The sequence below is a fragment of the Eubalaena glacialis genome, chromosome 4, assembly GCF_028564815.1.
Source record: "Eubalaena glacialis isolate mEubGla1 chromosome 4, mEubGla1.1.hap2.+ XY, whole genome shotgun sequence".
NCBI classification, from domain to species: Eukaryota; Metazoa; Chordata; class Mammalia; order Artiodactyla; family Balaenidae; genus Eubalaena; species Eubalaena glacialis.
Window position 1 is genome coordinate 33,086,234 of NC_083719.1, and position 288,358 is coordinate 33,374,591.

Here is a 288,358-nt window from a genome sequence, read left to right on the forward strand (position 1 = left end):
CCAAAAGGCACACATATAATATGACTGACCAGATGTCCCTGGGGCCCTGCATCTGTCCCCCGGCCCACCTCTGAGTTCAGCCACAGAAGTCGTAGGGATTCAGAATAATCTGGCACTCTTAGTATCCTGTGTCAAAGCTTTCCACCCAAAGGCCTCCTCTGAAGCCTCATCCAGAGCAAGAATAACCGAGGAGTCTCCATCAATGTGGGACAGGAGCTGCGGGATAATCTAAGTGATCAGTCTTCTTTATATGCAATTTGTTTCACTGGATAAAGGAGGCAATCTCATCCTTCAGTGGCATTTCAGCCACTCCCCATCGCTCGCATTACTGCCTGAGCTCGGCCTCCTGTCAGCATTATGGTGAGTTGTATAATTATTTTATTATATGTCACAGTGTAATAATAATAGAAGTAAAGTGCACAATAAATGTGATGCGCTTGAAGCATCCCGAAGCCACCACCCTCCCCCACTGGTCCGTGGAAAAATTGTCTTCCACGAAACCAGTCCCTGGTGCCAAAAAGGTTGGGGGTCGCTGCTCTAAAATAAGCTAACGATGTTTGATTCACTTTGTAATTAAGCTGGTACATCCTCTCCCTTTGGGAAATGGTACATACTTCAGATTTATAAAGCTATGAAAAGGCAAAGCATGTCACACCTGAAACAACACTGCCTTTCGGTTTAAATGAAGATGTTTGCTGAGATAAGAATGCCTAGACTAGTTCAAAAAGACTGTCCTATCCTACTGCTTGCGGCCAAACCTACACAACCAGAAGCAAGCAAGCTAATGCCTGTTGTTCCTGTGGAGCTATTCAGTCTATAAATAGTAGTTTTGTGAACCATTACTAGAGAAACTTCTAATAATGCAGCACTCCAAGTAGGTAGAGGGAGTTTTGTTTTTTTCTGAGAAGTCTAAGATCTATTCCAAATATTGGTTCAGGGCTTCCTGGGTATGTTACCCCTTGTATCAGCTGGAGTTCAACCAGAGAAACAGAACCAGTAGGAGATGTATATTAAGAAATTTATTGTGGGGCTGACTAGACAAGTCCAAAGTTTGAAGGAAGGCAGGCTGGAACATTTGAGCATTAAGCAAAGCTGTTTCCCACAAGTAGAAATTTCATCTTCAGGGAAGCCTCAGCTCCTCTCTTAAGGATTCTGAATGGATTAGATCAGGTCCACCAAGATTATCTAGGATAATCTCTTTTACTAAAGTCAACTGATCACAGTTAAGTCACGTACAAAATACTTTCATAGCAACACCTATATTAGTGTTTGTTTGAATCACCGGGGATTGTAGCTTAGCCCACTTGATACATCACACGGACCATCACACCCCTAAAGAAGAATTATAAACTTTTGTAGGCTTTAGCAACACAGAAGCAGTCTGCAAAGCTTGTTTGGATAAAAGTAAGCAAGAAAAAAGGAATCGTGAAAACCTCTCTTCTTGGCAGTATCTTTCTGATGAAGTACTTTGTAATTAATATGATCAGTTCTTCAAGTACAGCACTGATCCAGCTTAAGTATTAGAATGCCTGTAACTGAAGTGTCTCAAGGTCTCCAGGGATTCATGACGGAACCAGACATATTGCCCAGAGAATCCCAGTCACAAAGTTCTGATTTTCCAGGACATCTTTTGCAAATTGACTAATGATCTTTGAGTAGTTAACATCAGAAAGATCCAAAAAATCTCTATCAGCGTAATCCCAGTGATATTACCATGGTCCCAGAAGATGTCTGCATTAACCAGACTTCTAGAGCATGGACTAGAGACACCTCTCATGCTACACAATACCTGCACTAATAACATCAGGACAGCTATGACAAAGACTGGTAGCTTAGGGTGTGACACTGGCCCTTGTAAAGACAGTCTGACATCCAGGGAGGTCACTAGCATAGATTTCTGCAGTAACATCCTTACCTTGTTGAATCCTCATGCCTGAAATTCTTTATGTAAATTTCAAAGCCTAACCTGAATTTGTATAATTTACTTTTCTGGAAATGTTATCTGGTTTAGCATTGATAGATCCATCATGCAGAATAAAAGAATATGTCCTGCCAATCTGCTTGGCTTATAATCCGTCTCTATTCAGAGCTGAGTTCTGAGTGGGATTTAAAATTTTACTGAATTTTCAACTATCCTCTTGCATTAACTCTAAATAAGTATGGTTGTAAAGTTAGAGAAATAACAAAAATTCTAAATACAAAGTTGGAACTAACATTGTACTTTCAAATGTATTATCCCTTCAGGTAGGCATTAGAGGCAAATAATTACACATTCCATGATCAAGTTGTTAACACATTTCGGAAATTTACTTGTTTAAATTTTCCTCAGAGACTGCATTAAATACTTACACATATTTTTGAATAGATAAATAAAATATACACCCATATAAATAAAATTTGGAGTCAAGGCAAGTTATCAAGTGAATAATTTTACCTTTGATCAATGAGTTATGAAGTTAAAGCTATATACGGGTATGTATCACTTAACTGAATCTGAAAACAATTTTCAAGAAGGATTTCTCCAAAAGTCTCTCCAGGTGTAATATACATATATACACTTACAGGAGTACAACATCAATTTGGATACATATTATTGGATATGGTTGTTTTAGAAAGTGATTTCATATGGGTAACACTTTTCTTAGGTGCATTAAAATTGTTTATATCTAATTTAAAATTACCAATTCATTATCACTCTACTAGGGAGTGTGATGGGGCGAATTATTGGTAGAATGTTTTGTTGTTCACCCATATGCACCCACATGTCCTTCTAGACACATGGCTGGATTTTACTTTTCCATTTTCTTGTAATTGGGCAGGGTCCTGAGACTAGTTCTGGACAATAGGTTGTGAGGGAGAGTGATATATGTAACTTACTGACAGTGATAGTACAAAGTCCACGTACAACTTCAGTCCCTGTTCTGCTGCTGTGACCAAGCAGACCATGTGTGTTCCATAAGATGCCGATAAAAGGTTGTACAACATACGGCCCCCTGAGCTCTGTGTGACTATGTGGAGCCGAGCCCCCTCCAGCCCATTCTGGACATGTTGGGTGAACAAGAAATAACTTTTCTTTTGTTCAAGTATGGAGTGGTCTTTGTAGTTGCCTGTTAGCACATATAAGGATGAAACCAAGCCAGACTCATGTTGTAAATATTTATATATTTTCTTACCTTATAATTTAAAGAATGTTGGGCATCATTTGATACTGTGGTGAGACCTAATTAATGTATCAGTTCCATTCTCTCTTTCACTACCAGGCATCAATTATCAGGTGATCACTGACAGGTAATAGAATTGTTGGGGTGAGTATTCAAAGGGACCTAGTTATTATTATGGTTAGGTGGTAGAAGACTGATTTCAAAGACCCAGAACAGAACAAAAAGACCCATAAAATATAAAACTCTTTAGTTTACTAGGTTGATGCAGAATTAGATTATGCTTTAAAAGTCTTTCTGATTAGGAACTGGCTTTCCAAGATGCTCATCATCACTAATTATTAGAGAAAGGCAAATCAAAATTACAATGAGGGGGCCTCCCTGATGGCGCAGTGGTTGAGAATCTGCCTGCCAATGCAGGGGACATGGGTTCGAGCCCTGGTCTGGGAAGATCCCACATGCCGTGGAGTGACTAGGCCCGTGAGCCACAATTGCTGAGCCTGCGCGTCTGGAGCCTGTGCTCCGCAACGAGAGAGGCCGCGATAGTGAGAGGCCCGCACACCGCGATGAAGAGTGGCCCCCGCTTGCCGCAACTAGAGAAAGCCCTCGCACAGAAACGAAGACCCAACACAGCCATAAATAAATAAATAAATAAAATTAAAAAAAAAAAAAGTACAGTGAGGTACCACCTCAACCAATCAGAATGGCCACCATTAAAAAGTCTACAAATAATAAATGCTGGAGAGGGTGTGGAGAAAAGGGAACCCTCTTACACTGTTGCTGGGAATGTAAATTGGTGTAGCCACTATGGAGAATAATACAGAGGTTCCTCAAAAAACTAAAAGTAGAATTGCCATATGATCCAGCAATCCCACTCCTGGGCATATACCTAGGCAAAACTATAATTTGAAAGGATACATGCACCCTATGTTCATAGCAGCACTATTCACAATAGCCAAGACATGGAAACAACTTAAATGTCCATCGACATATGAATGGGTAAAGAAGATGTGATATATATATATAATGGAATATTACTCAGCCATGAAAAAGAATGAAATAATGCCATTTGCAGCAACATGGATGGACCTAGAGGTTATCACACTAAGTGAAGAAAGTCAGAAAGAGAAGACAAATACCATATGATATCATTTATATGTAGAATCTAAAATAGGACACAAATGAACATATCTATGAAACAACAAACTCATAGATACAGAGAACAGACTTGTGGTTGCCAAGGGAGAGGAGGAAGAGGAAGGGAAGGATTGGGAGTTTGGGATTAGCAGATGCAAACTCATATATAAGATGGATAAACAACAAGGTCCTATTGTATAGCACAGGGAACTATATTCAATAGTCTGTGATAAACCATAATGGAAAAATATGAAAAAGAACATATATATGTATAACTGAATCACTTTGCTATACAGCAGAAATTAACACAACATTGTAAATCAACTATACTTCAATAAAATTTTAAAAATTATGTCTAGGAATTGGTTTTCCAAATTTCAATTTAAATTGAATTCATAGGCAATGTCCTATCTCGTAGAAGATAATGCCGAATTTACTTAAGTCAATTTTCACTAATGTATTTTAAAAAATAATGTATTTAAAAAAATCACCACACTGAGAGAAGAGCCCTGGCAATAAATGGAGATAATCTGTGATGGGAGGCATCGTTTAGGATACCCGAGGTCCAGAATATATTCCAGTCTTGTTCCAGGTGGACACTCCTGTGTGGAAACTGACACTTTGCAAACAAGATGTGTCATGAGGACGGAAGGAAAGGGATCAAAAAGAACTGAAGAAGCAAGAGAGAAAATGGAATGACATCCACATGTGCCTATTTTATAATTTTTGAGATATAGCTCACTGCCCATACTGACTTTGATTCTATTATTCTGGTTTTCTTTACCTCCAGCCTCTAGGTCCCTATGAAGCATTGTTAAGAAACACTTAATCCACTTTACTTCACTAAGGATGCTAATGAAGATTCAACAACACACACTAGTAATTATAGCCCCACTTTCAAATCCCTTTTCGCAGATTTTGCTCTTCAAACTGCCTCTTGTTAGCCACAGTTTTTAAATGGCCAGATTAGGAACACCTTGACCCTAATACATTTGTGAATATTTTCCATTATTTCATCAGCGGTTATGCTAACCCTCTCCCTCTAGTTGGAGAGAGATATTAGATTTCATGAGCCTGTCTTTATGTATTTAAAGAGCTTTTAAAATCAAATTGCAATTATTCGCTATATAATGACCTAACCAAAAGAAGCTATAGATATTAAAATTGCATCAGAAAATACATTCATAAGAGAGTCAAGAAAAGCATTGCTTCTATTTTTGGAAAGACTCTTTGAGCTAAAGTGAAAATGTTATTGTCTTAGTGGTTCTGTTTTTATTTTAACAGAAATGATCTTTATGCATTTACAACTGTTGGCTATATAAATGGAGCAATTAAAGCACATACAAAAGCATCAAAATTAAAATAATTAAATAGTCATGATCGGGCTTCGCTGGTGGCGCAGTGGTTGAGAATCTGCCTGCCAATGCAGGGGACACGGGTTCGAGCCCTGGTCTGGGAAGATCCCACATGCTGCGGAGCAACTAGTCCCGTGAGCCGCAATTACTGAGCCTGCGCGTCTGGAGCCTGTGCTCCGCAACAAGAGAGGCCGCGATAGTGAGAGGCCCACGCATCGCGATGAAGAGTGGCCCCCACTTGCCGCAACTGGAGAAAGCCCTCGCACAGAAACGAAGACCCAACACAGCCAAAAATAAATAAATAAATAAATAAATAAATAAACCCAAAAGTTAAAAAAAAAAAAAAAAGTCATGATCATAGTCAGTCAGAATGAGCCAAAAACATCAGCAAAAGTCACATACCTAATGACACATAGGTTTGTTCAAATAAATAAATGTGAGTTCCCAGATATTGTAGAGACGAGTATTATTTTTGAGAAACGCAGACTGACCTATAATACCTCTGGTTGCCTAAACATAACGAGAGGACAGCATTCCGAAGTTAACTGTGCCAGAAACAGAGAGAGACAGAAAATAAAGCAATTTCCAGTATTTTTATTTTTAGTCTTTGTTTCAAGACCATCTTTTGGAAATCTGTAGTGCCATGTAAGAGAAGGTTATATAGTATTCATGAGTAATCAATTCAAAATATCCTTGAAAGGTTCTAATTTGTTTCAAAGTCCCTGAAAGTCACTGTCAAACTCAAGGTTATTACATAGTTATGAAATGATGAGATAACCTCCTTTTGCATTAGTCTTCTGGGGCTGCCATAACAAAATATCACAGACTGGGTGGCTTAAACAACAGAAGTTCATTTTCTCACAGTTCTGGAGGCTGGAATTCCAAGATGAAGGTGTTGGAAGGTTTTGGTTTCTCCTGAGGCCTTTCTCCTTGGTCTGCAGTTGGCCACCTTCTCATGTGTCTTCACGTGTTCCTTCTTTTTCTGTGCACTCACCTGCCTGGTGTCTCTTCCTCTTTTGGTAAGGACATCAGTCACACTGTATTGGATTAGGACCCACCCATATGACCTCATTTAACTTTAATTATTCTTTAAAGGCCCTGTCTCCAAATCCATTCACATTGGGGTTTGTGGCTTCAACATATGGATTTGGTGGGGGACACAATTTAGTCCATAACACTTTTCAAATAAAATTAAGAAATCTGCTCTGAACTTCCAAATCAGAAAAGATGTAAAAATAAATTCCACTTCTCCACACATTTTAACATACTTCACAAACTCATCAGTTTCCTTTCAATTAAAGGAAGAAGCAAACATACAATCCTAAGAATGGTGCATAAAAATATTGGGTATTTAAAAAATAGTGGTTATAGTTGTAATGATAAGGGGGCAAAGCTGTTTTGAAGGATGAAATTCCAGATTCCCAGAAAAATTTTTCCTGTGGGGCGGGAGGGGAAGTGCAGAGAGGTGGCCCTACCATGTGCAGCAGGTGCTGTCCAAGCTCTGGCCGTAACCCCTGGATCTTCCCTTGTGCTCCAGCGTCTGTATAAGTATTCCCGAGCGCTTTTTACAGGAAAGTGACTATCCAAGCAGATAAGAAATTCTGGGAAATTAGCTGCCTTATTCCACGTCCCCAGCATTTCTCACATGGGCTCTCTGGAGCTGCAACAATTCTTAGATAGGTGCTTAGCAGCTTCCAGAGTTCCACATGGGATTAAGCCTCAGATGTCTCCTGTGGTCGATGGCTTAATACTGTACCCTTTATTGGCTAGTTTCCCTTTCCTATATCTCTCTCCATCATCCCCTGTATTCCACAGGTAAAGTACTTATACTTGAATCCTTGTAGCAGAAATCTGCTTCTGGGGAAACCCAGTATAAGATCCTATGGTCAATGTTTATTGAAGTATTGTTCACAATATTCAAGACATGGAAACAACCTAAATGTCTGCCACGGGATGAATGGATAAAGAAGATGTGGTATATATATTGTATACAATGGAGTGTTGTTCAGCAATGAGAAAGAAGGAAATCCTGCCATTTGCAACCACATGGATGGACCCTAAGGGTATTACAGTTAGTGAGATAAGCCAGACAAAGACAAATACTGTATGATATCATTTATGTGGAATATAAAAAAACCCGAACTCAAAGAAACAGAGAGTAGAATGCTGGTTTTCAGAGGCTGGGTGGGGTGGCAGAGGAATTGAAGAGATGTTGTTAAAGGGTACAAACTTGCAACTAGAAGATGAATAAGGTCTGGACATCTAATGCACAGAACAGTAATTATGGTCAACAATATTGTGTTATATACTTCAAATTTCCTAAGAGATTGGATCTTAAATGTTCTCACCACAAAAAAAGAAATGATAATTACATGATGTGATAGAGTTGTTAGGTAGTAGTCGGTATAATATATAAATATATCAAATCAGCTCAAAACAACAAAGGATTAATCTCCAAAATATACAAACAGCTCACAGAGCTCAATATCAAAAAAACAAACAATCCAATTAAAAAATGGGTGGAAGCCCTAAATAGACATTTCACCAAGGAAGACATACAGATGGCCAAGAGGCACATGAAAAGATGCTCAACATCAGTAATCATTAGAGAAATGCAAATCAAAACTACAATGAGGTATCACCTCACGCCGATCAGAATGGCCATTATCAAAAAATCTAGAAACAATAAATGCTGGAAAGGGTGTGGTGAAAAAGGAACCCTCTTGCACTGTTGGTGGGAATGTAAATTGATACAACCACTATGGAAAACAGTATGGAGGTTCCTTAAAAAACTAAAAATAGAACTACCATATGACCCAGCAATCCCACTACTGGGCATATGCACTGAGAAAACCATAATTCAAAAAGAGTCATGTACCACAATGTTCATTGCAGCTCTATTTACAACAGTCAGGACATGGAAGCAACCTAAGTATCCACTGACAGATGAATGGATAAAGAAGATGTGGCACATATATACAATGGAATATTAGCCATAAAAAGAAATGAAATTGAGTTATTTATAGTGAGGTGGATGGACCTAGAGTCTGTCATACAGAGTGAAGTAAGTCAGAAAGAAAAAAACAAATACTGTATGCTAACGCATATATACGGAATCTAAAAAAAAAAAAAAAGGTACTGATGAACCTAGTTGCAGGGCAGGAGTAAAGATGTAGACATAGAGAATGAACTTGAGGACACGGGGTAGGAGGGGGAAGCTGGGGCGAAGTGAGAGTAACATCGACATATATACACTACCGAATGGAAAATAGTTAGCTAGTGGGAAGCAGCAGCAGAGCACAGGCAGATCAGCTCGGTGCTTTGCGACGACCTAGAGGGGTGGGATAGGGAGCGTGGGAGGGAGGCTCAAGAGGGAGGGGATATGGGGACATATGTATGCATATGGCTGATTCACTTTGGTGTACAACAGAAACTAACACAGCATTGTGAAGCAATTATACTCCAATAAAGATCTATTTAAAAAAAAAGCACATCAGAACGTATCCACAATGTGTTTCACAGGATGATTCTAATCATAAACAACAGAGCTGAGTAGTGAACACCATGAACATGGGATGGAAATCTTGTTCTGCCATGCACCTAACTTTATACATATTATTTAATCTCTCTTGATCTCAATTTTCTCTTCTGTAATGTAGAATAACATATGTTTCTTGAAGACATTGAGAAGAATAAATAATTTGATTCATGTAAAGTGCGTAGCAAAGTAGCTGGCACACAGAAAATGCTCATCATGATTACCTGCACCGGGAAGGACGTGACATCAGTAAAAATCCATCTTTGTAGGATGCATGACTTAGAAACTCTTTGAAAGTCACTAAAAAGCCGGAGCTCTTTGAGATGTAGAAGGCATGGGTGACAAGAGGAAGCTCAACTGTTAGCATAGACATAGAACTTTGTAAAATACTGCCCATTAATCTACCGATCTGGAAAGAAGCATTATTTCCCTTTGAGAAAGTGTTATTCCCCTCTAGCTTACACCCTACCTATATCCCTACAGGTGTAAAAAGTCTACAGGCATACTTCGTTTTATTGTGCTTCACAGATACTGCATTTTTTACAAATTGAAGAGTTGTGGCGACACTGCATCACAAGCAAGTCTATCGGTGCCGTTTTTCCAACAGCATTTGGGTCTCTGTGTCACACTCTGGTAATTTTCTCAATATTTCCAACTTTTTGCCTGCGTATTCCTCACCAGCCAAAGTTCTCCATAAACTTCTCCAGATAATTGCCTATGTGCCTCACCTCCACTTGCTGACATCCCATCACTCCTCACATCACTCCAACCTGAGTTGCATCCCACCCCCATCCACCAACCACTTCAATGAATCTGCTTCAGCCAAGATTACTAAATTGTTCTGGGACCCATTCAAAACTGGTGAACTTGAACTTGGAAATGGAGTTTTGACAATGCAACTTATCTTTGTATGTCTCTGTATGTCCATTTATGGGTTGTATCCACGGACCGGACCAGACCAACCTGTTCCAGACCTTAGGCTTAGGTAAAGCCTAAGCTTTAACCAGGCTTAGGCTTCCAGTTAACGAATATTTCATGGTCCTATCAGTATCCTAAGTGCTTGTTTGTTTTTTTTTAGTTCATCTAAGAAGCAGATACTGAGATGGGATTACATGTGCAAAGATGATATTACACAGGAAACGCCTGAGTAAGAGAAGATGATCCCTCATGGTCTCTCCTCCTCCAGCCACCCCATGCTGCACACAAATGCACATACACTCCAGGGTCACCCGGAGCTGGTCTTCTGTGCTTTTACTCCACCCTTCAATTCTTTAAGTGCTGACATCTCCTCTGTACAGTCTCCCCACCACCCTGAAATTAACTGGATTGTGGGAAGGGTGGGAGAGTTGACCTTAAACATTCTCTCCGAGGAGCAGAATTCCCACTCAACTGTGAGCAATTCCTCAGTGTTCTTATCCTGCCCTGCAGCCCTAGCACATGGTGCAGGGGTTGGCATAAGGTGGGGGTCAGTGATTGCTGGAACAATCTGGCACTCAAGTTCCCCAAACGTGGGTCACCTCAAAACTGCCGTCACATAAGAATTACCAGAAATTACTGAGGAAGAGGCAGAAATGGCCTAGACAATGAATTATGTGCCCAACACAAAATCCTTCTCAGCTTTGTGCCAGGAGCTCAAGCTTCAGTCTTGGGGGCTCCTTCAGCTGGGCCAGTTCCAGGTGTATTTCAGAAGCAGGGCCGCTCACAACCATTGCGTGCGAATGTGTGTTTTTCCTTTCACTGGCTTTCAGAGCTTCCACATAGCCTGGAGTTCCTTTCACTTAGTAGAAGGCACTTGGATTTTTTCACTTTTTGGTAATTATCAAAAAGGTGCCATAAACATTCACATACAGGTTTTTGTGTGAACATGTTTTTGTTTATTTTGGAGAAACACCTATAGGAGTGGGACTAAAGGACCAGATGGAGTAAGTGTATGTTTAACTTTTTTTTTTTTTAACAAGGATTTTCAAGTAAACAATGTGGGTTGGAAGCTGCCGCAAATACTGCCTGAAATAATCTCAGTTCTCGCTTCTTGAAAGATTGCAGATTAGTCTCCTTAATATTTTAAATGCAAAGAAACCTCAATTCTTTTTTTTTTTTTTGCACTTCCTTTTTTTACTTTTACCTGTTGAAACCTCTCGCTTATTTCTCCCACCATCTAACAACCTGTTTTCTGTATCTATGAACTTGGTATTTTTTTGTTTGTGTGGGTTTTTTATTTGTTTCTTTTGCTTTTGATTCCTCATATAAGAGAAATCATATGGTAGTAGTCTTTTTCTGTCTGACTTACTTCACTTAGCATAATGCCGTCAAGGTCCCTCTATGTTGTTGCAAATAACAAACTTTTATTCTTTTTTATAGCTTAATAATATTTCACTGTATATATGTACCACTGGACACTTAGGTTGTTTCTGTATCTTGGCTACTGTAAATAGTGCTGCAATGAACATGGAGTGCATGTATCTTTTCGAGTTAGTATTTTTGCTTTCTTTGGATAGATTCCCAGAAGTGGAATTGCTGGATCATATGGTAGTTCTATTTTTAATTTTTTGAGGGCCCTCTATACTGTTTTCCATATTGGCTGCACCAATTTACATTCCCACCAATAGAGCACAGGGGTTTCCTTTTCTCCACATCCTCGCCAAAATTTGTCGTAATGTAATAGAATAGCCATACTAACAGGTGTGAGGTGATAACTCATTGTGGCTTTCATTTGCATTTCCCTAGTGATTAATGATGCTGAGCATTTTTTCATGTACCTGATGGCCATCTGTATGTCTTCTTTCAAAAAGTGTCTATTCAGATATTCTGCCCATTTTTTAATCAGATAGTTTGTTTTTTGCTATTGAGTTGTATGTGTTCTTTATATTATATATTTTCGATATTAGCCCCTTATCAGATACAGGATTTGCAAATATTTTCTCCCACTCAGTAGGATGCCTTTTCATTTTGTTGATGATTTCCTTTGCTGTGCAGGAGTTTTTAGTTTGATGTCGTCCCGCTTATTTATTTTTGCTTTTGTTGCTTTTGCTTTTGGTGTCAAATTGAAAAATTTATTGCCAAGATCAATGTCAAGGAGCTTACTGCCCATCTTTTCTTCTAGGAGTTTTATGGTTTCAGGTCTTATGTTCAAGTCTTTAATTCATTTTGAGTTAAATTTTGTGTTTTGTGTAAGATAGTGGTTGAGCTTCATTCTTTTACTTGTGGCTGCCCAGTTTTCCCACACCATTTATTGAAGAGACTGTCCTTTTCCCACTGTATATTCTTGGCTCCCTTAATGTAAATTAATTGACCATATATACATGGGTTTATTTATGGGCTTTCCATTCTCTTCCATTGATCTATGTGTCTGTTCTTAATGCCAAGAGCATATTGTTTCAATTGCTATAGCTTTGTAATATACAGTTGAACCTTGAACAGTGTGGGGGTTAGGGGCACCAACTCCCCATCCCCAACAGTGGAAAATTCAAGTATGACTTTGTAGTCAGCTCTCTGTATCCAAGGTTCCATATCTGTGGATTCAACCAACTGCAGATCCTGTGGTACCATAATACTTATTTACTGAAAAAAATCTGTGTGTAAGTTGATCTGCACAGTTCACATCCATGTTGTTCAAGAGTCAAGTATAGTTTGAAATGATGCTTCCAGCTTTGTTCTTCTTTCTCAAGATAACTTTAGCTATTCGAATTTTTTTGTGGTTCCATACAAATTTTGGAATTATTTGTTCTATTTCTTTAAAAATTGCCATTGAAATTTTGATAGGGATGGTAATCCCTATCAATCTGTAGATTGCTTTGGGTAGAATGGACCTTTTAACAACACTGATTCTTCCAATCCATGAGCAAAGGATATCTTTTCATTTATTTGTGTCTTCTTCAATTTCTTTTGTTAATGTCTTATAGCTTTTAACATACAGGTCTTTCACCTCCTTGGTTAAGTTTATTTCTAGGTATTTTATTCTTTTTGATATGTTTGACTTGTTAAGAAGAGATGGCCCCTTTATATTCAGCATCCTTCCTAAGGATGTGCCAATCCAAGAAAGTATAGTGGAACTCCAGGCCTTTCTGGGCTAACATTTACATAAAAAGGAATTCTAATCTAGAATATCTGAATGATAATAAAGCCACTGGAGTGAAAAAAAATGTTGCATATATATAATGGATGAACAATGGATAATTCTTTTGCAGGTGGGATTGAGAACAGAAATGTATGGGGTTCAGTGTAAAAGGAAAGAAGTTTAACTTTTCTTATCTCTTGGGTTATGGAAGTAATGGTGGCTAACTATAGCTATTTTGGGAGGTGGAAGAGGGAAGAAGGAGGCTTTTTGATACTGCCTCTCACTCTCTCTGCATCCACTAAAGATGAATGAGGCAACTGAGATTGACAAAGTACTTTGCATAGAATACTAGAGATGTAGAATATTTCTTGCTGTGGGGAATAAGGACAAGGATTGATTACAGATAAATCAAAGACTAGAAAGGTGTTCTAAGATCTTAAAATATTTAGACATCAAACATTTTTAATGGTGAAAATCAGCAGAGGTTTAGAGAAAAGCAGAGCACAATGGACAGTGAGAGTCCAGGTAAGTAATCAGTGGTCAAGAGATCTTCAGGAGTTGAAGGGTTGCACAAAACACAAAGGACAATGGACACATCACATGGGAGCCTACTAATTTAGATATCAATTAGGATTCATGCCACCTTTCTCAGACCCAGAATATATTTTCTGACTGCTGTTAAGGTTTAACCTAACTCAAACATTGGCACCAAAGAGATGCAGCAACTAGTGACAGTGAATATGGACATTTTCATGTGTGTCGATGAAAGAATAGGAGCTGTTTTACATACAGAGATGTGCAAGCTTCAAATCTTAGTCCTGCCACTTGTTAGGTCTATACCTTAGATCCTGTTACTTAAATCATCTCATTCTATGTTTCCTTATCTGTAGAATTGGAATGCTAATATCTACCTCAAAGTGTCGATGTAACAGTTAGGTGAAACAACACAAACAGAATAGTTATTTTTAAATAAATATCACTTCCTTTAATAACCTTAAAATATTAAAATGATTGAAGTACTAACTAATAATGGTTCCAGAATTTCCATTTTGAGTGCCTGTAGACATTAACCTGGATGGGAGGCTGGAGGCTAAGAAACTTCTCCTGGAAAGTCATTTGTAGCAGGCATGCTGTTTTTTCATAGATGTTTTATTTATTTGCGTTGTCTTTGGATGGCTGAATGGCTAGAGATAACAGGAAGTGCTAAAGCATCCCTAAGTTTGCAAGCCTCCCCTTGGCACTCCTGCTGGTGCTAAAGTTTGTTGCTTTGTGAAATGGACTGTATTTCACCATTTTTATAGACCCTAGCTGGTAGTAAGTGAATGTACCAGTCAAAGGTCAAGGCTATAGTTACACTGCATGCTTGTTGAAAGCCCAAGCTGGTGACAACTATTAAATCATCCTGTAGACAAAGATTCCAAGAGGGAAATGAAAGGTTAGAAGTGCTGCTTATTAAATTCCTGAAATCATGGCTTCCTGTGACTTGTGGTCATAAGCCTCAATGACTCCAGCATAGTTCTGAATTTTCTCAACAGACCTTTCTAGGAGGCATTCAGGAGAGTGACTGAGTAACTTCTGACTGTGGATTCTGACTATTTTTATGAGCAGTCCTTGGGCTGCTGTAAATAAACTCATAAAGTAAGAAATTCTCCTCTGAAAGCAAATCAAAGGCTCTAAAGTATATGGTCAAAGTTTAACTCTGAAATGAGATTAAAAACTGTCTCCTAAAACCTATTTGAAGAGTTTGAGTGAATCAGACATTTGGAAAAATCTGAGTATCAGAGAACAACCCACAAATCCTTCCCAGGAAGAAAATAATTGTAATAATACAGAATCTGAATTTTACCAGTTATCTACAAGGTTAGCTTTTAAATAAGGATTGCACAGTATTAAAGAAAAGGAAGTACTTACATATACATACATTTATGCAATTTAAGGCCTTATAATAAGGGCATAACAGTGTAATTGAGAAGGACCTCTAGAGGGTTTATGCCTAACATCTAGTTGCCAATAGCAACTAAAAGAGAACACTTAATGTTTCAGGGATTTTGCTCTACTTTTTTTGCTGGCTGAGGGCAAATTGATCAACTCTGATGTTTGCATAAATAGATTGTAAAAGGTTTTGACATTTCCTCTTTGTCACTTTTGCTCTTACTCATCTTTCTGGTATGAAAAATTCTTTACGATACTACCTGATATCTTCAGTTTTCCCAAGCAGGATTTAAGAAATCCTCAAAGTGAATTTGAGTATTAACTAAATATGATTCTGAAATTTGTCATTGTTATGTTTTCCAGGCTGTTTGCGCTTCTTTAACAAGCTGAGCAGATATTTACTTTCTCCCTCACTGTTTCATAAATCTCCCCTGAAACTGAGCTTAGTTATGATGATGAATGATCCCAGGTGGAGTATGGTCAGATGTATATAATGAGCTCCAAAGGAACACTCAAAATTAATTTCATTCCTTTGTACTCCTATTTGTATTAGTAATAACTATTATCTCTGCGTAATTTTTCCTAGCTTGAGTACATATAGTCTTTCTCTGTTTGTTGATAGTTTTGTACTTGTTCTAATTGAATTTCCCTTTTTCATTTATTGTATCATATTTTTACAGACTATTTCACAATACACCTTTTTTTTCTATTCCACAACTAGATTTTGAATTTCTTCCATGTAGCCACAAGATCTCACTTATCTTGAATTCTAAGAACTTAGTTCCTAGCCCAAAAAAGATACTCAACTGATTTCTGATTAGTAATTAAATGAATTAACAAAATAAGTTGATATTATATTCAAAGTAAATGCAGATTTCAAAGTAATAATAATTAACTTTGCAATGTTTCATTCAAAGTAATGTCCAATTATATTTTGGTCAATTACTTCTTAATTAAGTTGAGACACTGAACCTTGTTAATCAATGACAGCTCACTGAGAGGAAAGTGTTTGGTGTTGAGAGGAAAGGTTTGAATTGGTGGGAAATTAGAATATTATCTTTTGCGTGCTATGGTGATAAGCAGTTAATGAAGAAGAGGGCTATTTTCAGGAGTACAAATAGAAATCTGACTCAGGTACTTGCTGATTTTCTTTCTTTTTAGTTATGTCTGGCACCAAGATGTTGTTCATGGTGTACTATCAACGTCACAGTTGCTGCATGTTGGTGCTATTGTTATTTTTTAGTAATAGTAACAATGGATTCAAACCAATTCATCCGTATGCTCTCCCTCAGTACTGCTGGTGACCAGGAGAGATGGAGATGGTGTCTGAGATTAACTATATAGACTTTGCCCATAGATAGAGCAAATCTAAGTGTAATCTAATGCAGAAGAGCATTTAAGTAGGGAATTCACTATTATCTTGTTTTAAAACCTAAACAATGGTTTTAACAATGTATCAATGCTCTTCAAAAATAATGCTCAAAACATTATGGCTTTAGAAGAAAATAAGCAAGTGAATGATAAATTTGAGTACATACGAGTGGTACAGTTCTTAAAAATGCCACAAGAAACACCAAAGACATTATCTATCAGGAAAATATTTGAAATACACATATGAGCAATGGGTAAATTGTTTGAATTCACAGAGTTTATATAAACCAATAAGAAAACAAACATAGCATAAATATAATATGAATATTATATAGAGAGAAATACAACAGAAAAAATAAAAAATTACAGACAAGAGATATGGATAAATGAATCTCAGAAAATATACAAATGGACAGGCAAATGAATAAATGGTAAATTTTACTTAAAACTAAAGGAATACAAGACAAATCATAAAAGTGATGTTTTAACTCTATAAATATATTGCCAAAAATAATATGTTTGGTATTATTTCTTACAGAAAAGACTGAGGGATAATAGGGCTCTCATACTTTGGTAGGAGAGTAAATTGGTGTCATATGTTATATTTAGAGACTAAGTTGATATTTAACAAAACCAAAACTCCACACAGATTTTGACATATTTTTAGTGACTCATTCTGCAGTCATTCTTACAAAATAACACCAAGATAGAATATACCTTATGTCAGCATTTTTAGTTATCAGAAAAACCTGAAAATATCTTCATTTTCTCACCGATTAACTTAGTTAGATCCTGATCTTAGAATGCCCCCTCCCTAGTTTTCTGTCAGTTTAGCATTTGTCACTCTTAAAAATATCTTGCTTTAGGTGATAAATTATATGGTCACCCCTCCAATATGGAAATGGTTAAATAAATTATGAAAGACAATTGGCATACATGAGTCTAATTTTACATTTTATACTTTTCTATACAATTTGAATTTCTGCCATGTGTATGTACTACTTTTATTCTTAAATATTTTTTGTAAAATATATGAAACTTATTATCTGAAATTCCATGAATGGGAATGATCTTTTATATATTCCTACACAAACTATCAGAAATCACTGTTTTTATGGTTACTTTCAGTGGAGGTAATACTTCCTGCTGAACCCTAAGTTTATAATCCTCTGATTTTGATGCCAACAGAATTCTAGTGAGTTAGGTTTTAATTATTTTATTGAGGACATGTGATTTATTCTATATAAGGCAATATCAAATCTCTTAGTTTGGTATTAGTGTAATGCTTGTTAATTTCATGAGCAGGATGTTAATGATATCTAAATGAAGAAGTTTTATGCCTGAAATAACGTTCTCAATTTAAGCTTAGGTCATTTGGTGCTAAGTATTACACTGAAAATCAGAAGATGTAGTTAGAAAGAAAAGCTCAGCAACCTCTTAACATGGCCTTGAAAGAGACTAGAATTGAAAGGATAAAATGGCCGAGAGGCTCCTTCACAACACTCAAGCCATACTCATTGTTAATAGTGAAGGTGTCAGAGTCAGGCTGCGAGGGTTCAAATCCTGATTCTTATCACTTAGAAATTATGTGACTCTGGGCAAGATAGTTAACTTCTCTGTATCTGAGATTCTTTATCTATAAAATCAGAATAGTAACTGTTATAGACTTCACGTTTGTGCCTTCTTGAAAATTCATATGTTGAAACCTTAATCCCCAGTGTGATGGTATTTGGAGATGAGGCATTAGCAGGTCATTAGGTCGTGAGGGTGGGGCCCCCATGATAGAATTAATGCCCTTAAAGGAAGAGACAGGAGAGAGCTGGCTAGCTTGTGCTCTCTCTCTAGCCTCAGCCACCTGCAAACCAGGAAGAGGGCTCTCGCCATGAACTTAATCGTCTGGCACCTTGATTTTGGACATTTCAGGCTCTAGAACTGTAAGAAATAAATGTTTGTTGTTTAAGTCATTCAGTCTATGTTTTCTGTATAGCAGCACAAGCTAAGACAGTAACTATATCTAATTCATAGATGTATTCATTTCCTATGGCTGCTGTTTTAACAAATTACCACAAATTCAGTGATTTAGAACATCACAAGTTTATTCTCTTTTAGTCTAGGGGTCAGAAGTCAGAAATGGGTTTCACTGAGACCAAAATCAAGGTATTGGCAGGGCTATGTTTCCTCTTTAGGCTCTAGGGGAGAATCTGCTTCCTTGCTTTTTCCCACTTCTAGAGCTACATTCCTTGGCTTATGGCCCCTTCACCCATCTTAAAGTTAGTAGTGTAGCATCTCTCTTTCTGACTCTGCTTCCATCTGTTTCCATCACACAGCCTTCTCTTCTGTGTAGTCATATCTCCCTTTATCTCCCTCTCATAAAGACACTTATAGTGCATTTAGGGCCTTCCCCCAGATAATCCAGGGTAATCTCCTCATCACAAGATCCCTAATTTAATCACACCTGCGAAGTCTCTTTTGCCATATAAGGTAACATTCACAGGTTCCAGAGATTAGGAGCTGGGTACCTTTGGGGACCATTATTGAGCCTACCACAATAGTGTTACTATGGGAATTAAAGGAGATAATAAATGTAAATTTCTTGACACACAAACTGTTGTTCAACAAATACTAAATAGTATTATTATTTTTGTTACAGAGTTCTAAGTGGAAAAACAAAAGTATAACCCCCACATTTTATATCCAGTCAAATTGCCCTTCATGTATAAGGGTAACTGGTAACATGTAAGCAAACAAGAATTCAGGGAATAGCACCCAGGAAGACTTCCTTTAATCAAACAAACAAGCAAATAAATAAAATTACTGTGAAACTTAAGTAATCAAGATATACATTTTTTTTAAAGAAGAGAAAAAAGTAATAATGGTAACAGACCACTGGTGAGTATTGAATTTTTTTAAATACAAATTTTAGCTAAAAACTGTGCTCATTATGGTTAAAGAACAGCATATAATGTAATAAATCTCAAGAATATAAAAATATATATCATTAAAAAATTGGAAGGAGGTGAAGTAGGAGGAAATGAGCATGCTATTTTTTTCATTTCTCTTCTTAAAGATTCAATAAATGTGACCTAATGTTGCCATATGCATCTAACAAGAAATAGTGACTTTTCCTTTAAAATTTCCTATAATCTTATTAACTGTATAGATACATTTGAAGGAAATAATACGTTTTTCTGTGGTTTAATGTTTATCTGAAAATATTGGAGATCTTAATTTTGTAATTTACTGATAAATTCAATGTTAATATTTAAATTATAAAATAGTGTTCAAGTTATGATCTTATACTGATAAAATTAGTTCATATACTTAGCTATGATTCTATCACCTATCTAAACATAAAAAATGACCATTCTGAATGAAATGGAAAAAATCTTGATGCTAGTTATTTTATAGCAAAATTTGAGTTTTTATATACTTTTCTACTTCACATTCCCCTTTATTATTAAGATTAATTCATAATCATTCTCATAAGTAATGAAGCTATTATTTTTTTCCAATAATAAAAGTAACAACTGTCCTGGAACCCCAAATAAAATGTCTTAAGATCACTATCAGCCTCCCAGTCACTAAATCTAATGTCATTTACTCTGGCTTCATGTTCTTTTTAAATCTCTAGAGTGTTTAATAATAATAGTTACCTTTTATTTGCTCTTCTGATTTGACTTTTACCCTCTTACGATTTAACTTACTATAAAAACCTATCCTGTTGTCCTCTCATCTTTCTAGTGGCTCTTTTTCCTCATGGTCTTACTTTTCCCTTTTATACACCCATCTAAATGACTGTTTTTTCTCTTTCAAATTACCACTTTGACATCAGTTCTCAAACCTTGTAGCACATTAGAATTGCCTTGGGAGATAAATCATCATTCCCAGGCCGCACTTTAAACCAAAAATATAATTAGACTTTCTGGGGGTGAGAACAAGGCATTGTTTTTGTTTGTTTTTAATTTCTAAGATATTCCAATGAGTAATCACATTTGAGAACAAATGATATACTTTACTATCCAAAGCACGGTCATTAGACCAATAACTTGAGTATGACCTAGAAGCTTATCAGACATACAGAATCTCATGCCCCATCTCAGACCTTAAGGCCAAAAAATGTATTTTTGAAATCCCAGATGATTCATATCCACATTAAAATTGAAAAGTGCTGATGTAGATTACTAAATTTAGCACTTGTCCTAATTTATCTCCTACACTCTGTCCTTATGTTTCCAATGTCATTTGCTTGTGGAATATCTTCACCTATATAGTCCAGTAAGGACTTCAAACTCAATTTAAGCCTACAGTTGAACGAATATTTTGTTCTCTCAATCATGAATCAGCATTTTTCTTTGAGTCTTTATCCACTAACACTATCTCTGTTCACTGTATACCTTATAAAATTTTGTCCTTTTTTAAAAAAGAATTGGTCCACACACAGTCTCAATATCCTTTTATATTATCCTCTCCCGTATCTCTCAAGCTTTATTCCTTTCCATTTGCAGTAGTAACTCAGACATAATTACCTCACTTGAACTTCTGAGATGGTTTCCTAACTGACCTTACTGCCTTCAGACATCCCTTATTTCAATGTACTATGCACAGTTACATTGGATTAATTTTCCTAACACAAATCAGGATTAGCTAGCAGAGGTTAGCCTACTGTTAATGATCTCTAGAAGAGACTTTACATGAACAATTCCCTCATAAACTTCACTCTAATAAAAATATAATGTACCATTTTAATGACCAGATTAAAGCAATTTTCACATTTTCTGACTTCTTTGGAGATGAATAATTGGTGATTATAAAACATGGAGAGGTACAGACTGGCAAAATCTAAAACAGTCAAATCAAGAAAGCCACAATGTCCTTTGAGAGCAAATATAACAGTAATAAATTATTTTCACTTTTTAATTTAGAAAGAGCCCTGTATGTTTGCCATTGATTTAGTTCTTTCCATCATTTATAATTCAAATAAAAAAAGAAATTAACATTTCTAATTACAGCTGAAAGTACTTCATGTATTTCCTCAGCAACATAAGGTAATACAATTAGTTGTTCAGGTTATATCATTTTAATAAGTTTGAAATTTTTCTTCAACCAGTAACCATGCCATACAAGAATAATTAAATTATATCTGAACTCAGATATTAGTGATAATATAGTTTTCTACTTATCTTAGCCTTTACTTTTTAAAAATAAAATAAAATAAGCTCAACCTCAAAAAGATGATACTTTTACTTTTTATAATGTTTAAGCTCAATTTAAAAAATAAAGCAAAGAAGTCTTAAGAAAAAAGGATCTTTACATTTTTTTAATGGGAAATATTTAAAGTTTTTAAAGGACAGTGTTGGTAGAATTCCAGAAACTCAATTTGTAGGTGTGTTTACCTAGAGGAGGGATTGTTTGGAGGGTATGTGGAAGGATAGAGGTTGGCTAACACTAAAATAATTTCATGTAAACTGATTTTCATCTACACAGCTCTCTTGCATGTTTAGTAGCTATATAATTTATTAATCAGAGAATTGCAATATAAAAGTCATGGGTCCTAGGAACTGCTTTTGGGTCCATGAAGAAACTTGAAAAAGTTTATTATCCACTTAATTCTGTTTCCTGATGGGTAAGCATGCTTCCTGAATGCTCAGGAGTACTATGAGAAGATACAATTAGATAGCCTTAGGAAGGAAAACAATGAAAATCAAGGCATAAACATTTTCTACATCATTTTTTTAACTTAGGAAAAAATAATTGGCTCCAAAAAATGTTCATTAGTTATGTATTTTTACTCATTAATTAAATTATAGGATGAATTCATTTCCACTACCACTGGTTATTAAATATAGACAGATCCTGCTGATTTAACTGACTAGCAAATAATAAAATATCATAAGCCTTTGATTGCTACAGGCACAGTAGGCAGCACATGTTAAAAAAAAAAGGTAAAAGCACAAATTCTAACCAACAAAAATTTAAAGGTTGAATCCTCCTCTGGGCAGAAATTGAGACAGCATTTTGGAATCTCCCTTGCCCCAAACCCTGCAAAAATTTTTTAAATGTGAATCTCATAGACACCAAAACAAATAAACGGTCTCTTCTCAATTCCATGGGAATTTGAGCCAAATTTTTGAAGTGAGCAATGTAATAAGCTTATGCCCAAGTTGCAGGATCAGATGAACAGTGGTGGGGTCCAAACAATACTAATTTTTCTAACTATTGTGCACAGACCACATTGGGTGAATATGAAGTTTAAGGAAAAGGGTGAGGAGGACTGGAGCCATTGGTATGGAAGTGGGGGATGGCTGCCCCGGATGCCATGTTGACAACAAAGAAGAAAGTGTTACATTCTGTCTTATTAGGTTGTTGAGTTTTATTTGTAACCTGCCATGCTAATGCTCTAGGAGAGGAGAAGCCTGTGTTTAGATGCTTCTGGATAATAGGATAAAGCTTTCCTTCCCAAACAAATATATAAATTGATATGACTGGTGGTTGACTGCTTATTACAGAGCTAGGTTCATTGGGTTCAAAGGCCCTAGGTAAGAGACAGATAATGAAGGAAAGGTGACAGCATCCATATTCTGTTTATCCCCACAGATTCAGAAGTTTTAAAGATCTGAAGCTGAAGGAAGTGTTTTCTTGCCTTCTTTGTGCTGCTTTTGGCCCCCTATGGTGGGAGACCACCCAGCACACAGAGAAGGACAGAGCTGAACTCTTCACTCCTCAGATGTAGAAAAAGGTATCAATTCCTCCTGGAAATGTGGAGGAGCAAAGAGAACAATGGCAATACTGATTTGGCCTAGAAAATGTCAAGGAGGCAGTGACTGCCCAGCTGGTATGAGCAGCCGTGACCTGAAAGTGGTTTAAGAGCACTGTTGAGTTGTACTAAGAGGCCAGACAGAGGAGCATTCTGCAGACCTATTCTGGACACATATGTGGCCTTACTCTGAAGATTCACTGAAATATTTGGGGATCTGGGCTCCTTAGTGGATAAGATAACCCATGCTCAAGTATATAGATACTTACACCCAAGAGTTTTGAATAAAAGTAAAAAGAAAAGTTTCTCTATTCCCTGATGAAACCCAAAACACTCAGATTTACATGTTCTTTAGAGTTAACAGCTCCCTATCCCCACCTTCTTCCTGTACTGTAAGTATCTAGGCAAATTAGTTGCTGCTCCCTCCATAGTCACCATCTACCACACCTTGTGTAGAATTCTGACCACGTGCTTGCAAATTTATCTGAGGAGAGCAGGTAAGTGACATTTTCCAAATTTAATTCAAATCGTTTTTCTTCAACACATACTGCCTTGACAAAAATAGAAGGACCGAAAAGAAAACATTTCTTCCAATGTTCAGTTTGATTGGAATTGTTACTTTTCCAAATGGGAAATTCAGAGCATTGTATCCCTCTCTTTCCTTGATGTAAACATCTATTCATTCAGCATATCCTTTACTCTACTTCCTAAGTATTATTTGATTCTGCCCCTTCTCTACACCCACTGTAACTGCCTCAACTCAGGCCCTTAAATTTTCTTGTCTTGATTACTCCATTCGCTTTCTAACTGGGCACCATGTTTTCAGTTTTTCTTTCCTATGAATCAGATACCTTGTCTTATAAAAATCCAAAATGGATTTTTCTCTGATTAAACCAAAACCAAACCATACTAAAACAAACACAAACCTTCAAAAGCTTCATAATGTCTGCAGAATAAAATCTAAACCTGTCATTTAAGCTAAAGCCATCTCACAATCAGCATTTTGTTCTTCAAGCTCCCAGGTTTAGAGTAGAGTTTGAAACATGATAAAATTTTGTAATTATTTATTGACAGTATTTATAAATGAACTCAAAAGATCTGGTGTCCTACAAAGTCTACCATAATATTTCTTACTGCTTCTACTTAGTATTTTTGCTACCTATTTCTCTTTACCACACTGCAACTGTCTTCAACCCATATGAAGCCACATAATTTAGGTATCTTTTCTTATAAAATAGCTAATACAGAGCTAAAAAATAATGATGTCACAGAACCTCCACAGTCTGCTTCATATATCTGCATGGTGCCTATTTCTCATGTGGAATTGTCTGGAAACAAAAAGTACAGGGTAAAGGCAACCACTCAACATGCCATCAGGAAATAAAGTCCTACATGTTTTCTGACATCACAATTATAACTTTCAGGATAGAGTCAGGAACACAAGGTCACTAGATAGATTATAAGAAGATGTTCACTACACAAATCAGACCCAACACAAATAGGGTAAGAACTGGACAAAAGAGAGAATGTCAGAGAAGGTCATCAATCCAAGAAAGTATAAAATCAATGGTGTGGGTGGACATGTCGGAGCTTGCAGGAAGATCCAAATTATAGACTGCCCTTAAGTGATCCATTATTTGTTGTTTTCTTTTAATCGTTTTGCGACTTTGGTTAAATGAATAAGTATTGTTTCACAGTGACCTATGATCCTGTTGTGTTTTAAAAACCTTTTTGATATTTTTAACAAATTTCTCAAAATCTAACTAAAGCTCTTTTAGCCTCCAGCTGACTCTGGGATGCTTCAAAGGAACATCCTAAGACATCTCAGAGATGAATTTTAAACTAAGTTTATTTGGTATGTTTAATTACTTCAGAAACATTGTCAAGTGATTGGAGAGGAACCTTAGGTTATAGTGTATGGATACATATTATCAATACAGATATTCCAAAATTTATATGAAACCCCTAACATCTCATATGTCTTGATATAATGTCATAATTCTATTATTCTCAAATATTATATGTCACAGAAATATCCAAGTTTCCTACTAATTGCATTATATTCAGATCTTTAACCATGCTATTTTCAGTTCTGTCATGACACTGTTACAAAACGAAGATTTGCAAGAAGACTCATAAAAAGAACTTTTTAAACAAACATAAGTTTCTGATGGCCTTTAGATAATACCACTGAACTATGTAACAAATGATGGGAAACCTGATTACTTCATCCAAATCAACAGGAATCAATTACATGGGATTGAATAAACTGATGAATAAGATTTATAACTCTATGACTTTGGGAAATATACTAGCTTTAATCTTTGTTTTTCAGAAAAACCTTTTATCTTATGCTATGACCTACAAGTTGATAAAGTATACACTTGTAAACAAAGATAAAGCATTTATCTTTTTCACTCTACCTGTTGCTGCCAGAATTTGGCTTCTCCAGCTGGCTCTCATATGGACTTGATGGTTTGTTGCAACTGGATTACAGCTAGTTATACTAATTGTTTTAATTTGTTCTTTGTTCCCAAATTGTTTATGATTGTGTCTCCCTGCTGCATTATGACTTTGTCAATATTACTAGCTACATTACTTATCCTATTTCATAAGATCTTTGTCTCTTACAGTACTCAATGATAGTAACCAGGCTTAGCCTACTAAATTCTTAGGTCTCTATGATGAGAAAAGCAGTGCTGCAAAACCGCGTGGCCCTTGACATCCTTACAGCATCTCAGGGAGGTACCTGTGCCACAATTCAAACTGAATGCTGTGTTTTCATACCTGATGTATCCTCTAATATAACACGTTTAATTAACCATATGAAAAATCAGATTTCTGCCTTAAGTGATGCACTCCCAAGTCTTGACGACCTCTTAGAAAACTGGTTTGGCCTGGGAAGCTCTTGGCTTAAATATTTACTTATAACTCTATCAATGTTATTAGTGATATTATTTGTATTTTGCCTGTCTTACAAGATTATTGTTCTTTGTATTACTAAATGTGTGACTGAGCCTCCAACAAAAATAATGATGACTAGGCGACTTGAAGCAGTTGATCAAATATACAGTTCTGTATGCGATCAATGATTGTAATAGTGCAACTCTAAATATGGGAAGATGCAACAGGGAAAACATTTCCTGGATCATAATAGACTAGTAAGACAGAGGATCCAGAGAATTTTTAATCTGATTATTAAACAGGACGTAATCTGAAAATTAACACCTGAAATGGCATATCAACAAGAAATTTCGCCTGATCTCGGTTGAGCCTCCCAGTGCTGTGGGACAAAATTTGGTCATGAAATGTCTCCCTAACATTAGTCGAATTTCCGACCAAGACGAGGGACTGATAAATGGAATATTTAGAAATGGAATGGAATATTTAGAAATGGAATATTTCCTGCCATATCAATAAACAAAGGATGTCACAGTCACCAATGATTGCAGCCCTCCAATGTGAGTTGGTGAGCCCTGAGGAAACTCGGGATGTGAAAATACAGGCCCCAGATAGCTAAGGTGCATATCAAAAGAATGATTTCAGTGAGCCCAGACTCTTGCATCTTCCCATACATAGAAAAGCGCTAAATTCCTTAACTTGAGATATCTGGTTTTCTTTATTTAACAATAATCTTTGATGTTCCCAATTACATGCTCTCTGTTGCAAAACTCCTATATGTCCTGGCTCCTCCCCTCGTCTCCTCGGAGCAGTTTCTCAGAGTTATCTGAAATGCCGTCTTCCAGGCTGCCGTCCTCATTTTGCCCCAAATAAAACTTAATGCTCAAATAAATAAATAAATAAATAAAATAATGATGTCCCAACATGGAAAGAACTAAATAGAGATTATTAAATCGTTAATGGTACAGTTGTCCCTTGGTATCCATGGGGTGATTGGTTCCAGGACCCTCCATGGATACTAAAATCTGTAGATGCTCAAGTCGCATGGTGGGCCCTCCATATCCGTGGTTCCACATTCACAGATTCAACCAACTGTGGATTGTGTACTGTTGTTTGCATTTATTGAAAAAAAAAAATCCACCTATAAGTGGACCCGCACAGTTCAAACTTGTGTAGTTCAAGAGTCAACTGTATATTCTGTTGTATACATAAGTATCAATAGGTAGGTAGGTAGGAAGGTAGGTAAGTAAATAGATTGATAGATAAATATTGATAGAAGAAATGAAGGGAGAAAGAAAGAAAGAGCAAGAAAGACAAGTTGGGTTTACCATTTAATTCTTCCTACCACCAAGCTGAGTGGATTGAATTGTTGGGCCCTGTGCCGGAATCCTATGTTTATCTGCCATTGTGTCCAACATATTAGGAAAACGTGGAAATAGATTTGTGATGCTTTGCTAGAAATAATCAGTCTTTTAAAAATTAGTTGATGTAAGGGATAAATTTAGATAGCAAGTTCAGTGGAAGTAGCACTAGCTTGAAAACCAGAAAACATAAGTTTTAGTCATGTCTTTGACGCTTATTTACTCTAAGAACTTGGCAGATTACTATATGTTTTTTATTATTTAGTTTTGTTAATAATAAGCTGTATTTCTGAGACTATTACTTGAGCCTCAGTTGCTTGATAGATGAAATAAGGATATTAATACCTGCTCTATCTTTTGATACTCCATAGTTTGATACCATGAAGATCAAATCAGTTAAAGAAAACAAAATACCCCGACAACTGTAAAATACTATGGAAACTTATTTTCTCCACTCATTTAGCTGTTTAATAGATAAATTTAAAAGTACTTATTTAATACATTAACAAATAGCATTCCACAGAGCTTAGAAGTTTCAGATACATCTATGGCAATCTGGAAATTTGCTTTTTATAATGCTCTTCTGGGAATTTTATTATAAGGAAACTAATTGTCAAACATTTATTCCTTCTCAGCCTTCTCTCTAGGGGAGAGATGTGATAAAGGTGATGTTGATGTATATTGAAATTTACCATTTAAAAAGTGGAATACTTTGAATTCACATGAAATAAAAATCTTTCAAAAACTTTTTTTTGTTAAACGTTTTATTCCTAGGTTCCTATCAAACAATACCTCTCTTCAGATTTAATGTTTTACTTTGAGAACAGATTATACTTATGTATTCGATTACATTTGTTTTATTCTGAATATCTTTGAAGAGTGTATATAAAAATAAAACTTGTAAATTCTCCTTCACTTGAAGAATTTAATACATGGTGAAGAGTGGTGAACTACATATCTTCTTAAACGTGTTCTAGCCCCTACTTGTTCTACTTTAATATGTATTTCTCTCTCATAGTCACTTAGAGTATTGCATTCTGACCTCTGTATATTTTATGGGAAATAATGGGTTAAATCACAGCTGTTAACTGAGTCCCCTTTTGAAATCCACAGACCTGAGATGTGTATCTCCTTGATTTATTACACACAAATTGAAAATAACAAGTGGTTTTTCAGTTTCTCACAGTTTTATGAACAATCCAAAGTGCGCTGGTATTTCCTGTAAGGTCCTAAGTAACAGAACAGGAGTTATTATTCCCATTTCACAGATGGCTGTTCCTGGAGAGTTTTAAGACGCTTGTCTGACTGATTCTCACAACAGCACAAGGAACCTTCAAAGGGAAATGAATCAGATTTCCCAAAGTCTTTTTGGTAAACAACGTTGGTATTTACTGGCTGTGTGACCTTGAGTTACCCACCAGTCCCTGTGGACATTAGCATTCACGTCTTTAAAACTAGAGGATTAGAAGATGATTGCTAAGGTCTCTTCTGACTTTAAAATTTTACCAACTTAATTTAAGGGTAAATCCGAATTTATGTAGTGAATTGAATATGCTCACATGGTTAAAAGTGTTTTACTGAAAATTTTGGGTAAAGAATCAAACTCAATTTCACGGCAGTCAATATTTTTATAGCACTTTAAAATGCTTTCTTCATTCACGGCTCTCTTTTCTGCTTGCCATTTGAAAAATTACCTTCTCATACTACAGAGAATATATTGAGTCAAGAGAATTTCAAATTAGAAGATCATTTACTACAACCACCGTTAAATTTTTTTTTTACAAGGTCAATATTTATTTTAGAATGCAAAAGGAAATCACAACAAATTACAAATTTTGAAAAATTTGCAAGTATCAAGGGTATGACAAAATCCAGAAAACATACTTATTTTTCCTAAATACCTTCATCACACATCTCTCATACCTTTATCCTTCATGTTTTGGCTTCATGCTCTTTGATCACCTATTCAAGTGACAATAATTTTGTAATAGCATTTTTGATGGTGATGTTAGAGTGATAATTTAGTCATTCCTCTAACATGGTTGATTAAAATCTGTTTTTATTATTAATAATTGAGGAAACCTTTTTTTACAACTCCAGGACTCATCAGTGGTAATGTCAGCAAAATTTGCAGAACTGCTGTCACATTTGGGAAAACCTGGACTGAGTTCCTTTAATGTCCAAGTGGTAAGATTCCAGTCTGACACCAGGTGCCATGCATTTTAAACATTGTTTCTTCTCTGCAACCCACAAATATGTAGACCCTTGTATATATATTGCTCAAGTCCCTCTCAGGGCAGGGCCTTGGAAGGAACCCTTGTAAATGAGCTTAATTAGCTTCTGTGTAAATTCAGCTGTCTATGAGGTAGCTGCTACAGTTGATAACCCCACCCATATTTCAGATGAGAAAAGTCAGGTTTAGCAAAGTTGAATATTTCATAAAGCCAGGATATTAATGCTCACCTAGAAAAACCCAGAGACTATTCCTAACCTCCGTGATGTAGTCCCTCAAAGAAAACCACTTATAGTTTTCCAAAAACTGAATCTCTCAGATGACTTTGCAGCCATCCTTGCATTCTATTTCCCTCCCCCACCCCCCTTTTCCAACACACACACACACACACACACCCCCCAGCATTAAATTTTAAAGTCGACTTTCGTATTTATTTGTTGCTTTTATTTTACATTTTATTATGAAAATTTTCAAAGGTATAAGAAAGTTGACTTAAACACAACCTAGATTCTAAAGTAAACATTTTGCCCTATTTTTTTTATCACGTATCTATCCAACCATCCTTTTCTCTGTCCATCCATCAATCTATCTCATTTTTGATACATTTTAAAGTAAGTCACAGATATCTGTACTCTTCAACCCTGAACACTTAAGGATGCATATCTTTAATTAGAGTCAATATTAGTTTGTAGATCTCTTTTTTTGTTTTTAAGGTTTAAATTGACATACAGTGAATTGCCCAAATCTTAAGTACACAATGTGATGAGTTTTGGTAAATATAAATATCTATGTAACCCAAAGCTTTGTCAAGATAAATAATAGTGCCATCTCCCCAGAAAGTTTTCTTGTGTTCCTTCCCACTCAATCCCTGTATTTCCCCCCAGAGGCAACTACTGTTTTGATTTTTTTCCTACCAGGGATTAATTTTACCTATTATGGAATTTCATATAAATAGAATCATACAGTATGTATATTTCTAGATAACATTTCTTTTACTTATGGACAAAAATTTTCAGATTCATTCATGTTGTGTTTATCAGTGGTTCATTCCTTTTTGTTGTTGAATAGTATTCCACTGTCTGAATACACCATATATATATATATATTTTTTTTTTTTTTTCATGGGCTCTGAGCTGCTTCCAGTTTTCATCTAATATAAATAAACTGCAATGAACATTTGTTTTAGGTCTTTATGTGGACATATATTTTAATTTCTATTTGGTGACTACCTAGGAGCTGGATTGCAGGGTTATAGGGTAAGGTATATGTCTAGTTTTATGAGAATCTACCAGAACTTTTTCTAAGATGTTTGTAACATTTTACACTCCAACCAACAGGGCTTGACATTCCAGTTGCTTAATATACTCATAGGCATTTTGTGTTGTGTCTTTTAAAATTTTAAATATTCTGGTGTGTGTGGCAGCATCTTACCATGGTCTTAATTTTAATTTCACTGATGACTAATGATGTAGTTCACCTCTCCAGAAATGTATAGACCTTTGTCAGATACATATTTTGTGAATATTTTCTCTTGGGTTTGGGTTGTCTATTCATTTTTTAATTGTGTCTTTTGAGAACAAAGTTTTAAAAATTCTAATGAAGAGTAATTTATTTATCATCATAAAAATAAAATAATTTTCTTTTATGGATATTGGTTGCTGTGGCCTTCTATGAAACATTTGCTTACCTCCAAGCCCAAAGACCTTCTCTTAAGTTTTCTTCTAGAAGTGTTGCTATAATTTTAACTTTTATGCTCATGTTTTCTAATAGAGTTGTCCAGTTATTCTAGAAGAAGACTTTCTTTTCTCCACTGAATTGCTTTAGTGTCTTTGTAGAAAATCAAATAATCTGATAAGAGTGGGCCTATTTAAGGGCTCTTTATTCTGTTCCATTGATTTATTTGTCTATCCTTATGCCAGGATTATTCTGTTTTAATTATTGCATGTTTATGGTAGGTGTTGAAGAAGTAAGGTACTCTACCTTTCTTCTTCTTTTTAAAGATTGTTTTGTCCATTCTGTGTCCTTTGAATTTCCCTGTAAATTTTAGAATCAGATAATCAATTTCTACCAAAACATCCTGATGAGATTATGATTGGGATTTTATCAAATCTATAGATTAGTTTGAGGAAAATTGATATCTTAACAATATTGTTTTCTGGTCTATGGACATAGTATATTTATTTCAGGATTTTTGAGGAAAGTGATTGGAAGCTACATCTATTTTTAGAAACTAATGAGCAATGCAAATGAAAGCACAGTAGAAAATTGGGAAAAGAGGCAGCAAAAGGGAAGGTTGGAAAATATGGGTGTGGCTTATATTACATATTCAGACCATATACTTATAATATGAGTACTTTGGATACACTATAAAGCCAAACCTGCAAAGCAATAAACATCTCATTGTGCAAATTGCATAGCAACTTTATGCGTAGTTATTTTGTAAGAAAAAGTAATGAGGAGTAAAATACAATTTCTAGAAACTAATTTTAATCTTATCCTAAAAAAATTTAAAAGACACATGCACCCCAATGTTCATTGCAGCACTATTTACAATAGCCAGGACATGGAAGTAACCTAAATGCCCATCGACAGACGAATGGATAAAGAAGATGTGGTACATATATACAATGGAATATTAGCCATAAAAAGGAACGAAACTGGGTCATTTGTAGAGACGTGGATGGACCTAGAGACTGTCATACAAAGTGAAGTAAGTCAGAAAGAGGAAAACAAATATCGCGTATTAAAGCATATATGTGGAATCTAGAAAAATGGTATAGATGAACCGGTTTGCAAAGCAGAAATAGCGACACAGATGTAGAGAACAAACGTATGGACACCAAGGTGGGGAAGTGCGGGGTGGATGGGATGAACTGGGAGATTGCGATTGACATATATACACTAATATGTATAAAATAGAGAACTAATAAGAACCTGCTGTATAAAAAAATAAATAAATAAAATAAAATTAAAAAAACAACCCCAAATGATAAGATTATGCACATAATTAGGTTTCCGTTTTGAAGTTAATATGATTATCTCATACTCACAGCGATTATGGCAAAACCAGATCTATTGCTGGCTTGACTAATGAGAAACAATGGATAATCAGTTAAGGTTCTGAGCTGGATTCCCCTCCTGATGTTTCTGTTCCGTAAACATACTAAGTCATAAGGATACATAGAGTTATTAATGTTATATATCAGCTGAAATTTTTATCAGCTCCATAAGCTTGATAATAATAGTTTATTAAGGAAATTCTTTACAGAAAATTAAAATTTTTGAAGTGGAAAAATGACTTCATAGTGGTTTCAAATTTTCTACAAGATAGTCTATGACTAATAAACTTAAATGAGGTAAAGAAGTAACAACTGACATATCAGTAATGGCTACTGTTCTCTGAATTCCACCATGATGCACACACATACACACACACACACACACACACACACACAATCTCTATTTTTTAACAAACCAATTTAACAGAATACTTGTTCAGCAAGTTAAGTAGCTTTCCAGACTTACAAAGCAAATGTAATTGGTATGAGGACTTTCTGGCTTTGATAAGGCATATTTCCATATGCCCCTCAGCTTCCTGAGTAACCTTAGAAGGTGGCTGAAAGGAGCTGTGTGAATGACGTATCAACCATCCTCTTCAGTATTGGTATATCAACTGGATTTACAAAATTTTACTACTACAGAGATCATCTCTCAGCCAGACCCAGAAAAACTCTATTAGATTTTATTGGCTTAAGTTTTTTTTAAACTGAGCATTCTAAAATTATAGCTGAGCAGTAGAATGCTAAAATATTAAAACTTTTTGTAAATTGCTTTGAAGCAGATTCCATAAATCAAATGGAACTTCCATCCTTCGCATGAATGTTTCATTCCAATTCTAAAGCATAAGTTCTTTCTGTTTCTATCAATGTTCTGTTTTAATCCATTTCATCTGTATAATAGAAGCACAACACACTTTAAATTGTAGAGATATCCCAAATGGTATCAGTCTTAATATGCTCTTTTGCTTCGATTTGGTGAATTTGTCTTTTATTGATCATTCCTCACATCCCATAATAGGTGAGCAGTGAGTTGTTCCCTTTACCATACTCAAACAGTGAAAAACATACGCTTTTATGTTTTCTTCTCTAGACTACAGTTGGCGTTCCATATCTGCAGGTTCTCATCTGTGGATTCAACCAACAGCAGATGGTAAACATAGTACATGATCCATGGTTGGTTGAATCCATGGATGCAAAACCGGGGAATACAGAGGGCCAACCAAGAAACTTGAACTTCCACGGATTTTGGTATTGGGGCATCCTGGCACCAATTCCCCGCCGATACCAAGGGACAACTGTATGAATGAAATGCTACATTTTTTAAAAGTGTGAAATCTGTGGCTTCTTTTAAGTGTCATGTTTATAATACCTGTACTTTTTTTTTTCTTTTATAATAGTAATGCTGAAAAAGAACTTAGATATCAACTGTTTGGCCTCCTCATTTCATACATAGGAAACTGAGAACCAGAGATATGTAGTAATTCATAGAGATAATAAATGCTGAGCTCAAATTCGAATTCATCTGGGTCTTCTGGCTTCTAAAGCAATGCTGTTTCCATGATAGGAGAGGGAACAACAATGCACTTGTCCATTTACTGTCAAAATGGGTTGAGCAACAATCAAGAAGATCCCAAGCATACCATCTGGTCCCAAACATATTCCTCCCTGGCCCCCTTGTATGACCACAGCCTTACCAGTATCAATTACCCAAGGCAAAATGGTAAATTTCTTCTGCCTGCTGGTCCAGCACATCAATCAAATTTAGCAAGAGTCACCTAATTCCATAGTCCTCATAGATACTATTTCCTGCATATTTCTCAAGAGCCTGATATATTACATCATCTAACGAATTCTCTTCCACCGCTATTTCATCCCAGTTCGCCAGTGGAAGTTTTAACTATTACACCACCACCTTCTACCAGGGACCATCTGTGTTTCACATACCACCAGCGATTGGGATCTCACTGCCAGCCAAGTAGCAAATTCCATCCTACTGTCTGCTTTCTCAGACCACTTGTGGTGTGAAATTCTACAGAGTTGGTTCCTCAGAAGCAGATACTAACACAGTAATTAACATATAGATATAAGGGAGTGTTCTTGAGGTTAACAACTGTGGAAGGAAAAATAAAAAAGCGGGCCAGAGCAGCAGCTGAAATTGACCTGCAGTAGTCTCAGTGAGGCCTCAGATTAACTTTATGGGGAATTCTGAAGTCGGGATAAGTGAAGTGGCATTTATGCCCTGACATCAATTATTCAGTATGTGTGGCCACCCTGGCAAGGCAGCATGTCCTTGAGTGATGTGGCTCTCTTCAGCTGAGTCAATCCTGTAGGGGCTGGCACCCAAAGTTTTTCTTTCAGCAGTGGGGGAATAAATCTTTCATTCCTAAAGGGGATACACATGGTACATCACAGTGTCCACCATACTTCCTTGGAAGACTCACAATTTATCATTTGTTTTTCTTCTCATATCATGGTAATCTATTTATTTATATCATCTTGCTTACTAGATGGAAGGCATCTTGAAGATACGATGGTGACTTTTTCAACTTTGATCTGCCTGGTAATGTCAGCTACTCACCTTATATTTGCATTATTATGCTTCGTGAATGCATGCCCTTTTTTCTTTCATAAAATCACTATACTAAATTATTTTTGCTTAGCTAAAGTCAAACCTGCCCAATAATTGCTCCATGTGACCCTTTCTTTCTTCTTCTTTTGCTGGTACCTTTTACTCTGTCTTAAAGATACAATTATGTTGTAAATTTCTTCTTCTATCTTTACTTAGCTCTGGCTTTATCCAGGATCCCTCCCTTGTCTTCTACTCTGCTTCCAATTTTTCTGTACCGAGTATCTTGCAAGAAACTAGTCTTGCTGTTCATCACATTATTCAAAATATTATATATAGCATAGAGTCTTCCAGATAGAACATAGTTAATAAATATATGTTGAATTTGAATGAATCTTATCAGAGGCAGTTTATAAATTCTTAAATATTTGACTTTTAAGAGATGTCTAAAGTTTCTGTTTATTTTATTATGACATTGTGTGTGTGTGTGTGTGTGTGTGTGTGTGTGTTGAGATCATGGAAAAGATAAAATCCAAATGAACGTGAGATCATTGGGAATTTATCTTTAATTACTTCTTCATTTCGGCATAAAGCTTGTTGCTATTGGATATTCAGAATTTCTCTTTATTCACTCCACATATCAGAATGCCCAATGCTTTGGAGACTGTATTCAACACTGATGGATTAAGTACTCAGCTCACTAAGTGACTAGCTTCCTAGCAACGAGAAGTACAAACTAACCTCATATGTACCTATAGTTCCCTCAGGACAATCTGCTCAAAGTATGAGAACAACGGAAGAGGAAAGGGAAGCATTTGCAATGTCAAGCTTATATTTATAAACAATTCTAGTTGAACCAGAACTAACTGAACATTTGTCTAAGACTTCAAGGAGAAGAAAGTTAGAAAGAAAACTCCACATATAGACATGCCATAAGGAGTTCTAGCACCTTTTCAGCTTTGGCAAAGTAGTAGACAGGTTCCCATAAGAATTCCCTTTCTGTTGAGGCAGAGATATTATCTGCTCTACACTGCTTCTTTAAAACTGTGTTCTTTTGCATTTGTGTATTCTGCTAGGGGTTATCAGTCACAACTTGGTAAGACCACAGGTCCTTAGCAACTTGTTTGCTCTCCCTCTAGAAGCCAGTTAATAGTTGATGGGATTACATTCTTAGTGAGCTGGAGGCTGACAATATTTCATTATGACATAATAGCAACATTTACAAAAATAAGGCTTAAATAAGTTCAGGAAGCAATTTTTCCCCTAGGGAAACTGAGAATATGTATTATTTTTTCTGTGTGGAATCAATAACCAAGAATATTTAATACTGTACTATGACAGAATGTCTATATGCATGAGCTCCTAAGTTAATAAACAACCAAATAATATTCTTCAAAATTCAAAGTTTATAAAGCTATGGAACTAAAGAGGGGGATGTGAATCTAATCTGACTGTTGAAATGAATAAGGACATAGAAATGGTTGATGGCATCTGTTCTCTATTTAGCTGTCTGCTTTCCTATGCAAACGGCCATTTCTATTATTTGGAAAACAGACTTGTTACTGCTTTAATGTTACATATTTAAAGAAGAAACTGCAGCAATACAGAAGAATAAAGATTAGAAAATTCTCCACATTTTTCCACCTAGAACTAATCATGGTAGATATTAGGTGCACAATATTCCAAGCATCTATATATTTATGGAGAGAGAGATAGAGACATGAAGAAAGCACTTCTATAAAAATAAAATTACATCTTGCATGCTGTTTTTAATAAAATCATTAAACTTTATTTTTGTATTATACTTAATAGAGAGAAAAGGGAACTGAACTGAAAATGAAGGAACGGTGAAGCTCAGATTCATTTTTTTAATCTAAGAAGACAGTACTTACTAAAATTTCCCTAAAATAAGGGGAAAAATTGAAATTTTAGAAACACTATTTTTTTCTTATTTCTTTTTTCTGTTTGTATGCTAAGGTTTATAACATTTACATTATTATGTGACTATAGGACCCATGGTTATTTATTCTTAATTCTGTATTCAAATGCTCAACACTGATATTTTAGCAAAGATTATCTTATTAGTTAATTTATTTTTTATTTATCTTTTTTGTCTAGATGTGGTCATCAAGCAGTTTTTAAAAGAAAGGATCCTGGGTGCTATATTTCCTCAATTCTTTCATGCTTGAGGAAATCTGTGATTTGAATAAGTCTGGGAATTAATAAAGAAAAATGTGGCTAGGTATAAATTTCTTGTTATACTTTCTATTTCTCAGGGCTTTATAAATGTAGATGTTGCTCTACTGTTCTCTGGCATGGCACAATGGTAAAAAGATATCTAAGGCCACCCTGATATTCCTCCTTATAAGCAACTCAATTTTTTCATCTATACATCTAAGTAAACTATTATTTTCTAAGCTATAACTTAGCATCAACATATATTTATCTCTTTTCCTATAACTATGCGTGCCCTATGACCTACAGATCCATTTCAGTAAAAGTTTCAGCTATTATATCTTTGAATGGTTTTAAAAGACACCAATTATGCTTATGTTGGATGGTCTTTGTCTTTTATTTTTGTATTTTTCTGTTGATTACTTTCATCTCTTTCGATCTATTTCCTACTTCTTTACATTTACTGCAGTAATCTTTTTCCCCAAATAAGTAATTAAAATTAAGCTCTCCTAGTCCTTTACATGCTATTTCTATTCAATTTATTGGTTTGAATAGATTTTAATTCTTTATTTTTTCTTCTATAATATTTCTTTTAATATTACTATGCTATTTTTAATAATCTTATCTTTGAGTACTTTTTCCTCAAAATTCATGTCTTCAGAGAGACCTTCAAGATGGCAGAGGAGTAAGACGTGGAGATCACCTTCCTCCCCACAAATACATCAGAAATACATCTATATGTGGAACAACTCCTACAGAACACCTACTGAACACTGGCAGAAGACCTCAGACTTCCCAAAAGGCAAGAAATTCCCCCCGCACGTATGTATGGCAAAAGAAAAAAGAAAAATCAGAGACAAAAGAATAGGGACAGGACCTGCACTTCGGGTAGGGAGCTGTGAAGGAGAAAAAGTTTCCACACACTAGGAAGCCCCTTCACTGGAGGAGACGGGGGTGGGGGGGTTGGTTGGCCCCGGGGAAGCATCAGAGACACAGATGAGAGTGCAGCATTGTGCTGCAGATGGCAATGCGGAAAGATTCCCTCACAGAGAATTGGTGCCGACCAGCACTCACCAGCCTGAGAGGCTTGTGTGCTCACCCGCCGGGGCAGGTGGGGGCTGGGAGCTGAGGCTCGGGCTTTGGAGATCAGATCTCAGAGACAGGACTGGGGTTGGCTGCATGAACACAGCCTGAAGGGGGCTAGTGCACCACAGCTAGCCAGGAGGGAGTCTGGGGAAAAGTCTAGAACTGCCTAAGAGGCAAGAGACCATTGTTTCAGGGTGTGCGAGGAGAGGGGATTCAGAGCACCGGCTAAACGAGCTTCAGAGACGGGCACGAGCCGCAGCTATCAGCGTGGACACCAGAGATGGGCATGAAACACTAAGGTTGCTGCTGTCACCACCAAGAAGCCTGTGTGCAAGCCCAGGTCACTGTCCACACCGCCCCTCCCGGGAGCCTGTGCAGCCCGCCACTGCCAGGGTCCCGTGATCCAGGGACAACTTCCCTGGGAGAACACATGGCGCACCTCAGGCAGTTGCAACATCACACCCTGGCCTCTGCTGCCGCAGACTCGCCCCGCATTCTGTACCCTTCCCTCCCCCTGGCCTGAGTGAGTCAGAGCCCCCTAATCAGCTGCTACTTTTACCCTGCCCTGTCTGAGCAAAGAACAGACACCCTCAGGAGACCTATATGCAGAGGCAGGGCCAAATCCAAAGCTGAACCCCAGGAGCTGTTCGAAAAAAGAAGAGAAAGGGAAATTTCTCCAAGCAGCCTCAGGAGCAGCGGATTAAAAGTTACAAGAATTCAGCACCACCAAACTAGCTTTACAACAAATGCTGAAGGAACTTCTCTGGGCACGGATCACAAGAGAAGGAAAAGACCTACAATAACAAACACAAAAGAATTAAGAAAATGGTAATAGGAACATACATATTGATAATAACCTTAAATGTAAATGGATTAAATGCTCCAACCAAAAGACATAGACTGGCTGAATGGATACAAAAACAAGACCCGCATATATGCTGTCTACAAGAGACCCATTTCAGACCTAGGGACACAAACATATGGAAAGTGAGGGGATGGAAAAAGATATTCCATGCAAATGGAAATCAAAAGAAAGCTGGAGTAGCAATTCTCATATCAGACAAAATAGACTTTAAAATAAAGACTATTACAAGAGACAAAGACAGACAATACATAATGATCAAGAGATCAATCCAAGCAGAAGATACAACAATGGTAAGTATTTATGCACCCAGCATAGGAGCACCTCAATACATAAGGCAAATGCTAACAGCGATAAAAAGAGAAATCAACAGTAACACAATAAGAGTATTGTGGATTTACACTGTGTTAAAATCGGGATTTTAACACGCCACTTTCACCAATAGACAGATCATCCAAAATGAAAATAAATAAGGAAACACAAGCTTTAAATGATACATTAAACAAGATGGACTTAATTGATATTTATAGAACATTCCATCCAAAAACAAAAGATTACACTTTCTTCTCAAGTGCTCATGGAACTTTCTCCAGGATAGATCATATTTTGGGTCACAGATCAAGCCTTGGTAAATTTAAGAAAATTGAAATTGTATCAAGTATTTTTTCTACCACAATGCTATGAGACTAGATATCAATTACAGGAAAAAAATCTGTAAAAAATACAAACACATTGAGGCTAAACAGTAGCTACTAAATAACCAAGAGATCACTGAAGAAATCAAAGAAGAAATCAAAAAATACCTAGAAACAAATGACAATGAAAACACAATGACCCAAAACCTATGGGAGCAGCGAAAACAGTTCTAAGAGGGAAGTTTATAGCAATACAATCCTACCTCAAGAAACAAGAAACATCTCAAATAAACAACCTAACATTACACCTAAAGCAATTAGAGAAAGAAGAACAAAAAATCCCCAAAGTTAGCATACGGAAAGAAATCATAAAGATCAGATCAGAAATAAATTAAAAAGAAATGAAGGAAACAACAGCAAAGATCAATAAAACTAAAAGCTGGTTCTTTGAGAAGATAAACAAAATTGATAAACCATTAGCCAGACACATCAAGAAAAAAAAGGGAGAAGACTCAAATCAATAGAATTAGAAATGAATAAGGAGAAGTAACAACAGACACTGTAGAAATACAAAGGATCAAGAGAGATAACTACAAGCAACTATATGCCAATAAAATGGACGACCTGGAAGAAATGGACAAATTCTTAGAAAAGCACAACCTTCTGAGACTGAACCAGGAAGAAATAGTAAATATAAACAGACCAATAACAAGCACTGAAATTGAAACTGTCATTAAAAATCTTCCAACAAACAAAAGCCCAGGACCAAATGGCTTCATAGGCGAATTCTATCAAACATTTAGAGAAGAGGTAACACCTATCCTTCTGAAAGTCTTCCAAAATATAGCAGACGGAGGAACACTCCCAAACTCAGTCTATGAGTCCACCATCACCCTGATACCAAAACCAGACAAAGATGTCACAAAAATAGAAAACTACAGGCCAATATCACTGACGAACATAGATGTGAAAATCCTCAACAAAATACTAGCAAACAGAATCCAGCAGCACATGAAAAGGCTCATACACCATGATCAAGTGGGGTTTATCCCAGGAATGCAAGGATTCTTCAATATATGCAAATCAATCAACGTGATATACCATATTAACAAACTAAAGGAGGAAACCCATATGATCATCTTAATAGATGCAGAAAAAGCTTTTGACAAAATTCCACACCCATTTATGATAAAAACCCTCCAGAAAGTAGGTATAGAGGGAACTTAGCTCAACACAATAAAGGCCATACATGAAAAGCCCACACCCAACATCTTTCTCAATGGTGAAAAACTGAAACCATTTTCACTAAGACCAGGAACAAGACAAGGTTGTCCATTCTCACCACTATTATTCAACATAGTTTTGGAAGTTTCAGCCACAGCAATCAAAGAAGAAAAAGAAATAAAAGGAATTCGGAAAAGAAGAAGTAAAGCTGTCACTTTTTGCTGATAATGTGATACTATACATAGAGAATCCTAACGATGCTATCAGAAAACTACTTGAGCTAATCAATGAATTTGGTAAAGTTGCAGGATACAAAATTAATGCACAGAAATCTCTTGCATTCCTATACACTGATGATGAAAAATCTAAAAGAGAAATTAAGGAAACACTCCCATTTACCATTGCAACAAAAAGAACAAAATACCTAGGAATAAACCTACCTAAGGAGACAAAAGACCTGTATGCAGAAAACTGTAAGACACTGATGAAAGAAATTAAAGATGATACCAACAGATGGAGAGATATACCATGTTCTTGGATTGGAAGAATCAATATTGTGAAAATGACTATACTACCCAAAGCAATCTACAGATTCAATGCAATCCCTATCAAACTACCACTGGCATTTTCCACAGAACTAGAACCAAATATTTCACAATTAATATGGAAACACAAAAGACCCCAAATAGCCAAAGCAATCTTGAGAAAGAAAAACTGAGCTGGAGGAACCAGTCTCCCGGATTTCAGACTATATTACAAATCTACAGTAATCAACACAATATGGTACTGGCACAAAAAAAGAAATATAGATCTATGGAACAGGATAGAAAGCCCAGAGATAAACCCACGCACCTATGGTCACCTTATTTTTGATAAAGGAGGCAAGAATACACAATGGAGAAAAGACAGCCTCTTCAGTAAGTGGTGCTGGGAAAACTGGACAGCTACATGTAAAAGAATGACATTAGGACACTCCCTAACACCATACACAAAAATAAACTCCAAATGGATTAAAGACCTAAATGTAAGGCCAGACCCTATAAAACTCTTAGAGGAAAACATAGGCAGAACACTCTATGACATAAATCACAGCAAGATCCTTTTTGACCCACCTCCTAGAGAAATGGAAATAAAAACAAAAGTAAACAAATGGGACCTAATGAAACTTAAAAGCTTTTGCACAGCAAAGGAAAAGATAAACAAGACAAAAAGGCAACCCTCAGAATGGGAGAAAATATTTGCAAATGAAGCAACTGACAAAGGATTAATCTCCATATTTACAAGCAGCTCATGCGGCTCAATATCAAAAAACAAACAGTCCAATCTAAAAATGGGCAGAAGACCTAAATACACATTTCTCCAAAGAAGATATACAGATTGCCAACAAAAACATGAAAGGATGCTCAGCATCACTAATCATTAGAGAAATGCAAATCAAAACTACAATGAGGTATCACCTCACACCAGTCAGAATGGCCATCATCAAAATATCTACAATCAATAAATGCTGGAGGGCTTCCCTGGTGGCGCAGTGGTTGAGAATCTGCCTGCCAGTGCAGGGGACACGGGTTTGAGCCCTGGTCTGGGAGGATCCCACATGCCGCGGAGCGGCTGGGCCCGTGAGCCACAATTACTGAGCCTGCGCCTCTGGAGGCCGTGCTCCACAACAAGAGAGGCCGCAACAGTGAAAGGCCCGCGCACCGCGATGAAGAGTGGCCCCCGCTCGCCACAACTAGAGAAGGCCCTCGCACAGAAACGAAGACCCAACATAGCCAAAAATAAAATAAATAAATAAATTTAAAAAATAATAATAATAAAATAAAATAAATGTGTAAAAAAAAATTTTTTTTTAAATAAATAAATAAATGATGGAGAGGGTGTGGAGAAAAGGGAACCCTCTTGTACTGTTGGTGGGAATGTAAGTTGATACATCCATTATGGAGAACAGTATCGAGGTTCTTTAAAAAACTAAAAATAGAACTATCATACCACCCAGCAATCCCACTACTGGGCATATACCCTGAGAAAACCATAATTCAAAAAGAGTCATGTACCACAATGTTCATTGCAGCTCTATTTACAATAGCCAGGACATGGAAGCAACCTAAGTGTCCACTGACAGATGAATGGATAAAGAAGATATGGCACATATATACAATGGAATATTACTCAGCCATTAAAGGAAACGAAATTGAGTTACTTGTAGTGAGGTGGATGGACCTAGTAGAGTCTGTCATACAGAGTGAAGTAAGTCAGAAAGAAAAAAACAAATACCGTATAGTAACACATATATATGGAATTTAACAAAAAAAAGCGGTTCTGAAGAACCTAGGGGCAGGACAGGAATAAAGACGCAGATGTAGAGAATGGACTTGAGGACACGGGGAGTGGGAAGTGTAAGCTGGGACGAAGTGAGAGAGTGGCATGGACATATATACAATACCAAATGTAAAATAGATAGCTAGTGGGAAGCAGCCACATAGCACAGGGAGATCAGCTGGGTGCTTTGCGACCATCTTGAGGGGTAGGATAGGGAGGGTGGGAGGGAGACGCAAAAGGGAGTGGATATGGGGATATATGTATATGTATAGCTGATTCACTTTGTTATAAAGCAGAAACTAACACACAGTTGTAAAGCAATTATACTCCAATAAAGATGTCAAATAAATAAATAAATAATTCATGTCTTCACTGAATTCCCCTTTAACGTGGAGCAGTCATGAAGGTTTTCTTTTGATGTTTAATTTGTTCATTTATCTTTTGCTTAATATATTACCTATTTTTGCTGTAGAACGTTTTCATGTTTTCAGTGACAATTTTTCACTCACCCAGACTTTTTATTTACTTTTATTTAACTTTGATGATCTCCTCTTGACTCTTTTAAGCCCTTTTTAAGTTCTTGAACATGGAATCTGTGGAATAAATCGTTGCCTTCTACACACACCCCACTCAAGTCTGAAGGCACAGGATTGGGAGTAGATTATCTAGAACTTTGTGCAGTTGGAGGATTGAGCTTTACTGGTTCTTTTCAGATTTTGTTGAAATCCTTCAGTTACGTTCAGTCTATATAATGTTATGAGTTGAATTGTGTCTTCCAAAAGATGTTGAAATCCTAACCCCAGTACCTGTGAATGTGACCTTATTTAGAAAAAGAATATTTCCACATGATCAAGTTAAGATAAGGTTATAAGGATGGACCCTAACCCAATGTGATTGTATCTTTACAAAAAGGGAAATTTGGACATAGTGACAGACACGTATAAAGGGAGAATGCCATGCAATGATGAAAGCCAAGATTGGGGTGATATATCTACAAGTAAAGGAATACCAAAGATTGTCACAAAACTACAGGAAACTATGGGAGAATCATGGAACAGATTCTCCCTCACAGCTCTCGGAAGGAACCAAGTCTGCTGACACTTTGATCTCAGACTTCTACTCTCCAGAACTGTAAGATAATACATTTTTGTTGTTTAAGCCATCCAGTTTGTGGTACTTTGTTATGGCAGCCCTAGGAAACTAATACATCTACTTAGAAGTGTTTCTTTTTCTCCTGGGGAAAAAGAAAATTCAGCTTTGGCTCAGTCTCCCAATTTAACCTAGAGTTCTGAAAGTTTAGGAAAAAGTTATTTTTAATTTATTCTCAAAAGCTCATGAGACTTAGAAATTTTTCTAAATGTAGATTTTTACCTAAATCCTTTATCTGGATTCATGGTTTGATTTAGAATGCTCTTGGAAGAAAAGTTGTCTATGTGGTGCTGAATGTATTGTAGTAAGTCTTATGCCAAGGATCCTCTGAGCCCTGGAGTGGATCCCTAGTATGGGCCCTATGCAGATGTACCTTCTTAATTTCTTTGGTCTCTAGGTTAGTATAATTAAAGGGCAGGGTGAGTAGACAAAGCATCCAATAAATTGGAAAGGAGAGAAATTGGGAAGACATTGGAATACAATAAGAACTGGAGTCCCCAAGCTTCTGAATTAGTGTCCTGACTTAAATTTATAATGTAACATCTTTTATGCTAACTGCCAGTAAAATTAAGGATAATTATTTTTCTTAGCATTCCCCCAAAATCAAAGAATAACTACACTCAAGCTTAGGAGAATTGCATTGTAACAAAAACAAACAAACAAACAGAAGGTTTAATCATTAACGAATAAAATCTCTGTGCTGCTTCATTGTAATTAATACACAACTAATTAATGCCATTCGAATAAAGTAACATTCACTCAGTACAGAACACTTCGTTAGAAGGGTATTTCTAGTCCACTGTTAGGCAGAGTTGTAGTTGTCTATAGCTTCCTTTTGCACGTTGTTCTGTGGAGGACATTGATCCTCAGTGGCTTACACTGGTCCTGGCAGCATGTATTTTGAATACGAAGGTGTAGCAGTTTGGATATGCACACAGTAAATGAAACCCAATCGATAATGGGTTAGACAAATAGAACTTAATTTTTTCCTTAATTACAGAACCTTTAATGAAGGAAGATTTCATTATATTGTTAATGGGCTGAAGGACAGAGCGGTGGTGCCAATCAGGATGGTCCCTTTTATTAAGAAAGCAAAGGAGATGGAGAAACAAGTATTTGGCTAATTCTATAAAGAAAAGCAGGAAGACAGGATTTGGGAATGCTTATTGAATCAACCATGCATCAGGAAATAATATGAAAATAACATGTTCTACATGCTCTTGGTTTTCCTTTTAGCATATTTCCCACATTTGTCAGCAAGCTTCAACTGAGTAATGAATATTCATTTGTTTGATTAAATTCTTTGGATTTAAGGTATTCAAAGATCTCAAATTTTCTAATTAGAAAATAATCAAAACTGACTCGCCGGTCAACTCATTTTAGATTCTTCTAACATCTCCATTTGGAAAGGACTTTTGTAAAATATTTGCTGACTGAAAGCTGGACTTTTACTTGCTTTAGTTAAAATAGATTTAGCAATCAAATGAAAAATATGATGGTCATAAATACTCAAATTTCTATACTGATCCATTTCACATACATATTTGTGAGATCAAAACAAAACAAAACAACAACAGCAAAACCAGGATCAGTGAGCCAAACAAATGGAGAGTTGAAGAAATAATTCCAGAACTCTGAACTGATTTTAAAACTGAACAGTGCTCCTGAGGATTTGCCTCAGGGGAGCCAAGTTATTGGACTCTGTGGGTTAAACTAACAATGGGAAGCCCTAGATGTAAGGGATTAAAGTTAATATTTATGTGAGCTTTGAACTGTTGGGGCCCCTTAGGTTAACTAGCTACGTAATATTAATGGGAAAATTTGGTTCTATCACTGTTTCCCATAGAATAGGAATATATTTAATTTGCTTATAAATATTTAACAAAAATATTTTAAAATATCAGATTTACCTAGGAAAAAGTGCATTGTGGGAGGCACTCAAGGTGCTCAGAACACCAAGCTGTTTTCAAAAATAATAATAATAAAAAGAAAGAAAAAATGTTTGAACAATATCAAAAAAGCGATTAGATTGATTACCTTGAGTGGCAGGAACGAGCCTCTTAAAATCTCAAGACTCACTGAGCCCAGTAGAGGGTTCTCTTAACATTAGATCATAATGGAATCTATGGCTTGTGGGTGGTTGCGATAAGAAAATAAACTAAGTGCTGACTTTTTAAGATGTTTTTGGAAGCCTTAGAGCTTGGGAGTAAAGCGTTTGCTAAAGAGAACAGAACACAAACACTTTGGGTGATTATGTACATATGCGTGTAAAAATATAAAAACCTTTCATTGTCAGTAAGTAGGAGCAGGAAGTAGAGGAAAGAACAGACGTGTGAAGGAAACAAAAAGCAAAGCCTTTTATAAAAGAAGGAAAACAACAAATTCTCCCAGATAGGATATATTATTGTGACCTAGATCTGCCCTTGCTACCCACCCCAAGCTTACTCATTTTTCCCTTTGAGAAGGTACACAAATCAGAGAAAACGTACAGTCTGATTTGTAAGTCAGAAGACCTTGCTTCCTGCCCTGAATGTGGTCACCATCCTACCAGAGCCCCGTTTCTTTATGTACGAAGTTCCTTGGTGCAATCTTGATCTATGATTCTGTGCAGGCTGAGAAGGGCATGGCAGAGAGTTAAAGTACTCTGGTCAATCAGCCTAGGTTTACCCTTTTCTATAAGTAAAATGGGCAGTGTTTTACTAAAATGACCTCAATAATTCATGTCCTGTTGCCCTTAAGGAATGATTTTAACCACTTGTGAAATTATTGAGGTATGCTTAAATTGTAAAAAGGCCACATGCCTTTGACCAGTAGCAAGCTGGACAAAGCGAAGGGGCAGCAGAGTGCCAGCCCTCACAGTTCCACATCTTGTGCAATCTCCAGGCAGCACTGACTCATGTATAAAGATTGTGTTCAGCATCAGATCATCTCTCTCCTCAGTGTTTCTCTTAGCACTCCACCCTGTAGGCCTCAGGACGTCCCCTGATTAAAGAACTCCATCTTGCCTGTTCTTTCTTCGGGTTACTCAGCTCTTGTCTGACCAACCTAGCCCCAGTTTCTCATCCCAATAACCACCACAAAAGGTATTTATTTCTGTAACAAAGACTAGTATCTACAATGGTGATATGTTGAACTGTGAATTTCTTGAATCAGTGCTATTTTGGGTTACAGGCCTTTTTGAGCACTCTTGGCATTTCGCCATTTGAGTAATTCTTGCTTTGTTTTAATGGATGTTTTAGCTTTGGGTGTCCCCCCTCCGAAAGAGCCTGGGACAAAGGCTTGTTTGTGGGTAATTCATCAGGGAAGGAAAGAGATAAGACAGAAAGTAGAAGAAAGAAGGAAAAAAGCCAATAGAAGAATGTGTTACCTAATTACCCACGGTAGGTGGCTGGAGCTTGATCCAATGTGACTTTAAGAAGAGTCATACGAAATATGCCTCAGAACTGTCCACCATGGGACAAAGGAGAAAACATTCATCCATCGGCTCCCAGTCTCATTGGCCAGGAGTGGGCTCCTGGGTGTCAACTCCCCCATCTCCCTGTGTGCCTGGGTGAGTGCCCAGAACACCCTGCAGCACAGGAGAAGCCCCGTGGCAGAAGCAGAGCTCCGAGATGAGTCTGAGCAAGTTGTTGTCAGGATGCACTTGAAGGAAACTTAAGCAAAGGTTCACTGAACTGGTGTTTGTAGCAGTGGCTGGAGGAAGAGGTGGGACAAACAGAATGCAAAGTAGTACATAAGAGGTGTCAGATCCACTGGAGGAGGCCAGTTCTGATAACCCTAGCTTCCAGGGTAGTCTCTTCTCAAGACGCACAGTGTGGGGCTGGATAAAATACTTTCCCTAAGGGCGCTTAACCAAATAACCAAGTCAGACATCTTTTTGCTCCCATTTGGCTTCATTAACAAGAGAGCCCTGGGTGACAAATGGGCCTCCCTGGCCATGAGTTATTCTCAGATGTAGGCAAGTTCTGAAATGTCACCAACTGTTCAATAAAATGAATAAGGGTAAAAGCATTACATGGTCTATAATAAAATCTAAATCTCGAGAGGGATTACAGAGTAAAACATTCTGATTTCTTCATTTCTCATGCTTTCTTTTTCTTTTTTTTTCCAAAGGAAGGCAAGCTCTAAGAAACACTAAGAAAAGCAAAGAACTGCTTTGAAATAAACCAAGGTATTTAAGTGGGTGAACAGAGGATTCAGAAATCTAATTCCATGGAGGATTGTGTCTAAAAACCAGGAAGTTAGGATTTCTTAGTGCCCCCATGAAGCTATATAATTCCAGGTTTCCTGCCTCTGTAGCCTTGCATGGTTTACTCATCATTTCTTCTTAACCCTTCCATGCTAACCCAGTTCCACATTTCTTTCAACTTACCTCAAGACCTTTCTTCTACATTAACCTGTCCCTGAATCTGTCAGCCTGTGCAAGCCTCTACTTTTCTTCAACTTTGTTAATAGCCAGTGTTTCCAAACTGCTGCTTCACACACTGAGCAGACAGAATATTTAACAACATACCTCCATTTGCCTCATGTCTCCTTCACTGATGATAGAATTCATGGCCCAATTCTTCTCATCTCTACTTCATTACCTGATGTATATTTATATGAAGCATTACATAGTTTGGAAAACATCAGGCTACCTTTTAAAAAGTGATCATGCATTTATTCAGGTATTCATTCAACAAAAATATATTTAGCACTTACTCCAAAGCAGGTGCTTGGGCTGTGAGACATATGGAGAAGACAAACAGCATTCCTGCTTCAAAGAACTTAAGTGGGGCAAGGAATGGGGTACACACAAAGCATGCAACCTGGTTTTAAAAATTCAAAACTTGAAAGCTGAATAATGTTCTAAGAATGAAACAGTGCTGAGGTGGAGAATGACAGAGTGGACTTTAAGCCCAGTGTTCAAGGAAGTGCTCTCTGGGAAGGTGACACTTAAGCTGACCTAGCTCCAAGGAGGGCTTGGGAGGAGAGTATATTAGGAGAGGGTATAGCATGGGAAAATCCCCAGCGTTGAGTGGGCATATGAAGGAGGACAGTGCCCAAGAGAAGCCTGGAGGGATGGGCAGGGCTGTCTCATGCTGGGCCTTGTGGCATGGTAAGGATTGTGGCTTTTTTCATATGTGTAATGGCAATCCCTCGAAGGATTTTATGAAGAAGAATGGCATAATTGGATTTGCTTCAAAATGATTAGTTTACGGTGTGGAAATTTGTTTGGAGAGGGCAAAGACAGAAATGCAGGAATCAGTTGAAGAAGGTGGTTCAGGCAAAAGATGATTGGTGACCTGCACTAAGAAAGAAAATGAAAGAGTCAACATGTATTTTTGAAAATAAATTGTCAGGTATTGAAGAAGAGTAAGAAAAAATCCTTTCCTTATTGTGTACTGTCTTGGGTGTAATTAAATTTTTTGGTATGCTTATCTTCTCTCATCCACCAAATTAATGGCTCTTCAGAGTAGGGTCAATTTTTTATATGTATTGTATATTTTTCTTAAATTTCTGAGAACAAGACAGATGTTCAATAAATACTTTTTTTCCTTGTCCATCTTATATTAACTAGGCTACAAGATACTTTGTTGAAATTATATTAGATGCCAGAATAAAATATCTTGAGTGCTTTCAAGTCCTTCCAATGTTGTTATTACTCTGTTACTTGGTGAATGGATGCTAAAAACCAGAATGTTGACTTTTTTGTGGGTGTTTCATAAAAATGGGAAATCTCTCTGTTGGTTTAGCATTGATACTGTCAAACTATTAAGTGTGGTTTCCAAAAGAACACTAACTTGGCACCTAAAATAGGGCACGGTGTGTCCTTGAAGTTGGAAAATATCAAAGAATACTTAATCTGTGTAGACTCTGGAAAACTTTTATAAAACAAAGTCAAAATCTACTCAAGATAGTTGGAAGCAGAGCCTTCGTAGAGTAGGAACACTTTCTCCAGGCACGTTCGAAAGGGAAAACTCATCTACACACTTCCCTGTCGTAGACCTTCCCTCTTAGTGGCATCCGTTTTCTTCCCAGGTACCAACATTCACTCTCAAGTAAAAGCCCAATAAATTTATTCACAATTCTTGAAGGGTTATATTTCCCAGGAATATTTGGTGCCAAAAGTACTTCTATAGGTTAATTTTAGGACGAGCTAAAGGGATAGTGCTCTTCCTAAGGAAATCCTAAGGGCAAAGATGACTCTGTCTGCTGCTCTGACTTAAATGAAGTTTGGGAGTGTCTGAATCCAAAACTCCTAAGTGGACCTGGCTGAGGACAAGTTGGGAGGATCTTGGCAGCCCACATATCCAGGAACTTTCCTTCAAATTCAGAGGCCCCCTGTTTTCTCTACAGCATCCCTCCATCTATAGGTTTTAAAGAATTCCAGAAAAACTATACTGCCTTCAACCATAGAGGCTCTCAGCCTCTTCTGCTTAGAACTGGAAGATCTAGATGCAGAGGGAGGTTCTTCTCTCTTGTGTTGATAAGGTTTATCATTTATGCTGTCTAACATTTGAAGAGACTAGTCAAATATTTGGAAGTATCAGATAACAGCCAACATACTCAGACTTAAAAGCTCAGCTTTGGAATCAGAGTCGTCACATTTATTAATGGTCCCACAAGAGTAAGAGTGTCTACTGGACCCAAGTTGACCTGCATGATTCTCTCCTTACTGATTAGCATGTTGCTACTATGTCCAGTGGTTCCCTGATTCTGATACTAACACTGACTCTGACTTAGAAATTTTCATGTTATGCTCTTGACATCACCTCTATGGAACATTAGTACATGACTCTAGCTTCACACCTTTTGTCACCTCTTGCATACTGACAGGCCTTCATATGTGAACAGTGATCACCTATCATGAGCCTTTCCTATACCCTCTAATGTTTCAACCCTTAGTAGTTCTCTATGCTATGCTTGTGTAACTTTAATGACATGGTAATGACCTCTAAAAGCTCTTTGCAAAGCTCTAGGTCATATGAAATGTCTCTCTATGATGAGAAATGTTCCATCTCCATGCAGACCCATTCATACTAGTTTTAACCTCTGAGCCGCATGAGGCAAATATCCCTTTCTTTTATGAGAGGCTTTCAAATATTTTGAGTCAGCCATATTTCAGCCAAATATTTTGGAGTCAGTCAGTGTTCAACTATTTGTCTTCTTTACACTAATTGGCCCCAATTATTTCAACCATTCCTGTTAAGAAAGGTTTTAAGATGTTTTACTGTCCTGTGTGCTCCCCAATCACTATAGCTTTTCAAACATTTCTTTCACTGAGTGAAGCATAGCACAGAATACCATAACTCAAATAAGGAACAGGGAAATGACAAAACTTCCTCCTCCTTCATACTAGGTCCTATTCAGATCAAGGTGACACTTTCTTATCACCGGATCACTTCTCAGATGTTGATATTTATTTGCCATAACTCCAACTAAAAACTCTAAACAGTCTTCAAGGTATTCCTGCCATGTTCTTCTCGTGCTCTTAAGCTATTATTATTTGTTTCATGAATGTATAACTTAATTTTATTTATCCTTGTTTGATAAATATTCCTTTTTTATATTGACTTGTTTCTTACAAAAATTTTTTTCGGAGTACCTGCTACATGATATTCACTATGCTACTCAGTGGGAAGATAACTTTGAACTAGATATCATAGTCCCTACTTTTCGGAGTTTATAATCTAAGGGAAACAAAAGAAGTAACTATTTTATTACAAATGACTATAATGAGCTCTTGAACTAAAGGAGTAACTAAGGATGTTATTGGAGTATATAGGAGGCAGGCTTTTTATTTTTAATTTTTTTTTCTTTTTTTTTATAATTGACAAGTTTATCAAGAAACTTCAGTAGGTTTTTTAAAAGACTGTGTTGGTTTTACAAGACTGAAAGATGACAATCCATGACAGGACAAATATAAACAAGGATAATTAAAATATTAAATACCATCTAAATTAAAAGACCATAATTCAAATTGTTAATTATAATCTTTGTGTCTTGTTAGAATCAGCCTGACCTGATTCTTATTTCTGGAATAAGTGGCACCTGACTTAAGAAGTTAGCAATATGAAGCAGGAAAGGAGGAACAGTTCAAGCAAAGGAACTTCATAGCAAATGTCCAGATATGAGACTGAGTGTGGTGTTTGTTGAGACATAGATCAGTAGGTAGAGCTTATACTGATATATAGGCTAAGCGGAGGATACTACTGGGAGATGACTCTAGGAATATAAGTAGGTTCCAAATTCTGAAGAACTTTGGACTATAACCTGAAAGAAATTGGTAGCCATTAAAGGCTTTGATAGAAGGAAGTGATATGATCACTCTCATATTTTAGAAAAATTACTTTGGCTATTGTGTTAAAAATAAAGTCAAGTCAGGGAAATAAGATAGGAAATTATGGCAGCTATCTAGGCAAAAGATTATGGGGACCTAAACTAGGGAGTTGGTAGAGGGTAGGCTTAAAGGACATGAGAAATATAAGGACATATGTTATCAGGGTGTATTTGTTATATTAGATGACATTTGGCTGATAGAATTCATAGGTTTAGGTGCTTGTGTATTGGTAGATTGCTGAGGATGAGCCAAGTAAGGACTAATAGCTAGCTCTCTGGCTTGGAGAACAGTATTGGTTGTATTATCCATTGAAAAAAGAATCAGGGTTGGAAATCAATAAGAATAAGAGAAATTTGGATATACTGGGATAAAATAAATGTATCATTAAAATTAAAAAAAATAAGAGTAAGAGATTAGTTTTGGACATGTTGTATTTGGGTCATTCAAATGCAGATGTTCAAAAAGCACATATATATATGGGTTTGGAGCTTAGTTACCTAACCTGGGATATAAAAAAATAATAATAAATCTGTGAGTCAGTATACGTGCACTAATTGGAATAAGAGACTGAGTGAGTCAAGAGGGAGAATTGTAGAATGAGAAAAAAATAAACTCTGGACAGAATGCAGATAAATTTCACCACTGTGAAAAGATGAGGGTAAGAATGGGAAATCCAAAAGGAGGATGAATGGTATGGTCATAGAGATAATGTTAAAAAACAAACAGCAGAATGTGTTATCATGGAAGCCGAAGGAAGAGAGAGTTTCAGTGGAAGCAGTAAAGAGTGTCATATGGTGCAGAGACTCATGACCATTAGATTTAAAAATAGGAATTTGTTACAGACCATAATGAGAGTAGCTTCAGTGGAATGGTGAGGAAAAAAGCATTGGGTTAAAGAGTAGAGGGGATGATGAAATAGAATAATAATATAATATAATAATATGATAGTGATATTACAGACAACAGGCTACAAAAGGAAGATGAGATACAGGATAGTAGCGAAAATAGGATTTTTTAAAGGTAGAAAAGATGACAGCAAATTTAAATGATAATGGAGAAAAGCCTCTAGTAGAGAAAGGAGAATGAGAGGATGCAAAATCAACAAGGTGCCTGTGAAAGCCAGGATTTTCTTTTCTGATGCTTCTGAAAATAGCAATGTAGATTTTGCTTAAATCATTCCAGTGACTACATTGTCATCATTTCCATTTTTTTAGATAGGTTTTGTTTCTTTTGGGTTTTTTGTTTGTTTTTAACTTAAAATCATTTTATTCTGATATAAAGTTGTACATATGTAGGACCAATAAGTCTAACGATCTAATGTACAGCATGATGACCACAGTCAAGACTGTACTGGAACCTGGAAATGTGCCAAAAGGGTAGGTCAGGTGCTCTCACCACACACACCCAAAGGTAACCATGTGAGAAGGTGAATATGTCAATCAGCTTGACTGTAGTAATCATTTCACTGAGTATATGTGCATCAAATCATCATGTTGCACACCTTAAATATATACAATTTTTAAAAATAAAAGATGAAAATGAAAAAATACTCCTTATGGGATCAAAATATTCCTAGTGAACAGTTTTGTTAAAAATAATGCCTTATATTTAGGAAATTCTGTGTTTCTCTATTCATTTATTCATTACACATTCACAAATGCTAACTAAATATTAGACACTGGGCCAAGTGCTGGAAATTGAAGAATAAGGCATATCCAAGCCTTCAAAGGGACAAGAGCATATATAGAAAAGAGACATTAACAATCACTCTCTTTAGTGCTCATTTTGCCTTCTGATGCCTCATTGAATGAAGTTAATTCACTTTAAAAAGCTCTTCAACAGCAGCTCTTCAGCATTTGAAGACATATATTATGCCTCCATTTGATTACTCTGGCAACCATGCAAAATTCTAAGATATTCAATGTGGAAAACAAATCTTTCATTATCTAGATAGTCTTTGTGTAATTAGCTGTTAAAATGTGACAAGGATGGAAAACAATACTAATCATAATTAAATATGAACAGATTGTCAATCTAGACACAATTGATCCTGAATCATATTTAAATGGCATTAGCTTAGGACTTCCCTGGTGGCGCAGTGGTTAAGAATCCGCCTGCCAATACCGGGAACACATGTTCAAGCCCTGGTCTGGGAAGATCCCACATGACGCGGAGCAACTAAGCCTGTGCGCCACAACTACTAAGCCCGCGCTCTAGAGCCCGCGAGCCACAACTACTGAAGCCCGCGTGCCTAGAGCCCGTGCTCCACAACAAAGGAAGCCACTGCAATGAGAAGCCTGCGCACCACAACGAAGAGGAACCCCCTCTTGCTGCAACTAGAGAAAGCCCGCGCCCAGCAACGCAGCCAAAAATAAAATAAATAAACTTATTTTTAAAAATGGCATTAGCTTATTTTGGCAACTGAATCTTGATCTTGGCAAATAATGAGATTTTAGTCACGTATTCTTGAATTTTATGCACAACATTTAAGCCAATACTCTCCTATCTTGCTCATATTCAGTTGATATTGACTGTGAAAATATATGACTTCTCAACTATTTTTTAATACATTTCATTTCAGTTTATATCATTGTTACAAATTTTGTTAACCTTTAAAATTTTCATTCTATCATTAAATGCACTGCTTTCTTTAGAAAATTTAACTTATTTTGATATCAATTAAAATGATCTATTAAGACATCAAATAGTACAGGACTGAATATAAATTTGAGAACTATTTAGCCTGATGTCAATAGATAATATTCTTTAGGGATTTTGGTTTAATTATTCAGAAAGTGGTCCAACAGAACTCATCTAAATTGCATTTTTCACCACTTATACTAAAGACTATTATGAGAGACTTTTAAAGTTTCTGATAGAAATTCCAGAAATCTGAGTCTTAGAGGAAATATGTTAACCACAGGGGAAAAATCCACCATTTTTTAGTCAAAGGTTAATTTAATGGTAGAAGAAGGTCAGTGGGTCATAGAACTTCCATTACTTTAACCAAAGAAACCAATACCAAAACTAAAGCAAAAGAAACAAAAACACAAAAACCATCAACATAGCAAAACAAAATATAAACAATTTTCTCCAGGCATAGCAAGGCTTGTCCTACTCAAACAGTGATTTTCCTGTCTTCGCTTTGAGGTTTTAAATGTCAGCTAACAACCTTCTTGGCTTCTTTTTCTGGTACCAGCTATTTCTAAAACATCATGGAGACTGCTTCCCCATATACATATAATCAGGAGTTTTATAGCTAAAAATATTGTTTCCGTTTAATATTCTGATTACATTTGTGAAGTTCTAAGCCATATCTACCTTTACATTTTAGTCTTATTTTTGCTATAATAGAGAAATATTGCTCATCTTGAGGTCTAATTTTAAATAACTATGGTAAAATTCTTTCAAAATCACAAGTTCGTTTTTATTAATATTATATATTAATGTTAATATATTAATATATTAATATTATATTAATATAGAAAATGTGAAAATAGAGAAAATATAAAGATGAAAATAATGTAATTGTTTTATTTAATAATGTAATTGTTAACTTTTTTTTGTTAATAATTGTTAACATTCTGGTAAAATATCTAGTGACATTTTAAATACTACTTAATGTGTTTACAAAATATGGATCATATATTACAAATTTACTTTTTTCACTTAGAAATATATCTTGAATTTTCAGGGTTGCTTAAATTTTTTCCTACAGAATGATATGGAGGATAATAGAATTTAATCACATGGATGTACTATAATATATTTAATCCATGTGCTTATTTATACATTTTATGTTTATTTTTCACTATCTTTAAACATTATGTAATAAATTGCTGTATGTAACTCTGATTATTTTACAAGACATATTTCTAGAAGTAGAACACTGTACCTAGGTCAAAAAATCTGCATTTTTTAATGCTTTTAATACATTTTTCCAAACACCTCTACAAAGTTACCATTATCATAAACTGTATGGCTTTTAGCAATATTATTGATATTTGCTTGGCTTATTTTATCATGTATCTATTCACTCATTCATCCCTCTATCTTTCCATGAATCCATCTTATTTTTTGAAGTATTTCAAAGTAAATTGCAGATATCAATACACTCTCCCCTAAATACTTCAGCATACAGAATTAGTGTTCAATGTCTGTTTACAGGTTTTTCTTTTAATATAAAAATGCTCAAATCATAGGCGATTTTTGGTGAGTTTTGCCTAATGCATATGCCTGTGTAGCCCAAACTACAATCAAGATGTACAACACTACAGTGTAAGTTCTGCCCTCCTGTGTTTTGACTGATCCTGTTTTTTTTTTTTTTTGGCTGCGTGGTATGTGGGATCTTAGTTCCCCGACCAGGGATCCAACCCATGCCCCCTTCAGTGGGGGTTGCGGAGCCTTAACCACTGGACCGCCAGGGAAGTCCGCATGACTGATCCTTTTTAAAACTTCTCTTTTTCTCACCTCTCACATGTACTGATAACATGATAACAAGTCTAACCAAGTCTATCTCAAATTGGCTTTCATTTTCTTCTGCTGCTCCTCTCATTATCCCCTTTGCTTTGCCAGACTTCTACAAAAGCGCTCCAAACAATTCCTTTACTTCTGATCAGGTTCCCCTTCAGTCCATTTTTCATATGACAGATTGAAAGATCTTTCACAAATATAAATTGAGTTTTGTCGCTCTCCTGCTTTCAGTTCGTTCAGACTTCTTACTATGGTCTCCATCTCCTGCATGACCTATTCACAGCTTCCTTTTCACCTGCGTTCCTCATCCAGCTCCCACTTGGTCTTTACACTTTAGCCTTACTGGTCTGCTTCCAGTACTTTCTTTTCTCAGGACTTTTCACACCTGTTTATTCCCCCCTCGCCCCCCGCCTGGAACGCTGTAGCTCCCTCTCATTAAACTGTTGTCTTTATCCATCTCTTTTCAATGGAGTCCTCCCTGACAACCTACTATATCCTCCCAACTCCTCCCCCTCCATTGCTGATCTCTCGGATCACCCCTTGTGTTCTGTTCTTCAAGCACTTATTGTTGTGTACAATTAGAGAATGCACTTTCTTATTTCCTGTGTTTCTCAGCCACTAGACTGTACACTCTACAAAGGTAATGCAGGTTCGTGTACACTTTCTCATGCTTTTCTCCTCACATCACAGTGGGTGCTTAATATATTATCAGCGAATTGTGCAACAAATGAATGAACTGACAAATCCTTAAGTTTTGCCTTCTCAGCCACAAGCTGCTAAGGAAATCTCTAGTGAAATTTCTTTCACATGTTTATTATATATATATGTGTGTATATATACATATTATTTATATATATATATGTAATCCATGTATTCTAAACATGACTGAAAATGTACAAATGCTTCATAAGATATAAGATGAAGAAAAATAATAATCTAATTTGGGGCTGACAGACAGAAGGAAGGAATGGTTAGTCCTGATCTACACTCAGTAACATGAATTTTTCCCATTACACTGTGAAGAATCTTTCTGAATCAGCCCCTGTTTTTTTTTCTTTCATCTGAAATCTATAGCTTTAACATACCCTAGCACCAATATTAACACACAGTATTATTTAATTAACACTTTACAAGTGTACAAAGTGTACAAAGGCAACAGGATACACAATTATAAAGAATCTATCATGAAACAGAAACTGTTGATGGGGAAGGTGTTAATTTTTCTTCCTGCTTCATACCAATAGCTCAAAAATCATACCACGGCTTTAGCAACTTGTTAATTTTTTATGACATGTGGATAAAAATATGACATGTGGACAAAAATTACCTATGAAGTAGCAACAGCATTTTTAAGTAGAGAAGTTCTTTCTGACAACTTTTCTTGTAAACTGTGACCATATAATTGTCAAAGTGAATGTGTTGAGATTTCAAGTGCGTCATTGTGAATTACCTCCCCATGCCTAATATTCTGGCCACTGGAAAAGAAGGTGCAAGAAACGCTAAATTGCAATGTGGCAGAGGTGAGTAAAGAAATATCCATTTGCCTGCTCTATTCTGCTACAAAGAAAGGAGTAGAGAATTGAGTTCTGATTCACTTCCTTACTTTTTAGTCTCTCATGTGAGCTCCAAACTATTCTTATTTTCTAGCAACACAGCATGGTGGAAGGGAAATGGATGCAAAGCCAACATCTAACAGCTTTGTCATGTCTCTGTTTCTTGAGTTTCATTCAATTTGTGAAGAAATCCCATTCATTCTTTGAAGGAACTAAAAATCTGCTTTAATGCCCTCACAGGATGATATAATTAAGAAGATTTGGGGACTAGAAAGACTCAAAATACTGTTCCAACTCTACTTCTAAGAAGTTTATGACTAGGAAAATTATGACTTTGTTAAATCTCAACTTTATTAGCTTTAAAACAGGGTAAAATTAGTACTCAACTCTCAGAAGTGGGTTTTGAATATTAAAAGATATGATGTATGTACATTGCTTTCCAATTTACCCAAATGTTAATTACTATTGTTTTTGGTGATATTATTTTTATTCCCATTGCTTTGGACTCAATGAGTTATAGGAATGAACTTTACATTCTTGCCTAGGATCATACCAAAGTTATAAAATTCCTCTGAATCAAAGAAGAAAACAATCAAAAGAGAAGACAGTAGTTTGTATATTTAAATTCAAATTAATGTTGCTCCTTGGTTAGACAGAATACTAAACAGCCATATAATATAGTAAGTCATGTCATAAGCTGGTCTATGGTGAACAGCACAAGATTAAATAAAATAGAAGTATTGATAGGCTAAAGATATTGTGTTTTCTAAGCCTTGTTCAGCATTATGATGTTCAGTACTAATTTGACAGCCAAAGTGGAATTCATAAAAACAGAGTTTTCAAGGCTTCAGAAATCACCCAAGCCATTTGTCTTATTTTACACATGAGAAAACTGGGGGATTAAGAGGTACAAACAACTATATATAAAATACATAAACTACAAGGATATATTGTACAGCACAGGGAATTTAGCCAATATTTTATAATAACTGTAAATGGAGTATAACCTTTTAAAATTGTGAATCACTATGTTATACAACTGAAACTTATATAATACTGTAAATCAACTATACCTCAATAAAAAAAAAGAAAACTGATTGTTTAGCTAATCAAATAAAGTTACTTGAGGAGGTCATACACTTCGTTAGTCAAAAAGACAGGACTTCAACTTGATAACCTTCTCTCACATTTAGGCACTGGTAACATTCACACCAACCACTGCTCTAGTCTCCCAGTTTGGAAGCCATCTTTAAACTTTCTTTTTACGCTATTTCTTATATATAACCTAGCACCAGTCCTGGTTGTTTATTTCTTTGAAATGTCTATCAGGCTGATCTTCTCCTCTCTGTTCATACCTGAATTGCAACAAAAGCTTCCTTGCTGGTTTCTTTTCCATTGTTTTTCTTCCTCCTCAAATTTATCCTAACTATAATTACCAGTCTCTCTATAATGTAACTTTCATCATGGCTCTCCAGTGTTCAAGAATTTCCAAAGGCTTTATACCAATCATTTTAACAAGTGTAAAGTTCTCGACCCTAATTTGCATGTCTTTAGAACATGGCACTTCCCAGTCAGTCTTATTTCTGACATTGCTCATGCAGGCACAAATCTTGCACTCAGTTGTGCTGGTTTCCTCACTATCCCCTAAATATGCCATTTTCATTTCCATTCCTGAGTCTTTATTTGCACTATTACCATAAACCATGCCTCTGCCCACATCCCATTCAATTTATCTAAATCTTTCTCATTCTTCGAGGCTCAGATACTTTTTTTCCTCGATGATATTTCTAACACACAGGTTTTGTAACTCTCTAAGCATTTATTGCCTGTGTATTGGCTGCATACCTCTAAGTTCTTTGTCTTTCTATTATTTTATTATTGGTAGTGTGCCCCTTAATAGTGACAGGGAAGGTTTCTACAGCCCGTTTTCAAACAGCTTTATGGTTAGATAGTAATATCTAATTCAGAAAAATGTTCAAGATCTTTGCCTCCCTCATATGTCCCAATCCATAGAGAGAAATGGAGGCCTCTTCTAGTCAATACAGCTCCAGGTGTGAATTCTTCAAACTGGGATTTGGTGTCATCGTCACGACAATTACTCTGTGGTCATTAACAACTGTCTGCCTTTGAGAGTCTCTCTCTTTTCTCTTTTCCCTCCATGGTTTTTGAGTAACTAGAATCTCTCTGTTTGACCCAGAAGGTGCCACTTCACCTCCTTCAGCTGTGAATTAGTTACCTCCATCTTGCTTCACCTGAGATTGGAGGTAGGAAAGCACCTGGATTTTGTATGTAGAGAGTATAAGAAAAACAAAACTTCATACTACTTCTCTTTATATGGCCCCTGGCTCTTATTCTAAGAGAGTATTTTTCCCTTCCTCTGTCCTAAATATCATCATCATCTCATGTTTGTTCCCAAGTGTAGCCTTGATTCAGAGAAAGGGGATGAGCATGTGCCAGACTGAAGGAAGGGGAGAGAGGAGAAAAATAATCTGACTCACCACATGCTGTAGTGTTTTCTCTTTTTAACTTGACTGTAAGCTACTTGAATGCAAAAACTTGCCTCTGAATTCTTCTGCCTAACATACTGCTCTACATAGTAAAATTTCAATGAACACTTTCTTATCAAAAACTGATATTCGAGGATTGGTTCAAGATGGTGGAGTAGAAGGAAGTGCACTCATTCCCTCTTGTGAGAGCCCCAGAATCACAACTAACTGCTGAACAATCATCGACAGGAAGACACTGGAACTCACCAAAGAAGACACCCCACATCCAAAGACAAAGGAGAAGCCACAATGAGATGGTAGGAGGAGCACAATCACAATGAAATCAAAATCCATAACCATTGGGTGGGTGACTCACAAACTGGAGAACAATTATACCACAAAAGTCCACCCGCTGGAGTGAAGGTTCTAGGCCCCATGTAAGGCTTCCAAACCTGGGGCTCTGGCAATGGGAGAAGGAATTTCCAAAGAATCAGACTTTGAAGGCTAGCGAGATTTGATTGCAGGACTTTGACAGGACTGGGGGAAACAGAGATTCCACTCTTGGAGGGCACACACAAAATAGTGTGTGCATCAGGACCCAGGGGGAAGGAGCAGTGACCCTGTAGGAGACTGTACCAGACCTATCTGCTAGTGTTGGAGGGTCTCCTGCAGAGGTGGGGGATGGCTGTGGCTTACTGTGGGGACAAGGACACTGGCAGCAGAAGTTCTGGGAAATACTCCTCCCAGAGCCCTCCCAGCCCCACCAAAGAGCCTGTAGCTTCCGGTGCTGGCTCATCTCAGGGCACCGATCCCATCAGCAGACAAGCAGATTAAAGTTTTACTGAGCTCTGCCCACCAGAGCAACACCCAGCTCTACCCACCACCAGTCCCTCCCATCAGGAAACTTGCACAAGCCTCTTAGATAGCCTCATCCACCAGAGGGCAGACAGCAGAAGCAAGAAGAACTACAATCTTGCAGCCTGTGGAAAGAAAACCACATTCACAGGAAGACAGACAAAATGAAAAGCAGAGGACTATGTACCAGGTGAAGGAACAAGATAAAACCCCAGAAAAACAATTAAATGAAGTGGAGATAGGTAAAATTCCAGAAAAAGAATTCAGAATAATGATAGTGAAGGTGATCAAGGACTCAGAAAAAAATGGGGGCAAAGATCGAGAAGACACAAGAAATGTTTAACAAAGACCTAGAATTAAAGAATAAACACCTAGAAGAATTAAAGAACAAACAAACAGAGATGAGCAATACAATAACTGAAATGAAAACTACACTAGAAGGAATCAATAGCAGAATAACTGAGGCAGAAGAATGGATAAGTGACCTGGAAGACAGAATGGTGGAATTCACTGCCGCGGAACAGAAAAAAGAAAAAAATAATGAAAAGAAATGAAGACAGCCTAAGGGGCCTGTGGGACAACATTAAACACACCAACATTTGCATTATAGGGGTCCCAGGAGGAGAAGAGAGAGAGAAAGGACCCAAGAAAATATTTGAAGAGATTATAGTTGAATACTTCCCTAATATGGGAAAGGAAATAGTTAATAAAGTCCAGGAAGCACAGAGAGTCCCATACAGGATAAATCCAAGGAGAAACATGCCAAAACACATATTAATCAAACTATCAATAATTAAATACAAAGAAAAATTATTAAAAGCAACAAGGGAAAAATGACAAATAACATACAAGGGAACTCCCATAAGGTTAACAGCTGATTTCTCAGCAGAAATTCTACAAGCCAGAAGGGGGTGGCACAGTATATTTAAAGTGATGAAAGGGAAGAACCTACAACCGAGATTACTCTACCCAGCAATGATCTCATTCAGATTCGGTAGAGAAATCAATAGCTTTACAGACAAGCAGAGGCTGAGAGAATTCAGCACTATCAAACCAGCTCTACAACAAATGCTAAAGGAACTTCTCTAAGTGGGAAACACAAGAGAAGAAAAGGACCTACAAATAAAAACCCAAAACAATTAAGAAAATGGTATTAAGAATACACATATTGATAATTACCTTAAATGTGAATGGATTAAATGCTCCAACCAAAAGAAACAGGCTTGCTGAATGGATAAAAAACCAAGAACCATATTATGCTGTCTACAAGAAGCAGACTTCAGACCTAGGAACACATACAGACTGAAAATGAGGGGATGGAAAAATATTCTCCATGGAAATGGAAATCAAAAGAAAGCTGGAATAGCAATACTCATAGCAGATAAAATAACTTTAAAATAAAGAATGTTACAAGAGACAAGGAAGGACACTACATAATGATCAAGGGGTCAATCCAAGAAGAAGATATAACAATTATAAATATATATGCATCCAACATAGGAGCACCTCAATACATAAGGCAAATGCTAACAGCTATAAAGAGGAAATCGATAGTAACCAAATAATAGTGGGGGACTTTAACACCTCACTTACACCAAAGGACAGATCATCCAGACAGAATATTAATAAGGAAACACAAGCTTTAAATGACACGATAGACCAGATAGATTTAATTGATATTTATGGGATATTCCATCTGCAAACAGCAAATTACACATTCTTCTCAAGTGCACATGGAACATTGTCCAGGATAGATCACATCTTGAGTCACAAATCAAGCCTCGGTAAATTTAAGAAAACTGAAATCATATCAAGCATCTTTTCTGACCACAATGCTATGAGATTAGAAATCAATTACAGGGAAAAAAACATAAAAAACACGAACACATGGAGGCTAAACAATACGTTACTAAATAACCAAGAGATCACTGAAGAAATCAAAGAGGAAATCAAAAAATACCTAGAGACAAATGACAATGAAAACACGATGATCCAAAACCTACGGGATGCAGCAAAAGCAGTTCTAAGAGGGAAGTTTATAGCAATACAATCCTACCTCAAGAAACAAGAAAAATCTCAAATAAACAACCTAACCTTACACCTAAAGGAACTAGAGAAAGAAGAACAAACAAAACCCAAAGTTAGTAGAAGGAAAGAAATCATAAAGATCAGAGCATAAATAAATGAACTAGAAAGAAAGAAAACAATAGCAAAGAACAATAAAACTAAAAGCTGATTCTGAGAAGATAAACAAAATTGATAAACCTTCAACCAGACTCATCAAGAAAAAGAGGGAGAGGACTGAAATCAATAAAATTAGAAATGAAAGAGGAGAAGTTACAATGGACACCACAGAAATACAAAGCATCCTAAGAGACTACTACAAGCAACTCTATGCCAATAAAATGGACAACCTGGAAGAAATGAACAAATTCTTAGAAAGGTATAAGGTATAACCTTTCAAGACTAAATCAGGAAGAAATAGAAAATATGAACAGACCAATCACAAGTAATGAAGTTGAAACTGTAATTAAAAATCTTCCAACAAACAAAAGTCCAGGACCAGATGGCTTCACAGGTGAATTCTAATCAAACATTTACAGAAGAGGTAACACCCATCCTTCTCAAACTCTTCCAAAAAATTGCAGAGGAAGGAACACTTCCAAACTCATTCTAAGAGGCCATCATTACCCTGATACCAAAACCAGACAAAGATACTACAAAAAAAGAAAATTATGCACCAACATCACTGATGAATATAGATGCAAAAATCCTCAACAAAATACTAGCCAACAGAATCCAACAACACATTAAAAGGATGATATGCCATGGTCAAGTGGGATTTATCCCAGGGATGCAAGGATTCTTCAATATATGCAAATCAATCAATGTAATACACCATAAAACAAATTGATACACTTTGTGATCAACTCAATAGATGCAGAAAAAGCTTTTGACAAAATTCAACACCGATTTATGATAAAAACTCTCCAGAAAGTGGGCATAGAGGGAACCTACTTCAACATAATAAAGGCCATATACAACAAACCCACAGCGAACATCATTCTCAATGGTGAAAGACTGAAAGCATTTCCTCTAAGATCAGGAACAAGACAAAGATGTCCACTCTCACCAATATTATTCAACATAGTTTTGGCTGTCCTAGCCACGGCAATCAGAGAAGAAAAAGAAATAAAAGGAATACAAATTGGAAAAGAAGAAGTAAAACTGTCATTGTTTGCAGATGACATGATACTATACATAGAGAATCCTAAAGATGCCACCAGAAAACTACTAGAGCTAATCAATGAATCTGGTAAAGGTGTAGGATACAAAATTAATGCACAGAAATCTCTTGCATTCTTATAAACTAACAACGAAAGATCAGAAAGAGAAATTAAGGAAACAATCCCATTCACCATTGCAACATAAAGAATAAAATACCTAGGAATAAACCTACCGAAGGAGGTAAAAACCTGTACTCAGAAAACTATAAGACACTGATGAAAGAAATCAAAGATGACACAAACAGATGGACAGATATGTCATGTTCTTGGACTGGAAGAATCAATATTGTGAAAATGACTATACTACCCAAAGCAATCTACAGATTCAATGCAATCCCTATCAAATTACCAATGGCATTTTTTACAGAACTAGAACAAAAAGTCTTAAAATTTGTATGGAGACACAAAAGACCCCAAATAGCCAAAGCAATCTTGAGGGAAAAAAGCAGAGCTGGGGAATCAGATTCCCTGACTTCAGATTATACTACAAAACTACAGTAATCAAGACAACATGGTACTCACAAAAACAGAAATACAGATCAATGGAACAGGATAGAAAGCCCAGAGATAAACCCATGCACATATGGTCAACTAATCTATGATAAAGGAGGCAAGGGTATACAATGGAGAAAAGACAGTCTCTTGAATAAGTGGTGCTGGGAAAACTGGACAGCTACATGTAAAAGAATGAAATTAGAACACTCCCTAACACCATACACAAAAATAAACTCAAAATGGATTAAAGGCCTAAATGTAAGACCGGACACTATAAAACTCTTAGAGGAAAGCTTAGGAAGAACAGTCTTTGACATAAATCACAACAAGATCTTTTTGACCCACCTTATAGAGTAATGGAAATAAAAACAAAAATAAATAAATGGGACCTAATGAAACTTAAAAGCTTTTTCACAGCAAAGGAAACTATAAACAAGACGAAAAGACAACCCTCTGAATGGGGGAAGATATTTGCAAACAGATCAATGGACAAAGGATTAATCTCCAAAATATATAAACAGCTCATGCAGCTCAATATTAAAAAAACAAACAACCCAATCAAAAAAATGGTCAGAATACCTAAATAGACATTTCTCCGAAGAAGACATACAGATGTCCAAGAGGCACATGAAAAGCTGCTCACATCACTACCTATTATAGATATGCAAATCAAAACTACAATGAGGTATCACCTCACACCGGTTAGAATAGGCATCATCAGAAAATCTACAAACAACAAATGCTGGAGAGGGTGTGGAGAAAAGGGAACCCTCTTGGTGGGAATGTAAATTGATAAAGCCACTATGGAGAACAGTATGGAGTTTCCTTTAAAAACTAAAAATAGAACTACCATATGACCCAGCAATCCCACTACTGGGCGTATGCCCCGAGAAAACCGTAATTCAAAAAGATTCATGTACCACAATGTTCATTGCAGCTCTATTTACAATAGCCAGGACATGGAAGCAACCTAAATGCCCATGGACAGACAAATGGATAAAGAAGAAGTGGTACATATATACAATGGAATATCACTCAGCCATAAAAAGGAACGAAATTGGGTCATTTGTAGAAATGTGGATGGACGGAGAGACTATCATACAGAGTGAAGTCAGTCAGAAAAAGAAAAACTAATATCGTATATTAACACATATATGTGGAATCTAGAAAAATGGTAAAGATGAACCGGTTTGCAAGGCAGAAATAGAGACACAGATTTAGAGAACAAACGTATAGACACCAAGGGGGGAAAGTGCAGGGGAGGGGGTGGAGGTGGTGGGATGAATTGGGAGATTGGGATTGACATATATATACTAATATGTATAAAATAGATAATAATAAGAAACCGCTGTATAAAAAGAATAAATTAAATTAAATTTTAAAAAACTTATATTCATGACTCTTTCTTAAAAAGGGAACATTGATATATCATTATCCATGAGAATTTTTTGATTTTTTCATAGAAAATTGTTGATTAAACACACACACACACACAGTTAGCAAAAATAATAGATCATGCAAGCCTTGGCCCACATAATAGGAAGAAATGTTTTAAGATCTCTTTCAGGGTTTAAAATGTCTTACCAATATTTCTTTGCTGTTTGTACTATCACTTCCCACATTTGTGGCTCTAATTTTATTGTGGTATAAAGATAATGGAAAAAATCTTGAGAATTTCATTAAATATCAAATCTTGGGGAGAAAAACATTTTCACATGCACCCAGAAACTATACAGTTCAAAAATAGCATCTAATTGTCACTACAATGGCCATGTTTGCAGCCTGGCAAATATGGAACTAGTCAAAGCTGAGGTGGTGCCTGGAGTATGCTAAATTCATTTAGTCCCTCTCTTAATTGAAATGTTGTCTCTGTTTATGGGCTGTGTACCTAACCTCTTGCTTGCATTTATGATACAGATCACCCAGTTGCTAAGATATTTTCTAAATGCTTCATTTATTTCTGAGATAGGGCATTTCGCTGTGGATGCAAAGCACCCAGAGTATCCAGAACACTCCTCTTTGCCATTTTATTTAATTATATCTCTGGAACTAAGCAGCAATAAATTGAGACATCTCCCACCTTAGAGCCAGTGCCAAGCTCAGTGGATCAGGACAAAAATGCAGCTTTAGAAGCTAGTCTAAACCCAGTACTGCCAACTGCTCACGGTCTGCTTGGTTCCTGAAAGTCTAAGCTGGGCTGGAATGCTGACTTGACAGTCAGCAGGAGTGATACTCTACTCTGAGTAGAAAATTCTTCTGATTATTACTAATATTTATTAAAAACATACAAAGTCCCAGTAAGAGTTTAACATTCACTTCAGTTAACCCTCATAATAATCTTTGAGGCAGGTGCTTTTATTATGCCCACCTTATAAGTGAAGAAATGAGGCTTCACCCAAAGTCACAGAGTCATTAAGCACTGGTAATAGAACTTGATTCCTGATGTGTCTGGCTGTAGAGTTCCTGCTCCTCCTCCTTGTACTCCACTCCCTCCATCTGTATGGAAAGGAGGAGGCTCTGGCTCATTTCTCCTAGTGGCTCTGCTTTTCCCAAAGAGGGGGAGGAGAGACACCTTGGCATTGCCTGAGCTTTGCTGGGTTACCCTTCATTTAATGATGTTAAAGAAAAATTTTACACCAGTCACTTGTTAAAAATGTCAAGGAAAACATTGTTCAAGCCATTGGCAATAGGGTTCAAGACTACTGTAATAGAGAATAAAGATTGAATTAAATTCTGTGGATGCTCAAGTCCCTTATATAAAATTGTGTAGCATTTGCATGTAACCTACACATATCCTCCCATATACCTTAAATCATCTCTTGATTACTTCTAATACCTAATACTATGTAAATGCTATGTAAATAGTTGGTGTGCAGTAAATTCAAATTCTGCTTTTTGGAACTTTCTGGAATTTTTTTTTTCTTATATTTTTGATCCATGGTTGGTTGAATCCATGGATGTAGTATGGAGTGTCGACTGTACTGACTTAAAAAGAGAAGAGACATCGTGATGAAATTTCATATAATACCAATCTGGACTTGAATACAAGATCTGAACCATATTTACTATGATTAAACTCTCTGAGCTTTACTTTCCTTCAAAGGAAACACCCATGTAGAAGATAACACCATCCCCTCTTCAATTCCTTTCTTAAATGTAGAAATTCCCAGGGGGAAAGAATCCCAAAGGTTGTCTATTCCAACCTTCTTGTTTCATAGATAATGAAACAAGGACCTGGAGAAGTGAATAATTTAAATTTAAAAAGCTAATAAAGAGGTGTTTTGATTCCCTCCCTGTCTTTCCTAGATATTCCTTTGTCCCAGAGCCATTCACAGTGCATTATTTCTTCTCTAAAAGGAAATATTTGAAGACAGAAGATATTTCCCTTTGCCATGTTGTATTCTGAACATTATTTTTAAAACATCAATTACCTTTATAAGTACTTTCTTGGATAATAATCAGAATCATTATTATTTTTAATGTTACTTTTTAATACTATCACATTTCTGTTTCCCCAAACTTGAGTTTAATCCTGATTCTCACTATTAGTACTGCTAAGGGCTCCTTTTGCTGCCCCTTACACAATACAAATCTAAAATAATTTGTGTCTCCAAGTCTGCAGTGTAACTCTATTTTGAAGCATCTGAATTTGAGAAAAACAAAAGGAAATAAACATCTTAAGAGTAATTTGAGTTTACTTTAGCCTAATTTTCCAAGGAACTTACATGTATATTATATCTAAAGTTTAATTAGATTTCATTAGTTTTTAGATTTTTCATTTTGTTACTAAATGCGAAAGGAAAGCTGAAGATGTAATTAAATTTTATTATCTCAGTGCTATAATCCATAACTTGAGGGTTAATGCCCAATCTACAATAAAAAAAGGAAAACAAATCTCATTAGATACACAAATGAATACAAGTAACATTTTCATCAATGCAAAAAGATGTATTAATTCAGAGGAAAAACTCTCATCTAAATTTCACTTTAATTTTTTCCAAATGTCCAAATCTGAGAAAACATTTGAATATTTGACTTTGGCCCTATTACTGCATACCCACAACCTCAACCTGTATGTCTTTGTCACTTTTTATTTTTGTATATTCTTTGTGACTCTCCTTTCCAAACCCTGGTAAACTTCTTAGGATTAGCCAGAGAACAAGGAACAGCCTTGAAGTGGTAGGTAAGTCTTTTATAAACAAATACTTGGCAAATAGATGTGTATATTCATATGGTTACCAGTTTCCATTAGGCTGAAATGGCAGCCCCCGCAGGATTGTGATGGATGGAGTGACTAGGTGTGCTGGTTCTTTCTGGAAAATTTTAACTCACTTCTGTGCAGAGAATACACGTTTATCATTTCTGCACTTTTCCCCCATCCTATTTTATCCTGCTTCTCCCTTTCAACTTTCTGCCCTACCTCATACCTGGCTTCTCTGATAAAACACCTGGGGAGAGGTTGAAACTTTCAGCTGCGAGCTTCCATAATTACAAATTGCACTAAAGAGGTCTCCAAGGACAGTTGAGACTTCAATAAAGCACTATTATGGAAAGTTAGTCTACCAGCTGCTTTGTTCATTGCCAACACTCAGGGCTGGGCTGGTTCCTTTGCTTAAAAGCGAGAAGAAAGCTCAGGTTCTGGCTCAGGGCTTGGGCATGGCTCTGAAATTCATGGTTAAAAATTGAGTCAAGTGTTAGAAAGAATTCAATTCCTTTCAAAGTTCTACTTCAGTCTGTATCTAAAACTGCCACCGTTCTAGTAAGATCTATGGTCTCAAATCTCTAGGCCAAAGTTTCTAAAGGTAGAAAAGTATGTTGTCTTATTGCACTTTTTTATTTTTATTTTTCTGGAGCATCTTTCTTCACTGGTATGGCAACCGTAAATACTTCATGTAACTTTAAGACCTAACCCAACTACATAACTATAGGGAATAAGACATGCAGCTTCTGCAAATATCAAAACGTAAGACAAATTTGATTTCAAAATAGCGTTTTAGGATTTTTTTTTATTCTTTGTCATATTGCCCAAACTATTCATGAGGGAGGGATTAAGAAGTTCAAATTTTTTATGGAATTTGATATTTTTCGCTATACTCTTTTCTACAGTATATCACATATTTTCTAATTTATCACTTTTAATTTTACACATATACCAACAGACTAAATAGGAGATGGGTGACTGTTATTTAAGGCTATTATTTTCCTAGTTGCATTTCTTTAGTATGAGATTTATCAGGTGGTGATATATTGGTATGTCTTACCTGCACTTGCCACCCCAAAGCATAGTGTAGTAGATAAAAAAAATTATATAAATTATAAAAATTATAATAAAAATTATTATAAAAATTATATAAATTCTTTCCTCTAAGGCAGCAGTCCCCAACCTTTCTGGCGCCAGTGACCCATTTTGTGGAAGACAATTTTTCCACGGACAGTGCGGGGGGATGGTTCAGGCTGTAATGCGAGCGATGATTCAGGCGGTAATGCGAGCGATGGGGAGCAATGGGGAGCGGCAGATAAAGCTTCACTCCCTCGCCCACCGCTCACCTCCTGTTGTGCGGCCCGGTTCCTAACAGGCTGCGGACCACTAATGGTCTGCGGCCTGGGGGTTGGGGACCCTTGCTCTAAGGTAAGTATGCTTGTGGCCAGTTCTACAATAGAACAATTTAGTTGAAGAACAAGATATCATCCAGAGGAGTTAAGTTAAAGAAATATCCTCTCTCAGGCTTAATAGTCTACGTATTTATGGAAATGAAAGAAGTTCTTTCTTTCGTTTAAGTATTATGTACTTAAAATTAAGTATTATGTTTATGAGTGTGTGTGTGTATGAAATCTTGCATATAATTTATATTTTCCAACTTAGATGGCTAATTAAATACTTTAAAATATTTCCATTAAATATATAAATATAGAAATTTAATATTGAAATCCACTTATAAATGCTAATATCAAATCTTTATAAATAATCAATTATCCAATCTATATGAGCGTCCACTTTGAGCCAGCACAATATCCTTAGCACTTGAAATTTATCTGTGAAGAAAATTATAGGACTGCTGCCCTATGGAACTTATATTTTGGTGGACAGAAAGTATCAATAAGAAATAAGCATAATAAGTAGATTAAATAGTGTGTTAGAATTCAATGAGTGTCATAAAGTGAGAGCAAGTTAAGTATGTTATGAATGCTAAGGGAAAAGGGTATGTTGTAATTTGAACAAGGTGGTCAAGGAAGGCCTTACTGAGAAAACGACTTTTGTAAAAGACTTGAAGAAGGTGAGAGAGTGAGCCATGTGGATACAGGCAGACCTTGGAAACATTGTGGGTTGGGTTTCAGACCACCGCAATAAAGTGAATATCATGATAAAGTAAGTCACACACATTTTTTTGTTTCCCAGTGCACATAAAAGTCATATTTACACTATACTGTAGTCTATTAAGTATGCAATAGCATTATGTCTTAAAAAAAATGTACATGCTCTAATTTTATAAAACGTTATTGCTAAAAAATGCTATCACTTGTGCTTTCAGCGACTCATAATCTTTTTGCAACAGTAACATCATAAATCACTGATATAGATCACCATAACAAATATAATAATAATGGAAAAGTTTGAAATATTATGAGGAGAGCCAAAATGTGACACAGACACAAAGTGAGCAAATGCTGTTGGAAAAATAGTGCTGATAGACTTGTGGTAGGGTTTCCACAAACCTTCAATTTGTAAAAAACACACTGACTGCAAAGTACAATAAAGCAAAGCATAATAAAACAAGGTATGCCCATATATGAAGGAAGATTGGTCTGGGCAGACAAAGGGAAAAGCAAATGCAAAATCCTAACATTATAGTGTTCCTAGTGTGTTCCAGGGACAAAAAGGAAGAAAGAGGGCTGGAAAGGAGTGAACGAAGTAGAAAGATAATAGGGTGACAGATAACAGGAGTTCAGCACATATAATGGCTTGCAGGCTGTTATAATGTTGTTGGCTTTACTCTAAGTAAGATGGGGAGCTACTGATAAGATTTGAGCAGGGGAGTTCCGTGATCTGACTTATGTACTGAAAGAATCACTTTGTAATGAGACTAGATAAGGGTGATACACAAGGGTAAAAGCAGGAAGATCAGCTAGGTTAGGCTGGAATCCTGATGATGATGATGACTCAGACAATGGTGGCAGCATTAAAGATGGAGAGAAGTAGCTTTAGATAAGCTTATGGGTAGTTTATCAATGGGGAGGCTGAGCCTGTGGGTATGGATGGCAATTAGAGGGTAAATGTAGTTTATCTGATCACTTCAAAATTCTCAAGTAAGAAGTAAGATCAGCTGAGAGTGAGAATTGGGGATGAGGTCTTGGGAGTGTCTAGAGAAATGAGAAGATATGAAATAGTCATCAAAGAGAATAAGAGACTGAAAGGATTGGGGAATATAAAAATGATTTCCTGAGAATATTAAGGGCCCTCTGTGAGTTTCATGTTCATAAATATGAAGTAAAACAAACTCATCATGGCTGTGTATTTCTCCACAAGAAGAAACCACACAGGGGCTGGCAAAAGGGGGCAGAGAGTTGGATTTAACCAGGGTTTAGGTTTTGCCAAGTGTGTAAGACAAAGGGAGTTATGAACAAGAGACTGATTATGATTGACTATGGAACTTAAGCTTGCTAAGGAGAGCCAGAGAATATCAAGTGGATGAAGAACATTGAAATAGTGATCATATCAGTGGAGCAAGTGGAGGGGTTGAAAAGTTTGAGGGAGTGAGTTGAAAATTTAGGAGATGGTCATCAAAGTGTGAGGTGCATGAAACTGGAATTATGATGTGTTGCCCTTATTGGCTATGACTAGGTGTAGAATATGACCATGGAAGGGAATGGCTAAAATAGGTTGAAAGTCAAGATTACAGAATTGAGAGGAGTTCAATCTGATGACATGAGATTCAAGTTGCACTTTTGGTTGGTGAGTTTCATGGTTTTTTGTTTTCCATGGATATGGTGAGAAAGAAGGGAGACATGAGAAAATGGTTCTGATGAGCAAGGGGGATCCTGAGCGTTCCTCTGTGTGCAGTGCGATGCCCTGGGGAAGGCACGCTCTAAGTCCCTAGTGTGGTTCACTTTCAACCCCTGTTGGTTGAGAGATGCACTTAATTCAGTGAGTGGACACTCTTTTGACTTCTGTTGATAGAGCCAAGATTTATGGGGAACCAAGACCTGGATCCCTTCTGCCAAGCCCAGTGCTCTTTCTCCTACAAACTCCTATCAAACTGGTTTTAGTTTTCTATGGAAAATGATAATACATTGTTTCAAATAGTCCTTCGGATCTTTTAAAAAATTAAAACCCCCTAAAAACTGTTAAACATTATTTTAAGAGCCTTAATTTATTACTAAATTAATGTTTTTCATCTGTTGCACTGGCATTATTACAGCCAAAAATATGCTTCTGGTTTAACTAATATTATTGGATGTCAATGTTGATAAAATATGTTTTTCCCAAGATTCTGGTTTAAACTCTTCTCATGGCAAGTGTGATAGCAATTTAGTGAGACTCAAATCACCTTCTATTTGGACAAGGAACAGATGGTAATCTAGAAATCATCACTTACAAAATAGAAGCCACTAAGTAAGACCCACAGAAACATTAAAGAAGGAGTACAACATTGATTTCTTTTCCTAATTGCAGAAGGAAATAGCTTACTTAAATGGCTGATACAAAAAGTGAATTTTTTTTTTTTCCAGGAGGATTGTGATAATTTGAACTGAATTAGGAAGTGGAGTCTCAAAATAGCCATGTAGCATTCAGGAGACAGATGTTTCCTTTTTTTTTTGTTTTTTTGTTTTTACATAAACTAAAATACTTGGGCATCAGGAGAGTTTTTTCTTCCTAGAGGAATTAGAATATTCTAGTTTTCATCAGTGAACTGCTTCTATTTTAGCTCAGTAAGTTTTACAACTCATCACTTTAGGACTAATCACAGCTAATTCATAGCATTCTGCGTAAAGGAAAAGTTTTCTTTCACTTCCGGATTATAAGTGTTATTAAAACACCCCTTGAGCCAATACATACATAGACACACACACACACACACACACACACACACACTCCTTCTACTTTCAAGAAAAAAAAACCTTTCTATGGTATAGTGCAGTAGTCAGGGCTAAAGGGTAAATGAAGAATTAATAGCGAGAGAGAGAGAGAGATAAGAAAAGAAAAAAAATAAGAAAAATCCGACACAGCAGCAAGTATAGTTTGCTCACAGATTTATAGGCACAGTGTTTCATCTTTTTATTATTAGAAATCAGGTGAGAATAAAAGTCACTAAAGAGAAAGACAAGATTGGAACTAGGGGAAAATAAATATAGCACAGTCTATTTTTCTTTTTTAATTCTAATTCTTTCACCATATTCTACTTTCCCACCAACACACGGGGCCATCAAATTCTCTCCTAATTAATCCGTTTCTTGAGAAGGTATATGTAAATTATTGAAGTAGAATTTCTCTTAGACTTTTTTAGTTCATTATTTCTAATAGTAAAGATATAGTCCCTCCAACATCGTACAATTCAATGCTATATTTTTTTGGTTTATTACCTAATTCACATATTGACTCTTTAAATAATTGAAACCAGTGTAAGAATATAACACTTTTAAAAATAGGCAAGTCCATTATTAGGCAGCTAATAATTTTAATAGATACTTCAATGGCTCCACTAGACTTGAGCAGTTGGAAATTTGGATGAAGAGGGATCAAAGTGATGACCTATTATATTTGAGCCTTTGAACTCAAGAAGAAAAATGTCTGATAAGTTAATTTACTATAAGTTTATTTAAGTAATAATTATGCAGCATTTACCATGTAGCAGGCATTGTTTTAGAAACAATTAAACTAATAAATTTAACCTTCATAAGGATCCTATAAGATAAGGTCTAGTATGTTTATCTTTATTTAAAAGAAGACAATCCTGAGGCACCTAAGGGTTAAGAAACTTACTCAAGATCACAAAGACTGTGTGTTGGACATCTTTACTCCAGAAGCCAGGATCTTGATCAGTGTGCTATGCTTTCTTGAGATAAGTTTAAAATAGGGTATCATGGGTTTTGAAAAATCTTGAAATCCCTGACTTTGTACAAAGAATTTGTACAACTACACCTATAAATATTTGATGGGGATGAGGTTAAAATTTTGTAGTGGTGAGCCATAACTTTGATCAGTTTTATAGAAAAATCTAGAACAATAAAATGTACAAACCCTAGCAAGAAAGATTTCACTTCAAGCAAGGAGAAAATATAATAATGAACCCAACTTTGTGTTCCACCTTAGAAAATGGAAGCCTAAACTATTATGTAAGTGTTGTTTTCTCAATTTATTTATTTTAACTCAGAGAATGGGTCAGCTTTGAGATTGACCACCCACATGAAATTTTAGCAATTACATGCAACAAGTCATTGACCAAAAGAATTATCATGCAGGAAATAGTTGAGAAATCAGGCTTGACCACATAGAAGCCCAGGGAAATATTCCAAAATCTCTTGCCAGAGGCAATCATTGAAAATTTATGTATTTATTCAAATAGGCTGCTCTGCATGGGAAAGAAAGGTAAGGTCTAAAGGAAATGCTTTTACTATAATACAACTTATCAGAGTGGATGAATTGATATTAGATACACAATATAAGGTAATATAAAAAAATAAGAGGCATGAGAGTTTGAACCCCATGTTAAGGTGAGAAAATGACAGGGAAAAATAAAAGAGGGAAGGAAGGGCAGCTCTGCTGGAGCTACAAGATAAGCATGAAAGTCTTTTTGCAACTGAGGAGTCCAGGCTTCTGCATTCAAAGAAAACAAAAATCTAATATTTTATGAGACAGTACTGGGGAGAAAGATGAGAATTAAAGCTACAGTCATATTCAAAGGATTAACCTCCAAAATTTACAAGCAGTTCATGCAGCTCAATATCAAAAAAACAAACGACCCAATCCAAAAATGAGCAGAAGACCTAAATAGACATTTCTCCAAAGAAGATATACAGATTGCCAACAAACACATGAAAGAATGCTCAACATCATTAATCATTAGAGAAATGGAAATCAAAACTACAATGAGGTATCACCTCACACCGGTCAGAATGGTCATCATCAAAAAATCTACAAATAAATGCTGGAGAGGGTGTGGAGAAAAGGGAACCCTCTTGCACTGTTGGTGGGAATGTAAATTGATACAGCCACTATGGAGAACAGTATGGAGGTTCCTTAAAAAACTAAAAATAGAACTACCATATGACCCAGCAATCCCACTGCTGGGCATATACCCTGAGAAAACCATAATTCAAAAAGAGCCATGTACCACAATGTTCATTGCAGCTCTATTTACAATAGCCAGGACATGGAAGCAACCTAAGTGTCCATCAACAGATGAATGGATAAAGATGTGGCACATATATACAATGGAATAGTACTCAGCCATAAAAAGAAATGAAATTGAGTTATCTGTAGTGAGGTGGATGGACCTAGAGTCTGTCATACAGAGTGAAATAAGTCAGAAAGAGAAAAACAAATACCATATGCTAACACATATATACGGAATCTAAAAAAAAAAAAATAGTCATGAAGAACCTGGGGCAGGATGGGAATAAAGATGCAGGCCTACTAGAGAATGGATTTGAGGACACGGGGAGGGGGAAGGGTAAGCTGGGACAAAGTGAGAGAGTGGCATGGACATATATACACTACCAAATGTAAAATAGATAGCTAGTGGGAAGCAGCCGCATAGCACAGGGAGATCAGCTTGGTGCTTTGTGACCACCTAGAGGGGTGGGATAGGGAGGGTGGGAGGGAGGGAGATGCAGGAGGGAAGAGATATGGTGATAGATGTATATGTATAGCTGATTCACTTTGTTATAAAGCAGAAACTAACACACCATTGTAAAGCAATTATACTCCAATAAAGATGTTAAAAATAAAATAAAATAAAATGCAAATTTAAATAAATAAATTAATTAATTAAAACAAAGCTACAGTCATATCATAGTATGCATTAATGAATGTGTCATAGAGGAGGGATACATATAATCCACATGTCCAAAACCACCCCATGTACATGAGCCTTTCTCCATTCATATGAGAAGAGTGCAGAATTTCCAGTGAAGCAACATGGAGGACTGAGAAAGATCCTGATGGTGGTGGAGGGTACGGAGGGGAAGGTATGGGGAAGAGCCAGCCAAGAAGTGTGCTGTGGTTGAGATGGTTAGAGATCCACCCATGTTCATGCTCTCCCTTCCACAGTATAGAGTTGTCACTGGCAAGCAGCTGTCCATCCATGAACTGTGTTTCCAAGTCCTCTATCTGTGGCCATAAAACTAGTTCATACCAATAAACTCTGAGTGGAATTTATGCATGTCACTCCTAGGCAGTTCGTAAAAACTCCCAGGCATTATATCCCCAGTTTCCCATTCAAGGCCTTACAGACTGACAGAGCTCCAAGGTAGAAGGAATCTGAGTCCCTGAATTACCACATAGAGAAGTTACTTGCCAATCAGATATACAATCACATTGGACTATTTGCTAGTGAGATATAAAATTCTCACATAATATGTTGAGACACTAAAACTTTGAGGGTTATTTATTACGGAAGCTAGTATTATCCTGACACAAACACACAGACACAAATCCACCAGGAATGAAAAAATAGAATGCGAGTGTAAGCAGATTGTCAGTTAACTAAAACTTCTGTCTGCTACCCTTTACTTCTTGTTCATAGATTCATGATTGACACCTACAAAAATAAGTGATTAAGACTATAAAGGTTATTAAGAGCTTCTGAATCTTGAAAAAGAAACAGAACAGTGGCAAGGAGTGATGAAAATATTTTTATTCTTCACTAAACATGAGTACTTTAAAAAGAAAGAATGAATGGCATGAGAAATACACGGATGGCTAATAAAAGACTGAAGCCCAAGGTCTTTCTTAAAACTTCAATCTCTGGAAGCAAGTCATTTGCTCAAAGGAAGCTTTAAAGTAAACGCAAAGCAGAGAGAAGATGCCCAAACAAAATTGGGAAGCAAGTGACTATAGGGAAAGTGTCGTGACAGGAACAAAGGGCTACCAATAAACGAGATGCCCAGAGTTTCCAACAAAAACGTCGTTAGGTAAAAACAAGTAAACAAACAAAGAAACAAATAAATTAATACCAGTATGGTAAGCAGAATAATTGCTTCCGAAAGATATCCATGTTCTAATTCCCAGAATCTGTGAATATGTTACTTACATGGAAAGAAAAAATTAAGGTTGCCAATGGAATTAAAATTGCTAATCAGCCGGCCTTAAGACAAAGAAATTATCCTGGAGTAGCCAGTGGGTGCAATGTAATCAGAGTCCTTTAAACGTGGATAAAGGAGGCAGAAAAGCAGAGTCAAAGAGAGATGTGAAGATGCCACCATGCTGGCTGCAAAGATGGAGGAAGAGACCATAAACCAATGAATACAGGTGGCTGTAGAAGCCGGAAGAGACAAGGAGATGGATTCTCCTCTAAAGACTGAAGAAAGGAATGCAGTCTTGACAAAACCTTGATTTTAGCCCAGTGAGACCCATTTCAGACTTTTAACCGCCAGACTAAATGATTATAAGTTTGTGTTGTTTTAAGCCACTGAGTTTGTCGTGATTTATTACAACAGCAATAGGAAAATAATACAACTGATTTTTTGCATATCTCCATGCTAATTAACACAGTATAAATAATAAACAATGTGAATTTGAGATTAGAACACATTTTGGTAAATATAACTCCATGGATATGATGCAAACCTGGAGAGATGAGATTAAAAAATGGGAATAAGGTGATGGAAGAGAGTTCTGGACCAAAGAAACAGACATGTTTGCAATATTTTGTGCAATATGTTGTGCAATATTTCGTGAAGATATACACTTGTGTGGACCAAGACATTGAACATGAAGTGTTTCGAAGAGCACTGAGAAAAGTTTCAAAAAAAAAAAAGGGTATGTGTTATCATTACTGTTACTATACCTTCACAATGTCTTACTTTTGCTTAGATTTTAAGGAAGTGTGCCACCATACCTTTTTCCCCCATGATATTGTGAAGTAGTCAGGAACACAAATTAGGAAATGAGGACTTTGAAAATCATAGCCCAAGAGACAGAGATGGGACTAGAATGAGTGCCTTTTGCCCAGTTCACTTTCCACAATATTGATTGCAGAGGAAAAAAACCCAATATGTTCACAAAACTATAAAAACAACAAATAACAGTAATGAAGGATTTAAACCACCATAATATCTTCTAAAACTCCTATACAAAAAATTAAGTGCAATCATCTCCTCTTCAAAGATTTTCATGACTCTTCTCCCATTCCATCAAGTAAATTTTACCCTTCCTTCCTCTTGCCCTCCCTATGCCATATATAAGCAACCAAAATAGTATTATAAAATGTACACATAGCTATTCACACATCTGTCTCTTGTTAAGACAATTTAGGACAGGAATTATGACATTTATCTATTTAACCATCAACCTTAAAATTTTTTCTAGACCTTATTAGGTACTCACAAACGCCTGTTGAATTACTAATGAAATAAAATGCTCCTAGGCAGAGTTCAAAACTAACGTAAAATTTAGATACAATACAAAGAACATTTATTAAGAGGAATTACTTTTAAATGTTATATTTAGAGGAAGAGGAACAAATATCTTTGGATATTAGGCTTGGGGATTTTATTTTCTATTTTTCTGCAACTTCTCGAGTGAAAGGAATGGTATTTAACTGAATGGGTTGACATAAACACAAAACACAGCATAGTTTAAAGGCTTGTGAAAACCACAGTGAGATACCACTTTGGAAAAGGTCTGGAAGTTTATTGTAAAAGTAAACTTACATGTTCCTATGATCCAGTAATTCTACTCCTAGATATTTACCCAAAAGAAATTAAAACATATGTCCACAAAAAGACTTGAACAAGAATATTTATAGCAGCTTTGTTAATAATAGTCAAAAATTAAAACAGTGCATGCCTATCAATAAAAGAATGGTTAAATAAATGGTATATTCATACAATGGAAGACATCAATAAAAAGGAACAGACTACTAATACAAAACAACATGGACGAATCTCAAACCATCCGAAGTGAAAAAAATACTTGGGATGACAGAATCAAAATTAAACAATTCTTAAGCAGCAATAATGAGCTAAATTCAACATTTTTTAAGCCCCTAATCAGTACCTGGCAATGGGGGTAAAAAGTCACTTTTCACCTAAATTCCTTTACATTTATCATATTAAAGACTTATATTTGGTTCCAAAAATTCAAATAAATGTCCGAGAACAGACTGTATAAATGTGATTTATAGGTACTAAGTATGTTAGTGCCTTAGTTAAGTGAAAGCTCAGGATGGGTCACGTGGTGCTAGAGCTACCAAAATTCTACAGTGAACTACAGATGCATTAACAGAATATGAAATTTAGCAGAGGAAATGATAGACCTGTTGTCACTGCTTTGGCCAGACTACCTCTGGAATATTGTAATCAATTTTTAAAGTATTTCTTGCCTTATTAAACAAAAAAACCTACACAAAAAGTTTTAATCAGATAACTCAAATCATGATGAGAAAAACTAATATTTCCTAAAAGTAATTTTCTGTTAAAAGATACCATTATTTTTTCTCTCTTTAAAAAATTTAAAAGTCCTGCTGTGGGTCTAAAAATTATTTACAGATTAAGTTTGGAATAACTACCTGATGAAAGGTTTCGATATTGTCAAGTAATTCACAGCTAAATGTGTGTGTGTGTGTGTGTGTGTGTGTGTGTGTATGTGGGTGGGTGTGTGTGTCTGGGTAGGGAGAAAACCCAAAGGAATAAGCCTGCCTACTAATTCCAGACTAATTTTAGTTCAATTAGAGTAACAGAAAATTAGTTCTTTATTTCTCTACTCAAAACAGTTACAACAATTAAACTTACATAGAATTTGAGTGATATTAATCATATCAACACATATGCTTTATATCTAAATCCTATTCCATTCTCTTTGTAAGCTAATTTAGGGTTAAAACCGGAGGGAAGGCTTTACAAAGTACAATCACAATAGAAAAGAAAAGGATATTTATCTTCATGCCGGTTTAAAAAGAAAAGGATATTTATCTTCATGCCGGTTTTATATATAAGTCAAAACGCACACATTTACACAGATGTCAGCAGCCTCTCTATTGTGTGTCCTATTATGTGTCCATGGGAACTGACTTTGTAGGGCTTTCTAGCAGAAATAATAAACGTATGGCTTAGGAAATTTCTTTTACACAACTGCCCCACTGGTCACTGTCGTATATGAAAATCTTGAAGAATTTCTGTCCCAGATCTCTGCTGTTGCTGACCTTGTGAAGGTCATAGAATTAAAAGTACAGATTTTGCTCAGACATCTCAACCATGGAATGTGTCTTTGGCTCTGGTTCCCTTATTCATATGTGTGGTGCATTTGGAAAAGTCCTGATGACTTAGAAATAAAGAAACAAACCAATTAAAACTTCTTCAGGAAAATACCTACTATTGCACAACTAGAAGCCATCTTTTCAACTTAGAGCCCAGATCCCTAGTTAGTGGTAATTTCACCTTCTCTTGGGAGACATGAAAATATTCAACAACTGTATTATTAGTCAATTATACTTTAGCATGAATTAAGACTTTAAAAGCGATTTTAGGAAGGGAGGTATATACAAGGCATCCATGCTTCTTAGATTGTCCGTCCTCCTCCCCTGCTAACTCAGGCACCCATCATCTCTCACCTGTACTCCTTGAATAGCCTCCCAAGTTAGTCTAGTTTCCTCTCTACTTTCTTTTTATAATGTTATCTTGTTGTTATCTATTTTGCAGTGTCAATGACCCCAAATATAAATATGTTCATATCGTTCCTTTTGCAAAGAGCTCCCATGTCCACCCTCACCTACAGGAGGAAAGTCAATCTTCTTCATATGGCTTTCAAGGCTCTCCATGTTCTGACCCCATCAAATTCTCCAGGCACTCCTTTTATCCCACTGTTTTCCCCATTTTTCTGTCTATTCATAATACCCATCTGCTTATAATTTTTACAGATGTTTCCTCTGTTCATATTATTCTTTCCATTTAAAATTTAGTTCTGTCCCCCACATTACCCATCACTCACTCTAATTCTTTGCAGAAACTGTACCTTCTCCAGGAAGCTTTCTATGACTTTCTGGGTTGGAAGAGGTACCCCTCCACTCACTCCCATAAACACTATTGCCTGCTATTGCACACTATGTTTGTGAGATTCATTCATGCTGTTGTATTTGTCCTTTTTTCATTCTCATTTCTGAATTCAGTTATAAGAATATACCACAGTTTATTCTATTGTTGTTGAATAATTTCTCCAGGTTTTTGCTAATATGAGTACTCCTACTATTAGCATTCTTGTGCATGTATTTTGGTGAACATGTGCATGCATTTCTGTTGGGTATATGTCTAGGACTGGAACTGCTCAGTCATAGGAGGAGGTAGGCAGAATACTAAAAATGTCCTCCACGATTCCATGCCCCAGTGAAAGGGAGATTATCCACATGGGCTTTAGGGTTAGGGAGATGCCCAGGGGGCCTAATCTAATCACAACAGTTGCTTTAAAAGCAGAGAATTTTCTCCAGGAGCAGAAGAGGAAGTCCAGGAGATTTGAAGCCTATGGGATACTTGCTGCCTCACTGCTGGCTTGATGATACAGGGGTCCTCCTATAAGGACTAGAGCCACACTGTGTTGGACTTCTGACCTACAGAACTGTGAGCTAATAGCAGGTGTATTTTCAGCCACTGTTTGTGGTAATTTGGTGCACAGCAAGAGAAAACTAATACCTAGAGTTTGCATGTGTTTCATAGATGCTGCCAACAGTTTTTCAAAGTACCACTTTATATCCTCACCAGAAGTGTATGAGAGTTTCAGTTGCTCTATAAAATTTACATATGTTGCCTTTAGTGCAGTCGCAGAATATGAAGCATCTAGTAGAAACTTGCCTGTTTAATGTCTAAGTTTTAATCATTAATGAAATAAAACTAAAAATAAAATGTAGCATTCAATTTCCCATGTAAAACAAAGAAAATTTTAATAAATTATAATATTCACTTCTCAAATTTAGTCAAACACACACACATCATATTTTAGCAGTTGATCATTTAAGGGAAGTAGTAATGAGTATTTACTATTATTTAATGTGACTGGCGGATATTAAAATGATATCATTGTCTTTTTCATAAATCAAATAGCTGTAATAATAGGAAAGTTTAAAAAATCCTATAGCTATTTCATTCAACTTGTTTCACTGCTCTTTGGTGAACTTATCCCTAAAGAGATATTGGATAATGCCTTTTAAATATCAAGGATATATTATGTAAAACTTCCACAGGGACTCTGAAGAAAGACTATATTTTTTCTAAATTTAACATCATTTGGCCATTGGTGTTTTCATCTTTTCTATTGATACTTTTCTTACTAACTGTTCTAAATGTTACTCTTGTCATTTTGAATATGTATACTTGTATAATTTTTTAGAGCTTACTCTAGGAATTAAAGAATTCATACTTATTACTTACAGTCTATTTAGAATCAATATTTGACCACCTAACTGGAATGTAGAAACTATAAATTCCCTTTAACGTCTCTCCTTTTTGCTACAGCCGTCTAACATAGTACCACTACATACATGGAAACTTCCATCTGAGAATGTTGTATTTTATACTTTCAACCATCAAACATATTCTGCAAAATTCAAGAGGAGAAAAATAATGTATTGTGTATATATATATATATATATACATATATATATATATATATATATATACCTAAACATTTTCTCTCTGCGTTTCTCTTTCTTCGTTCCTGATGTTCCATGTTTCCTTCTGGTATCATTTCCCTTCTGTCTGAAGAACTTCCTTTAGCAAGTCTTTTAAAGCAGGTTTGCTGCCAACAACTACTGTAGTTTCCTTTCATCTGAGAATGTTTTTATTTCACCTTAAGTCCTGAGGGACATTTTCACTGATATAAAATTCTGAGTTGTCAGTACTCTTCTTTCAGCACTTTAAAGATGTCATGCCACGTCCTTCTGGTACAACACACAGTGGGGGTGAGCCCAGGAGTTCATAAACAACTTTGCAGAGCGACCATCCTGCGCTCTTCTTTCTTATTATCCCCCAGGCACGTCCCCATTCCACAGACTGCCCTTTCCAGACTTCCAACCAGAAACTGCCCCCTTCCACCCTGTTTAGGATTACGTATAGCAGGACAGAGAGAGAAGGAAAAAATCATCACAGTGGGTCTGGTGACAACTTCTTGGAGCCACACTTCAACTGAAGGAGAGGAAGCTTCCCCTCCCTCTAAGTTTTGGCTCTTGCTGGCTTCTCACTTGCCAGTTGTACTTAGTGGAGCTTATTTTATGATTTAAATATTGTACTGTACATAGGAAGCATGTTACCTTCTCCTTATTTGCCTGTTTACCATATACTTTAATATTTGAAATGTTATGTCCTGGAAAAGCCATTGATATTTCTAGAACATACCGAATTTTATGCCATATTTTCTCCTTCCAGGAAAGAATTTTTTTCTTCAAGGAATAATTAATAGCAATAATATAAATAATAATAATATAAATAATAATAAATATTATTATGTAATAATATTTAAATAATAATTATTATTATTTTATGCTATTATTTTATTATTAATAGCAATAATATAAATAATAATTTTATTATTATTTTATTATTTATTTATTTAAATACATACATAAATAAAATTTTTAAAAGCATCTTGCTATTACCATTCTCTCTAAATAATGGAGGTAAAAAAGGGGGAAAAATTCCAAGAAATCCACCCCCCCACACACACACAACTGTATCTGAGTTTTAAGAGTTTCCTTTCTGGTTCCATGAGCTAGAACCAGAAAGTTTCTCCTAGATCTCTCTTTCTCTTCACCACAGGGCTCATTTCTGGGTTTTGAAATGTGCTGAGTTCTGGCCAGGGCATACCAGAGGAGGAAAACAATGGCAAACTCACAGTTGGCTCAGTAGTACTTTGAATTCTGTTTGAATTTTCTTTGAATTCAACTGCCTTCTTATATTTACTTCCCAGGGCTCTCAAATAGCTGGCCACCCATTCTGTCCAGGTTCTATAATTGAGTTCAGTGGAAGATAAAGGGGTGTTTATCTTATCCACAAGCAAAAGTCTATAACTTACATTTTTTATTTTTAACATCTTTATTGGGGTATAATTGCTTTATAATGGTGTGTTAGTTTCTGCTTTATAACAAAGTGAATCAGCTATACATATACATATATCCCCATAACTCCTCCCTCTTGCGTCTCCCTCCCTCCCTCCCTATCCCACCCCTCTAGGTGGTCACAAAGCACCAAGCTGATCTCCCTGTGCTATGTGGCTGCTTCCCACTAGCTATCTATTTTACATCTGGTAGTGTATATAAGTCCATGTCACTCTCTCACTTCATCCCAGCTTACCCTTCCCCCTCCCCGTGTCCTCAAGTCCATTCTCTACGTCTGTGTCTTTATTCCTGTCCTGCCCCTAGGTTCTTCAGAACCTTTTTTTTTTTTTAGATTCCATATATATGTATTAGCATACGGTACTTGTTTTTCTCTTTCTGACTTACTTCACTCTGTATGACAGCTTAAGGTATCTTTCTCTATACGAACTGACTTGTTTTTAACTTTCAAGCAAGTAAATCTATCTTCATGTCTTCTGAATATGGTGCCAGTGTACGTTTCCCATCACAATTTTTAAATATTTTCTCCTAATTCATTCACAGATTAATATACATATACATATATATATCTTTATCTACCTAGACTCTTTTATATTGTTTTTATATAATGTTTTATATTAATGTTTTTTCTTCTTTGATATCATAAGGTAGTAAGTTGCAGTAATAGATTTTCTAACGTTGAAACATGCTTGTATTTTTTCAGATAGACTCTCTCTGTCCATGGTAAATTATTCATTCAATATATCACTGCTTAATGATTTTTTATGTTTAATTGGTTATTTATATTTTTTGTTTATTTATGAGTAAGTTGAGTTTATAGTTTCCTTTTTGTATATGCCATTCTTATCCTGTTTTTGTATCAGGATTCTGCTAGACTGACAGAGTGGCTTGGAAAATAGACCATTTTTTGTTATTATTTTAAGCATTCTGAACAGTTTAAACATTGTGTCCTTTTTAATCTTTTTTTTCTCTAACATAAAATATGAAGTCTGGCATATAGAAAGTATTCAAGAAATATGTGTTCATTGATAAAAGAACGGATGAATAAATGAATAATGAATTCATTTACTTTTAAATTATCTTGGCAATGATGTTCATTGGAAATGCAGCCATTTACCAGGTTCATATAATCTATCAAGTATTATACTTGGTATTATATTCTAGAAAAATAAAAGGCATTCTCAGCCTTCAGTTTTCTTATCCTGTTAAAAATCCTAAAAATATACCCCCTCCCAAATACTTGTGCCCCTTTAGAACAATAAACTAATTAATGTAATAGACACAATAACTAAGTAATAATGTATTCCCACATCATAAGCATATTTCTCATATGTATTTTTCCATAAGTATATATTTTTTTAATTAAATTTCATCTGCCCACTGACTTTTATTGTGTAAGTAGTACTGTGTTATTTTAAGAAAATAAACTTGGTCCCCAAATATGCTAATATAAAAGTTAGAAATATAGACTATTCTCTCTTGAGAAAATATAACAGAAAAATAATTTTCTATTAAAATATAAATTATACCATTTTAATTATCACCAAATATGAATATGTATTAGCTAATTGTTTTTCTTTAGGCCTTTAAACTGTATTACCAAACAGAAAATAAATAAATAGGAATTTCAAGAAAATAGTTTGAGAACTAATAATTGATGAGTTTCTCATGTGAGAACAATTTTATAGCTATGATCAAGAGAAAAATACAAAGTAAAATCATTATAAGCATTCCCCCAAATTCATATTAAAAACCTAAATGAAAAATTTCTGGGAGCTTAATAAAATCTTTAGTGTTTTTACAAAAGCTGACTTAATATTTTTCTCCTGTGTGTTCTTTTCATGAACCTTTTAGATTTCTTCCTAGAAGTTAATGAATTTCTCAAACAGACAGAGAAAAATAGAGCACTTTATTTATATCCAAACAAGTAGAAACAAATTAACTAAACTGAGTCAGTGACACAGATGTTAACTTTAAACTATAAGGTCCAGTAATAGCTATCAAAAGTACCAAAAAGTGCATAAATCCACTGTTCCTTCTCTAATCTCCGAATTTTCTTTTAAAACAGAGATGATCAGGTGTGGTAGAAGCATATTGCCTTAATGTCGTTCTCAATATAACTTCTTTTAGAGGTATGTCGTAAAAAGAATGGTGTACTACTAAGTGTAAAATAAATAAGCTACAGGGATATATTGTACGGCACAGGGAATATAGACAATATTTTATAATAAGTTTAAATGGAGTATAATCTATAAAAATATTGAATCATTATGTTGTACACCTGAAACTAACATAATATGTAAGTCAACTATACTTCAATTAAGAAGAATAATGGTGTACCATCGATGCTGCTGAAATTAAGTTGAACAAATCCTCTGATAACTGTTAATTGAGATAATTGAGACAGAATCATATAGCTACCCAGCTGCCAAGGCCCCAAGGTCCTCAGGGAGAAATAAATACCAGAAACTTCAGAGCGGGGATGATGGAAATGATTATTCACGAGCCTACCTTGGAAACAGCAGGTAGTAAGTGGTCTGGTCAAAGCACCATTGTTGCTTACAAGTCTCTGGCTTTCTCTGCTTTAGGAGAATGAATTATCTTTGACATTGGGCAAAGGTACAGATTGTAGATATTCCTCTGCTCTCCCCTGAAATAATTATTCCCCAGGAAGAAATGGGTAAGGTTAGAGATGCAACTCTGGCAGCAACTGAAGTTAAAAGATCATCGTTTTAAGCTTGTTCTGGCCTTCATAGTTCTAGCAGTTGGTGCCCCTCTTCCCCACCAAGGAGAATTATGGGAATATCTGAAGTTGTTCAAGCTCATATCACACAGCTGCTCCTGAGAGGTTCATCTTAGACCTTCCTCTCTTTATTTATTTATTTTTAATGGTATTTCTAGAAAAGTTTAGCTGAAAGTGCTATTGAGCAAGTTGGCAAAATTGTGCTTAATTCTAAATGTACACCCCAGATACAGCATCTGCTAGAGATGGTTCTGGTTCTAAAAAGAATACTATGACTGCCGCATACTTGATTCTTAATTTGCACAGTGTCTTGTGATGATTCTTATATTTTTGTCTTAAATTAAATTTATGAAAGAGTCATTTTGGAGAATGCAGTCTTTGAGATTAATAAAGATTTAACTAAATAAATCTCAATAATGAAAATAAACTATTTTGAATTGAAAACCTTTCAAATAAATTCACACATAGGGGATGCATTAAACCTCTTACTGATAACTGGGGATCATTGTTATACATTTCTGGACTATGCTCTAAAACACTGATTCGGCATGGCCTATGGGAGGCTGTGGGAGTGTTTTGGATGTGATTCCTGTGAGCATTTCAATCTTGCATTATTCTGCTTATTGTCTGACTGTTAAGTAGTCTACTTTCATTCCTTAATATTCTTAAAGTTCTTGCACATAGATGGTCCTCCACTTTCTAACTTGTTACTTTTAATCAGCTGAGGGTTGGAATAAGATATGATCAAATTCATTAAGAGTGTATGTAAGCTAAGAACAACTAGGTTCTGAGTGAAAATCTGGGGAGGTATGCAGGAACAAAATATGTGTGTTTAAATACTTACTAGTTGGCATCTAATTCAGCTGTTTTTTTCTTTTCTTGTTTATTCTTAGCAAACCAGCAATTTTATATCTACCCAGATAAGAAAAGTTCCAGGAACTGTGATGTATCACTGAATTGGATTATTCTATTTGTATTTGACTTTTCATTCATATTTTTCTAATCCACCTATTATATTTCACTTCCTTAGAGCTAGAAATTTTCCTGGCATCTTGGACAGTTTATTCCCAATAGTTCAACTCCTAATAAGCTCTGTAAGTTCAGTGACTATGTGAAAAGAAAAAAGTAAACTCTATGAGTTCCATCACTAGAAAATAAAGCTTTCTTTCAAACATTTACGATGCAGAATGACTATTTAAATGTCATCATAGTGATTAATTGGCAATGTGTTCAGATGCAAACTCATCCGCATTTCATCCTTGTCTCAGGCAAAATTGAAAACGTCTTGCACCAATGGTGAGTCAGCCTGATGTGTCCCTCTTCCCTCTATTAGCGGACATGAGCTCACACATTCACATAGGAGCAGGTGCTGATTAACTCATCCTCTAAAGCTTCTAACTTCATAAAGTTGAGTTTATAAATTGTAACTCAGTTTTATAGTCCTTTGCTAGTTGCCTGCTTAAAATTCAACTTCAAACCACTTTTAAGAGTTTTGTCACTCCACTAAAAGACCAATTTCAAATGTGCTATTCTTGAAACAGCGAAGCTCTACAGCTCTAGAATTCAGTGTAAAATCTCCAGGTCTCTTCCTCTATAAACTCAATTCATTTTTTCTTTTCCTTCTAAGACAAACCAGTTGTCTTAGGCCACCTCTTTTTCTTTAGGTTGTGCTTCCTTATACCCTAAATAGTCAGGAGAAGAGTGAGAAATTCAGTTCATCTTGTGAGTTAGTTGAGTGAAAGACAAAAATTTATACATGAGGAGTCCAATCATAACTTACATTTTTTCAAAGCAGACATTATCTTTTGAACTGTTTCTGTGAGTTTTCAGAAAAACAAGATGGTGCTTAGAACTTGTTACTTTTTCTCTGACTTCTTGACCCATCGCCCTTGATGACACAGGCCCAAATAACTGGCCCCAAATATTCCCTCATTTTCATCATCCAGGGAATTCTAGAGCTGGAAGTAAAACTCAAGATTGAAATCTTAGTGTGGAGAAACCCATAGAAGTTCAAGTGACTGATAATTGAATTACACATAGGACCCTATAATTGAAGTTATATAGGTATATACAAGGACAGTAAGTATTAAGGTAATATGCTTCCTCAACCCTGCTCTAAGAATTCTGCAAGCTCTTTCTTGGGCTCTCTTCATGCTGACCTGTGTTTAGTACATGTAGAGATGTTGTATTGGACAAGCTAGAGGAATTAAGCCAACTCAAAAGAGAAAGACATATAGCCTCCAGGGAAGAATGAAATATATTTGGGAGGCGGCAAAAGGACAGGTGGGGAAGATATAAAAAAGCCATTCAGCTGGCATCTAGGGAAAGAAAGAGAGAAAAAGAGAATAAGAATGAGCAGATTGATAAGCCGCTTTTATTCTGTGTGACTTTTTTTTAGAGGAAGATGGTAAGGGAGAGAATAAGACGTTTCGTTTTGTGTTATAAATATAAACCTTATTTGCCTTTTCAAGAGACTCTACTTCAATACACTCCACTCAAGGACTTTGCTCAAATTGGTCGGGAAGGGCAGAATAGTGTGACGTTTACAAGCACAGGATCTGAAGCCCGACTGCCTGGTATAAATCCTGGCTCTTCTATTCTGTTTAATCTTGAATAAGTTACTTAACCTCTCTTCCTAGTTATTTCATCTGTAAAACAGAAATAACATTTGTGTTGACCTTATAGTATTTGAGAAGTAAATGAATTAATACATGAAACATATTTAGAATAGTCCTTGGCATATACTAGGGGATCCAAAAAATTAGTAATTTGCATTTATATATTTTTTTGGAATCTGGTACTATGTGACATGAATAGTTAGGAAGAATCAAGTCTTACTTATGTTACAAATAATGACAAAATATATTCTTTGAAGTATTTAGAAGCTCCTGAAATAGCCATCTATTAAAACATATTTTTTTCTTTTTAAAAACAGTACCCTAGAAGTACTTTCTAAAACAACCTTATCAGAAAAAAAAAACAACAAAAAGATTATTTAAACTCCAGTTATTCACTTACCGATATTCATTTATCTGAAAGTCGCTATAACCACGGCCCAAACTGGTGAATGTGTACATCAGTGTTAGCAACTAAGTTCTATGGACACATCAAAAGGAAAGGCTCCGAGTACCACTGAGCTTCTTATTTTTTAGTGAGAAAATTGAGAACAAAAAGATTAAGAGAGACTTTTTCAAGTTCAGACAGCTAACTGTTGTCACATCGGAACAGCGTCGATTTTGGAGATGGGCCAGGAATCTATTTTCGCAGAACAAAGCTTAGGAAATTAGAGGGTACTTAGATAAGGTAAGCAGTCAAAATTCAGAACTACTCAAGTATAAGAAAATGGGGGAAAACAATGGGTTGGAAAGAGGCAAGAAGTCCAAATAGGAAACACAGGACATGAGCAACAAGGAGAACTTGAAATTGGAGCAATGCTGTTTCAGCTCCAAGCTCTTCAGGTGGTTGGAGTGAGAGAGGTGGTGTCCACAGAAAGAGAAAATCCTGACAGAGGAAGGCACTAGGGGAAATGGGGATGGGTTCAAGGTAGGATGGGTGGCTGAATAACTGAGTGATAGCCTAAAACTAGGTATTTGTATGGAAAATTCTTGGTGATAAATCAATATTTGGAAATTTGGGGGAAATTGTTTTGCCTGAAGATTACTCCTCACAACTGAACCAGTTGCTTCTCTTATCTACCTATCACATGACAAATGTAACCCATATGAATGCACCCAAGTTTATCAGGGGCATGGCAATAATTTCCATCTAATATAGGTCAGTGTGAGAAGACAGGTGTCAACTCGAATATAACATATTAGAATATAGTTTGTTGAAATTTCTCTCTTTACATCGTCTTTCCAGAAAGGATCAGAAATCATAAGACTTAAAAGACATAACCAGAATCTCTAACAGCTCTACTACATGCCCAAATAAGAGAATTAGACAGATTATTCTTCGTTGGGTTTTTAGAGACGATGAACTCTCGAACTCTCAGTAATTATTTTTGACGGGAATTTTTAACTGATGCTCAGATCACCCTAGAGTGCAATGGGAAAGAGAAAAACCACAAGAACTTTTCTTTTCTCATAAGGCACATGTTGTACACTTCTGGCTACTGCAGGGCAGTGGGCTATCACTGACACTTAACATTTGGATAAGAATTGCACTAACCCTAACCTCTCCAATATTAGTGAACTTGAATGGCTTATTTGTACAATAATTTACTGCTGCAGATAATTCACAGCCCATACAATTCTACTTAAAGCCCATCCTTCAGTGCCTGAGAATTATGACTTTGTCCTTTCACTGTAATCTGCTGGCAGGGAAGGAGGGTAAGTGACATTGGTGCACATTCTTTGCAAGTGTAAGTATTTTGTCCTGACAGATGTACAGAAAGAGAGTTCATCAGATCTCAGTTAAAAAACTATTGGCCAAAAGCACTGAGGGCATGTTCCCTGAGTGTTAGATAGGTTGAATATTAGATTAGAATAGTTAATGCAATTACCCTTAATCTTTTGTTGTAGTTTTCTGAGAGTCTGTGATGAATTTGTCTAATTCCTTAAAACTATAACCATAATAGTAATAATCCCAGTTTTCCTATCCATGAGTAGAATGTTTATGCATACATCTGAACCTCTGTGACTACCTTTGCAGGATGGAGAGTTTGAATATTCTCTACTCTTGCATGACTGGTACAGCATGATGCAAGGTCCCTACTCTTATATTCTTCACCTAGCACTTCCTAGACCAAGACCTAGGGGCATTTAGATTTTCCTCAGAGGACTAGTCCTATAAATTGCCTATCCCTATAAAAAAGAGTCAGAATCTGCAGAAGGTTGAAACGTGTCAGAATCTACAGCCATGGAAAGGAGTGCAGAAACTGGCAAGGAAAACTTTCTTTCTTTCTGCACTTGGAGACAGTGTGTCCTCTGTACATAAAGAAGAGAGAAGTATGGGATGGTACCACGAAATATATATTTTTTTAGCATTCTGGAATTATGGAAGCCAATCCATTAAATTGTTGCCAAATTGGAGGCTTACTGAGCCTTTTTTTGCAACTGTTTATAGTAGTAAGTATTCAGTTTTGATAAGACTAGCATTATGAAAATTATGTCAATATTGTCATACTATACATTACATGCAAAAGAGATCACATCTGTCTTTTTGACTTCTGTATCCCTAATCTTTAGCAGAGTATCTGGAACATAATCGTACTCAATTTATATACCTACTTCCTTATTGAAGAATGAAAGTTATAGCTGTCTTATTTATTTACAACATTCAAAATAGATGATTGGCACAGTACTTTACATTTTACAAAGTGCTTTTCACTTATTACATGCTCATTTTTTTTTTACTTCATTGGAAAATGGTTATAGGGCATGCCTGTTCCCTGCAACTCAAGTGAGTCAATGACACAGTAAGAAATAGAACCTGGAAGCATGTAATTGTGGTTCAGTAAGAATTTTCTTATTGGAAATAGAGTGGAGACTTGAATACTGAAGTTCCACACCTCCATCATCCTCATCCATGTCCACCATCTTCAGTTTCAAAGATTGTACATAAGCTACGGTTGGGAATCCTCTGAACTGATAGAGTTTCAGTCTCCCTGGTGAGCCCACCAGCCTCTGGACATGTTTCTGGGAAGAAGAAAGGGGGGTGACAGAGAGCCATGTCCACTCATTTGTAGCCTTGATCTGTTGTATATTTTTGATTGTATGTTTCTGGTTTGGTTGTAAAGCAAAGAGGAAATGACCTTGTATCTGAGTGATCATTCTATCTAGTCCTCAAACCTAAATTAACTTTTGTGGTCTGGCTTGGTTCAAATGCCCAGAGTATTCCAGTGTGGATGGTTTCTGTTTTGACTGAACATAGAATGCTATTTCTTTATGGGATCTTCAGGACAAGAAAGTTTTATTTCATATATGTGATGCAAAGAGTTCTTGAATTATCATTATTGAATATGTATGGAGCATCTCATGAACAAGTTAATTTCTGCTAGGAATTGTGAAGAAGAGAAATGAGGAAAATAGTTGTTATGGGCTGAATTGTGTCCCCCACCTCCAGAATTATATATTGAAGTCCTAACTGAGCCCTAGTACTTCAGAATACGACTCTGGTTTGGAGATAGGGTCTTTGCAGAGGTAATTAGTTTAAAATGAGATCACTGGAGTGGGCTCAAATGCAACATGGTGTCCTTATAAGATTTGGACACAGACACACAGAGAGGGAAGGCAATGTGAAGACACAGGGGGAAATTATCCATCTACAAGTCAAGAAGAGAAGCCTAGAACAGATCCTTCCCTCATGACCCTCAGAAGAAACCAATCCTGCCAACACCTTGATCTTGAACTTCAAGCTTCCAGAACTGTGAGAAAATAAATTTCTGTTGTTTAAGTCACCCAGTCTGTGTGGGATACTTTGTTATGGCAGCCACAGCAAACTAACACCACTTCATTTATGATTCTCCTTCACTAAGATCTTACACTTATTTCTATATCCATGGAAATGGGATAAAAATGAATAAAATTTAGACTACTTAGCATTTAAATACACATATAATGAAATAACATATTTCCAACAGCAGTCTTATGGTAGCATAAGAGGATTGTTTTTTTCTGTTACCAATCAGAAGAGGATTTACAGAATGATTGCATTCTTATGTGCAAAAAGCACTTAACACAATTTCTAGAACATATAATTCAACAAGTGTTAGTCCCTTTCTGCTCTGTTTCTCTACTACAGGATACTGGTAGAACCTGAAAAAAAATCAAGTATAGCTAATATAATTTATCTTGAAGCATTTGTTAACTTTTCCTTTCAGTTACTCTGTCCTTAATTTTGATAAGCTCTTTCCAAATAACCAATACTCTTAGATTTAGTGACCAAGCCATAGATCTAACCACAGAGATGCTATCAGTTCCAAGTCACATTATTCTTGACCTTTCACTTCTCTACCAAAAGTTACATGTCCTAGTGTCCATTTATTCAGGGCTGTGCTCTGCTATCTTATATGATAAATGTTCCATCCTATATAAGGTATGTTTGCTCCTGCATGTTTGTTACTTCATTCCCTAGGTAATTATAACTTAATGCATATTGTATATTTCACATCATGCCAAAAACAATGACTTACTCTACAGTTAGAACTCTTACAGTTCTAACTATAATGGTGAAAAAAGATACCTTGGAGTGAACTGATCTTTTGTTATTTATAAAATCACATTCATATTCAGTTAACATTTTTCTAAATACCCATTATGTACTAGATATAGAATTTTAATAACCATTTCACATATGTATTACAATCTCTATGTTACAAGGAAAATAAGCTTTAAAGAGATGTAGTAATCTGTTCTATACCACACAGTTGGTAAATAGTGGAATTGAAGTTCAAACTTAAATTCTGACCTAGGTTTATTTTTTTAATTATTATTATTATGCTCTACTGTTTCCCATTTTTGATGTCCCAATATGTTCATAAATATTAGTAGAAATCAGGGGAAAGAGAAGAGAAAATATTGAAACCAAGTATTTATTTTTCTATCTCCCATTCCCTGTTCTGTATTTGCATCCCCAGGGAGAAACACAAATTGTTTGGAAGCCTAAGAATGTGGTAAGAAATAGCAGGCATCACAGTGGCTCTTGTTATAAACAAGAGGTCCTGGGTGCTCCCCTAGGATGAATGCTGTTTAAAATACACATCAATGAAATATCTGGAAAGCATTCTAAAAACAGAGACACCTATTTAAATTCCTTCAGTCAAACAAATTGCATAGATATTTCATCTCAACACTTTGCTTACTTGGAAGAATGAACAAACTTAAAAAGGCTATGTGTTCTAAAAAAATAAAACAAAACTTGTCCACAGAATTTTCCTTGAAGCAAAACATTACTGATTTTTCTAGAAGTTATCCTGAAGGAAGTAAAAATTATTCGAGCTCGAGAGCAAAAGCATACTTGATAAATGTAAGCTTCTGGTTTTAGGGTGGGGAAACTATCTAACTATGTCTGAGCTGCATAAAAAACAAGTAAGCAAACGCTTAACCCTGCAGTTTTCTTTTTTTTTAATTTCTAGAAAACCTCCTCTAGGGAAAAAAAAAAAGACAATTCAGAAATTCTCTGAAAGGATTTTGATTTTATAACTTAAACTTTGAAGCACAATTCTAAAGAGAAGGATGTGTTCAAAAGGGGAAAAAAGAGCACTTTGCAGGCAAAAATCAATTATAAGTGTTTAGAAAAATAATAAACTTTAATAATAATAAACCTCTCAACCTTGATCTCTCCTTGATATTTACTAGGTATGGAAATTACCTTTGCCTTCCTCAAATGTGCAGCCCAGCCAGCCTATTAACAAATAAACAAACTTCAGTTAAGAAAGACTGCAGCATACATCAGGCAAGACAAATATACTTAATTTTGAGTGCTAATTGTGTTACTAGTTACTAATTGATATCAGTGGATTGAGAATAATGAGAACACTGTGATTGATTTGCTGAATTCACCTAAGCATCTACAAGTTTGAGTTTCTGCATCTGTGCACACATTTGTGATCCCCAATGTAGTCACTTGCACATATTATATCCAAATACTCTCACAGATAGAAAATGTGATGACAATAACATTGCAAAATTATATCTGGATATTTTTCTGTTCTGTTCCATTAGTATAAGTGTAACTATGAAAACTCATGACCTTGGATGGTTAAGTTCAAATTGTTCTAGTTTTTCCTGGAAGTAGAAAATAGCTCTGCCTAAAGAAAACTGATTAATGTAAGAGAAAGGAGTCCAATTTAAGAAACCAAAGGGTGCAGCCAAAAGAGAGAGAGGAAAAAAAGGAGGGGTCTAGAGCATCAACTGAGTAATTCAGTCTCAGTCCCTGGATAATTCACTGATGACTGCACCTCTCACAGTAGGAGAATATTTTCAATGATATCCCTTGAAAAAGAGCAAATTATAGAAAGGGGACAAACTTTGGGATTAAATTCTCCTGGTGAAATATCAACTCAGGTATTTACCAGAAATGTACTCGATCAGTACCCAATTTCTTCAAAATAAAATAGTGAGCATATCAATTATCTAGTTAGGTTGTTGAGAGTATTAACAATAATGCAAGAACAAAGCCTGCCATATGGTAGATGAATGGTAGTTTATATCATTGGCCTTTCTTTACACAGTCTTGGAAAATGTTAAGCAGAAATTTATTTCAATCGAGAAATGGTAATTTAAAAATGAGCATGAAAGTATGCATCTTCACATGAAAAAAAGGGTTATTATCTGCAAGGATGTAAACATATTCTATGTAATATTCATAGCCAACTTATCCCATTTCTTATGTTAGCATCTAATCCTGTATCCCTTATTCCATTTCTTATGTTAGCATCTAATCCTGTATCTCTCTCTCGATACCTGTCACTGATCTAAACCTCCCCATCCCAGGACATGAAAAGATTCTGGAAAAAAGAGGGATTAGTAAACAAAACAGAGATTTTTGTTTTTTGTTTTTAATTAAGCCAAGCCCTGCGAATTGAACTGCTGAGAAACACAGACCTTATGCTCCATCCCATTTCTTACCCCATGCTTTAAAAAGTGCTACATTGTTTATTGGAAAATTTGTTTCTTGGCTTGAAGAGAATGATCTCTGCCCTCAATGTGCATAAATTTAGAATTGGGAACTAGATGTGAAATCTTTAATCTCCTGGTGAAATAATTCTTCATGACACTTTGATAATTAAAAGGCTACCTCAGGTCACTGGGAGAGAAGAAAGACAATGCAATTCCTGTCCTCGGTTTTCAGTGCTACTATGGTTCTTTATTAGCCCCACCTTTAGACAGGTGATTTGAGTCCAACTTCTCAGATGTGTAATTTAGAGTCATTCCTGGAATCTCATATGGAGTGAAGGGAGGGTGATAAATGGACGTTTATGAACAAAAATAAAATTGAATCTGGGCTTTGATTGACTGTCCTGAACAGACCTGAGAAATGTAACACACACTGAGGCTTGCAGAATAATGTTTTTCCCCAAGGAAGTGCTCCTGCTCTTCTAGGAGGTTTCCCCATAGAATTCCCAGGGCTCACTTCACACATCACAAGACCCAAACAGAAGGAAGGCCTTCCTTCACTGAGGCCACAGAGAACAGGCATCCAGTTCTCTCTCCTGTTTCTGCTTAGAAACATTCCTCTAATTCCTTTCCCTTTTGATCACATTCTATCTCCCATAAATTCCACCTTTCTGCTCAAAATCTTCAGTGGAAAACTGGGAAGAGTCCCTTGGAATATATCAATCAGTAGTCTAGAACTATCCTTTCACATGGGGTTTTCATGCCTGTGCCATTGTCCTTGGAGTATATGAAGAAGCACTACTAATGGCTGCCAGTGTGGACAGAATGTCCCAGAGTGTGTGGGTCCAGCCACTACCGGAAGATCCCATAGCTGCTTACTACTCCGCCCTCATTTCACACAGAGCATGCACTTATTTCCAGTTGCTTGGAAGAGACTGTTACCATCACTCATTACCACCCACTTGCTTGCTACTATACGTCACCTAAACTGTAATTTCATAGAAATCCTCCTAAAAAATGAACATTAAAAAATGCATGCTGCAAAAATGTTCTCAGGTAAAAGTTTTCCATTATCTTTCTAGGAACTGAATGGTTTCATCAGTTCTGATAAGGGTCTCACTGCCTCTCTGATTTTGAAAAACTCTTTCCTAAAAAGAGGGGTGTTGGGAAATAATGCAAATTTACCTACTGATTTTAAGTTTGGGGTTTACCTATTGCTCTTAGCAGCTCCTTTGCAAAGTTTGATTGTGACAGCTCCAGTTCTTCACAGGGTATGGCAGGGATACGGTAGGCAGAATAATGAACACCGCCCACCCCCCAAGTGGCCACATCCTAATCCTTGAAACCTGTGAATATGTTCTCTTACAAGGCAGGAGACTTTACAGATGTGACTAAGTTAAGGATTTGGGATGAGGAGATATCCTGGATGATCCGAGTGGGTCCCATGTAATCATAAGGATCCTTATAAGTAAAAGAGTAGAGGGGAGAGTCAGAGTCAGAGAAGCAGAGGTCTTGGGGTGATGTGATTACTGGATTTGAAGATGGAAGGGGGTTACAAGCTAAGGTATGCAGGCAGCTTCTAGAAGCTGGAATAGACAAGGAATGGATTCGCCCCTAAAACTTCCAGAAGGAATGCAGCCCTGCCTGCATCTTGTATGTTTCTATCTTGCCTCATGCCTCATCCTAGTGCTTGACAAAGATCCTGGCACTTGGTAAGAGCTTATAATTGTCTATAAATTAATAAATAAAGAAATGATATCTCCAAGCTTTGTCAAATTAGAGACCCCAACTCTCCTCATCATATCTTCATTCTACAAGACCCATATTGTGGGCTGTGAATGCAGAGCCCCGATATACAATATATGTCAAACTTTGTGCCTTCCATTCTTACTATTTCCACTACCTGGACTTAGTTTTATCCCTCATTCCATCTGCACCACTGAGCGCTGTGCCCTGCAGACAGCAATACACATGTTTCATTATCAGTGATGGTTACAATAACAAAAGAGGTTGTGTGATAAGTAAGAGTACTGTGTGATTTTACCAACTGTCAGGTGAAGACAGAGGAAATGGAGTGAATAAGTCATGATCGAAACAGGAAAAGATAATCATTTCAAGTAGTTAAGACAGTAGTGGCATCGATTTAATAGATAGAGTTGAGACTCCAATGGGACGAAGGGAATAGACGGGGTTTTGGGAACACAGAAGCTTGGCTTCCCTGGGGAAAGCTAGGTGGGCATGTTGGGTAGAAGCTGGAGTCAGGGAGAGCCACAGGTATGGATGAACATGCCGTTTGAGGCAAAGGGAGAGGGGAAAATGCCTTGGATTCTCCTTTCTACCACCTGCCAATCTCCTGATAGTGCCTACCACTAGCCAAACCCATCCAGAGGCCATCTGACACATGGATAAGAGAGATCATCTTGGGCCCTCTAAAATACAGAGCAGAGCAGGCGATGCAAGGGGGAGTAAGTCTGAGTACAAACACACCAAGAAACAGCATGCAGAAGGAAAAGATTTCAACGTCTTCTTAAGTGAAAGCATATAGTAAATACATAAAACCTAATTACCTCTTAATCGGTTTGCAATTCACTTTTAGTAAAATGATTAAAATAATCTTAATTACGGTCATCTATAACAGAGTCTGGAAAAACTGTAATAAATGAATGTGAAAACCTGAGTTTAAGAGGCATACCTCTTAAACTGTTCAAAGCAATAAAAATAATATGTTATTTTAAAATGTCAAATGGAAACTAGTTTAGAACTCTTCGTACTCCTAATTTGCATTTTGTGTTAGGACATATATCTCCTAAGATAAACATGAGAGAAATGTAAACCATGCCAAGTCAAAGAAAAAAAGAAATGCAGCCAACATCAACTGATAGATATGTATTTCCCAAGAGATCTACCTAAAGTGTGGGCTGATTCTTCTGTTGAAGAAAATATAAACTGACATTCAGGCCGTGAAGAGTTGGAAACAACACCTAGAGCTAAAAAGATTTTTTTAAAAATTAAGTAATGTCATGGAATGTGTATATGATAAAGTGACATAGAGTACTTGCCAATTGTCAGGTTTTAAGCTAACAGGAATTTTCCTATAAGCTTAGAATAGTAGATTCCTGGCATCAAGATATCCTAAGTATTGCTCTATAGTTACCATTTTTCTTCCCTGCTTATTATCTGGGAGAGGAAAAAAAACCCTATCAACACCTGATGATTCATGACCTAAGTCTCAGAACTTTAACTCCAATGCCAGCTAGACAAAAGGATAAGTCATTTTGTTATGACTAATTAGCTACTTATCCATTGAAAACATTGGGCTTATGCTGGGTAGACTTAATTTATGTTATCATTGAAATGTTTATGACAGTTCATTTTTCAGAGTTGAAAGAACATTTTTTAAAATGCAATATGTTAGTCAATAGAATAATTACAAGTTTTGTGCTGTGAAAGCTATGTGGGTTTTTCTTTTTCAACTGTCTCCTGATAATTTCACCATCACTGATTTCCACACACTGGGACCAACAATTTTAACTGTGCCGCTTTATCCCCTTTATTCTTAAAGGCCCAATTCTAACTCAGCATCCTTGGTAAAGTCATGACTTTTTGTCACCCAAACCAGGCACTTTTTTAAACCACAGTGGAATTTGGTCTCTGTTAATCCTTATGGCACTTGCTACCACCTTCCCATCGATACATATTTTGTCCATTTTTTTTCCTAAGGATTCCTAAACATTTGAATATATTTGTTCCTAAGTTAGTTATGAGCTCTTTGAAGGTACAATGGCTTATTTTATCTGACATAGAAACCAATGTATGTTAAATTACAGCCTCTCCTAATATATATTTATTCTTACATGTTCTCTCATGATTTCTTTCCTTATGTTATTTTTAAATAGAAAAGTATATTCCTCACTATCCCTGAATATATAACAAGATCAGGAGTTTCTTTATGAGAGTAATTTAGTTGAAGGTAAGTCCCTTGGACACCCATCATTCCCAACCAAATGCATCAGGACTAGATAAAACTTCTTTAAAAGTGACAAAACATCATAGTTATATTCTTAAGCTTGTTGAAATCCATAAATATGTCTTTAGAATCAAAGTGATGGCTATAAAGAACACAAAGGTAAGTATGACGTGATTCCTGCCTTCAAGTAGTTCATTTTAGTTCAAGTAGAGAGTGATCAAATGAGCAAATGCAATATATTTAGTGTTATGGGCTAAATTTGCCCCTCCCTCCAATTCATATGTTGAAGACCTCACCCACAATACCTCAGAGTGTGACTTAATTTGGAGATAGAGTCTTTAAAAGATGAATAAGTTAAAATGAGGTTGGTAGGGTGGGCCTTAATCCAACCTGATTAGTGCCATTATAAGAAGAGAAAATTTGGACATATAAGGAGACACCAGGGAGGCAAGAGCACAGAGAAAGATCCATGTGAAGACACAAAGAGAAAATGGCCATCTGCACACCAAGGAGAGAAGCCTCAGTAGAAACCCAAACTGCCCACACCTTAATCTTGGTCTTCCAGAACTGTGAGCAGTAAATTCCTGTGGTTTAAGCACCCGGTCTGGGGTGTTTTGTTATGGCAGCCTTAGCAAACTAATTCTTACCGCTGTAAGTTCCGCAGTGGAACGTACAGCATACAATCCTGTAAGAGCAAATATAAGGAGATCATAATGTAGTTTGCAGTGTACTATTACCAAAGCTGTGAAAAAAAACTTCCTCTACGTTGTACTACATGTTATCTGGGTACTCCCTAAGGAATATTACTGGTTTTCAGTAGACATTTATCTCTATGGGTATGTGTACATATATAGAAATATACTATAATTCAAACTGGTGATTTCCAAGATAATGTGCTAAAGATAGCCAGGAGGCAGAAAGCCCAAATAACTATTAGGTTTGGCTAATGGCATTCAAAATCTGAATGTATGACCTGACTGCACAAATGGAAATTTAGACAACAGATTAGTAATTGTAAGGTCTTATGTAAAGTTATACCAAAAAATGATGAAAGACTCGTTTTAGAATTCTTTTTGTTGATTAGCTTTTCAACAAACAGGGCTACCTGTTTAAACAGCTACCATAGAATGATATTGTTCAGGCTGCTGCCTGATTTGCATCCTAATGCCTTTAATACTTAACACTCAATTTGTGCCCACTGAAACAAGGGGCAGCTCTACTGGTGCAGAAGGCAACCGAGGAATTCCTTCAAGCTCAAGGTAATTTGCCTTAGCCCTAGAACTGAATTTTAGAGAGACTCCAAGGCCCACAAGTATGTATACCCTCATGCGAAAAGGGCAGGGAGATGACATAGGCCTGATGCTGTCCAGTAGTGGAGCAAGGCTTTAAGGTAAATGTCCAGCACAATTAGAAAGAAAGTGAAATCCGCCATCAGCACCCTCTGTGCTCCCATTGTCTGCCTCCCAAACTCTCTTTGGTATCTGTTCTCCAGGTGCCCATGGCTCTTTGCTGCTGTCTAACTTTGCAGAACTCCTGTGTCTGCCCCCTACTCACTCCCCAGAGGGCTCAAAAGTAGGTTTGCTAAAAAGTACTTTGCTTTGCCAGAAAATACTTAATCTGATAAAACTAATGTGTAATAAAGTGTTTATGGTAGATATTCATAAGGCACCATTGTAATAGAGATATTGCTTTTTAATCCAAAGATGTGACAATTCAGTGATGGTGTTACAGCACCATGAGAGTTTAGATCAGGGGTCACTAACTCGGGGAATAGGCAAAGAGTATGAATGAGTAAGCAGCGAGGTGGGGACTAGTGAACCGGCAACAATGCTCCACCTAAAGGGACACAGTAGCTACTCATCTGTGCATTATTATTGCCAGGCTTGATTGTGGACTATTTTTTCCAAGTGTTGCAGTCTGTTTTGTTTTGTTTTTCTTTATTTTAAATCTCTCATTTTTAGTAGTAGAAACCATGTAAAAATATTAACTCTAAGTGGGCCAAATAAATATATGTACTGTCCAGATCAACCTTATGGGCCACAACTAATCTACAATTGAAGATATTTTGAGACAACTTTTTCTGTCAATGAGAATAACAACAGTCTTTGTTTTCAGCAGAATTTAGTGAACATTTTGTACAAGGATCAAGCAAGTGTAGTAGAGAAGAGAGAAGTAAAAAAAAATTGGATTGTAGTTTTCTATCTTCCACTCACCAAATGTGTGACACTGTATACGTTACTTGTCCTTTCTGAATTTAAACTTTATTTTTTATAAAAGGAAAGGGTTTCCTGTGACTTCGTGTGATTTTATGATTCTAATTAATATGTCACTGTAAAATTTCTGTTCAAGATGGTTTGTGAGCTTTTTTTTTCATTTATAAAAAATAATCTTATTGAATAGGTTAAATCTTTAAAAAATATTAAATATGTCTTTATCTTATTTAGATATTTAAAATATATAGTCAGACTCAAAACCAAAATCACTGTCTCAGTGGACCAGTGTCAGAATAAAAGCTGGAGAGAGGATCTAGTGGGGAGGTTACAAAGATTCCCAGGCAAACCACCAACCTAAGACTTGCATCAAAAGTTGGCTGTGTAGAAACAACTGAAAAAGCAGTAGATACGGAAAACTAGGTGTTGGAACAGGATTTAAAAAGAAAGACTTGGAACAATCTTGTAAACTAAAATTTCATACTTCTTGATGAAAATTAAGGTCATGAAAGATAACTTACACATTTTACAAATAGTAAACTTATTTCCTGAGAAATTAGAAATATCATGGCAGTCTGAAATTTAAACATACTGTATATATTAACAGAGATAGAAATAAACCATATTCATTAAAAAAGAACAATTTTCAGGGGAAAAAAGCATGTGGCTATGAATCAAAAACAAACAAAAGAGAATCAATTTAAAATCCTGGGAATAAAAAATATTTTGATATTGAAATAAAAATGTCAATAGACAAAAGAATAAATTAGAGGGATAAAGAGATAATTAATAAACCGAATGATATTATAGAAGGCAATGCACAGAGATAGAAAACGTGTTTAATTCTTGAGAGTAGAGTTAAGAGACATGGAAACCAGAATGAGAAGTATCCACATATGCATAAAAGGGGTTCTAGATTTTGGAAAAGATGAGTTGATAAGAAGGCAATATTAAAAGGAACATTTATTTGGTGTTTTTCAGAATTTTAAAAAGATCTTTCCTCAGATAGGAAGTGAATATCAAATGCCAAGAAGAATAAATAAAATAAATCTACATCTAAACACACTGCAATAACATTTCAGAACATCAAAGAGGAAAACAAAAAAACTACTAAAAGTTATCTCTCAAATAGTATTTCCCAACAAAGAAATTTCACCTATATGAAAAGGGCAATTAGATTGACAGCAGACTTCTCAATAGTAACAACAAATGTTGAGGGGAAATAGCAGTCAACCTAGAATTTCATAGGCAGTTCAAATTTCTCATGACAAAATGAAGACATTTCAGACATAGAGGGAATAATGGATTTTAATACCCACAGAACACCACTAAAAAGAACCATTAGAGCAGTACCTCATTGAGAACCATGATCCCAAACAGAGAAACGCAAGGAGCAAAGGTAAATGAAATTATTTATTTGAAAAAATATAAATAGGGCTTCCCTGGTGGCGCAGTGGTTGAGAATCTGCCTGCCAATGAAGGGGACACGGGTTCGAGCCCGGGTCTGGGAAGATCCCACATGCCGCGGAGCAGCTAGGTCCGTGAGCCACAATTACTGAGCCTGCGTGTCTGGAGCCTGTGCTCCGCAACAAAGAGAGGCCGCGATAATGAGAGGCCCGCGCACCGCGATGAAGAGTGGCCCCCACTTGCCGCAACTAGAGAAAGCCCTCGCACAGAAACGAAGACCCAACACAGGCATAAATAAATAAATAAATAAATAAATAAAGAATCCTGGTCAAAAAAGGTGATGATTTACTTTCTTCTAGAAATAGAAAAGGAGAAATGCCAAAAGACAGTACCAGAGTAAATCATCTTTAAAAAAAAAAAAAAAAAAAAAAAAAAAATATATATATATATATATATATATATATATATATATATATATAAATAGTTACTATGGACAATTACTTTTTTTTTTGCTTTTATAAAATTAGAATTAAAATTCTAGATGTGGAAGATGGCATGGGGGAGAGTTCAGATGGTAGTTGCTAAGTTCCATGTCTTTCTCTGGTAGAGGATAGGAATACTGAATATTTTAGACTTAGAAATGTAAAATATTGAAAGAATAAGAAAACTTCTTTTTTTTCATTATGTTAAACAATTTTTTAAAGATTCTTCTAAATTCAATTTCTTAAGTATCTGTAAATAAAGACAAAGTTTAACATACTTTAGTTGAATTATAAATTTTTCACAAAAAGAGGTCAGTGATGTAACTGAAAGTAATATTTTATTACATCAATAGTAAAAGTGGCACAAGCACATGAACATTATTACAGCAAGATACTTCGATCACCTATTCAGAAAATATTCAAGAACAGATAGGCCTTATATTCAGACAAAACTATGCTCCCCCAAACCCAAACACCTGGGTGACCATAGGCAGACTTCTCGATCTATCTGATGCTCAGTTAACTTATCTGTTATAAGGAGTAATAACATCCACCTTGCATGGTTGTGGGGTGAAGATTTGAGCTAAGGTTTGTAAAGAGCTTGGCACATGGTAAACATTCAATAAGGGGAAGCAAGTTCTATTTTTTACTTAACAACAAATAGGAATCAAATAACACTGGTGAATACATGGGACATGAGTGTAATCTCAACATTCATGTACTGACTAGACTGCAGAGAGAAAAAGGATGAGAAATAAATGCAAAGTGAACCATCAATATACAAACAATTCCTAATTTGTGTCTCAAGTATAGAATGAGCACATAATTTACATAAAAAGTAATGTAGAAAGAATAAATATGTTCCAGAGTAAAATACTTTTTACTTTTGTCCTTTTTCTTAAGTCTTCAGGCCAAATGGATTGGCAAATGTGACCTCAGATCACCATTTTTTAAAAAGTTAAATTGGGACCCATGGGAACTGAGTCAGCAGAGCTGTAAACCTTAGAAATGGGTTTTTAAATGAAATTTTTGACAGACTTTTGCTTATGGTCATAGAACCAGATGTGCTTGCAGCTGGCTTTCAGACATTCTTCTACCTCATAAACAATCTCTAATTCCTGTCACGGTGACTGTTTTCTCAATTATTTTTTGCTGATATTTTTGTTTCCCGAAGTATGACTGAGAGAATTTTAGCAAAGCCTCTGAAGGAGTAATTGGAAGGCAGACATTTTTCACTAGCTTCATTATGGACAAGAGATATAAAATAACTTGATAAAAATACTCTATTGGGCAAAGATGAGGACCAATGGAAGGGTTAAAACAAATTGAATCTATAATGAAAAGCAGGATTTCACAGTGTAGAGTTGTTAATTTTTTTTCTTTTTTTGATGCTCTTCAGAAATATTTATTGAGTATTAGGAACTCATTCTGGGTTCTGGGATTAAAATTCAGTCCAACTGATTCCAGAGGCATGCTTTTAACCATATAACGTAATAGTGCACATACATTTTTAAACTCATGGCCAATTGATTTCTTCAGCTAAATGTGGAATGTATTTTGTGGAAGATAACGCTTCTGATACAGTTGAAAGTTCAGTGAGTAGAGGCTTAAGTTTGCATTTATATAAATCTAGACAAATTCCAAAAATGTATAAATTTAGTACAACCAGAGAGCAGGTAGAACTGTTAGAGTTCATTAATTGTCACACTCTGTGTAAATTTGTCTGAATTCCAATTTTTTTCAAAACATATTTATTGGAGTATAATTGCTTTACAATGGTGTGTTAGTTTCTGCTTTATAACAAAGTGAATCAGCTATACATATACATATATCCACATATCTTTTCCCTCTTGCATCTCCCTCCCTCTCACCCTCCCTATCCCACCACTCTAGGTGGTCACAAAGCACCGAGCTGATCTCCCTGTGCAATGTGGCTGCTTCCACTAGCTATCTATTTTACATTTGGTAGTGTATGTACGTGCATGCCACTCTCTCACTTCGTCCCAGCTTCCCCTTCCCCTTCCCGGTGTCCTCAAGTCCATTCTCTAGTAGGTGTGCGTCTTTATTCCCATCTTGCCCCTAGGTTCTTCGAAACCATTTTTTTTTTTTTTGGTTCCATATATATATGTTAGCATACGGTATTTATTTTTCTCTTTCTGACTTACTTCACTCTGTATGACAGACTCTAAGTCCATCCACCTCACTACAAATAACTCAGTTTACTCAAATAACTCATTTCTTTTTCTGGCTGAGTAATATTCCATTGTATGTATGTGCCATATCTTCTCGATCCATTCATCTGTCAATGGACACGTAGGTTGCTTCCATGTCCTGGCTATTGTAAATAGAGCTGCAATGAACATTGTGGTACATAACTCTTTTTGAATTATGGTTTTCTCAGGGTATATGCCCAGTAGTGGGATTGCTGGGTCATATGGTAGTTCTATTTTTAGTTTTTTAAGGAACCTCCATACTGTTCTCCATAGTGGCTGTATCAATTCACATTCCCACCAACAGTGCAGGAGGGTTCCCTTTTCTCCACACCCTCTCCAGCATTTATTGTTTGTAGATTTTTTGATGATGGCAATTCTGACTTGTGTCAGGTGATACCTCATTGTAGTTTTTGTTTTTTTGTTTTTTTAATAAATTTATTTATTTATTTATTTATTTATTTATTTATTTATTTTTAGCTGTGTTGGGTCTTCGTTTCCGCACGAGAGCTTTCTCCAGCTGTGGCGAGCGGGGGCCACTCTTCATCGCGGTGCGCGGGCCTCACACTATCGTGGCCTCTCTTGTTGTGGAGCACAGGCTGCAGACGCGCAGGCTCAGTAGCTGTGGCTCACGGGCCCAGTTGCTCCGCGGCATGTGGGATCCCCCCAGAGCAGGGCTCGAACCCGTGTCCCCTGCATTGGCAGGCAGACTCTCAACCACTGTGCCACCAGGGAAGCCCCCTCATTGTAGTTTTGATTTGCATTTCTCTAATGATTAATGATGTTGAGCATTCTTTCATGTGTTTGTTGGCAATCTGTATATCTTCTTTGGAGAAATGTCTATTTAAGACTTCTGCCCATTTGCGGATTGGGTTGTTTTTTTGATATTGAGCTGCATGAGCTGCTTGTAAATTTTGGAGATTAATCCTTTGTCAGTTGCTTCATTTGCAAATATTTTCTCCCATTCTGAGGGTTGTCTTTTCATCTTGTTTATGGTTCCCTTTGCTGTGAAAAAGCTTTTAAGTTTCATTAGGTCCCATTTGTTTATTTTTGTTTTTATTGCCATTACTCTAGGAGGTGGGTCAAAAAGGAGCTTGCTGTGATTTATGTCATAGTGTGTTCTGCCTATGTTTTCCTCTAAGAGTTTTATAGTGTCTGTCTGGCCTTACATTTACATCTTTAATCCATTTTGAGTTTATTTTTGTGTATGGTGTTAGGGAGTATTCTAATTTCATTCTTTTACATGTAGCTGTCCAGTTTTCCCAGCACCATTTATTGAAGAAGCTGTCTTTTCTCCATTGTATATTCTTGCCTCCTTTATCAAAAATATGACCATATGTGCGTGGGTTTATCTCTGGGTTTTCTATCCTGTTCCATTGATCTATATTTATGTTTTTGTGCCAGTACCAGACTGTCTTGATTACCATAGCTTTGTAGTATAGTCTGACGTCAGGGAGCCTGATTCCTCAAGCTATGGTTTTCTTTCTCAAGATTGCTTTGGCTATTCAGGGTCTTTTGTGTTTCCATACAAATTGTGAAATTTTTTGTTCTAGTTCTGTGAAAAATGCCAGTGGTAGTTTGATAGGGATTGCATTGAATCTGTAGATTGCTTTAGGTAGTATAGTCATTTTCACAATGTTGACTCTTCCATTCAAAGAACATGGTATATCTCTCCATCTGTTGGTATCATCTTTAATTTCTTTCATCAGTGTCTTATAGTTTTCTGTATACAGGTCTTTTGTCTCCTTAGGTAGGTTTATTCTGAGGTATTTTGTTGTTTTTGTTGCAATGGTAGATGGGAGTGTTTCCTTAATTTCTCTTTCAGATTTTTCATCATCAGTGTATGGGAATGAAAGAGATTTCTGTGCATTAATTTTGTATCTTGCTACTTTACCAAATTCATTGATTAGCTCTAGTCGTTTTCTGGTAGCATCTTTAGGATTTTCTTTGAATAGTATCATGTCATCTGCAAACGGTGACAGCTTTACTTCTTCTTTTCCAATTTGGGTTCTTTTGTTTCTTTTTCTTCTCTGATTGCTGTGGCTAAAACTTCCAAAACTGTGTTGAATAATAATGGTGAGAGTGGGCAACCGTGTCTTGTTGCTAATCTTAGTGGAAATGGTTTCAGCTTTTCACCATTGAGGATATTGGCTGTGGGTTTGTCATATATGGCCTTTATTATGTTGAGGTAAGTTCTCTCTATGCCTACTTTCCAGAAAGTTTTTATCATAAGTGGGTGTTGAATTTTGTCAAAAGCTTTTGCTGCATCTATTGAGATGATGATATGGTTTTTCTCCTTCAATTTGTTAATATGGTGTATCACATTGATTGATTTGCATATATTGAAGAATCCTTGCATTCCTCGGATAAACCCCACTTGATCATGGTGTATGATCCTTTTAATGTGCTGTTGGATACTGTTTGCTAGTATTTTGTTGAGGATTTTTTCATCTATGTTCCTCAGTGATATTGGCCTGTAGTTTTCTTTCTTTGTGACATCTTTGTCTGGTTTTGGTATCAAGGTGATAGTGGCCTCGTAGAATGAGTTTGGGAGTGTTCCTTCCTCTGCTATATTTTGGAAGAGTTCGAGAAGGATAGGTATTAGCTCTTCTCTAAATGTTTGACAGAATTCGCCTATGAAGCCATCTGGTCGTGGGCTTTTGTTTGTTGGAAAATTTTTAATCACAGTCTCAGTTTCAGTGCTTGTGATTGGTCTGTTTATGTTTTCTATTTCTTCCTGGTTCAGTCTCGGAAGGTTGTGCTTTTTTAAGAATTTGTCCATTTCTTCCAGGTTGTCCATTGTATTGGTGTATAGTTGCTTGCAGTAATCTTTCATGATCCTTTCTATTTCTGCAGTGTCAGTTGTTACTTCTCTTTTTCATTTCTAATTCTATTTTCTTGAGTCTTCTCCCTTTTTTTCTTGATGAGTCTGGCTAATGGTTTATCAATTTTGTTTATCTTCTCAAAGAACCAGCTTTTAGTTTTATTGATCTTTGCATTGTTTCCTTCATTTCTTTTTCATTTATTTCTGATCTCATCTTTATGATTTCTATCCTTCTGCTAACGTTGGGGTTTTTGTTCTTCTTTCTCTAATTGCTTTAGGTGTAAGGTTAGGTTGTTTATTTGATATGTTTCTTGTTTCTTAAGATAGGATTGTATTGCTATAAACTTCCCTCTTAGAACTGCTTTTGTTGCATCCCATCGGTTTTGGGTAATCGTGTTTTCATTGTCATTTGTTTCTAGGTATTTTTTGATTTCCTCTTTGATTTCTTCAGTGATCTCTTGGTTATTAAGTAGTGTACTGTTTAGCCTCCATGTGTTTGTATTTTTTACAGATTTTTTCCTGTAATTGATATGTAGTCTCATAGCCTTGTGGTAGGAAGAGATACTTGATACGATTTCAATTTTTTAAAATTTACCAAGGTTTGATTTGTGACCGAAGATATGATCTATCCTGGGGAATGTTCCATGAGCACTTGAGAAGAAATTGTATTCTTTTGTTTTTGGATGGAATGTCCTATAAATATCAATTAAGTCCATCATGTTTAATGTATCATTTAAAGCTTGTGTTTCCTTATTTATTTTCCTTTTTGGATGATTTGTCCATTGGTGAAAGTGGGGTATTAAAGTCCCCTACTATGATTGTGTTACTGTCAATTTCCCCTTTTATGGTTGTTAGCATTTGCGTTATATTGAGGTGCTCCTATGTTGGGTGCATAAATATTTGCAACTGTTATACCTTCTTCTTGGATTGATCCTTTGATCATTATGCAGTGTCCTTCTTTGTCTCTTGTAATAGTCCTTATTTTAAAGTCTATTTTGTCTGATATGAGAATTGCTACTCCAGCTTTCTTTTGATTTCCATTTGCATGGAATATCTTTTTCCATCCCCTCACTTTCAGTCTATATGTGTCCCTAGGTCTGAAGTGGGTCTCTTGCAGACAGCATATATATGGGTCTTGTTTTTGTATCCATTCAGCCAGTCTATGTCTTTTGGTGGGAGCATTTAATCCATTTACATTTAAGGTAATTATCAATATGTATGTATGTTCCTATTACCATTTTGTAAATTGTTTTGGGTTTGTTATTGTAGGTCTTTTCCTTCTCTTTTGTTTCCTGCCTATGTAAGTCCCTTTAGCATTTGTTGTAAAGTTGGTTTGGTGGTGCTGAATTCTCTTAGCTTTTGTTTGTCTCTAAAGGTGTTAATTTCTCCGTCGAATCTGAATGAGATCCTTGCTGGGTAGAGTAATCTTGGTTGTAGGTTTTTCCCTTTCATCACTTTAAATATGTCCTGCCACTGCCTTCTGGCTTGCAGAGTTTCTGCTGAACAATCAGCTGTTAACCTTATGGGGATTCCCTTGTATGTTATTTGTTGTTTTTCCTTTGCTGCTTTTAATATTTTTTCTTTGTATTTAATTTGTGATAGTTTTATTAATATGTGTCTTGGCGTGTTTCTCCTTGGATTTATCCTGCATGGGACTCTCTGAGCTACCTGGACTTGATTAACTATTTTCTTTCCCATATTAGGGACGTTTTCAACTATAATCTCTTCAAATATTTTCTCAGTCCGTTTCTTTATCTCTTCTTCTGGGACCCCCTATAATTTGAATGTTAGTGCGTTTAATGTTGTCTCAGAGGTCTCTGAGACTGTCCTCAATTCTTTTTATTCTTTTTTTTTTTTTTATTCTGCTCTGCGGTAGTTATTTCCACTATTTTATCTTCCAGGTAACTTATCTGTTCTTCTGCCTCAGTTATTCTGCTATTGTCCTTCTAGAGAATTTTTAATTTCATTTATTGTGTTGCTATTATTGTTTGTTTGCTCTTTAGTTCTTTTAGATCCTTGTTAAACGTTTCTTGTATTTTCTCCATTTTATTTCCAAGATTTTGGATCATCTTTACTATCATTTTTCTGAATTCTTTTTCAGGTAGACTGCCTATTTCCTCTTCATTTGTTTGGTCTGGTCGGTTTTTGCCTTGCTCCTTCATCTGCTGTGTGTTTCTTTTGTCTTCTCATTTTGCTTAACTTACTGTGTTCGTGGTCTCCTTTTCGCAGGCTACAGGTTTGTAGTTCCTGTTGTTTTTGGTGTCTGCCCCCAGTGGCTAAGGTTGGTTCAGTGGGTTGTGTAGGCTTCCTGCTGGAGGGGACTAGTGCCTGTGTTCTGGTGGATGAGGCTGGATCTTGGCTTTCTGGTGGGCAGGTGTCCGTCTGGCGGTGTGTTTTGTGGTGTCTGTAACCTTATTATGATTTTAGGCAGCCTTTCTGCTAATGGGTGGGGTTGTGTTCCTGTGTTGCTAGTTGTTTGGCATAGGGTGTCCAGCACTGTAGCTTGTTGGTCGTTGAGTGGTGTTGGGTCTTGGTGGTGAGATGGAGATCTCTGGGAGATTTTCACCGTTTGATATTATATGGAGCTGGGAGGTCTCTGGTAGACCAATGTCCTGAACTTGGCTCTCCCACCTCAGAGGCACAGGCCTGACACCTGGCCAGAGCACCAGGACCCTGTCAGCCACACTTCTCAGAATAAAAGGGAGAAAAAAAGAAAAAAGAAAGAAAAATAAAATAGAATAAAATACAGTCATTAAAATAAAAAATAATTATTAAAAAATTTTTAAAAATTAAAATAAAAAAGAAAGAGGAGAGCAACCAAACCAAAAAATAAATCCACCAATGATAACAAGATGACAAGTGCTAAAAACTATACAAAAAAAAAAAAAAAAAAAAAACGGACAGAGAGAACCCTAGGACAAATGGCAAAAGCAAAGCTATACAGACAAAATCACATACAGAAGCCTATACATACACACTCACAAAAAGAGAAAAAAGAAAAAAAAATATATATCATTGCTCCCAAAGACCACCGCCTCAATTTTGGGATGATTAGTTGTCTATTCAGGTATTCCACAGATGCAGCGTACATCAAGTTGACTGTGGAGATTTAATCGGCTGCTTCTGAGGCTGCTGGGAGAAATTTCCCTTTCTCTTCTTTGTTCGCACAGCTCCCAGGGTTCAGCTTTGGATTTGGACCCGCCTCTGCGTGTAGGTTGCCTGAGGGCGTCTGTTCCAGCTCAGACAGGATGGGGTTAAAGGAGCAGCTGCTTCGGGGGCTCTGGCTCACTCAGGCCAGGGGGAGGGAGGGGTACGGATGCGGGACGAGCCTGCGGCGGCAGAGGCCAGCGTGACGTTGCACCAGCCTGAGGCGTGCCGTGCGTTCTCCCGGGGAAGTTGTCCCTGGATCCCGGGACCCTGGCAGTGGCGGGCTGCACAGGCTCCTGGGAGGGGAGGTGTGGAGAGTGACCTGTGCTTGCCCACAGGCTTCTTGGTGGTGGCACCAGCAGCCTTAGCGTCTCATGCCCATCTCTGGTGTCTGTGCTTACAGCCGCGGCTCGCGCCCGTCTCTGGAACTCGTTTAGGTGGTGCTCTGAATCCCCTCTCCTGGCGCACTTTTGGAAGGTTTGAGGTCTTCTGCCAGCATTCAGTAGGTGTTCTGTAGGAGTTGTTCCACATGTAGACGTATTTCTGATGTATTTGTGGGGAGGAAGGTGATCTCCACGTCTTACTCTTCTGCCATCTTGAAGGTCTCTCTCTAGAGCTGTTAATATTTTAAGATAAACAGTGTGTTCATTTTCTGATGCTTGCATCAGAACTCTCAAATGTGTCTTTATCTCTGTAATTTATTGTGTTTTGAAAATTATCAGTTGCGGATTTTATGGTTTCAAAGTGATTAATACCAGAGATTTGTTTTTTCATTAATCTGATGATATATTTCGTATGTCAATGTGTCATGTAAATATAGAGAATCTTGTTGAGGATTCAGCAGCATAGAATTCGAGGAAGCCTCATATGGCACAGATGTTCCTGTGAGAGCACTGCTACTTTTTTCTTCTTAACATAATCATAGAAGAGTGTGGATGTTCTGGTCAGGAACATGGTGATAAGATTCCAATTATAACAAGATTTTTTATATAAGCAAAATATGGTTCATGATAAGACTGAAAACTTTCAAATACTGAAAGTAATGTTTAGATGAAATGATATAGTGATTGGAGCTGAGGGAAGTAGAAACAGCTTCAGATGAAATATTAGCCACTTTAATGCTATGTAATGAGTACATGGGGTGCGCTATACTATTCTATTTTTGTCTCTGTTTGAAATGTTCCTTACTATAGAAGTTTTTAATATGATGTTTAGAATGTTTTCAATAACAGTAGAATAAAAAAAAAAAACAAAGCGGGTCACAAAATGGTAAATGCAATGTAAACTTGATGTAGAAAATATAGAGAGGAAAGAATTAAAACAGTTCAAGATATAAATAATAATTGACTCTTGAATGTGAAATAAAATTTTTTCTATATAATTATTTCCAAATTTTATGAAATTAATCTTAAGCACGAGAAATAATTGGAAGCATTGAAAAAATTTCGTTTGCCTATTACTCATAAGAAAGAACTGGAAGAAAGTACGTATTGATACGAAAGTCAATATTAAAAAAAAACATACAAAGCAGAAACTTCCTTAATCATGTTACTACCATACAGGAGAGTGTAAAAGACAATCTTTGTTCAAAACAGAGCTGTGGGGATTCAGGTTTAGCCTTGTGGTTTAGCCTTTGAACCCTGGATTGAGTTTAGCCATTTTCAATCTTTGTGACTATGGACAATTTACTTAATCCAAGTTTTCATTTCCTCAGAATTGTAAACGTACAATAGTACAATTATGCAATTGGACAAACAATAATAGGACATACTTCATTGGGCTTTATGAGGAAGAAATGAGATAATCTGGCAAAGCACTTATTCCAGGGTCTCAAATACGTTAACTAACAGTCACAGCATGGCCTTGTCAGTGGCTCCCTAGTATTTCATTCATATAATTTAATGTCTTTGTATTTTACTTTCTTCTGATGTAAAGTTAATCAGTTTAACTGTTGGTAAGACTATTTAATGCCTATGACACTTTGATGTGGTGAAGAAGGAATGCTAACCATTGTTTGCAATGTAATTAATGATCAGTCTATTAAAGTTTGCTATATAAAATCAGTTTGATGTGAGAAAATAATTTATTAAGATATTGAGAAAATTTTAGAAAGAATCTCTGGGGAAAAATTCTCATGTAGTTAATGTGGTAGATTAAAGACGGCTGCAAATTCCTTGTACTTATTCCACTGAGATGTGGAGTCTAATCCCTTTCCCCTTGAATGTCAACTTGCCTTAGTGTCTTGATGACCAGTGATGCTGTGGGACTTCCAAGGCTGGATGATAAGAAGCCTTGACACTTCTGTCCAAGTCTCTTGGAATATTCACTCTTGGAACCCAGACACCATGCAGTGAGAAACCTAAGCTACATGGAGAGGCCACATATAGATGCTCCAGTTTCAGTATCAACTCTAATTGAGCTCCTGGCTACTACTACTTCTAGTCATGTGAGTAAGCCTTCTTGGATGTCCAAACCAGTTGAGGCTTCAGAAGATTCTAACATCTGCATCTATTTGACGGCAATACAAAAGATCCCATGGAAGAACTAACCAGCCTGAGCTAAGTTAACCCACAGAACTACAAGAGATAATAAGAAATTTTTGTTTTAAGCCACTAAATTTGGGGGTTGTTTTGCCATGCAACAATAAAATACTTATTTAATTAAATTCTATTTTTAAGGATAAAAGCAAAGATGTTATAACAAAGAGACCTGAAAATGCAATGGCTTAAATTAAGACACATGTGTATTTCTTTCTTATATAAAATTCCACCCTTTCTAGCTGGTAGGGCAGCTCTTCCATAAGGTCATTCAGGAAGGGAAGTTCCTGCTATCTTCCCCTAGGCCTAGAGTATTGCCCATTGCTCTATAACAGAACTTGGGTCACTGCACATCTGTGTTCCCATCTGCGGGGAGAAAGAGGAAGTCCATAGTAAGCAGCTTGTCTTTAAGCTGAACATGATCCATAAATTGCAAACATAAATCTGTTCATATGCTTTTGACCCAAATTTAATCACATGGCCCCATTTAGCTGCAAAGAAGACTGAAAATGTTTGTATTTTACAGCTGGGCAGCCAAGTGCCAGCTTAAAATCTGAGGATTCTATTATTAAAAAAGAAGAAGAAAGTGAGAATAGACACTGAGGAAGGCTAGCAGTTTCCACTATGTCTGAAAAAAAAAAGTGGAAATTTAACCAGTTTAAAAGTGGAAATGACCAGTTTTCTTAAACACTTAAAAGAGGAGGCAAAACATACACAAATATGAAAACTACAAAATGCATTACTTTTTAAAACTATCAGTGCTGTGGGTTTTCTCGTCATTATTTCTACCCTTATAATTTTCAGTCTGATAGTAAGTATTTCAATACTGTTCTGGAGTATAACAATTTTACAAGACTTCTCCCAGTCCCCAACATGCACACAATTATATTGTCTATAACCCGCTAAGGGTATATGACTTGTGTTCCCAAGCAGTCAATTCGTGGTCACTGCATAGGATCACAGTGATGCAAACCTGAGTGACTAATGATGAGTCTGAGTACTGGTGCTTTTCTTTGAAATCATGTTTTTAAAGTTTCATTTGGCCAACGTTACAAAACCCATTCTCTTGCTATTCCCTATATTACCCCAATGCACTAGCATTATGAGAAACATTTGTGCCTAATAGGATAGTAACATAATATTGTATTGACCCAAAGGCAACAGATTTCAGATATCAAAATGAGGTGGAAAACAGATTGCCATTCAGATATTTCAAAAAAGATGGTCAAAGGAGAACAAGTTAGAGACCTTGCCCAGATTGAGAACATAAAAATTGTTCAGAAACTGAGGACAGAAAAGAGTTTTGAGCTACGTAAGGAGAAGTTCTTGAGAGACGCAGCAAAGAGTGGGGCTTGAGGGCTCTTCTCCCTTCACCTCAAGGCAAGAGAGAGGGGTTTCAATGGGATTTCTCAGAGAAGTTGCTGCGTGCTATCTGTAGTTAGGGGGTGTTGCGGTTTACTGTTAAACCTGCCAGAAAAGGTACAAGAAAGCAGAGGCCTACACGATCTACTGCCAAAACAGAGTGGAATATGAGAAAAGGGTTCGAGCACAGGCCAAGAAGTTTGCTCCCTCATAAGCAGCGACCTGTGGCATCATAAAAAGGAAGGGATTGGTGTGGCAAGAACTTGTTTATAAAAGTTTTGCAAATCTAACATTGCTCTCTACAATTACTGCTCACCTGGGGAGGGTTGGGCGGGCGCCATTTTCCATTTCCGCCACTGGTACAGTCTCGGCTCGCTGAATCGCCCAGTTTTTCATACAGGGTCTCTTCCTTCAGTCGTTTGTATTTTTGATTGTTATGTAAAACTTGCATAGAAGCTCTAGAAGCAGAAGCAAAGGAGAAAGCAAAGGTGGCTGCATTGGGCAGTCCTTACTCCCTACGTTTTCAAGGCAAGGATGGATAACTACTTCCCATGAACCAGATGTGGAGCCACATAGGTGAGGATAAACAGATCTGGAGCCATTTTAAATGCTGCCTAAGAGGTCACCTTGGAGTGACAATGGGACCCTTAAGGAGAGAATCTCTGTTTATTAGGCCACCAGAAAATCAGGGTTAAGGGTAGGGGAAGTAGCCAGCTGGAGGAAGATGGGTAACCAACATCATACACCATGATTCTCACCATGAGCCTTGGAGGAACTCACAAAAGTATTCAATACCAATGAGGAAAAAAACAACCCACAACCTGCTTTAAGGATCCGACATGCCTAGGAATTCTATAGCCATTTTATAGAGTACCCGCAGATAAAACTTTTCACAACCCTATTTATACAGCTAGAAATTCAATCTACATTTTATAAATTAGTATGTACTTAATAAAAGATACAAAATATCCATATCTGTTAAAACTCTTCTGCTCACTAAAAATAAGTTTTAGATTAAGCATATCCTAATACGGTCACTCTTCTTTTAGAGTATAACAACCCTGCAACATGTTCTACCTATTAATTTTTATCTTTTAGGCATCATTATGATTCATATCACAACCTCAACTTTCCAGTTAACTATAATTATGATTCTATTTGAGGTGTTTGATCATCACAAACTGAAGTAGGAGCACTTTAAGCTAACTGCATTACCTTTTTGTATGTGCTGAGATTTTTTTGAAAGCACACTTGATTTCTAGCAAAACCAAGATTTTCAAACCCATATTGACTTTTCCCTACCCCAAGACATGGAATCAGCTACTTTTCGAAGATACTTGATGCCTACAAATGGAGAATAATATTAGATGTCAGATATATGAAGAATCCATATGTGGTTGTTCCACATATGGATTAGTGATGGTCAGGATGATACTATTAGTGGACCACATGGGTCACAACACTGAAAAGAGATATTTTAAAATCATGAATTAAAACTAATATATGCAATGTAATACTAACATTATTACAACCTTTTCAAATTTTTTCCAATATAAAAACTTCAAATTTATTTTCTTTAAAACATACTCATATAATTTTTTAGTCTCTCCCTTGAACTGTATTTCTCAGTTACAATCCATTTATGTCTCACTGATCACCATCCTGTGGTCACTTTATTGACAGGTTTACATGGCAATGTTGTAATTGCTGTACTGGAATCTGATTCTCAGACTCTGGAGCCTGACCTCTGATGTTATACCTGGTAGAGACTAAAGTCTTCCCCCACAAGAAGTTTAAAATAAATGAGGGAAACAAGACAAATATTTCAAAACAAATCACCCAGTAACAAAATGCTAAAAAATGTGCAGTATGATGTAACACAGTATGTGAGTTGGCTCTCCCCACTGCTGAGCACAAATGTGTCACATTTCCAGTAAGACCTCATACTCAATCTTTTTTGCCCCCAACTATGAGTAGGAGTCATTTCAGTTGTTTTCTGAAAATCCTCTCTTCCAAGTCCTCTCCTTTAGCAGTTTGGCAGAACTTTGTATATATGACCAGAATTGCTGCCCAAAGGTCTTCTATCTACTACTCTTAGGATCTTCTGTTGGGAAACCAGACAAGGAATCCTGTAGATATAATGAAATAACAAGGAGGCTCACAAAGTATTATGGGTGCAGAGAGGAGGGCCAGCCAACGCATTTACAGGTTACTGGTCAAGGTTACTTGCCAGAAGGTAGGACTCTGAAACTGAATCTACAGAACAAGTGGAGATTATTCCAGAGAATAGGGATAGAGAGTGTATTATAAGCAAGGGAAAGTATGGACAAAGGCCTGGAGGAAGTGGTAGTGAAGAACAATTTTGACTGTAGTTTTGACAGGAAAGAGAGAGATTCTGGATGGAGAGAAGAGATAAGTCTAAGAAATGGGAAGAGAAAGGTTTGAGAAGGCCTCCATGAAGGCCCTTCAGAAGCATTACTCTGGGTGTAGTGTGGAAATGTGTTTGGAGAGTGACAAGATCCAAGGCAGGGAGACTGGAGTTAGAGAGCTGTCCTAGAATTCGAGAAACAATGGAGGTAAAACTAAGGTGGTGGTGTGGTAATTGCAAAAAGCAGAGCAATTTGAGAGCTTATTAAGGAGCACAATGAACAGAATTTGATGGAATGATTAAGGAACAGAATTCAGGACAGCTTTCAGGCTGTTGTTTTGGGAAAGTGGGCATATGAATTTTTCTGTTTACTAAAATGGAAAAACTCAGAGGAGGAGCACGTTGGGATTGAATAAGGCTGTGCATAGCACATCCAAGGGGAGATTTCTGTATGCAATAGATAGATGGATCTAAGGGGAGGGTTCTGAGCTAGAGATATGGACTAGGTAGTCAGAAGCATGTAGCCTATGAGAGTAGGATTGCCAAAAGATAGTATATAGAGTGAGGAAATCAGAGGAGTGAGGAAAGGAGAGCAGAGGAGAGTCTAAGGCAAAATTCTGAGCAACATTTATTTAAGCGAAGGTCATACAGAAAATAAACCACCAAGTTTAACCAAGGAAGTCAAAGGAAAACCAATAGTATGAAGTAACTGAAGGCAATGAAAAAATGTCTTTGTTGAAGGAAGAAGTGACCAACAATGTCTAACAGTTTTACAAATTAAATTTCAGAAAGACACTACCATAAATTAGGTGTCAAACTGGGTACCTTGTCAGAGGAAACTCTAGGAGTCTTTAAAGTCAGTAGAGATGAGACAGGGAAAGAAGGTTAAGGTGTGGATAAATATTCTAAATATAACGTGCAATGTCTAGGAACAATTACTACATTTTTTATTGTTAAAGGAGGTAAAGTTTTCAACACAAGTGTTTTTTAAAATTTATTTATTTTATTTATTTATTTTTGGCTGCTTTGGGTCTTCTTCGCTGCGCGCAGGCCTTCTCTAGTTGTGGCGAGGGGGGTTACTCTTTGTTAAAGTGCGCAGGCTTCTCATTGCAGTGGCTTCTCTTGTTGTGGAGCACAGGCTCTAGGCACGCAGGCTTCAGTAGTTGTGGCACACGGGCTCAGTAGTTGTGGCTCTCAGGCTCTAGAGCACAGGCTCAGTAGTTGTGGCACACGGGCTTAGTTGCTCCACGGCATATGGGATCTTCCCGGACCAGGGCTCGAACCCGTGTCCCCTGCATTGGCAGACAGATTCTTAACCACTGCAGCACCAGGGAAGCCCAACATAAGTGGTTTAAAATGCAACAATGTGTTTTGCAATCACTGGCAATCCTACTGTTTGGCATGTTGGCTGGTTAGTGATGCAGTATATCCCAAAGGAAGACAGAGTTCATTTTATTGGCAAGACTTTCCACAGTGTCTTAATCCATTCAATTAAACAGAAACTAGGTTTCCTTAACTGTGTTTAAGGTTAACCACCATTTTAAACCCTTCTTATAAATTCTTAAAAGCCCACTGACCCACATTGCTCCTCTAAATATGAAATTGAAATGAAAAGAATTATTTTGGCTTAAAATTTCTAACTTTTAACATTATCCCCCATTTAAACATGTCTTTTCCTAATTTCTGTGAAAAATGACACGTTTGAATCACAATGCTTACCTGTGTATAGAGTGAGTTTTTGGTGGTGGCAGGTGATATTAATCAATGTTAGAAAGGAATAAAAGTCAGGGCCTCAGATGCAACATAAATAGGAAATTATCAAATGCATCTACCCACATTTTTTGCACTACCTCACCTCCTTATCAATTGTTCCAAAGGTGATTAGTCTAACAGAAAAGCCACTTCAAGGCTAAAATATCAAAGAACAAGTAACTAGTACAATAAAAGTTATTAAAAGTATTGAAATGATAGTTCTTTATTACTTCACAGATTATTAAACAGCTATTCAATATTTTTTTTCTAAAATCACCATTAACATTAGTCATTAGAAACCTCAAGAAGCAAAACCATCAAACTCCAGAAAGAATGATTTTCCATGGTTAAGTGTCCAAGTGAAAAGAATCAATGATTCTTTGTGAAATGTGTATTTCCATGGAAATAAACCGCCATGTTTGGTTGGCATGTATGATATACACGGTCCACTGTAAATTCTTCTTAATAAGAAGATAATCAGAATTTTCTAAAAAAGTGTTTTGCTTATCTGGTAAACTTTCTGGATACTATTAATAGCAGTTAGAACAAAGAAATCCCAAGATCAATCATAAACACCATTTAGCTGATAGTGCTGTGAACTAGGCAACTTTCCAAAATTTAATGAACAAAGCAGGGATCACAAATTCGGATACCTGCAGGAAACAGGAAGTTAGACATCAACTGAGGAGAGGACCAAGTACTTCAATGCAAGCAGGATGATCAACAACAGAACTCAGTACTGGGGATCTATATAATAAGGAGTGGCAGAGATTAAGTAAAGTAACATTATCTCAGCTTTCAATACAAATAATATTTTAATGCAATATATTTTTTTAAAAATCCAAATGAATGCAAAACAAGCCATGATGAACAAAATATCAAAAGGCTAAATACAGAATTAGTAATAATGCCCTGCAGAGTCATGTTGAAACCTGAGGCAAAGGGAAAAATTGGTAATACTGATCCTGTTATCAAAAATATTTGCTCCATATGAATGATTATAGCAGAATCAATTGTGCATGCATATATATATACATATATATATATATATACATGTATATATATATATATTTACAAAGCCATACTAATTTTATAAGTGGATATAGTCATTTATCTTGCATTTCAATGCCATTTTTTTGTGCTTCATGAGAGCTGATATTTTCAAAGGATAGCTAAAATGATGCTTTCGTTACTATCAAGTTTAGGGAGTCCAAAAGGAGAATCAATTCAACAACTTGTCTTTGAAGTTGTTTAATTATGTAGTATGATTCCTGCTTATTAGATACATCACCTGGGATTCATTTAGAGGTTTGCATCAAGAACTAATTCAGTAAGTTTATTGTTTTGCCCTATGAAATTACATGATATTTCTTCCCAAATAGGCAAAAAAAAAAGGTGGTCATTAAACTTAATCTTCTAATATATACCCATTAAAACGCAGCTTTCTTTTCAGTTCAAGAGCATATCTGTTCTGTCATTGATCAAATAAAGTTAAGGACTGTGATAAATAATGGTGTTTAGAAAAGTTTGAAAATTTTCTATATCTAGCCATTTCACTTAAAATCAATGTTTACTAAGCCAGTCAAACTTTTAGCCTAAATTCTGAAATTTCTGATTCATTAAATTGTACCATCCAAGTTCAAATTCAACTGCAATCAAAAATCTCTTTCAAGTGTCTCTAGTTATACCCCTATAATACCAAAATATGAATTAGTTGAAATTCTTTTGTTAACCACATATTTTTAGTTCACATGACCAAATATTTAATTCACTTAAATAATTTTTCAATTAGCACTGCATGAGTGTTACAAAGATTATAAATTCTTAGTTCATAAACTCAATATCTCATGATTTGAGTTCATGACTCTTCCCATGAACTAATCTTAGACCCCAAGTGCTTTCAGGCACTTATTATATAAGGGGGTAGATAAAACTAATACACATTAAACATTTAAATCATTATAAACAGTAATATAAGAAAGTACTAAATTTGATCTAACAAACTGACAGATTATAAAGGATAGTCAACAAATCTTGTGTAGATAAAAATGATTAATATTTTTGTTGATGATGTGTTGTCTTCATATGTTAACTAATTTAACTTTATAATTACCTAATAACAAAGGTAGTATCATTTTCCCATTGTTCAATGAGGAAAATTAAGTTCTGGAAGTGTAAGTGACTTGCCCAAGGCTGCTTGACTGCTAAGTCCAGTGGGTAGCAAAACAAGGATGTAGTGTGTGTATGTGTGGCTCCGTATGTATACATATGTGACTGTGTTTAGCATTTATGGGTGATGGGGAGACAATCACAAGTATATTAAATATAAAAAATCACATGCAGATGGCAATGTGCATTTCTTCTTTTTATTAAATACCACCCTAATAATTGCACCTCCTTTTGAAGCTCTTGGGTATATCTCCTTAACTCACATTAATTTCACAATTTGATCCTAGAGAACTGAGTTAGAGATAGCTTTAGGACTTGTCGATTTAAAAGAAGAATCTTGGAACAGTAAAGTGAAAGTTGAAGCACAACTTTTAAGTCCAGCTCAGCTTAACATTAATAAGACTTTAAAAGAGAGTATCAGACACCTATCAAACACCATCACTGACACTAACATAGGATCTGTGACAAATATAGTGAAACACATAAAGGTCTTATTGAAAAATGAAAATGTTTACAACTCTTGACCATGCAGGACTATAAAATCAAACTACATTTTCACATTTACTATTGCAACCTTTAATGAAAAGTCATCATTTCTTGAGATCTGGAAACTATTAAAGAAAAAAAGGGTATTTTATTAATATAAAATTAGAAAATTAAATAACTTCTGAGTGAATTTCTGCTATGTCCCTATAACATCATTTCTTGTTTTCAGCCAATTTCCTCACTGTAGAAATGTTACACACGAACTCAAGTAGAAATATAGTTACTAATTTTGGTTTGGCTTAACATTCACGAAGCACTACAAACCTTCTTGCATTATCACAAGAAGCTGTTGGGGGAGGAAAATGATGTCTTAGAAAGTTGAAGAAGAGACTAAGTCATGCTAGACTCTTACAGGGGGCCACCATATTGCAGACCTCAGGAACTGCCATTTATATTGTTTTCTCTGTTTGCCCAGGTAATGTCTATTATAGAACACAAAGATCAGGCAAGTTTCTTAATTTCTCTTTTAATTTGCTGTTATTTGAGATGAATGATAACTATCTTTTGGGGTTATCTGAGATGTAAATGAAATAACATACAAAATAGTTCTCACGGTGCTTACATAAAGTATGTACCCCAAAACTTGCTCCTTTCCCCTCCACTCATTCCTACAGGATGCCTGCATGTCATGGAGCAAATCTTATTACTTTTGCTACCAGATACAATGCAAATATCTTGGAATCTTTGGTTTGTTACAGCCACTGGAGCTCAGCCAGTCACTGGTCTATTTTTGCCTAAGATTAGTAAGAAATTCTATCACTCATAGCAGAGGAAGCCAACAAAGGTTTTCTTTCCATTAAAAAGATAATATGCTTTTAGGTAATCATGTCACTCCTATTTAAAGCAGCATATCTCTTCAAACATCCTTTATTTTCTTTAATTTATTGCATTAGAGTTCTGCTTTATCTTTAGGTATCTGTGCTAGACAAAGGAGAACTGTCTAGATTGGAGTGTCTCTGTTACTTCTGACATGAATAAATATTGGACTGACTGGAACATGTGCTAATATCAGAATCCCAAATACTTCCTTAAACACCATATTATGAAACTTCGTGGTTTTACATACATATTTTTCCACTGTAATTATAAAATGACTAAGCTTGGTTAGTCAAAAAGCATTCTTAGGAATATTGCCTGCCTTAGAAAACTACCTTTGTGTTGTATGAATGAATGAATCTGAACATTTTACTAATAAAAAGATAAAAGCTGATAATACCAAATAACAGATGACTTTAGTTAATCCAGAGGGGATGAAAGTCACATTTTCATTAAAATCATACTTACTGGTTGCTGGGCTAAGTTTTTTTTTTTTCTACTTTTAAAGTATTTTTGCTTGCAAAACAATACAAAAAATCCTTAAAAATAATGAATAAAATGATGATACATATCGACTCCTGTAGGGTTTTATTTCTAAATAAGAGTATACAAATTAGAGTTCATCATGCTGAGCCAATAATTTCTTACACTGGTATGAATTATAATATTATTTATTAAGCAACTTGCGTCAAGTTTCATCTGTGCAATGACTCTCACATAAGAATACATAATAGAGAAGCTACAGTTGAGATCATTGGTGGCGTCACTGGGATAAAAGTCCCAAAGTAAATTGGAAGTGATTCTTTGGACAAAGAAAACTAATAGAAAGAGGAATATTTGGTGACTATAAGCAAATTTGGTGACTCCTCTTTCCTTCCTGAGTAATTCGGTCCTAATGCCCTGAAGCCACACAGGACAAATTAGGCATCTAGGTGGAGGCAGGGCCCCGTGTGGAGTTTTGAGGACCAAGCAGGGTGAGGAAAGCAGCTATGTGTCAGCAGTGACCAGTGTAGGATGTCAAAGTCCAACAGAAGGAGAAAGGCAGGAAAGCCTAAAATGGGGAGTCAGAGTCTGAGTAGGATGAGAAAAAAATAATCCATGTGGAGAGATGGCCTGGCTCCGGGCTTTGGAGCTTGAGCAGGATGAGGAGGGTACCTTTGCAAAGGGATGGCTTGTCAGAGTCTAGGTGGAGCGATGAGGCTGGCCACACATGGAAAATATTTTGATGTGGGTGACAGAGCCCAAATAGTAAAGGATGCATCTGCCTGAAGAAGAAGCCAGTTGTGGGTGTCAGAGGGACAACAGTACAGAGGAGACCTCCAGCAGTGCGGATGTTCCAGTGTGAAGAGGGTGCCCATACAGAGGTGGCCTGAAGTGGGGAGCAGTCAAGAGTCTGAGCCCAGTGAGATGGGAGTTGATGAGGGTGGTGGCGAGGGGACAGCGTGAGAAATCAGAACCTGAGCAGTGAGAGTGGGGATGGGGTACAAGCAGCAGTGGGAACCTGGTTACATACCAGGGTATCAAACAAATTCAAGATATTAAGGTTAATGGAAGCTAGATTGGTATTGCCAGAGAAGAGAGCTGCAAATACAGAACTGGAGAAAAGTGGAATGAACTCTGTGGTTTGGAGTTGGAATTGAAGATATTGATATGAAATGTGTGGTTTTCAATACATGTTGATAGATTTACTTATAGACATAAATATGTGTATATATGAAATATGTATGAATGTGTATACATATACTCTAAGTTCTGTCCACCAAGACAGTCTGCAAATAATGATAGCCCGATAGCAATGAGTACATCTTCCACTCAAATGTCAAATCTGGCTTCTAATTATTATTCTCCACTTGGAGGAACTAGGGTTCCTTGGAGAAATGGCTGAGTTCAGCTTGGGCAAGGAGAATACAAAAGGAACCTGGAACATCATTTTATGCCAGAAAACAAGTACATACTCAAGAATGATAGGGATATGTCAAGAGTTCACAGAAGCTAGCTTGAAGGGTCTTCACTGGACAAATCTGAAACAAGTTGAGCATCAAAGTAAATAATGATAGTAATGTCCTGTGACCCACTGAATAAAATTGTAAATCATGAGTTCATATTAATATTCCCAAAGTAACAAATGAAAACTTTCATGAGGAACTGGACATTTACGTATTTTAAAATACATCCCCACCATACACTTAAGAATTAAAAAGAGAAAAATAGTAAGTTTTTGGTGGAAAAGACTGGTAGATACCACCCTTAATCAAGGGATCAAAGTATATATTAATAATATTTAGAATATTAAGATCATGTACCACATAATATAATAAGTAGAATACAATATCACTTCTGTGATATTCCTCTCAAAGATGTACAACTTAAATCATGAGTAAACATCAGACAAACTCAAATTGATGGATAGTTTGCAAAGTAATAGGACTGTAATCTTTGAAAATATCAGAGATTAAAGAGATATGAAAACAAAATACAGCACCTGATTATGAACTGGAAACTTTGCTGTAAAGGACAATATTGAAATTGGCAAAACTGGAATGGATCTAAGGTTTAAAAGGTAGAAACGTATTGGCTCTAACTTCCTAATATTGATGGTTGTATTGTGATTATGCAGGAGAAGGTCTTTGTACGAATTACACAGTGGAATATTTGGAGGTGACTGGGCATCAGGTTGGCTACTTTTCCTCAAATAGTTCAGGGAAAAAATTCTTATATTGTACATGTAGCTCTTCTGTAACCTTGATATTGCTTCAAATTTAGCATTTATTTTGAAGAGAAGAGCAAAAATCTACTAACCTAATTTATGAAGCAAGGGTCTCAGAATGTACTGACATAGGTGTAATACAACAGTCAATCAATTAACATTTATCTGTTGAGTTTTCACATGGGTTCCAGCAGTCTACATGACAAGACATGGCTGCTATTTAATCAAAACTAAGACAGAAATATATGGAAATAGTGGATCACTTGGTATATGTATACTGGCATTAGATGAAATCAGCAGTCAAGAAGAAAGTGACCCGTGTGACCTGGAAAGGACTCCAGGTGAGATAATCAGTACAGGCAGGATTTCAGGGTGCAGAATGTGCATGGGTTCAGCAAAGGATGGTCAGGACACCAATTTGACAAAGAGCAGAAGGTTTGCAATGGAAAGTAGTACAGGATAAAGCAAAGGCAGACAGAACATGGAGATCCTTAAAAGTGATATTAAGGTGTGATGGTGAGGTGGGTAGCCTGCTACTCCAAGCAAAAGACCCACCTTAGCAGGTAAAATCAATTAGAACAAAAATCTATAATCACCTTCCTCTTGATTAGCTGGCAACTAAAGCAATAATTTTCAAGTGTCTTTCCTCAAAGGTAATCCTATTTAGAAGCCCAATGTATACAGTAGATAAAAATGAGGTTGCTATCATTGAATACAGAGTGGGAAGCCCAGAGCCTCGCCTCTTGACCTGTCTTTGCAACTATGACCACTGACATTCTGCTGAGGAAGACCTAGGACTCAAGGATCTCAGATGGAAGATCACTCTAATAGAGCAGCCTGAAGAGGATCTCAGAGGTATTTATGGTTTGAAAGGTGCATCTTCAAGTGGAAAGGTCCACAATAACAAGCATATATGCTGTTTCTCTTTATCTCTATGCACTAATGTATCAGTCTGCACACAAACCACCCATTCTTACTTCTGCCTGAACTTTCTAGGCCAAATGGAGTTGTTTTAATCAGTAAACTTTAAAATCTTTTCTTTCTCCATAAAATGATCATTTGGCACATCTCTGTAGAAATATATATGGAGATAATACATTTAGCATTCAGTTAAATACTTTTGAATCAAATTAAAAATATATCAAATTATTTTCTCTATCAGGTAGACATAGTTTGTGAAAATCTGGTTATATAGTCATTACCTTCAGGGATCTTCTTGAAAATATATGAGACTCTAGTCCTGGAAAAGAGACCCCTTAACTGATTCCAGATTTCAGCACCCCAGAGTAATTACAAATTATAGACTAAAGTTTCTTCAAACTTGATATAATTAAAATAATTTCAGAATATTAAAATAACAGAATATTGGGAAAAATATACTCAGAAATAAAATAATATTTAACTGTAATTTCCTCTGAATAAAGTAATTTTCATCTTTAATAGGCATTGATAAAATATAATAGAGTTATCAAATATAGACTATTATGTTTAAATTTTCATTTATTTGATAAGATCTTAAAATTGAGTCAGAACTTTTAATTTATCTAAGCCATAATTGGGAAATGTAAAAATACCTGTAGCTAAAATTGAAACAATGCACTGTATTAAAACCATCACAAAATGTTAATAATCTTGAGGTATCTTGAAGTTTGTATGTCTCTGTTTATACTTCCAAAATCACAACTATTAATAATTATGTTGACCACTGAGTTTCTTGCCAATCCATGTTAGTCAGATTCTACAATTTCTTTGGTGTGTAATTCTTCTTCCCTAACAGATGCAACACTTCCATTGTCAGATCATCCTAAGATTTAATCCTAATTATGGACCCTGGTGGTCAAGGAAATGTATGAAAGCAGGTGCTGAAGAAGGAGAGCATTGTCTTGTAAGACACTTACCTCACTGGAGGTAAGCAAGGGAGGTCTAATCTTCCAACAAGGGGAGCAGGCCAATTTTGCAGACTCAGAGGGTTCAGGAAATCAAGGAATTGAAGGATTTTAAGTGCATCTAGCCTAATATGCCCTGTTTCAGGTCTCAGGATCATACTTTCTCCCTATCAAAGACATTATCGGTGATGGATACTTTCCTAAGCTGAGAACAGTTTTCTCTCTATTATAGTCAAGTACCATGCCTGGTTTTCAGATCTGTCTTTTCTCTGGCTTCAAGAGATGAGAGTCTCTTTAAATACTGCCAAGTAGACTCTCTACCTTCATACTTTGCTTTAAATTCATAATGAATAGATCTGAGCTTGTCATTTTCTCTTTTCAACACACAAATAGTGTTTAGCAATAGCTACGCAATTCCAGTAATACTTATAGTTACCAGTTTCCTCATAGTTCTCAAACATCATAGACATTGACCAGTTAATCTATGCCCTTCCACCTGCATCTTATCTAAGTTCACCATAGGTGAAAGTTTTAGCAATCACAAAACCAAAGCAAGGCACAGACTATCAACTCTTCGCCTACCAAGTGATTGGGCTCTCACTGCCATCCAGCTAGTGAATTATCTAACCCTAGAGTCCCATCTTTAAAGCCTGCTTCCTGGCACCAATTTCAGCACTATCTCTGTTAGGTTCTGTGTAAATAATTTATTGATTAAGGATTCTCAGGAGAAAGGGAGTAAGTGAAACAGTGTAAGGTAGAAAACAAAACAAAAATACAAACCAAACCAAAACAAACCAGAATGTGGCCTCAGCTAGAGACTAGCTTTAGTCTGATTCCATGGGGAGTCTGAAGCACAAATTGCATCTTAGAGTTGGCTCTACCTTGGGCAAGGGAATCAATCTGGCCCATTTGTCAGCTTTCAGCCTCTGGCTGCCAGGGATGGAGGGTAGGGAAGTGGAGCCACAACCTCCTATGTAATGTTGTATCTGATTCAGCTGAGGTTAATCCTCCTGGGAAGGACCAGCTGTGAGTTTTCAGCAACCAGTCCTTGTGACTAGTGTGGGATAAGAGCTCCAGCCTGGTGAAGGAGATCTGGGCCACTCCACCGTTCAAACCAGGATACTCTTGAGAGTAAAAGGGACAGCTACTGATAAGCATGCAAAAAAACAAACAAACAAACAAAACAAATCAAGCATAAACCAGATGAAGACCATCCCAGGCAAACAGGAATGTATGCTCATCCTACCTCCATCCCATTACTCCCTTGCTACATGGAATACAGCACTGCGTACGCAAAGGCCAGGTTTCCCTAAAGGACATGCAGCCTTCTCCACTGAGGTCTAGGGGTGAAAGACCCCACATCTCCTCTATAAATCTTCCCCCATGGGCTTGGGCTTGATGTAAGGGTGGAGATGATTGAGGGACTGATTTCCTTTCTTTTACTCCTCATTACAGTCCCTCAAGACCAAGAAGAGAATTGTTTACTTTATACTGAACTACTGAAAAGTTTTAATCAGAGAAATAAGGATTATTCTTCATTTAAACATGAAATAAATTCAAGCCCATAGTGCAAAATACACTTCGCTAATTGAATGTTTTTAAATGATATGTCCAGAATCAAAAGGAAAAAGTGCAATAAATCTTTTAAAAATGGTATTAGACGTGCTAAGGTTACAACAAATGTTAAAAAATAAAGAAAATTGAGATGGAGTATCTTTTAAAAACACTACATTCAAGAAACCAAAGGACTTGAAAGAATTGTGAAATGTTAAAACATGTTTTAGAAGTTGCAGATGTGAAGTCATTTTGTAGTGTTTCCAATATATAATTTTAAGACATCTGTTTCTGGGAAAATTTTATGAGGAAACAAAACATAGTAAGAAAAAAATCGATTTTCCAAATCCATGAAAAACAGATCCTTGCAAAGAAAAAGAAAAAATATATATGTATTTAATACTGTTTCCTGGAAGTTTACTTAGAAACTAGGGAGAAGTATTTTCTGTTGAAAGGCAGCGATTCCAACTTAGGTGTGAGAGTTTAAGGCAGAAGGGTACACATTTTGCAACTTGTCACCACATTAGCAAGGCTTCATTGTTAATTCTCAGAGTTCTCTCATCCTGAGTGAAAAATTACTGGACAAATCCATGAAACTAGTGCTGTTTTGATTTTGAGTGAATTATCTGATCAAATCACAAGAATAAGCAGTATGTTGTTTTTGTTTTTCTGTTTTTTTGGTTTTTTGGTTTTTTTAGTTGAATTGGTATTTTGGGATGTTGAAGTGTAAAAATAATATTTAACAGCTTTGTTGAGATTCAATTTGACAAACAGCAAGCTGCACATGTACAATTTTTGACCTACAAGTATACACATGAAAACTCACTGCAATCAAAATAATAAACATATTCAATCATCCCCCCAAATTTCTTCCTACCTCTTTGAAATCGTCCTCCTTGTCCCTCTCTGGCCCTACCCTGTGCCCCCAAAAACCTCTCATCTTTCTTCTGTTACTATAGGTTAGTTTGCATTTTATAGAATTTTATATAAATGAGATCAGACAATATACACTCATTTTTCATCTGGCTTCTTTCATGCCATATAATTATTTTAAAGTCATCCAGTTGGTACATATGTCAATAATATGTTTCTCTTTATAGGTGGGTAATATTCCATTGCATGGATATACCACAATTTGTTCATCCATTCAACTATTGATGGATATTTGGGCTATTTCCTTTTTTTGGCTATTACAAATAAAGTTGCTGTGAATATTTATGTGCAAGTCCTTGTGTGCACATCCGCTCTAATTTCTCTTAGGTAAATACCTAGGAATAGAATGGCTGGATCACACAGTAGATGGATGCTTAAGTTTTAAAGACATTGTCATACTGGTTTTCCAAAGTGATTGCATATTTAACATTACCACGAACAAATTAGGCAAAGATTTCTTAGCTACAACAACAAAACCATGATCCATAAAGTTTTAAAAAATAATAAATTGGATTCCATTGAAATGTAAAACTCTATTCCTCAAAAGACATTATTAAGTGAATAAAAAGATAATCCACAGATTGAAAGAAGATATTTGTAAATTCTATATCTGATAAATCTGTGCTCCGCTTCTCTTGTTGCGGAGCACAGGCTCAGTAGGTGTGGTGTACGGGCTTAGTTGCTCTGCAGCATGTGTGATCTTCCTGGACCAGGGCTCGAACCCGTGTCCCCTGCATTGGCAGGCGGATTCTTAACCACTGCACCACCAGGGAAGTCCAAAAAAATTAAATAACTTCTATCAGTCTACTGCTTCAAATATTTCAATGACTTCTCCTAGCCCTTAGGATACAGTCCCTTTAAAATGATAAACTCTTCATAAATGGTAAAAAAAAATAAAAAATAAAAACAAAAACAAGTAAATTAGCCTTAGACCTAGCTTTACCTTACCTATTTTTCTTAATATCTTCTCTCATGCACTTTATTCTCAGTCCTACCAAATTCCTTCCTCAAACCTTCTATATTCTCTTTTATTTCACAGCCTTCCATAAGTTGTTCCAACTACTTGGAACATTTTCTTAGTTTTTCTTGACCTCTTTGCCTTGTGAACTTATATATAACTTCTACTTATCTTTCTACATAATTATCTTGGTGGTCATTTCCAACAGGAAGTTTTCACAGATCTTAACAATATTTGGGTAAGTTAGTTGTTTGCACTGTGTGCATCACATCACCTCAGACATGATATCTAAAAATTATAGCTATATTGAGCCATCTGAATCAGAAAGTACTGTGGGGACAAGTATCGTATCTGCCTTTTCCACAACTATATCCTTATGCTTAGAACATAATATGCATTTAATTAACATTAGTTTGCTTGAATGGATGAATGTATTAATGAATGAATACAGAAATGAGAATCCCCGTGCTCACAGAAGGGAGGCTCACAGAGAAGTGGAAAGACAAAAAGAAGTTAAAGGGTAGGAATGAGTGTGAGCAGAAACAAAGATGAATAAGCATTTGGTAGATGGCAAAAGGTTTGTCTAATCAGCTCTCACAAATAAATACAAAAGCCTTTGCTACCCCTAATTCAAGGCAGTCTAATATGACTCTGTTCACATTTGAGGATGTACACTAAGCTTTAGGAGTAACAAATTAAATGCAGCCAGGAAGCAAAACATAGACAAAGAAATTCTAAATAATTGCCCCTAATGACATTGGTACACACCACAGAAAGAATAGAGGATGGCTGGAGGTAAGAGAAAGAGGGAAGCTGTCTGATTGAAGTATGGCAGTCCTAAGTGAACAAAAGGATGGCATGTATTTCTTAGCCAAAAGAAGTTCACCAACACTAAGTAAATGTGCCTTCTTGAAGGTTGTACTTTAAAAAAGAAGAAAAATACACAAGATATCATTTTCAGTGCTAAAGACAAAACTTACCATTATCTTATTAAAATTTGACCCAGGATATCAAACTATTCAATGTATTATTGTCCTTTCCCAAACCTTTTATTTTACTCAATCCTTTTACTTCTATTGAACTTAAAGTTTTGCCAATATTTTCAAAGATTCCAGTGGACCATATGTTCTTCAGACAAAACTGTAGCACTCAGTTTTATTAAATATTTTTTGTATATGAAATTATACATTTGATACCTGGCTTTTATTGTTTATTGGGGATAATTTAAAAGTGCATTACCTGTAGGATAATTCATAATAATATGAAGAATTCTACAGATTTGGAAAACAGGAAATGGAGGATTGATGCCTTTTCCTGGGAATTAATCAATGATGAGTGAATGATTTCAAAGATTATGTGGCAAAGGGGCAGACTAAAGGTGCTTAGCAGGAAAAAGAATTATCTACTAATCTTTGTTTAGTTGAATTGGTACTGTTGAACTTCCTTCAGGGAAAGAATAAGTCCTAGAAATGTTTACCTACAGATATTGGCAAAGCTAATCCAAAACTGCCATTTTTATACAGACACAAATCCTTGCCTAGACTTGATTTCAGGCTGATAGAAACATTTTTTAAACACGTTTTTGTTCAATACATAACTATCTATGAATATGATTATTTCTTCCAAATCTACTTTGCTCATTGATATAGTTTTCCTTTGATAGGGTAACCTAAATACAATACATAGAGATATTTTCTTAGTATCCATATATAGATCTGTGCTCTAATATATGTCAATGTCATGTTGAATTTGTCTATGAAAAAACACTAGTGATTCAGCTGAAATAATGAGCCAAATCAATTTTATAGTATTTTATATACAAAGAATAGCCATCTGATTCAGCATTTTACCTTTTTATTGGTATTGTGGAATGTTGAGGGTTAGGGGAGGGAAAGAAAGATGAGGTCTCCATGCAGGAGATTAAAGATCCAGCCTGGAGTCCATCACCAATGAAATCAGTGAAATCATATTAATAAGCTAATGATAAAATATCCATTTAACAAATTCATAAATTTTGGTCATATTTGAGACCTAGTAGTATTAATGCTACTGTTCAGAGTCACTCTCCAACCTTCTCTTAACTGTTGTTTTATAGCCTACATTTCCCCGGACCATGATAGCTGGGGTTTTACATAAACACATGTTAATGGTAATTGATCAGTCACTGACTTTCACTCCTACCTGCTACTGTGAGACCATAATTTTCCTGCAAATGCCACCCTCCATAGTTATTTCCAGACATTCATTAAAGAATATTTCAAGTTTGCTTGTGTACAAAGTTTATGAGATACCACATGGCACCACCATCATCTTACTATTTAGCTCTGGACCCATCTCTTGTGATGCAGGAAGCCAGGGACTGTGTTTTTATTGCCCACAAGCTGTCCTCCTCTGTCCACTGTTCCACCACTACCACCCCCATACTCTGAAGCTCTTTCAGGCACGAACCAGTGCTGAGTTTGGGATTCCTCAAAGTCTAAACACTGTGCTGGTTTCTTTTCTTCATTTGTATGCTATCCTATAAATGACCAGGTTTAAAAAGAAACAAGATAAAGATTCTAATTCTAAAATGATAATATAATAATTTTAATGTGAAAGGTACTAGATAGGTTAAATGGCAGATAAGACATAGCTAGAGAAGGAAAAATAAGTTCAGAGAGAACAGAAAAGAGAAATTACACATAGTGCAGCATAAAGAGTTAAAAACATGGAAAGTATTAAACTGAAGGTAAGGGAAGACTTAACAGAGAGAACAGGAAAAATGTAATATTCAAAGAGATTAATGACTGAGAATGATCCAAAATGGCTGCAAGACAAAAAATCAGACTCTTAAAGCATAATAAATTCCAAGTAGTGTATATACAATAAAACCTATTTCTAAGCACATTTCTGTGAATACTAAGGACATGCAAATTCTAAAAATAGCAAAAGAGAAAGAAAAAATTAAAGACAGACATATTTGTCATCTTGTCATAAAATTAAAACTGTAAAAGAGTAGAATAATATCTCTAAGAGCTAATAGAAAATAGTTGATTGACTAGAACACCCTTTGAAATTATTTTTAAGGAATAAGGATAAAATAAACTTTTCAACCAAACAAAAAGTAGCCTTGAAGAAGAAAAGAATGAAAGCTAGAAGAAAGGACTAATACATAAAAATAAAAGATAGGGAATATAGTTTGTAAAGTCATGGGAAATACAGAGAAACAACTTTTTTATAAAATAATAATAGCAATAAATAGTAATCATTAATCATGGATGATAAAATACAAGATAAAACTAATATAGTATACTTCCTTCTTAACATTTATGAACAGAATATTCTAGTAAGCTTATAATAGTAGGAGGGGAAAAATGAATTAAATTTAGACTTCGTAAATTATGCTAAATGTCTAGATAATCAACAAAACAATAACAGTTTTATTTCTTCACACCAACAGAAGGGGAAAATCGAATTTTTAAAACTTAGTCATTCCAAAAGAAGTCAGGAAAAGATAAAAAAAGAAAACATGGGAAAAGCTGGAAACAAAAATTACCAAGTAAGATGTAAAAATAAAACTGAATAAAAAACCACAATAAATATAAATGGACTGCATCTGCCAACGTCAGAAGTTATCATATAGAAATCACACATAGATTATGACAGCTTAGTATAATTGCTATTATGTAGGCATACACAACTGGCTGAGAAGAAAGACAACTAATATTAACGAGACCCAAAAAAGGCTTTTTAGAGAAGGTGATGTATGAGCTGAGTATCTGAGTATGCATGGGAGTTTGCCAAGGACACAAAATGGACAAGAACATTCCAGAAATAAAATAGGCACTTGTGAAGAATAATTGTGGTGTATTTTTATCTTTTTCCCTCATTCAATGGAAAAATGAAAGGGTAGGAGAAAAAAGGGGAAAAAAATGTTAAAATCCTTTTCCCATTTATAAAAGATTTACCTGTTCTTGAAAATTTTCCCTGATGATCTTTTAAAATAAAAGATATTTTCATTATCTGGGTTAGTTCCATAGAACTTTAGATAAGTGATTATAAACATTGGCAGTAGCTCTCATAATAAAGTTTGCATGGTATATTAAATGTTTCATACATTCAATACTCTTGGATTTTTGGTATTAAGAAGATCTTTACATTGTGAATAAAGGTGGTAATATGCAATAGATTTTTGTTTGCTTCTTTGTTAGTTTTTAATGTCCTTTTTGGTAAAATAAGGAGTTGGCAATAAAATTAAATCTCTTTTTCCTTTGTGTTAAATTGCATTTTATTGTCCACAAAATCCAAAAGTCTGGAAACCACTAGATTAAATGACTCTCAAAACTTGTTTTGCAAAGAACTACGCAACTTGAAATATAATGTTTTCCAAAGACTACAGACGAAATCTGAAGACTTGGCTTTAAGTAGAACCAATCTGAAAACTATACAAGTAGTTTTCTCCCCGGTTTCATAAATGCACTTCTTCAGTAATGAATATACTGTGTCTCTTGTGTTCAGAATGGTAAACCAAAAACCAGGCATAAAAACTTCATATCCTGTTGTTTTCCTCTAGGGGGAAAAAGTCTCATTTAATAATTCAGTTGCTATGCATGTACGTATGCTTTTAAAAATCATTCAATATTTGCATATAAGCTTATCAATAAAAGACCATAATGATCAACTAGTTTCCTGGAATGATTAAATTATTTAACATTATGTGCCCACTGATACTTAGCAAATACACTATGCTTGTCTAAGAATTAAATACGATATTAGACAATGGAAACTTATCATACCCTATTCAATATGGAGCTCATGTTTAGTTTCCAAAAACAAAGAGATAAAAAGTTGAATTTGGAGGACTTTCAAGATGGCAGAGGAGTAAGACATGGAGCTCACCTTCCTCCCCACAAATACATCAAAAGTACATCTACATGTGTAACAACTCCTACAGACCACCTACTGAATGCTGACAGAAAACCTCAGACTTCCCAAAAGGCAAGAAACTCCCAACATACCTGGACATGTGGCTGACAGGGTCTTGGTGCTCTGGCCAGGTGTCAGGTCTGACACTCTGAGGTGGGAGAGTCAAGTTCAAGACACTGGACCACCAGAGACCTCCCGGCCCCACATAATATCAATTGGCAAGAGCTCTTCCAGAGATTTCTGTCTCAATGCTAAGACCCAGCTCCACTCAACAATGAGCAAGCTCCACTGCTGGACACTCCATGCCAAACAACTAGCAAGACAGGAACACAACCCCACCCATTAGCACACAGGCTGCCTAAAATCATAATAAGTTCACAGACAACTCAAAATACATTACCGGATGCAGTCCTGCCCACCAGAAAGACAAGATCCAGCCTCATCCACCAGAACACAGGCACCAGTCCCCTCCCCTACACAAACCACCAGAAAGACAAGATCCAGCCTCATCCACCAGAACACAGGCACCAGTCCCCTCCCCTACACAAACCACTGAACCAACCTCACCAACTGGGAGCAGACACCAAAAACAACAGGAACTAAAAACTTGTAGCCTGAAAAAAGGAGACCCCAAACACAGTAAGTTAAGCAAAATGAGAAGACAGAGAAATACGCAGCAGATGAACGAGCAAGGTAAAAACCCATCAGACCAAACAAATGAAGGGGAAATAGGCAGTCTACTGAAAAAGAATTCAGAGTAATGAAAGTAAAAATGATACAAAATCTTGGAAATAGAATGGAGAAAATACAAAAAATGTTTAACATGGACCTAGAAGAACTAAAGAGCAAACAAACAATGATGAACAACACAATAAATGAAATTAAAAATTCTCTAGAAGGAATCAAGAGCAGAACAACTGAGGCAGAAGAACAGATAAGTGACCTAGAAGATAAAATAGTGGAAATAACCACCACAGAGCAGAATAAAGAAAAAAGAAGGAAAAGACTTGAGGACAGTCTCAGAGACCTCTGGGACAACATTAAACGCACCAACATTCAAATTATAGGGGTCTCAGAAGAAGAAGAGAAAAAGAAAGGGACTGAGAAAATATTTGAAGAGATTATACTTGAAAACTGCCCTAATATGGGAAAGGAAATAGTTATCAAGTCCAGAAAACACAGTGAGTCCCATACAGGATAAATCCAAGGAGGAACATGCCAAGACACATATTAATCAAACTATCAAAAATTAACTACAAAGAAAAAATATTAAAAGCAGCAAGGGAAAAACAACAAATAACATACAAGGGAATCCCCATAAGGTTAACAGCTGATCTTTCAGCAGAAACTCTGCAAGCCAGAAAGGGGTGGCAGGACATATTTAAAGTGATGAAAGGGAAAACCTACAGCCAAGATTACTCTACCCAGCAAGGATCTCATTCAGATTCGAGGGCGAAATTAAAACCTTTACAGACAAACAAAAGCTAAGAGAATTCAGCACCACCAAGCCAGCTTTACAACAAATGCTAAAGGAACTTCTCTAGGCAGGAAACACAAGAGAAGGAAAAGGCCTACAAAAACAAACCCAAACAATTAAGGCAATGGTAATAGGAACATACGTATTGATCATTACCTTAAATGTAAATGGATTAAATGCTCCCACCAAAAGACAAAGACTGGCTGCATGGATACAGAAACAAGATCCATACATATGCTGTCTACAGAGACCCACTTCAGACCTAGGGACACATACAGACTGAAAGTGAGGCAATGGAAAAAGATATTCCATGCAAATGGAAATCAAAAGAAAGCTGGAGTAGCAATTCTCATATCAGACAAAATAAACTTTAAAATAAGGACTATTACAAGAGACAAAGAAGGACACTATATAATGATCAAGGGATCAATCCAAGAAGAAGATAAAACAATTGTAAATATGCACCCAACATAGGAGCACCTCAATACATAAGGCAAATGCTAACAGCCATAAAAGGGAAAATCAACAGTAACACAGTAATAGTAGGGGACTTTAACACCCCACTTTCACCAATGGACAGATCATCGAAATGAAAATAAATAAGGAAAAACAAGCTTTAAATGACACATTAAACAAGATGGATTTAATTGAAATTTATAGGACATTCCATCCACAAACAACAGAATACAATTTCTTCTCAAGTGCTCAGGGAACATTCTCCAGGATCGATCATAGGTTGGGCCACAAATCAAACCTTGGTAAATTTAAGAAAATTGAAATCGTATCAAGTATCTTTTCCAATCACAATGCTATGAGACTAGATATCAATTACAGGAAAAAAAAACTGTAAAAAATACAAACAAATGGAGGCTAAACAATACACTACTAAATAACCAAGAGATCACTGAAGAAATCAAAGAGGAAATCAAAAAATACCTAGAAACAAATGACAATGAAAACACGATGACCCAAAACCTATGGGTTGCAGCAAAAGCAGTTCTAAGATGGAAGGTTACAGCAATACAATCCTTCCTCAAGAAACAAGAAAAATCTCAAATAAACAACCTAACCTTACAGCTAAAGCAATTAGAGAAAGAAGAACAAAAAAACCTCGCAAAGTTAGCAGAAGGAAGAAATCATAAAGAGAAGATCAGAAATAAATGAAAAAGAAATAAAGGAAATGATAGCAAAGATCAGTAAAATTAAAAGCTGGTTCTTTGAGAAGATAAGCGAAATTGATAAACCATTAGCCAGACTCAACAAGAAAAAAAGGCAAAAGACTCAAATCAACAGAATTAGAAATGAAAAAGGAGAAGTAACAACTGCCACTGCAGAAATACAAAGGATTATGAGAGATTACTACAAGCAATAATATGTCAATAAAATGGACAACCTGGAAAAAATTGACAAATTCTTAGAAAAGCACAACCTTCCGAGACTGAGCCAGGAAGAAATAGAAAATATAAACAGACCAATCACAAGCACTGAAATTGAAACTGTCATTAAAAATCTTCCAAAAATGTATAGCTGATCCACTTTGTTATAAAGCAGAAACTAACACACCATTGTAAAGCAATTATACTCCAATAAAGATGTTAAAAAAAAAAATCTTCCAAAAAACAAAAGCCCAGGCAGGACCAGACGGTTTCACATGCGAATTGTGTCAAACATTTAGTGAAGAGCTAACACCCATCCTTCTCAAACTCTTCCAAAATATAGCAGAGGAAGAAACACTCCCAAACTCAATCTACGAGGCCACCATCACCCTGATACCAAAACAAGACAAAGATGTCACAAAAAACGAAAACTACAGACCAATATCACTGATGAACATAGATGCAAAAATCCTCAACAAAATACTAGCAAACAGAATCCAACAGCACATTGAAAGGATCATACACCATAATCAAATGGAGTATATCCCAGGAATGCAAGGATTCTTCAATATATGCAAATCAATCAATGTGATACACAATATTAACAAATTGAAGAATAAAAACCATATGATCATCTCAATAGATGCAGAAAAAGCTTTTGACAAAATTCAGCACCCATTTATGATAACACCCCTCCCAAATGTAGGCATAGAGGGAACTTACCTCAACATAATAAAAGCCATATATGACAAACGCACAGCCAACAACATCCTCAATGGTGAAAAACTGAAACCATTTCCACTAAGATCAGGAACAAGACAAGGCCCACTCTCACCATTATGATTCAACATAGTTTTGGAAGTTTTAGTCACAGCAATCAGAGAAGAAAAGGAAATAAAAGGAATCCAAATCAGAAAAGAAGTAAAGCTGTAACTGTTTGCAGATGACATGACACTATACATAGAGAATCCTAAAGATGCTACCAGAAAACTACTAGAGCTAATCAATGAATTTGGTAAAGTAGTGGGATACAAAATTAATGCACAGAAATCTCTTGCATTCCTATACACTAATGATGAAAAATCTGAAAGAGAAATTAAGGAAACACTCCCATTTACCACTGCAACAAAAAGAATAAAATACCTAGGAATAAACCTACCTAAGGAGACAAAAGTCCTGTATGCAGAAAACTATAAGACACTGATGAAAGAAATAAAGATGATACAAACAGATGGAGAGATATATATACCATGTTCTTAGATTGGAAGAATCAACATTATGAAAATGAGTACACTACCCAAAGCAATATACCGATTCATTGCAATCCCTATCAAACTACCAATGGCATTTTTCACAGAACTAGAACAAAAAATTTCACAATTTGTACGAAAACACAAAAGACCCCGAATAGCCATAGCAATCTTGAGAAAGTAAAGCGGAGCTGGAGGAATCAGGCTCCCTGCCTTCAGACTATACTACAAAGCTACAGTAATAAAGACAGTACGGTATTGGCAGAAAAACAGAAATATAGATCAATGGAACAGGATAGAAAGCCCAGAGATAAACCCACACACATATGGTCACCTTATCTTTGATAAAGGAGGTAAGAATATACAATGGAGAAATGACAGCCTCTTCAATAAGTGGTGCTGGGAAAACTGGACAGCTACATGTAAAAGAATGAAATTAGAACACTCCCTAACACCATACACAAAAATAAACTCAAAATGGATTAAAGGCCTAAATGTAAGGCCAGACACTATAAAACTCTTAGAGGAAAACACAGGCAGAACACTCTATGACATAAATCACAGCAAGATCCTTTTTCACCCACCTCCTAGAGTAATGGCAATAAAAACACAAATAAACAAATGGGACCTAATGAAACTTAAAAGCTTTTGCACAGCAAAAGAAACCATAAACAAGACGAAAAGTCAACCCTCAGAATGGGAGAAAATATTTGCGAACGAAGCAACTGACAAAAGATTAATCTCCAAAATGTACAAGCAGCTCATGCAGCTCAATATCAAAGAAACAAACAACCCAATCCAAAAATGGTCAGAAGACCTAAATAGACATTTCTCCAAAGAAGATATACAGATTGCCAACAAACACATGAAAGGATGCTCAACATCACCAATCATTAGAGAAATGCAAATCAAAACGACAATGAGGTATCACCTCACACTTGTCAGAATGGACATCATCAAAAAATCTACAAACAATAAATGCTGGAGAGGGTGTGGAGAAAAGGGAACCCTCTTGCACTGTTGGGGGGAATGTAAATTGATACAGCCACTGTGGAGAACAGTATGGAGAATCCTTAAAAAACTAAAAATAGAACTACTCTAAGACCCAGCAATTGCACTACTGGGCATATATTCAGAAAACCATAATTCAAAAAGAGTCTTGTACCACAATGTTCATTGCAGCTCTATTTACAATAGCCAGGACATGGAAGCAACCTAAGCATTCACTGACAGATGAATGGATAAAGATGATGTGGCTCATATATACAATGGAATATTACTCAGTCATAAAAAGAAACAAAATTGAGTTATTTGTAGTGAGGTGGATGGACCTAGAGACTGTCATACAGAGTGAAGTAATTCAGAAAGAGAAAAACAAATACTCTATGCTAACACGTATATATGGAATCTAACAACAACAAAAAATTGTTATGAAGAACCTTGTGGCAGGACAGGAATAAAGATGCAGACCTACTAAAGAATGGAATTGAGGACATGCGGAGGGGGAAGGGTAAACTGGGACGAAGTGAGAGTGGCATGGACATATATACACTACCAAATATAAAATAGATAGCTAGTGTGAAGCAGCTACAAAGCACAGGGAGATCAGCTCGGTGCTCTGTGACCACCTAGAGGGGTGGGATAGGGAAGGTGGAAGGGAGACGCAAGAGGGAGGGGACATGGGGATATATGTATACGTATAGCTGATTCACTTTGCTTTACAGCAGAAACTAACACAACATTGTAATGCAATTATACTCCAATAAAGATGTTTAAAATTTTTTTTAAAATAAAGTGGAATTTAACTAAGTCCATGCCCGTTATATCTAAGCTAGCTTACAGATTAAAGTACTAAAAGATTTAATGGAGTCATAATTGTACATTTTATCCTAGTTCTTTCATATTTATTCTCTGCATAGACCATACTGAATTCTCTGTATTTCCCTCATTCTTCAAGAACATCATTTTCTTACACAGTAGATCTCTCATACCTTATGGCTAGAATACTTGAATAGTAATACCTACTAGGCTTGACATGATGAAATGAGAGTGTATATAATCTATGTCATGTGATTCATTCATGAAAGAATCATGATGTGCTTGATCATAAGGAATGGAATGTAAGCACGGGTGTATGTACACAATTTTCACAGACATCGTTCTATGATGTCAATGATCCTTGTTAGGATCCCTAAATCTACTAACACCTATTATTTTCACTTTATTAGTAAATTAAGAAAAAAAGAAACGAGAGAACATAGATGAGCCAAAGATAAAACTTTGCTTACAGTTTTGTTTTCTTTTTAAAAGGAAGCCAATTTCATAGAATATTAATTTTCAAAGTGTGGTCCACAAACCCTTAGGGGTCCCCAAACCCCTACAGGGTTTCTCCTATCATGATCAAGACATTATTTGCCTTTTTCATACACCCTCTCACTCAAGTGTACAGTGAAGTTTTCTAGAAGCTATGTTAGGTACAATTCAGTTTTTGATGGTAATTATCAATTTCTTCTGTCTCTGTTCCCCTCTCCCTTAAACATGGCATCAGTTAGGCATCTCACGTAGATAACTCATATGCAACCCAAGTTCAACGTGTCCAATGCCATGTGTTTACTCATTTTCCCCTTCATCCTCCACCCTGTTTTCCCCCCTATGTTAATGATTACCCAAACCAAAAATCTGAGGGTCTTCTCTACCATTTGTCAAAAGCAAACAATTGAACAAATCTATTGATTTGATTTTCTAGAGATATCTATTCTTCATTTCCTCCTTCCTTTCTATCCCTCTACTCTGCCCTAGGTTCCAACTTAATAATTACTATTTGGCTATTGAAAGAGCCTGCTTCTCATCCTGCCACCTTCAAATATACTCTCCATGCCACACCTGGGTTGCTCTAATTAAAATGCAAATCTAATTGTGTATCACTCACTAGTTTGCTTAAAATGCTTACTCACAATGGAATAATTCCAAGATACTTAGCTCGGCATAGAATGTGATATGATTACCATCTTTTCAGTCACATTGCCACTATTCCCTATCTCACAATTAATGTTCTCAATATGGAAATGCCTGTAATGTTCCCTCACCCTTATGCTTCTTATATCCTTTTGCCTTTGGTCATGGTATTCCCTCTTTCCAGAGTTTCTTCTTCACCTTTATCTGGCTAACCTTTACTAATTTTCAAGTACTTAATACCTATAACATTATCCTACTTTGTGCATGTACTGTCCCTAAAACTTATCAAGACTCTTCAGGACTGGATTTGTGCCTGGGTAGAAAACTGCATTCATTAATCTCAAGTGACCTTCCAATTCTAAAATTTTAAACTGCATGATTTCCCTTACTACTCATACCCTCCCCAATCCTCTCAAATCTGGCTCCTCCTCTCCTTCCAAGCTTTATGCAAGTCTTTGCCAACTCAGAAAGAAAATGAATTCAAAGAAAACATGTCTCTCAGTTATCTGGATTCTGATAACTCATGTATAAGGTGCCAAATTTAGATAAGCATCTACATAAACAAGATCCACTTCCTTCTTGAAACTTCCTGGCAGGAGATTTGGCTGATATTCATTATTCTGCCAATTCCAAAATTTCCCAGTCTTTCTTCCAAAACACTTTTATATACAAGTAACATTGGCTGAGTATACAGACTCATAGAAATTTAGGTCTATAGGAGACATTACATTTAAGTAGCCTAAACTTCTTCTTTATACAGGAAATGGAATAAGCCCAAAGATTTTCTGGAGGACACATTGCTCACGAGTTTATATGTTTCTGCTACATGTGTGTTATGTGTGTATCACCATACTCCCATATATATTTACACACACATCTGTATCCCTATCCTATCACAGGTTTTAGAAGGATAGAAATAATAGCTTCTCCTTTTTCACCCCTTTCTTTAAAAAAAATCAACTCTCTGATTTTGTTCTTACTCTACAGGTGAAGGAAAATGTTGACTGACTGAGTAACTGACACCCCTACCACATCTCTCCTAACTGCTGTTAAGGCATCTCCCTGACCCTGACTTTGTTTCTACTGGCATGAATCTCAATCACTCACGTCAATGGCAGCCATATCCAGGGACCTGTGGTCAGAATGGAGTCTAGTGTGTTGTTTTTCTCTAATGATTCTACTTGACATTGTTCTGGTTTTTCTTCCTCCAGTGTGTGACTGGAAGTTTAACAGTTGAAATACTGGTTATATATGCACATTGGACAGATGGACAGTATTCAGTGTGATTTGTCATTTGCAGACCACTGCTCTGTCCTTTCCTAGCTTCAATAAACGCTTCACAATCAATGTTAACTTCTGCGATGACTCTAAAGCCAATAAAAGTTAACACTTTCCTCAAGAGGGGCAGGGCCAGAATGGATTCTCCTTCTCTGTGATCTTTAATGAAAGGTATCTGAGTTACATATGATTTGCAACTGTAATAAGTAAAAGGACCAACATCTTATCTCCTGTAAAAAACTGGAGTTCAGAAGCCTTGCCACAAGCTTCCTGAAAGGAAATCAGGGAGATTCAGAAAGAATGGATTCCAGGTATAAGTATCAGGTTTATGGCTGCTTCTACCCAAAGCCTACAGTTTGAGCAATTTGTTACTCACATACAACTTCCAAATGGGTCCAATGCCCAAACCACTTCTGACTGAGGAAGTAGGCATTGAAGAAGCTCTTCTTTATGCTATGATAGGCTTTGTTCAACCTGTCTCAGTTCCTCAGTCTGGTTTCCTGGGCCTTTGCTTTGTCCCCATGTAAGAAGTGAGTTATGATAATATATGTGAAGAACTAGGATTTTTTCCAATAGAGGTATTTCCAAACTATACATTCAAATTAAAGTAATATAAGTATTTAACATGATTACAATAATAATTTTAAAATGTTAAATGCCCCTATGAGAAGTGGGTATTTAAAATTCATCATTATATTTTTATATTTAAATAATTAATTTTTTTAAATTTGTTTAGAAAGTTGTATTTCCACATAACAAACTCTTAAAACTATGCTGTAAATCTTTACATAGCCAAGGTCATGTGGTAAACTGAATTATGCCTCACAAGTAAAAGACCCCTGGTCCCTTGGATACTACAATTTAGACTAGAAAGATAAGTTAAATACCCAGTATAGAATTAAACGCTTATTTTAGAGCAGTGAGGATAATTTTTTTCAACTTCTTTTTCCATAGAAGATTCTTGAGTCACGTGTTTAGTGACCAGTGGAGGGCACCACATACACAGCTGTGGATCTAAATCCTTAATGACTAATCGTTTCCATTCCCATCCCCACCCACAGGCACTCACAGCACGACCACCACTATAAGGTACAACCCAGACTCAACAAATGAAAAGAAACATATCCGTGCTTGCTTGCTTGTTCCATCACACCAAAAGTTAACCTTTAGCTGGAGAATAAATTACATCAAGATAATTGTTCTGATATAAATATAGCTTTAAGCTGGAACTTCTCATATATTCAGGGAAAATAGGTAGATCTCTCTGTACTTTGTTTTAACTCTCAACTGGAATTAAAAATTCAAATTACATTTTGCAAAAACCATTTCTTCCTATTATACATAAATTCTCACATATATAAAGTAAAATTTAATTGATATGTTTCTGATATTACATCATTTAAAATGTACCTTTTTATAGCTCTTTTGCTTCTAGAAAAACTTGGAAGGCTTTTTATAGCTGATGGCCAAGATGGCAAAATCGGAAGACTCTGAGCTCATCTCCTCCCATGGGCACGCCAAAATTACATTTTACAGAGCAACTATGTAGGAGAAGACCTAAAGACTAGCAGAAAATATTTTCAATAACTAAGATATAAAGAAGGAACCACAACAAGATGGGTAGGGGGGTGGAGACGTGGTATACTTAATTAAGACCACATGCCCAGGTAGGTAAACGACCCATAAGCAGGAGGATAATCACAATTGCAGAAGTTCTCCCCAAGGAGTAAGGGGTCTCCAGTCCAAGGATCCTGCATCAGGAAGACAAGCCTTCAGAACACCTGGCTTTAAAAACCAGCAGGACTTGAGTATGGGAGAGCTAGAGGGCTATAGGAAACAGACTCCACTCTTAAAGGCCATGCACGAAATCTCACACATTCCAAGTCCCAGACCAGATGCTGGCTGTAGCCATTTTGGGGAACTTGTTCTATCACAAGGACACTTGTGAGTCCTTCTCCTAGCCTATTAGCACCAGGAGGTTACTTGCCCACCAAGCTCTACCTGGTGGGGCTCCCATTCAGATTTGAAGGAGAGATAAAGAGTTTTATAGACAAGCAAAAGCTAAAAGAGTTCAGTATCACTAAACCAACTTTATAAGAAATGTTAAAGGGACTTCCCTAAGTGGAAAAGAAAAGAACACAACTAGAAAAATAAAATTATGAAAGGAAAAATCTCATTGGTAAAGGTGAACATAGAGCAAAGGTAGTAGATCAACCACTTTTAAAGCTAGTAGGAAGGTTAAAAGATAAAAGTAGTAAAATCATCTATATCCACAATAAGTAGTTAAATTATATACAAGACAGAAAGATGTAAAATATGATAACAAAACCAGTAAACATGGAGAGAGGAGTAGAAATGCAAGATTGTTAAAAGGCATTTGAACTTAAGAGAGCTGCAATATAACATAATCATGCATATACATAGGTTGTTAAATATAAAACACATGGTAACTGCAAACCAAAAACCTATAACAGATATGAACAAACAAAGAGAAAGGAAACCGAACATAACAATAAAGATAGTCATCAAATCACTAGTAAAGAGAGCAAAAGAAGAAGAAAGGAACAACAACAAAAAAAAGACTACAAAAATAACCTGGAAACAATGAATATGACTGCAACAAGTACACACCTATTAACTATTACTTTAAACATAAATAGACTAAATGCTCCAATCAAAAGACATAGGGTGGCTGAATGGATTAATAAAAAAACAAAACCCATATAATGCTGCCTAAAAGAGACTCACTTCAGATCTAAAGACACACAGAGAGAGACAGTGAGGGGATAGAAAAAGGTATTCCATGCAAATAGAAATAAAAGAAAGCTGAGGTAGCAATACTTATATCAGACAAAATAGACTTTAAAACAGACTGTAACAAGAGACAAAGAAGACCATTACATAATGATTAAGGAATCAATCCAACAAGAAGATATAACACATAAATATATATGTACCTAATATAAAAGAAATTGACAGTAACACAATGATAGTAGGGGACTTTAACACCCCACTTATATCAATGGACAGAATATCCAGACAGAAAATAAGTAAGGAGACATTGGCCTTAAAAGACACTTTAGACCAGGTCAACTTAATAAATATACATATAGAACATTCCAGCCCCAAACAGCAGGATACACATTCTTTTTGAGTATACATGGAACATTCTTCAGGATAGATCACAGGATAGGCCACAAATAAGCTTCAGTAAATTTAAGAAGATTGAAATCATATTAAACATCTTTTCTGACCACAACACCATGAGACTAAAATCAACCACAAGAAAAAAACTGCAAAAAACACAAATATGTGGAGGCTAAACAATGTGATACTAAAAGCTAATGGGACATTGAAGAACTCAAAGAGAAAATTAAAAATACCCGAGACAAATGAAAATGAAAACACAACAATCCAAAATTTATAGGATTCAGCAAAAGCAGGTCTAAAAGGGAGTTTACAGCAATACAAGCCTATCTCAGGAAACAAGAAAAGTCTCAAATAAACAATCCAACCTTAAACCTAACAGAACTAGAAAAAGAAGAACAAACAAAACCTAAAGTTAGTAGAAGGAAAGAAATAATAAAAAGCAGAGCAGAAATACATGAGACACTAATAAAACCATAGAAAATATCAAGTAAACTAAGAGCTTATTCTTCGAAAAGATAAACAAAATTGATAAATCTTTAGCCAGATTCATCAAGAAAAAAAAGGCCTGTACTCAGAAAATTTTAAGACACTGATGAACATAATTTATGATGAAACAAACAGAAAGATATACCATGCTCATGAATTGGAAGAATTAATATTGTTGAAATGACCATACTACCCAAGGCACTCTATAGATTCAATGCAATCCCTATCAAAATACCAATGGCATTTTTCACAGAACTAGAACAAATAATTCTAAGATTTGTATAGAAACACTAAAGACTCCAAATAGCTGAAACAATCTTGAGAAAAACAAAGCTGGAGGGATCATGTTCCCTGATTTCAAGCTATACTACAAGTTATAGTAATCAAAACAGTATGGTACTGGCACAAAAACAGACACATAGAACAATGGAACAGAATGAGAGCCCAGAAATAAACCCATACTTATACGTCCAATTAGTCTACAGCAAAGGCAAGAATACACAATGGTGAAAAGACAGCCCTTTCAATAAATGGTATTGGGAAGACTGGATAGCTACATGCAAAAGAATCAAACAGGACCACTTTCTCACACCATTTGAAAAAATAAACTCAAAATGGATTAAAGACAATGTAAGACATAAAACTCCTAGAAGAAAACACAGGCAGTATGTACTCTGACATTGGTCTTGGCAATATTTTTTCACTATGTCTCCTCACGTGGGGGAAGCAAGAGCAAAAATAATCATCAAACTAAAAAGGTTTTGCATAGTGAGGGAGACTATCAACAAAAAGGCCACCTACTGAATGGAAAAAGATATTTGCAAATGATATGTCCAATAAGGCATTAATATGCAAAATTGCAAAGAACTTATACAATTCAGCATCAGAAAAACAAACAACCCGATTAAAAAATGAGCAGAGGACCTGAACAGACATTTTTCCAAGTAAGACATATAGATGGCCAACAGGCATATGAAAAGATGCTCAACATCGTTAATCATCAGAGAAATGCAAATTAAAACCACAGTGAGATACCTGTCAGAATGGCTATCATCAAAAAGCCCACAAATAAATGTTGGCAAGGATATGAAGAAAAGGGAACCCTCGTACACTGTTGATGAGAATGTAAATTAGTGCAAACACTATGAAAAACAGCATGAAGACTTCTTTAAAAATTAAAAATAGAACAACCAAACGATCTAGCAATGCCACATCTGGGTATGAAAAAAACTAAAACACTAATTCAAAAAGATATATTGTACTCCTATATTCATTGCAGCATTATTTACAGTAGCCAGGATATGGAAGCCACCGAAGTCCCACTGATTGATGAATGGATAAAAAAGATGTGAGATATATATATATATATATACACACACACATTTGCATATATATATATGTTGTGTTATCGGCCTTAAAAAAAGAATAAAATCTTGCCATTTGTGACAGAATGGATGGACCTAGAGGGTGTTTTGCTAAATGAAATAAGTCAGACAAAGACACATACCATGTGATTTTACTTATATGTGGAATCTAAAAAACAAAACAAGTGAACAAATGTAACAAACCAGAAACAAACTTATAGATACAGAGAACAAACGGGTAGTTGCCAGGGGGGATGCAGGAAGGAGGATCAGTGAAATAGGTGAGGGATATTAAGAGGTACAAACTACCAACTATAAAATAAATGTCATGGGGATGTAATGTACATCATAGGGAAGATAGTCAATAATATTATAATAACTTTATATGGTGACAGATGGTAATTAGACTTACTGTGGTGATTTTTTTGCAATGTATAAAAATATTGAATCACTATGTTCTACACCTGAAACTAATATAATATTCTAAGTCAATTATACTTCAATTTTTAAAAGGTTTTTAATAGCTTTCTTATGCTATCTCCTTTTAACAGGAGACTGGTTTTTTGTAAATCTTTAATGTTTTTATTTAAAAAACTCAAAGGGCAAATTCATAGTTCTATTTCATGTGAGAAAGATTTATTTTCCTAGATATAGCCTTGCTGAAAAATTATGCACTGAAAAACTTCATAATATTGGAGGAAAATTAGAAATGAATAATGGATAGTGGACCTGACCTAGGTTATCAAACAGAACTGTTCTAAAAATGAAGACAAGACCCTCCCTTTCCTCAACCTTGGGAGTGGGAATCTTCTGAAAGAACCCCAAAAGAGAGAATAAGTGGAAAAAGTGAACCTTAGAAGAAGCAAATCACACGTTGATTAATTCTCATAGTTTCCATCTTTTGTATGCATAATCATTCTGCTTACATATTTATCCCACTACCAGCCCTGAAAAAGGAATACACACACTTCCCTGTCCAAACTTAGCGACAGTCTTAGGAAGAACCCAGGGTTCTTAGGGTTCTTAGAAACCTCTGGGTTCCCAATCATGTCCATGAGGAAAATGATCCTAGTTTCCTCTCTCCCCTACTCCAGGTCTCCCTGCTGTCCCACATGGAGGAAATGAAGGGACAGAGTGGCTTTTTTCAAACTCCCCTTCCCCCCAAAACACAGATTACACCCACAAACACACCCATTCGTACTCTGCCCTTTGGGATTTCCATAGAATAAAATAAATTAGAACTGTCATTGTTTGTCTTACCATATGCTGTCATCATTAGACCATATGAAATCACTGATATTTGGTCATTTTTTAACCTACATCACCTTCTGTGGTTCGTATTTCTTCAGCTTTATATGAACTCATAGGATTAAACACAAACCATTACATAGTTTACATGAACAAATATAAAGGAAAACAGAAAATCAATTTGACCAATTTTTTCCATATGTTTAATAGGCAGATTGGTTAGCTGCCCAATCCTTCTACAGAGATTGTTCTTATAATAACCAGTGTTTGGTAAAGGCCAATAGATGATTTCATTTCTATTCATTTTACTTGAATTCTCAGGGACATCTGATGCTATAGACCACTCCTTTTTCTTAGATTGCTAACTATTTCCAATTCATCCTACTTTCTGTCATACATTCATTTCTATCACATCTATGTTTTTTTCCTTCATCTCTGACCTCCCCTTTCTCAGTCTTCTTCAGAAAAAAAACTGCTGATTCTATCCTCTCCCTGAGTGATGCCCTCTCCTTTTATGACTTCAAGTGAGATATCTAGCTGAAAACTCTTTACTGAGAATTAAACCCACTTGTGGTCCTCTCATTAACCTCTCACTTCTAGTTCATTACCGAGTTTTCCAAGTTCTCCTGATCAGTAGATTTTTTTTTTTTTTTGCTTTTTTATTGTTGCCTATAATAAAAATTATAGCTGGCATTTACATAGCACTTAGTATGTGCAAGACATTGCTCTAAGGGCTTTACGAATATTAACATGCTGAATTTTTATAAAACTTTACAAAATAGACATTGTTATCCCCATTTAACAGACAAGGAATTTGAGGCAAACAAGGTAATTTTCTCAGTGTCATACAGCTAGTAAATATAGAAGTCAGAATTCAAACCTAGAAAAATTCTTTCCAGAGCCCATGCTCTTAACTTAGCCTTTACAATATTCTCCATGAAACACATTTTCTGTCATGACCTAGTAAACACACACACACACAAATACACAAACTCCACATATATAAATAAAACAAAGTTTCATAAAAGAATGTGTGTCCTTATTATGTATGATAAAGTAAAAGCATAAATATTAAATATAATTTAATTAATATTCAAATAAATACAAAAGATCCCAAAGTGTACCAAAAAAAAAAAAAAAAAAAAAAAGAGTACTAGGTAAGGCACACTAAATCGATTTTACCAACAACTAGTAGGTAGCAATCTGTAGTTTGAAAAACAACATTAGATTTGATCTCTTTAGCAGTTCTCAATTCCATCATCTCTTTCCACTGTCACCATCGCTGTCATAATTCTGGCTCTTGGCAATTTTCACACGAATAATTATTGGCTCCTAACTGACCTACTTACCTTAAGCCTGCTTACTCATTTTTCCATCCCTCACAAAACACATACTTGCACATGTGATTCGCTGGTTTAGAATTCTTGCCTCCCAATACCTTTCATGCACAAGAAGTCAAGACCAAAGGGTAAAGTTCATACTCAGAAACAAGGCTACACAATACCTTAGGTTCTGGCCTCCACTTCAACTCTCAGGCTCTCCAAACACTCATGCCTCCCTTCCCCACCTTTCTCCATCCTCCTTCCCTTCATTCCAGCCATATATGGAGGTCTTAGGTAAAGGGAAGCAGTAGAAATTAGATATAAGATAATAAGACATGCACCTGCTTTCAAAGAACACCAAGTCTCACTGGAATGTTTAAAAAATATACATAGTTCATATAATAAAAGTGAAAACTAAGAAATCAAAGAAATGATACATAGATGTAAAGGTAATAGAATTTCTTCAAGCCCAAAGGGTGATAAACACGGGAATTTTGAAAAGTCACTGGGACATTGTATCAAAGGTTTTAAAGTGGAGCCTGATGAGTCTAAGAGATATTTTTATAGATACTTTTAGTCTGAGTCAGACTTAATAACAGACAGCGTAAAACAGTAACAAAATTATTAGGAATTTCACCAAAGGGATGAGAATTATAATGATATTTTTCAAGCTGCTAGGAAAAGGCAAGACAGCTATATAGTATGTATATATTATAGATATTATATATTATAGAAAATAATAATTTACAGGAAAAGATTAGGGGGTATGATGAAAGTTGGAATGATGTGGAGAAAATTCAAAATTTCCCCTTTGGCTTTAAATAGTAAAAAAGTTTAAATTAGCAAGAGAAGGAGAGAGCAAAGCTTAGAAAGAAAATGAGAAGAGGGGAATTGTTTCTCAAACTTATTGATCTGAATGTATATATTGCTAGTAATGCAGCTTCTGGCTCCTCTTCAAAAAGATACTTTTATCCTGATTCTTGGAAGGTTGTGTTATTGATGAAACGTGGTTTCGACTGGCATAATGTTTAGATAAACTAATTATGTCACTGAGCAACTTCCTTGCAGTGAATGAATATATCTACAGTTGGCAATTAGATGAAGTCATAATTGCATATTCTGGATGAATCCAAACACACTCTACTGTGCACAGGTTATTATAAGGCCACCGCGGATTTTAGCACCACATGAGCGGGCTGAGCAAAAAGTTCAAAGCATTCTGCTTTTGATACACAGACTGTTAGAGATGAAAGAAGTGTGAAGATCATTCAGTCTAATTTCTCAATTTACCTATGAAAAACTGAGGCCAACCATGATTCGGCAACTTTCTAAGTGAGCTATGTTTTACTGTAACAGCTAAGAATAGAACACAGAGCTCCTGGATTCTCATCAAATGTTCATTCTACTTGTTCTCCTATAGTCTTGTCTAAATACAATCAGTATTTCTTTTTTTTTTAAATAAATTGATTTATTTATTTTTGGCTGCGTTGGGTCTTCGTTGCTGCGCGCGGGCTTTCTCTAGTTGCGGCGAGCGGGGGCTACTCTTCGTTGCGGTGCTCAGGCTTCTCATTGCGGTGGCTTCTCTTGTTGCGGAGCATGGGCTCTAAGCACGCGGGCTTCAGTAGTTGCAGCTCGTGGGCTCAGTAGTTGTGGCTTGCAGGCTCTAGAGCACAGGCTCAGTAGTTGTGGCGCACAGGCTTAGTTGCTCCGCGGCATGTGGTATCTTCCCGGACCAGGGATCAAACCCATGTCCCCTGCATTGGCAGGTGGATTCTTAAACACTGCACCACCAGGGAAGTCCCTACAATCAGTATTTTTAACAAAGATAAAACTTTTAGTTTTAGTTCTAGTTTAGTTTAGTTTAGTTTAGTTTAGAACTTAGTTCTAAAGTTCTAAACTTTAGTTTAGTCTAGTTTAGTTCTAGTTTAGAACTTAGTTCTCTAGAAGTATTTAATTTACTTCTACTTTATTTAAATGACTAGGTAAGCAACCATGAATAAGTCAGCTTTTCCTCTTCAAAAATAACTTATTTTGATCTAGAAAAAAAGGTAACATTAAGTGATGATTTAACATTTACCATATTTCATTTGAGTCCAAAATGAATGTCCATGCAAAAATCTTTACATGTTTAGCAATGATGGTGCTATCCTAGAAAGTTAACGTATCTTTAGAAAGGGATATATTTTAGAAAAGGATATAAATTATTTCCCAATTCAAATTGCTTTGTTTAAAAAAAAGTTACTATAATTAAATTTATTGCAAAGATATTTTTATACTGAGAAGAGACCACTGAAAGGCAAAATGGAAACAGTTTATTTGTAGTCAATTACAGGGCTTCAGTGAGAATATATAGGCTTGGCCCCCAAAATCTCAAATATGGGATTGGGCCAGGGAAAACTGTATAAAAATTTAAGATAATAACTATCGTGGATAAAAACAGTTTAATATTTGCAACATATTTTGAAAATATACTTTAGTATTATCATCTGGTTTAAGAGATGATATTCAACTCAGATATACAACCAAAACTATTTTATTATTTTCAAGAGGGCTTCCTATGTGTTATATTAATATTCCTGTCTATTATATTATTCCAAAAGGAAGGCCATCAAAAGACATGGAGGAGAGCAACAAAATAAACATTTTCCACCATAACATTTACTTGTTTCCATCTGGGCCTGGGCAATATGTGAAGACCTCAATCTTATTAACTATATGGCTACAGTTATGTCCTATATCCTCCATGCCACTGATATGTAGATATAGATATTTGTTTCTATTCACCCCCAATTCTACCCTAGCCCAACCCAACTTGTGTTGAATATCCTCCTAATTTGTCTCCCTGGTGCTCTCGTACTCCTACAATCCATTGTTCACAGTGAACCAGTATAATCTTTTGAAAACAAAAATCAGACTTTATGTTTCCTTCAGTGAATACATACTTATATATACCCTCTACAAGCCAAGCTCTGTTCTAAATGCTTTACAAATATTAACTCATCTGATTTTCACAACAACCCTATGAGGTTGATGCCACTGACATCTACATTTTACAGTGAGGAAATTGAGACCCAGAGAAGTAATATAACTTACCCATATCACGTAGCTAGGAAATGGAGCTGGGATCTGCTCCCAGGCAGGCTGGCTCCAGAGGCCATGCCTTTTACACCAGCTCTATACTGCCACATTCCCGGTGAAAGCCCTCAGTAGTTTCCCCTCGTGTTCAGAATGAATTCCTTACTCTGGCCCCACAGTAAGGATCTTTTCAAGCTCATTTCCTCTGCTTCCCTCTTGCCTACAGTGTTGCAATCACACAGGTCTTTCTTTTCCTGTGACAAGCCAACTATCCAATCTCAGGCCGTTTTCACGGCTGTTCTCTCTGTCATAATACCCAAACTCTTGATCATCAGGTGGCTGGCTTCTCTTTGGTCTTCAGACCCAACTTTAAATGTTACCTCCTAACACAGATCTTCATGATCACAAATTGAAAGAAGCCACCCCATTACTGCCTAATAGAACAACCTATTTTATATTTCTTTGTAGAAAGTACAACTCTGTTATTTTTCTTGTTTGTACATTTATCTGCTATTATTTTTTTTCTTCCCATGAGAATGCGAGCTTCTTGAGACCAGGGACTTTGCCTTCTCATTAATTTCTGTAGTCCCAATAACATTGCTTTTCAGCCTTTTGACATCATAGGAGAGATAGAAATAATAAAATTTGCTTGCCACATTTGGGTAAATTAGAGGGCATTTGGTATATCTACATGGGGCTTAATGAAAAATTATTATGTTTGTTATGTAATTATGATAGGACACATAGGATACAAATACTAGGGATCACATTAAGTATTAAACATGTATAAAATTTTCAAATAAAACCTTTATAAAATTTTAATATGGAATATGAGCTGGCTTTCATGAATATACTATCTTACAGTAGGCTCTGTGACAGCAAAACTGATGACTTTTTAATGATAGTATCTTCAAATTCTTGACCGTATCAATAAAAAATTTTTCACAAAAATAGATGATAAAAAATTTGCAACAGAAGAAATATATTTATAGTAACTAGCAGATCTTTCTCATTTTCAATAATAAACATAATGTTGGAATATCTTGTTATAATGCAAGTGTTCAAACTTTTCATACCCAGTATTTCAGAATAACAAAGAAGCTCTAATTTGCAGAATGTGTATTCATCATCAGAAAAGTCAGCCTTCAGCTAACCAGGCTGCTAGTGCAAGGACATACCTGCCTCAAGTGAGCGTAAGTGTCTATCATATGTCAGGACAATATTCAGCGATGCTATTTGGTGCACTACTCATTTGGAGGCTTCACCTGGTTCTTTACTTCTCCCTCTGTGATGGGCTGCAGGTTGAGCTGCACATTTTCTCCATGGGTATCAGGAACACATATTCTTCATCAGTTCAATGGGTCCCATGTTCATGATAGGAGAGAAGAGCTCTTAGCTAATTGTCCTAAAAGTAGATTTTCTCTTTGGCCAGGCTCAGTGAATTGGGGCAAATTCACAAGCACTGGATGTTGCTTCTTATGCAATGAAAGGACCACAGGGTGCTCTCTGAGGACCTCTTGATGAGGGCACTCAGGTAGTGGCTACTGACTCCAGTGAGCTCTGACCTCTCAGAGGGCCAAGGGAAGTAATACTTTGAGGCAGACCAATGGTGACCTGAGAAGCTTTACTTAGACACTTGCTTCTCAAAGCATGGCCTATACCAGCTTTATTGACATCACTTTGGAGTTTGTTAGAAATGCAGAATCTTGGTCTCCACCCCATTGTATATTAACATGCATTTTAACAAGATCCCCTCATAATCATGGTGTACATTAAAAATTTAAGAATTGATTTAGAACACTACTTAAACAGAGGATGTTGGCAATTAATATTTGTGGAGTCATATTGTATGAATTATATAATGAAAGTCCAGAGAACTGAAAATATATTTCATTGTTTCATATTACTTTTAAGGACTTCACCAGGACTTATCATACATAAACACACATGGTTTATTTGAAAATGACATGCAAAATGTAGATGACTGCAAGCAAGACAAAACTTGTCATGATGGTGCTACTTACAGTTTTTGTATGCTATCTAAGTAACCAAGTCATTACTTTTTTTTGTCCAGTTATCTTTCTGAAAGTAGTTATTTTCATAAAACACATGCCAGCCTGCCTCCTTTGCTTTTCGTCATGTTTCTGTATATAATATGTACATGTATTAAATGCATAAATACATATAATGTGTAAGCACATTTCAGACTGTCTCAAAGTAAGACCAATAATTTTTTTTAAATCACTGTTCAATTTGTTCAGTCACACAATTTGCCAACTCTATAAAACATCTGGCTTTCCAGTTTTTCCCTTCTTACCTCCTCCCCATTTCCTAACTGGGCTTTGAAATGAATATTCCAGGAATTGAGACGTCAAGTATTTGCAACTTCAGGCTGTTCCAGACTCATTCAGTACTTCCAAGGTCAATCAGAGTTAAGGGAAATTATTAAGCTTTATTTTGTATGTCAGTACAAAATCATCTTTTTGTTGTTGTTGTATGCTGTTTTCACTTTCTCACTGATATCCTTGATTATGCTTGCTAGTTATCACTGGGACTTTTCCAAAATGAATTATAAGTTGTAATTTCTAGTTTTTTTAACTCTTCACTCTGCAAATATTTACTGAATATCCACTATAGGTATGACACTTATCTTGGTTGTTTAATCAGATAGGATATCATAGGTTATGCTGCAGAAACCAAGAACACCCAAATCTTAGTGGTATATCAAAGGGACTATTTATTTCTCACTCAAGAGTACATACCCCTCACAGTTCTAACACTGTTGCCATGCAAGGATCCAAGCTGATGGAGATTCTATCTTCATATTTGTTTCCATGGTATCATGGCAGGGGATGGGAATGAGGTAAACCACACACTGGCTCTTAAAGTGTATGCCTAGAAGTGACATATATCTCTTATCTCACATTTCATTGTCCAAAGCAAGTCATAAGGCTGTACCTAACTTTAAAGGGATTGAAAAACTACAATCCAACCATGTGTGCAAAAGGAGAAGAACCATGTCTGAATAGTCCTAACACCACAGCCCTATCTCAGGAAAAACCAAATGATACATAGGCACCAGCCTGTTTTCAAAGACCTGAGAAACTAGATATAGAATACAGATTACATGAACAGAGTCAGGTATCAGGTACAAGTATCAGATATTCTCACTGTAAGACAGAGTGCGGTGCCAAAAAAAAAGTGTTCAAGAATTTCAAAGATAGAAGAGATAAATGTGGATGAGTGAGTCAGGAAAGTATACAGACAAGGTGAGATTATGTATAAATTGTTGGATTCAGAGTGGGAAATGGAAGGAGTGAGGACATTCACAGTAGTAACCATATTGGATGAAGCAGGGATGAAGAGCAGGTTACTGGAAAGTGGGTATGAATTAACCTTAAAAAACATTGAAAATATTTGTTTCAATAGAAGCAAAAAGTTTCTTATGTCTGATATAAGGTAAACCTGGATAGGCCAAGCAGAAAAAAAGGTTATTAAGTGCCTTGAATGCCAAGATTCGATGTTTGTACATAACCTTTGATGGTCTCCTTTGGAGATGCTCATCTTGGTTCCTCTTTAGCATGTGAAGAAGGTCCACGACACTACAATATATTGATGATTGACCACTACATTGCAGACTGATTGAGAAAATAAAGACCAGGGAAACATGTGGAGCACTGTTAGAGAACAGGGTTACATAGACATTTGTACCACTCTTCATGGAATGTAGGTACATTAACAATTTAGTAAGAAAGAAATGGCCATGAAACCAATCTGGCCCTGAGCACTTCGGGGTCATTAGAAACAATACAAAGGCCAAAAAAGCAAAAACTCTAGTTTCAAAGCAACATAGCTGGTTATGTTTCATCAGAGCTGCAAGAAACAGGCTTCTTGCATCAGATAAAGAGGAAGAACAGGAGAGGAATGGGAAAAGCAGAGGTCTGGACTTCAGGAGTCCTATAGTCCTCTTACTAGCAGTAGGATTTTGGGGTGTCGATTTTGCAGCATCGTTCTGGATATCGGTTTCCCCATTTGTGAAAATAAAGGTATTGAATTTATAATCCTCAAGGCTATAATTTTAAATATTTTCCTTCTTGGTTTATCAATAAATAAATATTAAGGACAACATATAAGGCATTGAATCAACAGAGATACACTAAAAGACTGACGTCTTTTTGATTGGGAAACATTTAGCAGATGAGAAAATATGTAACAAGATAACAATTAATGAAGCATAACTAACAACATCAAACTCTTCCCAATCAATTTCCAAAGCAGTATTAATGATAGTTTAGTGGTAATGATGGTTTAGTGGGTAGAACCTTACTGTGGGACTTAGAACAATCTGTTCCCATCAGCACCACAATCTTGCTTTATGACTTGTGCAAGTTGCCAAAGGCAAACCACCCATCTCATGTACAACTGGATGGGAGTCAGCTTTTAATCAGCTGCCCGACAGAAAGATGAAATAATATAAGTGCACATTTAAAGGGAAATTTGAATTTTCTCTTCTGCTATGTTATCTTTACCAACTTCACCTTATTGTCACATACATCCTATGACTTTGTCTTAAATTCCTCATTAGAATTTTTGTGTAACTCTTACACTTCTGTTAAATTCTGACTAAAGCATAGTGTTCTGTAGTTTTTTTGTGTGTGTGAGAATAGGATACTAATGTCCATTTTGGAGGCAAAAGCAAACTCAAACAAGATAAGGAATATGGGAGGCTTCCTCTGTCGTTTAAAAATAAATTTGGTGATCGTTCGTTCACCCTGCTGCTTTGATAAATGGATAAAGAGAAAGAATTTTACCAAGTCATGGATTAAAATTCTGCCCAGAATAGACCAAAAAATTCCCTGGCAAGATGTACTGATCACAGATGTTCTGTCAGTTGTTGCTAATTCAAATTTTGACCCTTTATTATCTCAGGGAAAACTGAAGTCTCCTTTGTGAAGGTCCTCATGTTATTTTATTCTTTATACCTGGAATTCTAGGTAAGCCCAGATAGAAAAGCTTTGATAAGGATTTTACTGTTATGCAAATCATTTTATCAACCATATTTTTTTGCAATAGAAAGTCTGATCTTCAAAGCAAGGAAAGATATCCTTCCACTGGACTTTTCATAATTAGCTAAAGACTATTTTTAAAATAACTTAGTTTCACCCTTTACTTAGCTTTGTTACCATCATGCTCTGAATATGATTCATCTTCCTGGGACTTTTATTAACACATATACAAAATTGGATCAGTTTAAAAAACTGAATTAGTTTAATTCATCCTAATTAGGACTCTATAAGGAACCAGAAGCCATTACCAAGCTCAACATTCTCAGAGCCATTGTTGGGAGCCATAATGAATAAAACAGGTGGATTCTGGAGTCATATTCCGCATGGCAAACTGAGGTCACCTTGCTTCTCTCTAGTCTGCTTGTCAACTTCCCCACCCCATGCCCCAGTCACCAAGGACTTCTCAATAGAAAAGTCCTTTCCATTCTCTTCTCCTGTTCAGTCCCTATTCACTTCTCTCCTAGATTATTGCAACAACCTCCTAACTATTCTCCCTCTCTCCCAATTTGCTTTTCTCCCCACTCATACTCCTTCCCTCCCACCACCATTCCTCCCAGTTTGCTTGAGGTTATGCTCACGTCCTCTGAAACATCTTTCTTGATTCCCCCAGTCTGAATTATGTGTTAATAACTCCTGAGTATAACCCCTGGGTACCCTGTGCTTTCCACAGTCCTAGCCCTTTTCATATCGTACAGTAACTGTGCATTTCTCTGCTCCCTACCAGACTGGAAGCTATTAGAGGTCAAGGATACTATCTTCTTTGGATCTTTAAAGCCTAGCACAATATTGGTACAGAACAGTGCCTAAATAAATATTTGTTGGGCGACTATATGACTAAATGAGTTATTGATAAGTTAATAAATAGTCAAACAAAAGAAATAGAAATACAAGAAATTAGTTATACAAGTAAAATTCCAAATCAAGGAACTTCGATTTGATTTCTGTCTACCGCTTGCCCAGTTTCCCAACAATTTAAGATGCAGCTCCACATCATGGCTGGATAACAGTAAATATACTATTATGAAGCATGCTAAGCAGTTCATCCCAGTTATTTTGTGCAACAGCTGTCAACAGTGCATTAATCAATATAAAAACTTTGCAATAAGCATTGCTTGGAAGTTTATTTCAAGAGTGCAGAAGTTGGGAAATGGGAGCCATAAAGCTCCCATACTCTATTATCAAATTGTAAATCACTTCTTAGAATAGAAAAAAAATCATATAAATTTCCTTCTTTTCTGCACCAAAATAGCAAGGTTTTCACTGTTTGTTCTTTTTCTTAGCCATGAAATTTTGATTGATCTGATAACCCTGAAATAGATTAGCCAGGAAATTGATCAAACTTTCCCATGGTGACCAGTCAGGTGAAATTTTTCTTCATCTTTTCTCTTGGAAACAAAAGGAAAAAAAATCTCTTTTTCTTAAATTGCAAATGCTTGATTCCAACTTCACCGTTAGAAGGTCTCTTTAATACACAAGCATATTTACAGGGTATAAAATAACAGTGATGTTTGTTACCCTCAAGGTTGGTGACCATACTAATGAATATCATCATAATTATGTGTATGACCTTGCATATGAAAAAAGATGACATCTGTTATTGATATCATCATTGCAAATGTGAAACACACCTTGATATTTTCCTTATTTACACTCGAAGAGTACTCAGACTATATCTTTGTCCATTCAGGCTGCAATAACAGAATACTATAGACTGGGAGACTTATAAACAACATAAATTTGTTTCTCATAGTTGTGGAGTCTGGGAAGTCCAAAATCAGGATGCCAGCAGATCCCACGTTTGGTGAGGAACCACTTTCTGGTTCATAGATCGCCGTCTTCTAGCTGGGTCCTCACATGGCAGAAGGGGCAAAATTGCTCTCTGGGGTTTATTTCATAAGAGTGCTAATCCCATTCATAAGGGTTTTGCCCTTATGACCTAATTAATTACCTCCCAAAAGCCCCACCTCCTAATACCATCACATTGGGGGTTAAGATTTCAACATACAAATTTTAGGGTGATTCATTCAGTCCATAATAGAATCCTTCAGGGAAAAGGGTTTACACATAATATGATTTGTGTACAAAATGATTCCTGTCTTGGTCTTTTTTGACATTTTTTGTTTGTTCATTTTTGTTTTCTGTTTTGTTTTGTTTTCTGATGGGTTAGAGATAGGTGTAATGTTCAGTTCCATTTAAGACATTCTCATCATCCCCCTTAGATTTTGTATATTGAAGTTGGATTGACTTAATGACCAAATCAGCTTCCCCTTATTCATACCCAGGATGTGGGCATCTACATTAAGAGTAACTCAATTTTATTGCTTAAAAGCCACATCAAAATTACAGTGAAAAATTCAGAATACATCAAAAGACACATGCCCCCTACTATATTAATGAATATTTGAATCCTAATGTATCTTTCTTGAAACTACTATCCTGAACGTAATGGCTGATTCAAATGATACTTCCTATGAATAAAAAAAAAGGATTTTTGCAAAAGAACATTATGATCAGTTCATTTTGAACAAATGAGTAGTAGGTAGGCTTCTCATGCGTTTTGTATGAGCTCAAGTTCTCTTTCATATTGAGGACAACCACCTGGGTCCTTAGTGATAAGTGCCATAAATGTGAAAATTCAGACAGTCAGTTACTCTGTGATGCCAGTGAAACAAGATATCAACTCTCCAGTGTGATATTCCTACCCTGCTATTTGAGCATCAGGCTTGGATTGGATCACTTCCATGTGACAGTTCAGAAAATACAGCAGTACAATGATTTTTAAACAAATTGAGTCATACTAAGTGATAGAAGGGTGATGGAAACCAAGAATATATTGATTCTATTTCCACACTAATCACTCACTGCAACAGCTGGTTCATTACCGCATACCTCTCACCTATGAGGACCGAAAGCCAAGGGAGAACGAGTCTGCCAGTAATTTCCAATTCACCACTTACACACATACTTCACGGCACACAGAAGAGCATCATCTGAAAGCTGTGTTCTGAGAAATGTTAATAGATATAACTAAACCAAAAAAGAGAAACTGTTGTGTTTGTTAGATTACATAAAATTAAATGTGATTCTTTACCAAAGGAGCTTTTTAAGATTTCTTGAATATGAAAATGTGCATAAACAGAATATGCACTGTGACTCACACCTGATCACAAAGCTTCCTTTTTGCAAAAAAACCTACTTACATTTCAGAAAACACTGGAATGGAGTCAGAAAACACTGAAACAAACGGAGCCATGGATTAAGAATAAGGGCCCATGTTTTTCTTCCTGCCTCTGAAACCTATTTATCAAGTTGTCAGAAGCTGGGCTCTGATTTCTCTTCACACTAACTCCAGATCTTAAAATTTTCCCACTTTTTTCAGAAGGAAAAAGAAAAAGCTGAGTAAAACAATCTAGATATAATCATTAAGATGGGCAGTGTAATTATATTTTGATTTTTTAAGACAGTCCTTCTCTTTAGGAGAGTATCATTTTAAATCTGTATGTCTTTCCCAATTATAGATTGCTGGTAATACACTTACAAGCCCTCTTACTGGCTTGTTCCTCAGTTTCCCTCATAATTTGGAGTAGATTATGAAAAATCACTTCATTCAGGAAGGATGGCATACATACAACAATCAGTACCATTGACCTCCACAGTATTGGTCTGCTTTTCTGCTCGAAATAGTCAGTTGACCTGTTACAGTGATGACATAAGTTGACTCAATAAAGTTAATGGTGTCCCAACTCCCTCTTTTTTTTTTGAAATTACTGCTGCTACCAGTAGACAATTTCTTTGAATTATAACCAGTGGAGAGCTAAGAAACAGAAAGAACATTTATCAACGTCTTTGACAACTGCTACTTCTAATTTGCATCATTCTTTGAAACTTAGTACATTGTGCTGTTATTGACCAACAGATTAACCAGTAAGATGTGGGTGAAACTTAAACACAATGACTGCACCTGCCTAAGCTCCCATGAATGGTTATATTTTAACAGGCAAGGAGTTAAATTTGTTTTATTTAAAATTAGTTTTGATAACTAAAGAGCCCCAGCTCCCCAAATATCTATAAAAGTAAACTACTGAATATATTGTAAGCTGTAAGGGAGATGACAATCAGTCAATGGTATATTTTGAGGAAATATATCCCAAGTTTGTAGAAAGTTGTTTCTATTCATATTGGCCTTTTCCAGCATACTACACCTAAGAGTTAACAAGGCCACCTACATGTGAAGCAACACTAAGATCCTCCTATTGATAGATTGGAAGTGCTTGGCATATACTTCATGTTTCATCATGTAATGATATACAAATTAAACACAAAAAATAGAACCAGTAAACTTAACTTGAATAAAAACTAAATGATATAGAAATGATTAAAAGCTGGCTGGCAGATTTTATTAATCCAATCAGTTTTAAATAAAGAAATAACCAGAGAGATTATTAATTACACTATTTTTACTTTTCTGACCATCCTTCATAGATGAAATAATTTAAAAGGGTTTCAAACTGAGACTGTTCTGATTCATTGGTTGCCAAGTTTTCTATTTACTGTGCCATGTATGTAAACAAATGTAAGCAGTCAATCTCAAGAATGAAGGCTCCAGATATATTTGTGGGCGCAATCTGAGAGATGTTAAATTCCTTACATAAGGTCCTGTGGCAGAGACATTTATTTACTTTTCATCAAGTGTCCATGTTCTCCCCACATCCCTGTCCTTGAAAGGTTAGGAAGCTTGTGTGACAAGTTGTGTTTTATAGATTATGAAAAAAGTGGCATGGGTCATGCCATACTAAAACATTCAAGAGAAGCTCCCTATTTAACCTTGATGCCTTGAGTTGAGATGTCAGAGCATGTGTCTGCCTAGCTTTTGAGTAGCTGCATGTGGCAAAGCCCTGAACCAACCTGTGTTGTCTATGTAATATAAGCAAAAAAAATCTTTCATTGTGATAAGCCATTGAGATTGGAAGTTAAATAGTTACCTCAGCATAATCCAGCCTACTTAGACCATGACCAGTATTCCTTTGCTGTAAATTCTCTAAGCATATAGGGATATAAGGCAAGAGGGCCCCTTTAACCTACTCTTAATTTTTTTTTCAATTTCACTTGATTTATTGAGCACTTAGTAGTTGCCAGGATATATACTAGATGCTACAGATGTAAACATTCAATAAACAATCCATAATGCCCAGGAGTTCATAGACTAGTATAAAAGGCAGAGACTTAGGCCTAGGCCACGTATTTTAAGATCAGTAGAGGTACGCACTGGATGCTACTGAAGGAAAGGCAACTAACCCAGACTAGACAAAATCAGTAAAGACACCAGGTATGAGTACCACTTGATCTGCACCATGAAGGAAGAGAAGGTGCTGACCAAGTTAAGAATATGTGAAACACAGTAAGGAGCATGGTCTGTACTGGGAAACTAGGGTGAGATATAGGCAAGGTCTGGAGCACAGAGAGCCTTGAACACCACTTTGAGAAGATAGATTTTTATTCTGAATGCAGTGAATTATTTTAAGCCACAAGAATTAAATAGGTGTTCTGGAAAAAAAATAGTTCTAGTTACTCTTCAGACAAGGAATTCTGCAGTTTCTCAAAGGATGGGTCAAAATTACCCAGGAAGCTTCTTAAAAGATGAACAAGCCAACAGAGTCCCAAACCGCACCCAAAATGAACTGAATCACAGCCTAACTGGTACATGACTGGTACACGGAGCCTAGAAATCCATGTTTATAAAAAACACACCACGTGTTATTTGTACATAGTAAAGTGTGAAAACTACTAGAGCAGAAGGGAATTGAGACTGGAAACCTAGAGTCCAGCCCAGAGTTAAGAAAAATGAGGACCTACATGAAAGGAGGACCAGAGAGAATGAAAGGAAGGCATTGATTGTATTCTGGGGGGTTAGGAGAGAATGTTTAGATTGATGAAAGGAGAGTGTGACCTGAGTCTTCTGGCCTGGAAACCAGATTTCTGGGTGTTATGTTGCTATGTATTGAATATGATACAATAGAAAGATACAAAGAATCTGTAGAAGAACTTCATATGTTCAGCCATATACAAAAATAAAAGCCTAACCCTACATTACTGTTTTAAAAAGCATTTAAATACATGTGGAAAATATAGTAGAGAAAAAAAAAATAACGGTGGGATTCAGCACTACCAGGGTATAGCATTAAAAAGAAAATAATAGATAAATTAGACTATGCATATGTGAATTCAATAAAACAATAGTGTTTCTAATGTAGAGAGAATAGCCTAAAAAGAAAGAGGGTTCATGAGTAAACAAAATGATTTTTTTCCAATAGAAAAAAAAAATAACTCAGATTGAATGGCTTTTCAAAATGTGTTTTTTCTTTTCCTCAGAAAAAAAAAAATATGGCACAATTATGTTAGCTTTTACTCACTTGGTTTTTAGTCTTAGATTTCCAGGTTTATTGGTATAGTCAATACAATAATAAGTAATCGTTAATTTTAGTAACAAACAGCACATTTGATTTAGAAAAACAAAGCCAAATAGCTAAAGAGAGTTCTTTAGATTCACCAACCAAGAAAAACCTCTCTTGGTTTTTTCCATGGAAAAGAAATGATTTGTGCTTATTTCGATCAAAAGAGAGAGGGAGTGCAATTCCTTCAGACTGCCAAGGTGATTTCTCCTGAATTTAAATGAAAATCTAAATCAGAAAAGGGTGTTGAAGGAGTGTTTTGTTTTCCAGACATGCCAGGATTTTTGCAAATGCTGGAACATTCAGTTCACCTAATAAAATGATAAAAAAATTCACCTGTGGAGATCTTTCTTTTTCTGGGTTATAGTTAAGAATTTAGAAGTGTGTGTCTGAGGCTTGTTTTAAACTCCTTGAAGTCCATTGGGCACAAAAGGTAAATTGCATTTCAATTCAGAAAGACCACTGTTGCCTTGGAAAGTAAAATGCGGCTCTACACCATTCCTATCTTCAAGAAAACATATGCAACGGGAAAACGCATTTGAGTACTATAATCATCAAGGTAAGAGGGCCTGATGTGAGTGAACATTTCTCTCCTTGAGTTCTGATGATTCGACCTACATTTTCTGATGGTTTTACATGTCTACTTTCAAAAACACTTATGCCACCTTTTGATAAATCCAGAATATTCAGAACACAAGGGCAAGTCACTTGATGTCAAATATTTCAGTTCTCTGGCTTTGGCCTCATACTTTCATGCTCCTTTGGTTACATTGCATTAAGTTTATTGCTTTAGAAAGAATGCATGTGACCATGACCATAAAAGAAGTAACTTATCTAGAATACTCCCCTTTAGGAAATGCATCTAACACAGCAGATACTTTTGTTCCTTACCTTAAAATATTAACACTCAAAGTAACCGCCAGAATTTCTTCTTTCTGCCACAGCTGACATACTCTTGAGGGATCCTTAGATTCCTTATCAATTTGTCCCAAATTCCATGTCCTGCCCTCAAAATAAGAAGCTAAACATTTTCTATCCTCTTTCTCTCTCTGTTTCAGGTACTTCCTGTGTTTCCCAAACAGGCACTTAATCTTCTCATAAAACTATACGGCTTATGTTTCCCTTCAAGTGTGTGCTGCTTGATTTGCCTTTTTTCCTTCTCATACTTTCCAAGTTCTGTATGTTTTTAAAGACCAAGTTCAAATATAATCACCTCTCTGAAACCTTCCCTGGTCATCCCCAGCAAGAATCAATTCACGTTGGTAGCATAGAACCAAGTGTCTTAGGGGTAGGAGATGGGGAGGATGGCAGATGTGCAGTATTTTACTTTTTACACTGTTTAGCTCATGTCCAAAAATCTTAACTGTGGTAGCACAGTTTACTGCGCTCGAAGACTGAAGTGATAGATCTCTCTTATCTATTGGCTTTTTAGTTTGGGTTTGCTCAAGTTTATAGGAACAATGTAACCACTATGGAAGGTTTTAATGATCTCAGTGGTTGTTCCTCAGTGATTTATTTTAAAGTATCCAATGAGGTTATACTTATTTAATTGTACTTGCACTTCCTGACACTTCTTCTTGCTACTTATACAAGTAAGGCTATTTTTTTATCCATTGGTCCTCACTTCATGTCACTATTTTTACAGTTCTGACTTTTAGGGCTCGAAAGTTTCTGTTCCAAGTACAATGTTTGGGAATTCAGAAGCATTTGTGTTTAGAAATCCCCCATCTTTAAAGATTCTCATGAACTTGGATAGAATTCCAGAACGTCTTTACAAATACATCCCTTTGGAGATATGTTGTCATGCATGCTATTTTTAGATGGTTCTGTGAAAAGAGTAGACAAGTAGGTTCCAGCTTCAGTAACTCCTATGTTTTTTATGCTTTTCCCAAAACTTGCCCACAAATAGCATTCTGTTATGATTTCCCCTATTCTCACTTGTCCAGCAGAAATAGAAAGATACATGCAAATTTTTAAGGTTAGAAAACAGTAGAGGAAATGAAAATCACACTCAAGGATTAATTTTAGAACTTGCCCCTCCTTTGTGTACAAGACCCCTACTAAATGTGATAGGAAGTGATTTGGTGCATACAAACTTAAGTGGAATTAGATTTTTAAAACAGTCTAAAGTAGAGCCCTGGATTATTCAAAAATAGGGACAATCATTTATTAATTTCATTCCTGATTTTCAGTGTCTCTAGAGGGAGGTAATTCACAAATCTTTGATTCTTGTCTTGAAATGGTGCATTCTTTATGGTCAAGTTTTGAAACCTATTTTTTAATGCCCAATTCATTATAATGCCCAGACTTCAGTTTCACATAATAACATTATTAAGCCTAGAGATCTAACTTAGTAAGAGTTTAAAAGCCTTCTAACCATTTTAATCATCACTGTATCCAGAAACCATATTTTATGAAATAGAAAATAAGCATTCTGTGAAAGATATTTCATTTGAATTTTTTAAAACTCAACCTCATACTGTAAGAATTAACACCAACCTTGCATCAAATATTTGGCTGACATTTGCTTTGGGATATACATACACAGTATACATGGCTTCTTATTTCCTAAAAATTCACCATATTTAAAGAGTAAAGAGATACTGAGAAGGTCACATCCACAAAGCACTCTCTAGTTTCTAGTTTTGCACCCAGATCTCTATTCTCATTTGCAGACAGATGGCCTCACCTCTCAGACCTGGGCAAAGTGGTGTTGCAAGAGCCTCAGCCTAACTGGAACAGAAAATGCCAGTGGCAGTGTATGAGCCTGGGTAAGGAAAATGAAAACACTCTAAGTAGTTCCAAAACATGAATTTAACACAGGGAATTGGCTACGTAGGTTTTGGAAGAGCAAGAACAAAAGGAAGTAGGTGGGGGCGGAGGGAGCTATAGAAGCAGAAAAGAAGGGGTGACACCGTGATGTGAAGCTGCTGAAACCACTGGGCTGGAGCCTGATAGCCTGTACCTGCTTCTGTGCTCTTGGAGACATTTGTCACAGTCACTCCTGGATTGCTGAAGAGGTGTTGTATCCATCAAAGCTGGGACCTACCAAAGGTGCGACCCCTACCAGCTTCCTGTAGTCAAGAATCACCCGACTCCCAACTGCATCCACCATAATGTAATCCGAAGTAGGAAGTTTCACTTCTTCCTCCACCTTTTCTCACTAGTGCCTCTTACTGTCAGAACCTAATAGGAATCGAATTTTCATAGGAGGCTGGTAAATGCAATCTGCAGACTCCTGTTCCACAAAAATACATAGCAGAGTCCAGAGGGAGATGGGACCTGAGAGTATCCAGATGCTTGTCCAGCACAGGAGGCAATCTGCTATTCTGCCCATGATGAGTTGTTTTCCTAGAATTAGAAGTAGCTGCCTGCACATCCATCATACTCTTTCAACTGGTGCTTTTTGTTTCCTGCAGCACATAGTGATGGGTCAAGTGAACAATTTATCCCATCAAACTGACCTGATCTGGTTGGCCCATAGGGAAGAGAAAGACATTTTGGGGCTTACCACTTCCATCCTATTATCGACTTGTGTAACAGAAACGTAAAGCAGAGGTTAATATTAGGGAGCAAGCATTTGCTACTGGACAGCTCTTTGAAATCTAGACATCTCAGTGGAAGACAATCCAATCCCCAATCTCTTGATCTCTGGTTGATGTTCCTGGAATAGCAGAACATCACCCTAGAGGACAGAAAAGCAGAAAGGGTAGAAGACCAAATCATCCAGTAGGGAAATGTTTATTTATCCTTGAGAATATTTAGCTTAGATTGGAACCCCTAAATGGAGAAACTTGTTTAATTTATTTTTCTTAAATACAAAACAGCCACAAAGTAATATTTACAAATTATATACAAGGTATAAAGCAAAAATACAATAAACACCTGAATATTTTTGTTCCATTCTCCCTCCCTTCTTCTACTATTATCAATTCTTTATTTATTTTCCTCTTGCTTATTGTTAGAATATTACCATGTATGTTTGTATCCCCAAACAAGACACTTCTTTATTTTGCATATTTTAATATTCATGTAAATGGATTATAATCTATATAATCTCATAAAATTAGCACTTTTACTCTAAAATATGTTCTGTTATTAATGTTTAATCTTGCATGTAGCTATGTTTCATTCACATCCATTGCTGAGTAATATTTCTATTTCAATTTTAAATGTAAGGGGTCAAAATTTCATGCTTCATTTATTCTTTCAACTCCTTATGGACTTTGTTTTTTGTTTCAATTTCTTTTAATATTCAGACAGTACTGCTACAGAATCTTTGTCATCATATCCTAGTGCAAATAGGCAATTGTGGGTGTACCCTTAGAGATAGAATTTCTGAATATCAAGAAGTAATGCATGTATTTAATTTCGTTTAAGAATTAAAAGCTGTTTTTCAAAGTGGATGAACACCTTTAAAATCCTTCCAGTTGTTTCAACTTCTCAGTAATACTGAAATTTTTCACACTTTAAAATTTTTTTTCCAATGTGGTTCATGTATCAGTTGTCTTCAGAACTATAAAACATTCACCAGAATATTGGCCAGTATAGGTTTATGACCAGATTACTTATTGAAAAATGCATGCTGTTACTAATTGTCATTACTTCACAACTTGAACATGTCTTTCTGAGAGTGCTTTGGCAGTCGAATACAGTCAATGCATAGAAAATGTACAATGTGTCTCAAAAAGAAATTTTAAAAAATTATAAATTGTTGAAATAAATATTATCATTTATTAAACATCTTCCAAGGCTGGATTTTTTTTTTTTTAAAGGAACTCCTTTATTTATTTATTTATTTATTTTTGGCTGTGTTGGGTCTTCGTTTCTGTGCGAGGGCTTTCTCTAGTTGCGGCAAGCGGGGGCCACTCTTCATCGCGGTGCGCGGGCCTCTCACTATCGCGGCCTCTCTTGTTGCGGAGCATAGGCTCCAGACGCGCAGGCTCAGTAGTTGTGGCTCACGGGCCTAGTTGCTCCGCGGCGTGTGGGATCTTCCCAGACCAGGGCTCGAACCCGTGTCCCCTGCATTGGCAGGCAGACTCTCAACCACTGCGCCACCAGGGAAGCCCCAAGGCTGGATTTTTGTACAAGGATTTTTTACTTATAAAAGATGATGAAATGGTGATGTTTAATTTGTTTTTAGTGGTTTTTTTGTATGTTAATTTACCTTTATTTATAGTAGCAAAAAGGTTGTTCTCAGTTGTGTCCAGTTACCTGGTCAAGCAAGTAAACTGTCAGATGTCTTAGGTGTAAAAAACAGATCACAAGCTCCACAGATGCTACCATCAGCTTTCAGTTTGCTAAGAGAAGCTTCATTTGTTACTGGGTTAATGCCTTACAAGATTATTGAAAAATTCATCAAACACACTAAAAGGGCCCATTTTATCTGTGGATTGACAGAGTTCTGAATTTTGTGTTGAAGCACATTGAAATAAAATATTAGTTTGGTAAGCTAATTGTGACTTTTGTACATTTGTACTTAGCTTCTTGAGGAATTATAATATCAAAAATACTCATAGGTACATTAGCATTTGTGCTACTAGATGGAGGAGGAATTATTTATTCTCGTTCAAAAAATACTTTATAAATTTCTAAATCCATTTAGTTAGGGAATATGTTGAACAATGCAGATAGATACGGGCCTAAACATATGCAGGTACTTTTTCTTGAGTTTGTGCTATTATTTTCAGAAATGTAGAGAAGAAAATGAAGACAAATTCTGTACTCTTAGTTTGCGGTCTTATTCCTTCAAGTATCATAGTATAATCACAAATAGAATAAAATGTCAAGTAAATCAAGGCATTTTAATGTGAATCCTTCCTAATTTTAGTTTAATTCCTATTAAAAACTTTTTAAGTCCAATTTAAGATCACAGAGCTTCTGTCACACTATGAGATAAACGGTTTTCATTAACCCTTTCAATAAATAAAGAATATGATGGAAACAAGCCTTTTTGGTGAGAATATACACTAGTATAATTTTTATGGAAGGTATAAAGGCATTTTTTTTCTGAGTCGAATCTTTATTTGGCAAAGTGTCTTCTTCATAGTGCAGCCACAAGAAAGAAGAAGCCATGGGCCATCACCCAGCCTCCAAAAGCATGCTCTCCAGAAAATGAGGAACGAAGAGTCCTCCTCCTCCACTGTCACTTCATGTCATGACGGAGACAGTACGGAGGACAGAACAGCAGCCAAGTCCCTCTGAGATGTTCACTCCTCCCCAGTCACAGAGCAGCAGTGGGAACTGGCCCCACGGGCTGGGAACCTCATACCCTTGGTTCACTGGGCGGTAGGGGGCTGGGCAGGAAGGAGGGACTGCCCACCATATGCAAAGTTTATTAAAAGTTTAACATTTATATAAATTTGATTCAGTCCTCTCACTTTCAAATTGGAGCCATGAAAGGAAGAATGGAAGGTGCAAAATACAAAAGCTTCTGAAGACAACTCTCCCAAGACATTTTCTGTTGAGAGTTGCATAGAAATTGGCTTTAGTTAGAGAATAAGGAAGAAGAAATCGTTAAAAGTTATTTGTCCATAGGACTGATTCAGCAGAGAAGGAGAAAGTGACTGTGCGGAAGAGACTGGGGGTGGCAGGAAGACAACTGCAGGAACAGCGCCGATGAGCAGGTGAGAGCGGTTAGGATCAGATGCAGGTGGATGCGAGGTCTTTGTGGGAAGCAGGGACCCTCTGTCCATTACATACATGTAGAGTGCAGAAGCGGTATGCATGCAAGTGGGTTATAGATTTCGTGGAAGGAAGATGAGTGGTCCCCATGTGTACGTCACAATGACCGAGTCACCAGCCGAAACAATCAGCCAGGAATGGGAAGAGAGGAGATGCTGAAGATAGACGAAAGATTGAGAAGGATAAAATAATGATCTAGGTAGGTGGGAAAAATATAAATGCAGTAGGTTTTCCAGAAATTGCTGAATGGCCACCTGATATTCGAGGTCATCTGATTAAAGTAGGGCTGCTCAGCACGGTAGTCAGATTATCTCCAGAAATGGCAGCTGCTCAGGTGCAGGGCTTGGGCGTGGAGCAGATGACTATTGGGTTGAACTAAGGTTGACATTTTTTTTTTCTGATAAGTATCATAGAGGCAGGAGGGCAAGAGAGTAAAGATAACTTGAGAGGAGGAGGTTTGGGGCTGTTCCATGAAATCGAATCTGGGTGGGGAGGGGCGTGAGAAGAAAAGGTAGGGATGATAAGTAAAGAAAAAATGGAAATACCAATGGACAGGAGATTCCTGTGGGGTGGGAGAATCATTTCCAAAGTGGTTTCATAAGTGAGTTCAGAGATGGAAACCACCTCTTATTTATGCCAATGAAACAAGGAATATACAGCAAATCATGGAGTGACAAAAGATGGTAAACACTCAGTGAACTGTGGACTTTTTAAAAGACTCTTTGCCAAGATGCAAAGGATGCAAATGACTTAGTGGTACAGTTGGTTAGGGAAGGTGTTTTCCAAAAGAGTGTTGCTCCTGTGGTTAACTAGGAAAAAACAAAACAAAACACATATTCTCCAGTCAGGCAAACAGAGGAACAAGAAAGATCTGCTGTTGCATATTAGTGTACATCTGCTGTGGTAGCTGAAAATCTTCAGCTTTGAATATAAGCAGTACTATGTATATTTCTCTTTCACTGAGCAACTCCAGAAATAAGAATGCCAAACACTCAGCGTGGCTCATTTTTCATCTTGTTCGGAACTTGGCATAACTTTGCAAAATTCAGAGCTCCTGTTGAATTCTCAAGGGCACTTCAGCCTTGGCTCAGATGCATGAGCAAAATGGGAAATGGCCTCTTTGTCCTTTGATCACATAAATCCAAACCAAATAAGGGCCAGCATGCAACAGGCTGGATGAGCAAACTTCAAAAGAGAGACAACATGCATATAGCAATGTTACTTCAGCATTTCCCCCATTCCTCAAAAGTAGGAAGCCTGATGAATCAGTGGTAATTCTACTCAGCAGAGGTTATGTTCCTTCCATGCAACCATTATTATTCTCTAACTAAAAATAAAAAGTTTGGGGGTTTAGCTTTCGGAGTAAGACTTTAGGAATGGTGAGGTCATTGTAAAGTATCAAACCAAGAAGGCATGGCTTTTAATCTGGGGCTATTTATTTCAGCGTGAAGACTACTGAAACTCACTTTTATTTATCTAAAGTTGTATGAAAACAGATATAAGTAATTATTCCTCCCTCTAATGATCCTCACCTCAGCTCCCAACCATGTATTTCGTATGTCATTAGATTTCTATTCCTTCATATCTTATTTCACTACCACCACTGTCTACCCCTCCTCACATTTAAAAACTTTCACTAGCTCTCATTGATATAGAAAATAATACAAAATCCTTTTAGCCTGGTATTAAAGGCTAATCCATTGATTCAAAATCTATAAAAATAGTTACAATGTGTATGTAATGTTCTAAGAAATGCATGGTGAATGAGATAGGGAAAGTCTCCATGTGCATGGAGTTCACATTATAAGAGGAACAGACAGAAGGAGCAGAGGAGACCATTTCAATAGCATTAAAGTCACACAGCACCATTAAAAAGTGGTGATGCACATCATCTCATTTACTCCTTAAAACAATCTCATAAAGAAGAGGCAATATTATCTCCATTTTACAGTTAAGAAAATTGAGGTTCAGATTAAGTAACTTGCCTACTTTCACTCGACCAGCAAGAGATGGGGCCAAGATGTGAATCTATCTCTACTTGACTCCACAGCTCTTAACCACTAAGTTTTTCCTTCCAGTACTGATTGTACTCAGGTGTGTACAAAATTTTACCTTTACTATTCTGCAGCACCAAATACATACGTGTCCAGAATAAAGAAATGTTAATGTTTTAAATGGCTTACTTTTGAACTGAACTTAGAGTAATTGAATATAAAGAATTGTTGAGAAATATTTTTCCTTTTCCTGGTGATTTTTTTGTATTCTTACATATATTGTGTATTCCTCATACATGTGATTTTTTCTTGCTTTGTTTTGTTGATTCACTGACTTGTAAATCCTGGGAATCCTGAGAAACCAAGTACATTTTCCACTCTAAACTAAAAACCACAATATGTTAAACTTACTAAAACGGTGGAAACCTTGTACTAAATATAACTTCTGAAATTCATACATAATTCTGTCACTGTATTTGTTTACAACATTTATTCAAGAGTTAAGTATCACATCAAAGTTGCAACTAACTTTAGATTTATAGAGAGGATGAAAACTTTAGTCTACCAAAGAAATAACCAAATAAGAACTTGATACGGGTTGTTTAAAAGTGGTTCAAATTTGAAAATTCCCAAGTTGGAAAATGATTCATAGCTAGATGCTTTGAAGAAAAAAATAAATGCACATCGTTATTTTGTTAAGCAATAATGAAAACACAAGTGTACATGTAGGGCATATTTTTAAATTTCTCCATCTTCTCTTCATAAAAACCGTCTCAAAGTTCTCCAGCATTACATTCTCAAAAGCTGGCTATCTTTCCAACCTGACAGTTACAATTATTATTTGTAACTAAAATAATAATGCATAAGGACAAATTAATCAAGTGAAAAAACAAAATGTAAAAGCACCTTTCAATATCTTTCTTTACAAATAAATACACTTCTGGCCCACACTAAATAAACATCTTCACCAGTACAACCTGCCACAAGTATTTCTGGATGCTTTTGTTAGAGATGTTAAGAAAACATGCAGATTCAAGGGGAGAAAAGGAATCTTCTCTGGTCTTGGAAAGGAAAGAATTGTTTGGTTTGGTTTGCTTAGGTTTTAATTTAGACACATGAAATAGATTTTACCTTAAGACATAAGTTAAAAAAGAGGCACATTAAGCAATTGGCTGAGACACCAATACTTAGGTTAACCTGACAGTACTCTTTGCGTTAGAATTTATTGCATTAAATCAAGGCAATAACGAGGAAGAAGTAAAGATGGCAAAGTACGAGGATGTGGAACTCTCCTCCTGCCACAAACACATCAAAAATACATCTACATGTGGGGCAATTCTCACTGAGAACAAACTGGAGACTGGCAGAAAAACTCTTATACAACCAAGGCTGTAACAAAGATCCAGACAGTCAGGTCAGAAAGGAAGAAAAGCAACCAGGTAGGGACCCGTGTTCCTAGGAGGGGACACAGAGAAGAAAGGGGATTACCTGGATTGGGAGATCCTCCCTGGGGAGTAAGCAGTTCAAACAACATATTGGGTGCTCCAGTCCTGGGGTCTGAAACTGGGAGGATGAGTCCCCTTAGCTGGTTTGTTAACCAGTGGGACTGACTGACAGCAGGGCTATAAGAAACCTAGACTCTGCTTTTGAAGAGTATGCACACACTTGCTTACTTCCAAAACAAAGTGGAGGAAGCAGATTGAAACTGCCTAGGACCCTGGTCGATTTCCTGTGACAGCACCAGCACATGCCCCAGCCCAAGCCCCATGCCCACTCAGGCCCCTCTTGCTCCAGCACTTCACCCCTCTGGGGTGAAGGTGCCATTGCTGGGAGTGGGGAGAGCACACACTTAGGCAGAACAGAACCAGCTTGGACCCAAGCCTCAGGGCTTCTTCTCCAGCAACTTGGTACCTGACACACCCCCAATAGGGTAGTATTGGCCACTGAGCAGAGGAGAGCCTTGGCTCACACCTGGCTCTGGCTTTAGCCCCTCCATATCCAGCCCCACCTCTTAGCAAGGTGATAGCTGCCAGCACACGCTGGGGGAAGACTTGACTTGTGCAAGTTAAGCAAAATGAGAAGACAGAGGAATTTGCTTCAAACCAAAGAACAAAGGAAAAAACAAGTAATGAAAGACAGATAAACAATTTACCAGATAGAGTTCAAAGCATTAGTAATAAGAATGCTAGCTGAACCAGGAAAAAGAATAGATGAACACAGTGAGAATTTTAACAAGGAACTAGAAAATATAAAATAGAACCAGTCAGAACCAAAGAATACAATTACTGAAATGAAAAACACACTAAAAGGAATTAACAGCAGACTAGGTGATATAGAAGAAAGCATAAGCGACCTGAAAGATAGAATAATGGAAATCACCCAATCAGAACAGCCAAAAGAAAAACAAATTTAAAAATGAAAACAGTTCAAGGGACCTCTGAGACAACATGAAGTGTACTAACATTAGAGTTATAGGGGTCCCAGAAGGAGAAGAGAGAGAGAAATGGGTCGAAAAAGCATTTGATGAAATCATGGCTGAAAACATCCCAAACCTGAAGAAGGAAACATATATGCAGGTACAGGAATCACAGAGAGTCCCAAACAAAGAGACCCACATCAAGACATATCATAATTAAAATGGCAAAAGTTAAAGAGAGAATTCTAGAGGCAGAAAAAGAAAAACAGAAAAATCACATCAAGGGAAACTTCATAAGGTCATCAGCCAATTTTTATGCAGAAACTTTGCAGACAAGAAGGGAGTGGCATAATACAATTGCTAAAAGGGAAAAACTTGCAACCTAGGATACTCTACCCAGCATGATTATCATTTAGAATTGAAAGAGAGATTAAGAACTCAGGCAAACAAAAACTAAGAGTTCATCAAGACTAAATCTACCCTAAAGAAGTGTTAAAGGATCTTCTCCAAGTGGAAGAGAAAAAGGCTACAAGAAGAAGTAAGAATCTATAGGAAAGGAAAATCCCAGTAATAAAGGCAAATATATAGTAAAGGCAATAACAACAATTCACATGATGATGATAATAATAATAATAATAAAAACATGATAGGAATAGGGCCATAATTTCTTCCACTCATTCTCTGACTCTCTCCTGTTCCTTGGCTTCTTGTTTTCATACACATATTCTTCCTAGCATAGATTGCTAGGGAGACTGTCACAGATCATTTGACTCTGAGGTTTTTATTTTGAGATTCATGAGCAGACTTTAGGAAGGATCCAGAAACCCCTCTGAAATTGAATGGTATTTGTTTATACATATGTATGTTCACTTTTCTGGAAATGGAAGCACATTCTCAAAGAGTTCTCTATGCTCTAATAATTATAACAAAATTCTAGACCAACATATACTTATTTTATAAATGAGGAAACTGAGGTCAAGAGAAGTGAAATGAGATTCAGGTCGGGTATTACATTATGCTCATCTGAAAGCTTTTATCTACATCCTAAATTTAGGCTTACTATTTAAAAAAAATGTGCTTTTGCCTTAAACATCACACTTGGTTAGGTAGACCTTATGTAAAAAGAATGATCAAATTGAATTTCAATGTGGAGGGAAGATCACTGATGTACCTGAGAGTGGATGGGTGAAGTAAGGTGTTACTTAGATTTCTGAAACTGATACCTAATATTTTCTTGGAAATTGCTTTAAGACATAATACCTTTTTAAAGCTTTAGGCACTAAGTCAATTATGGAGATGATACAGGAAATCATAAAAATATTCCTGAAGGATGTTAAGGAACAGGTTGTGTTATTTCGTGCCCTGAGTTAGCCAACCCAGAAATTTGTGAGTCACCCTCTATCCTATGTTCTCCCTCACGTGCCAGTTGGTTCCACCACCTTAATCCCTCTCTCCTGCCACGTGTCTTTGCCTTGTCTGTCAGCACTTTAGTGCATGTCATCCTCATTTTCACCTGGACTACAGCAACAACATCCTTAGTGGGTTTTTGTTTGGTTTTGTTCTTTTAAATCTGCCCATGCTCCCCCTTCTCTTTATTCATTCACTCTTATCTTGTCAAAGGTCTACTTTCAAGACTGAACCCACATCCTTTTATGTATCTCTTTTCCTGGACAGTCCGTTCTCTTATCACATTCCCAAAGCAATACTTCCTATAAGGCATTCTAACACCTACTGATATTGATAAACTTGCCATACATTTTCAGGCTTCTGTATCTTGGTTCATCCTGTTTCTCTGTCTAGAAATCATCCCCCCACCCTTTCCTACCACAGACACTCAGCTCAGGCATCCTTTAATTTAAGAAGTGTTTCTGGACACTTAAATCCTACCCTTGCCTCATGGTGCTGCTGATTCAGACTTAGGTGTCTCTTCTCTGAAATTCCATGACAGCTCCATCAGGGCATCAGTTGCACTGTGAAGTCACTGATTCTCATGCCGTGACCCCAAGCACACTAAACTTCTTCATACAGTGATCACACCCTACTCATCTTCCTAACCCTGAAGCATAGTGCTAAGCAAAATAAATGAACAAAATTGATAACTGTTCAATTTAAATATTTATCAGTTCTCTTTATCTTTGAACCAAAGCCATAAGGCTGATTATATACTTTATTCAGTTGGCCCAATCAGAGTGTTTTTGAAAGTTTAAGGGAATACAGTCTTCTAAATAATAGCCAGTATTAATAGCTAACATTTATAGTGTGCTTTCTATGGAGCCAGGAACAATATCAAATATTTTACATGCATTATGTCTTTTTAACCTTGAAACATAGACCCGTCACACCCCTCCAAACCCCGCTCCCAGCTCTCACTCCCTTCTCCCCACCCCAGAGCCTCAGGAATTCATTCCTTAAACTGCATATGTGAAGCTTCGGAAAGCTAAATGGCTAGAACACAGAGTGTCCAATGGGGCACATTAATATTTTCAAGTTCAACCAGATTTATTTGAAACCTGGCTCATGTTTATAAATCCTGCTGGCATCTGGCATTTGTTATGAAAGTAACTCAGCTTTAAAAATGTCTGCCAGCCCCATGGCAAGTCAAGTTGCACCCACTTAATGAGAAATATAGCTGTTAGCTTCTCTCCAAGGTAGCCAGATGCCACGTGCTACCAACTCATCTACCGCTAGAATATTAACAAAGTGCTGACACTTCCATGATTTGCATTTGGATCCAGATTACATAATAGAGTTGTGATACCAGCAAGCTGAATGATGACCCTTAAGTCAGAAACATCTGTTTAGTGGGTCCCCTGACATTTCAAGTAACTTTTTTTTTTTTTTTGCATTGTACTATATCCCATACCCATGCTTTTATGAGGTGCAAAGGATCCTGTTTCAATGCCCCATGGAGAGCTGACGCATAGGGCACATTATATGGGCTCCGAAACAAACCTCTACATGCTTGAATGTTAAAGCGTAAGACATGAAATAAAAGTTATGTAAATGGAAATTAAACAAATATTCCAAAAACTAGCTCAGGTTGGCAGAGAAGGTATGTGTACCTCAATTTTTCCCAATAATGGGATCTCTGCACATGTTGAGATCTCAATCTCTTACCAAGGTGTTTTCAAAACTGGTAAGTACCTTCATATCTCTTACTGTCCCCCCAGATATGAACTCTCCAGCAGCTGGCAGCTGTAATTTTTCTTCAGAAGAAGCATGATACATCTTTGGGGTGGTGGGTATGATGAAATAATCAAGAATTTTTATAGTAGAGATAAAAAGCTAACAAAACACAGAAGTCACATGTTCATTTTCAATTATGTTTTTGACAGAGCAGAAGCTTCCCCAGGGGTGGAAGTTTAATCCTAATCTGACATGTTTTGACCAATAGCATGGGGTTTGGAGGGAAAACAGAGAAATGATGGTTAGAACTGAGGAAATTCTCTCTCTAGGATTATATGTGATTTGCTCTCTTCTCTACAGAGATGTCTTAATTTTGTGATATTTTATAAATACCCTATTCCCAAATTGGGTAAGATTCAAGAAAATTTAAGATTGAGCAAATTTACATTCTCAGAGAATTTTTTTTTAACTCTTTGGAAATGAATATATCCTCTTCCAAGGTACTCAGTACTTACTTACCACAACAATTTATTTTATTTTATTTATAAGTGTGGTACACAGATGAGACCAGACCTTAGCCTAATACAGAGACAATATAAATGAGTTGTGTGAAAACTGCCTCCCTCATTCTTCTGCAAAAGCAGCAGATTTTCCAAAAAGATTGCCTTAGTCTGGTAGTCCCAATTCTCTTACCTGAAACTGGTAGGTAGGATCTGTTTTCACCCCTCCTCACCTGGCCACAGAATTATTTTTGTACTATATGATGCTTGTCTATATTTAATTTAGCATTTTGTCATTTACCTGTGGCTCTTGTGTCATGTGCATAAATCTTGACTCCCCCAAACTATTGTTAAAGGACCACATCATATATTGCTTTTGCTTCCCCAAAAAGGGAGACCCAAGGGAATATTAGAAATCCTGACGTTTAATAAATTATGGTTAAATCAAATTTTCCCTTAGTGTTTAAAGAGTATGTATGGTTCTTTTATGTACAGAAGGGTTGCTTCTTCCCAAGAAGGGAGGGAAAGAGGAGAGAAGAGGGAGGGGGAAAGGCAAAGAAGGTAATTAGCAGGAAAGGAAGAAGTGACAGAGAAAAGGAAAGATCATATGTAAAGCCACTAGGCTGTGTACTTACTAATTTAGCTATCTCAACAAATCTCATTATTATTATCTGTGTTTTAGAGATGAGGCAACTGAGTTTACAAGAGGTTAAGTAACCAGTTAAGCCAGAATTTTATTTCAAAGGCCATAAACTCTCTTGTGAGAACATAGGGCTCTGGTCTTTCCTGAAAAACATAAAACCAAAAAGTAACTTAATATTGCTTTGCCTTTTCATATTGGTGGAGAGTTCATGTAAAGAATAGAAAAATTTTGGTATGAAAAATGGGGAATATCTTTTTTTTAGGTTCCACAGATAAATGATGTCATATTTTATTTGCCTTTGTCTAGCTTACTTCACTTAGTATGATAACCTCTAGGTCCATCTATGTTGCTGCAAATGGCATTATTTCATTTTTTATGGCTGAGTAATATTCCATTGTATAAATATACTACATCTTCTTTATTGATTCATCTGTTGATGGACATTTAGGTTGCTTCCATGTCTTGGCTATTGTAAATAGTGATGCAGTGAACATTGGGGTGCATGTATCTTTTCAAATTATGGATTTCTCCAGGTATATGCCCAAGAGTGGGATTGCAGGATTATATGGTAGCTCTGTTTTTAGTTTTTTAAGGAACCTCCATACTGTTCTCCATAGTTGCTGCACCAATTTACATTCCCACCAACAGTGTAGGAGGGATCCTTTTTCTCCACAACCTCTCCAGCATTTATTATCTGTAGACTTTTTGATGCTGGCCATTTTGACTGGTGTGAAGTGATACCTCTGAACTTATATTCAAAACAGAAATAGACCCAAAGACACAGAAAAAAAACTAATGGTTACCAAAGAGGTAAGCGGGGGGTGGATAAATTAAGAGTGTGAGATTTAACATATACACATTACTGTATATAAAATAGATAACCAAAAAGGACCTACTGTATAGCACAGAGAACTATACTCGATAATTTTTAATAACCTATAAAATAGAATCTGATAAAGAATAGATATATGTATGTATAACTGAATCACTTTGCTGTACACCTGAAACTAACATAATGTAAATCAACTATACTTCAATTTTTAAAAATTTGAAAAAAAATGGGGGAAACTCTTCTTTTTAAGATTCTGCCCATGTCCCTCTCTAGGTCTTCATTATATCTTTAGTCCTTATGTTTTCTTTATTTAAACACCTTGTCTCAGAAATTATCTCCTATAATTTTTCCTATTACCTATTTTATTTTCTGTCCCCATATGTTCTACCTCCTCCAGAATCCTTTGATGCCTGAGTTTGACAGAGTAAAGTTTTGCTCCTTTTCTCTACAAAACTTGAATTCTCATTGTTCCATTTCTCTCCCACAATTTCATAGTGGCTTTGAAACCTAAACTATTAGTATAGTTTTCCCTATTTATAATAGAGCACTTAATTGCTCACTTGCAATCCCTAATTCTACTCATGTAGAAAGGTAGCTATAGGAGATAGAAGCCTTAGGGAAAACACTGTCTAGGGCATCCCTTTGGGAATTTTACAATTGTTTACTTAGCTCTTTTTGCTGTTTGACAAGATTTTTCAAAACCAAGAAAGAAGCATCTCAAAATAGTAACAAACAGTAACTATCTCTGTTGATTAGCAGACTTGGCTTCTGTGGAGATTAGGTTCTGGATTGAGTATCTGAAACATTCTCTCCTGCCTAGACCTTACATTCCTTTGCCAAAAACAAAAGCAGTATTTCCAACCGCCTGCCACTTGAACCAGAGAAGTTTTCATACTTATAAAGGAAATCATACCTATTATAACAGGGATACTCTACACATCACCAAAATTAGATCTGGGCAAACTGTCTCACCTTCAACACCCTAATCTATTCATCGGTACCATTGTGATGGTCACACATTAATTCTCAGACTTCTATTCATTGAGAAGAATGGATATATAATCCCTCACTTTGGTGGCATCAAGGGTTTCTTTTATTGTTTTATCATTTCTGTAGAACTCTAAGACTTTCACTCAAAATGGACATTGACCACTTACTCATTGGTCAGTCCAAGTACGTGAAACAATTCTGGCAATTTTAGAAGACATAAACTGTAAACTCATATATTCAAGAAATTCATATCTTTTTACTTTCCTTAAATCAATTTAAATCCGATGCATAGTTATTACTTTAGGCCAGTAGAAGTTGCAATTATGAAAAAAGACTGCCTGGTATCCTTTTCACATTGATCCAAGCATTCACAGTCCATCTAAACCAATGACCGCTGCTTCCATGTCACACTAAGCATAGGACAGAATATTTTCTAAGGTTGGCAATAAGACTAAGTTTCAAAGTCCCTAGATGAACGTCAAAACCATAGGCCCTGTAGTCAGTATCTCTCTTTCAACTCCTGCTGTCCTTCAAACAATTCCATCCTCTAAGACCCTTTCTCACTATCTTCAACTACATGGCTCAGGCTTTCACAAAACATAAGGAAGTAGTGTGACTTCTAACAACTTTTGTTTTCAGCCCTGAAATATTCCTGAGAATATTTATATTATTTATTCCAGAAAATAAATACCAGAGGAGAGAGATTACAGACAGGACAAATACAAATGTATAGCCTTATATGTTATCCTATCACACAAGCAAAGAGAAGACAATAAAATCAATCACCAACTATATTTTTTGTTTTGATTGCCTCCTTTTTACCCCATTAGTGAGGGAGGGGTTCCTACCCTAGGGTTTTGGGAGGACTAAACACACAACATCTGACATTAGAACAATGAGACAGACAGCAGTTCATTAGCGCATATACTCAAAGCACAGGGGAAGACATAGCATCCCATGCAGGACTACATGGGGGTTGCACTCAGGAACTGAGTGAACAAGCAAGATCTGTGGGAGGCAAACTTTGTAGTAACAAGAAAATGGAGTAACCTCTGTTTACCATGGAAAGATGTGATTGGCTTAGATGTGATTGGCTTGTTTGAATAATTTGACAGCCTGGCAGGGTGGAGCCTTAATGCAATAGAACTGGTGTCTTACAAGAAGAGGAAGAGAAAATGGAGCACTCTCTCTCCCTCACCCTCTCTTTTTCTTTCCCCTAGCTTTCCCCCCAAACATTTGCACAAAGGAAAGGCCATTGTGAGGACACAGTAGGAAGGTGAGTGGCTGTAAACCAAGAGGAGACATAACTTATTTACAAAACAGAAACAGATTCACAGATTTAGAGAACGAACTTATAGTTACTGGGGGGAGGGTAGGGGGAGGGATAGACTGGGAGTTTGGGACTGACATCTACACACTGCTATATTTAAAATAGGTAACCTACAAGGACCTACTGTATAGCACAGGGAACGCTGCTCAATATTTTGTAATAACCTAAATGGGAAAAGAATTTGAAAACGAATATACATGTATATGTATAACTGAATCACTTTGCTATACACCTGAAACTAACACAAAATTGTTAATCAACTATGCTCCAATATAAAATTAAAATTTTTTAAAAATCAAAGTTTTACTGAAAAAAAAGAAGAGAGGTATCACCAAAAACCAAATCTGCTGGCACCTTGATATTGGTCTTTGGACCTCCAGAACTGGGTGAAAATAAATATCTGTTGTTTAAGCCACCAGTCTGTGGTGTTCTGTTTGGCAGCCTGAGCTGACTAATACAGTCATGTTTATGAACAGAATGATTCAATAGTATTAAGATGTCAATTTTCCCCAAATTGATCTAAAGATTCAACATAATCCCAATCAACATCTCAGAAAGTCTTTTTGTAGAAATTGATTAGCAATTCTAAATTTACATTGAAATACAAAAGATCTAGAATTGCCAAAGTGATTTGAAAAGAAGAGCAAAACTAGAAGACTCATATTAAATGATGACAAGGGGAGACCTCCGAGATGGCGGAGGAGTAAGACGTGGAGATCACCTTCCTCTCCACAAATACATCAGAAATACATCTACATGTGGAACGACTCCTACAGAACACCTACTGAACGCTGGCAGAAGACCTCAGACTTCCCAAAAGGAACAGATGCCCTCAGGCGACCTACACGCAGAGGTGGGGTCATACCAAAGCTGAACCCCAGGAGCTGTGTGAACAAAGAAGAGAAAGGGAAATCTCTCCCAGCAGCCTCAGGAACAGTGGGTTAAATCTCCACAATCAACTTGATGTACCCTCCATCTGTGGAATACCTGAAGAGTCAACGAATCATCCCAAAATTGAGGCGGTGGACTGTGGGAGAACCTGTAGACTTGGGGTTTGCTGTATGTGACTGATTAGTTTCCGGTTTTATGTTTATCTTAGTTTAGTACTTAGAGTTTATTAGCATTGGTAGATTAGTTTATTGATATGGTTGCTCTCTTCCTTTTTATATATATATATACATATATATATGTTTTCCTTCTTCTCTTTTGGTGAGTGTCTATGTGTATGCTTCTTTCTGTGATTTTGTCTGTATAGCTTTGCTTTTCCGATGGTTCTGTTTTTTTTCTTAACACAGTTTTTTGCACTTGTTTTCATTTGTGGATTTGTTTTTTGGTTTAGTTGCTCTCTTCTTTCCTTCATTCTTTGTTCTTTTCTTTTATTACTTAAATTTTTTTTTATTTTTAATAATTTTTTTATTTTTTATTTTAATACCTGTATTTCTTTAATTATATTTTTTCTTTCATTCTTTTTTTCTCGCTTTTCTTCCGAGCCATGTGGCTGACAGGGTTTTGGTGCTCCGGCCGGGTGTCAGACCTGTGCCTCTGAGGTGGGAGAGCTGAGTTCAGGACATTGGTCCAGCAGAGACCTCCCAGCTCCATGTAATATGAAACAGTGAAAGCTCGCCCAGAGATTTCCATCTCAACGCTAAGACCCAGCTCCACTCAACAACCAGGAAGCTACAGTGCTGGACACCCTATGCCAAACAACTAGAAAGACAGGAACACAACCACAGCCATATCAGAGGCTGCCTAAAATCATAATAAAGTCACAGACACCCAAAAACACACCACCAGATGCGATCCTGCCAACAGAAAGACAAGATCCAGACTCATCCACCAGAACACAGACACTAGTCCCATCCACCAGGAAGCCTACACAACCCACTGAACCAACCTTAGCCACTAGGGGCAGACACCAAAAACAACAGAAACTACGAACCTTCAGCCTGCGAAAAGGAGACCCCAAACACAGGAAGTTAAGCAAAATGAGAAGACAGAGACACAAACAGCAGATGAAGGAGTAAGATAAAAACCCACCAAACCAAACAAATGAAGAGGAAATAGGCAGTCTACCTGAAAAAGAATCCAGAGTAATAATAGTAAAGATGATCCAAAATCTTGGAAATAGAATGGAGAAAATACAAGAAACTTTTCACAAGGACCTAAAAGAACTAAAGAGCAAACAAACAATGACGAACAAAAGAATAAATGAAATTAAAAATTCTCTAGAAGGAATCAATAGCAGAATAACTGAGGCAGAAGAACGGATAAGTGACCTGGAAGATAAAATAGTGGAAATTACTACTGCAGAACAGAATAAAGAAAAAAGGATGAAAAGAATTGAGGACAGTCTTAGAGACCTCTGGGACAACATTAAATGCACCAACATTCGAATTAGAGGGGTCCCAGAAGAAGAAGAGAAAAAGAAAGGGACTGAGAATATATTTGAAGAGATTATAGATGAAAACTTCCCTAACATGGGAAAGGAAATAGTCAATCAAGTCCAGAAGCACAGAGAGTCCCATACAGGATAAATCCAAGGAGAAACACGCCAAGACACATATTAATCAAACTATCAAAAATTAAATACAAATAAACAATATTAAAAGCAGCAAGGGAAAAACAACAAATAACATACAAGGGAATCCCCATAAGGTTAAAAGCTGATCTTTCAGCAGAAACTCTGCAAGCCAGAAGGGAGTGGCAAGACATATCTAAAGTGATGAAAGGGAAAGACCTACAACCAAGATTACTCTACCCAGCAAGGATCTCATTCAGATTCAACGGAGAAGTCAAAAGCTTTTCAGACAAGCAAAGGCTAAGAGAATTCAGCACCACCAAACCAGCTTTAAAACAAATGCTAAAGGAACTTCTCTAGGCAGGAAGCACAAGAGAAGGAAAATACGTACGATAACAAACCCAAAACAATTAAGAAAATGGTAATAGGAACATACATATCGATAATTACCTTAAAGTAAATGGATTAAACGCTCCCACCAAAAGACACAGACTGGCTGAATGGATACAAAAACAAAACCCATATATATGCTGTCTACAAGAGACCCACTTCAGACCTAGGGACACATACAGACTGAAAGTGAGGGGATGAAAAAAGATATTCCATGCAAATGGAAATCAAAAAAAGCTGGAGTAGCAATTCTCATATCAGACAAAATAGACTTTAAAATAAAGACTGTTACAAGAGACAAAGAAAGACACTATATAATGATCAAGGGACCAACCCAAGAAGAAGATAGAACAACTGTAAATATTTATGCACCCAACATAGGAGCACCTCAATACACAACACAAATGTTAACAGCCATAAAGGGGAAAATGACAGTAACACAATCATAGTAGGGGACTTTAACACCCCACTTTCACCAAGGGACAGATGATCCAAAATGAAAGTAAATAAGGAAACACAAGCTTTACATGATACATTAAACAAGATGGACTTAATTGATATTTATAGGACATTCCATCCCAAAAACAAAAGAATACACTTTCTTCCCAAGTGCTCAAGGAACATTCTCCAGGATAGATCATATCTTGGGTCACAAATCAAGCCTTGAAAAATTGAAGAAAATTGAAATCGTATCAAGTATCTTTTACTACCACAACGCTATGAGACTAGATATTAATTACAGGAAAAAAATTAGTAAAAATATAAATACATGGAGGCTAAACATTACACTACTTAATAACCAAGAGATTACTGAAGAAATCAAAGAGGAAATCAAAAAATATCTAGAAAAACATGACAATGGAAATACGACAACCCAAAACCTATGGGATGCAGTAATAACAGTGTTAAGAGGGAAGTTTATAGCAATACAAGCCTATCTCAAAAAACAAGAAACATCTGAAATAAACAACATAACCTTATACCTAAAGCAATCAGAGAAAGAAGAATAAAAAAACCCAAAGTTAGCAGAAGGAAAGAAATCATAAAGATCAGATCAGAAATAAATGAAAAAGAAATGAAGGAAATGATAGCAAAGATCAATAAAACTAAATGCTGGTTCTTTGAGAAGATAAACAAAATTGATAAACTATTAGCCAGACTCATCAAGAATAAAGGGAGAAGACTCAAATCAATAGAATTAGAAATGAAAAAGGAGAAGTAACAACTAACACTGTGAAATACAAAGGATCATGAGAGATTACTACAAGCAACAATATTCCAATAAAATGGACAACCTGGAAGAAATGAACAAATTCTTAGAAAAGCACAACCTTCTGAGACTGAACCAGGAAGAAATAGAAAATATAAACAGACCAATCACAAGCACTGAAATTGAGACTGTGATGAAAAACCCTCCAACAAACAAAAGCCCAGCACCAGACAGCTTCACAGGATAATTCTATCAAACATTTAGAGAAGAGCTAACACCTATCCTTCTCAAACTCTTCCAAAATATAGCAGAGGGAGGAACACTCCCAAATTCATTCTACGAGGCCACCATCACCCTGATACCAAAACCAGACAAAGATGTCACAAAGAAAGAAAACTACAGGCCAATATCACTGATGAACATAGCTTCAGAAATCCTCAACAAAATACTAGCAAACAGAATCCAACAGCACTTTAAAAGTATCATACACCATGATCAATTGAGGGTTATCCCAGGAATGCAAGGATTCTTCAATATAAGCAAATCAATTAATGTGATAAAACATATTACCAAATTGAAGGAGAAAAACCATATGATCATCTCAAAAGATGCAGAAAAGCTTTCGACAAAATTCAACACCTATGTATGATAAAAACCCTCCAGAAAGCAGGCATAGAGGGAATTCACCTCAACATAATAAAGGCCATATATGACAAACCCACAGCCAACATCGTTCTCAATGCTGAAAAACTGAAACCATTTCCTCTAAGATTAGGAACAAGACAAGGTTGTACACACTCACCACTATTATTCAACATAGTTTTGGAAGTTTTAGCCACAGCAATCAGAGAAGAAAAAGAAATTAAAGGAATCCAAATCAGAAAAGAAGCTGTCACTGTTTGCAGATGACATGATACTATACATAAAGAATCCTAAAGATGCTACCAGAAAACTACTAGAGCTAATCAATGAATTTGCTAAAGTAGCAGTATACAAAATTAATTCACAGAAATCTCTTGCAGTCCTATACACTAATGATGAAAAATCTGAAAGTGAAATTAAGGAAACACTCCCATATACCATTGCAACAAAAAGAATAAAATACCTGGGAATAAACCTACCTAAGGAGACAAAAGATCTGTATGTAGAAAACTGTAAGACACTAATGAAAGAAATTAAAGGTGATACAAATAGATGGAGAGATATACCATGTTCTTGAATTGCAAGAATCAACATTGTGAAAATGACTATACTAACCAAAGCAATCTACAGATTCAATGCAACCCCTATCAAACCACCACTGGCATTTTTCACAGAAGCAGAACAAAAAATCTCACAATTTGTACGGAAACACAAAAGACCCTGAATAGCCAAAGCAATCTTGAGAAAGAAAAACGGAGCTGGAGGAATCAGGCTGCTGGACTTAAGACTATACTACAAAGCTACAGTAATCAAGACAGTATGGTACTGGCACAAAAACAGAAATATAGATCAATGGAACAGGATAGAAAGCCCAGAGATAAACCCATGCACATATGGTCACCTTATCTTTGATAAAGGAGGCAAGAATATACAATGGAGAAAAGACAGCCTCTTCAATAATTGGTGCTGGGAAAACTGGACCGCTACATGTAAAAGAATGAAATTAGAACACTCCCTAACACCATACACAAAAATAAACTCCAAATGGATTAAAGATCTAAATGTAAGACCAGACACTATTAAACTCTTAGAGGAAAACATAGGCAGAACACTCTACGACAGAAATCACAGCAAGATCCTTTTTGACCCACCTCCTAGAGAAATGGAAATAAAAACAAAAATAAACAAATGGGACCTAATGAAACTTAAAAGCTTTTGCACAGCAAAGGAAACCATAAACAAGACGAAAAGACAACCCTCAGAATGGGAGAAAATATTTGCAAATGAAGCATCTGACAAAGGATTAATCTCCAAAATTTACAAGCATGTCATGAAGCTGAATATCAAAATAAAAAACAACCCAATCCAAAAATGGGCAGAAGACCTGAATAGACATTTCTCCAAAGAAGACATACAGATTGCCAACAAACACATGAAAGGATGTTCAACATTACTAATCGTTAGAGAAATGCAAATCAAAACTACAGTGAGGTATGATCTCATACCAGTCAGAATGGCCATCATCAAAAAACCTACAAATAAGTGCGGGAGAGGGTGTGGACAAGAGGGAACCCTCTTGCACTGTTGGAGGGAATGTAAATTGGTACAGCCCCTATGGAGAACAGTATGGAGGTTCATTAAAAAACTAAAAATAGAACTACCACATGACCCAGCAATCCCACTACTGGGCATATACCCTGAGAAAACCATAACTCAAAAGGAGTCAGGTACCACAATGTTCATTGCAGCTCTATTTACAATAGCTATGACATGGAAGTAACGTAAGTGTCCATCAACAGATGAATGGAAAAAGAAGATGTGGCACATACCTACAGTGGAATATTACTCAGCCATAAAAAGAAACGAAATTGAGTTATTTGTAGTGAGGTGGATGGACCTAGAGTCTGTCATACAGAGTGAAGTAAGTCAGAAAGAGAAAAACAAATACCATATGCTAACACATATATATGGAATCTAAGAAAAAAAAAAAATAGGTCATGAAGAACCAGGGGCAAGACGGGAATAAAGACACAGACCTACTAGAGAATGGACTTGAGGATATGGGGAGGGGGAAGGGTAAGCTGTGACAAAGTGAGAGAGTGGCATGGACATATATACACTACCAAACGTAAAATAGATAGCTAGTGGGAAGCAGCCACATAGCACAGGGAGATCAGCTCAGTGCTTTGTGACCACCTAGAGGGGTGGGATAGGGAGGGTGGGAGGGAGGGAGACGCATGAGGGAAGAGATATGGGAACATATGCATATGTATAACTGATTCACTTTGTTATAAAGCAGAAACTAACACACCATTGTAAAGCAATTATACTCCAATAAAGATGTTAAAAAAATAAAAATAAAAATAAATTTTTTAAAAAAAGATGGTGAAGTAGAAAGATCCTGAGCTCACCTCCTCCCATATACATACCAAAACTACAGATACATATAGAACAACTATTTCTGAGAATGACATGAAGACTAGAACAAATTTTCTACCACTAAGGATATTTAAAAAGGCCAATCAAGATGGGTGGGAGTGTCAAAGGCATGTTCCAGTCAGAACCCAAACCCCCAGTGTGGCAACCCACAAGCAGAAGGTATATCACCACTCTGTAGGTCGTCCCTGAGGAGCGAGGGTTCCTGGCCCCATGTCTGGCTCCCCAGCCCAGGGGACCCACAATGGGAAGACAAGCCCCTATAACATCTGGCTTTGAAAACCAGTAGGGCCTATGTTCAGGAGAGCTGGAGGGCTTTGGAAAATGAGACTCCACCCTTTAAGGGCTCTTGTACAAACACACTTGCTCTGAGTCCCAAGGCAGAGGCAACCGCTTGAAAAGAACGTGAGTCATATTAAAAGGAAATTCATTGAGAAATATTAGGGCATGTGCCAGAGGGGCAGGAATTTGGTGGAATTCCTTCAGGGATGAAAGCACTGGCAGTCACCACTTTTTTTTAACTCTCCTTCCAACTAGCTGGCTGGTCCAGGGCTGGTAGGCACCATTTCTTTCACTCTCAATCAACCTACCACCATGCACCCTACCCTGGCAGTCCCCTGAGGATCCAATCCTCCCAATCATGCCAGCCCAGTCAACTCTGGTGTTTCTGAAAGTGGCTCTGGCTCTGTCCCACAAAGAGAACTGCCCTGGCTGGCCTGCACCTTTCCAAAGTGGCTCCCACTCCAGGGGCCAGCCCTACATACCAGCACACCCACAGCAATCACAGCCAGGGATTATAGACAGCCAGGCCAGAGGCCAGCCCTACCCACCAGCATTCCCACAGCAATTGCAGCCTAACCACAACATGGAGACACACACAGGTCACAAGAGGCATACCCCTGGAGCACCTGGCTCTGGAAACCAGGAGGGAGTGTGCCACTAGGCTCCACAGGACACCTAAATAAGGCCACTCTTTTAAAACTGGGAGATGTAGCTGATATACCTAATGCATAGAAACAAGCACAGAAAGTTAGGCAAGATGAGGAGACAAAGGAATGCCTTCCAAATGAAAGAACAAGACAAAACCTTAGAAAAAGAACTAAATGAAATGGAGATAATCAACTTACTAGATAAAGAGTTCAAAATAATAGTATACAGATCTTACCAAACTTGGACAAGAATGGATAAACTCAGTGAAAACTTCAACAAAGAGATAGAAAATATAAAAAAACAACTAATCAGAACTGAAGAATACAATAACTGAAATGAAAAACACACTAGAAGGAATCAAAAGCAAACTAGAGGATGCAGAAGTACAGACCAGTAATCTGGAAGATAGGGTAGTGAAAAATCACTCAATTGGAACAGTAAAAAGAAAAAAAGAACCCCCCCAAAAATTGGATAGTTTAAGGGATTTCTGAGGCAACATCAAGTATATTAACATATGTATTATCGGAGTCCCAGAAGGAAAAGAGAGAGGAAAAAGGGACATAAAACCTATTTGAAGAAATAATGGCTGAAAACTTCCCTAATCTGGTGATGGAAATAGATATCTAAAGTCAGGAAGCACAGAAAGTCCCAAACAAGATGAACCCAAAGAGACCTACACCAAGATACCTTATAATTAAAATGTCAAAAGTTAAAGATAACAATAAAATTTTAAAAGCAGCAAGAGAAGAATAGCTACTAACATACAAAGGAACCTCTATTAGACTACTAGCTGATTTTCAGCAGAAATTTTATAAGCCAGAAGGAATAGGCACGATATACTCAAAGTACTGAAAGGAAAAAATTTACAAGCAAGAATACTCTACCCAGCAAAGTTATCATTCAGAATTGAAGGAAAGATAAAAGAGTTTCCCAGACAAGCAAAAGCTAAAGGAATTCTCACCACTAAACCAGTCTTACAAGAAATGTTAAAGGGACTTCTTTAAATGGAAAAGAAAAGGCCATAATTAGAAACAGGAAAATTATGAAAGAAAAAAAAATCTCACTGGTAAAGGCAAACATATAGTAAGGGTAGTGGATTAACCACCTGTAAAGTTAGTATGAAGGTTAAAAGACAAAAGTGGTAAAATCATATACATATAATTAGTTAAGCAATATACAAAATAAAAAGATATAAAATATAATGTAAAATACATAAAATGTGTGTGGGGGGAGTAAAAATGTAGTTCTTTTAGAAGGCACTTGTACTTAAGGGACCATCAACTTAAAATAAACTGATATATACATAGGTTGTTATGTATAAACCTCATGGTAACCACAAACCAATAACCTATAACATTAAATCACAAGGGAGAACAAGAGAAGAAAGAAACAAAGAAGGACTACAAAACAACTAGAAAACAATTAACAAAATAGCAATAAGAACATACCTATTAATAATTAGTTTAAATGTAAAGGACCAAACGCTCCAATCAAAAGACATAGGGTGCAGAATGGATTAAAAAAAATAAGACCCATAAAATGCTGCCTACAAAAGACTCACTTCAGCTCTCAAGAGACATACAGACTGAAAATATAGGGATGAAAAGATATTCCATGCAAATAAAAATAAAAAGGAAGCCGAGACAGCAATACTTATATCAGACAAAATAGACTTTAAAATAAAACCTGTGACAAGAGGCAAAGAAGGGCATTACGTAATGATAAAGGGATCAATCCAACAAGACGATTTAACACTTCTAAATATCTATGCACTCAACATAGGGACACCTAAATACATAAAGCAAGTATTAAGAGATAAAAAGGGAAATATTTACAGTAATACAATAATAGTATGGGATTATACATCAATAGATAGCTAATCAGACAGAAAATCAATAAGGAATCATTAGCCTTAAATGACACCGTAGACCAGATTGAGTTAATAGATATATATAGAGAGAACATTTCACCTACAAAAATGGCATAATACGCACTTTTTTCAAGTGCACATGGAACATTCTCCAGGATAGATTACGTTATACCACAAAACAAGTCTCAATAAACTGAAGAAGACTGAAATCATATCAAGTATCTTTTCCAACCACAATGGTATGAAACTAAAAATTAATTACAAGAAGCAAATGGAAAAAACCACAAACACATGAAGGTTAGACAATGTTCTACTAAATAACCAAGCATCAATGATGAAATCAAAGAGGAAATCAAAAATGCCTTGAGACAAATGAAAATAGAAACAAACATTCCAAAGCTGATGGGACACAGCAAAAGCAGTTATAAGAGGAAAGTTTGTAGCTATACATGCCTACCTCAGGAAACAAGAAAAATGTCAAAAAAAAAAAATTTAACCTTACATCTGAAGGAACTAGCAAAAGAAGAAAAAACAAAATCCATAGTTAGTAGAAGGAAGGAAACAATAAAGATCAGAATGGAAATAAATAAAATACAGACTAAGAAAACAGTAGAAAAGATCAATTAAACTAAGAGCTTGATCTTTGAAAAGATAAACACAATGAACAAACCTTTACCCAGACTCATCAAGAAAAAAAAAGAGAGAGGGCCCAATTCAATAAAATAAGAAATGAAAGTGAAGAAGTTACAACCAACCCCACATAAACACCATGGATCATTAGAGATTAATATGAACAATTATATGCCAACAAATTGGACAACCTAGAAGAAATGGATGAATTCCTAGAAACATACAATCTTCCAAGACTGAATCAGAAAGAAATAGAAAGTCCGAACACACAAATCACTAGTAACAAAATTGAATAATAAAAAAACTCTCAACAAGCAAAAGTCCCAGACCTGACAGCTTCACAGGTGGATTCAACCAAAGTTTTAAAGAAGAGCTAATACATATCCTTCTCAAATTATTCCAAAAATCCAAAAGGAAGAAACACTTCCAAACTAATTCTATTAGACCAGCATTACCCTGACACCAAAACCAAATAAGAACACTACAAATAAAGGAAATTACAGGCCAATATCCCTGATGAACATACATTCAGAAATCCTCAACAAAATATTAGCAAGCTGAATTCAACAATACATTAAAGGATTCACACACCATGAGTAAGTGGGATTTATTCCAGGAATGCAAGGATTGTTCAATATCTGCAAATCAATCAACATGATACACAGAATTAACAAAACAAAGGATAAAAATAATATGATTATCTTAACAGATGCAGAAAAAGTATTTGTCAAAATTCAAATCCATTTGTTAAAAACTCTCAATGAAGTGAGTATAGAGGGAACATACCTCAACATAATAAAGGCTGTATATGACAAACCCACAGCTAACATCATACTTAATGGTGAAAAGCTGAAAACTTTTCCTCTAAAATCAGGAAGAAGACAAGGATGTCCACTACCACCATTTATTCAATGTAGTATTGAAAGTCTTAGCCACACAATCAGATAAAAATAAGAAATAAAAGGCATCCAAATTGGAAAGGAAGAAGTAAAACTGTCATTATTTGAAGATGACATGATACCATATACTGAAAACCCTAAAGCATTCACCAAAATAACTATTCGTACTAATAAATAAATTCAGTAAGTTTGCAGGATACAAAATCAATAAACAGAAAATTGCATTTCTATACACTAATAATGAATCACTAGAAAGAGAAATTAAAAAATAAATAATAATCCCATTTGCAGTTGCATCAAAAAGAATAAAATATCTAGCAATCAATTTAACCAAGGAGGTGAAAGACCTGTACTCTGAAAACTATAAGACACTGATGGAAGAATTTGAAGATGACACAAATAAATGGAAAGATATACCATCCCCATGGATTGGAAGAATTAATATTATTAAAATGTCCCTAATACCCAAAGCAATATACAGGTTCAATGCAATCCCTATTAAAATATCAATGCCATTTTTCACAGAACTGGAACAAATAATGCTAAAATTTGTATGGAACCACAAAAGACCCTGAATAGACAAAACAATCTTAAAAAGGAAGAACCAAGCTAAAGGTATCACACTCCCTGATTTCAAGCTATACTACAAAGCTATAGTAATCAAAAACTGTATGGTACTGGCACACATAGATCAATGGAACAGAACAGAGAGCCCAGATTTTAACCCATGCTTAAACAGTCAAGAAATTTATAACAAAGAAGGCAAAAATATACAGTAGGGAAAAGACAGTCACTTCAACAAGTGGTATTAGAAAAACTGGACAGCTACATCCAAAAGAATGAAACTGGGCCATTTTCTTACACCATATACAAAAATAAACTCAACATGGATTAAAGACTTAAATGTAAGACCTGAAACTATAAAACTCCTAGAAGAAAACATAGGCAGTATACTCCTGGACATCAGCCTTAGCAATATTTTTTTTGATATGTCCCCTCAGGCAAGGGGAACGAAAAACATAAACAAATAGGACTACATCAAACTAAAAAGCTTCTATGCAGTGTAGGAAACAACCAACAAAACAAAAAGGCAGCCTACTGTATGCAAGAAGATATCTGCAAATGGTATATCCAATAAGGGGTTAATATCCGAAATATATAAAGAACTCACATAACTCAGTATTTAAAAACAAAAAAACAATCCAATTTAAAAATGGGCAGAGGACCTGAATAGACATTTTTCCAAGTAAGACATACAGATGGCACACGAAAAGATGCTCAACACCACTAATCATCAGAGAAATGCAAATCAAAATCACGAGATAGCACCTCAACACCTGTCAGAATGGCTACCAACAAAAAGACAACAAATAATTTCACTTCTGTGTATTTAACCAAAGAAAATGAAAACACTAATTTGAAAATATATATGCACCCTATGTTCACTGAAGCATATTTACAATAGCCAAGATACGGAAGCAACTTAAATGTCTATCGATAAATGAATGGATAAAGAAGGTGTGGTGTGCATATATATATATATATACATGCAAATATACATACAGTGGAATACTGTTCAGCCCTAAAAAGGAATGAATTCTTGCATTTGTAACAACATGAATGAACCTAGACAGTATTATGCTAAGTGAAATAAGTCAGACAGAGAAAGACGAACACCAGATGATTTCACTTACATGTGGAATCTAAAAAAAACAAAAGAACAAACAAAACAAAACAGATACAGACTCATAGATATAGAGAAGTAATGGGTGGTCCCCAGAGAGGAGAGTGGTTGGGGGTGTGGTGAAATAGGTGAAGAAGATCACGAGGTGCACACTTCCAGCTATTAAATAAATAATTCACAGGGATGCAGTGTAATTCACAGGGATGTAACGTATGTAATGTATAGCATAGGGAATATAGTCTAATAACCACAGATGATTATTAGACATATTTTGGTGATTGATTCGGAATGTATATAAATGTTGAATCACTATGTTGTACTCTGAAAGTAATATAATATTGTATGCCAACTATGCTACAAGAAAAAAATAAAAAGGAAAAAAGAATCTATAGTAGTCCAGACAAGTATAATAGTGGTATAATGATAACCATATATAATAGATAGATAAATGATGGATCAGAATAGGAAATTCAGAAATAGATCTACATATATATAGACATTTGATTTTCAAGAAAGACACCAAGGTAATTTTGTGGTGAAAGAGTTGTCTTTTCAATAAATGCAAAAACATTTGGATATGCATGTGAAAAAAGCAAAACAGAGCAAACAAGCAAACAAACAAAAACTCAACCTTAACTCTATATATAAAAAAGTTAACTCATAATAGGTTATATACCTAATTCTATGAGCCAAACTTATATATAACCACTAGATGAAAAGTTGAAGAATATTCTTTTGATTCTGGGTTTGACAAAGATTTCTTAGTACACACACCAAAAATTGTATAATAAAAAAAAAGACAAATTAGACTTCATCAAAGTAAAAGAAAAAAAAAAAGATTGCCTTTTGAAATAAGGCAATATTAAGAAAAATGAAAAAGAAAGACAGATTTGGAGAAGACATTTTTCAAGACACATATCCAGTAAACGACCTGTACTCAGAATATGTGTAGAACACTTACAGTGCAATTTAAAGAAGACAAAGGACTCAATAAAAGATAGACAAAAGATTTGAACAGATCTTCTTATAAAGAATATATTACAAATAACAAGTACTGTATATGAAAAGATGGTTAAAATGATCAGTCATCAGTCACAATGAGATACCCTCTACAATGGCTTAAATTAAAATGACTGAAAATATCAAGTGTTAGCATGGATATAGAGTAACTGGGACTCTTGTATATTATTTGTGGGAATTTAAAAGAGGCTTGAAGTCTTGGTATTACTGAAAAAGTAAATGGGGTTATCTAGATTTCATGTAATACAGTCAATTATCAGGGTGCAGGTCTGATTGACTTGCATATGCAGGTAGACAGATCCAGGCTACAATATAGGGGAGATATACTACACTAGCCTAGGGAAGAAATGGAAAAGATGGAGTGGAGGAGAAAGCAAGAAAGGCAGTTAGAGACTCTGGAACATTATGAAGAGTTAGAGCAAGGAGGACAAATACTCACATCCTTACTTTTCCCCTTTTGGAATCTGTAGGGGTCTTGGGGCACATTGTGGAGAGTTCTCAAGTGGCATAGAGGCACCTGAAAACACTGGGCCTACACTGTGAGGGAGCAGTTCCCATATAGCTTTGTATAACGTGCCTTGTATAATGTGGTACAGTTCCATAAGTACAGAATTTGAAGAGGGAAATGATTAGATAACTAAGGATGTAGCAACACTTTGATTTCCCCAAGACCTGTACAAGAAGTACAGGAAATCTAAAAGGTGTCAAGTGCCCTGGTTTGGGGGACCCAGAGACTCAGAGAAGAATGATCTGCAGAGGCCCAGGGCTGAGACAACAAGGCTGCGGGATGCAAGAACTTTAACACTAGAGGAAACAACGTCATAAAGTTACAGTCCCTATTGTAAGAATGAGGAAACTCTGGGTTAAAGAGATAAAATAACTTGCCTGAAGTCACAGTTAGTAGATGGTGGAATCAAGACTCTGAGGTGAATTATCCCCAAGCCCACAACCCTTAGTGTACACCCCTTAGTGTACATTTACAGCCATTTCTTGGTGTATAATCAATTGTGAAGATAGCAAAAATACCAGAAAAATCAATTTTATCTCACACAATTAGGTGTTTTTGCAATCACCCACCATAACAAGGGAATGAATTCAGAGATGAATTCTGGCCTGCATCTAACAATGAAACTAAATACTCAGTAGCAGAAAGGATGGGTACATCATGCTAATCAAAGCTTTCCATCAAGTTCATATGGTTACCAGTGGGTAAGGGTGGGGAAGAGGGATAGATTGGGAGTTTGGGATTGACATGTACACACTGTTATACTTAAAACAGATAACCAACATGGACCTACTCTATAGCACAGGGAACTCTGCTCAATATTCAGTAATAACCTAAATGGGAAAAGAATTTGAAAAAGAGTAAATACATGTATAACTGAATCACTTTGCTGTACATCTGAAACTAACACAACACTGTTAATCAACTAAACTCCAATATAAAATAAAATAAAAAAGCTTTCCATCAAGTTCAGAAGAGTAGCCTGTTTATAAGGAGATACAACCATTGGAGACAAACCTTTTATCTCTTTCAGATATAGTACCATGTAGGAGAGACTGCAAAGCTATTCACTTCACCAAGAAGTCTCTTGGTTACACCATCACTTTGCCTAATCTACTCAGGAGGTACAATTATTAAAGTATTGCTCAGCCTCAAAAGCCACTGGCTCCTCGTCCTGCTTCTATGTTATATGAAGAAACAAGACTATGCCAGGAAGTTTTAACACTACATAGAAAAGGGCCAAAGCCATAGGTTTTTGTTATGGCTAAGGACATGATCTACTAAAGCTTATCTCAGTCTGGCAACCACTTGGGCTCAAAGCATAGAATCAGAAGGATATCTAATTTTTACTTAATTGTGAATTACAGAAATGCTTTACCCTCATTGAAGAATAGAAATTCATTGCTATATCTTGACTGGAGAAGAGATAGATGTAAGACATATCCTAGGCAGGATTTAGAAGCAATCAGACAACAAATATTTATTAAGTGCCTACCATATTCTAGGTAATCCACAGGCACCATTCATCCTTGGCATTCTCCAATTTTTAAAAAATGTTCCCATCCTCCGTAACATACTTGAAATGCCTGATGGTCCCTTGCTGACACACGGATCCCCTAAGCCTCCTATTATTTCACTCCTTTAATGAATATTTTAATCATAATAAAGAATTCCATAAAATCAGCATATTGAAACATGAATCTCTTTTAACGACAAACTGAGGGAAATGTATTTGCCAAAAAAAAAAAGAATAATAAAGTGAAAGCAGAAATCCTTGATATGTGTAAAACACTTATAATTGGTTAAAAAATACAGAGTCTCAATAGTCAAAATAAATAAATAATTTTACACATACACGTGCACAAACACACACACACACACACATGCATAAAATCCAGAGTATTTGAATAGATACAAAAATAAGTAAAAAGTAAAGCGACAATGTGATGCTGGTGTTTTGTTTTTCACCCTATTAAATTAGCAAGTTTTATTTTCTTGCTTGTCTGTTTTCACGGGAGTATTCAACGTAGAAGGTATGGTAAACAGGGATTCTGACACACTGCTTGAGAATGTACACATTGGCATAATTCTTCTGAGAAATAGAAGCCACATAACAGTTGGCTTAAAAGAAACATAATTGTTGCAATAATAATATTTTTGAGACTATATTCTAGGTAATAATCAGAAATTTAATTAAAGATTATACACAAAAATATTCCAGATTATGCTGATTTAAAAATAATAATAATGGCAAATTAAAATGAATCACATTGTCTAAAAGTGAGGAAATGGTATATTTATGTAAGACTATTCTGCACATATTTAAATAGCTATTAATTTTAAAAGTTTATTAACATGAAGATGTACTCATATTAAGTATAAAATGGTTTTTAAAACTGTACTTAAAATAATATCTCAACTCTTAAAATAATACCTCAAGATCTTGAGTAGGCTAAAAAAATATACTTTAAACTGTTAGTATCAGTTGCCCTCTAGGGTTATGGGAATTTTTTCTGCTTTTAATACTTTTTAAATCTCCCATGTGGACCATTTCCTCCAGAAAACTGTTCTTTGTCCCAACTCCCATTTTCCTATTTGGCAGTACCTTCCTCCTAGGCAATAGACACAGTAATTTACAATCAACATTGGTAACATCTCCTCTTATGGTCAATAAATTAACTGCCAAACCTTCTACATTTTTGAAAAACACTTAGTTGGAGCTTCTTGTACCTCTGCTTTTCTCTTTTACATTTCACTACTTCTTACAGGTTAATGTAAAAACTTGCTAAATTGTCTAAGCACCCAATTTTACTTTTTCTTCCAACTGACTTCAAAACTGCTTCCTTATTAATATTCTTAAATTATATATCCCATCATGGTCATTATGAAGATTAAATATACACACACTATATATAAATGTGTATATATATGTATATACATATGAAATTACATCTAAAATAAAATATACTAGCTATTTTTTGCAATGAAATATTAAAAATTAACTTTATAAAAAGAGCTCATAAAATATAAAAAAATATAAACAGAGATATAAGGAGAGAGGCAAAGGACTTGATAGGAAATTTATAATTAAACATAGACACATATATACAGATATATCCATACATCCATTCCAAGGTTCACAAACATTTATAAAGTAAAAAGTTTGTCCTTATAGGTTCCACAAAAAATTCAGATTAAAGCAATACGGTATTTTTCCCACTCACTGACAAAACTGAAAAAAAAAATCCCTAATAATAAAATAGGCGGTGATCATGGAATCAGTGTTTTCCCATCAGACCTGAGTGAACTCCACTATTTGGATTAGTTCATCCATGGCCTCACCTGGAATCAGGGAGAGATCAGAGGATCTTGGTAAAAAGGAAAATATAGAAAAAAATCCAATTTTTTGAAATGAGTTGTTTTTCATGGGAAAATTATAATTGAAAAGTTTGGTGAAACTAAAACAAAAATATATAACATCTCAGCATTAATTTTTAGTTCTTTCTACTTGAGGAGAATTAGTAAAGTTTATACAGGTTGGAAACAATAGAAATTTAAAACTCTAAGTGGGTGACTTTATTTAAAGAATATTGGATAAGTTTTTCTTGGTGAAAATTTTCTCCCAGTTTTAAGTATTTATATGGGTATATATTTATACTGGGAGATGAGATAAAGTACACTTTTTATACTGAGTTTTAAAAAGTGCAGGAGAGACCTTCAAGATGGTGGAAGAGTAAGACGTGGAGATCACCTTCCTCCACACAAGTACATCAGAAATACATCTACATGTGGAACAAATCCTAAAGAATACCTACTGAACGCTGGCAGAAGACCTCAGACGTCCCAAAACGCAAGAAACTCCCCACGTACCTGGGTAGGGCAAAAGAAAAAAGAAAAAAAAGAGACAAAAGAATACGGATGGGACCTGCACCTCTGGGAGGAAGCTGTGAAGGAGGAAAAGTTTCCACACACTAGAAGCCCCTTCGCAGGAGGAGACTGCAGGTGGTGGAGGGGGGAAGCTTCGGAGCCACGGAGGAGAGCGCAGCAACAGGGGTGCGGAGGGCAAAGCGGAGAGATTCCCGCACAGAGGATCAGTGCCGACCAGCACTCACCAGCCCGAGAGGCTTGTCTGCTCACCCGCCGGGACGGGCGGGGGCTGGGAGCTGAGGCTCGGGCTTCGGAGGTCGGATCCCAGGGAGAGGACTGGGCTTCGCTGCGTGAACACAGCCTGAAGGGGGCTAGTGCACCACGGCTGGCCGGGAGGGAGTCAGGGGAAAAGTCTGGACCTGCATAAGAGGCAAGAGACCACTGATTCGGGGTGTGCGAGGAGAGGGGATTCAGGATGTGCGAGGAGAGGGGATTCAGGGCACCGCCTAAACAAGCTGCAGAGACGGGCGTGAGCCGCGGCTATCAGCGCGGACACCAGAGATAGGCATGAAATGCTAAGGCTGCTGCTGCTGCAGCCACCAAGAAGCCTGTGTGCAAGCACAGGTCACTATCCACACCACCCCTCCCGGGAGCCTGTGCAGCCCGCCACTACCAGGGTCTCATGATACAGTGACAACTTCCGCAGGAAAACACAAGGCACGCCACAGGCTGGTGCAACATCATGCCAGCCTCTGCCGCTGCAGGCTCGCCCCGCATTCCGTACCCCTCCCTCCCCACGGCCTGAGTGAGCCAGAGCCCCCGAATCAGCTGCTCTTTTAACCCCGTCCTGTTTGAGCGAAGAACAGACGCCCTCAGGCGACCTACACGCAGAGGCGGGGCCAGATCCAAAGCTGAACCCCAGGAGCTGTGCGAACAAAGAAGAGAAAGGGAAATCTCTCCCAGCAGCCTCAGGAGCAGCGGACTAAATCTCCACAATCAACTTGGTGTACCCTGCATCTGTGGAATACCTGAATAGACAACAAATCATCCTAAGATTGAGGCGGTGGACTTTTGGAAAACTGATATATATATCTTTTTCCTTTCTCTCTTTTTGTGAGTGTGTATGTGTATGCTTCTTTGTGTGATTTTGTCTGTATAGCTTTGCTTTTACCATTTGTCCTGGGGTTCTGTATGTCTGTTTTTTTGTTTGTTTGTTTGTTAGTTTAGTTTTTAGTGCTTGTTATCATTGGCGGATTTGTTTTTTGGTTTGGTTGCTCTTTTCTTTCTATCTTTTTTTTTCATATTACTTTTTTTATTTGCAATAATTTTTTATTTTAATAACTTTATTGTATTTTTGTCTTTATATACTTTTCTCTCCCTTTTCTCCTGAGCCGTGTGGCTCACAGGGTCTTGGTGCTCCAGCCAGGTGTGAGGACTGTGCCTATGAGGTGCGAGAGCCGAGTTCAGGACATTGGTCTACCAGAGACCTCCCGGCTCCATGTAATATCAAACGGCGAAAGCTCTCCCAGATTTCTCCATCTCGACGCTAAGACCCAGCTCCACTCAACGACCAGCAAGCTACAGTGCTGGACACCCTATGCCAAACAACTAGCAAGACAGGAACACAACACCACCCATTAGCAGAGAGGCTGCCTAAAATCATAATAAGGTCACAGACAGCCCAAAACACAACACCAAACGCGGTCCTGCCCACCAGAAAGACAAGATCCAGCCTCATCCACGAGAACACAGGTATCAGTCTGCTCCATCAGGAAGCCTACACAACCCACTGAACCAGAGAAACACACAGCAGATGAAGGAGCAAGGTAAAAACTCACCAGACCAACCAAACAAAGAGGAAATAGGCAGTCTACCTGAAAAAGAATTCAGAGTAATGATAGTAAAGATGATCCAAAATCTAGGAAATAGAATGCAGAAAATACAAGAAACGTTTAACAAGGAGCTAGAAGAACTGAAGAGCAAACAAACAATGATGAACAACACAATAAAAGAAATGAAAAACTCTCCAGAAGGAATCAATAGCAGAATAACTGAGGCAGAAGAACGGATAAGTGACCTGGAAGATAAAATAGTGGAAATAACTACTGCAGAGCAGAATAAAGAAAAAAATGAAAAGAATTGAGGACAGTCTCAGACACCTCTGGGGCAACAGTAGATGCACCAACATTTGAATTATTGGGGTCCCAGAAGAAGAAGAGAAAAAGAAAGGGACTGAGAAAATATTTGAAGAGATTATACTTGAAAACTGCCCTAATATGGGAAAGGAAACGGTCAATCAAGTCCAGAAGCACAGAGAGTTCCATACAGGATAAATCCAAGGAGAAACACGCCAAGACACATATTAATCAAACTATCAAAAATTAAATACAAAGAAAAAATATTAAAAGCAGCAAGGGAAAAACAACAAATACGATACAAGGGAATCCCCATAAGGGTAAAAGCTGATCTTTCAGCAGGAACCCTGCAAGCCAGACGGGGGTGGCAGGACATATTTAAAGTGATGAAAGGGAAAAACCTACAACCAAGATTACTCTAACCAGCAAGGATCTCATTCAGATTTGACGGAGAAATTAAAACCTTTAGAGACAAACAAAACCTAAGAGAATTCAGCACCACCAAACCAGCTTTACAACAAATGCTAAAGGAACTTCTCTAGGCAGGAAACACAAGAGAAGGAAAAGACGTACAATAACAAACCCAAAACAATTAAGAAAATGGTAATAGGAACATACATATTGATAATTACCTTAAAAGTAAATGGATTAAATTCTCCCACCAAAAGACAAAGACTGGCTGAATGGATACAGAAACAAGACCCGTATATATGCTGTCTACAAGAGACCCACTTCAGACCTAGGGACACATACAGACTGAAAGTGAGGGCATGGAAAAAGATATTCCATGCAAACGGAAATCAAAAGAAAGCTGGAGTTGCAACTCTCATATCAGACAAAATAGACTTTACAACAAAGACTATTACAAGAGACAAAGAAGGACACTACATAATGATCAATGGAACAACCCAAGAAGAAGACAGAACAATTGTAAATATTTATGCACCCAACATAGGAGCACCACAATACATAATGCAAATACTAACAGCCATAAAAGGGGAAATCGACAGTAACACAATCATAGTAGGGGACTTTAACACCCCACTTTCACCAATGGACAGATCATCCAAAATGAAAATAAATAAGGAAACACAAGCTTTAAATGATACATTAAACAAGATGGACTTAATTGATAATTATAGGACATTCAATCCAAAAACAACAGAATACACTTTGTTCTCATGTGCTCATGGAACATTCTCCAGAGTAGATCATATCTTGCGTCACAAATCAAGCTCTGGTAAATTTAAGAAAATTGAAATCGTATCAAATATCTTTTCCGACCACAACACTATGAGACTAGATATAAATTACAGGAAACTTCTGTAAAAAATACAAACACATGGAGGCTAAACAATACACTACTTAATAACGAAGTGATCACTGAAGAAATCAAAGAGGAAATCAAAAAATACTAAAAACAAATGACAATGAAAACACGACGACCCAAAACCTATGGGATGCAGCAAAAACAGTGCTAAGAGGGAAGTTTATAGGAACACAATCCTACCTCAAGAAACAAGAAACATCTCAAATAAACAACCTAACCTTACACCTAAAGCAATTAGAGGAAGAAGAACAAAAAAACCCCCAAGGTTAGCAGAAGGACAGAAACCATAAAGATCAGATCAGAAATAAATGAAAAAGAAATGAAGGAAACAATAGCAAAGATCCATAAAACTAAAAGCTGGTTCTCTGAGATGATAAACAAAATTGATAAACCATTAGCCAGACTCATCAAGGAAAAAAGGGAGAAGACTCAAATCAATAGAATTAGAAATGAAAAAGGAGGAGTAACAACTGACACTGCAGAAATACAAAGGATCATGAGAGATTACTACAAGCAACCATATGCCAATAACATGGACAACCTGGAAGAAATGGACAAATTCTCAGAAAAGCACAACCTTCTGTGACTGAACCAGGAAGAAATAGAAAATATAAACAGACCAATCACAAGCACTGAAATTGAGACTGTGATTAAAAATCTTCTAACAAACAAAAGCCCAGCACCAGACGGCTTCACAGGATAATTCTACAAAACATTTAGAGAAGAGCTAACACCTATCCTTCTCAAACTCTTCCAAAATATAGCAGAGGAAGGAACACTCCCAAACTCATTCTACGAGGCCACCTTCAACCTGATACCAAAACCAGACAAAGATGTCTCAAAGAAAGAAAACTGCAGGCCAATATCACGGATGAACATAGATGCAAAAATCCTCAACAAAATACTAGCAAACAGAATCCAACAGCACATTAAAAGGATCATACACCTTGATCAAGTGGGGTTTATTCTAGGAATGCAAGGATTCTTCAATATATGCAAATCAATCAATGTGATAAAACATAATAACAAATTGAAGGATAAAAATCATATGATCATCTCAATAAATGCAGAAAAAGCTTTTGACAAAATTCAACACCAATTTATGATTAAAAACCCTCTAGAAAGTAGGCATAGAGGGAACTTTCCTCAACATAATAAAGGGCATATATGACAAACCCACAGCCAACATCGTTCTCAATGGTGAAAAACTGAAACCATGTCCACTAAGATCAGGAACAAGACAAGGTTGCCCACTCTCACCACTATTACTCAACATAGTTTTGGAAGTTTTAGCGACAGCAATCAGAGATGAAAAAGAAATACAAGGAATCCAAATCGGAAAAGAAGAAGTAAAGCTGTCACTGTTTGCAGATGACATGATACTATACATACAGAATCCTAAAGACGCTACCAGAAAACTATTAGAGCTAATCAATGAATTTGGTAAAGTTGCAGGATACAAAATTAATGCACAGAAATCTCTTGCATTCCTATACATTAATGATGAAAAATCTGAAAGAGAAATTAAGGAAACACTCCAAATTACCAATGCAGCAAAACGAATAGAATACCTCAGAATAAACCTACCTAAGGAGACAAAAGACCTGTATGCAGAAAACTATAAGACACTGATGAAAGAAAGTAAAGATGATACAAACAGATGGAGAGATATACCATGTTCTTGGATTGGAAGAATCAACATTGTGAAAATGACTATACTACCCAAAGCAATCTACAGATTCAATGCAATCCTTACCAAACTACCAATGGCATTTTTCACAGAATTAGAACAAAAAATTTCACAATTTGTATGGAAACACAAAGGACCCCGAATAGCCAAAACAATCTTGAGAAAGAAAAATGGAGCTGGAGGAATCAGGCTCCCTGACTCAGACCATACTACAAAGCTACAGTAATCAACACAATATGGTACTGGCACAAAAACAGAAATATAGATCAATGGAACAGGATAGAAAGCCCAGAGATAAACCCACACACATATGGTCACCTTTATTTTTGATAAAGGAGGCAAGAATATACAATGGAGAAAAGACAGCTTCTTCAATAGGTGGTGCTGGGAAAACTGGACAGCTACATGTAAAAGAATGAAATTAGAACACTCCCTAACACCATACACAAAAATAAACTCCAAATGGATTAAAGATCTAAATGTAAGGGCAGACACTATAAAAGTCTTAGAGGAAAACATAGGCAGAACTCTCTATGACATAAATCACAGCAAGATCCTTTTTGACCCACCTCCTAGAGAAAGGGAAATAAAAACAAAAGTAAACAAATGGGACTTAATGAAACTTAAAAGCTTTTGCACAGCAGAGGAAACCATAAAGAAGATGAAAAGACAACACTCAGAATGGGAGAAAATATTTGCAAATGAAGCAACTGACAAACAATTAATCTCCAAAATTTACAAGCAGCTCATGCAGCTCAATATCAAAAAAACAAACAACCCAATCCTAAAATGGGCAGAAGACCTAAATAGACATTTCTCCAAAGAAGATATACAGATTGCCAACAAACACATGAAAGAATGCTCAACATCGCTAATTATTAGAGAAAAGCAAATCAAAACTGCAATGAGGTATCACCTCACACCAGTCAGAATGGACATCATCAGAAAATCTACAAACAATAAATGCTGGAGAGGGTGTTTTTTAAAAAGGGAACCCTGTTGCACTGTTGGTGGGAATGCAAATTGATACAGCCCCTATGGAGAACAGTATGGAGGTTCCTTAAAAACTAAAAATAGAACTACCACACGACCCAGCAATCCCACTACTGGGCATATACCCTGAGAAAACCATAATTCAAAAAGAGTCATGTACCACAGTGTTCATTGCAGTTCTATTTACAATAGCCAGGACATGCAAGCAACCTAAATGTCCAGCAACAGATGAATGGATAAAGAAGATGTGGCACATATATACAATGGAATATTACTCAGCCATAAAAAGAAACGAAACTGAGTTATTTGTAGTGAGCTGGATGGACCTAGAGTCTGTCATACAGAGTGAAGTAAGTTAGAAAGACAGAAACAAATACCCTATGCTAACACAAATATAGGGAATCTTAAAAAATAAAAAAATAAATAAAATAAAACATTAAGAAGAATCTAGGGGCAGGACAGGAATAAAGACGCAGACGTAGAGAATGGACTTGAGGACACGGGGAGGGGGAAGGGTAAGATGAGACGACGTGAGAGACTGGCATGGCCTTACATATACTACCAAATGTAAAATAGACAGCTAGTGAGAAGCAGCCGCATAGCACAGGGAGATCAGCTCAGTGCTTTGTGAACACCTAGAGGGGTGGATTGGGAGGGTGGGAGGGAGAAGCAAAAGGGAGGAGATATGGGGATATATGTATATGTATAGCTGATTCACTTTGTTATAAAGCAGAAACTAACACACCATTGTAAAGCAATTATACTCCAATAAAGATGTTAAAAAAAAAAAGGCAATCGCCGAAAAAAAAATAAAGTGCAAAAGCTTGTGTATAAGAGAAATTCATGAACATGGACATTGAGAAACATAAAAGAATATCTAGAGCAGCTCAATTGTAAGAAAGGAATACAATTTAAATGTTAATCACAGTATTATGGTATAGCAGAGAGTATGTCATGTGTTTTCCAAACTACTTTATTTTCATACTGGGCACATAAAAACACTATATTTTCCAGCCTTTCTGCCATCTAGGTGGGACCATGTAATTAAGTTCCATCTAAAATGTGGGAAAAATTATGTACACCAGTTTTAGTAATGGTCATAAATGTCTCTGTTCTGTTCTTGCAGTAATCTTTTCTTCCTCTCTCTCTCTCTCTTCTCTATCTTTGTCTTTCTATTTTTTTCTCTAACTCTCTCTCAGTCTCATGCGGGCACAACATTTATGATGGCGGCTACCTTTCAGTGGTAGTAATGGAATAAGTTAGGATGCCAAGGCATACCCACAGGGAATTTTGATTTAATAATAATGTTTTTTCAAAAATGGGTAGTGGATGTGTGGGCATTTTTTTGTATCTCCCATCTTTATACCTTGTATGTATTTTATTTAAAAAAAATTTTTATATCTATTTAGTTTTTCATATTTTTAGAGAAGTGTAATTGAAAATCAGTCCAATTATTGCAAAATAGAAAAAAAAGAGTTTCCAGTTAGCAATTCCTCCAAAAGAATTTGGCAAGAAGAAATATTACCAGGCAGACGTCCTGAAGAACTCTACTATATACAGCCAATAGAAATTGCAACAGAGTTATTCTGGAAAAACAAAAACATGTTAATCTAAAGTCAATAGAAATAATTAATTTAACTTATAATTTGCCCAAAGTGGAGGAATCCACAATCATCTGCTTCACTGAGATATGGTTCTCAAATGGAGGAATATAAACAGAAGTTCACTGAGTGTGAAGGTTCTTATAAAATCCCATCTGGCAGAAGATGATTGGAGAATATTTTTCCTTAGAAATTTTAAAAATAGCGGATAGAATAATAACATTTTAAAACTGAATGAGCCCTTAGGGAAGTTCTAGACGAAGATTTTCAATCTTGCCTACATATTAGAATCACCTAGGCAGTTATTTTAAAAATCCCAGTGCTCAAGTTGCATTAGAGACAAATTAAATCAGAATATCTGGGGGGTGGGACCTAGGCATTTGTGCTTTTAAAGATCACCAGATGATTCCACTGTTCAGCTAACATTAATTCCTTCATTCACAGCTGAAGGGTCTAAGGTTGCAAGAAGTGAATTGCACTGTGTGAGGTCACACTGTTTATTTGCTCTCTGTCTCGTTCTCTGTCTTCTGTCTTCCTTTTTTTTTTTTTTTTTTTCTTTTTAAGGTTGCTGCTTTCCCTGTATTCTAAACATTTATTTACACCACTTCAGGTTCTCTTGGCCTCACCTGTCTCTTAGTCTGGCCACCTGGCTTCATGCCAGAGCAACCTGATGGTATCTCACCTCAGATATGGCCCACATACCACTGACTTTCTGCCCAGGAGCATTTTAATGACACTGTAGTAGTAGATCCCATGGAAAAGCTCTTGGTGTTCAAAAATGTGCAATTTTAAAATGCTGAAGCGTTATCATTCCATGGGGTGAACCTATGACTAATGGGGAATGTAAATTGATGGATTTGCTTTCCTTTTTTATTCCCTGATACTGGTAATCTTGAGATGCATTTCATATGCCTCTTTAGAGGCAAATGTAGGAGTTCCAACAACTAGTCACCTGTCGCAGTGGCCAACTTCATAATGAATCTTTGCTCTGCTCTCTCTCCTTCCCTGCTGACCCAGCCCTCTCTTCATCTCCTTGAATCTCACTCCTTAATAAAGCACTAAGTCTTAAGCCTTTGTTTCAAGTTCTACTTTCTAAAAAATCCAAGTGAAGATATCACCTTTCTTTTGTTATCTATGATCTTAATTTCATGGTCAATACCCAATTTTCATACTCCAGAGGCTTTAATGATCTCATCACCATCATCATTAAAACATCAGCATCAAAACATCATCTACCTATGCCCTTCATGCATTTGTTCTTCTCAAAAGTCTCAGCAGACCCAGTGAGTGCAATGTATTTGTTGCTCTGACATCCTTCCATTCTCATTCTCTGGAGAAGGTGAAGATAGTAGAGAAATGTCAATGAAAAGTAAAAAGCACCCAGAAAAAATGGGAGACCACAGAGAAAAATGAACTGATTAATAGATGAAAGGAGATTGAGGAAGAGAAAAAGACGAAGAAAAACTTGGAATGGGAGAAAGAGTGGTGCTCTCGCTATCCAAACTACTCTCAAAACATTTCTTTTCCCCATGTTATTTCAACTATCATCAATATATCCAGTCATTTTCTTTATCTATCCCTCTATCTTTCTAGTAACTATATTCACATACAAGGTACTTACTCATTCTATACTGATCCAGCGTTAATTGGGTACAAATGATATTCTAAAAATCCATAAAGTTACTACATTGATGAGATTAGGAATGAGTAATTATTGAATTTCTACCTAAGTCCCAAGACAACAAGAGTCTGGGAACTACATTAAATATATCTGACTGACAAGTAGAAAAAAGATGGATTGTCTACTCTTCCAAAGATTGTCATAACCATATCTGGGCACTATATCCTTACTTGCTCCTACTCCTGAATATATCCACACCTACAGCTGGCTCACTGGTCATGATGGAACACACCACCTTTCTTGTTAACATTTGTCTAGAATTTGCCACTTGATAGAGCCTCTATTTTCTCAACCATCTGTCCCCAGATCGTTCCCTTTGAAATTCAAGAACTTTTTCCTCCCCTGGTATTTCCTGGCCCATATTTTTCATTTATTCAACAAATACTTTCCATTATATGAAATAAATCTGGTAAGAAAGCAGACAATATGACCACATATTTTATCCTTTCATTGACTTTTCTTTCTAGTGGAGGTGTCAAATAGGGATGAGATAAAGGAATAAGCAAGCTCAATACAGATTACAATAAATAGGACAAAATATATTGTAAATGCAGGAGCCAATTTTACAAAGATTAGTCAGGGAAAGTGTATCTGAGGAGGGAAATAAGACCTAAAGAATGAGACTGAGTCAGCCAGGCAAATGTCTAGGTTTTCTTTTTTTAAGTGTTCAAGGTAGAGATAGGCAAGTGCAAAGGTCCCAAGGTGGGAAAAGTTTTGATAAATTTCAGGAACAGAAACTGGGCCAGAATAGCTGAAGTATGGTAAAAAAAAATCAGGAGAATGCATAAGATTAAGTTGGAGAGATTATAGGTACCAGATCCTTTAGGGGTTTGGAAACCATAATATGGAGTTCAGATTTCATTATAAGAACAATTAGAAGGCTTTGGAAATTTTTCAGTCAAGAGGCAAGATGGTTTGCTTTTCACCCAAGTTGCTCTATGGAGAAAGTTTTGGAGGAGGGCAGAAGAGGCTGATATAGTACAGGAAAGAACTGCAAATAGTGTTAAAGAATAATTTTTTTTCAGGATATTTTCTGAGGGCAGCTGTTATTTTTTTCTTTTTTTCAATCTTAAAGAATAATTTTTAAGTCAAATCATGACTCTTGTAGAAACATAAAATGAACATGTGTCAAAGATGGTGCTTAATTAATTAATGAGGAAGCCAGTAAGATGTTACAACTAATTCACAGGAGAAGTCAAAAAGCTCACACGTATCAGCACTCAGAAATGCAGAAATGAATTTCAAATACTGTATATGCAAAACTGGCCAATATCCACATGGCAATAATCAACTGCAGTTGTATGAATAAGAATCATTTGCATTACTATCAGTTTTCTACAATTTAAAAGAGTTGTAAAATAGCTCAAAGACTATAAATGTCACAGATAACCAGGAAAATTACGCTAGACAAGACATCTGGCTTTCTGGTGGGGTTTTTTTTTTTTTTTTTTTTTCTCATTTCAAAGTCTTTCACAATGTTTTCCATCAGGAGCTTGGACAAGGACAGTGATAGCAAGCACAGAAAACTGCGCTGAATTATAGAGATGTTCTGAAATCTTAACTGATTGGACTTACTGATGGGTTAGCAGGGGTGTGTGTGTGTGTGTGTGTGTTTCTGTGTGAACACGCGCGTGCGTGCATGTGAGGTGGGTAGGTGACAGAAAGAGAGGAATCAAGGATGACTCCGAGTTTGTTCATTAAACCTCGTTCTTGCGGAACAGTCTCACTTGATGCTGGATCCCAGCAAAATTCCTTCACTGGAATGGGGCATATAGAGACCCAGGTAGAAGATAAGATGATGTTTATAGAAGAGAACCAAGAGAAAATTGGCAGATTCTCAGATAGAAATAAGATGACAGAAATAAGATATCTTCATAAGCAAGTTATACATTTAAAGTTCAAAGAGAAAGAGAAGGGGGGTCCCTTCTCTGAAGCACCAATACTGTGAATATTTTCTAATCAGTTCTTATGTAGTTTCAACTAAGGACTCTAAATACAACATGGTGGGATTTGGGGACCTCTCAATCCATCAGTCATCAGTAGGTCATACGTGCAAGTTTTGTCATCAATGGGTTCTGGGTATTTGAAAAATCCCTATTCGAATATGTATATGTTACTGAATTTGGGGTAGGAGTGTGGGATGGGGGTGAGGGAATATCTACCAAGGAAGACAGGGAGGCGCAGTAGCTGACAAGATGAAATGGGGAGGGTGGACTGAAGCAACACCAAGTGAAGCCCTCGGAGCGGGAAAGTCAGGAAGGCAAAGCTGAAAATATAAGAGACAGCAGAGACAAGTTTGGTCTACTTAAAACATCGCTGAGAATCAGTACTGGCTTATTACAGCCCTCTTTAATAAGGGGAAATAAGAATCATGTCCGATTTTTAAATTAAAAAAATTTTGCTAACAATATGTTCTATGATTTACAGAGCCAACAAAAACAACCACAAAAAAGTGTTTCCAAATGTTAATAGCAGTGGCATCTGGTGGTGAAACTATTGGTAATATAATTTTTACATCATATTCTGTACTTTTTAAGATCTCTATAATGAGCATGGTTACAAGAAAAATAATGACAAAATATGATTGTGGATAACATGGCAAAATAATTCAAGAATACACCCACTCAGTTTACTTTTGCATCTCCTCTCTAAACTGCATGATACAAGGCTGAACACATAAACCAAACCCAAACAAGGCCTATCCTTGAAATAATGATTAGTCCCCAAGCAATCATACCAGATTAATTACATACTGTTCCTTAGCATCATGAAGATAAAGAGATGAAGGAAAAATAATATTATTGCCTATTTTTACTCTCCTCCGTAGTTTTCAATTAAGAGTTTTGTCTGTAGATATGACCTAATTCAGCATTTATGAAGATACCACGTAATGTGTCACACCAGAGGAACTCATGAGATCTTACTATAGTGAAACTCATTATAAACCTCCCAGGTGTCTGTCCTAAGCAATTTAGTATATAAGATTGGCTTCCATTGAGAGCTCCTTTCTTGAAGTCTCTAACTGAAGAAGATATAATTATGATAGCATCTTCACCCTGTTGGCCCTACCAGCCTTCTGGCCCTACCCCACCAGCATGAAAGGCAGTCTGTCTCTGGACTGGGTCTTCTGATTCCCAGACTTCACATGAGCTGACTTTTACATATTCTTGCAAGGACAGTCAATAGGCGGCCTCCTGATTTGATACCACACACCATGGCCCCAGACACTTTCCAGCCATGACAGAGAAGCCATCATTTGCCAGCTCATCTCTGCATCACAGCTTCTGCACACCCCTACGTTTTCCACACCCTCCCAATTCCATTCACTTATTCTTATTGACAAGCTGTGCACTGGTACCTTTTTTTCTAATGGAATTACTGACCTGTTGTAAAAGACATGCCCCAAATTCTCCATATTTGAATAAAACTTCATCTTTGTGTTTTGAAAGCCCCCCAAATGTTGGACCAATCTGCTAGTAATTTAGAGGCAAGAAACATGTGCTTATTACAAAAAGAAAATCTGTGGGTTCTTACAGAAGGCATTAAAATTGTTGCTGTCACACATTATCAAAACTCAAGTAGACGTGGAGACAACCCAACATAATCACTTCATGTTGAACATGAAGAAACACAAGCCCAGTTGATGCACCTATTAAGGGGCGGTCAGAACTGAAATCATGTGGTTTTTATTTATTTTCTTCTCTCTTGCCTCAGGGAGACCCACACTACAGAGAAGATCACAGAAAATCTGAAAAGTCTCATGAAGCCCATTGTTCTGAATGCTCCAATTCTACTTATTAAGGATGCCTGGAAAGAGGGAGGCTCAAGAGGGAGGGGATATATGTATACATATAGCTGATTCACTTTGTTGTACAGCAGAAACTAACAAAACATTGTAAAGCAATTATAATCCAATAAAAATGTAAAAAAAAAAAAAAAAAAAAGAGATGCTAAAGAGAACAGCAATGAACATGGAAACCCAAGAGAAGAGAGAACAACTTCATTGCTAAGATCAAAATCATCCTAGTTTGGATATAACCACCACAAACAAGGTGAAGAAAAGGTATTGAATCAACACGAGAGAAATGTCTGAGGAACTAAGTGGTGTCAATCCTTCTAGAGGACAGGTGGTTGTTTTGTTTTTTTTTCTCCCGTTTGATGTCAGCTTTCTGGGATGGGGTAGCGAGACTTACAGTGGTGTTTGCTCAGACTTGACAAGCCAGTCGGGCCTGAGTCCTGTGATGGCTGTGTCACTGAGGTCAGTTTGGACTCCTCTGGGTTTTGCATAGCTGGCCATCAGATCCTGAGTGCTGAATGAGGTGACAGCACATGAGCTGTCCAGCTGTGCTTCCCCAAGGCCAAAGAGCTGAATGAAACACATGTGGGCCTTCATCGGGGTTCCAAACCCTGCAAGGCTTGAAGTTTGTTTTCAGGCCACAGTTCACACGGACTAGTAAGTAAAAGCAGCCTGCAGAGCTGTTCTTTTCTGAAATCTTTGCACTAGCTTTTCCCAAACATTCTTAACTAAGTTTGGAGTCTAGACTGTGAAATATCAGTGCTCTCCAATCTGCTGCATCTCTTTTCAAGATGCCTAAAAGCATTTACAGAAAACAACAGTCATTGGTTGATTAGATTAGTGATAAGGTACCAGGTTCCCTCAGTTAACTGCCATTCTCTATGTTTCTTACTTTTTCACTAGTCCCCACCCACAGGCACTATTTTCCCTATATAATTCTCTCTATATTCTCTATTCTTTCCTATTCACTCTCTCCACATTTCTTCCTAATTGTGGTCACTGACTCTTACTCTCTTCATTCTGAGACAACGTATGCAAAAACACTCTGTAAATTCTAAAACTCTATAACAATGTCAGATATCAGTGTTATCATTATAGCTCATCCTTTTCCAGTTGTGGGTAGGTATGTGTGTGCAGTGTGGGTGAGTTTATGTGTCCATGAGAGAAAAGCTTAGCTGTCATGAACGGTTCTCCAACCTGAACTTAGGTCTCCATTACCCCTTCCTGCCCAGAGAGAGCGTGAACTCACATAGATAGCAAGATATCTCTAACTAATGACAAATTCAGATGTGAGATTTTTTTGAAGGTACGCAGCAACAGGTCTGTCCTAGTTAAGCTAAGAAGCAAAGAAAATGTGTTTGAATTCTCCCATCTTGCCTGTCTCCTGACATTTCTTTTTCTCCACTCAAGTAGCCCACTGCTCTCTGTTGTCCTCCAGCAAGTCCAAATCTTCCCTACTGGTTAATGCCTCCAGCACCACTGGAGGTGCACCCTCCTTCCAAACCCGTCCAAATCTTCCCTATTGGTTAATGCCTCCAGCACCACTGGAGGTGCACCCTCCTTCCAAACCCAAATTCCCATGCATTTAGGCTACAGAAGAAAAATGTCCTGTTAATCTGGTCCACATGGGAGTGTGACAAAAGAATAAGAAAATCCACACGGTAAATGTTATGTTTAATAATTTGTTAGTCATAGAAATAGATAGTGGTTTTAAAAGGTCTCTAGAAAACATTTTGGAAAAGAATACTTTCAAGAGATCCCTTAATTTTGGAGGTGGCTATCTGCTCTGACATGCATGAGGCAATCTTTAACCTGGAAAATGCAAAACAACAAAATAAAGTGATAAATACCCTTCAAAAACCAGCTGGAGTACTGGTCAAATGCTGCATGGTGGCAGAGGCGATGCATGGCAGCTGTCAGAGCTGCTTGAAGGCATCCGTTAAAGCTGGGCATCAATTATTTTAATATCGATTAGGCTACTTCTAACCAGGCTATTTACTTATAGAAAACATTAATCTAGGGCCATTCAACTTTTCTTTTAAGGTTTATTTTTTCTAGAAAGAAATCTAAATTGCCTTGTAGTCTATTTGAACATTAAGAATAGAGATCATAAAAATATATTCACTAAATGGACTAAAAAATTATAAAAAGCAATTTAGTCTCTTGGTCATAAAATAGGAAGACAGTGGGGCAGACAAGCAAGAGACCAAGAGATGAGGACACAGGAATAGAAAGACAGAAAGTCAGAGAAAAAAATGGGCCCCAAAGAAACAGCAACAAAGAGATACACTAAGCAGACAAATGCAAATGTGTTCAAAACCTGCACAAAGAGGAGAAGAGAAAGACAAGAAAGGCTATACCTATGTACTCGATGACACCATGCACAGAGGATGGATTGAAAAGCATTTCTAAGAAGACACACATGAAAAGACACTGCAGTGGCTTTGTATTGTGTTCACTTGGCTAGGATGAACTACATTCCCAGATTTCCTATCCCTCTATGTTTCCACTGATGGCGACCACAGAGAGACTCAGGTTTGGAGGATGAAAAGTAAAGCAGCAGCCACTTTCCTAGGTCACACAAGTCATCACTTATCCTCTGGCTCACCTTGTTGGTGTGAGACAGGGGCTGGGCCTGAAACAGCTACCCCTTCCACTGATTTCTCTTTCTGCTTTTCCAACGTGTATGTGTGTGTGTGTGTGTGTGTGTGTGTGTGTGTGTGTGTGTAGCTCCAGGATGAAGAAGGGCCCCAGCTTCTGCAGGAAACCCAGGCCATGGAAGTGAAAGGCAATAAGAATGTATGCTTGTGGCTTCCAGCTTCTTCCTGCTCACCTCCACTTTACACGCACCTCCCTTATCCTTGTGGACTTCCAGCTGTAGGATCAGACCCAACAGCCTTACGATGCCTGTTCATCAGCTCCCACAACTGTGTAAGGTCAAACTCCTGTAATAAAACCCTTAATATAAATACATGAATGAATGAATGAATGAATGAATAAATTAATATAGCTCCCAGTGGTTCTGCTTTTCTGACTGTATCCTGACTGATATGGACATATAAACCAAAAATTTGGTTTCCAAAAGTTGATGGAATAACACCCCTACTGTTTAACCTTTAAGAACTGTAGGCCTGCTAGTGTAAACCTCTCTTTATCTAATGGAGTTCAGTTCAGAACGAGATTCCAGTGCATGTGAATTCCCCTACCCCTAATCTGACAGAGTAGTTGTTTTATCAATCAGAATATGAAGAGAGAATAACCAGAAAGATATATCCACAGGGAATCAGGATCTTCCTAAGATTTACTTAGACACTGTCACTATTGACATCACTTCTGATTAAACATTAAGAGTAAGTATAGGACAAGAGTATTTCAAAGATACATGTTCTGACAGTTAATACTGAAATTAAGTATCTCATCATTGCTGCCTCAAAGGGTTACTGAGTCAAAAATCACCTTCTTATTTGAATCATTCTTATGTAAATACCGATGCTATTTGAAATGCACATAATTTAACTACAACTTACACAGTCCCAGGTACTATCGACCATAAATGTTTCTTCTTTATGATTTTGATCAACAATAATAAAGCTCCTAGAGTCAGCTAGCGGTAGTCAAGAGTCTATGTAATTCATCTTGCTTTGGCAAATTATATTTCTACTACATGCTTCTATGAAGAAAGTATCTGCCTATTTCTTGAAATGGTCTTCAACTTCACTGGGACCTGGAAAGAGTTGAAATTTATATCCCCACATGGCTTGGGTCCCTAGAATCTATTGCAGTTCTGTCCAATGGAAATACTTGCCACATATGTAATTTTAAATTTCCTAGTAGCTACATTTTAAAAAAAGTAAAAATGGAAAACAAACGAAATTAATTTTAACAATGTATTTTATTTAATTCAGTATTTCCAAAATCCTTTGACATCATCAATATAAAAAACTGTTTAGTGATATTTAAATTTTTTTCATATTAAGCGTATCTTTGAGACTTCCCAGGTATTCAAAATTTCAGTACATCTCCATTAAGATCAGCCACATTTAAAGAGCTCAGTAGCCACATGTAGTCCAATACTTATTGGGCAATGCAGTTCTAGCGAGCTTCTTGGGTGAAGGGAGTGATAAGCTTGAATATGCTTACTAGACTCAGGCAGCGAAAGCACAAGATAATCTCCACCCGCCAGAGATTGCGAAATCATACAGGCCAGGAAACTTTCAGTGAAAAGTTCGGGTTCTTCTTCACTGAGGATGGCAGTTCCCTGAACAAGCTAGATGAAATCCATTCTACTTCCTTTGAGAGCAGGCAAGGTAGAGAGCGAGTTTGGAGCCGAAAAGCGTTTGTGAGTCCCTGTCTTGGCTCACTGTAAAGTTGTCCACACAGGCCTGCTTTGGGATGCCTGAGACCACAGAATTCTACGGGGTGGTCAGGGTCTGAACAAGCCAAGCTGCTAGAGCTCTGCAAGAAGAGATCTTCTTCTGTCACGAGCACTCTCAACTGCACACCTGACGGACAATTACATGGCTTGCACTAGGCAGCTTTAGTACCACTGTGGGGGGCGTGCTGGGGAGCAGGGAAGAGCAACACTGATAGAAGTCAGGCTGCAAGAACAAGTGAGGCGCAAGGAGGCTCAAGCCAACCAAATCCAGTGTGTGACACAGCAAACGTGCTTGGGGAGCCGGGGCATGGTGTGAGGAGGGACAAGGAAGAGGTGTGGGAAAGCGAGAGTTCCTTCTTAGGATCTTATTCAAGTGGGAAGCTAGATCTCAGGTTCACTCCAACAATAACAACAGCCTGAATAGTACCTGCCACTCAATGCTTGTCCCCTGCCATTACGATACAAAACCTAGGCAATGACTACAATTGCAATAGATACGCTGACCAGATGCTTAGCATGCACCAGCCAGTGTTTCAAGTGCTTACACAAACATTTCATTATATTTTATAACTCTCCAAGGTGAGTATTTTAGTTTTCACTTTAAAGATAAGGCAACTGAGACTCCAGAGTTACTCGTCCGATGTCACACTACTAAAAAGTGATAAACTGAAGTAGCAACACTACACATGATTTCTCCAAATTTACATTAGTGATTAGAAGCAATATAGAAGTTGCAATAGCATAAGAGTGAAAGGGGTTTCTCTTTAGGTAGAGAAGAGGTTGAGAGAGGCCCTTTTCCTTCCAGTACATTGTAGGTGCTGTAGATTTTCACAGTTGAAGCTGAGGACTTGGCTGCCCAGCTAGAAACTGCATTTCCCAGGCCCCCTTGCAGTTAGCTATGGCCGTGTGACTAAGTTCTCAATAATGATATGTGAACAGAAGTGACAGGAGTCACTTCCTGGCTGGATCCTTAAAACTGTAGGGATGACTCCGCTTTCTCATCCCTCTTCCACTGGCTGAGACCTGAGCATGTCACGCGTTTAGTTTTAACCATATGACATGATAGCAGAGTTCTATTTGATGGCAGAGTTATGTCTCAGAAGAAACTTGATTACACCAGTGACCATGAGGATCAGAGTTGTTGTCTCTTCCAGAATGCCTCATTCAAAACTATTACTACTATTAAACTATGACAGAGAAATAAGCAACTATGTTCTTTCATCTTCTATTTTGTGGTATTTTTTTTTACTTCAGCTTATCTCAACCCTACATACACAGAGAAAGCTGAAACTGTCAAGTGAAGGTTCTGCATATTAGCACTGCGGAAGATGCAGAGCTCTACGCACCACCCCATCCCCATATTTCAGCAACATAACTAAACCAGTACTCTAGATCTCTTCCAATGAAGAGAGACCTCAAGGACTTTGAGTGCCCAGAATTTTCTGAAAATCTTCTGTTACCTGATGTCAGTAGGTGTGGCTTAAGAGGAGGACTATGCCTGTCATAAGCAAATTTCATAAATGGCATCACAGAGATAAAGTATATGTAAAATTAGTCTATTTGTATTCTATATTTTTAAATAAATATAATGAAACATACCAAGCTTCATGAAAAATATACAAAATTATGTTAAGGCACATGATCTAATGTTAAAAGATATTTTGTTTCTTAGTCCACGGATTTCCATGAATGTACAGAGAGAATATTATAGCCATGACCTTCCAGACATGTGAAGAAATTAGATTTAAAACCATCTGAACAGCTTTGGGGAAAATCACTTGTGCATTCAAGATAATTGAGTGGGACTATATAGTAGTCAACTAGTGCTAAGATAATGCTAGGTAACAACTCTAAAGTTCTCACTAGCCAATAACAACCAGCACTCATTTATCATTTACGGGCCTAAAGGTAAACTGTGGATCATCCACTTGGCTCTGATTTGCAGTTTGGGTTAAGTTTACTCTACATGCCTCCTCATCCTTTTTGATCCAGCAGACTAACTTGGACATGCTCTCCTCATGCCAATGCAAAAGCATAAGAGAGAGAGTGGGAACACATGCTACTTCTCATAGCCTTGACACTTCCACTAACACTCCATTGGTCAAAGCAATTCCCATGGCCAAATACAACATCAAGGGGAAAGGAAATTTATTCCAGCCATAGCAGGAAATACTTCCAAGTCACATGGTAACCAATAATAACCTAGTCTCTCACTGGTCAAGTGTAAATTTGTGTCTGTCTAGTTCTAAGACTCATGCACTTTTCCCTGAGTCTTGTTTTCCTGAAATATTATTTTGTTTTTTCAGTATATGTCCTCACTTAATCTTAACAGTATTTTTATGAAGTAAGTCCCATGATTCCATTTTAGAGACGAGGAGTTCACTAAGGTTGAATAATTCAGCCAATAACAAACAGTTAAGCAACAGCAGAACTGAAGTTCAAATCAGTCTCTTTGAATGAGTGCTCTTTTAAAATGTAAAGGAATTGAATGATTTTACAGCATGTGTCCCCAAAAGGTATTCATTGCATGGACAACCCAGAAAGCCTTTATCTAGCACTTACTGTGTGAGGGGCACCACACACAGCACTAGCACCACAACAAGACCTCAGGATAAACAAATCAGTGAACACATAACCTTTAATTTGAGCGCCGTGTCCAGGTCAAGTAAACAACATCCTCAGTCAATCCAAATCACTCGTGTCTTGCTTGATAAACAATGAGCTATTTTACAGCGTTATAATAATTCCCAGTCACACACAGCCCACCTCCTTTTAGTCACTGGTATTTGTTTTGGCTTTACTTGCATGGCCACTTCAAGACATATTCTTTCTCCAAGAATCAAGTATTCATTTATTTTTGCCCATAACGATACATACATATAATGTCAGAAAGTTATCCTTGTTACAAATATGTACTAGTTAGCTTGCCCTTTAAGACACATTTTCCCTCTTTTGGTGATTTTGAATTCTAGATTTGATCTAGCATACTCTATTTGGTCATAATTGTGATTAAAAAAAAAAAAACAGCCACAATCTTCTGTTGTATATATTTTAAAGAAATCTTAGCTGAATTTATGCAATTCATGCAATGATAAATAAAACCGAATATTTTCTGCAAATTGCGATCATAATCCTGGTGAACAGAGAAAAGAGGAGAGACTTTGGTATTAATAAAAATGTTGGACAGATGAGACATCTTGGATAAGACAGATAAAGAAGGCAGATTCTTATTTGAATTAAGGAAAAAATATTAGAAATGAATAAATGTATTCTTTTGACAAGCATAAGACTGAGCTGAACCATTTTTAATCATTTCTAAATGGAATACAAGGTAAGAAGTTTCTATGTGTGCTTTGTGAATGTAAGGCACTTCAAATCTCATTTTATGTGTCCTACTAATGAAATGGATACCACCAGTTGACGTAACATATTTTGTTTCTCGCAAATTAGTTTTCCCTTATTTTTTAAATTTTGTTTTAAAAGAATTCCTATAGTATGTTTCCCTCTCATTAAAAACAACTTATAGAGAACCTACTCTGTACCAGCTACTCTGCTAGGTCCTCTCCATTGTTAGAGTCACACAAATCTAGTCAATGGTTCCCACTTTTAATAAAGTAACTGCCATTGAGTGCTCATAAACTTCTATTGGTATCACAATAAGCAGCTAAGAAAAATTGATTATTTTATGTATAACTCAATATTTTAAGCTTTCTTTCCTTCTTTCTTTTTTTCCTTCTTTCTTCATTCAGTCATTCATTTTTTGGTAATTTATTTATTTACTTATTTAATTTATTTACTTATTATAATTTGTTTAGCTACTGGCATCCTTGACTGACAACAAATAAATGTATATATTCTAACAGCAGTAGCTGCTTTATCAAAAATCCAAGTAACTTGATTTGCCTGTGAATATCACCTACTTGGTTATTTTCCTTCTAAATAAGATTAAAGTATGATATTTTGCTACCAAAAGAAAATGGTCTATAGAATGTGCTTAGATTTTCAAAGGACATTACCACTTAATAAAATAAGTCAGTAAAAGTATATAGTTTTGCTAAAATTTGACAAGGGAAAGTCAATTATTTGTGAGTGATTATACCCTCCAGATATAACAAACACATTCCCCACTTCAGCACTGAAAAGCTATTTGGATATGATACTCTTCCAACAGAGGCTAATCCTAATTCTTGTTTCTTGTCAGCACCATTAGCACTTAGCAGCTGTTAGACAAATTCTAAGGACAATCTAACAAAAGATTTCTGTCATAGCAGGAAAGGAAAAAAAACAACTGATTTCTGGGATGAGTCACTCAAGGCAGAGAAGTAGAGAGAGCAGCTTTTACAAAGGCACCTCCTTCCATTTCATTTTATAGGTTGAGTTCTATTGTTAAGGAAATTGACTCAAACAGCTTTTGGCTTTAAAACCACCCCAGGCATGTTTATCTTACGCAATGTGGTGCCATCGCTAAAAAGGAATATGTTAATAGAAAAAAACCAGCAGCTCATGCAGCTCCATATCAAAAAAACCGGATCAAAAAATAGGTGGAAGACCTAAATAGACATTTCTCCAAAAAGACATACAGATGGCCAACAAACACATGAAAAGATGCTCAACATCATTAATTATTAGAGAAACGCAAATCAAAACTACAATGAGGTATCACCACACACTGGTCAGAATGGCCATCATCAAAAAATCTACAAACAATAAATGCTGGAGAGGGTGTGGAGAAAAGGGAACACTCTTGCACTGTTGGTGGGAATGTAAATTGATACAGCCACTATAGAAAACAGTATGGAGGTTCCTTAAAAAACTAAAAATAGAATCACCATATGACCCAGAAATCTCACTACTGGGCATATACCCAGAGAAAACCGTAATTCAAAAAGACACATGCACCCCAGTGTTCATAGCAGCACTATTTACAATAGCCAGGACATGGAAGTAACCTAAATGCCCATCAACAGAGGAATGGATAAAGAAGATGTGGTACATGTATACAATGGAATATTACTTAGCCATAAAAAAGGAATGGAATTGGGTCATTTGTAGAGATGTGGATGGATGGACCTAGAGAGTGTCATACAGAGTGAAGTAAGTCAGAAAGAGAAAAACAAATATTGTATATTAACGCATATATGTGGAATCTAGAAAAATGGTATAGATGATCTTATTTGCAAAACAGAAATAGAGACACAGATGTAGAGAACAAATGTATGGATTCCAGGAGGGAAAGGTGGAGGGGTGAGAGGAATTTGGAGACTGGGATTGACACATATACACTATGGATACTATGTATAAAATAGACAACTAATGAGAACATACTGAATAGCACAGGGAACTCTACTAAATGCACTGTGGTGACCTAAATGGGTAGGAAATTCAAAAAAGAGGGGATATATGTATATGCATAGCTGATTCATTTTGCTGTACAGTAGAAACTAACACAACATTGCAAAGCAACTATACTCCAATAAAAATTAATTAAAAAGAAAAAATAACATAAAAGCTATAAAGTTCTCTCTCATATTGAGCACCAGAACCTCATTAGAGAGTTACTGTCAGTTTCAATTCCTCTCTTTTAATTAGAATATGGGAAAACTGAAGAGGGTTCAAAGAAGAGCCCCAGAAATGATCAAGGAAGGGCAATGAACTTAAGGATAAATCTTAAAAGGAGTTGGGTTTATATTAAGTCTAGAGAAAAGAAAACACAGAAAAAATTTTATAACTGCATTCAGTAAGTAATGAAATATTCTATATGTACTTTATCTCAAGATAGACAGAACCAAAGAGATAATGGTACAATCGAAACAAAATAATTAATGCAAAAGAACTGTTGGAGAATGAAAATAATTAATCTCAAATAGACAGAAGTATTTGTAGAATCCTCATCCTGGTAAATTAAAGAGGCAAAATTGTCCCCCTCTGAGAAAGTTTAAGTAGATTAAGGCTTCACAGGAGACAGAGATATATACAATTGAATTTGAGGAGTCTTCCGGAACTCCAAATCCAAATATTTGGATTTGACTTCTGTTGAATATATCTGAATTTCTAACTAAAAATACGAAATATGAACTTCAGTGAATGCTTGCAAGAATGTCTCACCTGAACAACTTGGGGTGGAGGGGTGGCACTCGGTTAACCCCTCCGGTGGAGGTCTCCCTCTCCCCTCAGGGTCAGAGCAGAGCAGGGCTCTGCCAGAACACTGGGGCTCTCTAGGTTTCCTCCAGCTGTACTAGGGAACCTTTGACCATGGCATCCAGCCTTGGATGATTGTCTTCCAAGCTTCTGAAATTCTCAGAAGTCTATAAATCATAATGCACAACTAGTAACAATTCTTGTCAACTCCCTCCTGTTCTACCCCTCTCCTCTGTTGCCTAGGTTCTTTTCCTATTTTCCAAAAGCTGGCTACACAATTCATTCCTGAGTTCAGGACCCAATTATATATCCTTCAAGAATTATTACCTATTTGGTATTCTGACTTCTAAAACCAGATGCCTTCCTTATCTTTTTCCAACATGAGTTTTGACTACTCCTGAGATCTTTCTGATCTGGCCCTCTGCTAGACTTGCCCTTCAATGTGACAATTTGATTGCTGGAACTTTATGTCTCCTTAGTTTAGTGTACACAGCTAGAGCCACTAATTAATAAATCATATGGGTCCTTTGATTTCACTTCTATGGATATACTTATAAACCATACCATTCATAATTTTAAATCATTAAAATTGCTAAAAGTTTGCTAAGCCATATACAGAAATTTCTAGGGTAGAACTAACCTCATGTGAATGTCATGGTTCCCAGTTCTTAGTATGTTGAGAGAGGGGGAAATTATAAATATTGAAGAAGCCATTCAGCACAGCACTAGGTGTCAACCATAGAAGCAGAGCAGGTCCCAGAGGCCTTTGCTCCACCAGGTGTCAAGCCTCTCCAGCAGGAATAGGGCAAAGGTCTGTTCAGCGCAGTTCTTTACCAGCTGGAGAGGAGTATTTCAATATTAGCAATCAGTATAGCCATACTCTCACTTCAAGACAGCATAATATACATATTATTTTAATTAGTAACAACAAATACTTGTCAGACAAAGGCAGAGAAGTCAAAATATAAATACATATATATTATTTCTAGGAAATAGTGAAATAGAATACATAATTTCCACTAGGAGTGATAGGAGTTTTTTAAATGGTCATAGGCAGATACATTTTGGAAACTAAAGTGATTCTGGGTTTTATCCCACATACTATTTTAGGGTAATGTTTAGCAAATACTTACTGAATTATGATACTTACAGAAAAAACTGAAAAAATGTAAGGAATCAGAGGAATGGCATATGACCAATTCAGTTTTTGCTAAACTTCGTGGATGAGTTTTAAAATTAAAACTTGGATTAAGACAAAAAAATTTAGTCTGAAAATAATTTAATCTAAAAATTGTATATGAATAGGATCCAGATAAAATATAACTATAGGTTACATACAGATATGGAATGTATATGTATGTGAAGAAACTCCCTACAGCCCACATGCCTTTTTAAATCTAATTTCATCCCAGAAAGCATATTTAAACATTTCACAGAATTTTAGCAATATATATTATTGCTCTTAATCTATCCTGGCATAGAAAGAGAGTAATGTTAAATGGAAAAGCAGGAATTACACATTATATGAACGTAATTGGTGAAATTTTTGCACGTGGGTATGTGTGTACAGAGAAATAGAGAAAGGATGGAGGTATGGGAAAATACTGATAGAAAGTCAAATATTTACAACTGTGATTATGGGTAGCTTTTTTCCTTTTTTTTTCTTTACAACATACTTTTATGATCAGGATTTTAATTATTCCATATATTTTCAAAATTTTCTGCTGAAGTACAAAGCAAATTAAGAAAACACAATTAAGTAATTCCCTAATTCCTCTATTCTATACTAAACAAAGTAAAGCAAGCAGAATTCATTCATGGAATTAAAATCACTTTTTGTTAAACTATCTATACTTTTGCATGTGTGCAGGCAACTGTATACATAAATTAGGGAAACTTCAACTTGTTTCAAAGCCAATGAATAATACTACCTATTTTAGACCCACTTTTGATAAAATGACTCAGAAAGGAAAACAATAATCAAACTTTCTTCAGCTGTGTTTAGGGGCCAGCAAGTTTGGAGTTAAATAAGGCCAAGTAAATTCATTTGTAGTTTGTCTCATACTTGCACAATCCAAAATTCCCATACAGAATTCTCTTCAAAAATGTAGAAATGTAACCAGTGTTCAGAAGTCTGACCTCGAAACATGTGGATGGCCTAATTTTAAAACCAAAGCATATTCTCTTGATATATTTCAGTGGTTGAAATTAATTTTGGAAGCACAAACGGCAAAGTGACAAGAACTATCTCCCTATTGGTTGTTGTTAATGATGTTCTATAATGTTTCAGTGGGAGTTGGCTATAATTGGCCTTGTTTTGTAGAATAGAATTGCTCATCTAACACGTGCTTTTGAAATCGACTGTACTTTCAGCCCAACATAGACGTTTTTGCTACAGACTATCAGTAACCATATGTTTTGCTTCAGAAGATAAAGATCTAAGAATAAGATAGGAAAATTATTACTGAAAAACATCATTATACAAGAAAGTATAGAACTAGATGCTAAAATTGTTTCATAATTTATAGGTTAAGATGTTTCAAAGAGAGGTAAATATTTACGAACTGGAAAAGTCAGGTAAGACTTCATGAAGAAGATAGGATTTGTTTGGTCCTGAAAAGATGATAATGTTGTTGTTTATGCTGCTGCTGATGGTGATATTAGTATGAATTGAGCATATACTTATGCCACGCACTGTGCTTTACATAATTATTTCATTTAGTCTTCATAGTACCTTATAAAGTCGAAATATGATTGTCTTTATGTTACAGATGAGGAAACTGACGTATAAAAGATTAAGTTACTTGCCAAGTGGGGGTAGAATTCCAACCCTGCCAGCCTGTTTTCAAATTTCTATTCTGATTTCCTGTCCTCGTTCAAATAATCAGATAAGTTATGCAACTACCATCCAAGATGATTATCGCACACAAGCTTGCCTAGATTTCTCAGAATCCGCTTTCCTGCTGGCCTACGCTCTTCTCAACTGACTTGTCGGGACTTGGCTAGTTCATCTTGGGCACTCCAATACTAAACTTGTGTTGAGTCACTAGTAAACTGCCAAGAGCTTTAGAACTGCCAAAGAAAAATCTGACTGCACATTAGAATAACCTAGGGAGCTTGTTAAAACTAGATTCACAGTTCCCCATTTCTTGAAATCTGTAGTTTAAAAAATAATTCTCATATTAATCTAGGGTCATTTGAGATCAATAGCTTGTGGCTTATCCATGGATCAGTTGCCCCAAGACTTAACTAACTCTGGTGACAAAATCTCTCTCAGGTTAGTGTCTCTGAGGCCATTCTATTATTCGTTTAACAAACATTTAATCAAGACTAACTATGAGTCAGCCACTGTGCCAAATTCTGAAATAAAAATGAAAAAGAAAAAAAAAGACAGTGCCTTCCTTTAAGAAGTTCATTGTTTACTGACATAGATAAGCCGAAAAGCACGGTCCAGTAGGTTAGTTTCAGAATCGACTCTTGCATGGGGTTCAGTGAGAGCACATAATAAGGGCATTACAGTCTCCTGGCTCATTACAATTTCACTTTCTCTGGCTCTTCCTTCCCACGCAGTCTACTGGAGGTTTTATTTACGTCATTTCATTTAATCTTCACAACAACCCTAAGAAGACAGACATTAGTGATTTCAAAGATAAGGAAATTGGGACTCAGAGGGATTTAAAAAATTGTCCAAGGATATACACCTAAGCATCAGAAAGAGAATTTAAAACCACAGCTATGTATCCCCAAATCCAAAAGTACACTCTTCACATTTTGCAAATTGCCAACAATTTTAAGGATGTTTATCTCAGAAAATGAATAGTACAGTCAATCCTTCACACAAGGAAATAGCTAGGATTTTAAACCCTTTGCCTAGTTCCAATAAGTAACACATCCAGTCAATCTGAACAGTTTACGTCTTGCTTGGTGAACAATGAGTTATGTTACAATGACTATAACAACAATTCAAAGTCAGACACAGCCCTCTTCATTCTGTGGGCTCATATTTGCTTTGGCCCCTGATATGAGTCAAGCCACAACTCATGTTCCGTTCCCAGGGAGCCATTTTGTTTTCTCTCAGCAGAACCTGTGCCCATATTTTTTGCAAGCTGCTGTTTATAAAGCATTTTGTGGTGGTTCAAGAAAATAAGATTGTAGATTAAAAGACTAGACTGAAATTATCCCATATTCAAACTAATCCTTCCTCTAGAAGGTAACATATTTCATGTGGTACTAGCAAATCTTGTTAATTAATGTTAAGGTTAGAGCTATTATGATCTTTTTAATCTTTTGGCAGGGTCTACTTTAAAAGGAATTAGGAGTTCAATGAATTGAATAGATGAACACATTTTAAAATAGCATGAGAGTAAGATTATACGGCATTATCAGAACACAGTTAAAATAAAATACCATCTAGAACTATCACTTCATCAACAGGATTTGGGTGAAGGTCATAAATTGAGGGAGATGATTTTGAGGATGAGATTTGGAATTCAAATATTTACCACCCTACTTGATGAGGAACAGAGAGAAGATGGTTATAAGAGTTGAAATGTAACTATTGAGTTATATGGGAACAATGGATTTTATGTGTGCCTATGTGTGGATTTCAATTCTCCACCTGTCATCTTTCATATTTGTCTCCCTATATTAATTTTTTCCTTCTCATCATATTTCTCCTAGGAATCCAGGAGTAAAAATATACACTATTGGCATTTAACAATTGAACCACATAATAAGAAACATACATAACATGTAAACAATTAGAAAATATTTAAATTTTTAAAATCTGTATTACAATGTATGTTTTCTTTTTTAAAAAAATCTAGTCTCAACATAGAAAAATTTCCTAAATGTTTGAAGCACTTTGAAGTCTTACCAAATATCCCAAAAGAAATTCTAAAATATCTTAAAAAATTCTAAAGGTACCTACAATACTTTTACTTAAATTAATTCTAACAATTTCTCAGAATTAATGTAATAGGTTATATTAAAAGAGTTTTAATAATGCAAATATCAAACAATGAGGTTTTTTTTTTTCATTTTCCCAGTAGATTAATTCAGTCTGACCTCACTACTAAGAAATTCTGCTTCAAATAGTTTTTGTTTTCCTTTGTTCCAGAAGCTTAGACATGAATTTTCTCCACTAGTTGTATTCAGTTTCTCCAATAGTTTTATTCATCTTATCTGATGATAAAGTAATGAAATCCATTTCTTATCTTGAACAACCACACCAAAAATTTATTTCAAGGATTCTGAAAGAAAAATACTTTGAGTATAAAGAACCATGGTTAGAGCTGTTAGAGGTTAAAATATGACCAAATATAGATCGAAAGCCTGTTCTGAAGACTTTATGGTTTGGGATGGAGGGAAGCCAAAATCATGAAAAATAACTATAAGACACAAAATAATTCACATAAAATGTCCAAATTGCTATGGTAAGGTTTCTACAATATCAGGTTGTGAGAAATCAAGAAGGCTTCTTAGAGAAACTGGCATTTAATAAAAAATTGTTTAATAGAAGAATAGGGTTTAGAAGAACAGATTAGAGGTGGGATTGTGGTCCGGTAGGAAACAGCATCAACAAACTATCAGAGGAAGAAAAAAAAGTACATGTAGGGGAATCAAGGCATTCATTCCCTCCATGGTGTTCTGTACCTACCACCACTTGGTATTTGTCACAATATATGGTGGTCTTTTTTAATGTGTCCCCACAAAAAAGTTACATGTGTTACTCAAAAAGAGAGACTTGATTTTATCATCTTTTATCTCTATAATCTAGCATAATTCTTTGTATACCAAAAGTTACTGGTTTTCATAAATTTTTAATTCATTTGAGAAATGTTCCTAAGGCATTTGCTAAGAAGGGTAATAAAAAAAAAAAAAAAAAGGTAGACCATCCTCAACTCAGTTTTTAGTTGGTAAGAGATGTACATAGTTCAGGATAATATGCAATCAAGATAAGAGAACTACAATTTGCTAAATGCTTTTCATTGCCAGCCTAGAAACATAACCCTCTCACTCACCCTGCAAAGTTGGCATTAATTTTACAGATGAAGAAACTGAGTTTCAAAAAGAAGTAATTTGTTCAAACTTTATTTGGCTGGAAAGCGGCTAAACTCAAGTTTGATTCTCTAACTACTCCACACTGCTAATGTAGTACAGATGTATCTTGAAGAGCTACAGGAAACTACCTAAGATATTTTATTCTAAGTGGGAGTTAGCTTGGTAAGGTTTCATGAAAGAAAAAGAGCCAAAGTATTTCTGTAAATATCCTTCCATCCTCCCTGAGGCACTCTCTCTAAATAGCTTTTGATTTTTTACTTTAGGTAATTCACACCCAGACACCAATCCCCACCCTTGTGGAAATGTGATGATTCCCAATGCAAACAATTCTCCCTCAGAGCTGCAATTCCAAGCACCTTATCACACAGAATAACTCTTTGGACTCCCAATTATTCTGCCTCATCTTACTATTAGCTCCCCCAGAAGATGTATTCTTCCACCATTGCGCTAGCCACAAAGACCTTGCTCTGTAAACAGCACTCACCTCTACTGCTGTGTGTATAGGTGCCCCATCTTATCTAATTCAGTTGCTACAAGGACCATGCCTTCATGGCAATAAATAAGGCATGGGGAATGGGAGGGAAGCAATAATAACAACCTCAAAAACTGGTTGTGAAATTTGACGGCCTGCGTTTAAATTCCAGCTCTGGCCCTTGGTAGCTATGTGACCACAAAAAAGTTACTTATCTCTCGGGACTTCCCTGGTGGTCTGGTGGTAAAGAATCCGCCTTCCAATGCAGGGGACGCAGGTTCAATCCCTGGTAGGGGAACTAAGATCCCACATGCCGCGGGGCAACTAAGCCCGCGCGCCACAACTATTGGGCTCACCCGCCTCAACTAGGGAGCCCACGTGCCGCAAACTACAGAGCCCACATGCCCCGGAGCCCGTGTGCCACAATTAGAGAGAGAAAACCCACGTGCCACAACTAGAGAGAAGCCAGCACACCGCAACTAGAGAAACCTGAACAGACAACACACTGAAACGAAAAGATGCTGCATGCCTCAACAAAGATCCCATGTGCTGCAACTAAGACCTGACGCAGCCAAAAAAAAAAAAAAAAAAAAAAAGTTACTTATCTCTCTATATCTTCAGGATTGTGTGGATTATAAAGAAATGACATCATCATGTACATAAAGCACAATGTTTCTATGAGGAGGGACTGGGAATAAGGTTTCTGTCACCTGCAGAGACCCCTTGAACATGTGAAACACCATCTTAGATCCTATTAAAACCCCACACCTTGGTAAGGGAATGAAAAATGGGCTATCCTTATTTGTTCCTATGAATTTACCTTGAATTTCGGATATTTTACCCTCTGCTATAGATTTAATCTGTTTTGGTTTCTATCTGTCCTGAATCTCTTAACCCTGATCTGCCCTACTCACTTGCTATCTTCACCCTCCAATTCAGCACAAATCTAGGTTATGTCATCTCTTTCATGATATATGGTGCTCACACACTCCTTTCCAGACCACGTCCTTCTTGTGACTTCTTGTCTGAGTGTCACGTGGTCCATTTTGTTCCTTTAGCCAAGTCAAACCTCCAGTCCTGGATCCTCCTGTTCTACCATGCACATGACCTGCACATGACTCAGTGCCCACGTTGATAACCCAACCTTTGCTGTGACATTTAGGATTCCTGACTTTCTTCCCAACCCTATTCATGGTAATCCAAGATTCCTTGACTTTGGTAGAGGAGCTCTCAGTGCTGGATTCCCCGTCATCCCCAGTAGCCTATAACATTATTCTGGGCATCTAACGCAGAATATACACATTCTTTGCATTGCATGGTCTTCCAATATCCTTAACTTTCCCTCCAAAAGGCCAAACATAAAAGCCTTCTTTTGGTCTGGAAATCACCAAAACCATCTCTGTTTGACTATCCACTAGGTCACAGGTTTTGGCAAGGTAGTAATAACAAGAAAGGCTCCTCTTAGAAATGGAATAAAAAGGTGTGTGTGGTCAATTTATCATAAACTCTTCGGATAATTTATTTTCATTAGATCACCTAATTATTATGCTATACTGTTTAATGAGCTTGACTAAAAGACAATGGAGTAAGCACAGGTCTTAGAATCAGGTAATGTTTTATAATTTGTTCAAAAGAGACAGTGACACTTTCCTTGAAGTGTTTATATGAATTGTATTAGTTTCCTAAAACAGAAGAAATTACCTCAAACTGGCGGCTTAAAAAAACCTAAAATTTATTTTCTCACAGTCATGAAGACCAGAAGTCTGAAATCAAGGTACTAGCAGGGTTGGTTCTTCTAAAGGCTACGAGGGAGAGACTATCCTATGCCCTTCTCCTAGCTTCTGGAGGTTGTTGGCAATCTTGGTGTACCTTGGTTTGTAGATGTCATCACTCCAATCTCAGCCTCTGTGGCCACCTGCCATTCTTCTATGTGCCTCTGTTTTCTCTTCATATAAAGACATCAGTCATTGGATTAGGGCCCATCCTAATCCAGTATGACCTCATCTTAACCAATTACATCTGCAAAGACCTTATTTCCAAATAAGGTCACATTCTGAGGTTCTGGCGTGGACACGAACTTTGGGCGGGACACTATTCAACCCAATGCAGGAATATTAGTGGGAAGGATTGTAAAGCACCTAGCATAATGCCTGGCACATAATTAGGGCTCAATAAAGAGTAATTATTGGCATTTGTAGTACACTAAATTAGCTAGTTAGCCTTGAGTGATGTTTGAGAGTGCTGAGCATGTAGCAGAGGTCCATAGCAAATTACCACAACCATGTCAGCAGATCTTTTCCAGTGCTCTTTCTTCCAAACCCAGATAATTTAAGCACAGTGCTCAAGGCAAGTAAATTCAACCCTGAAATCAATCAGTTTGCTCTACTTTCTTGAAAGCCACATTAGTGCCACTGAAATATAAGCAGGGAATGAGCAAAGACCTCTAATGCTTTGAATTAAATTTTGTGCCAAACAGCTCTGGGCACTAACAACGGATTGTCCATTGTTCATTAATAAAGGGAGGGTCCATAAGTGCTTCACATTAAGCTGTGGGTTTTTTATTTGTTTGGTTTAATTGTATGCTTTTCTTTGCTCAGTTTTTGTGGAGCCAATGGCTGCTACTTCTATGTTCCTTTCATACATTTTTTTCTGGTGCTGAAATTAAAATTGTGGCATTCTTAGATATAGGGATTTTAAGGAAAAAATACAATTTTTTCCCCGGGAAGTTAACTGTGAGTACACTGAGAAATAGGTAACTGCACTCCAGGAACCTGGAGAATCCTTCTTTCAAGGTCATTCTGTGTCTCCTCTTAGACTTGCTGCCATCCTCTTTTCCAAAACAATTCTTAATTTGTTCTCCACTTCTTTCAAATCAGCTGTTATCTGTTCTTCAAACTTTCAAAATCTTCTTACTGTATATTACAGTTCAAAATCTAACCTCTACTATTTCAGTGTCCAACGAATATTATTTAGCCTTAAAAAAGAAGGAAATCCTGCCATACACAACAATATGGAATGAATTGGAGGACATTTTGCTAAGTGAATAAGCCAGATGGAGAAAGATAAATACTGCTTGATTCCACTTACATGCAGTATCTAAAAGAGTCAAACTCATAGAAGCAGAGAATAGAGTGGTGGTTGCCAGAGGCTGAGGGGAGAGGAAATGGAGAGTTGTTGTTCAATGGGTATAAAGTTATAAAGTTTTAGTTATGCAAGCTGAATAAGCTCTAAAGATCTGCTGTACAACACTGTGTCTATAGTTAACAAAACTATATTGTGCACTTACAAATTCGTTAAAGTGGTAGAACTCATATGAAGTATTCTTACCAAAAAAAATCTAGCTTCTACTATTTCAGTGTCCAATTAAATATAAAATATAAAACTGACTAAATAAAAACTGTCCAATATAAAACTGATTAAATAAAACATAAATTATAGTATATTCCCAAAGCAGTCAGTAAAAAGAATAAGCTGTATAGCAATAATAACAATGTTTTGGATGGTGTATAGTGTCAGCCATTGTTATAAATGTCTTATAAGTATTACCTCATTTAATCATTATAACACTCCTATAAACTAAATATTATTACTATTTCCATTTTTCAAATGAGGAAATAAAATGCAGAGTGATTAAGTAACTTGCCCAAGTCACACAGCTAGCAAATTATACAGCTTTAGGAAAGGTATGGTGAAGCCAGGAAGGCACAGAAGAAGTCCAGAATGTAGTGTTAGCTTTAAAAAATAAATTACAAAACAAAAAGATGTATATTAGTATTCCATCTTATTAAAAATTAAATAGTGATAAATAGATTATACTTTTTTTTGGTCTAAATGAGTAAACATTTTTTTTTGCATATATGTATTTATTTTTGTATACAGCAGGTTCTTATTAGTTATCTATTTTATACATAATAGTGTATATATGCCAACCCCAATCTCCCAATTCATCCCACCACCACCACCCACCCCCCTTTCCCCCCTTGGTGTCCATACATTTGTTCTCTACATCTGTGTCTCTATTTCTGACTCGCAAACTGGTTCATCTGTACCATTAGTGATAAATAGATTATACTTTTTAAAAATGCTCTGAAAAGATAGAATTAAAATAGCTAAGAAAGTTAACTCTCGGAACTGATGCTAAGAGGTGGAGAGATTTCAACTTTTTACTTTATACAGTCCTGTACTGTTTTTAATTGTTCAAAATGAGTATACTTTAGAGTAAACAGATAATTCAAAATTGTACTCACTACTTCTTTAATTTGATATCAAATTTTTTATATGTGTAGAGCATTGTATGATGTGCCATAAGACATTTTGAGGTCAGGTGGTAACTATACAGATAAATTTCTCTATCTACACTATTTTTTCCATGAATTAAGGCAGACTATGAGAAAACTTCATATTGTTTTACCACCCTGTACAACCTTTTTGCTTTTTCTTTTTTCCCCTTAATTCTTCCATGATCCAATGTCTTTAATCCACTTTGAGGGACATTATTAAAAAATAGGTTCCTGAAACATACTTTTGTATTTATTAAAAGAATGCTGTGGAGAGCACTGTTTAACACATTGCACCATAGTTTTTTTCTGAGAATGTACTGCAAAAATATTTCTTTAGATTCAATTTAGAGAATTGTTTTATTCTTCTGAGTAACTGCTTTGTTCTTATTGTATGGACACTTTGAGATAGTTAACCAACCATGATCCTGTGTTTTCATGATCTGCCAGAAAGTTTAAGATGTATCTGTTTCTTATCACTGGAAAATGTCCTCTCAGCATATGCTTTGCTTCTAATCACACCCTTAATTTCATCTTATTTTTCTCACCTTCATTCTCCCAGATTTGTTAGTCTATTTTTTAATCCCTCCCTCCCCCATTTTCTTGGTCTTATTTATATGCATTTTGGTAAATGCCTTAAACCATTCTAGAACAAGGCAAACTAAAAGAAAAAAAATATTTAAATTAATAAATGTAATTCACACATGTATTAGTTTCAAGAAAACCCAGTTGAGTTAGGCCTAGTTGAATTTAAAATACCCATTATTTCTAGGAGAGTTTATGCACTTTTCCAATACACTTAACGAAAGTCTACTCAAAGTGCAGCAAGAACATCTCATAATTTGAAAGAAAAAATGAGACTGCAATTCTAAATCATTGTCATTAAAAAAGTTATTAGGACCTAATTTTGCAAGGCCTTGCAGGCATTCTGTAGGGAGAACAGACCTAGCATCTGTCCCTAGGAATTTAATATGAATCATGGATACACCATATCCAAATCTAGCAATTTGGGATCCAAAATGATTCAAACTATATTTATATCACTCTAAGAACATGAAGGGCATTATTTATTCAGTTCTAGCTGAAAGTAGGTGCTGCAAAACATTTTCATAAAAGGGCTTATCTTGAGGTAAACAAAGGACAGTTCCCATGAGCTACCAGGGTTTAAACAACTTCTGAATTAATTCAAATGACATAAGTGGAACATTCCCAAGAATTATCTTACAAACAGTTTTCTATTTGCCTATTAATTTCTTCAGACATCAGTTCACTAAGAGAAAGTAATAACCTCTAAAGAGTGATGCAAAATCTGTAATAAGTCTGCAGTTTTAATTTAAATATTTCAAATAAACATCCACGTTATAAAAGCATTAAAATATTTCCAGTGCTTGGTTTATTAGAAATGAAATTTTCCAGGCTAAAGTCCAGTGGGAGAGGAATGATTGCTCCATAATTCATCTTTTCCCCATCCCTAATGCCAAAGATCCTTCTCCCTTTTATAATGAAAATATGGTTATCATCTCAAGTTGTCAGCATATGTAATGCCATGTAATTGCCATGACATGCCAAAAATGTAGGCAAATATGCCTTCGGATTATTATTTTCCAGCTGCCAGGCCCATTACAACTTGACCACACAAGGTGTTGGTACCATATTGCCATTCTGGCTGTTATGTGATTATAACTAATCATCATGGCAAAACCAAGAGGCTTTGCTCACTATCACCATCATTTTCTGAAGAAGTTACAGCAGGACCAAGGCAAAGAGATAATGTTGTGAAGAACTGGCTATGACAGACATTATAATCAACTTCAAATTTAGAAATTCTGGGGAAAACTCAGTTATATGTTAACACATAAACAGTTCCACAAAGAAGGCAATTAAACACTGAAACAGTGCAAATGCAATTTGGTTGACAAATATAATAATTAAAATTCATTAAATCTTATTTTCATTAACTTTTACATGATTTTAGGATCAAGCAGATCTATTCTGAAATCGCTACCTCACACTTTCAAGTGATTCCAGTTATTGAAATAACTCAATAATATACTTGTAAAAATGAATTTGACATCCAAATCTTCAATAGTTCACACAAGTGTTAAAAGAGCATTTGTTCTTATTTGGGGGAATTGAATTTCCTATCTGGATGAGAATTCCTACTTTAAAATATTTTTTTAGCTTGTAAATATTTAAAACATGATGCTGTTGTTTCTAAATAAGATGCTCTCTCCTCAAAGTAAATGAAAAATATCCCCTAAACTGCAAACTTCCCCAAGTAGAGATACCCAGCCAGAATATTATATTGAGGAAAAAAGATTTAAATCAAATGTCCAATTACTCTTTTATAGGATATAACTCTAAGCTAACACTGCTTACACTTGAAGCCATCTGAAGATTTTCGTATTGGAAAATTGTACTTGAAATGTGTTCTTGATTGATTTGCTTTTATTTAATTAGAGATGCCTAGAACTAAAGCTAACAATTGCATGTATCTTCATTCAAAATTAAACAGTTGCTATTGTAAGATTATCTAAGCATTTTAAAAAAAGTTAATTTTTTTGCCAAAATGTATTGTCAAACTGTCCACTAGACCACACTATTGAAATAGTTAACCGAGCATTGGATGATAATAATCATATATTCTCACTCGGGTGGTTCTGGATTTCAGTAGTCTATGATCAGTTTTTAACTCAGCAGAAATTCTCCCCCTTTATTTATTGCTGTAGATTGGTATTGACTTTCAAATGCCTCATGACAGTTGTGATTAATTATGTTCCTTAAATAAAGAGTTTTCAAACTGGAACTTAAAGGAGCCAGAAGCTCAGGGCTTCCATGTGTTCTACAAATTCTTTCAGCAGCTTTTCATTTGTGGGTCCTGGTTTTCATAACACAGAGAAAGGCTTATCGTTTCAACATGTTGACTTTGTTTTTAAATACCTAGTATTGTATTACCTTTTATTGCTATTCCATAATTTAAAATATAGCCATGAATGTGAAGAAATAATTTTGAAAAAAGAATATATTGTTTTAAATATGTATCTCCAAAGTTGGAATATATATATTTCCATTCTATCTTTTTCATGTCCTCTAAATAATATTTAATCATTTGTAGGTACTCAATAGGCATTTACTCCTAGGAAATATACTATAGGTTAGTCCTTTGTTTCCATCTGAAAGGCGAAAGTATAAATCAATATAAAAAAGGGTAATCAGAAAATTGAAGTTTTCTTATGCTTTTTTAAGGAAAATGCAAGTGGGGAGATCCAAAATAAAGTCTGTTTTATTCAAAGATATTTAAACTTTAAAAATCTTCCATCTGAGTCTATTGAGTTCAAATCAATTTTGTAACCATTGCACCACATTAACTATATCTATTTTTTTAAACTTAAAAAGTTTAAGAACATGTTCTCCAGTGTAGAGAGATTCAGTTCAGTTCAGCAAGCATTTGTTCTCATATGAACTAGGCATGATAGGTAACGGTGAAATAAAGACATGGTAGAAAATGTTCTGTCTTCTAAGAACTTCCACATGTGGAACCACAAGACCACACATCTCAGGAGGGTATCAATACTGGCTAGAGGCAGGCCTAAGAAAATCAGAAGCATTCCAGAGATGAGAGTAACTGCAAACAAAGAAATCAAGATGAGGCAGTACTGTTGAGCCCCTCTGCGTTCTAGACACCAAGCTGGGGATACCAACATGGAGAAGACAAAGATTTTTGTCGCCAAGAGGAACACAGGAAGCAGTCTGATAACAGATGTGTACACAGGAAACCATGGAAACCCTGGGGAAAGTGTGTCTCATGACTGAAGGTATGAGTGTTGGAGAGTTTGGGAATCCAACAGATGGGAGAGCAGATCTATACCCCTCATTCTCCAGATGAAAAATCTGAACTAATATGAATAAACCCAACATTCTTGAAATGGGCATTTAGAAAGACACGTAGAATGGAACTAATTCCTTTTAGACCTGACTTTCATTAGGCCCATAACTTAAATTTCAATAAGTACCAGCTGATTTTATTTTATCTTAGGAAGTCAATGCTTATTTTTATGGGCAAATTGATATAGGTATACACTGGCACATTTTAGGTTTTTGGATTATTTTCTGCATTTCAGTAATGCCAGTAGGAAAATATCAAATATCTTGAGGGTTGATCAACTTCCAAAACAAAAATGATAGTTAAGTCCATGTTGAAGAGGTAGAGGAAGAATATTTTGAGATCAACCTTCAAATATACTAAAAATGTTTAAAAAATTGTTTCTGGTAAGTTCTAAATTAGTTGTTCCCAAACTTATGCATCTAAATCAATTGGGAAACTTTTAAAAATACAGATTTTTAAGCACACCCCAGACTTCTTGTATCTGAATCTTCATGGGTAGAACTGAGAATTTATATGTTTTACAAACTCTTTAAATGAGTCTGGTGCACAGCCAGGTGTGGAAGCTCCAATCTAAATAATGCTACCTGTTAGTGGAAAATATGTGTCAAGAAGAGATTGTTTTATAAGATCTATTTCTTAGTAAAGATGTAGGGAGTGACAAAAGATGATTTAGCTATAAAGCAGTATACGGAATATGTAAATTAAAATAAAGATTTCCCTAACTGGAACTTTGGATATAATAGTTGCTATTAAAGATATAATTACTATCTGATTATGGGTTAACACACAGAATATATAAAGAACTTATACAACTCAACAACAAAAGTAATCTGATTCCAACCACTATGGAAAAAAATATGGAGGTTCCTCAAAAAAATTAAAACAGAACTGCCATATGATTCAGCAATTCCACTTCTGGTTATTTACCTGAAGAAAACTAAAACACTAATATGAAAAGATATAGGCAGCCCTGTGTTTATCACAGCATTATTTACAATAGCCAAGATATGAAAGCAAACAAAGTGTCCATAGATAGGTGAATGGATAAAGAAGATGTGATATGTGTGTATACACACATGGACTATTACTCAGTCATCAAAAAAAGAAAAAAATCCTGCCATTTGTAACATGATGAATGGGCCTAGAGGGTATCACACTGAGTGAAATAAGTCAGGCAGAGAAGGACAAATACTGTATGATTTCACTTATATGTGGAATCTAAAAAAACAAAACAAACAAAACAGAATCAGATTCATAGATACAAAGAACAAACTGGTGGTTGCCAGAATGCAGGGGGTGGGGGGATGGGCAAAATAGGTGAAGAGCACTAAGAGACACAAACTTCCAGTTATAAAATAAATAAGTCACAGAGATGTAATATACAGAATAGGGGATATAGTCAATAATATTTAATAACTTTGTGTGGTACAGATGGTAACTAGATTATCACAGTGATTATCTCATGTATATAAATGTTGAATCATTACGTTGTATACCTGAATTAATGTAATATTATATGTCAATTATACTTCACTTTTTTTAAAAGTTAAAAAATATATAATTAGATGAGGATGAAATTGAAGAAATATTAGAAAAAGAATTGATATAGAAGAAAGTCCAAGTTGTAAAAGATAGGAGTTAGGAGAGAAAATGCCCTTTCAATAGTGGATGGGCATATTAATTGTATCTATTATCCAAATGAAAAAATGAAATCATACTTTACATACCAATTTGCATTATTTTTACTAAAAAATATGGTATAATAATATTTCTATTTTATTCATGTAATTTCTCCATTCTCCTTAATGTTGGAATACTATTTCATTGTACTGAAGTACCGTACCTCAAGTAATTCTAACAGTCAACAGAAAAACATCAAAAGCATAAAAGCAAGTAAATCATCCATTATGGCCAATAAATTCATGAAAAATGATTCAGCCTCCTTTAGGAATTTCTAATAAATATGAAGACAACAATAAAGTATCATTTCTCATCAAGTAGATTGGTCAAATATCAAAATTACTTATAATACTCAGTTTGGGCCAGGGTTTGGGAAATTGGGTGGGAATACTCAAATGATATTGGTTGAAATGTAATGAAATAATTCCCTTTTTTTGTTTAAAGGGAATTGTGGAGTTGCTGTATTAAAAATTTCAGTTCTAGGAATTCATCGTATTTGCACACATGTATAAAGATTTCCACAGATATTCACTGTATCAGTGAAATCGAGCTATACATAGATGTACAACTGCTGGTGGGACAAAGAAAGCTGGTCTGCAATCAGTAAAAAAAGAAATTTGGCTTTAAATTCAAATCCTCTGCTTATCTTGACCTCATGTAAATAGACACCACCATCTCAAGCCAGACCTCAAGTACCACACTCTTTACCCAATTTATATTTTAGTTACTACTAATAAAATAGCACAAGTTCATATTGTAAACACAGCATAGTACTTACTTATGTATCATCTGCTTAAATTTTTCTTATGGTTCCCCATTATATACTGCTATGCAAACTCCTAATCCTAGTTTACAGAGTACTACATAATCTGCCCCTCCCTTTTTTTTTTTATGTTAGCCTCCTCTCTCACACTCTCCACTTCAGCCTCTCTGTTCCAGCCACATTGGCCTTCTTTGCTTCCTCCAAACCACAAACTTTGTTCCTTCCTAAGAGCCTTTGCTCTAACCACACTCTCTGATGGCAATGCCATGTCCCCAGTTTTTGCCTGGCTTCGGCTTGTTAGATCTCAAGTAACCATCACCTTTACTGCTCATGATTCCTCCAACCAGCCAAACAGCATAGATATGCTGACACTCATTATCACATTGCCTAGTTTAAATATTTGCAATGTACACATCACTACCTTATGTTTATGTTGCTTGGTTATTTTTTAGAAATGTACTTATTTTTTTTTAACATCTTTATTGGAGTATAATCGCTTTACAATGTTGTGTTAGTTGTTGCTGTAAAACAAAGTGAATCAGCTATATGTATACATATATCCCCCTATCTCCTCCCTCTTGTATCTCCCTCCCACCCTCCCTATCTCACCCCTCTAGGTGGACACAAAGCACTGAGCTGATCTCCCTGTGCTAAGTGGCTGCTTCCCACTAGTTGTTTATTTTACATTTGGTAGTGTATATATGTCCATGCCACTCTCTCACTTCGTCCTAGCCTACCCTTCCCCCTCCTCGTGTCCTCAAGTCCATTCTCTACGTATGTGTCTTTATTTCTGTCCTGCCCCTAGGTTCTTCAGAACCTTTTTTTTTTTTTTAGATTCCACATATATGTGTTAGCATACAATATTTGTTTTTCTCTTTCTGACTTACTTCACTCTGTATGACAGTCTCTAGGTCCATCCACCTCACTACAAATAACTCAATTTTGTTTCGTTTCATGGCTGAGTGATATTCCATTGTATGTGTGTGCCACATCTCCTTTATCCATTCATCTGTTGATGGGCACTTAGGTTGCTTCCATGTCCTGGCTATTGTAAATAGAGCTGCAATGAACATTGTGGTACATGACACTTTTTGAATTATGGTTTAGAAATTTAATTATTATTATTATCTACCTATCAGTGATTCCCCCACAAAAAAAATAATGCAAATTCCATGAAAGCAAAGACCTATCATGGTCACTACTATAAGCCCAGTTCTTACTTGGTACATAGCAGGTAATAAATAGATGTTTGTTGAATAAAGGAATGACTACATAAAAGAATAAATATTCTAGTCCATCCTTCCTGACAACATGGCCTGAGAAGCCAGCACACCTTATCTTCTACTGACCATATCCATGTTGGTCTTTACTTCACCATTCCCACTACCCTCCACTATGGCTTTTACAACTTCAAGTTCAGGTTGATCTTGGGAGTCCTACCAGTCTACTCCAGGTCTCTTGTGTCCTTCTTTTCTTCAAAGAGTCCATGATACAGAAAAATAATTCAATTCAGCTCCAATGATAAATACTCCAAACACCATGTTCTCACTCTAAATATCTCTGAAAAGAGGTAGCTTGAAATCCAGAGAGGAAATGGTAGGCTTTGCTCTGGAAGACTCTCCTCTGTCTGAGGCCTTACTTTAGATCACTGTAAAAAGAGAGGACTCAGTTACTGGGGACCCCACACATTGCATCCTGCAGGAGAAGAAACTGAAGAGCTACCTATTCCATCATCAAGCTAATCCAAGAGCTTGATCTAAATTAATCGAAATCCAGGAGCTTCTGGGTTGGCGAACATGTGGTATGCTCAGACAGGGCGTGGATGCTCCATGCCCTTTTCCATATCTTGCCCTATTCATCTCTTCCATCTGGCTGTTTTTGAGTTATATCCTTTTACAACAAACCAGCAATCTAAAAAAGTCTTCCGACCCCTGGCCTGGCTTAGAACATCACCAGTTCTACTGATGTCCTACATTCCTCCCAGATCACATACCAGCCTCCCACTGCTTCCCAAGAGGCTGAGCAACCACCCAGGAGGATTTAGGGTTCAGTAACAATGATGCCATTATAGAATAAGATGAAGTATAGTTTCAACTGAATAAAGTGAATCTCTTTTAAGTGAAATTTCAGGCTGTTTCTTCCCTTTATAATAGTTCATGGCAATATCTAAGAAAGAGAGTCACAGGGTACTGTGGGAGCACATGATCAAGAGACCTTGCTTAATCTGGGGGAGTTGAGAAGGTTGTCCCCAGGAAGTGACACTGAAGGCAAGATTTGAGACGTGAGTACACATTAGCCAGGAGTCTCACATGAGAACCTTGTCTTAACCTTTTTAAAATCTGCAAAACAGGTTGGGCCTTCAAGATGGCGGAGGAGTAAGACGTGGAGATCACCTTCCTCCCCATAAATACATCAAAAATACATCTATATGTGGAACAACTCCTACAGAACACCTACTGAACACTGGCAGAAGACCTCAGACCTCCCAAAAGGCAGGAAAATCCCCACATACCTGGGTAGGGCAAAAGAAAAAAGAAAAAACAGAGACAAAAGAGTAGGGATGGGACCTGCACCTCTGGGAGGGAGCTGTGAAGGAGGAAAAGTTTCCACACACTAGGAAGCCCCTTCACTGGTGGAGACGGGGCGGGGGGGCGGGGGCGGGAAGCTTCGGAGCCACAGAGGAGAGCGCAGCCACAGGCGTGCAGAGGGCAAAGTGGAGAGATTCCTGCACAAAGGATCAGTGCCGACCAGCACTCACCAGCCGGAGAGGCTTCTCTGCTCACCCGCCGGGACGGGTCGGGGCTGGGAGCTGAGGCTCGGGCTTTGGAGGTCAGACCCCAGGGAGAGGACTGGGGCTGGTTGCGTGAACACAGCCTGAAGGGGGCTACTGCGCCACGGCTAGCCAGGAGGGAGTCTGGGAAAAAGTCTGGACCTGCTGGAGAGTCAAGAGACCTTTGTTTCAGGGTGCACGAGGAAAGGGGATTCCTCCCCACTGTGTCCACAGAAAGCAGAGCACTGCCTAAGTGAGCTCCAGAGATGGGCATGAGCTGTGGCTATCAGCTCGGACCCCAGAGACAGGCATGAAATGCTAAGGCTGCTTCCACTGCCACCAAGAATCCTGTGTGCAAGCACGGGTCACTATCCACACCCCCCTGGGAGCCTGTGCAGCATGCCACCGCCAGGGTCCCAAGCTCCAGGGACAACTTCCCCGGGAGAACACACGGCACACCTCAGGCTGTTGCAATGTCATGCCGGCCACTGCCGCCTCAGGCTCGCCCTGTATTCCAATTATGACTATCTTACCCCTCCCTCCCCCCAGCCTGAGTGAGCAAGAGCACCCTAATAAGTCGCTGCTTTAACCCCCTCCTGTCTGGGCAGGAACAGATGTCTGAGGGCGACCTACACACAGAGGCAGGGCCAAAACCAAAGCTGAACCCCAGGAGCGGTGCGAACAAAGAAGAGAAAGGGAAATTTCACTGTGCAGCCTCAGGAGCAGCAGATTAAATCCCCACAATCAACTTGATAAACCCTGCATCTGAAGAATACCTGAATAGACACTGACTGTTCCCAAAACTGAGGCGGTGGACTTTGGGAGCAACTGTAGACTTGGGGTTTGCCTTCTGCGTCTAATTTTTTTCTACTTTTATGTTGATCTTAATATAGTATTTAGTGCATATTATCATTGGTGGATTTGTTTACTGGTTTGGTTGTTCTCTTCCTTTTTTTTATATACATATATATTTTTTCTTTATCTCTTTTTGTGAGTGTGTATGTGTATGCTACAGATTTTGTCTGTATAGGTTTGCTTTTACCATTTGTTCGATGGTCTGGCTGTTCGTTTTTGTTTTTTCATTTTTTTTTTTCTCTCATCCTTTTCTTCTGAGCCGTGTGGCTGGCAGGGTCACAGTGTTCCTGCCAGGTGTCGGGCCTGAGCCTTCGAGGTGGGAGGGCCAAGACCAGGACATTAGACAACCAGAAACCTACCAGCCACACGTAATATCAGTGGGTGAGAGCTCTCCCAGAGATCTTCATCTCAACACTAAGACCCAGCTCCACCCAACGGCCAGCAAGCTCCAGTGCTAGACACCCCATGCCAAACAACTAGCAAGGCAGGAACACAACCCCATCCATTAGCAGAGAGGCTGCCTAAAATCACACTAAGTTCACAGACACTCCAAAACACACCACTGGATGTGGTCCTGCCCTCCAGAAGGACAAGATCAAGCCACAACCACCAGAACACAGGCACCAGTTCCCTCCATCAGGAAGCCTACACAACCCACTGAACCAACCTCACCCACTGAGGGCAAACACCAAAAATAACAGGAACTACAAACCTGCAGCCTGTGAAAAGGAGATCCCAAACACAGTAAGTTAAACAAAATGAGAAGACAGGGAAATATGCAGCAGATAAAGGAGCAAAGTAAAAACACACCACACCAAACAAATGAAGAGGAAATGGGCAGTCTACCTGAAAAAGAATTCAGAGTAATGACAGTAGGGGTGATCCAAAATCTCAGAAATAGAATGGAAAAAATATAAGAAACATTTAACAAGGACTTAGAAGAACTAAGGGCAAACGAACAGTGATGAACAAAACAATAAATGAAATTAAAAATACTCTAGATGGAATCAATAGCAGGATAACTGAGGCAGAAGAATGGATAAGTGACCTGGAAGATAAAATAGTGGAAATAACTGCCACAGAGCAGAATAAAGAAAAAGGAATGAAAAGAATTGAGAACAGTCTCAGAGACATCTGGCACAACATTAAATGCACCAACATTCGAATTAAAGGGGTCCCAGAAAAAGAAGAGAAAAATAAAGGGTCTGAGAAAATATGTGAAGAGATTATTGTTGAAAACTTCCTAACAAGGGAAAGGAAATAATCAATCAAGTCCAGGAAGCACAGAGAGTCCCATACAGGATAACCACAAGGAGAAACACACCAAGACGCATATTAATCAAACTATCAAAAATTAAATTCGAAGAAAAAATATTAAAAGCAGCAAGGGAAAAGCAACAAATAACATACAAGGGAAACCCCATAAGGTTAACAGCTGATCTTACAGCAGAAACTCTGCAAGTCAGAAGGGAGTGGCAGGACATATTTAAAGTGATGAAAGGGGACTTCCCTCGTGGTGCAGTGGTTAGGAATCCGCCTGCCAATGCAGGGGACACAGGTTCGAGCCCTGGTCCAGGAAGATCCCACATGCCATGGAGCAACTAAGCCCATGTGCCACAGCTACTGAGCCTGTACTCTAGAGCTCGCAAGCCACAACTACTGAGCCTGCATGCCACAACTACTAAAGGCTGCGCATCTAGAGCCCATGCTACACAACAAGAGAAGCCACCTCAATGAGAATCCCATGCCTGCAATGAAGAGTAGCCCCGGCTCGCTGCAACTAGAGAAAAGCCCACGTGCAGCTACGAAGACCCAACGCAGGCAAAAATAAAATTAAATAAATAAATAAATTTATAAATAAATAAATAAATAAAGTGATGAAAGGGAAAAACCTAAAACTAAGATTACTCTACCCAGCAAGGGTCTCATTCAGATTCGACAGAAAAATTAAAACCTTTACAAACAAGCAAAACCTAAGAGAAGTCAGCACCACCAAACCAGCTCTACAACAAATGCTAAAGGAACTTCTCTAGGCAGGAAACACAAGGGGAGGAAAAGACCTACAATAACAAACCCCAAAAAATTAAGAAAATGGTAATAGGAACATACATATCGATAATTAACTTAAATGTAAATGGAACGCTCCAACCAAAAGACACAGACTGGCTGAATGGATACAAAAACAAGACCAATAAATATGCTGTCTACAAGAGATCCACTTCAGACCTAGGGACACATACAGACTGAAAGTGGGGGGATGGAAAAAGATATTCCATGTAAGTGGAAATCAAAAGAAAGCTGGAGTAGCAATTCTCATATCAGGCAAAATAGACTTTAAAATAAAGACTATTATAAGAGACAAAGAAGGACACTACATAATGATAAGGGATCAATCCAAGAAGAAGACAAAACAATTGTAAATATTTATGCACCTGACATAGGAGCACCACAATACATAATGCAAATGCTAACACCCATAAAATGGGAAATTGACATTAACACAATCATAGTAGGGGACTTTAACACCTCACTTAAACCAATGGACAGAACATCCAAAATGAAAACAAATAAGGAAATACAAGCTTTAAATGACACATTAAACAAGATGGACCTAATTTATATTTATAAGACATTCCATCTAAAAAGAACAGAATACACTTTCTTCTCAAGTGCTCAGGGAACATTCTCCAAGATAGATCATATGTTGGGTCACAAATCAAGCCTTAGTAAATTTAAGAAAATTGAAATCATATCAAGTATCTCTTCGAACCACAACGTTATGAGACTAGATATCAATTACAGGAAAAAAACTGTAAAAAATACAAACACATGGAGGCTAAACAATACGCTATTAAATAACCAAGAGACCACTGAAGAGATCAAAGAGGAAATAAAAAAATACCTAAAAACAAATGACAATGAAAACATGACGACCCAAAACCTATGAATGCAGCAAAAGCAGTTCGAAGATGGAAGTTTATAGCAATACAATCCTACCTCAAGAAATAAGAATATCTCGAATAAACAACCTAACTTGACACCTAAAGCAATTAGAGAAAGAAGAACAAAAATAACCCAAAGTTAGCAGAAGGAAAGAAATCATAAAGATCAGATCAGAAATAAATGAAGAAAAATAAAGGAAACAATAGCAAAGACCAAGAAAATTAAAAGCTGCCTCTTTGAGAAGAGAAACAAAATTGATAAACCATTAGCCAGACTCATCAAGAAAAAGAGGGAGAAGACTCAAATCACCAGAATTAGAAGTGAAAAAGGAGAAGTAACAACTGACACTGCAGGAATACAAAGGATCATGAGAGGTTACTACAAGCAACTATATGCCAATAAAATGGACAACCTGGAAGAAATGGACAAATTCTTAGAAAAGTACAAACTTCCAAGACAGAACCAGGAAGAAATAGAAGCTATGAACAGACCAATCACAAGAACTGAAATTGAAACTGTGATTAAAAATCTTCCAACAAACAAACGCCCAGGACCAGGTGGCTTCACAGGCAAATTCTATCAAACATTTAAAGAAGAGCTAACACCCATCCCTCTCAAACTCTTCCAAAATATAGCAGAGGGAGGAACACTCCCAAACTCATTCTACAAGGCCACCATCAGCCTGATTCCAAAACCACACAAAGATGTCACAAAGAAAGAAAACTACAGGCCAATATCACTGATGAACAAAGATGCAAAAATCCTCAACAAAATACAAGCAAACAGAATCCAACAGCATATTAAAAGGATCATACACCATGATCAAGTGGGGTTTAACACAGGAATGCAAGGATTCTTTAACACACAAATCAATCAATGTGATAGACCATATTAACAAATTGAAGGATAAAAAGCCATATGATAATCTCAATAGATGCAGAAAAAGCTTTCAACAAAATTCAACACCCATTTATGATAAAGACTCTCCAGAAAGTGGGCATAGAGGGTACCTACCTCAACATAATAAAGGCCATATATGACAAACCCACAGCAAACATCATTCTCAAAGGTGAAAACCTGAAACCATTTCCTCTAAGGTCAGGAACAAGACAAGGCTGCCCACTCTCACCACTATTATTCAACACAGTTTTGGAATTTTAGCCACAGCAATCAGAGAAGAAAAAGAAATTAAAGGAATCCAATTTGGAAAAGAAGTGAAACTGTCACTGTTTGGAGATGACATGATACTATACATGGAGAATCCTAAAGATGCTACCAGAAAACTACTAGAGCTAATCAATGGATCTGGTAAAGTAGCAGGATACAAAATGCACAGAAATCTCTTGCATTCCTACACACTAATGATGAAAAATCTGAAAGAGAAGTTAAGGAAACACTCCCATTTACCATTACAACAAAAAGAATAAAACACTTAGGAATAAACGTACCTAAGGAGACAGAAGACCTGTATGCAGAAAACTATAAGACACTGATGAAAGAAATTAAAGATGATACAAACAGATGAAGAGATATACCATGTTCTTGGATTGGAGGAAGAATCAACATTGTGAAAATGACTATACTACCCAAAGCAACCTACAGATTCAATGCAATCCCTATCAAGCTACCAATGGCATTTTTCACAGAACTAGAACCCAAAATTTTACAATTTATATGGAAACACAAAAGACCCCAAATAGCCAGAGCAATCTTGAGAAAGAAAAACGGTGCTGGAGGAATCAGGCTCCCTGACTTCAGACTATACTACAAAGCTACAGTAACCAAGATAGTATGGTACTGGCAGAAAAACAGAAATATAGATCAATGGAACAGGATAGAAAGCCCAGAGATAAACCCATGCACATATGGTCACCTTATCTTTGACAAAGGAGGCAAGAATTTACAATGTAGAAAAGACAGCCTCTTCAATAAATGGTGGTGGGAAAACTGGACAGCTACACATAAAAGAATGAAATTAGAACAGTCCCTAACACCATGCACAAAAATAAACTCAAAATGGATTAAAGACCTAAATGTAAGGCCAGACACTATAAAACTCTTACAGGAAAACATAGGCAGAACACTCTATGACGTAAATCACAGCAAGATCCTTGTTGACCCACCTCCTAGAGAAATGGAAATAAAAACAAAAATAAACAAATGGGACCTAATGAAAGTTAAAAGCTTTTGCACAGCAAAGGAAACCATAAACAAGACAAAAAGGCAACCCTCAGAATGGGAGAAAGTATTTGCAAATAAAACAACAGACAAATGCTTAATCTCCAAAATATACAAACAGCTCATAGAGCTTAATATCAAAAAAACAAACAATCCAGTTAAAAAATGGGCAGAAGTCCTAAATAGACATTTCACCAAGGAAGACATACAGATGGCCAAGAGGCACATGAAAAGATGCTCAACATCACTAATCATTAGAGAAATGCAAATCAAAACTACAATGAGGTATCATCTCACACCGGTCAGAATGGCCATCATCAAAAAATCTAGAAACAATAAATGCTGGAGAGGGTGTGGAGAAAAGGGAACACTCTTGCACTGTTGGTGGGAATGTAAATTGATACAGCCACTATGGAGAACAGTATGGAGGTTCCTTAAAAAACTAAAAATAGAACTACCATACGACCCAGCAATCTCACTACTGGGCATATACCCTGAGAAAACCATAATTCAAAAGGAGACATGTACCACAATGTTCTTCGCAGCACTATTTACAGCAGCCAGGACATGGAAGCAACCTAACTGTCCATCAACAGATGAATGGATAAAGAAGACATAGCACATATATACAATGGAATATTACTCGGCCATAGAAAGAAACAAAATTGAGTTATTTGTAGTGAGGTGGATGGACCTAGAGTCTGTCATGCAGAGTGAAGTAAGTCAGAGAAAAACAAATACCGTACACTAACACATATATATGAAATCTAAAAAAAAAAAAAAGGTTCTGAAGAACCTAGGGGCAGGACAGGAATAAAGACACAGACGTAGAGAATGGACTTGAGGACACCAGGGGTGGGAAGGGTAAGCTGCCACGAAATGAGAGAGTAGCATTGACATATATACACTACCAAATGTAAAACAGATAGCTAGTGGGAAGCAGCCGCATAGCACAGGGAGATCAGCTCAGTGCTTTGTGTCCACCTAGAGGGCTGGGATAGGGAGGGTGGGAGGGAGATACAAGAGGGAGGGATATGGGGATATATGTATATGTATAGCTGATTCACTTTGCTATACAGCAGAAACTAACACACGACTGTAAAGCAATTATACTCCAATAAAGATGTTAAAATAAATAAATAAAATGCAATCTGCAAATTAATTAATTAATCCAAATCCAGAGGCAAAGACTATCTTCCATACTGATCAAGCTGCTCTGAATTCTTGATGGATTTTCAAAACCAAGGATTAATTCAGTGGGAATTTCCATAGGAACAGAGTACCTGTGATGGGCCACCAAAATCAAGCCCTGGATGTGATAGCATTTGAAGAACACTTTCTAATCAGGAATAAATTGAAGAGACAACTGTGAATCATGTTGCAATAAAGACTTAATTCCCTCTGCAATAAATACGTAATTTATTGAGGTTTCCCTGGTTTACCAACTATTGCACAGCATTAATATAGATGACCTTAGGGAACTCCCTGGTGGTCCTGTGTTTAGGACTCCACGCTCTCACTGCCAAGGGCCCAAGTTCAATTCCCTGGTCGGGGAACTAAGATCCCACAAGCTTCGCGGTGCAGCCAAAAACAAAACAAAACACACATAGATGACCTTTGAGCAAAGTCTTTCAGGAAATAAACTAGACTGAACTTAAATGCATCTACTTTTCTTATTATATTTAGATATGATGATATTAATTTATAAGTGGCTATATCCATGTCAAGGAGAGTCTGTTTCACATTGTCCTGTGGTGATTTATGTATAGGACAAATGACATAAACTCTTGGATAGAAGCACAAATTTAATATTCAAAGATCAAATCAAGAATCCAGGAGTCATGACAGACCGAAAGACAAATTGTAAGGTTAAAGTTATTAAATATTAATAACAATCCTTTCTCAAACTTAAATTTTATTATACTTTATAGTTTACAAAAGTAACATTTTTCATTTTTTTATTTAAGTATTACTAAATTTTATGAGGCTTAAATGAAGCTTTTATTATGTACACTTTATAGATCATCAAAAATCTGACTCTCATAAGGGTTGAACTGTGCAAGTTTAAGCTCCATATTTCAGTTTATTATGTACTTCCTAGGTGTCTCCAGTGTGCCAGTCAGCATGCTAGATGCTACAGAATCAAAGATGAACACGACTGGATTCCTGATAAGATCTGATTAGGGAAACAGATGGTTAAATAGTTCAATTAAATATAATAAGTGCTGGAGTGGAGGTTATCACAATTAACTGATCACATATCTCTGTATAAAAGTTCTATGTCATTATGTAGACATGTGAACTGTATTATGTACAGTTTATGTACTATTTAGCCATGTGATTTGGTTGAAAGTCTGATATAATCCATATTCTGAAAAACAAATGGACTCATATGGAAGGGATATTCTTTCCAAAGAAAGATCTCATATTAATAAGAGAAGATTAAAAACTACTTCTGAGAAGGATTCTTAGAATCAGAAAGTCAAGGTAGAGTCACCAGCCATCCTGGTTTTCCCAGAACTGAGGGGTTTACCAGGACATTGGACTTTCATTGCTAAAATTCAGAAAATCCTGGACAAATTAGGGTAGTTGGTCAAGTCAAGGTTAAGAAATCATAAAACAAGTTTGTTATCCCAAGAACCAAATTCATTTAGGCTCAAGCCCATGGTTGAGATCCACTTATTTTTGGATTAGGTTGGATTATAAAAACCAACAAGGAAGAGGAAGCCAAATAATAATTTATATTTGTAGAACATTTAAGATTTATAAAAATTGGTCACCATCTTTGTAAATTACCCATGTGCGTTTCATGACACTGATAAGAACAAGTATCCTTATCGCTATTTTACAGATAAAGAAACAGACTGAAAGAGATAAGAAATTTGGCCAAGGACATAAAACTCTAAGGGTCAGGAAAAAACCTAGAAGCCAAGACTACGTAAGGATCCTAGATTACTTCCATGCCTGGCGGTAAAAAGTCCAATTATATAATAGCTTAGCTCACCCAGTCAAAAATGTTATTCATGAGTATTAATATATTAGGGTTGTACTTAAAGTGCAATCCATCAACAGGAGAACAAGGAGTGACATAAACTCAAAGTCAAGTGGAAGTTTATAAATACTAGGAACACTCAACTCCTGGGGCAATTTAACCAAAAGATTTGTGCATGCATAACTTCTCTGAAGTGCTCAACTTTATAACTGTCTGACTATCTTTATTGCTGTGTTGCAACGGTGAGAAATATCAACCCCAGATGGTGCTTTGGAAATCACAAAGCACTACACAGATATAATATTTTACCATTGTTTTTTAATTTATGTACATCAGGTCAGGATCTCAGCACCTGGTGCTTTATCGCTCTTAGGCTAAAGTAATAATTCCGGTTAGTTTTTCACCCTTGAATAGATGAGTCAGATATTGTTCCTGCTCTCAATGTTTCTGGGGCTAAAGTCACATTTGCCACTTATTCCAGCGCTAGGGTGGCACAATGTGCAGTAATTTCTCTGCTTTAGTAGTCTTCTCACCTACTTATCTGATCTCTAAAGCTCCTTTTGGGCGGACCAAACACACACACACTTTTGTGGTATTTCCCATTATAAATTTTGACCATAAAAAACTTTCCCGTTATAAATTTTACAGTAAAAAAAGTTCAGCTGAACCCATGAGTTTTTAAGAATGATAAAAATAAAATACCTCAAACTGAACCTTTCACACATTCAAATTCTGTTTAGTTTCCTGTTATAACTGAAGAGGTTTACAGTTAGAAAGGAAATTGTAACTGCTTATTTAAGAATGTCCTCGGTACTCACTTGCATTCGACTTAGGATCCATCCATATAATTAGTTGCTCAAGGCTTGAGAAAAATTATTAAAGACCATGTTTCTAAACAAGATAAACAATTCTAACTAATTTCTCTCCTCCTGCTAGGGAGTGATTTTTCCTCTTATAAATATATCATAAAAATACCTGTGATCATGAAGATCTGTATACCTCATTCCAAAATGCCAAATAGCATATGTGTTTATTTTTCACATTGAAAAATCAATATGTTGTTTTGAAAGTTTCACATAATTGCCCAGAGAGTTATGAAATTCAAGGTCGGGGGTATAATGACATAACCAATCAGCAGTTTGCTTTCATTCAGTAAGTATGGCAAAGATGCTAGCCGTCGTAAAAAAATTTATGTTCCACCTTCTAGAATATGGTAGGTGTTTCTCAGAGGCATCTTCCCAGGCAGTGAGTATATTCCCCGGCACCCCCTTGCATAAAGGTACAGTCACATGACTAGTTCACAACAATAAAATATGAGCAAAATGATGTGTGTTACTTCGGAGCCTGGATTTTTAAAAGAAATGGTTGTGCCCTCTTCCCTCTGTCTCCCTCCACCTGTTGGAGGCTACTGGATGGTGGAGCCACAAGATGGAAGGATACTGAGTCTCTGAAACACTACGTGGAAGGCCACCACCAAGCAGTAACATCCTCAATAGACTGTTCCAGGAACGAGAAAGAAAATTCTATCATGTTAAGCCACTGGAATTTTAAGGTTCATTTTTTTCAATATCCTAATTGAATACTCTAGGCAAATAAATTCCCACCACTAGCATCCACTTGTTGTTCTGTCCAGGAAAATATGATGCTTGAAAAAGCCAGATCAACACTCAAGTTCTTAATTGGGTGTAGACATAATAGGCCTCATCTACCCCTGATGTTTAACCACACTGCCTGCTGCAAGGTGCCATTCACCTGAGCTATTTTCTCAGGCTGGAAAACCTCTTACCTATCTCTACCCTTCTGATTTTAGCTATTACTACTTGTCTTTCAGATTTCTGTTTGAATATTACTTCCAAGGAGAGGAGTCTTTTCTACTTCCCACCTAAGTCACATCCCTTCTTCATGGCTTCCACAGTATCATGCATCTGTTCTTAGCAATTATTACCAATGTAATTTTACATTGACTTTTTGGAATTATTTTATTGATGTCTGTTTTCCTTACTAGACTATAAACCTTTTAACTTCAGAAATAACGTCTTTTTGTTTTGCTCAGTATTGTGTCCACCATATCTAACACAGATCCCAAAACAGAGAAGTCCCCGAATATCCATTTGTTGAATGGATATAATGGATAATTAGCTCAGTGTGGTATTGTGACAGATGAAGACCAAAGAATGCAAAGAACTTGATAAAGGTACTTTTATGGAGTTCACACTTTTCTCTTTTCCTTCAGGTTAATTACTGGTCTTTTAGTATCTCAATGGAGAAAATAGTGAGTTGACCACAGATAAATTGGCATTAAGTAGAAGAGAAGTTGACTACTTACAGCAACAAATTTAAGCAACAAATTTAAGATTTTATTTAAGCAACAATCAAAGATTTAAGATTTTATTTAAGCAACAAATTTAAGATTTTATTCCTGACAAAAGACCATGTCTATAACCTTACTCATCAAAAGCTTCACTTTTTTTTGCCCTGCTAAGAATCATAAATCACAGTCAAAGAATCTGTGCACCTATTTTATGATATTTTGGGTGTCCAAAATATCATAGTAACAGTTACTGATTTTATGACCTGTAAAATTTCCCAGAATGTTGATCATTGTAAAAAAATGTGGAAAATACAGCTTCACTAAGACCCTATTTTGGTCCATTTGTGGAGTGGTTTTCCCTTAACTGCCCTCTCTGGGGAAGAGGTATGACTCTCCTAAGGGTGAAATTGAGAAAAGAACTTGAACATATACAATTCAGCCTTTTCCCCCTCTCTCTTTGGACTCTTCCTGCTGAGAAGCAGGATGCATTGTGCACCCCCTGCTTCCAAAAAGTAGGCACACCAGGGTCACTGCCTATAGGGTCAGCATTCTGGAGATATTTTTGGCTCATCTTGCTTTTTCTCTCTACTTACCTTACGAAGCTTCATGGTTGTAAGGCTGGAATTCTGGGTAAACACATGTTACTCCTTAGGGTGAGACACCTCTTACCTATTCACAAGTTTCCTATTTCATCTAGTTAGTCCTTAGTATCGTTTAGATCTGAGCTCAATTATTAGTTCCTTACAGTAGCCTTCCTAACACCCTCCTAAGTGAATTCAAGATTTCCTCCTCTTCCCCGCAATAAGGAGACCTCAGGAGAGGCACCTGGAGTTGACCTCTGCCTAAGGCCTCAGATAAAGAGAGCTTGAATGCAGATGCCCACCGAAACCAAAAATGCAAATATATGAAGGACGTGACTGGCCAGGGGGCCTGAGTCCTTGACTGCAACTCCCTTCAGAGACCGTAATGCATTGGCTGTACACAGGTCTGGCCTGGAGAGGACAGCTTTCTCTCATCAGGTCTGCCAGGCAAAGCCTTAGAAATTACCTGTGATCAGGTCTGAAAATTACTCATGGGCTTTTAGACAGGAGCCAGATTTCTCAGTGTTTGCTTCCAAGAGGTTCCCTCACATAGCTGTGGGCAGGAAGTCCAGTTCCTTACCATGTGGACCTTGCCATGGATTGGTTGAGTGTCCTCATGACATGGCAGCAGCTGTCTTTCCTCAAAGTGAATGGTCTAAGAGAAAGAACAAGGAGGGAATAATGGTGCCTTTTATTGACTGAGTGTCAAAAGTCACAGTCATCATGTCTGCCATATTTTCCTTTTCAGAAGCAAGTCACTGAATCTATCTACACTCAAGGGGAGAGGAAGTGGATTCCACTTTTTGAAGGGAGAAATGTCAAAGAATCTGTGCACCTATTTTTAAACAACAACACTTGAGTAGATCATTGTAAGGTTTAGATTAAAACAAGATAAGAGAAATTCTGCTCATGGTCATACATTTAAGTCACACAGCTTAGCTGCTACTTTGACCTCCATTTGTTCAACTCCAGTTCCAAACTTAGGATAGGGAAGAAGATTTAATTAAATATCAACCTTAAGCCCAATAAGTCAGATTTTAAATACAGTTTTTTACACTATTAACTGATTTCATTTAATCTGTAAGTTTACACAATCTATCAATTCAATGGTAGAAAGATGATCAAATTATTCATGTATCAGTTGACTGATTATTTAAGGTTATGGCAGATTCAGAAGTTTGTTATAATGGTCTAAAGTGGGGTCATTTTCTCCTTTAACCAACCAATACAAAATATCCACCATAGTTAACATAGCAATTCCAACAAAGAGAGAAAGGCTACATCCAAAATATTAACCTCAGAAAACACAGTGATCATCAGCATCTTTTTCAACCACATTTTCAGATGTCAAGACGAAAAAGTGTAATGTTAGAATTTATTCTTCTTACTGGAATGCTAGCAAACAAGTGAACTGAGTTTAATGTATTTATTACTGAAGGAAAGATGGCAACAATCTTTGAGGATTTGGAGTTTTGTTTTATTTAATGTTAGGGAACTGTCGTTTCCTCTCTACTTACAACTACTGTTGCAGTGTATTTACTGGAACAAAAATTCAGTTTATAAACTCTGCTGAGGAAATAAAAGCAACTTTACATTAGTGGTGGCATTACTTTTAACATGAGATTTCCAGAATAACATTGTGCAACACATTGTTACTTGAGATCCTCTTCCTGTATTAGTAAGTAATCCAAACAGAATGCACCAAATCCCCTACAGATTTAGGGAAAATTACTGGCCTATGGACTTCTCAACATTTTTCTTCCAAAATGCTGATTTTTTTTCTTAATTCTGTGGTTCATTGTTCAAGAAATAATTTTTCTCTGTTTCTTTTAGTTGAGTAAAAATTAGAAATATTAGAAACTGACACCAATTCTCAAGTAAGAAACACAATAGCTGTGGGCCTTCATAGTTTCTCCCTGAAGATCATCTCTGTGTTTTCCAACTGCAAGTTTCATCAAAGAAAAACTGGTCTGTCTTGTTCACCATTGTCTCACCAGGATCTTGCCCCATGCCTGGCTGACTGGAGTAAATAACTGTGGAAGAAATTAGGGAAAGCTACACTTTAGAACTAAATTACTGACCTGCCATGAAAAGAAAAAAAGGTGTCTTTACTATAAACTCCCCCTTGTAGGTGGGAGGAATTTTCTCAAACTGAGCTTTGAGAAGAGGACAACTGTTTCCTAACTACTGTGTGACTTTTAATTCCTTAAACCTTCAGGACTGTCTAGATATTTATCTACTTAATGACTGCAAAGCTTTCTGAAAATGGAAAATCCCAGACACATACTGAATTTTTAAAATTTAAGTAATGAAAACTTTTTATGTAGTCAGATACTTGGTGAGTACCGGGAGGGAGGTGGGGAGATCAGTGATGAACGAGATCGACCCAGACCTTAAGAAGCTTGCATTCTAGCAATGGATAGAGATTGTTTAGTATTAAACAATTAACTACACAACCATTAGCTTAATTATAAATGCAACGGCTGAACATCAAGGAGAACAGAGGGAGTACAACAGTGTATATAGTGTAAGAGGGTCTGATCTGGTATGGGGAGTCAGAGAGGACTTCCTTGACTAAATATTTGAGCTGAGTTCTAAAAGATAAATAGGAATTCATGGATAGGCAAGGGGTTCTTGAGAATAGAAGATGGGAGATTGTGAAGGGAGAAAAAAAAATGGTCCTGGGCAGAAAGAAGAGCAGTAGAAAAGTATCTGAGTAGAAACGGAATATGGTGTGTGCATAAATTTGAAAGAAGACCATGTGACTGGAATTCAGAAAGCCTATTGATGATTTATAATAATGCTGATAAGGGGTAAAGCAATCCAAACACATTTACTTTCTTAAAAGATTATTTTGGCTCCTGTTCTACAGCAAGATGGTGTAGAATTCTTTATTCTGCGCTCCTCTATAAATACAACAAAATACCCAGGAAATTGTCCATTAGACAATGAAGAAAGAACACTGAAAGTAAGCTGAAAGAGTGTCAACAGCACTGGCTAGGAAGGAGGAAAGAAGGCAGACTGCTGAGAACAGAACTTGAGGACATGGGGACTGACTACGTGGTGAAATTTCCTAGATTTTCCTTTTATCTCCCGTATGCTCCTAGACTGGGCACAGGAGAGGTCTAAAGCCCAGAACCACCCACAGGCATAGGCAAAACAAAAACGACCCAAAAGAAAAGCTTGTCCTTTCTGGCTGAGGACTGGGGAAGGAAAGCATGACAGACACAGTGGAGAGTTGTAACCCTCATTCTACAATCTGGACCTGGCAGTGGTCCAATCCACTGGCAGCATCAGTAGCAAGAAGGCCCAACCACCCCAGTCCTCACTGCGCAACCCAGCTTCCAGTGGAGTCCTGTCCGTGGCAGGGGCAGCAGCAGCCGCTGCCTACATCTCCCTGCCATTCACTCAGGATCGTAGGAGGGCCAGTCCCAGTGGCTTCCACTCTCCTATCCCAATGCAAAAGCTGGCCCAGTGACACCAGGTGGACAAGGGGAGGGCCTTCTACACCTGTAGATGGCACCAGCAGAGACTGAGTTGGGGTGGCTGAAACAACAGATATTTTTTTCTTACAGTGCTGGAGGCTATAAATCCAAGATCGAAGCACCAGCAGTATTCTGTGAAGAACACATGAGTGGTTGCTAGGGATTCAATACAGGGGAGGGGATGGGTATGGTTATAAAGGGGTAACACGAGGGAGTCTTGTGATGGTACAGTCTTGTATTTTGACCGTGGTGGTGGTTACACAAAGCTTACACATGTGATAAAATTGCATAGAACTACACACACCACACAAGTGCATGAATAACTGGTGAAGTCTGAATTAATTCTATGGATTATATCAATGTCAACTTCTTGTTTTTGATATTGTACTCTAGTTGTGTAAGGAGTTAGCATTGAGGGAGGCTGAAGGAAGGATGCATAGGACTTCTCTGTACATTTCTCTATAAGCGCCTATGAATCTATGATCACTTCAAAATAAAAAGTTGAAAAAAAAAGATGTTTGGCTCTTATGAGAAAATTGGAACACAAAGGGCAAGAACAAATAGGGGAAGACCTGTAGCAGGTTGTTAGGGAAAGATGATGTGTGACAGCAGTAGAGAAGGAAGTAAGTGAATTGATAAAATATTTAAGAAGTGTCTGTATAATATCAATAATGCATAATAATGATTTAGGTATGAAGGTGATGGAGAAGGAAACACTGAGGTTTCTGACCTGTAAAGCTTGTGGAATTTGCTACCACTCGCTGAGACAAAAAATAATGAATGAAAATCCACTTAGAGTAGGTGAATATAACGAATACTATTTGGGACATGTTCATTTTGAAATACGTAGGAAGTATAGTAATGTAAATGCTATTGGTTGACTGTATGGGCCAGTGCTCAGAAGTTAGGGTTAAAATACATAAGCTTGAGTTGTCAGCGGAGAGATGACTATGGGTGTGGCTATCCTAGATTGCCTAGGAAAAGAAAGCATGGAGTGACAAGTGAAGAAGACCTAAGATAGAACTTTAGGAAACTACTTTATTTTGAGTTCAAGAAGTAAAGAAAAGAAGGATGAAATTACAAAAGAAATGAGGAAAGAGAGGTCAGTAGGATAAGATATCAGGATATATGAATTTAAGTCAGATTGAACTCAGCAAATTTAAGGTCTTAGGATGGTTGCATTACTCTTCAAATCAGGTAGAATTTGAGGAGGATTAAGGAGAAGGTGGGAAATATATCCTCAGTTGGAAAGGAATTGTCCATTCTCTTCTATTTTACTATAAGGCAGTTAGAAAAGAGGCTCTTCATGACTCAACGTGGTTGCCCTGCCTTGTATTACACCCAGAAGAATGCTGCAACTAGACAGGGGAATGTCTGTGCTGTATCTCAAAGTTAGTTTGAACATTTTAAGTAGCACTGCATGGACTCTTTATTGTTTTCCAGGTCCTTCAATAGATTCCTACTTGACTTAAGAAAAACAAGAGAAAACAGGACCTTATTTGGCTATAACTCTTTTTCTTTTCTGGAAGATCTTAAGTATTCTTTGACCTTTATTCTATAAACAAGACACGTATATAAAAACTCATATATAGAAATATGCTCATAAATATATGCCAGTTCTGCAAAGAATTTAAAATATACCAGGCCATACCTAATATAAAAATATTAATCAGTCTTCTCATTAGACTCTGTTATACAGGCACCAACATCACCATCAGCACTGTAATGACTTACAAGTCTTGAGTGTTTACTATATTCCCATGTTCCAGGCACTACAATAAGTTATTTATAAAACATTAGATTCAGTCCTCAAAGATGCCTGTTAGGTAGTGTAAATCTCTTCATCTCTATTTTACAGATGAAATGAAGACAGAGATTTGAAGTAACTTGCTTGAGTTTCCAGAACTGGTTAAATGGCAAAGTAAGGATCCAAATCCACATGCCCAAGTTCTTAAACATTATATAATACTGCCTTTCCTAGCATAAGTAAAGAGTGTTTTATTTCACATTATTACAACTTTGAAGAAAAGATAATCACATGAAGTATGTGTACAGAGATAGGGCACATCTCCAGTCTGCCTATGTTCACCTCTTTTTCAGAGAACATATAAATTACAAAGTGAAATTCAAGGACTGCAGGAATGAAATGTGGAAATAAAGCCTCTCGTGGGTGTGGCTAAAAACAGAGATGTGGCATAGAGTATATGGTCTGGAACTGAAGTTCTCATTTTTCCACCTGGAGAGAGGGAGAGCCAAGGGCCAGGATGAGAGCCAGGTGAGAATCAGGCTCAGCAGAGTGAGACCCTCACAGATCTGTAAGGACCATACACAAAGAGAACTGAAGGTCTTGCCTAAACTGGTCTCTCTCTCTCTCTCTTTTTTAAATACAGCATTGTCCTTCATACCACTAGAAAGTGGTCATCTCCATCTCAAGTGTAATAAATCAAGTCCATAGCAGCAATGGCACCTTTAAAGTAAGCAACACTGATTTTGTTTACATGGAGAAGTTCTACCTATTTAGAATCACATAAGCATAATCCTTCCCCATCCTCACTGAAAAAAAAAATTAATCTTGAATCCTTGAGAAACTGTTTCCTTCAATTTTGATATCTACTGCAGATAACATCTTTGAAAGTTTTAAAAAATTACTATAAATGAAATCTCATTTTCCCTTATTACACATGATTATAGCAAATCATATTTCAAACTAAACATAAACTTTTTATGTCAGATTGCAAACAGAAAAACAGAAGCTCATTTAATTACTCATAACCAAGGGTATTTAATGCAGGAGATTGGTTACACAGGTAATGGAAGTCCAAGGCCACCAAACATTCCTAGGCTGGAGGTTCAACTCGAGAAGATAATGTTATTTGAATCCTAGAGCCAGAGTCACTCCATAGAATCTGGAACCCAGTGACCTTGATCAAAAGATGCTGGAGTCACAGAGCTATATAGCAAAATACTGCACAGGCGAAATAGGAGGAAAGGAATATCTGGCTTTTTCATTTGTTCACCCTCAAATATCTGTGGGTGCCTCCTCTTGGCCAATCCCAGTGAGAAACTAGCTGTTACGGGAGCCAGAGAATTGCAGCCTATAGGAGTCAGCTTTCCTGTGATACAGAAGAGAGCCAAAGAAGGAAGCATCTGAAGGCAAATAGGCCCAGGATAGGCACAAGTCATGGGAGCAAGCGCTATATTCAGCCAACCATATTGTTCCATGTCATGGTATATGTGATCAAAACTTAAGTCATAGACTTCAGAAGTACATGCTTGAGAAGATTTTGGCAAGTATAAAGCAAGAGATATAAACTTTAGAAAAAGTCAGATCAGTACTTCATCCAGCAAGTGTTTTGAGTAACTTTAGTGATTCTAATTTTAGAACCTGTAAATACAACAAATAAGTAAAGAATAAATAGTAAACAGTAAAGAGGAAACAAGACAGAGAATTTTGCTGTTTTGCAGATAGTAAAGCCTTTGGTGGGTATTTATTTTGACACACTCTGATTTAAATCATACATTACCCTGGAGCTGATTTCAGCTTCAACATCCAATTTATTGATCGTTAGGCTCATGTTCACAGATGCATTCCAACCAAATTGCATCTGTGGCTTGCATTTACAAAGGCAGCGAGTAGGAGGGGATGAAAGAGCATTGACAGCTAACAGCATGGTCCTTCTGTGCCTTCTCTACGTTATTCAAAAGGTAAAGCTGTTAGCACAGCATTTCTCTTATTCTACTCTCGCCCGTAAGAAGTCTCCTCATAATTTTATGACTTCTCTTTTTGGTCTGTCTTCAATGTTTATTATAATGATTCTACTCCTATAAATATTTTTTGGTACTCAGTGTATATTCTTTTGATGAATATATCATTTTGCTAAAATAGAATCATTCGTACTGTATCATTTTTTACTTACCAATATATTTTGGATATCCTTGCATGATACTTTTAAACAGATAAAGATATAGATACGTATATATAATTATATAAAAGTATATATATGTAAATATATACCATAACAATTTTAATGACTGCATAGTTTTCCATGTATAGATGTGTTGTCATTTAATGAAATCACTGTTAAATTTTGGTTCTAATTTTTCGAAATTTTTGGAACAATGTGATGAGTATCTCTGATCCTGTATGTTTTCTCACTTGTTAAGTTATTGCTGAGAATAAATTCCCAGAGTTGTAACTGTTAAGTCAAGGGGTTTTATTAGTCAATTTAGTCTACATTTTTCCATAGTAACAAAAAACCTGAAAGATGTCAGTGACTTACAACAGTTTTCTCTCTTGTTCTCACAGACTGAGGGTAGCCTCTCTCTGGGATTTGTAGGGAGAAAAGAGATTGATAACTACAAGCTGATTTGGAAAACTTCTGGTCAGAAATATCCCACATTATTACAACTCACAATTCACTATCCAGAGCCTGTGCCAGAACAAATTCAAAAGGACAGAAAAGCAAAATCCTCCTGCAGAAATGAGCTCTAAAGTATAATCCTTCCAGGGAAGAGAAGCAAGTATTTTGAACAACAGTATACCAGAGGTCCCCATAACAATACATACTGCTATGATCGCTACTATTATTGTAAAAAAAAAAAAAAAAGGGCATGGATAAATAGAAAACAAAGATTCTGAAAGAGAAAGAATATCAAATGTCCCAATCAATTCCTAGCAGATAATTTAAAGCCACATTATGGAGAAGTAATATGGATGAAAGACCCTGTAGATACAAATAACACAGGATAATCATGTCCACTTCCACTTGGCAAACAAACTCTCTCCAAAATATGACCACCACATATTTTCAACCCCACCATTGGATGACCACAAGCCATAGTCATTGGCTTCTCATCCAAAATTGTTCAGAAGAGATTTGTGTGCAATAGGATTTAACAATGAAATGAGAGGCTTTGTATCAAATAAACCAAACTAACAACCTACTGATATGTTTGGATTTATAGCTTCAAGTTACGTTTTTACTCTTGAAAAGATTTGGCGGTAACGTCAGAGTAAACTAGGTAAGATTGTTAAAATAATTGACAATTGATAGCCACACCTAAATGTAGGTAGAGACATCTGATCAGTAGAGGATAATTAAATTGGCTACGGTTTAAAGCTAACCACTCTGGAGAAAGAAATTTTCCTATTTACATTTCAAAGGCTAACACAGAGATGCACGGAGAAAGAAATAGTGAAAAAGAAGGATGCGGGGGTTTTAGACTTATGTTAACAACTTGGCTGTTAATCCGATATGGCCACAGTTGTCGCTGTAATAGAGGGCAGCATAAATTTTGATTAATAGGAGATGACGTATTTTCACATTAAAGTAACCAACAGGAAAGCTCTCTTCAAGTCTGTGAAGCGTTATGCTGAGAAAGAAGTGCTTAACCAAGAACAGGTGTGTGGATGACATACTCAAGGACATCCTTTTGATTGATTGATTGGTTTTTGCTTATAAACCATATCTAAACCCTCTGAGAGCAGATTAATACACAGCTCCCAAATCATTCTCTAGGCAGCCACTTCCAAGTATATTGCTTCCTACAGGTCAGAGGTTAGAGAAGCCTAATTTTTCACTCCTTATCCCCTTTGGGTTCCAACTACTAAAGGACACACGCAAGGGTCTAAGTGAGGAGTGTCTAGGTATCAACTGTCTAAAGCTGTAGCAGGAACCATGTTTTCTTGTATTGCTAGAGTGGAAAATACAGTAGGAGTTCTATTTCCCACCCTAAATACAACTAACTCCCCAGTTGCCGTCATAGAAGCCTGAGACAGCCATAGATCTTCCAAACAGAAGGATTTAGATGGGTCAGACATTTAAATATGCCACTGTAGTTTTCAATTTGATAATTGGAAATAGAGAAAAACAGCTGATTCTGCTTGAGAGCAAGCTGGTGTGTGTGTGTGTGTGTGTGTGAGAGAGAGAGAGAGAGAAAGAGAGAGAGAGAGAGACAGGAAAGGATAAGGAGTGAGAGGAAGACACAACAGTGAAGATAGAAAGGAAGCTGGAGATAATAATAAAAGGGAGGAAAAGTTTTCTATTCCTGATTGAATGATGAGGGTGAAGAGGAGGATAAGAATTTTACCCAGTACGGTTCTTCATGAGGTTGGAGAGGAAGTTTCCTTGTGAACATAGGGGAACAGGATTTTCCAAAGTAGAAGTTTCAATATCCAGAATCACTTTATTCTTGAAAGAGGGAAGACGTTGTTCTAGAAAAATATTCAGTGAGAACTTAGTAGCGTCACTTGTGGAAGAGTCACTTGTATCACAGTAATATATACTAATGGCACCAGATCACAATTTCATTTCCATATCTAGGTCCAAAGAGAGCTGTTTTCACAAATGTAGGAAATTAGTATTCCAGCCAGCCCTCTCTTTCAGACCACATTAAACAGCATGTTGAAAGCTCTTTGGGAGAAGCAGAGACTGAAAATCTGACAACATAATTTGAATAAGGGAATAGTAACTGAATTATTTACTTCTTCCAATTACAATTAAAGTTTGTGAAGTAAAAGTGACACTCCATGTTCCTTGATGATTAACCACATTGCACACCTGTTAGTTCTTTGACATCTTTATTAGGAGATCCACAAACTATTGTTACCCTGAACATAACAACAATGGGCAGAACCAGCTGAGAAATCAAAAAGTCACCACCACAGCGTCATTCAAGTTGATGCTTCCAATGTGGAAGCTGTCACTAGAGGCTGGAATGAGTTAGGAATGGGGGGCCACCACTAATCGTGTCCCTCCTAAAATGCATACTTCACCCAGGCTTGAACAAAACCATAGTGACAGTTAAAAGTCGCTGCTAACGCCATTGAACCATTTTTTTGGTTACTTACAATGTACCCCTTAGCGACATTATAGGTCCCTTTGGAAGTATATTGGGAAATTTCTTTGTACCAAATCCACCATCTTTTCTTTCATCATCTGATACTTGCTAAAACTACTAGATAAACAATCGATACAATTTGACATGAATTTATTGAATGTTACTGAATACCTATTCCTGTGTCAGGTTTTTTGGTGATTAGAAAGAGATATAAGGATTATTCCTGCAGAAGAAAAGACCTCTCATGGTATCAGTTATTTAAAGAAAATTTAGCTATTACTTAGGCAGATGGATCAAGATTGTGAAAATGAGAATTGATGAGTCAGCTCTTTAGATGCCAAATAAGACCACTCTTATATGTTCTCACAAAAGTTGCAGAACAAGCTATATGGAAATCCATTACCAAATATTCAGGAGTTTCCCTATCATTGGTGAATCTGTAAGCTACTTCACAAAAGAACAATTTCTCACCATCTCTAATCATCAATTTTCACATCTAAGTTAAAGGGAGATGCAGAGAGGTGTTTCTAGTAGGATGTCATGCCTCCAAACTCTTGTTTGTCTTAGTTCCTGGAGGAGGGCGAACCCATATAATTCAAGTCACAAGAGAACTTTCACAAACCCTAACACCCAAGAGGCAAGCATCAGAAAAGACAAAGCCACATAGAAAAGTCTGAGTACACCTAGAAGAAAATAATTGAACAGCAGCTAGAAAAGGAGAATACTTATTCTTAGAAACTCCATTATAGAGTGCTCTATCAAATAATCAATGTAGTATACGCAGTGCTGGATAGCTGAGCTCTGGAATCAGACTGCAATAGTTTAAATCTAAGCTTTATCTCCTACCATGTGCATAGTCTTAAACTAATATTTTCTTTTGGTTCTCTTCTCTCTAAAATCAGAATAAACAATATCAAACTAGAAGAGTGGCAGATTAAAAGAGTGACTCCATAGCCTGGCTATAGGAGTATAATAGCACTTAGAAATTGAATGAAATGATGATACAAATATCTTCTTGTCTAGATTACTGGCTGCTCAGTTGAAGGAACTATACCTTTTTTAATTTTTGTGTCCCAGGGTTAAGCATCATATCGATAGAGCACAGCTGGTGCTCTATAGATGTTTTTAAAATGAATGAATGATGTATTTATACAATTATATGCAATATAGGTGGCAAAATACAGTGAATTCAGTGAAAATGTAAAGAAACCCAACTTACTTTATTTTTTCCATTATTAATTAATGTCCTAGGACCAATCCAGGTTTTTACTTTTTATGAAATATGGTTAATTTGACATACACAGAAATTTGAAGAGAAATATAGTCATTCAAACTCTCTGGGTAGGACATCTGATCATAAGAGTGACTGTGGTAGGCTGAAAAAAAAAAATGGCTTCTTAAAGATATATTCACTTCCCGATCCCTGAAACCTATGAATATTATGTGACAAGAGAGTGAATATTACCTTATATGGTAGACAATGTGATTAAAGATCTTGAGATAAGGAATTTATCCTGGATTACCCAGGTGGGTTCTAAATGCCAGCACAATTATCCTTATAAGAGAGGCACAGAGTAAAGTTAAATACAAACAAAGGAGAGGCAACATGAGATGAAGGAGGGGTTGGAGTGATACAACCACAAAGCAGGAAATGCTGAGCATCTACTAGAAGCTAGAAGAGGCAGGACTGGGTTCTTTCCCAGAGACTCTATAGAGGGTACAGCTGTGATAACACTCTGATTTCAGACTTCTGGCTTCCAGAACTAAGACAGAATACCCCAGACCTAGTAAACCAACACACACACACACACACAGTCCGGGGGCTCATGTTTGAAAATACTTCCTCTATATCTGATATATGGATAAAAAGGGATTCTCTAGGACTCAAGTGTTCCTGAAATGCTGCTAAGAGCTGAGAAATTCTGGATATAAAGACTGTTTATAATTTATCCCCATCCTGTTCAACCCTGGGAAGGCAGTATGGAGACTTGTCCATGGTGAACACACAGGGTTTGAGAATAACGAGAAGAAAAAAACACAAACTTTTATGGAATTTTTTAAATGTACTTAGGATTTTACAGAGGCATGTGTAAAAAATCTGGAACTGATTTTCTTAGACAGTGGTTCTTGACACTTAACCAAGTCACTAGTAGAGATTTTCTAAATTACACACTTAATGAATTAGAATCTCTGGGAAATGGGGCCTAGACCTTTGTGGTTCCAGAGGTAGGAGTTGGGTAAAAGAACAGTAGCTATTCCTTTGACTGTTGGAAATAATTATCTTTAATAATTATTAATAATAATATATCCTTAGCTATAGAAAGTCAACTCTAAAAGTGAGTGCCCTAGAGAAATAGGACGGAAAAGAACAAATTGTATCATGAAATTTCAGTGCCATGCCATCTACCTTTACTTGGAAACCAAGTACAGGTTCAAGTACAGAATATTCCATTAGTCATCTCAAACAAAGCTGTGAGTCTCATTAATTTCCCATTTTAGTCCTTCAAAATACAGTATAACTTTCTTTCTAACCACAGAATATGAGAAGTTACGGTTAATTGAGAAAAGAAAAATAGAAGTACCCTTAACTCATAACAAGAGCCTCTTATCTTTGACTAGACTGAATAAAAACTTCACTTTCCTTTTATTCATGATTACAAATGTAGGGGGAAAATTCTTTTGTTCATCTGCCATGTTCTATTTCAAATCAACAGATACACCATTGAGACACTTTTTGTTTTTGTTGGTATTAAACAAACTGACAAAATGTATCTTCACTGCTCAGCTCTAACAATGAATTGAACAATTTAACCAGTATCTTGAGAAAATTTTCATTTACGAAGCATCTGCCTTGTACACAGTAACCTTGTACCAAAGCTTGGGCTTTGAAATCAAACAGAACTGGGTTCAAATCCTGGCCCATCCATTTGATAGCTTTGTGACATTGAGCAAGTTGCTAAGATATCTAAACTTTTGTTTCTTTTCCATAAAGTGAGATTATTAAATCTCCTTTATTAAAGAAATTATGGGTATAAAGCACCTAGTGCATAGTAAGCACTGAGTCAATCTAAGTTCTTATTCTTGTTATGAGCTAAATGAACAGAAATCTAGTCACTCATCTAAGATGTTAGTGGTAAAAACTGACAGTCACTGGAAGATAATTAGATAAGCTCAGAGAGAACCTATCCAGGCTAAGGATATTATTATTCTTAGTGTCCATTACCAGCCTGTTGGAAGAAATGAAGTCATAGAAGTACCCAGAATGCAAGTTAAATTAAGAATCAGACTCCATAGGACACAGAATTAATATTCAGTTCTGTTGTCTTCTTGGACACCCAACAAGACTGTCACAAAATGAGACAGTGACTTTTGAGCCTAACTGGCTACTTGAGACAGACAAACCAATTTTGTTTATAGAATGAATCACCCTCTGGAACTAGTTGATCTTTTAATCTGTAAGCATGAATCATAAAGTCATTTGTAACAATAGTGAAATCAAGACAAAATTAAAACTCAAGAAGTTCTCTCATACATATATACAAGTCTTCTCTCTAAATAATAGCAATCCTGAAAACCACCATTCCTAACTTGAAAATATCCATTTCCTTATTAGAGAGAAAAATATCGTTATCCATCAGGTAGTAACATGAATATATCTTTCCCTTTCCCTGTAAATCTTTCCCTGCAACTTCCCTTTCCCTGTAACTTCCCTTTCCCTGTAACTTCCCTTTCCCTGTAAATATTTTCTCAGCATGATCTCCCTTTAACCAAAAACTAAAATTGTGTTAGCTAATGCAATGAAGTTAGAAAGTACACAGTTCAAACTCCAGATGCATGCTCTTCTCCAAACTATAAAAAGAAGGAAATATGTTGGTGCTGAATTATGTACTATCTGTGCCATGAAGAATTTAGTTCTATGGGTGGATGTCCATTCTTTTATAATTTGATGGAAATTGCAAAGATCAATGAAGAAGGCCGAGAAGGAAAGTGAACACGGATGTTGGATTTTGAGAAAGAGCCCAATGTTTTAGAGACAAACAAAAATCATAACAAGAGAAGGCATTTTATAACATGAAATAGGAAATATTATACTTATATCTTTTTATTAATATAGGTAACATAATAAGGATTGTTTGACAAAACTACCTGGTAGGTTTTGTATTAATTTTATATCTCTACATCTTTAAACTTTAAAAAACATAATTTGCTGTATATACGTAGAAGTTAAGAAATCATAGCATCTCCTAGATTTTTATCGTAAGATCAGTAATTCATCTGTGGATACGTCTCCAATAAAAGCTAAGCTATGTTATTCCATTACCCTCACCAGAGACAAATAAATCTGCTATGATTAAGCACGAGTACTTTTCATAATAAACAAGCAGACAAAAGTCAAAGTCTTTACAAATTGGGATCTGACACCATGGCTCCCACCCTCACCTCCTCACCTCTCTGCCATCACCTCCTACTGTTCTCCTCCTCACTCACTCTGCTCACTTTACTCCATGCACACTGGCTTCTTGGTTGTTGCTCAAACATTTGGAACACTCTACTACTTCCCAGTGCTACCACACTTGCTGTTGTTTTCCCCTGGGCCACTTTCCTCCCAAATATCTGTACGCCTTGCTCCCTTACCTCCCTGAGGTCCTGATCCAAGCATTGTATTCTTGATGTCCTGATCACCCTACGTAAAACAGCAATGCACCTTCCCAATATTTCCCATTCCTTCTTCTCGGCTCGATTTATCCCTTTGATCCTTATTGTCTGTAAGTTCAATGACATCAGGGATTTTTATCTGTTTTGTTTACTAGTGTATCCTCAGTGTTCAAAAAGATTTTGGCACATGGAAATCATCAAAAATATCTGTTGAATGAAGCAGGTGGCCTAGTTGTGCTTCCAAGTTCAATTGTCTTCATAAAATATTTGAGCTAATCTTACCCTAAACAACATGTAGGTACAGTGTTGAAACTCAAGGAGGCCTTCAAAGAATGCAGGACAGAGCGTGTGTCAGGTACTTGCAAGCAGAGGTTGGGACTAAGAACAAATTCCATGAGCCTCTGGTGTTGCAGTAAAGATGGGGGTTAGGAGAATCCTCAGCAAGCCCAGAATGGCCTGCAGAGTGTCAGCCCACGCTCTGATGAGCCAAATATAACACATTGGCACTGGATTTCTGTAGGGCAGCAATTACGGGGTGGTGGAGAGCAGGTTGGACTGGGAGTTTGGAGACCTGGGCTTTTTCTCTCATAAGATGTGAGATTAAGGGCCAATTTCTTAAACTCCCCAGGCCTCAGTTTCCTCTGTTAAGCACAGAAGTCAACCAGATGAGTGATTTTAAAACTTTTTTAACAAGATAGGTAACCGGTACTCCTCTTCCCCGCCCCCCCCCCAACAAAATATACAGAAGACTGAAAGCAAAGAGAAGTGAAGTTGTCTAAGGGGATTGAGGGGAGCAGTGAACTGATGCGCTGACTTTCCCCCCTCACCTCCCTTTATCACGACAACACTGAGCCACTTCCATGCAACCCCTGGAGAACACGGGAATGGAGTCTGGAAACCCTGGTTTGGAAGTCACCTCAGACCACATCATTTCAATTGTCTTCTTCTAAAGTAAAGATAGTATTAGCTGGATGGGAAAAGAAGACAAAGAATTTATTACAAAAGCAGGCTTAGGCAAAGGTCAGAAATGTCCTTTTTAAGCTGCATTACCTCCTACAAGGTATAGCTAGTAAGTTACTGCATCAGTACATTTTCTTATGACCTAGAAGTCTAATGAGCTAGGGTTGGTGAAAGATGGCATGACGAACTTGAATATCAAAACTCTCTTTTAGGGTGCTACCGCTTACTATGTGTCATGCAAGTTTCTTAATATTCTTCAATTGCACAGCCAGACAATGTCTACCTTATATAGTTGTTTTGAAAATCCAATGAGATGATTTAAGAGAGTTTAGAATAGGACCTGACACACAGTCAGTGCTCAATAAATTGTTCTTATTGGTGTCATTCCTTCTAAAAATATGCTGTGCTATTGTTGGAAATACCACAATAGCCGTTACTCCAACATGGCATTGAAGAGGATAGAAAAAGTTACTGAACTAAAAGTTTGGCTAAATTGTGGCTCCAAAATAAGGTAAAACTTTTCCTAAGATAGCAAAGAAGACCAAGAGTTAAATAAGGATTTCCATTATCAATATGTAATTCTGCTAATGTCCCTTCCTAAAATATATTTTCATTAATATACTACATATAGACAGTTGGTTATTTTCAGATTTATTAATATTAGATACCTTTGAAATACAGAGCCATAGGTTTTCATATGGCAGCTCACAAAATCCTCCCATATTTGCTCTCTAGGTAACACACACCATAAAGCTAAGAATGTCATACAGAGAAATTTTGACTTGTTTATCTAAGTCCAAAGCTTTGAAATCAAGCTATACGAAATCATTCTGCATACACAATGTTACTTCAATTCTCTCAAGTTATTTTAATCAATAAACCTATAAGCATTTATTGCATCACTTTAAATCACTTCTGAGTATTAAAAAACATAATATATTTGTCAGGTATACAACCTAAAAACTTCTTGAAGGTGAACGCCTATAGGGTAGATCCCCTATCACATTCACCGTTGTAATCCTTCAAGATCCAGTTTTCCAACTGACTTGAAATTTGAAGAGACTCCGAAGGGAGATTGGTGGTTTCCAGGAAGGGCCTCTAAGTAGCCTCGTAATGTGGTATTTGTTCTGTCATTTCCCATATGCTAAGTCCTTGGCTTTATGGTTCAGAACTCTGATTCTGTCAGTATAATGGGAGAGGTTCATCTCTTAAACACTGTCTTAGAGGAACTAGGCTCACAAGAGATGAATGAACAAAATTAGGGTACTTAAGTATTAATCCACAGTAAGTACTATAGCAATCATGGATCCAGACAACCAGGTTAGCATGACCAGTATATTCTTTCCTTCCAGGCAAACTGGAATATTAGATAGAAAGTTAAATTCTAATCAGAGGGTTGCTTTGAATGCATGGAAATCAGTTGTATATTTCAAACACGCAGCATGCAGAGGTTACTCTACCTGGAGACATTGAGTAGTTGTGTAAGTTTATCCAGCCTTTGGGTGATAGAACCTTAAGTAGAGTCCACATCTGTTTAGCTCCAAAGACTATGCTCTTTTTTAATGAATGTGACACTATATTTGATGTCATGAGAGATAAAAGAGAAGTATGTTGCCCGCAGAGAGCTTGTAATCTCACTGGGTAGCCAATGCTAATATTTTTGTACTATCAGAAAATAATACAAGGCAATATGTAACTGATGCCCAAGGTTTAGATGGTAATGATGGTAAGAGAAAGTACAATGAAATCCAGAAGAGTCAAGCAAATGCTTCAAAAAGAAGGCAGAACATATTTTGATGAGAACACTAAAGGTATTAAAAATTCTGGCTAGAGATCTGACTATCAAAACCCTTTACTTTTGCTCATGTTTGAGTTCACGACCACTCACGTGAAGTCAGAGCAGGAATCAGTTTGGGAATGAAAATTCTTAAAGTGTAAGTTTGTTTTTACAAAGGCTCATCTGTATACAGTAAACATTAGTAAAAATGCTATACTGGGATACTGTGGTCTTCCCCCAAATACATGGCATCACTTATCTTTAATGATTAATGAGCAGCAATCAACTTTAGTTGTCTGTATTCTGTTTTTCAATCACAAACCCAGCTGGAAAGCAAAAGGTATGTGTAGCTTTCATTGCAGCAAAGTTATCCTAAAGTAAGAGGTTCTCAATCTGGGAGATTTTGCTCTCCAGGAGCCCTTTGGCAATATATCTGAAGATATTTTTGTTAGTCTCTACTGGGGTGGCAGAAGATGCCACTGGAAAATAGTAAGTCCTGACACCAGGTGAATGATTTTAATTACAAGACAGGGGGTTCGAGTCCCAGCCCATGGGCTCAAGTCCTAATCTGAGTTTTGGCGGGGTTCAAATCCCATCTGAGGTGCCAATCTTAGACCAGGTGTGCAGTTTCAATTATATTTAAAATTCACATTAAAAGAAAACGTTATCTACATTTTACAGATTTTTTAAAAATAAGGCTCAAAAAAGACAGGCAATCTGTTCAAAGTCATGAAATTAGTAATAGGCAGAGTTAGGGTTTGAACTTAGGTCTGTCTGAACCAATACTGTTCAGCCTCTCCAAAGGATAATTAGAGAGTGATGAGGGTACAGATGGCAGAGGCGATGACCACAGAGACATCATAATTGACATGTGATCTGATAGAGGCCTTGAGGAAAGTGTCAAGAGGTCATGAAAAAGGATAACTGCAAGAGTACCATCAGCAAGGCAAGTTCTGAATCACTCTTGTCTCAAACCATGATTAAAATCTTGATTTTAATGGGAAAAGCCATGAGTTCATTTCACTTGTTGAGTAGCTCAATAGTAAGAGAAGATATCAGAAAATTAAGCTCTGGCTAAACTGTACTTTATCAGCCTAAGAAGTTGTTACTATTATTTTTAATGCAAGGCATATAATGGGGTGACAGGGTTAGAAATGATCTGTCAGGTTTTGTAATATCATCCTGTTACTGAAACAACACTAGGCTGGTATAGACATAAGTATTTTATTAGGATCAATAGAATAATCTCAGGTAGCTAAAATAGTCTAGGCCTCTTTTTTAAATTTATTTATTTATTTATTTTTGGCTGTGTTGGGTCTTGTTGCTGCGCACAGGCTCTCTCTAGTTGCAGTGAACGGGGGCTACTCTTTGCTGCAGTGCGTGGGCTTCTCATTGTGATGGCTTCTCTTGTTGCGGAGCACGGGCTCTAGGTGCGCGGGCTTCAGTAGTTGTGGCATGTGGGCTCAGTAGTTGTGGCTCGTTGGCTCTAGAGCACAGGCTCAGTAGTTGTGGTGCACAGGCCTAGTTGCTCTGCAGCATGTGGGATCTTCCCGGACCAGGGCTCAAACCCGTGTCCCCTGCATTGGCAGTCGGATTCTTAACTACTGCGCCAGGGAAATCTCTAGGCCTCTTAAAAGCTGAAATTATTTTATAGTCAAAATACCTACAGAGGCATATACTGCAAGTACCTAAGTAATTTATGAGCAAGTCTTTTTATTCACGTTAAAAAAAACAGAACCAGAAGATCACTAGGAAATTTCCATCAGCCTTTCTGGTTCCACTGATGTTGGAGATTGTAATTAGGTATTTCTCCTGCAGAACTTGTCTTGATAAGTAGATACCTCTCAGAGATAATGTCCGCGAATTTAACTTTTGAAGATGGAAAAAGAGTAAGGAAGGAAACGGCTAAGACACCTAAATATCAACAGAAGGAGAACTAAATTTACCTAAGTTGTTATTTGGGAAACAAGGGCACAATCAGTGTGGCCAGTGAGGAAAACCAACAGAGGGATATCAGCGAAATGTCCAAAGAAAATTTCTCCCAATAACCCGGTGACTCAGCTATTCCTTAAGCCTGTTGCCAGCACTATAAATACGTTTTTTTTTTAATGGAGATGCTTAGTTGTAATTATTTCTGTTTCTGGAAATAGGGGAATACTGTTGGCAATGAAATTCCATGATAATGGACAACGGCAGGTGAGGAGAGACTAAAGAGAAGAAAAGACCCATCAGATCATGCCTGGGGGGAGGAATTAAAATGACATGTTTACGTCATTATCTGCACTGTGTATGGAAAAGAAAGGAAAGCTTATTTGAGATCTGAGATGCATTTTAAACTATATTTACGTTGTTTGAAGGAAATAAGTTTGAAGTCCATGTAGTAAAAAAAATCACTCAAGAGGTTAAACACTAAATTAAAATTTACAAATGGAAAAAAGGGAATTTTCAGTTGGATTTTGGGGGTTTTTCTTTCTTTTCATTAAATAGAAATTAACTGGAGCATATACTGATATCTGTAAGTCTTAATCAAGGCCAGCCTTAGAAATATGTGGTACAAATTAAGGAGCTTTGTAAAAATCGTCCTCAAAGGAAAATCCTCTATCCGCTTGCCACTGATACAGGAATTCCGTAATTACAGATGTCATCATTTATCTTCACAGAATCTCTAAAAGATTTCTTTTTGAAATGGGAATTTTCCTGAAAGTGACTCATATTATTACCTTTTTATCAGTCATTCACATTACAGAGAGAAAAAGAGCCTAAGGAACAGCTACACGAAGGGAATGAAGCTTAGCAAAGAGACAGTATACTGCTTGGAGACAGTATAAATGGAAAAGGGGAAGAGTTGTGGGTTCAACAAGACGAGGAAAATCCTGCAGACTCTGACCAGAACACATGATTTTGTGATCATTTCTTTAAAGTTAAACCTCACTTTTTTTTTGTTTGTTTTGTTTTGTTTTTTCTGGAGTCTTCTGAGATTTGTTTGCCTATTCTTCTTTTCCACAACAAAACTTTCTTCCCTGGGATTCCATGTACTTGAGAAATGAGGTTCTGAAGCATAAATTTTCCCTAGATCCTCACGTCCTACAATGAACCTATAAATCCTGTTTGCGTTTGCTAGGGTTTTTTACCTTAAATAACTACTGGTGAAAAGACAGGTTCAGACAATATACCTTGAGGAAGTTACAGAACATAAGAGCTCTATTATTTAACCAGTAGCCTTATCTTCATTGGAATATGACTGGTGCTGGGCCACATAGTATTTTAAGATTGAGACTCAGTCCTGCCCAGCCCTCAACTAATCTAGATAAACTCCAAGCAACTATTTCTCAACTTTGTACCAGTAACCCACCACCTTCAACACTTTCCAAAAAGATAACTCATTGTCAATTGTAGAATCAAGGGGAAATTCCAGACCAGTACCAGGCCTCTGCTTTTCCAAACAGAATTTCACATTTAGCCACTTCCTGCCATCTTCTACTTTGTATAAAATAAATGAGAAACAGAATCTACATTCTTAGAATTAAAATGATTGCAAACTTTCTACACAGAATTGTTCTCATTCTTTTTTCCACCTTATAAACTGCATTTTAGAATAATGTAAGTTTTTTCTGGTCTGTTTTTCAAGTAAAAATTAGCGCACCTTGACTAGTACTGGGGACCTGGAATTTTGGAGTGGGATATGATTCCTGTGCTCTTTGGTCTTAGTTCACGATGATCTTATAAAACAATTAAAAAGCACCCCTGCTGTTTCAAGCAAGCAGGTCTGAAGGATTTATCAAGCATTTATCAAGCTCCCCATCATTTGGCATAGGCCTGCTTTCTATTCCCTAATCAGCTCCTCTGCAGAGACCAGCCTGAACCGTGGACACATAGTAGAGAAAGAGAATGGTCACCACTGTCAATCCTCACTGTCTGTAGCATTCCTTATTTCCCTATTTCTTGGGGACTTGAGGAGAACTTTTAGGTGAAAAAAATACATAAATACATCTGGAAAGTTTATAAATCGGAAGTTTGGGTAACGAGAGTGTCATTACCCATGTAATTTCTGGGCTTAGACAAAGGTGGGATTGAAATAGAAGGTCCTGGAAGCTCCACAGTGTACTGGTGTCTGCCCCCCATCCCCATCTCCAGGCTTTTCAACCGAACCCTTCTATTTTGGACCCTAGATTGAGAAATTTTTATAAGTTATGGGCCATTAGCCCCCTCCAAGTGACAATCTATACATACATACACAATTTTTGGCATTGAACGGAAAGTCACATTAGGGGTTTCCAGAACAAAGATCAATGGAGGGAGGAGGAGACTAAGATAGACGATAGATAAAGAAGGGAAATTTCACAGGCAAAGTGAGACTATCTGAGTTTCACCTCTGTCCATCATAGTTTCTCTGTCAACAAAAGATGTCTACATTTACATGTAGTGGTATGCTGGATCTCGCTCAAACCTGCTTCCAAGAGACATGAAAGTATGCACCTATTCCCAGTTTCTAGTTCTCTAATGTCACATTTCCAGTTTGAAATAAGGCATGGTGGGAGTATTCATACCATGGAAATCGGCAAATGTTTCCAATCAGGCTGTTTTATTTTTGGACAGCCAAATTACCAGCACACTGCAAATTATAATTTATATTAGAGAAAAGGAAATGCAAAAGAAGTCCTATCCAATACACATACAGAGCTCTTCCTGAAAGGAAGTCTGATGAATATTATTTTTCTAATTTCTAGCAATGTCTCCGTGTGCCTTATTCCCCGGTGACTCTTTGATTAGAAGGATCAACATCACCTAAAAATTCAAGAATCAGAAACTCTGGGTTGGAAAGCAACAGCAAAACCCTCCAGGGGATTCTGAAGCTTGCTAAAGTTTGAGAACCTCAACCTTCTACATTGCATCTGGAGAACCCCTTTAATCTAGTGGTGTGTGTGTGTGTGTGAGTGTGTGTGTGCATGCTGAGGGAACAGCACACGTCAAGGTGTATTATTTAAGGTTTGATTTTAAGGTAGAAGGGACATGAGCAGATATCAAGGCTTATTTGTGGTCTGTTTTTAAGACAGAAAAGATGCAAGCTAATGAGAAAGAAACAGTATTGGGGAAAATACAAAAGATATAAGAAAGGAAAAGAGTAATTCAACCAACTTCCTTGAAAGGCAGAAGATAGGACCGTAAATATAGATAATGAAATTAACCATGGACAAAAAACAAGGGCACATTTTTCACCAAGACATTAAGTCTCATCCTTTAAAGACTTGCCCCACTCCCACCCCCACCTATCTTTTTAAGGGTAGGATGCCTACATCACCTAAAGAAAAATAGCTTTTTTTAAGCAGATGCAAACCTATTCAGGTCTATGAACAACTGGTCTGTTGAATGCTGAGATAACACAAAAAGTTAGTTGGATTCACATGAAAGCTAGATGAAAGCTTCTTGTCATAGTCATTATTAAGCAAATTAATTTGATAAGTCATTTCTTCGATATTTGAAGTAGAACAAAATTTATAGAGGGCAAATATGAACCTTGTATAAGAGTTGTCATTTACTAAATACTTAGTAATTGTGAGCTAGGCATATTATGTGTATTATTTTGTTTCTTCATAATATTTGTACAAGTTGGGTGTTATTAGCTATATTTTCTGAATTAACTAAGTAAAGTTCAGAGATATCTAAGTTAATCAATTGCCCATGATTGTGTTATATATTCCTTAGTGTAATGGATGGCAAAGTTTGCATACTCCACTTATTTTTATTGATATTATTGGCAGAATTGGCAATCTTAAGGAAATGTTTCAAAGTAAATTTTATAAGTTTATAGAATAGAGTCAATACAGGAAAACCCACACAAGGGAGACTCCCACACAATAATTTTCCATGGAAATCATTACAAAAACCTTGATCCTTCCTAGGACATTACAAAGAGTAACTGTGAATCATATTTGATGAAAATATTTTCATATTCACATTGCTCAGGACCTAAAAGTTATAGAAATAAATATCTTACCAGAATTTTATAACCTTTTGGTATGGGGACCAGCATTTAGCAATGTAAAATTGTCAGAGATTTTCGCAGGCTTTATGCTAAACTCAACCCCTTAATATGGGCACAAATCAGACTTCTCAATAACTCAAGTAAAATATTTTCAGCAATCTCAGGTTTAATTGCTTGGCTTTGTTTTTTTCCTGTCCATTGGGTTTTCATAAAATTATGAGAAAGAACTATTAATGATCACAAGGCAATGTAAGACCACTGCTTCAGCCACTTCAGTGTGACACTGACCATAATAAACACATAGAAGTACCCTCGCTTTCCCCATATTGGCATGTGGTTTACACTGGAGAAACACCAGACTGACCAGATCATGTATCTTCTCTGGATCACAGCTCTGCCAACCATCAGGAAGCATATTTTTCCCCTCCCTTTTGGGAAGCTGGTTTTTTATCCTCTAAGCATACTCGGTTTTGAAGGAATTATATCTTAGTCTAGAGAATACTTTCCATTCAATACACTAGAACCAGATAGAACCACCCCACTGTATTATTATTAAAAACATATTATTTTAAAATGTATTATTTTTACCTTAGTATACTTCAATGCATAAAGAGTAGAAAGGTTTTTCATCTACCTGTGATTTACCTTTTGCCAAATGAATTAAACATGAACTGATACTCTAGGGCTCATTGAAGTTTACTGTGAAATCTAAATTATTACAAAATATTCACTCTCCTTCCTCTGTTACTGGCCTACAGCCTCCTCAGTTTTCCCTTGTTTAAAGTGTTTCCTCCAATTAATCACTTCTAAGGAATAAAGAAGGGACAGATACCAATGTTACAACAATAAATTCCATCTATTTCCCTCCCCTAGTTTGAAATCACTTGAATTTTGTTAGCAGCCTAAAAAGAGCAGTCTTGTAATTTCTTTACTTGCACAAGAAAAATTACAAATGTGTGTATATTTGTCTGTGTGTGTGCCTCTATACTGATGAAAGATGGCAATTCATAAGAACTAGAGCTACAGACATTGTCTAGCCTTGGCCAATCAATTGTCTGTATGTGAGGAAGAGAGATTTTTGTTTAGAATTATAATATTTAGTATTTACTATTATACTTGGTATTGTAGTATTACAATTTCCTGGCATAGTTTTTTAAAATGACATTGTGTGCTAAGTCTTTTTTAAGCACTTCAAGTGGATATTGCAAAAGGAATGTTCTTTTTAATACAGTTTTCCCCTGCTATCTGAAAGAAGAGTGTTCCTATGAAACCTATCGTAAGCAAAATGGTGTAAACCATTTTGGGTATCACCACTTTCCGAAAATTTTCATTAGGCTACTTCTCTTCTACAAAACACCTATGTGAGTAGGGTATTGGGGTTTTTTGGTAAAAGCAAAAATACTGTGTGCCCCACCCTAGCATGCCCCTGAGGACCAGCCCTGCCCCACCTGCCTGCCCCAGCCAGCTCCTCCAAAATAGTTCCTGCCCTGCTCCACCAGGTAGACTGCCACAGCAAGCACTGGCACCCCTCCAAATTGGCTGTTGTCCACCCCACCTAGTGGGCCACCATGGCTGGCACCAGTGCTCCTCCCAAGTGTCTCCCTCTCTGGGGGACCTGCTCTGCATACCAGCACACCAAAAACAGTTATGACCAGCCCTCATGGACAGTCATGCTGGGGGCCATCCCCAAACATCAGCATGCCCACAGCAGTTGTAGTCAAGCCACAAGCCAGCTGGCCAGGGGCCAACCCAACCCACCAGAGTGCCCACATAAATGCAGCCCAGCCACAACAGGCAGGAGCACACAATCCACCCAGGGGATACACCTGGAGCACCTGACTCGTGACCAGGGGAGTGTGACACTGGACCCCACACACAGGAGTCTTCTACTTAAGG